The sequence below is a fragment of the Manis javanica genome, chromosome 8, assembly GCF_040802235.1.
Source record: "Manis javanica isolate MJ-LG chromosome 8, MJ_LKY, whole genome shotgun sequence".
In the NCBI taxonomy this organism is placed as follows: Eukaryota; Metazoa; Chordata; class Mammalia; order Pholidota; family Manidae; genus Manis; species Manis javanica.
The window spans coordinates 12,302,773-12,575,367 of NC_133163.1; the positions used below are offsets into that span (position 1 = coordinate 12,302,773).

Here is a 272,595-nt window from a genome sequence, read left to right on the forward strand (position 1 = left end):
GAGAAGTATTGACACAACTAAGATCCCAAATATCTTAGAGTTTACTTAAGCTTTTTTTCAGGTGAAGAGGTACTGAAAACATGATATTCTGGCTTTTTCTTTAATGCTTTAAGTGGAAATATAAAAAGAATCACATTCTTGACACACATAAGACATCGGTAATTTAAAAAAAAAGATGCTATGCAGAAACCACTTCTCTTTGTAGTTGCTTAGGTATTTCTTGACCATTACCCACTTACAACAAAGAAGGGAACAAAAATGATGCTGGGTGACCAAAGAATGTCATGGAAGGACTCACGTTGATTGCTGATAATTTGCACAGTACTAATCCCTAACAGTGTATTTATAAACTTTAAGATTAGTACAGTTAAGTAGCTACAGTCCATGTCAAAATATAATTTCACTATTCAGCTTTCATTTGGTTTTCAATAATTTTTTCAGCAGAACTCCTAGAAAAGGTATCACTGAAGTGTATCAGTTTCAGTTCTCATCAGACTTTAAAAGGAACCAGTGGGATTTTTTTTTTATTAAGGTATCATTGAAATACAATCTTATGAAGCTTTCACATGAGCAATGTTGTAGTTACTACATTCACCTATCTTATCAAGTCCCCTGCACTCCCCATTGCAGTCACTGTCCATCAGTGTAGTAAGATGCTCTAGAGTCACTACTTGTCTTCTCTGTGCTCTATGGAACCAGTGGGGTTTTGAACATATGTAACTGGTCTGAAAATAACCTTAACTGAACTTCTGTTTAAATACAGTTATATGAATTTCTCTGATACTAATGTACTGAAACTGTATGTCCCAGCAAATGTTTCCATTGTTTAATCAAATAATTGCTCACTTATGAAAACTTTTAGAAATTTGCAATAACGTTCAACTTTTTATATTGTGGTAGTAATGGGTATTTCAAAGATATACATTTCCTTCTGGTGTTAACGAGGGTATTTTAGAGAAGTACCAGAGAAAATACCTGTATCTACAATAGTTTTGAGAATGCTGTTTAGGGTTTTCCTGAGAAACAGAACCAATAAGAGATGATACATCTGTATCTATGTGTATTTCTTTTTTCAATTATATGGAATTGGCTCATGTGTTTATGGACGCTGAGAAATCCCACAATCTGCCATGCCTACTGGAGACCCGGGAAAGCTAGTATAACTCAGTTTAAATCTGAAGGCCAGAGAACCAAAGAAACCAGTGGTGTAAATCCTAGTCTGAGGGCAGAAGAAGATGAGATTATGTCCCAGCTGAGCAGTGAAGCAGGAAAAAAAGGGCAAATTCTTCCTTCCTCTGCCTTTTGTTCTATTTAGGCTCTCAGCAGATCAAAGGATGCCCACCCACATTCGGGAGAGCAATTTACTGAGTCCACTGATGAAAATGCTAATCTTGTCCAGAAACACTGTTACAGACACACCAAGAAACAACATGTAATCTAGGCACACTGGCTGATCAGGCTGACACATAAAATTAGCTACGACAGACACCTGGTGTTCTCTTGATGCATCAGCTGTAATTCTTGTTCAACAAATAAATTTCAAATGCTTGAAGTTTGGGCTGAAACACTGAGTTGAGCAAAGAATTATGGAAAGTAGGTGCATATGAAGCACCACGTCCATTTTGAGATACAGATTTAAGATTTAAAAAGACTTTAGAAGAGTTAATGTTCCTTCAGCTTCTCACCACAACCTTACTTTTTAACCCGTATCCATCTTCCATTAAGTTAGTCCTTTCTAGTGAATTCTGAATCTTGTCTCTCTACTTTGTCAGGGATCTCATTCCATTTGTTGTGCCTATTGTCTCATTCCCTGAGGCTCTCCTTTGCTACTGTATTCTTCCTATCCTTGGTGCATGCATGACTGTCTCAAACAGGATGGTGATGTGTCCAATGGGAAGAGCCCAACAGACATAATTTTGGGGTTTTCTGTATTGATGAAGAAACCTATGGAAACATGATACAAAGCACGAAAATGCAGCATGCTCCTGGTGTATGTACGTCTTCCCAGGTCCCTGGGGTTCCCCCTGAGGCGTGCTCCTATGAATGAGTCTGCTTGTGCCCGATGAAGAATCCCAGCAGCTGTTTTCATCCTCACCAGTGTTTATTCTTTCCTCCCTTTACTTCTTCCCTTGGGCTATTCATTCCTAAACATAGCCCTCATTTCTGCTTGGTCTGCAGGTGTTATTAACTGATAGGAAAGAGTCGCAACAAATTGCTGAGTAATTACTAAGAATTTAAGTGTAATTATCTCAATGAATGGGATAATTAATTTCTCAGCATAGCATCCATTAGGTCACCTATGTTTCAGACCTCTCTGCAGTCTATTTCCTTCTTTCACAAGATTTCTAGATAGACCTCTCAACCCATTCTAGATTTTGTTTTATTTGGTCTCCTCTTTATAATTTCTGAATTGTTTTCTTCTTAGCCTACTCTTTTCAGTCTTCCATCCCACCACTCATCTGGACCTCATGCTGAAGCCTTAAATGATTTTCAGCTGTTTTTTTCTTTATTATTCATCAACTTTCTTAGCAATAGATCTCTCCCATCTTCTTGAAACCACGTTTTCCTTTACCTTTCACATCATTATACTGAGCAGTGTTTGTAACATAATGCTAAATTTTGAAGATTGCTGAGATACCAGATTTTACCTTACTGTTGCATGTGTCATTACCAAGCACAAAAATTGTATTAATTTATTTAAAACATTTGTTTTTTGCAGGGAACCAGTTAAGTTTGATTCCTGTATAAAATAGGAAGGATATGTAGATTGTGTCCAGCTTCGAAAATTCCCTCTAAGATATAAATAACCTATTTGAGTTATTTACCAGCCTTAAAAGGATTCATAAGACTTCTATAGAAAGAAGACTAGTAGAAGATTGCCTAAATGACAGCTCCAATCCTGAAAGGATAGAATGAGAACTTTGGAGACCTTTCTGATAGAATTTAAGAAAGGGACTCAGAGAAGAGGCTGTAAGAGAAGCAAGCCTAACCCCATACATATCAGGACTTGTCCTCACAGATAGTAAGTCTGGAGATAAGGAAGATGGGGAGGACGGCTGAGTAATGTTCTCTTACTCATAATGAAAAAGGAACTCGGAAGAAGAGCGGATTGACAGCCAGAAAGAAGAGTGGCCAAAGGAGGAAGGAAAGCATATGGAGAATACTAACGGGTGGAGGAGTGGGAAGGTAAGGTAAGGACGTGGTTGTATAGTGAATGCTCAGTGACGTGCCTGGAGGCTTCTCAATAATGTGTACTTTTCCTTTTTACATAAGACATTCTTGTCATAGTTCATATTTCCTTCAGAGTGATGTATATAAAATTCTTACTATTTTGTTCCTCCTCATCCTTTCCTCCATCCTTCCTTTCTCCCTGCTGTTTACCAACATTCATGCTCAGTTTTTGTTTTTTTTAATAGAAAATTCTGAAAACTAATTTGGTTGATGATGATAAAATCATTGACTCTTATGTCTATAAAAGTATGTATCTTCAACATCTTCTAGTGAAAATACCCGTCTACCAGGAACATTCGGGTATTCATTCAACCAATAACTATTGGGTAGCTACCTTGCGCCAGTCTATTTGGGTGCTGGGAATACACCTGATGTGGACAAAAACTCTGCCCTCATAGAGCTTTTATTATAGTGTATCAGAACACACAAAATATTTCTAAATAACACTTGATGGATTTCATGTAATGAATGAGCAAAAAGAAGATCAGAAAATCTGTTCCTGGTCTTTCCATTGAATTGTCATGGTTTAATTTCCTTCTATCTTAGTTTATTTCAAATACTCATGCTCATAATATATTGATGAGTTATCTATAATTTTTTTAAGGTACACATAGAAATATTTTCCTTGAGCTACTCTTAGCTAAAAGCAGAGCATGCATATAGAATCAAGTGACCATTTGAAAAGAGCCACCTCAGTTTTTAACCTAGGGAAGTTTTGTGATGATTTTAAGAACAACTGACTTGCAAATCAATTTTTATCTGGGATGCTTGTATGTTTGGGTTTTTCTGGCTCTATGTTTGGGTTTTTCTGGCTCCAAAAGATAGTAGAGATGAGGATAGAATTTAAGAAAGAGACTCAGAGAAGAGGCTGTACGAGAAGCAAGCCTAACCCATATACATCAGGACTTGTCCTCACAGATAGTAAGTCTGGAGATAAGGAAGATGGGGAGGATGGCTGATTTCTAAGTATGATTTTGTTTTTCTTGACTTTAACACAAAAGACAATGGACATCTTTGTATTGTAGATTATTTTTAGAGTATCTGGGAAAGTCAAAGAGAAAATGCGTTCAATTTTCTGCATTTATTTTCTCCATATTTGTGTCTGTATTCTCAGTGTAGTCATATATGTTAATCCTTTCGTATCTTTTAAGGCTGAGAGAAAAAGAAAAAAAGGTGAAAGGTATAACACTTCCTTAAAACGTTAAAACTACATTGTTTATTAACTAAGTGCAGTTTCTTCTCTGGGGCAGTGTAGAAGTACATGAGTCTTTTATAAAAGTATTTCATTTCTTTTTTTCTTAAAGATCTTTTCAATTTTTTGAAGCATATGGGCAAGGCAGAGAGAAGGGCAGGCCAAAGATGGTGAGCTTTCAGAAGTGGTGGCACCAGAAATGGTGACATCAAGGTTCAAGAAAGTCACATTAAGTGGTAGGATTTGGCTCTGTGTGTGTGTGTGTGTATATGTGTGTGTGTGTGTGCATGCAACACATGTGTCCTGTGTAGAATTAAAAAAATGACATCTGTTTTCTTGAAAGTGAGGGAAGTAAACGAATCCAACAGGGTTGGAAGAGGGATGGAAACATTATGACAGATTTGATCACAGTCAAGTTTGTTTCTTTTCCCAGTCCAGAAAAAACTAAACTTGAGTAATAATAAAGGGGAAAAGTTTTCCCTTTCCTAGTCCAGAAGAAAGTAAGTTGCAGAAACAACAAAACAGGAAAATGTTTGGAATGATATCTTTATTTTTTTGGCTTAGAGTGTACGTTCCAATGGGCAGAAATTGTTCACTGTGTATAGCATTCCATCTTTGCTCTGTAGATAGATAATAAATAATAGATGCCCTAGGGGTTTCTATTTGTGGTTCTTTCTTGGAAACTGAGATTTAAAAACATTTTTTTCCTAATGATATAACCTGAGTCATAATGGCAGTTATTGCCAATTAATGGCAATAATTTGCACCCAGGGTGTGAATCTTAAAAAAAAAGCCCTCTAGGTGATTTTCTTATACCCCTTATAGAATTATCAAAGTAGGTGGACCATAGTAAAATTCATACACATACCTAGGCTGTGTAGTTTCATGGGAGATTTTTTTCACTTATTTTTTTATTGTTGTAAAAAAGACATAACATTTACCATCTTAACCATTTTTAAATATATGGTTCAGTAATATTAAATATATTCATAATATTCTGCAGCCATCACTACTATCCATTTCCATAACTTCCCATTTAAAAATAAATTCTATACTCATTAAAAACAAATGCCAAATTCTATACCCATTAAAGAATAACTCCCCATTCCTCCCTCCCTCCAGCCCCTGGCTACCACCTCTTTATTTTCTGTGTCTGTGACTGACTACTCTAGGTCCCTCATTATGCGGTATCATAAGATATTTGTCTTTTGTGACTGGCTTATTCACTTAGCATAGCTCCTCAAGTTCTAGGAACTAGCAAAGTTCCTCCATGTTGTATCCTGTGTCAGAATTGCCTACCATTTTAAGGCTGAATAATATCCCATTGCATGTATATACCACATTTTGCTTATCCATTCATCTGACAAGAGACGTTTGGGTTGCCTCCATATTTTAACTATCTTGAATAACGCTGCTACAACGTGAGTGTACAAATATCTCTTCAAGACCCTGCTTTTGGTCCTTTTGTTTATAAACTCAGAAGTGGGATTGCTGCATCACATAGTAATTCCATGTTGAAGTTTCTGAGAAACCGTCATGCTATTTTTCATAGCCACTGTACCATTTCCATCAACAGGGTGAGAGCAACAAGAATTCTAGTTTCTTTACATCCCTACCAATACTTGGTTACTTTCTGTTTTTTGATGACAGGCATTCTAATGGGTGTGGGACGGTATCTCAGGATAGGTTTGATTGACACTTCCCTGATGATTAATGATGTTGAACATCTTTTCATGGGTTTATTGGTCATTTGTATATCTTCTTTGGAGAATGCCTATTCAAATTCTTTGTCCTGTTTCGAATTGGGTTTTGTTGTAGCTACTCAGTTTTAGGAGTTCTGTATATGTTCTAGATATTAATCTTCTACCAGAGATTGATTTTCAAATATATTCTTCCATTCTGTGGGCTGCCTTTTTACTCTGTTCATATGGTCTTGATGTAGAAAATTTTTAATTTTCATGAAATTCTGTTTGTCTAATTTTACTCTAGTGCTTGTGCCTTTGGTGTCATTTCCAGGAAATTGCTGAATCCTAAGCAATGTGTTTTGATCTTCAGGAAGTTCACACATTAAAATGTAATTATCCTTTTGAATTTTTCAAGCACGTGTTCCTTATTCATATTATTGCATAGATATTTTTCATGTCCTAGGAGTCAGAAAAATAAACTAGGTACATCTCCTTCATTTTTAAAATTAGGTTGTTGGAAGGTGTTAATCTTTTGGTCTTCGGGCCATATTTGGGAAACATTGATTTAATCACTCAAATTATTCCTTTGTTAAGTAGAAATAACTCTTTTCAGGACCTTGTGTGATTGTTGCTGCTTGCTGTAAGACAGTAGATGAACTTGGTCATCGTTGGAGAAGGGAGGAGGGGATGAGTCGGAGAGATCAGGGCTGCTGAGGACAGCTTCACCTGAATGAAGTCTGAGTGCAGTGTCTGGGCTCGCAGTTTTACAAGGCTTGAATTTTCATTCTGTCGGACACTAATAAATTAGGGGAATTGGCTTAGCTAACAAAATTTTCCAAAGGCTGATGTACAAACTACAATACCAGTTTACTAATTTATAAAGGGAGGATAGTCCCTTCCAATGACAGAAATATTTATGTCTGCTTTCACAATCAACCTCTGTTTTGTGTCAAGGCACCTACAGAATTGAATTTTAGAAGCCAGATAATTTTTGGAGAGCATGAAATCAAAGCAAAGGGAAGTGGATTGTAGACAGAGGTATTATCCAGGCTCTGGTATTGCTGCTCCAACATCCTGCGTCAAGCAGGAGACGCTGAAGAGCCTGACTGTCCGATACCCATATTTAGTGTCTTTCTACTGGAGAGCACAGGACTCACACAGTGCATTCTGCCTGTTCACCTTTCCTTGTTGCTATTTTTTATTCTAATCATCTCCACCTGTTTACAGACTCTGTGACCAGGTAAGTTATCACTTAAGTGATGAGGTTTCAGCTTGCTAAGTTATAGCCATCTTTTAGAATGTCTCCCAGACATGCCCAGGTCATCTGAACTGCAGTTTTAGGAATTTCCACCACTCTTTGGTAATATATAAATATATGTCTGAAGTCTCTGAGTTTATAATTTTCTATCAATAGCATTTGAAGTATTTGAAACAGTTGATTATTCCCTCCTTTTAAAGATACTTTTCTTCATTTTTGGGAAGCTCTTTTCTTATTTTTTACTGCATTAGCTGGGATAGTTTTAAGCACTACACAATGTATGAAAGAAACTCTGCATTGCCATTGAAAGGGTAAGGAAATCAGGGCTTGTATTGCGCTTAGTTGAGAGGCTTCATAGCACAAGAAAAGTAAGGAGTTTATCGGTGCAAGATTCCTCTCTGGCTTGTTAAAGAACATCTCAGGTCATCCTCCTCACGTAAACCTGCGTCCCAAGAATATGTGAGCTTGGGGTTTGGATGACTGGAGTGCAGAGTTTCGGAACAGTGATCTGTTTTCCCAAGATAGAGGGAAATTGGTGTTATGAAACACCTGTCTCTCTGGGTGCCCCTCACACCCTCTAGCCAGATTTTCATTTTTATTGCAGGGTCGTTAGAAGTACACTTTTGATACTATCTGGCATCTTAGTTTACTTATCTGGAAGAGACAATGTTCTGTTATATGTCTACCTTAGGAAGTAACTGATGGAAAACAGCTTTTTCCTTCCAGGTATGGTGTACAGCTGTTTTGAAAGAAATGTAGTCTTATATTGGTGTGATATTTTAAGGATTTACTGAGATTCCTTATATAGTCACAGTATTTTCTGCAAGTTTCAGAAGTAGAGGTTTTTCACTATGAGAACATTAGTTCCTAATGTCACCTAGGTTTTAAGGAAAGAGATTCCTTTGCTCAGTTCTGTCTTTTTCCCTTTTGTGCAGTGGTGGTGCCGAAAGTTCCCTGGAAGCGGGGGATCATCTACATTATTAACTGACATGGGAGGGTGACCGTCACCACTTTGGCCTGTTACAGCCCCGTTGGCTACAGAAGTTACAAGTTCTTAGAGTTAAAGCTACTGAGGGATTTATTTAATCTGAGATTAACCTTTGTGTTTACTGTCTTCCAGTATGATCACAATTACATAAACCATCAATAATTTTTTGGAGAAGAGGAATGTTGTTACTATAATGTACCTAAAAAAACAGCTGGGAGTTTAATGGAAGAGGCTTTATCTCCTAAGATTCCAAATAATTTTATCATGAAGGTGGATGGAATAAAAATGAGAAACAAAGATGAAATTCTAGTTTCTAGGCATGGAGAAAAAATAAGATTAAAACATCACTTACCATCATAAAGTCCTCTGGTCATAAGTGTAATCATGTCCATTTGAAGAAGGTTAATGTCCATATCCAAAGAAAATTATAAGCACAAGAGAAATGGTTTATTTTATAGATAAGTAACTTAAAATCAATCCAGGCTGAATATAGCTTTGAGATCAACCGATGTATACTGAGTATCGATTATATGTGGGATTCAGGAAGCTATTTCTGTGGGCTTTTTTCTTTTTCTTTTTTGGTTTTATGATTAAATCTATGTGCCAGCCATTTAAAATTTTTCATTTTTCATTTATTCATCATATATTTATATATTCCCTCAAATGTATGTTTATAAAAAAATGGTGGGAAGAAGAGCTCAGTTGATTTTTGTAAAACAGAATGACCATTCATGGTTGGATCACTTCCAAACTGACTCTGACTCAAGTTGCATAATAATAGTTAATATTAACTAAGAGAGATGAATTACCTGCCAAAAGCCTCTTGAAAAAGTCTGTCCTGAGAAAAAGAGAAGTAATTTGATGATATGTATTTGATGATATATAAATCCATGTTCTCTGAGAATGCTTATTTCTCACTTTCTCAGGCAGGATACAGAATGAGAGGCAGATTCCGATAAAATCTCAGTACCTAGTACCGTCAGCTCAGTGCTGGGGTTCATGCGCGGGAGCCTCGTGGGCAGCCTTGCCTGCTGGGGCTTCGCTCACGTTGTTTCCCTCTGCCAGTGCTCTTTCTTCCCCACCTCACCTTCCCTACCTGAGTTTTATGTATTGTGAGTCTCACTTATAATCAGTTTCTCCAGGAAACCTTCTGTGTTAGGATTCTCTAGAGAAACAGAAACAGTAGGATATGGGTATTTATATATAAAATGAGGAATTGGCCAACATGATGACAGAGGCTGGGAAGTCCAAAATCTGCAGTGTGTGTTGACAGGCTCAAGACCCAGGAGAGCATGTTCAGTTCAAAGGCCAGAAGACAGAGACCCCGGAGAGCCAACCCCGCTGATGAAGCCTGAAATCGGTCTTCAAGAGAATTCCTTCTTGCCCAGGGAGGCTGGTCTTTCATTCTACTCAGGCCTGCAGCTGCTTAGATGAAACCCACCTACATTACAGAGGACAATCTGCTTTACCTGAAGTTCACCAACTTAAATATTTATCTCCTCCAAAAACACCTACCAAGTCAATACACAAAATTCACCTTCACACCTTCTTTCTTCTCATACTAGCCCAAGTTGGGGTTAGAGCCCGGGATGCCTGAGTCAATATTGTCAGTGCTATGCCACTTTTGCTTTGAAGAAACATTTGAAATTATTTATAAAATGAAGAAATGGTAACATTTTTGGTTTGCAGTTATACTGAATGTTCTAGATGTGATCTGATACTTGCAGCAAGATTATTATTCTTACTCTGTGGCTCAGCTGCTATACTTCTATTAATGTGGCCCAGGATTTCATTTCTTTTACCCCATTTTATCACTGTTTGAATTTGCAATTAAACCACCAGGACTTTTTCTCGACATGAACTATTGTTAGGCCAATTTCCTTCCTCCTCTTCCAATCCTCTTGTTCAGTAATTGATTCCTTTTAACATGAAGTGTAGATTTTCACATTATAATTCCTATTTTTAAATGTTAATAGTTATTTAGCCCATCTGATCTTATACCATAGAAACTTAAAGGCAAAATGAACATTTTATATCAAAAACTGGGGTCCAAAGTAAATGTTGCATAGATTTATCAGCTAATTAGTGACAAAGCTGAATCAAGGATTCATGTTTCCTGATGTCTACTGATCTTCGACTCAACAGACATCATTTACCTCTTCTATCCCTAAGTAATATGTTAAATTCTATATTTTGGCTCAAATCACTTTAGAATGTATAGTAACTTTATAGCATAAGTCACTTTCCATTTCAGTTGTAGAGGAGGAAATATTGAGATATCAAATATCATCCAGGTAATAGAACTATGTCAAAATTTATAATCATTTTCTTGTATCTTTGCCTTAGTTATTGATAAAATTCTTATGCAGCCAAGGTAGAGATGTTATTCTGTCTGCTACTAGAAGCTGTTTCTTTAATAAGTTTATTTTAGATAATGTTTGTTTAACCATTATTTACCCAATTAGAGATCTATGTAGTTCAATTGCATTCATTCCCTTCCCTTGTCTCTTCTCTTTGAGTAATGAAATGAAATTAATTTGAATATGACCAGACAGGAAACATCTCTTACTATGAGAATGTGCTTTGCCTTGGCCTTTTGTTGTTTCTAAAAGATTGACACATCAGAGTGTGAAGAAGTATAGGAAATCTTATTTTTAGGTTTATTAGTGTTGCTTAATTACACAAGCAGCAGTAAAATAGCCTTCATTTGAATCAGTAGCATCAGTTGCTATTCCCTTTCAAGAATAATAGCATTTTACTTATGTTGGAAAATTTGGAGTTGCATCCCAATAAATGTTGATTCCATTCTCTCTGATATACAGTCTCCCCATGAGATGAAAGGCATGCTAATATGGGTTAAAATATAATCACTGCTATTTAGTTTTTAAGATTTTGCATTTAGTAACTGTAAGTAGTTTGAATCACAGCTTAAAGTGTTTGCTTTGCTGCTGACTCAAATATGGGCAGTTGTATTATTATTGAGAGCAAATAATCAGCTTTGAGACCTTGGGTCTGCATTTGTAAAGTAAGTATTGGTTTGGCAATTGACAGCAGGTTGTCAGTGTCTTGTGGTGTTAGTTGTGGTAGATGGTATCTAGGCCCTTCTAATGAGAGGGTCTACCAAAGGTACCAGACAGAGGAGAACATTCCTCTCCTTGCCTGATTCCTGATGAATAAGACTTGGATGAAGTGCTGGCCACTCATCTCAGGGGCCAAGTGAAAACTTTGGGTTCCACCTCAATTGTCACCCTTCTTTTCATTTGACAGCAGCTAGTCTTTCAAAATTTTAAGCACCTTGGCAGACTTTCTGATACACATTTCAATACATCATTGTCGAAGAGGAGGGAGAATTCATTGTGTCAGACCTATTTCAAAAATTGTAAATTTGTTCTTCAATCACTTTCAAAGAATCAGAAATCCATGAATAAGTATTTTCATTTTAGCCTCCTATTGTGGTTACTGGATCAGAACACCTATCTGATAAGGAAACTGAGAAATCCTTTCTTCCTGGAATTTCCTGTTGGGAGTGTAGAGTTTTCTGAGTAATAGGTAACACTGGCTAGTTATGCAATATGTTGGATTTTACTGCCAGCTCATTGTTTATGAAGGGTGTGTGAAGTTTAGGCTCAGAGGAATGTGAAGTCAAAGTATGGTGTCATCTTACCACCTGTCACATGCATAACCCGGATTCATAAGCACATATGTTGTACATTGAAAACTTTTTATCAACTCAGATAAGCCAGCTATAAAATAGTTTCCTCTAACTCTTACCTGCATATGATTTGGGGAAACATTTTCTTTTTCACTCCAGGATAATGTTTAGAGGAGAAAACTAGGCCCCCAAAATTGTGTCCACTGGTTAATGGGCATGTGAGAGAGGTTTCTTCAGGGACTGCAGGGGAAAGTGATGTGTGCTCAAAGATATTTAAATCCCAATAATTTAATTATTGAGAGTTGAGAGTTGATTCTTCAGAATAATGTCCAACTTGTTAAGATTCAGGCCCTCACTCTCCTCTGTGTCTAGCCACTTGGGTGCTTGGTTCTGCCACGTAACGTTTCAAGATCTGGTTAGAATAAGCCCTTCCAAATTTTATGCAGGAAAGGGCCTACAGTCTGTGTTGGTTTTCAGGATGTATTTAGAGACCATGCCTCCTTCAATAACACATTGCCTCATTTAATAATTCTAACCATCAGGAATTCCTTAAGTTAATGTCTAACCTATCTCTGTAAGACAGGGTTTCCTAACCTCCGCACTCTTGACATTTTGGTCTGGATAATTCTTTGCTGGGGGTGAGGGTGGAGAAAAGACCTTAGTGATTATCCAGTTTTTGTTTTCTCCTTTTCCATACAACTATGATGTACTTAAGATCTCATGACTTTTAGTCACAGAGTTGATGGGTTTTCTGACTTTTCAGTTAGTTTCTTTTCCTGCCATACCGTATGCTTTCCTGGTCTGGGTTTAAGATGCTCTGACCCTCTACTTGTGGACTTGTCCACCTATATGGCTTCTCTTAGGGCATAGACAATCATTTAGGGATATACTCATACTGTATACATAAAGTCTGTAGTTCTTCTTAAGCATCTACTTGTATATATTGTTTGGGGTTGTTTTCCCAACAAGCAACCCTGTGATGAGGATTTGTGTAGAAGTGGCTTATTAGGAAGTGTTCTTAGGAAACACTGCAAGGACAGTTGGGAAGTGGACATAGAAGAGAGGAATTCAAACAAGGATACATAGCAGACAAGCGTCCAAGGAGGTAATTTTATCTGTCTTGCAGGAGAGACTCCAGAAACAATATAGGTCATTTCTCAGAATTATCCACATCAGATACAAGAGAACTGGAGTACTGCTCGTCGCTTTAAGGTGGAGGTTCTTCACCTGGACACTACTGATATTTGGGGGATAGTTCTTTGCCCTTTGTTGTGGGGGTCTGTTCTGCATATTGTAGGGTGGTCAGCAGCATCCCTGGCTTCTGCCTGCTAGATGCCAGTAACATCCCAATCTCCTCCTTTACCCAGTGGTGACAACCAAAAATACCTCTAGACATTTACCTCCTGGAGGCCAAAATTTCCCCAGTTAACAACCACTGGTTTAAGGGTTGCCCCTAGAGATGTGTGAATTCCCAGGAACTTCAGGCTGTCAGGCAAAGTGGTCTTTGGCAGCCTGAGAAGCCCTCAGACAGAGACCCAGGGGCTGGCTATGGGGAGTGGAAGCACAATAGCCAGTGTGCAGGAGAGGTTAATGAGTCCCAGTGGTCATGGGTACAGATGTGAACTGATTAAATTCTACTCCTCAGCGATGTGAGCAGTAGGAAGCAATCTGGTATGAAGGCCCACTTTTCCTCTAAGGGCTTGTACTGGATTGACTCAGCCAAATGTGACCCATCTCATAGTCAGCACCTCGGCAAAAGTACTCAGCCACCCACCGTTGCTACCACACACTTGAACTACTGCTCCAGTAGGGCTCACTTTAATCTCTGTGGAATTGGTTTCATCAGAAATTTGATTTGAGAGAGAGTTAATAACTTGGAACCATTCCTACAATACTAGTTTCTAGGTTTTGTTTTGCTTTATCATAGAAGATTATTGTGTTTGGCTGCATTTTTCTGATCTTGAACCTATATTCTTCCTGCCATCTCTCCTATCCATCCATTCACTTATTCAACAAGTGTTTGTTGAATGTTTAATCTATGCACAGCACTTTGCTAGATGCTAGGAAGACAAGAAATAAGTTTACTTCAAGGAGCAGGATTGTCTGAAAATGGCCATGAGTCCTTACTCTGGCTTTCCTGGATGATGATACGTGAACCCTCTTCACCCTCATAGGAGGGACTGTGTCCAATTCTATGGGACTGTTGACTGGTAGAAGTGATTGCAACTTTGCAGAGAAGCTGGCATTCCTAGACAACCCCAGTAAATAGCCTGTCTGGCTGTCAGAGTCAGACTGCCTGCCACCAAGAAGTTTGTGCATTTTTCTAATGTTAAGGTTCTAAAAAGGGAGAATAGCAAGGGTCTCATTGTCTCTCTACTAGAAGCAAAGCCCAGTAGTATGGTGGTTCCTGCAGGAAGGGGGAGGGATACCCATATCTTTTCTTGTTTCATTAGCTTTGGACTTTTACTTTAAAATTTTCTCTTTTCCCAATAAAGCCTTTAATTCATGCCATGTAATGTGGAATTTGTCTTCACATTGATGTAATAAGTGCTGTAAAGAAAAAAAGAGACTAAAGGGAGATGCTATATATTTTGGATTACTGGAGTGATCAAAAGGCCTATCTGAGAAAGTCACATTTAAGTTGAGATCTAAACATTGCTAAGGTAAATCTGTGAAGACCTAAGGGAAGAGCCTTCTCGACAAGGCAGAATATGGAAAATCCCTGGAGTGGAGAAGAGCTTGTTGTGTTTGAGGCATTGAAAGAATGCTAATTTGGGTGGCTGGAGCATAGTGATTGAGGGAGAGGAGACTGAAAGTGGCACGAAACAAAGAGAAGTACAAAATACAGTAGAAGCCAGGTTGTAAATGGCCTTGGTAGGAATTCTTATTTTACCCACAGTAAAATGGGATGTTACTGATTGAGATTTTTTAAAGGTAAGTGTTCTATGGAGAATGGTTTAGAATGGGAGCAGTGAAATCAGGAAAGTAATGTAGTATATTTTAAAGATGGTGGTAGCTTTGGGTAGGGTGACAGCATTTTAAATGGAAAGGAGTAGGGAAAGTTTAGATCAACAATCCACTGGATACGTCAGCCAACAGGATGGAGGGGTGAGAGAGAAACAGAATCAAGGATGACTCCCAGGTTTTTGACTTATGCTGCTGGGTGGATTCTGAGATAGGGGAACGCGGGGGAGGTTAAGAGTTGTTGTAGGGGGAGGAAGAATGAAGATTTCCATGTCTGTCATGTTAAATTTTAAATGTGAGCCATCCAAAGAGAAATTCAAGAGAGCAGCTGGATACATGTTAGAATTTCAGAGACAACACTGGGCTGGAAATGTCAGTTTTGGAGTCATTGGCATACATGTGGCGGATGAGGCTAAGAATCTGGATAGGTGTGCCAAGGGAGTGAGTCTAGACAGAGAGGAATTTAGGGGCAGAGCCCTGAGGTCCTCCAGAATGAAGAGGACAGAGAGATGAGAAGGAACCAGGAGAAGATATTCAGGTGATAGGTTACCTCCAGTGCATTTGGCTCATGTAAAAAATAATTAAAGTGTGGGGTTGGGAAGAGAAAGAAATATTATGACTTGTTTTTTCTATTCACGCTTGGAACCATCAGGGAAGTTAGACACAAATATCATGAATACATCCTTGGGCAATAGATTTGTATGGTTATATAGGGTCATTCAAATGATAACAGAAAGCGGTTCTATTAGTTTTTCAAGATTTTTGTAGAAATGAAAACATAACATTTGAGAATTCTAGGAAGCCTTTCCTATGCCAGTAAGTCTGATTGTATGCTTCTCCTATGTACTCTCATTGCACACATCCTTATCACCACCCTAATGCATGAGATCATATGATGGGAAGGACCATCAGTTCACATGCTGTTCCCTCTGCCGTCCACTCCACTCCCTAAGTACACAACTCCTCACATGAAAGCCTCCTCTCATCTTACGGTTTAGACGTCATCACATAGAGGCATTTCCTCAATTGTTAAGTATCCCTTATTCTCTGTCATTGCATAATACTACTCAAGATCTCTTCTTAATTTAATCATGTTGATTTTTGCCCTTGTTCCTCACTGGATTATAAATTCCATAAATGCAAGGATATGTCAGTATTTTATTCTGGTCTGCACATAGTCAATAAATATTTTTTGGATGAATTAAATAAAGTGATTATGAAAAGATTTTGAAAATATGAGCTTGACATGAGTTCTTTATTCTCTATATATGCAATTATCATTATCATATGTAATTTCTTTTCATTATTACTTTCAGGGTCTGCATATGCAACAATGCTTGTCCCCCACCTCCAGCTTTTCTTAATTTCTGTTAATTTCTAAGATTTTATCCTACATCTCCCTAGTCTTCAACAGATGGCTTATACCTGCTCTTCACCACATATATTTCTGTGCTGCCTCCTCACCTTTTAAAACAGTCTTGGCCTTTAATAACCATACTCTTCCAGCCTCCGACTTGCCTAATTTCAACTTGCTGCTTAGTTTGGAATTGTTTGCCTACCTCCAATCTGTCCACTGTATTCCATCTCAGTGGCTCCACATTGGCTTCCAATTTTCAGGTACATTTGCTCTTGTTGGGAGCCCCCAGGCACTGTATTAATGCACTAGGGAGAGCCAAGCAATGACTGGTACTGGGATGAACAGCTGTGATTCGGCTGATAGGCCCCTGCTGTCCCACAGATAACCTGCCCTGCTTTTCTTGGAGCCATAATACTTTGGCACCAAGAGTAGGATTTGCCCTGGAACTTCTCCACTCTGTGGGTGTCTGCCTGGAGTTTTCACTTTTCAGAGGTCCTTTCAACTGTGATTTTTTCCAATAGGATATTTGCTTGAATTATATCTCTGACTCTACTCACTACAATCTTAGGTACTTAAAAAGTCTTAAAACATTCTCCCTTAGTTATGGTTTTTATTTTTTATTGCAATTGTCTGATTCAATTTTTAGAGTTTCCACCTGTGGTAGACATTGTCACGTGTGCTGTGTTGCCCAGCATTCCCTGTTCCTATGTTTGGGACATCTTTACATAAGATTATGTAAGATATGAAATGGAACCCCAAATGCCACAGAGTTGGTATCTCAGCCTTTTTGCAGCTTGGGCCCAGGCATATGACCTAACTTTGAACAGTCAGGTATACCCACATGGACTTTGAATCTGAAGCTTGTGATGATAAGCAGGCACAGTGGAGAACCTAAGCAACATCCGGTTTCCAGAGGCAGGATCCAGTGCTCAGTTCCAGTTGGAGGTTCTGTGGTAAACAGTAGGTGGTCAGTGGTTTTAGTTGTAGTAGCAAAAATGTGCACTTGGACTTTTCGGTGGCATTACATTTGGCTGTGATCTTGACTTCTGTGAGCCTTACAGCAGTTCCGTAGGTCAGATAATATCCTTTCAGTTGATTCCTATTTAGAAATCAGCCAGAGTTAGTTGCATCTAAGAAAATAACTTTTTTCTTTACTTATTTCCACTTATATCATCATTCCTTCCTGTATATCTAATCATCTTTCTGGGATCCTTTTCTTTCTTGAAGTGCATACTTTAGAAGTTCCCTCGTATGGAACTCTTGATCGTAAATGTTTTCTGACTTTAAATGTCAGAAATTTAATAAATGACTTTATTTCACTCACATTATTGAAAGTTAGTTTTACTGGGTACACAATTACAAGCTGACAATATTTTTCTCAACACCTTGAAGGTATATTTCTTTGCCTCCTGGTCCTAATTATCTTTAAAGAAAAGTCAATTGTCTTTCTGATTACTTCTTTGTAGGTAATCAGTCCTTTTTTTTCCATCTGCTTTTAAGTTCTTTTTAGGAGATGAAGATCAAACTAATTAGGAAGCTCTGGAAATCACTATAGATATATTGCTCAGTAATTTTCCTATAGCCATCTTGTTTTAGTCTGTTAACCCCAGGAACCAAAGAATCCTTCCCCACCTGTAACACTTGTTCAGTTTTTCTTTAACTATGATTCTTTCTATCAGTCCTTCATCCTGATAAGTTTTTATTTGATTTTTCAAAGTTTACTGTCATATGCATTTGTGTCTATTCAGAAATCTTATACTACTGCCACCATACTACATTGCTGCTGACTCTCCATCAAAACCTCCTTCCCCTCTGAAAGTCTAGATTCAAAGTCAGTAGTCTAGAGTGTAACGAACTGAGATGAAATGAGCCTATTCAAATTGAATGATGTTAACAGACTAGTAACTATAGAATCTAACAAACGTTAAGTTGCAGAAGACAAACAGATGAATCATGCTTAATGAAGAAGCACTATAAGTACTCCTGTTGAAGTTAGCAATGAGTTAAGGATGCATTCATCATAATTATCTTAGTTCTGTAGGTACTGGCCATTGCAATTAGACTGAAGTAGAAATAAACAAACAATAAAAATTTAAAAAAGAGAGAAACCCAATATTTGCAGAGCCTAGGTATCTGAACAGCGGTAAGTGGTAGGATAATTCACTCAGCTCACTGAGACAAAAAGCACAGAAATAGAGCTTCATATATTCAAACAACCACCACTTAGAAGTAATGAAGAAAAATGTTATACTATTGTGTAGGTTTGGAAAAGACAGAAAGGAATAGCCAGTGTGAAACATGCAAATCTATGAAGAAAACACTCAACAAGACTTCAAGGAATGTAAAGAAATTTCCATATTTAGATAGGAAAATTCAACATCATAGTATCAATTCTCTTTAATCTGACTGACCCCAAGAGGAAATTTTTGGTTTTTTTGTTTGGAACTGGACAAACTGACTCTGAAAATCTGTGGACAAAGAAGTAACAATTACCAGGAAAATTTTGAAAAGGGAAATTAATGAAAGAGTATTCACTCTACTAAATATAAAAGTATATTCTGCAATAGTGAAAAGAATAATATGAAGGAATCAACGATTCAAAGGAACAGATTAGAAAAACCCAGAAATAGACCCAAATATATATAGCAATTAAATGAAAGTCTTATTCAAAACAATGGAGAAAAAAAGGATTATTCAGTAAATGGTGTTGGGACAACTGAGTAGCCATCTGAAAAAAAAGGTTGGATATTTACTTCACAGATTATATCCAGATTTGCAGATAAAGAAGTCACATTAAAAAAACCCATGAATTACCAGAAGATAAATGAGGAAATCATTTAACTACAAAAGTTGTATCACCATAGAAAAGTCAAAAGACAAAGGACAGATGGAATTTTTTGTAAGTCATGACAAAGGGCCAGTTCCTTTAACATCAAAAAATGCTTACAAATCAATAAGAAAAAGATCAGCAGTCCAGAAAAATGAGCAAAATCTAGGATAGTTTAGGACAGTTCAGATAAAAGGCATTATATAACATGAGAAATGTTGATGCAATAACAGTATGGTATTTTCTACAACATAATAGCACTTGATTGGTGAGGGTGTGGAGGAACTCACACAGGCATGCTGATAGTGAAATGTGTACATTTCTACAACAGCAGTGATGAGCAATTGAATAACAGCAAAATTTAGAGGCACTTTTCCTTTAACCCAGCAACTTCATTCCCAGAAATTTATTTTATATTTACACGTGTGAAATGACTTGTGGATGGGAATTTTCTTTATAATAGAAAAAGATCAGGAACAACTGAAATGTCTGTGAATGGCTGGTTATATAAAATATGGTACATCCACACAATGTTGTAAGAGGCAGCCACTAAAAAAGAATGGGACAAGTATAAGGAAGGAGCTCCAGGATGTATTATTGTTAGGTTCAAAAGTATGGAGCATAACAAGGTACATAGTATGCTACTTTAAGTAAGGGAAAGCAGGTGTCGATATGTATACACAAATAAGCACTCACACTCATATACCCTGTGAGCTAAGAAGTATGATTACCCATTTTTTTCAGATATGGAAACAGAATTAGAAGGGATGGGTAATTTTCAAAGTAACACAGTTAACAAGGACCCCAGGAATAAGAATCCAGAAAATCTAATGCAGAGTCCCTAGTTTTTACTAATCTAGTTAGTCTCCATTGGGGAGGAAAACATATTTTTTTACAAGCTGCCTAAATGTTCACTTTCTCTTACTTGGAAATATACAAATGTGGTAGTAGATAAAGTAGTACCGGAGGAATAATGAAAAGCAATAGTTTCAGGCTTCAATCAGATCTTGCTTTTGTCTCCCTCTTCAGAGGCATCCTCTTTTTATAGCTTCTGTGTTCTTCCAGTGCTGATTGTATAACTTTATAAAATATGCTGATTCCTCTTTTTTCTTGATTTGCCAACCTAAGGTCTGTCATAAGTTCAATTTAAATGTTGGAAACCAGTAAATAGTTTTTACATTATATGACTGTATCAGAGTTCAACCAGAGAGGCGGAACCATTAGGAGATTATATCTACCTACATCTATCTGTCTCTTTCTATATATATCTATCTACCTACCTACCTACCTATCATCTATATCATCTATCACCTATATAGCTAGCTAGCTATTTGTGTATGTCTGCGCATACCTATGTATATCAGACAGAGAGAGAGACATGGATATATGTATGTACATACATACACTAGTTTGTTGATTATAAAGATGAGAATAATGTGCCTTTAGTAACTTCAAGTTTTCCATCTTTTCAATCATACTTTATACTTCATGGGGTTTCTTTCTTACTTTTTTTTTCCAGCAGGGACCTTTTGTCACCGTGTTCCAGTGTGGACTGCTCACTCCCTAGGCTTGCTCCCCACTTGTCATCTCAGGACTCCCCTTTCACTCTTCTCCTGGATTGACTCCAATTCTTTCTGGATCCCATTTCTTCTGTTTTGCTCAAGTACATCCTCAAGAAACTTCCTAAGAATGATGCATGGGATATAAGTCTATGAGTCCTAATTGTATCAGTAGATACTGCAGTACAAAATAAACTCATAACTTACCAAAAGGGAGTTTAATGGGGTGCTTACAGACTCAAGCAATGGCTGATGAACCAGGCTTAGAAAAGATAAAGACTGGTCAGCTTCAGAGGAGATTACAGCAAAAGTGCTCATCAATCTAATTTGAAACCTACCTCAAGAAAAGACCTATTGTCAGTCTTTTTGTTGCTCTGCTCATGATTCTCAAGCCAGGAAAGGAGAACCTGATTGTCCTGGCTTGAGTCATGTATTCGCCATTTGGCTATGGAAAGGCAGAGAATCTTGATGAGGAGTCTCACCAGACTACAGGGAGAAGGTAAGTCCCCCAAAGTAGAAGACTACTATTATCAAGGAATAGTGGAATAGATACTAAGCAAAATAGAACATATATCATTATACTTCACCTGAGTAAAAATGTCTATTCTGCTCTCGTACTTTCTTGTGTGATTTATTATAGAATTATGGGTTGAAAATCATTAATTTTTCGTATAGGTCTTTGAAGGCATTGCTCAATTTCTTCTGTCATCCAATATTGCTGATAGTACTTATGCCAGTCTGACTCTTGTCTCTTTCATGGGAATTTCTCCTGGAAATTTTAAAGAATCTTTATCTTCACCCTGAAATTTCATGAGGTGTGAGCAGATATGAGCCTCTTTTCATTTTTTGTTGACTTTCTGAGGATCCTTTCAGTCTGTATATTTGCTTCTTCGTTTTGCTCTGAGGAGATGTTGGATTTTCTTTGCTCATTGTCTGTATTTGTTACTTACTCTCTAATGCTCTTAGCATTTTCATAATTTCATTTTGTTCTCTTGATACTTTTCATTCCTTTTCTTCATGATCCTTTTTTGAATATATTTGTATTCAAAACTATTTTCCTTTGGGCATCTTGACATTTATCTTTATTTCTGAGATTCTTTCTTTTTTTTTTTTCAGTTCCTGAGTTCTGTCAACTCTCATTTTGCACCTACCTGCTTTTCCTCTGTTTCTAATCCTGAGCTATTTTGAACTAATTATTCAAGGTGATTTTTGTTTTAATGTGCAAATTCTTGTTTTAACGTTTTAATTCAGGTTAGAGTGTTGTGTTACCATTTTTCATGCTTCATAGTTTTTTTTTGTCTCTTGTTTTTGGCAGGGAAAATATTTTCATCTGCTGAAATGTTTCAATTCTCATTTTCTTTTCTAATAGCTTCGTATGATGTTGTCTGACATTTGTGTTCATTTTGAAATGTCATATTTTGTTTTGGACAATCCTGCAGGTAGGAGGAAAGATTTGAGGTTTCTTAATTCAAAAGCATCCTCTTCTGTTGCATTGGTGAAGTTCAGTATTTTCAGTAGTAAAAAAGAAAATTAAAAAAAAGAAAATGAAAAAAAAATAAAGGTAACCTGAAAGAAAGAAAAATCCCAAATAAACAAACAAACAATAAATAAATACTATGTCCAGAGAACTTACAAGAGAAAAAACAGCCACCAAGCATATTTTAAGTGTTTGGTTGTGATAGTACTAAAATAAGTAAAACAGTGTAATAGTTTTTTGTCTATCAAATTATTATAGAGTTCATCTAATTCTCCATGCTGCATTTTCTGGAAAGCAATTTACCAACATGTACCAAGAGCCTTAAACATATTCGTATCCTAAGAAACTATTTTAAAATGCAGGACAAGATTTTTGTTCAGGATTATTCATTACTACATTATTCATAACAGGAAAGCACAGGAAAGGGCTGAGTGTCTTATGTTTAAATAAATAGTGTGTAGTTATTTTACATATGTAATTGTGAAAAATTTTAAAGAATACTTGAATTGTCTGAGAAAATAGTTAGAGTACAAAAACTTAAAGCTATATACAGAAGGATCCTACATGAAATGTATAAAGGTGTAGGCAACAGATTGAATAAATATGTTAAAATGTTAACAGTGTTTATATCTGATCATTGGTTTATGGGTAATGAGTTTTTCTGTTTATTTCTTATATATACTTGAATTTTTTCAAGTTTGGCATAATGAGAAATTTTAAGTCAGAAACAAATTACAAGGAAAGTCAAAGTTGTCCTTTTTCCAGTCACCCCCTTCTCTTGTCCAAGCCTCCTAACTAGATGCCCAAGGCCTGCCTTGTTTTTCAAGAGGAGGAACGTCTTTCATTCCACTGCTGCGGATGAATGGCCTATGTGGGAGTGCTCTTGGTACTCGCTCCCATGAAAGTGTCATTCATCAGGAACCATGAGGGAGGCAGATGCTCACTCTTACAGGAGAAGAAAGCACTACTCAAGCTGCAGAAGCAGCATCAATGGGGACAAATGAGGAAGGGAAGATGCAAAGGTGTTACTGGGGGAAAAGAAGGTGAATGTCACCTACTTCATAATTTTCTTTAGGGCCATCAGTGTGCACCTTCCGCGTTGCTCAGACGTTTTTATTTTGTTCAGAATGGGAAAAAAGCTTATCAGAGTGTTGCTACAGAGACTGAAAACTGCAGCTTGCTTGCACACAAAAAATTGCCAGCTCCTCTTGTGGGAAATCAGCAACAAAGAGAGGGAGGCCCAGGTTTCTGGAAATTGAGTTTATTAGGAAGAATATTTTGTTGACTTCTGCACATCATTTCAGATTGAGGAGACCTTTCTTCATTAGGTCAAGCTCACCAGAAAAGGTAAGAGAAAAATATTTCTTATACAGGCTCCTGCAGGAATAGATTAAACCCAGATACCAGCTATCTTTCATGACATGAATGTGAAACAGGTTCCACATGGCCATTAGTAGAGAGACTTCTGAAGGAAAACATGAGTGTAAAACAGGTTTTAGTATCATCATTTAAAAAACATGTGTCTATGACCAATCACGAGTGGTTGGGTGCTTAGAAAGCCTGAAAGCTCAGTCTGGGCTCACTAGTCAAAGGCAGCCTGAGGGAGTAAAAAGAACCAGACAAAGGATGTTCACACAACAATGAATCTGGAGAAAAGGTTGCACATCATTTGGTCTTACTGATTCCCAGGCACACATAGTTCATTTTCTTTGTGCTTTGTGTAATTACTTATCTGTGTACCCTGTCAATAAGGTGGTCTCTGTTTTTTTAGGAGTCCCAGTTTTCCTTCAAGACACAGGTATGAAGCTCTCTTTGACAGATTGTCTTCTCTTAAACTTCAGGTCTGTAGTTGGCATTTCCTTTTAGCATTTATGTTTTCCCCCAAGCATTCAATAATCCCAGGATGATTGAAGTGTTTTATAGGAAGTCACATATGGGTTTCTGAACCTTCCTAGATGGGTGTAGTAAAGATGATAGGTTTGGAGAAACTCTACCTCTCATAGGTTTTTAAAGAAAATGACCTTTGGTACTCTGAAAGAGGCAGTTAAGCAGAAATTCCAACTGCCGGCCCTTTAGATTTTCTAAGCATGCTTCTGGACTTCCTAGCAGGTGATTGGCTGTTGCCAAAGTTAACTGAACTACTGAACCAGTAAACTGAAAACTCAACTCCTCATTTTCAATCTTCTTTCTCAGTCTACATGGAAGAAAGCTTAGGAAAACACAAAAAAGAAAATTGCAACTAGTTGGACATCCTGTTAGGAGGGAATTGCAGTAAGAAATATTAAAATAAGGGCCCTATTATAGTATGAATTTACAACATCATCACTATTTCATAGTGGAGTAACTCCAATGAGCCAGAAGCTGGAAGAGGCAGGTTCCTTCTTTGGGGCAATTCCCAATTTGGTGTTAGAGAAGAGGAAATGCCCAGATATGTGACTTACATTACGTAAAACTCTTAAGTGGGAATGACAACTGGGGGTACTTTGCTAACAGGAGGAGTAGGGAGTGGGAGAAGGATAAAGAAGTGGCTTTAATACATAGGATATGGGTCAGAGCTAGTTTTTATCAAGTGTTTATTCTGGGCAAAGTAGCTGTTAAAGGTTTTAAGGATATTCATATAATTCTCACAACCACCCTGTGAAGTGGCTATTATCCCTATTTTACTGAATAGAGGAAGTACCTTGCCAGAGATCAAACATTTTAGTGGGCAGAATGGATCTTAGGCCAAAGTCTATGCTTTTTCTCCAACATGAGATAATTGTTGAAAGAAGGTAGTACCAAACTGAGAACAGTTGTGATATAGAAGAATGAGTAGCAGACTAACAAATGCCTGCTGCAGAATTAGGATGTGTACATTGGCAGTTTGGGTGAGAGGTGAAATCTAATCATGTCCTTGATAGAGTCATGTTTTTAAATTTTTCTTCTGGGGCATCTTTGTATGCTTACTCATCTACTGAATTAGGAGACTTTGGTTCTAAGATCATGTCTGTCACTAGCTAGTAATGGACTTTGGACGTGTTACTTAATGTCCCTTATATCAGTTCTAAAGTACATACCGTCTCTAAATTAAAAAAAAAAAAGAACAAATAGAGGCTGAATTACTAGAATTAGGGGATGGGCAGCTAATAGCAAAGCCGTAGAGAGCCCAGAGATGGCTCCTTAACTGTCTCTCCCTTAAATTATGCTCTCTCAGGTTTCTTCTCCTTAAAGAAAACATTGAAAGCGTTTTAAAGTAGGTTTTTAGTTTTTTGGTCAAATATGGATACAACCAAATAGATACAACTACTCAAATGAAATTAGAGATCTTTTTATATTTATTTGAGAGAACTGAGTTGAAACAACTTTGAGGATAACTTAATAATAGCTCATCTAAACTGGAGCCCTGGAGCACACCACATTTCAGTTTTCCAGGGAGGAGCAAAACTGAGGAGTTCTGGTAATGGTGGTAGGTCATTTAGTGTGAATGTTAAGCCAAATAATACAAGATGTTCCTGGTAAGGGCACTATTTCCAAAGTTTCACGGTGATAAGTTATCTATTTAATGGTAAGTTCATTCTTACACAGAAAGTATAATTCAGCATAGCACCATGCTGATACAGTTTTGATGTACTCTGTTTCATCTTAGCCTTGTGAAAACAAGTTATTTTCTCAGATAACCAAAAAAAAAAATGCCCTCAAAGAAAAAAAAGCAGTTGTCCCTTAATCCACATGATAAATATGATGACTTTAAAAATCCAACAAATGTTTTAGCTTTTATTGTCAATTAAATGTATTGAACCAAGCAAATCAATTTTGAGGGAGGAAAAAAACATTAGTTAAATTGAATTTACTCAGCAGTTGTCAGAAACGACACAGGGTCTGGATTTTGCTCTACCTGCAGCTGGTAAGTCAGTCAGTTACTGTTTCTTGGATGCAGGCAAAAGACACAAGACTGCTAGGTCAGAGACAAAGGACTTTATCACTCACAGCAAAAATGGTAGCCAGAGAGTCAGCAAGATGCTCTTTCTCATTCCCCTGTCCTCCTACCCGCAAATCCCATGGGGAAGATATCCATCATGCAAGCTGCATTAGTTTATTAGGGCTACTGTGACAAAATGCCACAGGCTGGGTGGCTTAAAGAACAGAAATTTATTGACTCAGTTTTGGAAGCTTGAAGTCTAAAATCAAGGTGTTGGCTGGGTTGGATCCCTCTATGAGCTGAGAGGGGAGGATTTGTTATTGGTCTCTTTTCCTGGCTTGTAGGTAGATGGCCATCTTCTCCCTGCATCTTCACATCATCTCCTCTGTGTGTGTGTCTGTGTCTAAATTTCCTCTTCTTACAAGGATACCAGTCATTTTGGATCAGGGTCCACCCTAATGATCTTATCTTAACTTAATCACTTCTGTAAAGACCGTGTCTCCAAATAATATGATCACTTTCTGAGGTATATGGGGGTTAGGACTTCATCGTGAATTTTGGTGGAACACCATTCAGCTTCTACCAGATGCGTGGTTACACATCTAGTAGGGTGCGTTACAGTGGAGGAATACTTAGCTTGGGTGATGCATCATGGAAACAAGCCTGCTCTTGTTCAGAGGGGATATTACCTCATCCTTCAAGGTTGCTTGCTGAAAACACAATTCCGAGAAAAGACCTGGGTAAAGAGTGTCAGGGCCTTGCATTCTTGGCACATAGCCAGAACATGCAGGGATGTTTGGGACCCATGTGGATTGTCTGTCTCAAAGCAATACAGTTAAAATCTCAGATGAGGGAGCAACTGTGACAGCATCAGTCTTTACCAACTCGGGTACTGTTGTACACAGCTGTAGAATCCATCACACCTCTCCAATAGTCTTCTACACTGGAGGAAAGAGCCTCAGCCACAGGTCCTTAGTTTGCAATAATTATACTTATAAATATCTTTATAATACCAGTCAGGAAGTAAGTGTGCAGCTTAGTTAATTATTATGTTGTCTGCTTTTGTCAACATAATGGGAAATATATTTAACTTAGAGGAATAGATGATTTCTTTACTGTGTAGTTGTTTATAGAAAAAAGTACTCAAAAATATGTTCAGAGTAATTGAACGGAAATAACTCTTATTTCTTTCAATAGATGGACTTGCCACTTATATATGTTATAATTTTATTTTTGAACATATTTGATTTTTCACCAGGAAAAATATATTATAAAGGTAAGTTTCAGATTCTCTTACTCTCTATTTTCTTCTTAGGAGTCCCCCTTTATATTTCTTCCTCACTAACAGATAAAATTAGTTTCTTTTAGTACTTCTTTGCCTTATCTTTCCATTTTTCCTATGTATTATCTACAGTATTCTGGTCCAGAGATTTTGATAATATCATTGTGAATCTATTGTTATTAAATTGTATACATAGACTTTTCTTTGATGATGGTGTCTCAAAATTTATAAATCATGGACTATTTCAAGTTAAGGAGCATTTTCTATTTGCCAAATTTTAATTATTTGAATAGATCTTTTTGATTTTTCCTCTGTGAATGGTATGAACTATAAACAATTAAAATTGAAGAGAATTTTCTGAAAGTAATAGATGGATTAAATTAATCAGTAGGACATTTATTGTGGAAAAATTTTGTAAAAGGAACAAGACTATCTCCCTTTGTATAGATTATTTAGATTTTATATCATCTTGGACTGGATCTACTAGAACAAAGTAGATACTCAATAAGAAAATTGTTGACTGAATAATGGAAAGGTGGATTCAGGCCATCTTCTGTTCAAAGGTGTGTTGCAAAATTGCTTGAGTTCTGGGATGATCCAGTGCCAGTTCCTATATCCTATATTCCTATATTCTACTAGAGAATATATGACACATGCATGGATAAAATCTAAGATTGAAAAGTCACAGGCAAAGTTATGAGATTTCAGAGGAGGGAGAGTTTACTTTCACCTGGAGTGGGAGGTGTCAAGGAAGGCTTTGTACAAAAGATAGTCAACTTTGCTATTAAAAAAGTGGGTGATATTTGCCTATGCATGCATGGGGAAGTGTATTCTGCAAAGACAATATCAAGATAAGTGGTGAATAAAGTCATGGAGGTAGGAAACCATATAATGTGAGGGGAGCAGTAAATAGTTCAGTTTGACTAGAATCAAGGGATAGAAGTAAAATATTTTGGAAAGATAGGAAACTGGCTCATATCAAGGAGGTACTTGACAGCTAGGCTTAAAATTTGGGCTTTACTCTATATTCATTGGGAAACCATTTAAAATGACTGGGTAGGGGAGTACCATACCATAATTATGGTTTAGGAAGATCAATATGGCAGAATTATGTAAAATGAATTGTGATAGGGAGAAATGGGAAGTAAGGAGAATCACAGTAGTTTACATCATATCTTCAGTCATGAAGTTAACTTTTTTGGTCATGTATCAGCAAAAATATGTGGAGCTTACTTCTCCAATATTTGCGTATTTATTTTAAAATTATGTACTTGTACCTCTGTACTAATATATTGTACACCTTAGAAACCTATATAAAATTAAAAGCAGGTGAGAAAAGATTAAATAATATTTTAAAATTATTATAAAGTGTACTTATTAATATCACAAAACTCCTTGCTCTAATTAAAAAAATTTTTTTACCAGTTTTAAGATCTTGACTGGGAACAATGTGATTTGAATATATGTTTTAAAATCTTGGAATGAAACTTTATAGGTTTGGATATCTGGTTCTAATTAAATTTGTTTTGATATTTGACTTTAATTGACTTAAAGTAAAAAATGAACTTCACAAATTTATGTGTATCTAAATGGAGTGAGTGCATGTTGGCTTAACCAAGTAATCCTGATACTCATCTTTCAATCCCATCTATCAACTTTGTAAAGATATCTGTTGAAAAAATTTTAATAAATTTCCATCTTTCTGTATGTCAATCAATTTTTTTCATTTTAAACAAATGATTTCCAACTTCATTGAAATTCTTCATTTGAAAGATTTAAATCAAGTAAAAAATCTGTTTTCAAGTTTTTAAAGGGTGATATGACAGTTTTTATAGGTGATGTATTTATCAGATTTCTGACAACAGATTCACATAATAATGGAAACATTTCCTACTGCCTATATCCTCTCTGGATCCACCAATTATGTAACATTGACTTTCAATCTCTGAGCACTTGTCTGGGTCCTTCAGAGCCTCCTTCCTTCCATTACATTACCAGGAATCTCTTACCTACAGTTCTAACAAGGGAAAAAGCTTCTCGTATCCCAAGCGATCATTGAGTTCTTCATCAGAAATTTGATAATTGATTCTTTCATCTTAAAAATCCATCTGTGCTTTGAAATTCTTTCTGATGAGATCCAGATGCCATTCAGAGAGACCTTTGAGGATAGGATCCTAGATGACTTGATGTTAGTTATTTCTCACAAGTAGCCCACAGGAAGCATTTGTATGTCTCTTGCCCCAGAAAATTTGGGCTGTGCAGGACTCCCAACATAGCTACCTCCTTCCCATCAAACCATCTCCCATCCTCTCCACAAAATCATTTCTTGCCTTTTTCCAAGCAGGAGTATAAGTTTACACCCCAAATTAGAGAAATACATGTTACACTGTTGAGTGGTTCTGTCAAAGCCTCTTTTCTCAGACTCAAGATAAGGAGAAGGAAGGAATAAAGGATTATGGGAAGATGGCAGCAATCTGTCTCCCACCTAGACAAGAATTGAACTGGAAGAATATGTCTGATGTAACTATATTTGAACTTTGAAATCTATTGACGGCTTACAACTTCCAGGGGAAGGGGCAGTAAACTGCATTAATTTTAGTCATTATCAACTTGTAACACAGTAGAATTTACCCATCAACTGCCCTCCCCCTGTGGTGGGCAGCTGTGCATGTGTTCTTGGAGCAGAAGCACATGGCTGTGGAAGCTAGGATGGACAAAAAGGATCCTGTCTTCCAGGCATCAGGAATCTGCACTTTGATCGCTAGTTGCTGCTTCTGATCACAGAGGTGAGCCAAAGAGGAAGGCTGCCATTGTTGTCAATTTCCCCAACAACTTCAGGTTGTTGCAAGCCCCTCTCCCTCTGCTGAAGTGATTTTTCAGGGGACTTAAAGGGCCAGTGCCCTTTCTTCCCATTCATTTTCCCCTTTTGGGAACCAGACATTAAAAACTAGGACATTCAAAAACAACTCTATATAGGGTAAACTTGAAAGTGACCACACATGCCCAGGGAAAGACACAGGCTCACAAAAGATTTTAGGAGACCCTAAGTTTATACCTTGGGCTGATCCTCAGCCTAAAAATAGCCTACAGCAATCAAAAAATAACAAAAAAAAAGTAAACCCTGGGAAATGGAAGAATCTGATTTCCTGAGTTACCACGCTATTAGATTCAAGTGTCCAGTTTTCAACAACAAAAAAACCCATAAGGCATACAAATAAACAGGAAAGTATAGCCCATACAAAGGAAACAATAAACAGAAAATGTCCCTGAAAAAGATCTGGTGGCAGTCCTGGTAGACAACCATCTTTCTTAAAAATAACTATAGGAAGGTGTGGAGAAGGTCAAGAAAATAATGTATGAATAAAATTGAAATATCAATAAAGAGAAAGAAAACCTAAAAAGAAACCGAAAAGGACTGCAGGAGCTGAAAAGTACAGTAACTGGAAAATTCATGAGAGATTCAAAGACAGATTTGAGTAGGCAAACTAAAGAATGGGTGAACTTGAAGATAGAACAATGTAAATTATCAAGTATGAGGAGTAGAAAGAAAAAGGATTGAAGAGTAAGAGACCTGTGGGACACCATCAAGTATGGGGGTAACAGAAGGAGAAGAGAGAGAGAAAGGGACAGAGATAATATTTGAAGAAATAATGGCTGAAAACTTCCCAAATTTGATGGAAGACATGAATATAAATATCTAATAAGCTCAATGAATTCCACGTAAGATGAATTTGGAGACTAACACTGAAACACATTATAATCAGGCTTTCAAAAAAAACAAAGAGAGAATCTTGAAAGCAGCAGGGGAGAAGTGAGTCATCCAAGCGTGAGGAAGAAATTAAAACATTTCCAGATAAAAGTTGAAGGAGTTTATGACCACTAGACCTGCTCTGCAAAAAATGCTCAAGGGAGTTCTGCAAGGTGAATGAAAGGACACTGACAGTAGCTTGAAGCCATATGGAGAAGTAAAGATCTCAACAAAGGTAAATACATGAGCAGTTATAAAATACTAGTAGTATTTTAATGATGGATTTAGGAAACTAACACATTAAAAAAAAACTAATGTAAAAGCTAGTATTACCTAATCTTATTTCTACATAATTTTAAAAATTTATGCATTTAAAATAACTATTAGTTTACGTTTGGGGGCACACAATGTATAAATATGTAATTTTGTAACATCAACAACTAAAAGGAATAGGGACAGAGCTGTAAAGGAGCACAGTTTTCATATGTTCTTGGAGTTAAGCAGCTGTATATTCAAATGAGAACATTTACCTTTAGGATGTTAAATGTAATGCCCACAGAAAAATTAGCTGTAGAATATACACAAAAGAAAATTAGAAAGGAATTTAAATGTTTCACGACAAAAAAAAATCAACTAAATACAAAAGAAGGTAGTAATGCAGGAAATGAGGGGGTAAAAGTTGAAGGCATATAGACAACTAACAGGAAAATGGCAGCAGTAAGTCTCTCCTTATCAGTAATTACTTTAATTGTAATTAAACTCTCCAGTCAAAAATGAAGATTGGCAGAATAAATAACAACACATGATCCAACTCTGTGCTGTCCACAAGAGATTCATTTATACCAAGATAGGAAGGGATCTTCCTCACAGTCTCCCTGTTTGAAAGAGGAGTCACCTTCGTATCAGTAGCTCTCTATTAAAACACAAATTCTCTCTCCAGTCTCCAACTCCTGTTCTTTTTATATGTCTGCCATGGTTGAGGGGTTTGAGTCAAGAACTGGCAACCTTTGAAAAATCTCATCATGGCCTAGCATGTGGCACGTTTTATTTTAGTGTTCAGTCAGACCTTCCTTTTTAGTGTCCTGATACTGTATCTTTAAAATGAAAAATGGTGGAAATTTGAATCTTCTCTGGAGTAATGTGAATGTAAAATATACAATTATAATTTTTATTCTTTAAAAATATTTTCTGGTTTTGAAAATATTTCTTTTAGTGGAAATTCTTCTGTCGGTGGCCTAAAATATATATATTTTTTGTATTATCTAGGTGGTAAGGAGAAACACTTTGGTTGTGCTAGCCAAGGATTCCCCCAAAATAATGAAATAATAAAGTTGTATCGTTCCTCAGACGACTTGGTAAGGACCACTGATAGCATATGGTGCGACCCCTCACATTACTTTTAACTCCATGTGTAAAACCAGTAGCGCTGCACTTTTCAGATACCTTCTACTATGTTCAGACTTCTATATAAATAATAACCCTTTCTCTCCTTTCTATTCCATTCCACTTGAATCAGGTAAAAATATCTCATTAGTTATTGAACAGCCTGGGTGATTTCGCTTTGTTTTTTAAAAAAACTTTCCTTTTTAAAAGTTTGGCTGCAATGATCCTCATTTTTTTTTTTTATGGGTATGATTTAGCCTTTTGAAGTTTGACAGATGTAGTCTATTAGAGAAAAAGAGTTACCTCACATGGCCTTGAGAAAGAATCTTTCCCTTTTATAACAAGTACCACATTGCAGTTGTCATTCTGGGTAAGGAATGATTTGATTCTTTTGATTCAAATAATGGCTTTAAACACACACACACAGACACACATACCCCCAAAATTAAATAAAATGTACAGTTAAGATTGCCATGCAGCAAATGCTAACAAAAACATGTTTATAAGAAATGCACAGATTGTCTAAAAATCTATGATAAATATAATAAAAACAAAGAAAAGCACCCTATGCGGACAAAAGCATTTATCCCAAAGTCTGCTTTGACTCAATTCCCAGTTGCTTCTTGATATGCCAAACATATATTTATTTTTTTATTTACAACTTGTTTAAAGTGTATTCCCTTTGAATAAAAAAATTTGGTTTTTAGAAATTGAATTTTGGAAATTTTCCATGGATAAAGAGTGGGCTTTAGAGGAAGAGAGACCTACAAAGCTGGCATCAGTGGTTGGTCCTGCCATGTACGGTCTGTGTGCCCTGGAGCAGGTTACTGAACCATTCTGATCTTCAGTTTTGTCTTCTAAAAAAGGGAATCATAACGTACTTTTGGATAGTTGTGATGTAATAGTTCCAGAAGCAGTATTAGTAGAAATAATAGCTAACATTTTTAAAGTGTTTATGTGTGCCAGGATTTTTTAGTGTTTTCTGTTGATTATGACATTTATTGTGTAAGATAAGTACTGTAGAGGAATACTGAACCTATTCTTTTAGATTCAGTGCTGGGGCCTGTAAAATAAGCTGACAAAAGACAAATTAACAAGGGGAAAAAACAGTTCATTTACACATGCAAAGTGTATACTCCTGGGAGAATTCAGTGATGAATAACTTAAAGGGGTGGTTAGTTTTTATGTGCCATACTGACAAAGGGCAGTAAATCGTAGAGAAATGACAAGACAAAGGAAAACGGGTTTGGGTTCATCTTCTTTCTAATTCTCACCAAAATGTAGGTTCCAAAAGGGCAGGAATTTTTGTCTGTTTTGTTCACTTCTGTTTCCCCCAGCACCTATAAACTGCCTGATTCATAGTAAGATCTTGGTAAATATTTTTGGAATGCATATGTTTTTATAATTAGGGAAACTGAAACTCAGGTAACTTGCCCAAACTCATTTAACTAGTAGGTGAACTAAATGAGATAAAGCTCTTAATTGGTTTTTAGTAAAATCTACCATTTGTGATTGCTACATTTTCATATACCTCCTCAAAATTGGGGATCCAATAGAATGCAATAAAATGACTTTTGCTTTATACATTTTATTTATTTTTTATTTAGACACAAAATAATGATTTTAATAAAATAGGAATTTCTACCTGTGGCACATGTGGCTTTGATGCTAGGTTTATTGAATGTAACAGCTTTATGACCATTTCTATGAGAGAAAAGATTATTATAAAGATGAATTGAAGACTATTAGGTCTGAGTTCTGAAAGAGTACTTTTCAAAATAGTTTTTTTTCCCTCGTTTAGACTGGAGTTACTAAAGATAAGTCTTTTGAAGCATCTCCTTTTTAAAGATTTCTCCTCACTTTTAAGTTAATGTATGCTTCTCTCCATCAAATTGTCATTTTTTTTCCTTCTTTCCTAAAGAAAATCCAGTGTTTTTTACATCATGAAGGTGAGCTTACTTCAAAGGAATTTCTAAGTGTGTTCACATCAAGAGGCCTCGCTCCCAGTTTGAGAATCATAAACAGTACATATACTGGTGTCTTCCAGTTTAATTTGACCTTGGTAATTACATTTTACTTTATTCTTATTTTGTAAATACATTTAAAAATTATAAAAATTACATTTGCTTTTATTCTGAAGCATACTCTTCCTTATAGGATGTGTTTTTAGAAAATAGCAGTTCCAGTACTATTGCATCTATAAATGTTTTAAACCCAACAATATAGTGTTATGCTTTTTGCTTTAAACAGTCATATTTTTTAATTAAGAAAAGATAAAATACATATTTTTTATTACCTACATATTTACTATTTCCGCTGCTCTTCATTCTTTTCTGTAGATAGAAGTTGCCATGGGATGTTATATTCCTTCAGCTTGAATAACTTCTTTTAGCATTTCTTACAGTGCAAGTCTGCTGGCAATGAATTCTCCGGGAGCTTTTTTCCCCTTGAAAATGTCTTTATTTCACCTTCATTTTTTGGGGTAAAAACTTTATTAAGATAATTTACAAAGCATATACTTCACCGGCTTAAAGTGTACAACTAAATGGTTTTTAGTCTATTCATAGTGTGTGCAGCCATCACTACTATCTAATTTTAGAACATTTTCATCACCCCAAAAAGGAAGCCTGTACCCATTAACAGTCACTTCTTAGCTCATCCTCTACTCCCCCACCTTAAGCAACCACTTATCTACTTTCTGTCTCTGTAGATTTGCTTATTCATGTAAACATTTCATGTAAATGAAATCACATACTGTATAGTCTTTTGTGACTGGCTTCTTTCAGTTAGCATAATGTGCTTGAGGTTCAGGTGTCAGTACTTCATTTCTTTTTATTGTCAAGAAATATTCCATTGTTAGCAGTACCACATTTTGTGTATTGGTTCATCAGTTTGATGTACATTTGGAGTTTCCATTTTTTGGCTATTATGAATAATGCTGTTATGAACATTCTTGTACAACTTTTTGTGTGGAAATAAGGTTTTTATTTCTCTTGGGTATATCTAGAAAATGGAATTGCTAGGTCATATGGTAACTCTATGTTGAACTTTTTGAGGAACTGTCAGACTGTTTTTCCAAAGTGGTGGTACTATTTCCACCAGTAGCATATTAGGGTTCAAATTTCTCCACATCCTCACTGACACTTGTTATTGTCTGTCTTTGTTGTTATAACCATCCCAGTGGGTGTGAAGGCCTACCTCATTATGGTTTTGATTTGCATTTTCCTAATAATGAATGATGTTGGGAATCATTTGAATATTTTCTATGTGGAGTTATCTCTTTAGATTCTTTGCCCATTTTTAATTGGGTTGTCTTTTTATTATTGAGTTATGAAAGTACTTTATATATTCTTAATAAAGTCGTTATCAGATATTTGATTCCAAATATTTTCCCCACTCTGTCATTGTCTTTTCACTTTCTTGATAGTGTCCTTTGATAAACCATAGTTTTTTAATGAAGTTTAATGTATCTATTTTTTTGTTGTTACTTGTTCTTTTGATGTCATATGTAGGAAACCATTGCCTAGTTCAAGGTCACAGATATTTACCACTGTTTTTTCTAAGAGGTTCAAAGTTTTACCTTTTACATTTAGGTCTTTGATTCATTTTTATTTCATTTTTGTGTGTGGTGTGAGGTAGGGGTCCAAATTCATCGTTTGGCATGTGGATATGGAGCTGTCCTAGTACCATTTTGTTGATGACATTATTCTTTCTCTATTGAATTGTTTTGCCAGTTTTGTGCAAATCAACTGACTATAAATGTGAGGGCACATTTCTGGATTCTCAATTCTATAGCATTGACCTACACATCTATCCTTATGCCAGTATCTTGTTGTCTTGTCACTGTTGCTTTGTGGTAAGGTTTGCCATCGAGAAGCATGAGTCCTCCAATTTTGTTATTTGATTGTTTTTCTGTTAGCCTAGCCTCCATATGAATATTGCTAGTTTCCATGTGATTGTAGGAGATGTTTGTCAGTTTTTACAAAGAATCCAGCTGGAATTCTGATAGGAATTGTACTGAGTCTGTAGATCTGTGTGGGGGGTATTGCCATTTCAATAACGTTAGCTCTTCCAATACATGAATATGAGGTGTCTTTCCATTTAGTTAGATTTTCTTTAATTTCAATAACATTTTGTAGTTTTCAGATACTATTTTATACTTCTTTTGTTAAATTTATTCCTAATATTTTATTCTTTTTAATACTATGTAAAGGGAATTGCTTTCTTAATCTCATTTCCAGATTACTCTTTGCAAGAATATAGAAATACAATTAATTTTTATATATTGATATTGTATCTCATTTATGAATTCTAATAGGTTTTTAGTAATCACTTTAATTTTTGAACAATAGTTTTGCCAAATATAGAATTTCTGGTTAACTTCGTTTCTTTTCAGAATTTTGCGTATTTCATTCTGCATTTTGAATATGTTGACACCATTGTTTCTGAATGAGAAATCAGCTGTTAATTTTATTATTGTCCCCTATATGTAATGTGTCATTTTCCTTTGATGCTTTTAATATTTTCTCTTTGTCGCCTCTGTACTTGTGTTGTTCAAGCATTTGGGAAGAGTTTATATTTACCTCTTAGATTACTATTCTTGCAGTCCCTTGCTCCTGAGATTTTCCTTTCAAATTCCCCCAATTCTCTGTCAACAGCAGCCTCTGTTCTCTGACACATCAAGCCACTAATGCTTCAGCTTTGTACTACCTGAGCTCGGTGTATGGCATCCCACTTTGTGACTATATTATATGCAACTGATGAACATTTTAGTTATTTCCAATCTTCTTCTATTACAAATAATGATGAAAAATATCCTTGAACACATTTATGTCACACGTAAGTGAGTAAAATGTAGGATAATATTCCTGAGTGAAATTACTGGGTAGAGTGTGTATGCATTGGATATTTTTGTTTAATTTTCTTTTTTAAATGATAGGATAGAATATGCCAAAATAAGTGTTGCTATTAACAATGTAAAAATGCTGTTTTCTGATGTCTTCTTTATTCAAGTTCAGAGATCAGATTTACTGGTTGATTGATATTCCCAGAGAAAACATTACAAAAAATACAGGTAAGAGTGATCTGAATTGATTCTTTTACTTATAGGCCTGGATTGCCAAATTTAGCAAATACAAAACATTTATTATGTTAAAAAATTATTTGGTATCCCATGTAAATATCTCATGTAGTATTTGGGATATACCTATTAAAATTATTTGTGGTTCATCTGAAATTCAAATTTAACAGGGGTTTCTGTATTTTATCTGGCAATTGTATTATACATAGAGTGTTCTGATATGCATGGCATTTATATTATTCTTTATTTCAAGTTATCTCTTTTCTACAATTTGAAATTTGTAGTATGAGAAATTCAGGTACCAATGAACTTTACTGAAATGGAATTGTTCATCTTAAAATGTTATAAGCTATAATATGGAATGCATTATTTTACTTATAATCTACTGTTAAATATTATGTGACAGCCTAACTTTATGCTAATACAAATACCCAAATAGAAAGAGGAGGAAAGTCAAATTCCAGCAGTTGTGAGTACTGAGCTAGTAGACTGAGCTAGTAGATCTTCAGGCATGAGATGCATTCCCATAGCTTAAAAAAGATGGGAGGCGTTTTTATTTTAATATGGTAGGTGAAGGAAACAGAAACCAACTTGACTTCACTTAAGGAAAAAGAAGTTTGTTTCTATCACTGAACCCAAACATAAAATGCAGCTAGGTAATAGGAAGGAATTAGAAGAAACAGAAAAGCATGAAGAACCCAGAGAATATTTTCATTCTGTTTCTTCATGACATTTTCTGTTAAACTTCATTTATTTTATTTTTTTGTAGACTAAGCTGCCTCACTGCAGTCATATATATATGTATATTTCCTAGGGGAGAGCCCAGTTGCAAACTCACAGGGGAGTATCTTCATTTGGCCTAGTGTTGATCCAGTATCCACTTTTGTGTCAATCAAATGTGGCAGGTGATGGGAGAATCAGACAGGCCAATCCCTCTAGGTATGGGAGTAAGTAAAGGCCGTATGAAATTGTGTGTCCTATAGAGTAAAGAGTGGACAGAAGTTGAGAATAAGGAAGAAATGATAGAAAAGACTATATAAGGGAATATCAAAGATAAAAGTCTGCAAAGGAAGCCCCAGTGTTGTAACATCTGATATAGATTATATCACTCTCTTCATCTTCTATTCATCTCAGTTTTTCAAGTTAATCTAATGGGAGATTTTGGTGATATTTTTCAAAAAATTCATTCTGAAAATTGCATTCCTTTTCAGAAATCTTACTTCTCCTCAATATAACGATGAATTTTTCTAGCTACTTGGCATAATATTGACATTAGTTTGATAGATGAAGAAGTGAAGATAACTTGTTATTTTAAGTTCTTCTATTTTTCTATTTATAAACTTTAATTTCAGAAATGCAATGATTCTAAGGTCACACAGGCAGGAATAAAGGTGATCTGAGAACTTAAGTATTTTATGGAAAGTGATCAAATGAGCTCTGGCTATCCAGACACAACTCCCTGGAGTACATAAAAAGAAATATATTTGAGCTTGTAATGTAATAGGAGAGGATGGTCTAATATTAGTAATATGCTAGAAATCAGGAAAAAATGTTGAGGGGAAATATTTGCTCATTCAGTTTCCTTCTTAATCATATCTTACTAATTTTCATGTCATGAATTTGAATATTATGTGTATGTAAAATCTTGGGAAGGGTAATTTAGGTAACATCAACAACAAAGGTAACCAAAGAGTCATCATAGTAGTAGTGAGAACCAGCAGGTAGCATTTATTGAATTTGTATTATATTTCAGTACCACTCTAAACACTTTGCCTATATTAACTATTTATTCCTCAGTATGTGGTAGGTACTAATTTTATCTCCATTTTAAAATGACTTAACTGAGGCTCATGGAGCTATGTGGAGATCTAGTGATAGCTGGAAAGTGTTGAAGGCAGTTTCAAAGTTTGAACTGCATAAAACTACTTAAAGTAAAAAAGAGTCCCTCTTCAATATATACTTTGTAATTGTTCTTTTTTCATTTTAAAATAGGTATAATTTACATTTGGTATAATATACCCTTGTTAGTGTGCACTTCTGTAAGTTTTCACAAATGTATACAATTGTGTTAATCACCATGATCAAGCTATAGAACAGCTCCATCACCCAGTGAAATTACCCCACCTATAGTCAGCCTCTCCCAGTCTCCACCAAGGATGTGATTTCTGTTCCTAGTTTTGCCCATTCTAGAGTCATATAAATGGAATCATGGAACATGTAACCTTTTGAGTCTGGCTTCTTTTACTTAGAAAGATTCATTTGAGATTCATCTATGTTGTAGTTTCTTCCATTTTCTTACTGGGTAGTATTCTATATGGATGTACCATTGTTAATTTTGTTGACAGGCATTTAGATTTTTCATTTTTGGGAAATTATGAATAAATCTGCTAAAAGCATTCTCAAATATGGTTCATGTGAACATAAATTTCAATTGCACTTGGCTAATACCAAGTAGTAGGACTACTGTGTTATATGGTTAGCGTAAGTTTATAAGAAATGGTCAAATTGTTTTCCATAGTAACTGTATCATTTTACATTCTCACTACCAGATATCTGGACCCATGCCAACACTTAGTATATATATATAAGTGTGTGTATGTATATATGTAAAATATGCTTTATTTTTAAAAGTATGTGTGTGTGTATATACATATTTATATATATATATATATATATATCACTCCTTTTTAAAAAATCTAACTTAAATCTCATCAGTATTATGATGGATTGTTCTAGCTACTTGGATTAATACTGACATTAGTGGTGTATAGTGGCATTTAATGGTTTTAATTTGCATGTTCCTTAGTAGTAGCGTTTAGTGCGCTATGGGTGGCTTTTAGAATATCAGCAGTCTGGGTGTCAAGATCTATGCCACGAGACTTGGGCAAGGCTAGAGGGTGATACTCTAGGGGAGGGTATATTTCCTTGATAATTTCTTCAATTTTCTTTTGAACTTGGGTTTCCCTTACTTTGTCTGTTGGTCCACCACCATCAGATATGTGAATCGGAGCTTGCGGTGGCCAGCAAATCGCCTTGCCAATTTGGCCATGGCAGGAGGCTTGTGCATATTTAGAATGTCCTCGGGGGAAAAGGCTGAGACGGGAACCTTTTCAGGGCCAAAGGTCCGATAAAAATCTTGAAGGGCATCACCAACTCTTTTCCACTGTTTGTGATCAATAGTGCCCTCTAGGGGAAACCAGGGACAAGTCTCATGGATAAAAGTAAAAAAATACCTAAGGTCTTTTCTTTTAACCCTAATTCCTCGTGTCCTGAGGGACTCCTTGAGTCCAGTAAGGAAGACTTCATGGGAGTTCAGAGAGTTGCCCATCACTATGGCCGCAACCCTTGCACTGTAAAAATTTGAAACTTTTCCTCCAATGTAGCCGCAACTACATCAATGTCCTGAAACACTGGAGCCACTCTCGTCAGCTCTGACGAGCCCTTGTTTACGTAGGACAGTCGGCAGGTACAATCCGCCTGCTCGGACCCTCTAGGGCAGGGACTCTGGAGTCGGAGTCCCCTGGGTATGCCTTCGAGGTGGACGACCTTTAGCCCAAAGTAAACACAAGGTTTTCAGAGAGGAACGGCCAGTGAACAAAACAAGGAATAAATCGCGGCAGCAAACTGGAGGAAAGTGATAAGATCAAATGGACTGCTGAACACCCAAGAGGTTGTCTGGAATCTTGCTTGGGGAATTCGTCTACTCACCTCTCAAGGATCTGTATTACGGACGGGTGAGCCGCAGTGATCCTTCTCCATGCAGAGTCGACATCAGGTCAATACCCGTGCGGTGACTCAAATGAATGCTAATGACATTGAGCATCTTTTTTTGTGTGCTTATTTGCCATCTGGTGAATTACCTATCAAATCCTTTGCAAGTTCATTAAATATTCTGGATACAAGTCCCTTATCAAATATATGATTTGCAAATATTTTCTCATAGTCTATGGCTTATATTTTTCATCTCTTAAGAATGTCTCTTGAAGATCAGAGTTTTTTATTCAGATATAATCTAATTTATCAGTTTTTGTTTTATGGATTATACTTTTGACATCAGAGCTAAGAAATCTTTGCCCAACCTAGATTCACAAAGATTTTGCCCTATATTTACTTCTGGCAGTTTACTGTTCTACATTTTGTATTTAGGTCTATATCTCAATTTGACATAATTTTGGTATATTATATGGACTGAGATTAATTTTTTTGGAATATGGATATCCAGTCATTCCAGATATCCACTATTGTTGTAAAAGCATTATCTCCATTTGTTGCTATTTCTGGTTTCTCTCTCTTTTCGCCAATATCACACTGTCTTGATTAGTCTAGCTTTATAAATAATAGGCTTATAATAAGTAATGTTAATCCTTCAATTTTGATATTCTTTTTCAAAATTGTTTTGGTTAATATATACTTTTTTGCCCTTCCATGTAAATTTTAGATTCAACTTGTTTAATTGTACAAGAAAATCCTCCCATGATTTTCTTATTTGGATTGCATTAAACCTATGGTTTTGAGAGAATCAACATCTTAATGATATTTCGTTTTCCAATCCATAAACACAGTACATCTCTCCATTTATTTATATCTTTTTAAATTTATTTCATAAGAATTTTATGTTTTCAGCATAAAGATATTGTGCATATTTAAAAATAGTTTATGCCCATGTATTTCATGTTTTGGTGTTATTGTAAGTGGTTATTTTAAATATTTTAATTTCCAATTGCTCATTGCTAATAAGGAGAAATATGATTGATTTTTGTAGATTGACCTTATATCCTTGCACCCCTGTTAAATTCACTTACTGCATCTAGTTTCCTTTTGTATATTCTTTGGGATTTTCTACATGAATAAATCACCCATCTAGACCTAGGGATAATTTTACTTGTTCCTTTCCAATATGTATTTATTTTATTTATTTTCCTTTCCTTATTGTACTGGTAGGACCCCCAGTACATTAATGTTGAATAGGAATGGTAAAAGAGGACATCTCAGCTTGTTTCCAATTTTAGGGGGATAAAAATCCAAACTTTCATTATTAGATATGTAATTGTAGGTATTTTATAGATGTCCTTTATCACGTTAAGGAAGTTTCCTTCTATTCCCAGTTTACTGAGTTTTTATCATGAATTGGTCTTGAATTTTGTTCAATGCTCTTTCTGCAACTATTGAGATGAATATAAGGATTTTCTTCTTTAGTGTGTTGATATGGTGAATTTCACTGTTTCATTTTTGAACTAGCCTTGGCAATCCTAGGATAAGCAATTCTCGATTATGATGTGTTATCCTTTTTATATATTGTTGGAGTCATTTGGCAAGTAGGTTCTTGAGGTGATCAATCTGGAGCTTCATTATCTTTTAATGTATCTTGTTTTGGTATCTAGTAATGCTGTCATTATAAAATGAGTTGCTTGGCTCTTGCGGATGCTGCTGATAAATGCCAGGGTGGTGCTCAAATGTAAGCTGGGAGAGCAGACAACCAGGGCTTTGAGGAGTCAGGCAGCCCAGCACAGGTGATAACACCCAGGAGATCTTACTGAGCCTTGGATACTATCAAATCTTCATCACCCTGGAGAGCATCTTCATGATGTCCTGTTGGATTGGGCTGTTTGGCTCTTGAGCTCCAGAACCAGGAACACACCTGCCCAGATGCCCAGTCTCTGTTTCTCCATTCTTAAAGACTTCAAAGAAATATTTTTAACAGGGATATTGGTGACCTTTCCAGAAAGCCCAAGCTTGTGGTGGGTGGAAAAATGTTTACCACGATGCATACAGTTTCCCAGCCATGATGTTCTTTTCTTTTCAAAGATATTTTCATGTTGGTGTCTGAATTGAAATGCTGTCTAAGGAATTTCAGGAGGATTTTTATGAGGGGTTGTGATAACATTGCATTCCTCACAGATTTTTTAAAAAAACATGTCTAGATTGTTTTATCTTGTTGGAATCCTTCTAACACCAAGCTTTCACTAGAAACCTGTTTCTGAATATTTCTTCATTTGTTTTTAAGAGCCATCCTTTTGGTTCACACTACACAGATTTTTTTTTATTGTTTTTAATCTAGGGATCTGAGGAGAAAAGTTGGCTTATAAATTTGATACCACCTCTTTATTGGGCAGTGTTATGAATAACAAACAAGTTCATTGGTGCTGAATCTGACAGCAGCGCTGGGACCAGCAAGGGGCCTTGTGTCCAAATTCCTTCCCAGTCTGGGTACGTTTTGCTGGCAGCTTGGGGCAGCTTAGGCAAAGTCATCCTCAGGACTTTGAGGGTGAATTATTATAGATTCCCACAGAACACAGGTGCAAAACAGTTGGCAGGGGCAGATGAGAGTGTGTTGAGAAATTTTGCCTTGCCTTAAATCCCTCTGTTAAATAAAGTAACTTTTGGGGCTACTAATTGTACAATTGCTAGAATGATGTAGTGATATTGTGACTGAGTTTTTAAAGCTTGGGTTTCTGGGTCCATTTTTCAAGTGCCTGATTTCAAGACTGAAAAACAATAAACCTCTTTCTAGGAAATGGGAAATTTTGCACAGAAGCTTCTTTGAAAGGGAGTCCTGATTTAATTGTCAAATGAAATGCAGGTAGTTGCTGCCCAGAATCCCACAGTGGTTTGACTTGTTGTGGTTTTTGAAATCCCAACTTGTACAAAACTGGTCGAAAGAAAAAGTAAGTATGCAGGCTTTTAGAACTAAACAGCTTTGAAAACAAAACTTATTTCTAAAAAGGGAAATGAATACAGTGAGTTGGAAATTCCTTCTGATATTATGGAAGAGTTTTTGTAGAATGGCTATCATCTTTTCATTAAATGTTTGGTGGGATTCTCCAGGACATTGAAAATATTTGGGCCTATAGTTTTCTTTGTGGGAAGGATTTTAAGGACAAATTCAATTTTCTTAATAGATATGTTAGTATTCAAATTTTCAGTTTTTTTCTTAAATGAGCTTTGGTAGTTGTATCTTTTTAGGACTTATCCATTTCATCAAAACTGTCAAATTTATGACATAACGTTGTTTGTGGTACTCTCTTATTATCCTTAGAGTATCTCTAGAAGATGCAGTGATGTCCCCTACTTTATCCTTAATGTGAATTATTTGTATCTTTTTTCCTTCTTGATTAATCTGGCAGAGGTTCATCATTTTTATTGATTCTAAGTATCTTTTGATTTCATTGATTGTGAACTTTTCTTGTTCTTCATTTCATTGGTTTCTACTCTTTATCTTCTTCTGCTTGCCTTGGGTTTCATTTGCTTTTTGTTTTGTTTTTTCTAGTTTCTTAAATTGGACACCTGTAGATTAGGGGTTGGCTAACTACAGTTTGCAGGCCAAATATGGCCTGCTGCCTGTTTCTATAAATAAAGTTTCATTGGAACAGAGCCATATGCATTTATTTATGTGTTTCCTATGCCTGTATGGGGAAAATTAAAGTTCCTATGGCCAGGATCCTCACCTAAAACTAAACTACTTGATGATGTAATTGGCCTACTGCCAGGCTACCGCTTCCACACCGGTAGGCAATAAGCTATTATTGACTGAGTCACTATATAAAGAGCTCTGCCCAGTGCTCTGGGAGGGGCAGAGACGAGAGAGGATGACAGACCTGCAGGCTGTTGGATGCACACGGAATTCTAGTGCTTGACCTATCGCCAGGAGAACAAGCTGGATAATAAACTCTTTTAGCCCAAGGACGTTCCATTGTTATTCCTTGGTCTCACTGAGTCTATAGTGCACTTGCCTGGGGCTGAAACCCATTGGCAAGACAGACGGCTTTTGTACTACCATGGCAGAGTGTTGTGATAGAGACCATAAGGCCCACAAAGTGCAAAATACTTGCTATTTGACTCCTTATAAGTAAGGCCTTTATGCTCTTTCAATCCCTGCTTCAGATAATTGATTTGAGATCTCTTTCTTTTCAAATATACTTTACTGTATGTATTTCTCTCTAATACATAAAGGGAGGAAGCACCCTGGGACTGAACTCTCAAGAAAGACTTAGCTGATGTCTTTAACATCCACATGCCTCAGGCCATAATTGGTGATTTGGGACAAACAATGGTATGTGGGCACAAAGAGCAATAGTGGGTATCGGAAGAAGGTCAGAATCCTGTGCAGATGGTAGACGCTAAAATCTCTAATAATGAAATGGAAGGTATGAAGATACAAGAGCTGTAGGGAGACCCTGTGTTCTTCTGTGTCAGGCACTAACCACACTACAGCAAGGTAGGATGAAAAATGACTCAAGTTACTAGTTTAACTGAAGAGCTGGAGTAACTACAGGAAGGACTCATGGAAAACATCCAGATTGTATAGAGAAAATAAACATTCAATCACTGGAGTAACTATGGTGCTATTTTTCAGAGAGGGACACCATCACCTTGATCACTTATCAAATGGATACATCATCTTCACACAAAATAACAAGAGTTTTAATAGCCAGATGGCCCTCTTTTCTATAACTTCATGCAGTTCTATTGCTGTTCTCACTGAGTTTTTGAATAGTAGGTGAAAATAGGTGGGAGGACACATTAAACTATCTGCATAGATTTGTTTTGGTCTTTGTCACTGAACTCTTCGACTTCCAGCTCTGGACCTACCAGTTAGCACTGTTCACACAGGCTCTTGGCTGTTTCATACACATCTTTTACTACATTGGCCACATTACAGATGGGATTAATACTTCTTAGGTGTTTAGGGTGAGCAGGATTAGTATCACTACCAAACAAAAGTGTGCGCTGATTAACAAGCATGTGGCAAGAGATGCAATTGGTATAAAACCAATCCAGAAAATGCTGGATGTTACTGTTAATGAAAGGATTAATCCCATACTTTTTTTCTTATACTCAATCACTCCATATATCATTATAGGAACTACATCATTGTTTCTATTTCTGACTCTAATCACTTGTAGAAAGTTATCCAAGACTTGTGGATCTGCAGGGATCTTACTTCATGTTTTAAAAGTTAAAGAAACTTAAGCATATATCAATTTTTAACCAAGTGGCATTGAGGGCCAGTTAAATAATCCATCAGAAAATTGAATCCTCTTATTGTGTGAGCAGGAATTACATTCCTTTTGTAGAAACATATATGATGTTTTCTCACATCATTATCCTTCCCAAAGTCCAAAAATTGCTTGATAGAAAGTAGTGACAGCAAGAAGCACAAATAATACTTGATCTACTTGGGCACCAGCTACTTCATCAGCCACTGGAAGAGCCGTATCATCCCTGGAGTGGTGCACTTAGATGCCTGGGTGGACATGAGGGTCTGTGCAGTGGAGTCATTTGGGTAGACATGTTCTTTATGAATGCACCCTGGTTTTAGCCTCAGACTCAGCCTTGGCCTATGAGTGCCATCATCACAGCAGCTCCCAGGCTGAGTTCACCACCCAGGGCTCCCAGGGCCGCACCCATCCCTTTATTTTAACTCATCTATGCCTTTGTATGTAAAGTGGGTTTCTTATAGATAACATATAGTTCAGTCTTGATTTTTACATCTATTCTGGAAATCCGTCTTTTAATTGGTGTTATTAGACCATTAACATTTAATGCAATAACTGATACAGTTGTATTCAATCTACCATCAAGTTGGTTTCTATTGTTTACATCTCTCATTGTTCCACTTTCCTTTTTCTGCCTTCAATTCATATTATTTTTTTATGATTCCATTTTATCTCCACTATTGGCTCATTAATTATACTTAAAAATTTTTTAGTATTGTCCCTAGTGTTCATACTATACACTTTAATTAATCACAGTCTACTTTCAAATAATAGTATACCACTTTGTATGAAGTGTGGCAATTTTCTTTTTACCATTCCACAATAGCTCTTGGAGAAAAATTATTATCTGGATTCATAAATATTAAAAAAATACTGTCTGGATTCATGGCTGTGGTATTAAGACCGTTTCTTTTTTTCCCCCCTTATTTTATCATCAAAATGTTTATAGGAAAAACATGGAAACCTTATATATAAATGTGACCAAAATAATTGGGAAATGAAAGGTAGTCATTGTTGGTAGTGTTCACATAGCCTTAAATTTCATTGACATGGTGTAAAAAAATAGTTGATTGTTTGCCTTTTGGTTTCAGATATTGCAGCTGTAGAAGAATGGTTAGTAAGAATCACTTTACAACAGGGATTCGATATTTATACTACTGAAGGAACACTATTGGATAGTATTCGAGGTAAATGCTAATAGATAAAATGGAATTTATAATATTCTTTCCACATACCTTATAACCTACCATATGCCAGACCCTATGCTAAGTGCTGGAGGTAAAAAATAAGAGACAATCATGACCCTTGAGGTGTTTTAAGCAGCAGTGTATTATTCTGATTTATGCTTTAAAAAAAAATGATCACTTTGGCTGCAGTGTAGAGAACTGACTCTGGGGGAAGGATGGCAGTAATGGAATAAAGGAAACTGATTGGCAGCTGTTGCCATAGTCCACTCAGGAGATGGTCTGGAGTACCTGGGCTGTGGAATTGGGTGGAGATGATAAGTAAGAGTCTTCAGAATATGTTTTGGAAGTAAAGCTGATAATGACTTCTTGGTGGGCCTGGGATGAGGGAGAGACATCAAGAATCCAGATTTCTTACTTGAACTTACCAGATTTCTTACTTGATTGGATTGTATCATTTGCTAAAATGTTGAAGATGCAGTGGCAATCAAGGCTTAGGGCTAGAGTTACAGTTACAAATGTTTATATACTACTAACTCTAAAGAAAGGTTTAAAAATAACATCCCTACTGCCTAATCTCCAATCCACACCCCAGACCACTCCACTAAAACCACTCTTACTCACAATCACCAATCGCCTTCATATTGGTCACTTTTCTGTGTCCTTCTTAGTTTCTCAGTAGCAGTCCAGACTTTTAATCACTCCCTCATTATTAAAATGTTTAAAATACAATATCTGATTAAGGAGCTTGTACATAAGAGGTGTTTTCAATTTAATGCAGTCATGTTCCAGAAGTGAGCTCAGATCTCCCTGTGCTCTAAAATCTAGGTATTAATTGCCTACACACACATGCTATACCCTGGAAAGTCAGCCGCTTGTTCCAAATCCTTTGAATTTCAGGGTGAATTGGTATGCTGATAAATTGTGTCTGTTTCCCTTCTTGACCATCCCTGTGCTATCCTATGTCAACCCAGATGGAATCTTACCCCCATTTCTTGCTTTGCACAAAGTAGAAAATATCACCTAAAGTCTTTGGTTTTGTAGCAGATTTTATTGAAAATTTGGGGAGGTGAAGGAAATTTACATTACAGAAATATAAACAGTTAAAGAATTGATCATTAGAGATCTCTGTTCTTAAAAGCCCTTTAACTATTTTTTGAAATTCAGATGGTATGATTCTGTCAAATTGTCCTGGCTTACTTTTTGTACTCTCTTCTCATTTTTTCAGAAGAAAAAAAAATCCCCCCCCTTTTTTTTTGTCATTAAAACTTGACTCCATCCAACTTCAACTCTTTGCTTATCCAAAACTAGATTGTTGAGTGGAAGGGTTGAAGTTGTCACACCTCTGACTGGTTTTTCCTGTTATTCCCAGCCCCTCTTTTTTGCATCATTCAGAAATTCCTCTAAGCATCTCTGCTGCTAATCATAACTTTCCCTGTTCTCTGCCTTTCCAGATTTACTCCTTTTTGTATCTCTATTGCTGTTTCAGTGGGACTGGGGGAAGAGAACAAAAAGTGAATTGTGGGCTCTTGAAGCATAAATTGTTCTCTAAATTGTAAATGTGCATATCCTGTGATCGAACGATTCCCTTTCTAGAGATAGATCCTGCAGCCACTTATATTTTCCAAAGATGGCCCAGGGATTATCTCCCATCCCACGCCCTCTTCCACAGTGTGACTTTGCTAGGCCCCCTGCAGAGGCAATTAGACTTTATTCCTCCTACTCTGGAAAATACTCTTGGCCTGATTTTAACAGATGCAGAATGAGGTAATACACCCACCTTTTTGACAGTGGAATAGTTCCTTCGCATAGTTCCTTTAAAGCCTTTAAAGGAAAGCAGCGATGTTTCATTTTCAAGAATGCTGCCACAGTTTAAACACCTGAACTTGATTTTCACAGAACCTATTCTTCAGTGGAAGCTTGGGACTGTGATGACAAAAAACAGTGTCAGTAGATTATATCCACATGTGGTAGATCTCAAAGTGACAAAATGCCCCTGTGCCAGTGATGTAGCATTGCTTGGCTTCAATGCAGCATATGATGGTAAGTTCATAGCCTCATTGAAAATTGAAGGTGTCATACAAGTTAATGCATGGAAATAATGGAGTAAAAATGTTTCCTTAAAATACCTAAGAATTTACTCTTTGTCACTTCACCTTGTCAACTTGCAAATGTGATATACCATTTTTTCTGTGACTTTTGGCTATGTTAATAGTGACTTCAGTGTCTCTTTTAATTTTTTTCTCTGCATCCATTAATATGTTAATTTCTACCAGAGATTATTATCTGTATAATAGATATTATTCTAAGGTATCACAACATTATTTTATTATGTATGCATTTTTCCATTACTACTATATATAATATTTTAATACACCCTTACACATTTTAACTGCTAACCATATTATTCTAGTTGTTTTTCCTAGGTCATTGATGAACTCCTAGACCCCAAATACTATGAATATAAAGAAAAAAAAGAATTAAAAGATAAGAAACAAAATTTCATTACCCATAGATAATATGTATATTTATAAAAAATCCAAAATAATTAACAAACTATCAGAATATGGGAGGGCTACAAAGTTGAGGGATATAATAACTATATATATATATATATATATATATATACCACTCCATCAAAGACCAATTAAAGATTATAACTTTAAAAATTCTATTGAGAAAGTAAGAAACACCAAAAGGAATAAACCAAAAAAATAGGTTGCAAGGCCTGTTGTGCAGAAATTATAAAAGTTTAATGGAGGTCATAAAAAAGACTAAAACAAATAATATATTTTATGTTAATGAACAGGAAGTTCTAGAATTATAAAGATGTTAATTCTCCCAAAATCTATCAATAAATTTGATACAATACCAAGAAAAATCCCAACAGCATTTTATGTGTCTGTAGAAATTGGCAAGCCAATCTCAGAATTCATAGGGGAGATTGAAACTACATGAAGAACAAATATTTTAAAGAAGAATAAAAAGAACAAAAACTTGTCCTACCATGACTTATTTTAAATAAATGGATTCAAACACTGTGCATTCATGTAAGGATAAACAAAAAGGCTTGCCCCGAATCTCTTTGAATTCCTAATGCCTTATAGTCCTTTTGTTATCTCACGGTTTGAGCACCTGCCTCTGCTGAATTTTTCTAAAAATTGTGTCTCTTTCCCCTCTGTCAGCCAGAAGAAACTGAGCTCCTTTTCTGGCTTTGTTCTGTGGATGCCAGGCTAGTAGCTCCCTCTCCTCCCCTCTCTCCAAACCTGCCTTACCTCCAGGAGCCACAGGAGAAGAGCCCCCTCAACTCCTTGTGCCCATTCTGCCACCCACTGAAAGTTACAGGAGGGCAGGCGAATCTCAAAAACTTGGGACCTCACTCCGCAGACTGCCTCATCGTCTTGACAAAAGAAATAGCTTTGGCAGCCTGTTTTTTGTAGATAAAACAATCTTTTCTCCAGCTGTCCACCACTGTACTGAAGCAACAGTTCCCACAGTATCAAGCCACATGGAGCTGAATGGTGGGAACAGGTATCTAGGAGCCCAGGTGCCCACCTTCCCCATCTGTGGTGCTCCTAACACACCCATCATGCCCCTCCTCCCAGTTTTTTAAAATTAAGGTATCATTGATACACAATCACATGAACAACATTATGGTTACTAGATTCCCCCAATTATCAAGTGCCCACCACATAGCCCATTACAGCCACTGTCCATCAGCGTAGTAAGATGCTGTACAGTCACCACTTGTCTTCTCTGTGCTATATTCCATGTGCCCCCCTACATTATGTGTGCTAATCATAATGCCCCTTAATCCCCTTATCCCTCCCTTCCCACCCACCCTCCCCAGTCTGTTGCCCTTTAGTAACTGTTAGTCTATTCTTGGGTTTTCTGATTCTGCTGCTGTTTTGTTCCTTCAGTCTTTCCTTGTTCCTATACTCCACAGATGAGTGAAATAATTTGGCACTTGTCTTTCTCTGCCTGGCTTATTTCATTGAGCATAATACCCTCTAGCTCCATCCGTATTGTTGCAAATGGTAGGATTTGTTTTCTTATTATGGCTAAATAGTATTTCATTGTGTATATGTACCAATCTTCTTTATCTATTCATTTACTGATGGACACTTAGGTTGCTTCCAATTCTTGGCTATTGTAAATAGTGCTGCAATAAACAGGGGTGCATCTGTCTTTCTCAAATTGGGCTGCTGCATTCTTAGGGTAAATTCCTAGAAGTGGGATTCCTGGGTCAAATGGTATTTCTATTTTGAGCTTTTTGAGGAACCTCTATACTGCTTTCCACAATGGTTGAACTAATTTACATTCCCACCAGCAATGTAGGGGGGTTCCCCTTACTCCACAACCTCACCAACATTTGTTGTTGTTTGTCTTTTCGATGATGGCGGTCCTTACTGGTGTGAGGTGATATCTCATTGTGGTTTTAATTTGCATTTCTCTGATGATTAGCGATGTGGAGCATCTTTTCATGTGCCTGTTGGCCATCTGAATTTCTTCTTTGGAGAACTGTTTGTTCAGATCCTCTGCCCATTTTTTAATTGGATTATTTGCTTTTTGTTTGTCGAGCTGTGTGAGGTCTTTATATATTTTGGATGTCAACCCTTTATCGGAGCTGTCATTTATGAATATATTCTCCCATATTGTAGAATGCCTTTTGTTCTATTGGTGGTGTCCTTTGCTGTACAGAAGCTTTTCAGGTTAATATAGTCCCACTTATTCAGTTTTGCTTTTGTTTTCCTTGCCCAGGGAGATATGTTCATGAAGAAGTCGCTCATGTTTATGTCCAAGAAAATTTTGACTATCTTTTTTTCTAAGAGTTTTATGATTTCATGACTTACATTCAGGTCTTTGATCCAGTTTGAATTTACTTTTGTGTATGGGTTAGACAATGATTCAGTTTCATTCTGTTGCATGTAGCTGTCCAGTTTTGCCAACACCAGTTGTTGAAGAAGCTGTCGTTTCCCCATTTTATGTCCATGGCTCCTTAATCATATATTAATTGAACATATATGTTTGGGTTAATGTCTGGACTCTCTATTCTGTTCCACTGGTCTGTGGGTCTGTTCTTGTACCAGTACCAAGTTGTCTTGTTCACTGTGGCTTTGTAGTAGAGCTTGAAGTTGGGAAGTGAGATCCCCCCTGCTTTATTCTTCCTTCTCAGGATTGCTTTGGCTATTCAGAATCTTTTGTGGTTCCACATGAGTTTTAGGACTATTTGTTCTGGTTGGTTGAAGAATGCTGTTGGTATTTTGATAGGAATTGCATTGAATCTGTAGATTACTTTAGGCAGGATGGCCATTTTGACAATATTAATTCTTCCTAGCCAAGAGCATGGGATGAGTTTCCATTTGTTAGTGTCCTCTTCAGTTTCTCTTAAGAATGTCTTGTAGTTTTCAGGGTATAGGTCTTTCACTTCCTTGGTTAGGTTTATTCCTAGGTATTTCATTCTTTTTGATGCAGTTGTGAATGGAATTGTTTTCCTTATTTCTCTTTCTGCTTGTTCATCGTTAGTGTATAGGAATGCAATAGATTTCTGTATATTAATTTTGTATCCTGCTACTTTGCTGAATTCAGATATTAGTTCTAGTCATTTTGTAGTGGATTCTTTATGGTTTTTTATGTACAATACCATGTCATCTGCAAACAGTGACAGTTTGACTTCTCCCTTACCAATCTGCATGCCTTTTATTTCTTTGTGTTGTCTGATTGCCATGGCTAAGACCTCCAGTACTATGGTGAATAAAAGTGTGGAGAGTGGAAATCCTTGTGTGTGTTCCTGTTCTTACAGGAAAGCTTTCAGCTTTTCACTGTTAGGTGTGATGTTGGCTGTGGGTTTATCATACTTGCCCTGTACTATATACCCATTTTGTTGAGAGTTTTTATCATGAATTGGTGTTGAATTTTGTCAAATGCTTTTTCAGCATCTATGGAGATGATCATGTGATTTTTGTCCTTCTTTTTATTACTATAGTGGATGATGTTTATAGATTTTTGAATGTTGTACCATCCTTGCATCCCTGGGATGAATCCCATTTGTTCATGATGTTTGATCCTCTTGGTAAATTTTTGAAATCAGTTTGCTAGTATTTTGTTGAGTACTTTTGCATCTGTGTTCTTCAGGGATATTGGTCTGTAATTTTCTTTTTTTGTGGGGTTTTTGCCTTGTTTTGGTATTAGAGTGATGCTGACTTCATAGAATGAGTTTGGAAGTATTCCCTCCTCTTCTATTTTTTGGAAAACCTTAAGGAGAATGGGTATTATGTCTTCTCTAAATGTCTGATAAAATTCAGCAGTGAAGCCATCTGGTGTGGGGATTTTATTCTTAGGCAGTTTTTTGATTACCAATTCAATTTCATTGCCCTCTCCTCCCAGTTTTATCAGTCACCAGCAGAAACCTCAGCTTCCCGGGTCACTTACAGTTCTATTCTATCCCACACATTGTCTGTACTTGCTTTAATTTGACCCAGTGATTGGAATTTGTGATCTGTCATCAGCAAACTCCCCATATAGCTAGTCTTTTCTCTTAATGGCCCCTTAGCTTTCTTGCCATGAAAAGTAACCTGGCCTTTATCAGTTAACATTCTTTCCCCTGCAGCCCTTTCACATGTCCCGTGTCTCAGGGCCAAGGGCAGAGGGCTCATCCTTGATTCTTAAGGCTACCTCTTAATTATTACTGTCTTCTCCTTCAAAACTTCCAGTTCCTTTAAACTCAGACTTTACCTCCCTCTAATTCACCTTGGTTCCTAGCATATGGTGACCTTCTCGTCACTCACATTCACTCATTGGTGAGCTTAGCCTCTGGACCCCTGCCAACTCCCCACCTATTTTTTGTCACCATTTTCAGTGACTTTGCCATACATTTGGATGACCCACATCATACTCACCTTCAAGGCCTTCTTTCCTTCAATGATCTTTCCCCCATCTTACTTCTGTTGTCATATTCTGAACCTTGTTGTCTCTAATAATGGTACTATCTCCAAAATGTGCACTGTAAGCATCTCACATTGTGTACTATCTCCTCTTTCTGTCTACTCTAGTACTCACAGTCCAAGATGTCTTTGATTTCACTGAAACCTCAGTAGTGTCCTTACCACCTTTTTTCACTACCTAACATCCTCTTTCCCCCTTTCTTCATCATAATTTGCATAGTCCATCCTTGTAAATTCTTCTGAAACGTCCTCACCCTCCTCCATTTTCCTTACGTGCACAATCCCAGCTCTGGTTACAACCACTTCCACTTCTGCACTGCAATTGCAGAATTTTGGTAGGCAAAAAATTACACTTGAAATTTCCACTGACCTGTCTTACTATAAATTCAGGACTACAAATTTTAAGTGGGCACTCAGCACCACCCAGAAACCCACTCTCTCCCCTGAAATGTTTATTTTCCTACTTGCAAAATGACCTTATCATACCATTCCCATTCCTCAAACCCACTACATCCCTTCTTTCCCTTTTTTCCTCCCCACCAAGCCTTTATCTAACACTTCACAGAAAATCGAGATTAATGCCAAGGAACTCCATCATTGCCCCTGCAGATCTGCCATCCTACTTGCAGCTGTACTTGCGTGCTTTGCCTTTTGCCTGTTGCACTGTGAGAAGTGTCTCTGCACGAGAGGCCACCCCTCACCCATTGTGTTTTGGATCCCATTCCCTCTAGCCTTCTGGAGAATCTTGTTCCTGCAACTATCCTGCAAATCTCACCTTTCTCCTGTGCATTGTCCAGCTGGCCCTCCTTACTGGATTGGATCCATTAGCATATAAACAAACCCTAATGTGTCCCATCTTAAACACAATCTTCATTCATCTCACTTTACTCCCATCCTGCAACTCTCTGTTCTCCTTCAAAGCAAAATTTATGGGAAGAATTTATTGTAGATGATGCTATATTTTCCACCTCACATTTTATCGTCTTTCCATTACAAACCAGACTTTTGTTCCCATCATTCTATTGAAATGTTTTCATCCCCCGTGATTTCCACATTGCCAATTCCAACAGTTAATTCTTTATCCTCATTCTACTTCCCTTTCCAGCAGCATTTGACAGACTTGACCACTGTCTCCTCAAAACACTTCTTCTCTTGGCTTTCTTGACATCGTCTTCGATTGCTTTCATCTTGCCTCACTGGTCACTCCTTAGTTTCCTAGGCTGGCTCCTCTTTGGTGTGACCCCTGAAATGATGAACTCAGGGCTTTGTCCTTGATTCTCCTTCCTTATGTAGCCATTTTTTCTCCCTGGGAAACTGAGTCCAGTCCTACGGTAGTAATGCTGGTGAGTCCCAAGTCTGTGTTTCTGGTGCTGACCACTCCTTTGAGACCAAATTCCTATATTCAGTTGTCTTGCATTTCCTCTTGATGCCTAATGTGCATCTCAAATATAACAAGTCTAACCCAGAAATCTTGATTCATCTCTCTCTAGAATCTGATCCTCTCCAGTATTCAACCCAATTAATATCCAATTACTCACACTGAAATCTAGGACACAGTTGTGACTGCTCGTACTCTCGTGACCTTTCTAGTGTTAGGGTCCTGGCTTCCGAGGCTTCTCCAGAGAACAAACTACACAGGCATAGAGATGTAAATACAGGCAAAGTCTTTCCGAGCTGCCGACCCCCAGGCAACTTTAGGTATTGCTTATATAGGATTTTCACAGCATTACACCGAAGCCCGCGCATTTCTACAACCAATAATTTTTAAACACATTCTATATTGTAATCTTTCAGGAAACACTCCAGCTGCTTGACCGCTTCAATTGTTATCTCTTGCTTACCCAAGCATGTCTGTGTGACTTATCACGGATCACGCCCCCAGGCTGTTGCCCACCTCTAGTTATCTAACTTAAAGCAGGCGCATTTCTAAGCTTAGCCTCGGGTTGTTTATTCAAAACTGGATGGCCCATGCTGAGAACAAAGCACACAGGCAGTTAGGTTAAATGATGTTATTAGTCCTCTTTCCTGACTCTTGATGTCCCCTGCCCTCCTTTACATCTCCCCCCTTTTCTTGATCAGACTAGGGAATCTTCCGCAGCGGTGTCTAGGGTCTGATATTTTTGGCGAAGGACCAGGAGTTGGACAGTGTCAAACTTCTCTTGCACAAACTTAAGCAGCCTATTTATTATACACGGGCCGATGGTAAGCAAAAGCAGCAGGATGACCAGTGGCCCTGCAACGGCCGAGAGGAGGGTAGCAAACCATGGCTTGTGCTTAAACCAAGATTCAAACCAGCTTTCGCTGCTGCTGCTTTCATATTCTTTACACTGCCTGTCAAGTTCTTTTTTCAGTTTGGCTAAGGAATCTCTAACTGCACCTGTCTTATCTACATAGAAACAGCATTCTTCTTTTAGGGCTGCGCATAGCCCACCTTCTTTTAAGAGCAAGAGGTCCAGGCCTCTTCGGTTCTGTAGGACCACCTCTGCCAAGGAGGTGAGGGATTGCTCCAGGTTTGATACTGACTGTCGGAGCTGTTCTAGGTCCCTGTCGACTGCCAGCCTCAGGGTTGTGAGCCCTTTTTCCCATGTCACGAGGGCTGCGACCCCAGTGCCTGCTCCTGCTGTCCCTAGGGAGACGAGGATCCCAATGGTCAGGGCAGTAACAGCCTCCCTCTTGCTCCGGTGGGGATTCGGCCTTTCTTCCCAATAAGAAAGGAGAGAGTCATGAGAACGATATATTAGGCGAGGTAGAATGGCCACCAGCACACAAAACTCATTATTAGTATTGAACACAGAGGTGGATAGGGCCGGGGTGAGGCCTGTCTTTGAACAGAGCCACCAACCCGAGGAGGGTATAATCCACTTTCCTTGCTCCCACGGGGTGCTATTATAGGAGGAGCATAACTGGCTCTGGGCCGTCGGGACTGTGCCTACACATGTACCAGCAATAGAGACTTGAGCGATTGTAAGTCTCCACGGTCTCCCATCCCAGTAGGTGGGATGGGAGTTGCTGATAGTGTAGGAGCCATTTATCCCGATTGCCTCGTAGAAGGGGGGTGAACCTGGGTAGCATAGCCAACAGGGATCGGTGAGGGAGGAAGTGGTGTGGTTAAGAGTCTCTACTACTGCCTGCACCATTTCCCACATGGGATTACCTAACCCGGAGGGAGTGTGCTGGGCCCATAACCCAGAGGTCGATGGACCCAGTCCTCTCGTGGGTTCTGGAGCAAGCGTCCTGGTCGGCATTTTCTCATCCTTTTTGCTCAGGCCCTTATCTTGGATTGAAGGTTTCTGGGGATTTATAACCAGGTTGGGACCTATGGCGGCGGTGGGAGCTAACGCGGTTAATTTAATGGTGAGGGTTGAGGCTTCTTCTTCATGTCCCCAAGATTTATAGTACTTTATCCCCCATGTTAGCCCTCTTATCCAACGTGATACCTCAGTCTTTTTGCCCATTTCAGTGAATTGAATTCGTACCCAATCCCGGTCCCCATCACAAGCCCTGTCCCTTTGCACGTGACGTGGGAGGCCCTGGTTGACATAAGAAAATTTGACAGCATCCCCTTTTGTAACTGGCCATTTCTGACTCCCATCATTCGAGGTTACACAGGTCAATTTGGCACACTAGAAGGGCCCCCACCCACATGATTCTCCTTTACCTGCTTTTGGGCAGGCATAAAATCCCTGAGCCTGGGTGCCAGCCGAAGGGGCGATTCTCCAAAGGGTCCGGTAACCTTGGTTGATCCGTCGAAGGCAGAAAAACAGGTCAGGCCACCAGGTTCCGAGTGGCGCACTGTGTTCTGTGGTACTGATGACTTCTCCAGTTGCGCCGTTGACCAGCACCCAGGTCAGGCCCCATGGTGGGGGGGGGGGCTGGTCACAGATGTGGTTCCCTTTAAGGTCCATACTAAGGCACTTATCAGCAGGATCCCCTTCATCTTCGGCTTAGGTGTAGTTTCAGGGGATTCGCAGGATGCTGCTGCACCTTCCACTCCTCCTTGCGGGCCCCTGGATCCTGATGAGGCAGGATCTTCTGAACGTGGGTGTGGTGCACCCAAGGAGCGATACCGTCAACCTTGAGAGCAGTGGGGGTGGTAAACAATACAACATAAGATCCTTTCCACCTGGGCTCGAGAGTCTTCACTTGGTGTCTCTTGACCCACACCATATCCCCTGGGACTATGCCATGTTCCGGGCTTGGAATTTTCCCGCCCTCGTAATACGCTCTGATCAGGGGCCAGATTTCCTGCTGCACTTTAGCAAGAGCTTGCAACACCTTCAGGTAGTCAGGGGATGGGTCCTCTACACCGGGAAGCTGCACTCGCCGGATTATGGGTGGAGGAGCCCCGTACATTATCTCAAATGTACATAGGGGAAGTTCGAGCACGGAAGATGGCTAAGGGAAGGAGGGTCACCCAGTCCCCGCCAGTCTCCAATACCAATTTAGAAAGGGTCACCTTCAGAGTCCGATTCATTCTTTCTACCTGCCCAGAGCTTTGTGGGTTATAAGCACAATGTAACTTCCAATCTACTCCCAAAGCTAGGGCTAGTCCTTGCAGGACTTGGCTAACGAAAGCCAGGCCGTTATCGGAACCTATTGCTTCCGGGACCCCATATCTGGGGATGATTTCCTCAATTAATCTTTTTGCTACTACCTGGCTAGTCTCATGCTTGGTTGGAAAGGCCTCCACCCACCCAGAGAAAGTATCTACCATAACCAGCAAATACCTGTATCCATACTTCCCTGGTTTTATTTCAGTGAAGTCTATTTCCCAACTCCTCTCTGGAGCCCTCCCCCTTTCCCGGGTACCTGCTGGGTGCAGCCCTCTTGGGGCTGGTCTTAGCCTTGCACAGCTACTGCATTCATTCGTGATCTGACGAGCTGCCTCATTCTGGTGGGGAAACACCAACTGCGCAGACTGGAAAAGGCTGAGCAGCTTTTTCCAGCCTAGATGGGTGGACTTGTGCAGATTAGCAAGCATGTACTGCCCCAATGCTTCAGGCAGGATCAACCTACCTTCTTGGTCCCTACTCCAGTTTCCCTCCCTAAGCACTTTCCCCGAGACTTGTTTCTTAATCCACTCAAGATCCTGGGGGGAATACTCAGGTTTGGGTGGCAAGGCGGGCAGTTCAGGTATGGGTATTTCGAGGGCTGCAAGTACAAGGGAGTCCGAGAGGGCTGCCCTTTTAGCTTCTGCATCAGCATGGCTGTTGCCGACGGCCTCAGGTGTCTTCTTTGATTGGTGGCCCGATACATGTATAACTGCTACTGCTTTGGGTTTTTCGACAGCAGCTAGTAGTCTTTGGACTTCTTGCAGATTCCTCAGTCCCTTCCCTTCCGCGGGACGGAATCCTCTTTCTTGGTAGATGGCACCGTGGACATGGACAGTGCCAAAGGCATATCTGCTATCTGTGTAAATGTTGGCCCGCTTGCCTTCTGCTCTTTCCAGGGCCTCAGCGAGAGCAATAAGTTCCGCCAGGGGGCAGAGCTGCGCTCCAGACAACTTCTCCATCGTGGGTTACTACTGCTGCCCCTGCTCTCCTGACCCCCTCCTGCACAAAGCTGCTCCCATCCGTATACCAATTTAGCTCACAGTTCAGTAACGGGGTGTCTTTCAGGTCTGCTTGCACCTGGATAATTTCGGAAAGGATATCTCTACAGTCATGGATGGGGGTCATCAGATCTGGGTCCGGCAGAAGGGTGGCAGGATTTAGGGTTACCGGGTCAGAGAAGGCGATTCGGGGAGAATCTAGTAGGAGCCCTTGATAGTGGGTGAGTCTTGCGTTCGTCATCCATTTTCCCGGAGGATGCTTGAGGATCCCCTCCACAGTATGCGGGGCTGTTATTCTCAGATTTTGGCCAAAAGTCAGCTTGTCTGCCTCTTTTACCAGTAGAGCGATGGCTGCTAGGATACGCAGACAAGGTGGCCACCCGGAGGCCACTGGGTCTAGCCGCTTGGACAAATAAGCCACAGGTCTCTTCCACGGGCCCAGCTGCTGAGCCAGAACTCCTTTAGCCACTCCCTTCTTTTCATCTACAAACAGGATAAAGGGTTTTTCTGGGTCTGGCAGAGATAGGGCGGGGGCCCGGAGGAGAGCTGCTTTTAATCTGTCAAACGTCTCTTGTTGTTCCTGCGTCCATTGCCAGCCCGGCCCTTCTTTGGTTGCTTCATATAGCGGTCGGGCTATTTCTGCGTACCCTGGAATCCAGAGCCTGCAAAACCCGGCTGAGCCAAGAAATTCTCTCACTCCCCGGGGTGAGGAAGGGACGGGGATAACCAGGACAGTTTGCTTCATGGCCTGTGTTAGCCACCTGGCCCCATTAGATATTTTGTACCCCAAGTAGACTACTGACCTCTGGCAGATGTGGACTTTCTTGGCGCTGGCCCGATATCCCAGTTCGCCTAGTTCAGCCAGCAAGTTCCTCGTGGCTTCTTCGCACTCTTCACGGGTTTCTGTGGCCAGCAACAGGTCATCTACATACTGCAACAACGTCACGTGGGGGTGGCTCCTGCGAAAGGGCTCCAAGTCCTGGCTTAGGGCTTCATTGAATAAGGTGGGAGAGTTCTTGAAGCCCTAGGCAGTCTAGTCCAGGTAAGCTGCCCTTTTCTTCCTCCCCCTGGCTCTTGCCACTCAAAGGCAAACAAAGGCTGACTAACTTCAGAGAGCGGAATACTAAAGAAGGCATCTTTCAGGTCCAGAGTAGTATACCACACATGCGTGGGTGGCAGGTGGCTGAGTAAGGTGTAAGGGTTAGGCACTGTAGGATGGATGTCTTCCACCCTCTCATTGACTTCCTGCAAGTCTTGCACTGGCCTATAATCTTTACTGCCAGGCTTCCTCACTGGAAGCAGAGGCGTATTCCATGCAGACTGGCAGGTCTTAAGGATTCCTGTCTCTAACAGTCTATGGATATGGGGTGCTATCCCTTTCCTAGCCTCTTCTGGCATTGGATATTGCCGGACCCGGATGGGTAGAGCTGCAGCTTTGAGTTGAACAACGACCGGGGATAGGTGTTTGGCGAGACCAATTCCTCCGGTCTAGGCCCATGCGGAAGGGAACTTCTGTACCCAAGAGTCCATCTCTCCCTGGCCCCCCTTTTCTTGATCCGCCTGAAACAGACGATGTTCATCGGCCAGGGACAGAGTTAGCACATGCGCCGGTTGTAGGGGCTGCCCTTCTTTGTCCATGATTTTTATCTCTTCGGGTTCAAAATGAATGCGAGCCCCGACCTTGGTTAATAAATCTCTGCCCAGCAATGGTGCGGGGCTCTCGGGTACGACCAGGAATGAGTGAGAGACCTGATGCCTTCCTAGGTCCACTTTTCTGTTAGTAGTCCAGGCACATATCCTGGACCCTGTCGCTCCCTGGACTATACTTGTGCGTCTTAGGTTTAGGGGGCCGTGGGCCTTGTTGAGAACTGAATACTGTGCCCCAGTATCTACCATAAACCCAATGGGAGTCTCCTCCATGCACAGGGTTACCCAGGACTCGGGGAGGGGTGCCGAGCCCCGTCCCCGTCAATCCTCCTCTCCTAGGTTCAGGGTCTTAACAGGGTTCCCTCTCCCTTGTTCCCTCCTTTGGGGGCACTCCCTCTTCCAATGTCCATATCTCTTACACAGGGCGCACTGATCTTGTCCTAGTCGGGATTGACGGGGTCCTGTTCCTCGAGGTGGCCTAGGGCCCTCCACCCCGGCCAGGAATATCCTGGCCATCTCCTCCCTCTTCTTCTTGTTCTCTCTTTTCTGAAATTCTCTGTCTTCCTTCCTATTTTTCTCCTGCATTACCCATTTCTCTTTCCTCAGCCTTTCTTCTCTATCTTCCGGAGTTTCCCTAGCATTGAAGACCTTCTTCGCCTGCTGCAGCAGCTCTCTAATAGAGATCTCCCCCAGGTCCTCCCGCTTGTGGAGTTTTCTCCAGATATCGGGGGCTGCCTGGTTGATGAATGAGAGGACTACAGCTGATCTATGTTCCTCTGCTTCCGGGTTTATGGGGGTATACTGCCGGTAAGCGTCAAACAGCCTTTCCAGATACGCGGCTGGGCTTTCCATTTCCCCCTGAACAATAGTTTTTACCTTAGCCAAGTTAGTGGGCTGTCTGGCGGCCGCCCGGAGACCGGTCATCAGAGTCTGGCGGTAGACCCGGAGACGCTCCCTACCTTCTGCAGTTCCGAAGTCCCAATCTGGGCGCGTAAGTGGGAACGCCTCGTCGATGATGGGCTGGAGGGTAGTGGGTCTTCCATTTTCTCCGAGGACATTTTTCCTGGCTTCATTGAGGATACGCTCTCGTTCTTCCGTTGTGAAGAGAGTGCGGAGTAATTGCTGGCAGTCGTCCCATGTGGGACGATGGGTAAACATAATGGACTCCACTAAACCTATAAGACACTTGGGGTCCTCTGAGAAGGGAGGATTCTGAGTCCTCCAATTATAAAGGTCACTAGATGAAAAGGGCCAATATTGATATTGCTGAGCAATGCCGGTACCGATGGCACTCACAGGCAGAACCGGCACTGCTCCTTCTGAGGTGGAGGAGGGAGCCTCCCCTTCTTGTTCCCTGGCCCCTCGAGACCTTAGCTGCATTCTTCCAGTTCTACCTGGCGCCCAGCATGGGGCCAGGGCGAGGGAGTGTGAGGAAGCTCTTTCCGGCCTCTCGCCTCCCTCTGCTGAAGAATCTGGGGAAGCTGCAGCCGCCTGGTTCCCTAGCCGCATTTTCTATCCCCCCGGCAGCTTCACCCCTCTCCTCTGCATAAGGGGGTGGCTGCTCAATCGGCGGGAGGGGGTAAAGAGGAGAACTGTCGGGGAGGACAGGCGGCGCACTTGGGCGCACAGGATTTCTGGCTCTGCGATCAGAGGGCTTTGATTTTTCCTGGGCAACTAGGACGGAGGTCTTTTGTGGGTCAGTATGAGGTTTCTCCACCAAAAAGGGCTCCAACCAGGAAGGGGGATTCTCGGCCAAATTTTCCCAGACAAGAATATAGGGAAGTTGGTCAGGGTGGCCCTCAGGACCTGGCCGGGAGATAATGGCTTTGATCTTGCCAATAAGGTCCAAAGAAAGAGACCCCTGGGCCGGCCAGCCTACTCCGAAGGAAGGCCACTCAACTGAGCAAAAGGTGTCGAGCTTACCCTTCTTGATGCCAAGGCTCATACTTAAGGCCTGTTCCTTGACCTTGGGGAAATGGGAGAGGATCAGACTCTTAGGAGTAGCCTGAGTCTGACCCATGGTGAGAAAGAAGAAGGAAAAAGAATATGAGGGGGACAAAGGCGAAGGATGAAGATGCCACTTCAAACAAAATGACTGTTGTATGTGCTTGTGAACGGGTGCCTGTCATTGCACAGTTTTTCTTCCACAGGGGACTCGAATTTATCTGGGATTCGCTGCTGTGACCCCCTTATCCTGTCACGGGAGTCTTCTAGCGGCGGGCGCCCTAATGGCTCTTAATTGCCCGACCCGTGCCCGCAGGGAATGATGTAGTGGCAGAAAGGAGGAACGGAGAGAGCAGGAGAACCTTAGAACAAGGAAACTTAAAATGAGAAGTGCAAAAAGAAATATAAACCAAAACCAAAACACAGTAAAACAATCAGTGATGACACCAAGCACACACACCACATCTGATCGCACTCGTTCGGACCGGTCCTTCTCCCACTCTGGTGCACACCACACTCACCACTTTCAGGGTCCTCAAAAACTCTTGTAATTCTCCCGAAGGGCGTCCACTCGGACTGCCGCAGGGTGATGAGCTCAATCTTTTCCTCCTCGGGGGCCAGTTTTCTGCCGATCGGACTTGCCTTCCTAAGGCCGAGTCACTCGGACCTTAGGGCCAGGATTGGTTACCTGGGCTTCACCCAGGGTCGCTAACCTGGGGGCCGGGACTACCAACCCGGACTTCCTCACTCGGGACCACTAACCCGAGACCATACACGGGATGGCGACTCCCGCTTTATAATGGATTTATGCAGACACGAGGGGGCAACCCTCGAATTACATTGCCCCGTCCGGACAATTAGACCTTGCCTCCAGCTGTCCTTTGTTCTCAGGGAAGCCGCTCAGATCCCGGAAGAGCCCCCAAATGTTAGGGTCCTGGCTTCTGAGGCTTCTCCAGAGAACAAACTACACAGGCATAGAGATGTAAATACAGGCAAAGTCTTTATTCAGCCAGCAAGCTGGGGTCGACAGCACCTCCCCTGACACTCAGGCCGAGTCCGAGCTGCCGACCCCCAGGCAACTTTAGGTATTGCTTATATAGGATTTTCACAGCATTACACCGAAGCCCGCGCATTTCTACAACCAATAATTTTTAAACACATTCTATATTGTAATCTTTCAGGAAACACTCCAGCTGCTTGACCGCTTCAATTGTTATCTCTTGCTTACCCAAGCATGTCTGTGTGACTTATCACGGATCACGCCCCCAGGCTGTTGCCCACCTCTAGTTATCTAACTTAAAGCAGGCGCATTTCTAAGCTTAGCCTCGGGTTGTTTATTCAAAACTGGATGGCCCATGCTGAGAACAAAGCACACAGGCAGTTAGGTTAAATGATGTTATTAGTCCTCTTTCCTGACTCTTGATGCCCCCTGCCCTCCTTTACACTAGGATGGTGCTGTGCCCAGTATCCATCCCCCACGTGACCACTTCTCTCCCCTGCCAAAGTCTTAGGTCCAGTCAACATTGTTTTTTCATAAGACTAATTCAAAGCCTCTTAGTGGTCTCCCTGTTTCTGTTCTTGCCCCAGTATAGCCCACTGTACATACTGCCACCACAGTGATCTTCTCAAGTATAAATCAAATCACATCACTTCCCTGCTTCGAATTCTGCAGTGGTGTCCTTTTGGCCATTAGAATAAAATCCAATCTCTTCACAAAGGTAGACATCAGCTTCTGTAACCCTGGGATACAAGTTTTGGCCAGTTTGTTATAGAATGGCTTGTAACTTAATTTCAGTCTAAAAATATTAACCAAAATAAAGCATGTATTTCACTGCTGGCTTTACTATTAAATATTTCTAAACTTCGTAGGGGTCTGGTCATGTGATATCATGCTGGACACCTAAATTATCCCCACTTAGAATATATTATACTGTTATCTACAAACTAGATTTAGTGCTTAGAAAAGGAAAAGCTTGTTTTTGGCTTTCCTCTTCCTGGAAAAAGTAAATGGTAATAACACATCCTTCTGTATCTTTCCCTACACAGAACAGAGCTGCGAGTTAAAATACACACTTGACAATCTGAGTAGTCCAACATTCACTTTTTGGAAACAGAGTATATACACTAGATTATCAACTGTCTTTGGGCTCCTCTCACTTCCCACTGCCCCCACTAGTTGTGCCTGTTGACTAGAGTTCAGATTAACATTCCAGATTTAAAACACAAAAGACTCTCAATGCTTCTAGCTATGGCCAAGGAAGGGTGAGGTCGGGGAACAAAGTGCTTTCAGTATTTGCAAAGTGTTCAGTCTTCTTCTTTTAATAGGTTCTCCTGAGGGATTAGCAAATATTTTTTCTATTTTTAAAATCACAAATCAACCATAGTATTCCTCTTGGATTTTACATTTTAATTTCTTTCAGAGTTTTTTTTTTAATAATTGACTAAAACTGCACTTCTGAAATAGTAACTTATTTATGCTTAGAAGATACTGTCTTGTCTGGGAGGAACAACTCTTCCTCTACCCTCTTGCATTCAGTAAATGACGCCTGTGAATTAAACTTCTGTATCTTTCCTTACATAGAACACAAATGCAGATTAGCAGGAGAAAAGGCACACAATTTCTATTAATATTAACATTCACAGGAGTTCACAGAAAAGAAATGGAACTCCAAGAAGTGGTTAAACTTGGGGGCTTATATACCATGTTAACAAAGGAAAGGAATTTGATCTTCAAGGAATAATAAATTGTTGGGAAGTGACTAGGAAATATGTGGAGGTCTAATGAAAGATAAGAGTTCTGTTAGCAAGGTCTGTTTATGCATGTGTAGCTCCAGGAGGTGGGAAGGGGGTTCCCCTCCTGGAACAAATTCCCCTATGAATACAGTGAAACCAAAGTAAGGCAAGCAGAAGGGCAGGCTGGGAGAAACCATTTTTATTGCTCACAGCTTTCTCGAGTTCACTAGCCCGGTAGGGCTCTGTCTCTCCAGCTGTGGTGCGCATGCCAGCAAGTCCTCTCTCCCTGTTGGCCTAGGTTGGTTCGGAGAGGCAGGGAAGTCAGAGTACAAGGTGATTAGAATGAAAAAGCAAATAATGAAGACACTACACTGGAAAAGTGCAGAGACAAAACGTTATAAGTTGAGCAGTTGAGGTTTATTTAAAGCAAAAAGGTGGGCACTCAGAGAAGGGGGAGTGTGGGCTACCTCAGAGAAGAGGCACCCCTAAGGTTTTAGGGTCTGGGGTTTTATAGGCGGTTGAGGATTTTCAAAGGGTAAGGGGTATGGACTTGTTAAATGGTCCCCGAATGTTCATCCTTGATGAGTCATTATGTCTTTCTTTTGGTTAGTTCTCCAGGTAATTCTGCAAAATTAACATAAGAAATTTACTGCTGATTTCTTCCCAGAATAGCAGCTTTTTGGTCTGGGGACATATCAGTTAAGACCACCTGCCCTGCCCAGGGTGGGCTGAATAATTGTTTGTTTGCTAAACAGTATGTTGAGAATCTTACTTCTTAACTTCTTGGATTTCTTAAAATGCAATTTTGGCTTTAAGGTGGGATCTTCTGTCTTTATTATGCTGTTTATAGCTGGGCCTTTTAGCAGGCTGGAGTAAATTTTACAATGGCATGATGTAATTGGTACAATGAAGACATGGGTTATGCTGAGATACTTCTCTTTATCTGGGGAATATTCAAACATTCAAAGGCAAGTTGCTCTGGACCTTTTGAGCTTTAACTGTTTAACTCATTAACTCTGAGTCTTTTCTGGCTTTCTAGTTTTAACTGGTTAACTGAGTGCTTTCTAGTGGGCTTTACTGAGCTTATTCTCTTTCCACCCTGCTCATATCTATTTTCCTGCCTAACATCCCTGGTCCCCACTAGCAAAACCCACACCCTGCTCCATTTCTCAGCAGCCACAGCCCACTCTCTACTTCCCCACCCTCCCCTTCTGAGAGGAACTCCATGGGCCAGTCCTTGGTGATTGGCAGACGCCAGACCAATTATGTACCTGGAACAGAGGGGCGGAGAGAATGGCTGTTTTCTCTCTACCTCTTGTCTTGGATTCACCTGAGGCTGCTTTAGGCTTCAGCTGTAAACACCCATTGATATATAAATGGCCTAAGGCCAGGTGGTAGATTCTGGAAATTCTGCCATTTACCCCACGGCAGCTCATCTCAGTGTGGACTCCGGGTTTCTTGTGGTAAAAGTGCTCCTCTCTTCCGGGTATAAAGTTGGGGTTAGGGAAAGCACCTTTTCCAAGGGGAACTTTATGCCCTGCTTTTAGGTTGATAAGAGGAGAGCAGATAACCGCTTCTTGAATCTCTTGATTCTCAGTTGCCTCCAGCTCAAAAAAACCCTTGTATCAAAGTGGCATATTTTGGGGTGGCATATTCTTATCCCCTTCAGTATAAGACAAAACCCCTCAAATTAAGTCAGATGGTTGGCTAAAATCCTGTGCTGTGGTGTAACCTGAAGTTACTTCAATCTCTCCAATGCTTAAGAAATTGAGAGTCCAGCTGAGGGGAGGGGAGTTGAAGTGACAGAGGGTGTTGTGGAAGGTGGAGCAGATGCAGGCTTTGGCCCCTGCAGGCCTAGCATCGTAGAAGTGAGGGACTCACTTTGTAAAGTTGTCTACTTTAATTTTCCTTTTCTCTCTTGTTAGGTATGTACATAGGCCTCAGTTTTTCTGGATTTTGGAATTATGATGATACTATATGGTATAACCTGACAGATACGATCTATTCTTTGGTTGGAGAAGGTAATTCTTCTAATGGTGCTTCTGTTAACAGCATTTCATTTATATTAACACTTGAGCAGTATTTATTAAATGTCTTTGCTTTGCTTAGGAGCTCACATTTTCCTTACTTTTAAACCCATTGTCTAATTTCTTCCCTAGGGCACTCAGGGCTCTCAGTGGTGGATATGGTTTTAACAAATCATTTTTTAGTTATCCTCTCCTCTTTGGGTCTTTTTGTAAGTGGAGATCTTCGGTATCCATCATCTCCTGTCTTAACGGTATGTGAATTGCTTTGTAATAATTAACCTTAACTATCTTATGTGATATAAAGAACAAATACTGGATACTTGGGCTAGATGTGGAAATGAATGCTTGGAACTGAAATACTTCTTCCTTTTCAAAAGCATAATACAGTAACTTTTCCTTTTCCTTTAGAGTTGAATATACTATTGGAAATGGTGTTAGTTTTACTGCCGTACAAATTTTTAGTAAGTTTTAATATGTACAGAAAGAAAATTAGCTATGTGTTTATAGTTACATCTGTTCCCAAATGCTTTAGGGTAATTTATAAAGCTAAATACAGTATTACAAAGTATTCCCCTTTGAGAGAAGGGGAATATACATTTTGGTGAGGATATGCCATGTGCACATCATGAAATTCTTAAACATGTTAATAAACATCTCTCAAAAATGACCACAATAGGTCAGAAAATAAGGTCAGAAAAACAGACTTAAGAACAGGAGAAGAAATGATAAGGGGAAGTAGAAGGGGCAGTTGTATTGGTTGAGAAGCAGGTATTTCTTACACATGGTAATTATTACCTGTCTTCAGGTTTGCAAATACTCATAGCCTTGCTCTTTCCTCACCATCTCTGAGAAAGTACCATTTGTTCAGGCAACAGATAGATCTGGCGCAGAGTTGAAGAAGCTGTAACAGTGACCTCAAGTTCAAGCACAGAGAATTAGGCATGTGCTGGACATGGTGAGGACCTCGCACCTGCAGGGCTGCCCTGGACTGGGCAGAAGAAACAATGGCCCCAGAGGAAATAACAGGTTAAGGGTGTGACTTCCTAATCTCAAACTGGTGGCAGACTTAGTATCTTTCTGCACACTTCTTAACTCTTCCATTGAAATCACTAAATGATTTTTGTAAAACCTCAAATCGTTTCTGGAATCAAGTTGAAGTATAAACAAACTAATAAAACGGTGAAACAAAGCAAAGACTGAAGGGAAATCTCCAGCATATTCTGTAAATTTTTTAGAGGCTTGTTTTGGCATGTGACACTCCTAACTGCTTGGATATGAAAAGCATAATTTCCTTTAGTATAATTTATATTACTATGTGTTGTTCTGCCTATTCCAGCAAAAATTAAAGTTTCTTTTTTTCTTCTAGTTTTCAAGGGCAGACTTTTGTGGTTTTGAAAGGGTAAGAAGCTTTAAATTTTCAATGTTGGTTAGAAGATATGTGTTTTCTTGGTCACTTAAGAGATGAGGAACAAGACAATAATTTACAATATAGATTAATCTTGTTACTATAATATTATTTACAGTTTGAACCAAAAAAATATATTTCCATCAACCCTTAAGCAATGATCTTCCCTTCTGCTTCAAAGGAAGAAGTGCCCCACCTAGTTTAAGAGGCCACCCCCAACTCCTTTATATGTTCCAGGATTGCTGTGGCTGTTCACATGAATTCTGCGCAAAGGTGCCTTTTTAACAAAAGAACAGGGGCTGAAATTTGGCTAATACTTTACTCCCCAATCTATCTACTCCCATGTAGATCTATGCCTACCTGGAGAAAGGGGCACTCTCCAATTTGCACAAAAGTGTCATATAAGCTAACCACAGCTTTGCTTCTGGTCTTTTTTGTGGGATTTGCTTCCATCTCCCTTCTCTATTACAAAGTCATATTTTGTGATTCAACTAGGTCATTCCCATGAACATATATGAATGCTTCAGTTTGGAAACTGCAACAAAACTGAGTATTCTTAGCCTTTTGCCATGTCCCTTCCCCATTCCATCTTCATAGATGCCTATGGACACACACGCATATGACACACATGTGTGCTCACACCATCTAGAAGGCAGGAACACTTATTTCTCATCAAACAAATGGAACTGACTTCTTGTCATTCTAATTGGAGAAAATGTGAAGCAGAGAACTGGCCAGATAGGTAACAGATTTCCATTAGAAAGGACTCGGGGAAATAACTATCAAAATGCGATTCCAAACCTAGTTGAACTATATCACTGAAGAATGAGGGTGAGGAAAACAAATTTGCACAAATAGACATTAGGTAGGCTTACCACCCAGAGATGCCCATGGACCAGTGGGACTCCAGGATCCATGTCTGGAGCAGTACCTGGCACAAGGTAGCCACTTGGTAGATATTTGTTCAAAAAATGCAATTGGTGTTAGGAAGAAAAAATGGTTGCAAATTTTGTACCCAACAATTGCATAGATCCAAAACTCCAGACAATACAAGGAGAATGGAGATAATTTTCAGTTCTAAATTTTTATGTTTTTTTCTATTTTATATCTTAAGTCTACATATTGCCTAAGTAATATTTTTGTTTTATGTAGGTTGACTATATCAAAGGAAAATTGTGGTATAATGAAAGATGTTTTGCTAACAGAGAACACTTTGAAGGTAAATTTTAGTTAAAGAAATATTAACAGGCTTTTTTCAACATAGCATATATAGATTAAATAAAATGACATTAAAATAGAAAAAAATGTAGATAGGTTTGTTTTTTATGTGTTAATGGCCTACAACTGAAGTAAAAAGTTCATTTAAATATGAGACAATTGGCATGATTGTTTTAAGTGCAAGAAAATTGTATTTGAATATGCTTAATTAATGATACCTTTAGTCATATAGATCCTAATTGTAATTTCTGCACCTTTATATTTTATAGTTGATTATGTTGCTGTCACCTTTGAGAGAAACAAGACCCTAAGTGAGGTATGGTATTGAATATTTTGAAAGGTAAAAGATTTTATTGTGCACAATTCATGGATTGTTTTTCATTTAAAAAATAGTAATTCTACAGACTGAAAAGCTTAGCAATCATTCTTTGCTTCCAGTGGAGCCTCTACTTGGGTTTAATAGTAATTACTTAATTATGTTAAAGCTGGAACCCACATAATGGTTCTAGTAAAAACAATCTATGTCAGAAAGGATGCATTGCATATTTTCTGGACTCACATCCCCCAAAAGAGAAGTAACGGCATCAGAGATTTATCACTATTATTTGTAGTCAATCAGGACAACACAACGGCTCATTAGTTTATTTGCTAAAGGGAACTAATTAGAACTTGAATGTCAAGAACTGCATTAACTTTTCCTTTCCCTTGTAGGCAAGCTCTTGTTTTTATGGCAAAGAACCATTTCTTGAATGGCTACCTTGCTTACCTCAGATTTCAAAAGGAATAAAAGCCATTCCTTCAATTGTGAAAACATTTCTTGTTGACCCAGAGCGTAGAACTGGAGTCTACCTCCTCTCTAACCAGGTAGGCCTTACAGCCCAAAGGTGATTGTTCTTGACACTGTGGACAGGGAAATTTACAATAGCAAAACTTATTTCCAGCATTCTTGTTATCTTTGACAATCGAAGTTGATAAAATTGACTACAGCAAATTATTTATGGTTAATAATATAGTTTAAGACTCCTTAGAGATAGATATCTTGCCTCTGATTATCATTCAGTGTGGTGGAAATGGATGATTTTTGCGTAGTAATTCTTCTTTGTTTATTCTGCAGAAGAATATAAACTGTATAAATTTATGTTCCATAAAATTGTCAGTTTATATGAACAAAAAAAATGGAACTAGACATACCCTCATTGTTTTAGTGGAGGAAAAAATATTTTCTTCTACTTAGTTTCTGAAATTGAGGCTCTTCAAGTTAAGCTGACAAAAGACAGGTTCACAGGAGACAAAGAAACAATTGATTTATGCATGTAGTGTATATACATGTGGGTGAAAATCAGTGATGAGTAACTAAAAAAGGTGTTTAAAATTTGGAAGTTATATTCCGTCTTTGTAGCTTAATGGGGGTGGTGGTAAGAAAGGTGCTTAAGGGGTATTCTTAGCCTTTTGCCTTTTGCCAATGAACAGATAATGGGTTTACAGGAGAATAAGCAGGAGATAGGAAAGTTTGTGATAATGTTTGTTTATACAGGTGTGAGTGTCTTTCATCTCCTTCAGGGCCCCCATAAAACTCTCCTGGAGGAAGGATTTGGGTAGGTTTTATTCACATTCTCCCTTCTGAGGTCAGATCTGCTGTGAAGAGGAATTAATAGCAGCCTTATTTCCCTGAAGTTGCTGCTCTTAGTCAGATAGGGAAGACTTTTTATCTGTATCTGTTGAATCTCAAATGTCTTCAGCTTAAAATAATCTTTATACTAAAGTGGAATGTTTTGTGGTGGCACATTCTGATTCCCTTCAAGGTCATGATCCAGTAGAATTGGAGTGTGGCTGAGGAACCCACACTTCTAAAAAGTTGTTTGACGTGATAGCTGTAAGAATGGGCATTGGAGTCTGTCTGCCGAGTTCAATAATGATTCCATAATAAATCTCTCTTTGTCATTTATTATACAAGCTTGGACAAATTATTCCATCTCCTAAACTTCTGTTAACATCTATAAAATGTACGTATATGGGGGGAGGCAGAGTAAAGGAGATGCTGATGGTTACTAATCCTTCCAGTGCCTTGCTGTGTTAATGAGTATGTCCCTATCTTAATCAAAATCCAAGTAATAAGAAACTCTAAAAATTATAATATATACTAGTAATACTAATGGAAAGATTCTTATGATTTGCTCACTCTTTATCTCTTTCTAGACAAATACCATTGCCTCTGTGAGAATCCTAGAAAATAACAAACCAAGATTAAAACAAAAATTTCCGCTTTTCTCATTTCCTTCATCATTCTCTTCTGCTGGAATGATATTCCATCCACGAAGCCATTTTCTGTATGCTTACGGTAATCAGGTGTGTACACATGAAATTTCACTCCCTGGTATAGTTCTAAATCATTTACTTACTCTATGCTAGTGGTTATACATCAAGCAAAGAACAGAGTCATTCTGATGATTAAAAAGGTGGGAAGTCCAGTGAAGAGAGAATAAGAGGAAAAGAATTAGTGACAATGAACTCAAACATATCTTTTGCAAATATCTGAAACATGTATCAGTGAAATGTGGCAATGTTTGAGGGAGGAAGGCAGTCAAGAGAAGAGTTTTTGTTTTTTATTTTTAAAGATAGGAGGAATTATGCTGTGTGCTAATGGGAATTATTCAGTAGCGGGGGAAGTTGAATAGCACAGGAAGGAGGAGAAATTGCTGGGGTGATATTTCTAAATAGATGAGAGGAGAGGAGATCTCTGAATTAGGGGAAAGGTTGGCCTTAGGAGCATCAACTATTATTCTATAGCAAAAGGAGGAAGGAAGAGTTTTGGGGTTCAAACGCTGATAGGTGGGTATATTGGTAATGGAAGGGTGTGGGAATTTATTTTCTTGTGTCTCAACAAAAATCAACGTTGTTATTTGAGAATGAGGAAAAAGGGGGAATGTTGTGGGTTTGAAGAAAGAGAAAGCAGAGTAAAATAATTGCACAGGAGGGTGGGATAATGAATTGACTAAAATACTTAACTATGATTCTGGAAAATCCACAAATATTTGGAAATTAATCAGCACATTTTTAAACAACCAATGAGTCAAAGAAATAATAAGAAGGGAAATTAGAAAATACCTTCAGAAAATTAAAATGAAAATAGAACATACCAAAACTTAGATGCAGCAATAGCAGTACTAAAAGGGAAGTTTATAGCTATAAACACATATGTTAAAAAAGAAGAAAAATATCAAATTAACAACATAACTTTACAATTTAAGGAACTAGAAAATGAAGAACAAACCAAACCCAAAGCTAGCAGATGGAAGCAAATAATAAAGACTAGAGCAGAAATAAGTGCAATAGAGAAAAGAAAAACAATAGAAAAAAATCAACAAAACTACAAGGTGGTTCTTTAAAGATCAACAAAATTGATAAATCCATAGCTAGAATAACTAAGAAAAAAAGGAAAGACTCAACTGAACTAAAATATGAAAAGAGGCAACATTATAACTGATGCCACAGAAATAAGAAAGATTATGAATATTATGAATAATTGTATGCTAACAACCTGGATAATCTAAAAGAAATGGATAAATTCCTAGAAACACACAACTTACCAATACTAAATCATGCATAAATAGAAAATCTGAACTGACCAATAACTAGTTAAGAGATTGAATCAGTGATCAAAACCCTTCCAACAAAGAAATCCAAGATGGCTTCATTGGTGAATTGTTCCAAATATTTAATGAAGAAATGACACCAGTCCTCCTCAAATGCTTATCAAAAAAAACTGAAGAAGGAATACTTCCAAGGTCATTTTATGAGGCCAACATTACCCTGATACAAAAGCTAGGCAAAGATACTATATGAAAAGAAAACCAGAGGCCAGTATCCCTGGAGAACATTGATTTAAAACTTACTCAACAAAATCCTAACAAACTGAATTCAATAACACATTAAAAGGTTATGTACACCAAGAGCAAGTGGGATTTGTGCCTGGAATGCAAGGATGGTTCAACACATGAAAATCAATTAATGTAATACAACACATTAACAGAATGATGAACAAAACCCGCATGATCATCTCAGTTGATGCACAAAAACCTTTTGACAAGATTCAATACCTTTTCAATATAAAAAAACACTCAGCAAACAAGGACTAGAAGGAAACTACCTCAGCATAAAGAAAGCCATATGTGAAAACCACACAGCAAACATCACATTCAGTGGTGAAAGACTGAAAGCTTTTCCCCTAAGATCAGGATCAAGGCAAGGATGGCCACTCTCACTATTTCTGTTCAGTACAGTACCGGAAGTTCCAGCCAGAGCTATTAGACAAGAAAAATAAATAAAAGGCATCCATATTAAAAAGGAAGAAGTAAAATTATCTCTGTTCACAGATGATATCATCTTGTCTTGTATGTAGAAAACTCTAAATTTCTACCAAGAAAACCCATTAGAACTAATAAATGAACTCAACACAGTAGCAAGATACAAAGCCAAGATGCAAAATTGTTTGTTTTGATATACTAAGAATGAACAATCAGAAAAAGAAATTTAAAAAAAACAATTCCACCTAAAGCATCAATAAAAATAAACAACATCAAAAAGAATAGAAAACCTAGGAATTAACCAAGGAGGTGAAAGACTTGTGCACTGAAAACTATAAAACATTGCTTTAAAAAGTTAAAGAATATATAAATAAGTGGAAACATATTGCATGTTCATGGATTAGACAACTAAACATTCTTAAGATATAAATATTACTCAAAGCAACCTACAGATTCAATACAATACCCATCAAAATTCAAATGGCATTTTTTGCATAAATTCAAAAAAAGCTATCCTAAAATTCATAAGGAGTTCAAGGGACCCTGCATAGCCAAAACAAACTTGAAAAAAAAATTTTGGTGGGAATGGGAAGTTGGAACTCTTGTGTACTATTTGTGGGATTGTAAAATAATGCAACCACTGTGGAAAACAACATGGTGGTTCTTCCAAAAATTACAGGTAGAACTACCATATGATCTAGAAATCCTACTACTGGTATAACCCAAGAGAACTGAATGCAGGATCTTAAAGAGATACTGTATACCCATGTTCAGAGCAGTACTGTCTACAACAGCCAGGGGAAGGAGGCAGCCTACGTGTTCATCAACAGATGAATTGCTAAAAAATATGTGAGATACACACATACATACAGTGGAATACTGTGAGCCTAAAATGAAAGGAAGTCCTGTCACAGCCCACAACATGGATGAACTTTGAAGACACTATGCTAAGTCAAATAAGCCAGTCACAAAAGAACATATACAGTATGATTCCACTTATATGAGGTACCTAAAGTAGTCAGATACAAAGAAAGAGAAAGTAGAATGGTGGTTGCTAGGGTTGGGAGAAGGGAGAAAATAGGAGTTGTTGTTTAATGGGCATAGAGTTTCAGTTCTGCAAGAAGAAAAAGTTCTAGAGATCTGTTCCAAAATATGCTTAATATTACTGAACTCTGAAATACTAGTCACAACTCTGAAGTCTGGTCCAATTCAGGAAAATCTTGGTTTACCCTTAACCTTTGGTTCCTTCCCCTGTGTGAGGCTAAACCTTCCTATATTCTTTATCTGCTTCTTATTTGAAAATAAAATGCATTTTTTCTAGTGTATTGAAATATAGTTGACATGTAACATTGTGTAAGATTGGACCTACCCATTTTCAATAATGTTGCTGGTTTTTTTCACATGTATATATATATATATATATATATGTATATATATATACACACACACACACACACACACACACACACACACATATACATACATATACATATATATATGTATGTATATATATATATATTTGTTTTTTATTTTTGGTATCATTAATCTACAATTACATGAGGAACATTATGTTTACTAGACTTCCCCCTTCACCAAGTACCCCCCACATTCCCCAGTAGTCACTGTCCATCAGCATAGTAAGATGCTGTAGAATCACTACTTGTCTTCTCTGTATTGCATAGCCCTCCCCATGCCCCTGCCCCCACATTATACATGCTAATCGTAAGGCCCCTTTTCTTCTTTGCCCCACTTCTCTCTCCCTTCCCACCCATCCTCCCCAGTCCCTTTCCCTTTGGTAACTGTTAGTCCATTCTTGGGTTCTGTGATTCTGCTGCTGTTTTGTTCCTTCAGTTTTTCCTTTGTTCTTATATTCCACAGATGAGTGAAATCATTTGGTACTTGTCTTTCTCTGCCTGGCTTATTTCACTGAGCATAATACCCTCCAGCTCCACCCATGTCGTTGCAAATGGTAGGATTTGTTTTCTTCTTATGGCTGAATAATATTCCATTGTGTATATGTACCACATCTTCTTTATCCATTCATCTACTGATGGACACTTAGGTTGCTTCCATTTCTTGTCTATTGTAAATAGTGCTGCAATAAACAGGGGTGCATCTGTCTTTCTCAAATTGGGCTGCTGCATTCTTAGGGTAAATTCCTAGGAGTGGAATTCCTGGGTCACATGGTATTTCTATTTTGAGCTTTGTGAGGAACCTCCATACTGCTTTCCACAATGGTTGAACTAATTTACATTCCCACCAGCAGTGCAGGAGGGTTCCCCTTTCTCCACAACCTCGACAACATTTGTTGTTGTTTGTCTTTTGGATGGTGGTGATCCTTACTGGTGTGAGGTGATATCTCATTGTGGTTTTAATTAGCATTTCTCTGATGATTAGCGATGTGATGTGGAGCATCTTTTCATGTGTCTGTTGGGCATCTGAATTTCAGCTCCTCTGCCCATTTTTTAATTGGAGTATTTGATTTTTGTTTGTTGAGGTGTGTGAGCTCTTTATATATTTTGGATGTCAACTCTTTATCGGATCTGTCATTTATGAATATATTCTCCCATACTGTAGGATGCCTTTTTGTTCTATTGATGGTATCCTTTACTGTACAGAAGCTTTTTAGCTTGATATAGTCCCATTTGTTCATTTTTGCTTTTGTTTTCCTTGCCTGGGGAGATATATTCATGAAGAAGTCACTCATGTTTATGTCCATTAGATTTTTGCCTATGTTTTTTTCTAAGAGTTTTATGGTTTCATGACTTACATTCAGGTCTTTGATCCATTTTGAATTTACTTTTGTGTATGGGGTTAGAGTGATCCAGTTTCATTCTCTTACATGTAGCTGTCCAGTTTTGCCAGCACCATCTGTTGAAGAGACTGTCATTTCCCCATTGTATGTCCATGGCTTCTTTATCGTATATTAATTGGCCATATATGTTTGGGTTAATGTTTGGAGTCTCTATTCTTTTCCACTGGTCTGTGGCTCTGTTCTTCTGCCAGTACCAAATTGTCTTGATTACTGTGGCTTTGTAGTAGAGCTTGAAGTTGAGGAGCGAGATCTGCCCCTACTTTATTCTTCCTTCTCAGGATTGCTTTAGCTATTCGGGGTCTTTGGTGGTTCCATATGAATTTTTGAACTATTTGTTCCAGTTCATGGAAGAATACTGTTGGTAATTTGATAGGGATTGCATTAAATCTGTAGATTACTTTGGGCAGGATGGCCATTTTGACAATATTAATTCTTCCTAGCCAAGAGCATGGGATGAGTTTCCATTTGTTAGTGTCTTCTTTAATTTCTCTTAAGAATGTCTTGTAGTTTTTGGGGTATAGGTCTTTCACTTTCTTGGTTAGGTTTATTCCTAGGTATTTTGTTGCTGTTTTTTTGAAAGAGTTCTCTTTACCTCAGTGTTTAGAGAAAATAAAGACTGCACATTAAAAAAAATATTTGAAAGTAGTTAAGATGATGTTTTATGATGTGTTTTTTTTAACACAATATGGAATAAAAGAGGTGAAAAATAATGGTAAGCCATCCAGTTGCTAGATTCACAAATCACTTTTGTATTATGACCTGGAACGTACCCACCATGTCTTCACAAAATTGAAAACATCTAAGTTAATTTAATAATTTTGAACAGCATCCACATACAATAACACAATCAAGACAAAGGATACTTCCAAAATAATTTGGAAATGACGTATATCTTCAGTCAAGTAATACATTCAAAACAAAAAATAAAGGAAATACAGGCTGATACTAATTCAAACTGGGGTTATGCTCCAAGAGGTCTTTTGTATGCTCAAAAAGTTTGGTTATTTAAGGCTCAGCTTACTCTTTAGTTAAGCTTCCAAATGAAATCACAGAAGTCTCTTAACTTCGCTGTTCACCTAAATAAAATTCTCTGCATTCTCCCAAAGAAGACAGAAGGGGAGAGAAGTCTGTTTATTAAAGGGATTGTAAGAAGTGAAAATACAGACTGCAAACTGGAAGATGTTATCTGCAACACATTTAACTGAGTAAGAATTAGAAGTGAGAGTATGTGAAGAATTTTTAGAAGGCAGTATAAAAAAGACAACCTAATAACTGACAAAAAACACAAAGGCATTTCACAGAAAAAAAACACATTGAGTAAACTTGTAGAGATGGTATAATTCACAAGTAATCATGGAAATCAAGAATGCACTGCAATATCATTTTCAGCTGTTTAATTGGCAAAATCTGACAATGCAAAATGTTGAAGAGAATGTGGATTGACCACATCTTTTATACATCGCTGATGGAAAGTAGATCACTACAGTTATTTTGGAAAGCAATTTGGCATTATTATTATCATAAATTTCAATGTTTGCATTTTCTGTGACCTATGACTTTCACTTTTTGGCAAGGTAAATACATATATGAGGAAACATTAAAAAATTTCATCATGATGCTATTAATGATAGCACTAAATAACAAAGCAATCCAAATGCCCATGAATAGGATAATGAATAAATAAATTACAGTTTGTTCATCTAATGGACTATTAGATGGCAACAGAAAAGCAAATGACCTGAGTTATATGCAACATGTATGAATATAAGTTAAAAATGTTAGAAAGAAGAGTACATTCTAAAAAACAGTGTGGTATGACACCCTTTTTATAAAGAACAAAAGACAATTCAAGTAATATATTACTGAAGCACACATACATATGTGCTAAAATTAAAAAAATAAGCAAGAGAGTGAAAAACACAAATTTCAGAATATTAGATATCTCCAATATAGGGGATATAAGGGAGGAGAAAGACAGGGTGATAGAATTGGGGAGAAACATAGGAAAATGTAAAGTATTAGTAATTTGCTAATTCTTGGGTTGGGCTTTCAGTTCATACATTCTCATGTTATCAAATATCATGAGAAAAATAAAAATGAGCCATGCAAGGATCAATGACTAAAAACAGAAAAAGTGTTGTGAGTTGCCGTTGTTTTCATTAAGGTAATCAGTAAAGGTTAAAAGTAAAATTTTAACAATATCAAGTATTGGTGAAGTTTGGAGAAATGGATTCTCATACACTACTGATGGGACTATTAACTGGTTCAGCAAAACTGAAGAGCATTGTGGCAGTCTATTAAAATTATAGAAATATACATAACCTCTGACTCAACAACTGGGTTTTCAGTATCTTCTCTAGAGATAGACTTCAACATTAGTACAAAAAAGTAAGTGAATGTTCATTGAAGTATTGTTTATAAGAGCGAACATTTAATATAACCTTTAACTGTTAGTAGGAAAGTAGAACGTCTCAGGTGTTGCATATCCGTAGCACTAGATACTATGAGACACTGTAGAAGAATGTGAAGGTCTGCAGAGCTAATATAAAATGATCAGAGATACATTGTTGAGTGACAAATGTAATTTATGGAACACCCAGGTACAATATGTTGCTGTTTTGAATATATTATTCAGAGTACCCTCCCCCATCCACAACCAGGCTCATTGGTAACATTTGCAGGATCCAGAGCAAGAGTAAAATTGGAGCCCCCCATATCATTCGTTTAGGTTATGGATTGTGCTATGCCAGCAATGAGCACTACATTCCTGAGTGATAGAAACACCTATATGTTATTCAATAAATATTCTCTGTGTGTTTGTAATACACAGGCCCACTAAGCATGCAGTCTAGGACACGAGTCCCTCTTGCCCAAGTCTAAAGGTAGTGCTGCACCCAGATATATGATATATGATATGCTTCTTCTCTTCTCCCCATAAACTGTACTGTACTGAATGTATTCTGTGTGTGTGTGTGTGTGTGTGTATATATATATATGTGTGTGTGTGTGTAAGTATGTAGAATTTTCAAGTTGATAACTGGTTACCTCTAGAAAGGGGTACAATAGACTCTGTATCAGATGAGGTATAAAAGGAGAATTATTGGGATGGTAGTCAAAGAGACTTCAGCCACATTTATAATGTTCTAAATTTAAGAAAAGCCTTTTTTTCTGGTATAACTTGTCATTAAAATACTTTTTAAGAAGAACTTAAAAATCCAGACATTTATATTTGAATAAAACTTAGGCTACGAAAGGAGGTACCAAGCAGGATTCACTCAATGCATGATCTGATTCATCTTCAAACAATTCTTACTGCAAGATGAGGAAATAGAGATTTTTATGTGCTGTGGGGAGTATATTTAAGAATTTACTAAGGCCCCAGGACACACTTTTGCAAATATCAAGACACTCTTCCAACACAAAACATGTTTCCATACATATTTGCTAGATGCCTAGAACATGAAGTCTCATGTCAATATGAGGTCTGCTCTCTCCTCCGTATCCAAATACACCTAGCATGTCATCCTGTCATCCTTTTGTGAATGAGGAGCTTCTGTTTGGATAGAATAATTTGGTTCTTTTATACATTTACCATCCGTATGGTGTAGACCTGAGACTGTCAGATATAGTCATAAAACCATAGGAAGGAAATAGAGGGCTGATCAAGTAGGTAAGATGTCTGTGCATTTGTGTGTGTGTGTGTGTGTGTGATGGATGTGGAAGTATGGGGAAGACCATGCTGCATGACTTGTCTTACGTAGGAAGCTCGGGTTGATCGGTAATTGCTGACTGTTACATGGCAGCTCTTTAGTGAGCTATTATCTTTTTATTCCCTTAGGTTTGGTTTTCAGTTGATGGCGGCAACACTTTTGAATTATTAGCTGACTTTCATGATGATATCATAAAGAATACTTACCACAGTTTTTATACTTCAGATATTACTTTTGTTTCCCAGAGTGGAAAGGTTTACTTGACAAAGGCAGGTGAGGAATTCATTTTTACTGGTATAAATGCTGCATTTCAGCCAAGGATTAAAAGATGTATGGAGAAAATCTGCTGTATTAATCAACTAATCTTAACTATTACGGATGATAATTTTAAAAAATTTATTGTGGTAAAATACACATAAAATTGACCATCTTAAACATTTTTAAGTGTACAATTCAGTGGTATTAAATACATTGAAAATGCTCTGCAGCCATCACCACCATCCATCCCTAAATTCTTTCATCTTGTAAAACTGAAACTCTGTCCTTTAAACAATAACTTCCCATTCCTCCCTCCCTACAGTGCTTGGCAACCACCACTCTATTTTCTACGGTCTCTGATTTTGACTACAGTAGGGATCTCAGATAGATGGGGTCATATAATTGTCCTTTTGTGACTGTATTATTTCACTTAGCATAATATTCCCCTGGTTCATCTTTTTTGTAACTAATTGCTGAAACGTTTTCATTTTTAAGGCTGAATAATATTCCACTGCATGGATATACCACATTTTTGTTTATCCAGTCACCCATCAATGGTTTTAGGTTTTAGGTTTTAGGTTACTTCCATGTTTTAGCTATTGTGAATAGTGCTGCTATGAATATGGGTGTGTAAATATCTCTTTGGTACCCTGCTTTCAAGTCTTTTGGGTATATACCCAGAAGTGGAATTGCTGGATCTTACGGTAATTATATATATATATATATATATATCTTGGTATCATTAATATACAATTACATGAGCAACATTGTGGTTACTAGATTTGCCCCATTATCAAGTTCCCACCACACATTTTATTGAAAGCTTTTATCATGAATGGATGTTGAATTTTGTCAAATGCTTTTTCAGCATCTATTGAGATGATCATGTGGTTTTTGTCTTCTTTTTGCTGATGTGGTGGATGATGTTGATGGATTTTTTAATGTTTCACCATCCTTGCATCCTTGGGATGAATCCCACTTGATCATGGTGTATGATCCTAATGATGTATTTTTTAAATTCTGTTTGCTAATATTTTGTTTAGTATTTTTATATCTATGTTCATCAGGGATATTGGTCTGTAGTTTTTTTGTGTGTGTGGTGTCTTTGCCTGGTTTTGGTATTAGAGTGATGCTGGCTTCAGGGAATGAGATTGGGAGTATTCCCTCCTCTTCTGTTTTTTGGAAATATTTAAGGAGAATGGGTATTATGTCTTCTCTAAATGTCTGATAAAATTCAGCAGTGAAGCCATCTGGTCCAGGGGTTTTGTTCTTGGGTGGTTTTTTGATTACTGATAATTTCATTGCTGGTGATTGTTCTGTTTAGATTTTCTGTTTCTTCCTGGGTCAGTCTTGGAAGGTTGTATATTTCTAAAAAGTTGTCCCTTTCTTCTAGGTTATCCAGTTTGTTAGCATATAGTTTTTCATAGTATTCTCTAATAATTCTTTGTATTTCTGTGGGGTCCATAGTGATTTTTCCTTTCTCATTTCTGATTCTGTTTATGTGTGTAGATTCTCTTTTTCTGTTACTAAGTCTAGCTAGGGGGTTATTTATTTTGTGTATTTTCTCAAAGAACCAGTTCATAGTTTCAATTTTTTTCTATTGTTTTATTCTCAATTTTATTTATTTCTTCTCTTATCTTTATTATGTCTCTCCTTCTACTGACATTGGACCTCATTTGTTCTTCTTTTTCCAGTTTCAATAATTGTAACTTTAGACTATTCATTTGGGATTGTTCTTCCTTCTTTAAATAGCCTGGATTTCTATATACTTTCCTCTTAGAACTGCCTTCACTGCATCCCACAAAAGTTGGGGCATTGTGCTGTTGTTTTCATTTGTCTCCATATATTGCTTGATCTCTGTTTTAATTTGGGCATTGATCCATTGATTATTTAGGAGCATGTTGTTAAGCCTCCATGTGTTTGTGGGCCTTTTTGTTTTCCTTGTACAATTTATTTCTAGTTTTATACCTTTGTGATCTGAGAAGTTGATTGACAGAGTATCAATCTTTTTGAATTTACTGAGGCTCTTTTTGTGGCCTAATATGTGGTCTATTCTGAAAAGTGTTCTATGTGCACTTGAGAAGAATGTGTATCCAGCTGCTTTTGGGTGAAATGTCTGTTAGGTCCATCTGTTCTAATGTGTTCTTCAGTGCCTCTGTGTCCTTACTTATTTTGTATCCGGTTAATCTGTCCTTTGGAGTGAGTGGTGTGTTTAAGTCTCCTAGAATGAATCCATTGCATTCTATTTCCCCCTTTAATTCTGTTAGTATTTGTTTTACATATGTAGGTGATTCTGTATTGGGTGCATAGATATTTGTAATGATTATATTCTCTTGTTGGACTGACCCCTTTGTCAGTATGTAATGTCCTTCTTTATCTCTTGTTACTTTCTTTATTTTGAAGGCTATTTTGTGTGATACATGTTCTGCAACACCTCATTTTTTCTCTCTATTGTTTGCATGAAATATCTTTTTCCATCCCTTCACTTTCAGTCTGTATATGTCTTTGGGTTTGAGGTGAGTCTCTTGTAGGCAGCATATAGATGGGTCTTGCTTTTTTATCCATTCTGTTACTCTGTGTCTTTTGAGTGGTGCATTCAGAACATTTACATTTAGGGTGATTATCATTAGATATATACTTATTGCCATTGCAGGCTTTGGATTTGTGGTTACCAAAGGTTTAAGGGCAGCTTCTTTACTATCTAACATTCTAACTTAACTCACTTATTATGCTGTTATAAACACAGTCTGATGATTATTTCTCTCCCTTCTTTTTCTTCCTCCTCCACTCTTTAAATGTTATGTGTTTTATTCTGTACTCTTTGTGTTTCCCTTGACTGACTTTGTAGATTGCTGATTTAATTTGGCCATTAGTTAGTATTTAGTTGGTCTACTTCCTTTGCTGTGATTTTATTTTCTCTGATGACAGCTATCTAGCCTAAGGCATACTTCCTCTAGAGCAGTCCCTTTAAAATACACTGTACAGATGTTTTGTGGGAGGCAAATTCCCTCAACTTTCACTTATCTGGGAATTTTTTACTCCCTCCTTCAAATTTAAATGATAGTGTTGTGGATAGAGTATTCTTGGTTCGAGTCCCTTCTGTCTCATTGCATCGAATATATCATGCTATTCCCTTCTGGCCTGTGTGGTTTCTGCTGAGAAGTCTGATTATAGCCTGATGGGTTTTCCTTTGTAGGTGATCTTTTGTCTCCCTCTGGCTGCTTTTAATACTCTGTTCTTGTCTTTCATCTTTGCCATTTTAATTATTGTATGTCTTGGTGTTGTCCTCCTTGGGTCCCTTGTGTTGGGAGATCTATGGACTCCCATGGCCTGAGAGACTATTTCCTTCCCTGGATTGGGGATGTTTTCAGCAATTATTTCTTCAAAATCACTTTCTATCCCTTTTTCTCTCTCTTCTTCTGTACCCCTATAGTGCAAATATTGTTCTGTTTGGATTGGTCACACAGTTCTCTTAATGTTCTTTCATTCCTAGAGATCCTTTTTTCTCTCTGCCTCAGCTTCTCTGTATTCCTGTTCTCTGATTTCTATTCCATTAACATTCTCTTCCAGTTCACCCAGTCTGGTCTTAAATCCTTCCATTGTTTGTTTCATTTCTGTTATGTCCCTCCTGAATTCATCCCTTAGCTCTTGAATGTTTCTCTGTAGCTACATCATGCATATGACTTTTATTTTGAATTCTTTTTCAGGAACATTGGTGATTTCAGTCTCACCAAGCTCTCTTTCTCGTGTTTGAGGGATTTTGGACTGAACAAGGTTCTGCCTTTTCATGGTGATGGGACTGTTCACCGGCAAGTGTCACATGTGTCAACAGGGAGAACAAAGTCCCTTCCTGCTTGCCGGTCACTTTGCCTGTCTTCGGTGTTTGTGCCAGTTAACCATACACAGGGAGCAGCCTGTAGGTTAATCCCCTATGCTGCCATTGGTGAGGCATTCCTCAGGGTGGCCTCGGGCACTGGCAGGGTCTGCAGGCCAGCAGCGTGCATTCTGCTGCAAGAAGAAATTTTGAAGAAATTAGGTCCATCTGTTCTAATGTGTTCTTCAGTGCCTCTGTGTCCTTATTCTGTGCCTTCCATATTCTGTGCCCATCTCCTCTATCTGTGCCAGTCAACTGCACACAGGGAGCAGCCTCTAGGTTAATCCCCTAAGCTGTCATGGGCAGGGCGGCCCTGGAGATGGCCTAGGGCATTGGCAGGGGTTGCAGGCAAGTGTCACATGTTCTGCCATGAGAACAAAGCCCCTTCTTGCCTCCCGGACTCTGCGCCTGTGTCCACTTTCTGTGCTGGGCAACCACGTGCAGGGAGCAGCCTCTGGGTCTGGGCCAGTTAGCCGCGTGCAGGGAAAAGCCTCTGTGTTAAGCTGCATGGTTGCTGTAGGCGGGGCTGCTCTCTGACTGGTCTGCGGCAATGGTGGGGACAGCTGGTTCGCTCGCGGGTGCTTGCAGGGAAGAAGGAACAGCACGCTGTCTATTGCCATGATGGGCCTCAGAGCTGTGTTGCCACCCAGGGGGATAGGATGACTAAAATTCCTTAAAGTTCCCAGCCTGCTGAGCTGAGTGTGCCAGGACAATTTTGTCTGCCTGTTAAACCCTTGTCCCTTTAAGACTTTTAAAGTGCCTCCTTTCCTTTTGTCCCATGGCAGCTGGCTGTGAGAACCTGTTCGCAGTCTTAGTCTCAGATTTTGCTTTGCCACTCCTGTAATATCCAGCGCACCATGCAATGTGTGTCTGTGCTCCTGGGGCAGATTACTAGGGCTGGTCATTTAGCAGTCCTGTGCTTCCACTCCCTCCCTACTCTGATTCTTTTCCTTCTGCCAGTGAGTTGGGGTGGGTGGAGTGCTTGGGTCCCGCTGGGTGAGGTCCCTTTTCTGTGAGATGTTCGGTTCTCGTAGATGTAGCCTTACTGGTGTACTGTATCTTCCGGTTGCCCTTTTAGGAATAGTTGTATTTGCTGTATTTTCAAAATATATATGGTTTTAGGAGATTTCCACCACCCTACTCATGCTGCCACCTTTGGGTGGAGTCTCATATTTTTAATAGAATAATAAATATTCTCTTAAAGGAACTGCAATTCTGTTTTTCATGGTGACTGTACCATTTTACATTTCCACCACCAGGATAGTTTCTCCACATCCTCGTCAGCACTTGTTATTATCTGGTTCTCTTTTATCCACATCCTCACCAACACTTGTTATCTCTTGTCTTTTTTTATGATAGCCTAAAGATATTAGTCTTTAAGGCCTAGCTCCCAAAAAGGGAGAACGAGAAAAATGAAGGTGGGGGAGTTCAAAGTCAAACTTTTTTTGTGTGTAAGCTTTCTGATTATCCATAAAGGCGGTACCACCTTATAATTTTTATAAGATCTGTGTGTTACAGTAATCAAGTACAGTCACCCCATTTAATCACCTCAACTCTTGCCCTCCAGAGACCCTCCATCTCATGCCACTACCAGTAATGATTTGAGCACTTGCAATGCCCATGCTCACTTTGGGTTGCCAGTATCACAGTATCTACCAGACATAAGAGGTCTTCTGTGCAGCTCCCAGAATCTCACCTTTGATATTCTGTTTTCCAAGGATGTTTCTAGTAAAAATACTATATAGTTACAGTCCTGGCAGGAAACGTAATTCTACTCAAGTTTCACTTGAAGTGCCTTTATAAGGGGCCTGTTTGAAGAGCAGTGGACAGAATTAAAGGAACCAAGAATGATAATAAAATATGCAGAGAGTAACAATGGAAGAAGGTCCCTTTGATTAAAGGAGTAATGTAAATAAATAGATAATGGATGGATGGATGGGTGGGTGGATGGGTGGATAGGTAGATAACATTAGCCAAGCCCAGTCAAAGCTGGAATGGAGGAAGGTTTATCCTGTATGAGATATCATCTAGGAGGCTTACAACCACTGCCAGAACTACATCACTAATGTAGAAAAAAAGATGGTAAAAACTACTTTAACTTCTCTCTCCTTCTTTTGTTCTTATCTCCAGCTAGTGCCTTTCTTTGGACAAACCCAATCAGAAGGTATCTGGAAACAGTATTGCAACTCATAGGGGTCAGCCTTACAGTGAACCAGACAGAGAAGAGAAGGTCTGAGAATGGGTCTGGAAGAATGGAAAGTAGAGGATATACAGTACATGTTGTGAAACAAGTCAAAACAGACTAAGCAAGATTACTTTGGGAATAGTAAAAATACCACCTAAGAAAACAAAATCCAATAGGCAACATAAACTATTATAAATTACAGATATAAATTGTAGAAACATGCCCACATGTAGAATGAATAGATAAATATATGGAAAGAATCTAAAATGACAAATATAAAGGCTAAAGGTTGAGAAACAGCAACTTGTAGGAATTTCCAGTAATGAACAGAGGTAGTGGCTCTGTTTATCTGTCTACAACTCCTGGCACATTCCCTCTGATATGAATGAATGGATGGATGAATGAATACTGAAAGTTGGAACATTAAAGGAAACAAAAATTGGTAATATGACATTAATTTTTTTAAACTAAAAGCAAAAACACTTCTTAGTTGTTTGAAATAGAAAATGTAAATCAATTTTAAAGACTCAGAAAATCAGTTTCACCCTTCAATTTTTCTGCCACAGCAATGAATAGCACAAATTTTTCTACCGAACCATTAGAGAGAAATAATATTACCTAATAATTTGGAGCCAGCTCCTCTCGTTATTCATATGTAAAGCCAACAGAAAAATCAGTAAAAACTGTATTTCATCAAATCTGAGATTCATTGATTGTAAGATGCACTTTATTCTATGAACACAAAGAAAACCTCTTCCAATCAAACTTAATACAGTACTGTAACAGAACTGTAATACAAGGATTACTCTGACATTTCTTCTGCCTACAGTTGCGTGCTTGGTGTGTGAGACAATTATTTTGAGGGTATCTCTCTAGTAAAACATAATTCAATTTCATATACTTGTGGGTTTCTTCTTTTCTTAGGTCCTATAAGATACTTGGTGGCGGTTCTACAAGAAAATGTGGATTTGTAGTAATTCTTCTAGTGACATTTGCTCTGTCTATAAATATATGTCTTGCTTGTTTTCCTCACTTGTACACACAATAACTTTGTTTCAGTGCCAAATTATAATGTAATATTTTTAAGGCATTTAAAGTAGCAATACAACTCAACATGTATTACACCAGTGATTGAGAAACTCAATTAAAATGGACAATATAATGAGCTGAGATAGGGGACATAAATGTGTTGATAATTGACTGCTATGGCGTGAGTGCCACCTGGTGGACAGTATAAAACAAACCAATCATAAAACATCTCAATTTCCAAGATGTTAAAATGTGAAAAAAACATTTCTTATGTTTACAGATGAAATATGGTATATTGAACCTTAGAAGTTGTACAGGTTAATTTTATGTGTCAACATGACTGGGCCAAGTAGGGTCCAGACTAAATAATATTTCTGAATGTGTCTGTGAGGGTGTGTCTGGATATGATTAGCATTTGAATCACTGGACTCCTAGACTGCCTTCCCCAATGTGAATGGGCCTCATCCAATCAGTTGAGGGCCTCAGTAGAACAAAAAGGTGAAGGAAGGAGGAATTCACCCCCCTTTTGCTTCCTGCCTGCTCACTTGAGCTGGCTCACTAGTCTTTTGCTCTTGGACTAGAACTTAAACCAGTGGCCCTCCAGTCCTCACACCGCTGGCCTCTGACTGGGAGTTAGACCATTAGCTCCCCTTGTTCTCAGGCCTTTGGTTCTCTAGCCTCTCAACAGCAGATCACAGGACTTCTCAGCCTCCATAACTGTGTGAGCTAATTCCCCACAATAAAATTCTTCCTATATATGCATCATATTGGCCTGTACGGGGGGGATAGTGGTGAAGGTAGTGAGAAGTGGTTAGGTTCTGCGTATTTTTTGAGACTAGAGTCAGTAGAATGTGCTGATGGATTCAATATAGGGTGTGAGAGGAAGAGACCAAGGTTTTGGACTGAGCATTAAGAGTAAAGCCGTTGCCTGCAGTTGTTGGAAGGAGGAAAGCTAAGTTGCCTGAGGGGTGGGAGCTCAATTTGGAATGAGTTTGGTTTGAAATGCCTAACTTTCAGGGCTCATCAGGCAGTTAGGTATGTGAGTCTGGAGTTCAGGGAAGAGAGTAAGATGGGAGGTTTAAATTTGGGAATCATCCCCACAAACATGGATTTTAAATCCTAAAACTAGATGAGACCCCCAGAGACAGTGAGAGAAGGGATCTAAGAGCTGAGTTCTGGAGCATTCAACATTTAGGGCCAGAGACAAAAGAATGGACCAGGAGAGGCTGGTGGAGCTGGTGGGAATTGGGGAGAGGACGTGGAAATCAGCTTTCTCATCCTGGGACCTGAGCATTCACTCTGACTTCAGCCAGGGGAGGTTGTGCTCTCTTTGTCTGGATCAGTGTGTTAATTGAACGCTACCTCTCAACATATTGCCCTAAGGCATAAGAGACACATGTGACACCAAATGGTTCCACACATTAATCCTAGGATAGCTAGTGACCCAGTGGTCTCTGCCGACAATTCCCCTTGCCTCCCTGAGGGTTAGTTTCTCACTGCCTTTCTGCCTGTCCAGTAATCTGATTTCCTGGAATTAGGAAGAGAAACCACCACCAGGGGGCGCAACCTCTTTCCCCCAGAGCTCTTAAACATCCTCTCACTCCCCTTCACCAACTTCAGCAAGTAGGTTCTGTTATAATACGGAGCCTGGAAAAGACTTTGCAAGATTAACAAAGACTAACATGTATTTGATGAACTCTGGAGCCCCGAGCCCTATTCCTACCCTTTATTATACATGAAGGAGTTTTCACAAGGTATACAGCACTGAAAGTTTTCTGGTTATAGTATACCAATATCAAGAGACTTCTTTTTCTTTCCTAATAGGATTAGGAAGATACAGTAAAATTGGATCTATTTCTGATAAAATTTTTACCTTATACTATGACCACATGGGATTTATCCATAAACTGACTCCAGATCATTTTGAAGCTGGTGGGTCACCTGAAAACCTTGGAAATTCTGAAGGTATTTTTGGAAAGGTCAGTGATATTATGCATTGAAACCGTTCGCCTTGTTTTAAGAATAGATGCCACATTCTAAACACAGAGTAATGGGAAAATGGGGAAGTATTTTCCTTGGGACAAACTCTTATCAATGTACTTTGCTCCATTTAACTAAAGGAAAGATCTCCATGTACCAGAGACAATCTCCAAAACTTTCTTCCAAGTAGCACACAGGGTTATATAGGTTTAATTTCATCCAGGAAATCTTCATACAAGTATCTTCACTGCAAAACTCCACCAGATAGTCTAAGCTATCCATTACTTCCAATTCAGGTTTATGGTAGTTTTGTTTTTCTTCCTCCCAAAGCTGATCTTGAAGCACAAGCTCTCTTTTTCCCACTGGTTCACGTTTCTTCTCTCATAGTAACCCTGCCACTCATTTCTTCCTTTCCTAATGCTAACATGGGAAGGAGTTGTTTCCTTCTCCACAGATGATGCTACATACAGATTTTTCTAATAATTTTAACGTACAGTGTGCCAAGTGTGAAGGTATAGAACTCATCCCTGGGCACACAGTCATGAAAAGGAACTCTCATCAATATATCAGCAAAGAATCAACAGGTATTTTGGCTAGGGTTTAATAACACCTGCCCTTTGGCCTAAAGGAAATAGAATAAAGGGTGATTCTGGTTTTAATAGATCAGTCCAAATTACCCGGACAAGACTGTGGTTGAGAGCTGGCGTTTTCGCTTCCCCCACCTGAGGTGTTCGCAGAGAGTGAGGTGGGGCTTTCTTGGGACAGTAAGGCGTTGCCTCACGACTCCCTGCGTGCTTGCAGTCTGTTGTGTGGGCTCCATGTCGATACGGGTCCAATGATGTCTGCAGGAGGGTAGAACTAACCAAAAAAGCAGTTACATCAATTTTCACTAACTTCACAATTTGTATGAAATGTCTTACTTCTCTTCTGTGAAAGTTTAAATTTTATTAAATCTAAAGCCCGTAGGGGTTTTCATACTCAGGATGATTTCAAGAAGCTCACACTCAATGCTATCACCTCCGTTCACAGAGTGAACTACGCATGCATCTCTTGGGTAAAAATCATTACTCCACATTCTTCGGCTCTATGTGCCAGGCACTGCTGTGACTCTTAATCTTTATATTGACTACTTATCCTCATTATACTGATGAAGAAAGTAATGCATAGCAGGCTAGATAACTTATCCCAAACCACACCCAACACTGGTCAGTTGCTGGACTCGTGTGTCTGTTGAGGCAACATGTTCCAGGCCTGTGTGCTCAGTCCCCATGGTGGCTTTTGTTGGACGCGCACATACTTTCCCTGGGCTCTCCTTGCCGCCCCCAGGCACGGCTGTCATGCAGAATCCCAAAGCCTTTTCAGCCTTTCCAGATCCTTGAGCCACCTGTTCAGTCCTGCATTTATTCTCCTGGAGCCTGTTTCCCACTCTCTTCCCTTTTCAGAGGGTTCCCAAATTCAAGAGACTAGGGGAAAAGGCGTGATAGAAATGGGCCTTGGACGCTCTGTGGATGGCTGCGCCAGGAATCTGCAGTCTGCCCCCCACGCCTCGTGTCATAGCAACAAGGCCAACCCCAATGCCCATTTTAGGGCTGGCCCCGCCTCTCGTCTCACCCCCAGAGGCTCCCCAAGCTGGGCAGGCTCAGGACCGGAGAAGGGTATGCTGAAGAGAAGACACCCAGGCCAGAAATCTGGCTCCATGGGAAAGCCTTGTGGACCAGAGGACATGGGAAAGGCACATGCCTCCAGCACTGGGGACTCAGGCAGTAGCCATGTGGCGCCACTGGTGTGACGCTGGGAACAAGCTTCCCAGTGAGGAGCGGCACTTCACAGACCCTTTTCTTAAGTAAATGCGGAGTAAGAACAGAGTTCTAAAATTGGCACCTCCAGACTCCTCACACGCACACAGTACACCACAGAAGACACTCGATTCCAACCTGCTAGAAAGGGCCCAGGAATCTTAAACTGAATCTTCCTCCTCAGCATATCTTTTCCTCTTCAACAGACTATGCATTTTCCCTTGTGCACACACAGATATTCAAATAGAGCGTGTTGAAATATTACTCCTCTTGATAAACAAAACAGTATTGTTTTGATGTAAACTGGAAACAAACCTGTTTTTTGCATTTTGTCATAACTGAAGGGTGAAATAGTATAAGTACAATGTTTTCTTTTTTTCCTATTCCAGGCTCCTGATATGGGCTTCGAGACTGCGCTTGCTCCACAGTTTATTACCCTTAATGAAATGATCTTTTATGCATATGTACCCGAGAGTGAGCCTGAGGAAAGTGTATCCACCAAGAAATTCAACAACATGCACTTCGGACAAGTGATACACTCCAGGTAATTACTGATTTGCCTCACATGTATTTAGATTGCGCACCAGTTCCTAAATTCTAAATTTTGAGCCTACTTTTTTGAGTAATTTTCGTGGTCAAATAGAGCAAGTCTTTGACACTTTGCAAGGCCAAAGAGTCGCCAGGGTGCCTTGAATGATGCCCCAAGTTTAGAAACACAGGCATGCTCTAGAAATGTGTGTTTGTCATCTTGAATACCAGAATGCTCTGGGCTGTACTGGATACTGCTTATCCACAGTGTTCACACATGGCAATTTTTTATGTCCTAAAGACAAACACATCTGACACAGAGAAGGCTGTCTTGCATGAAATAGTGCATGGCAGGGTATGCAGAATTCTCAGGAATGCTTGCTTCTAAGTTATCAGCAAGAGCCTGTGATCCTTAAAGCTACCTACAATGGCCTAAAAACTCTCCTTGAAAAACACTGTGAATTCTACAACTCCCAAAATCTAACAACCAGAAGAGGAACAATTTCAGATTACCGGAAACTCACCCTGTCTCAAGTGTGATGGCCCTATTCCACCAGGCTGAAGTCTGTTTATTATAAATGTATCAGGCTGTCAGTACTTATCTTGCCCCATAGCCAACACCTCCATGCACTGCGGGGCAGCTGACTCAGAGGTGGAGATGGAGACTGGAATCAGACAAAACATAACAAACACTGGAGGTAGTGTTTTTGTTTTTGTTTTTGTTTTTGTTTTAATATGAGGGCTGTAGATGTTTTTGTCTCTAAGAGAAGTATCTGTGACCTCTAGAGCTATTTTTTGTTTCGATGGCTTTTGTAATTGTGACATTCCAAGTCAGCCAGTTCATGTTTCTACAGGTATGTCCTTGTAGAATTTGAAAACCAGAACAGTACATTCTGTGATCAGATTCAATAACTCAGCTCTCACAGAAACTAGGGAATAGGATCTCCAAAACAGGAAATGGGAGCAAAGAGGCAGGGTGAGAGAAGTGGAGGCAAGTGGGACTTCAACCAGGCAGGTCAAAGATTTGGGAGCCTGAAGAGGTCAGCAATAGGCCAAAGGCAGATAGTGAGGTAGTCAGGGGGTAAAGCAGGGTGAGCCTTCCCTGATCTCCTCCACAAACAACTACTTAACACTTACCACATGCAAGGCATTCTGGGAGGTGTTGTGATAGAAGGCAAAGAAGACATCCGAGCCCCTGCACTCCGTGAACTTGTATCCCAGCACAGGAAATAGACTATTATGTAATTACACTTGACCTTAAGTCTGCAACAAAGGAGCATAGAGCCCTGGCAGTGTTTTCCTGGGGTCTGAGCCCTTGTTTGGAGGATCTCAGGAGGTTTCTCAGAGGTAGTGATGCAACGATGAGCTGGGAAGAAAGAGGATGAAGGGGCAGGGGTAAGATTCCCGACTGAAAGAGCCTCATGGAGAAGGCCCCCAGGCCAAAAGGAGCAGGATGTGTGTTTGAGAAACCAAAAGCAAACCAGAGTGACTCCAGTGTCCGGAACAAAGGGGACAAGTCATTCAGGAGGGCCGAGCAAGGTCAGGTAGGGCCTTTTCAGTCCCAGTAAGGAATTTGGATGTTATTCCAAGAAAGGAGGGAACACTCAAGTCTTCTAATTCGGTGTAATTTGTTTCCTGAATAAGCTGGAGAGACCAGCTTTATTTATCCTCCTACTTTCTCTTCAAATCTCCTCTATGGACTTACTTCCTTTCTAGATGAAGGTATCAGGCAAGTGAAAACAAAAATTTTCTTGGCTTAAAAACACCTAAATCACATGCCTCCATTCCTGTCCAGTGTTCTAGAAAAAGTCAAACTCTTATCCAGTTTAAATCCAGTTTCCCACCCCCTGTTTGGGCCTGACCCAGACCGGTGAGCTTGGGGAGGGGCAGTATTTCTCATTATTTTCTGGCTCATGTCCCCCTCCCTCAATCTTATGGCTTCTAGCCCTTCCAGATTTGGTCGAGAGAAGGTGTTAGAGGGCCCAGAGTCCTCTGGGGGGAGCAAGGCCACTCCTGCAACTGACAGCTGCCCCTGTCACCTCTAGTCCTCTGGAGCCCTCTGCTCAGGTGGGTCTCTTCACCCTCCCTGGAGTCCTTCTGGGCAGCTTTCTCTTCTTTCCTGCCTCTCCTTCATCCCCATCTCTGTGCCAGTCCCCAGAAGTAAGCATTGTCTTGAATTTTGTGAGAACATTAAAAAATGTTTTCTTTGTAGCTATAACACATACATATGTATCAAATATATTGTTTAGTTTTGCCAAATATATTGTTTAGCTGTGTCTACCTTCTTCTACGACTTGCCTTTTTCATACATGATGCTTTTTAAGTTGCTGGATACCTTTCTTCCTTCCTTCCTTCCTTCCTCAATATTCTCTCAATATAATAACAAATTGTCCACCCATGTGTCTCCTTTCCCCAGTGACCTGCTGTGTCACCCCTGTGATAGATCATGATTTCATATACATACTCGTCTGTGCAGGTTTATCTCATCGCTGTATTTGTCTTCCCTGTGTCACACCGACCAAGTTTCTCCGTGTAACATGTGGGAAGAGCACCCGTCCTGGTTTTCCTTAGCCTTTGCTCTTGCACTTAAATGTAATGACTCCACTTGTTAAGTTCCATTAAGGAAAAGAACCCACAGCAACCTGTTAATAGAAATTACCACTTGTGGCCACATTCTGCCTTATATCTACAGTGAGGTCTTGGGGGGAAATGTCTGGCTCTTCCCATCAGAAGATAATTGTACTTTGTTCTCTTAGAATGTTTAGGCCCAAGACAACCTCCTCACACTCCATAAGGTCATTATTTTATGTATTTTATTTGTATTTCATTTATATTTATATTTATTTGTATTATATCCACAGAGTTATTATTTTATCCGTCCCTCACCTGTCACGTGGCTTTGCCTGTGCCCTGTGAATGAGTGGGTTCGCTTCCTCTCTCCCAGTAACTTAGAGCTTTTGCTACAGAGGAGAGAAAGCTGAGAGAGGGAGCTGCACTCATGAGGCACCCCTCCCCAGCAGCCCCCCTCCTACCTCATCCCTGCCCATTACCTCTTTTGAGACCTGTGTGCAAGAGCGTTTCATGTCGACTCTCCGTGGCTTAAGGCTTTTGCTTCCTGTGAAGGAAGGTTCAGGGAAGTGGGGGATGCTTCATGTCTGTTTCCCCCCATCCTCTGGGCTGCCTGCATCACCAGCAGGGGTCTCTCTGGCCTGTTGACCTGCTCCAATCTTTCTCATGAGCCTCCTTGGAAGCCCACCGGAAGAAGCTTGCAGGTGAGTGCAGACTCCCCTTTGAAAGGTGCCTCATCAGTTCTAGACTCTGCCAGCACATACTAGGCCTTCACAGGTTTTTTGTTTGTTTGACTTTATCGAATTCTTGCTTGTGTGTGTCAACCTCTTGCATGGGGAGACTGTTCTGGGGTGACACTCCCCTTGAGATGGCTTATTCTCCTGGGTCCAGGTTGGTTGTTGATCTTATTACCTTAGTTCTCTGATGAGCTTAAAGAAAGTGATGACTTTGTGCTTTTTTAAATCTGTTTTGTTGTTTCCTCTTGTTGGGTTGCATCTTTCTGCATCTAAGGCAAAATCAGAAGTCTTGTAATTGACTTTTTATGGCAATCTTAAGTTTCTCAAATTTGCTAAATTCTTCTCAGAATTCCAGTACTGTTTCTGTATATTCTTTGGATTTTCTGAGTAGTAGTATTTTTCTAAGAAGATAATTTTGTTTCTTCCTTAACATGTTCAGCAAACCTCAGCCTGTTATACCTTTTTCTGTTACAGTGTCCAGGACTTTGTTGCACAGAGAGAAAGATAGTGAGTGTCTTAGTCCATTTGGGCTATTACGATAAAATACCATAGATTGAGTGGCTTATAAACAACAGAAATATCTTTCTCACAGTTCTGGGATGAGTAGCCCAAGACCAGGGTGCCAGCATGGTGAGCTTCTGGTGAAGGCCCACTTCTGGGCTGCAGACTGCCAACTTCTCGCTGTGTCCTCACATGGTGGGAGGGGACAAGGGGTCTCTCTGGAGTCTCTTTTATAGGGGCATTTGTGAGAGCTCCACCCTCACGACCTAAATCACCTCCTGAAAGCCTCACCTCCTGACACCATCACTTCGGGCATTAGTTTTCAAGACATGAATTTTGGGGGAACACACACATTCAGACCATAGCAGTGGGCTTCCTTCTTCTTTCTTTTTTTTTAACTAAGGAATCATTGATATATAATCTTATGCTCAGGTTTCACATGTGCAACATTGTGGTTATTACATTCCCCCTATTATCAAGTCCCCCCCCACATACCGCATTACAGTCACTGTCCATCAGTGTAGTAAGACGCTGTAGAGTCACTGCTTGTCTTTTCTGTGCTATACTGCCTTCCCTGTGCCCCCCTGCATTATGTGTGCTAATCATAATACCCCTTTTTCCCCTTATCCCATCCTTCCCAGTCCCTTTCCCTTTGGTAACTGTTAGTCCATGCTTGGGTTCTGTGATTCTGCTGCTGTTTTGCTCCTTCAGGTTTTGCTTTGTTCTTATACTCCACGGATGAGTGAAGTCATTTGGTACTTGTCTTTCTCTGCCTGGCTTATTTCACTGAGCATAACACCCTCTAGCTCCTTCCTTGTTCTTTTAAAAGAATATTGTAAACATTCAGCATCACATATTATCCTTCCCATAGCTTTTTTTAAAACCCTTTTTCATTAAAAAGAAATTCTCTCCCTTTTTAGTTTAAAAGGTTTTTAGCTTTGGGTTTTAAATTAAGTATTTCTTCTACATCTATTGAACTTATGTATAGAATTTTTCCCTTTAACTTTTAATTTAATGTTGTGAATTATATTATGGATTTAATGTTGAACCACCCATGAAGTCTTGTAATAAACCTATTTTGGTCATTGTGTATGATCTATTTCCATACATTTCTGAATTCAGTTTGCTAATATTTAGGATTTTAACATCTATTTTCTTGAATGAGATTTGCCTGTAATTTTCTCTTTTTCATATAGTCCTTGTATGATTTTATCAACAAGATTATAACAATGTCATAAGTGAAATTTTTATTTTCTGGAACAGTTTTGTTTAAGATTGGAATTTTCTGTTTTCTTGAACATTTGATTTTTTAAATTAGTTAAAAATTTTTTTATAGCCTAGGACTGGGCCATTTATTATGCTCAGTGTTTTATAAAGATGTGCTTATAGAGAACATAATCTCCTATTGCTGAGTGCCATGTAAAGATTTATTTGTTAGACTGATCTTGTTGCTAGTGATTGTCCAATAATCTGTATCTTTACTGGGTTTTTTTCTTCCTAATTACCAGTTACTGAGAGTTATGTTAAGATTTCCTGTGTGACACTGGATTTGTCAATTTTGCCTTATGTATTTTGAGATTCTTATCAGGGTCTTATTACTTAAGTTTAGAATTTCTCATCTTCCTGATTAGTTACACAGTGTTTGGTGACTTTTTAGCTTTTTTTGCATTCATTCATTTTTTTTGTTGTAGTAAACATAAAACTTACCATTTTTAAGTGTACAGTTAAGTATGTTTGCATTATTGTGCAGCCATCATCAACCTCCCATCTTCAGAACTTTCTCATCTTCTCTGTGCCCATTCACACTACCTCCCCATTCCCTAGCCCCAGCAACCTTCTGTCTCTATGAATTTGATTGCTCTAGGTGCCTCGCATAAGTGGAATATGTCTGTCCTTTTGTGAATGACTTATTTCACTTAACATAATGTCCTCAAAGTTCATCTATGTTGTAGCACATGAAAGGATTCCCTTCCTTTTTAAGGCTGAGTAATATTCTATTGCATGTGCTACACACATACTTTTACATATAGATGAATATACTGCATTTCACTTATCCATTCTTCTGTTGATGGATATTTGGTTTGCTTCCATCTTTTGGCTGTTGTGAATAATGCTGCTTTGAACACAGATATACAAATATTCCTTAGAGTTCCTGCTTTTAATTCTTTGGGTATATATCCAGAATTGCTGGGTAATATGGTAATTCCATGTTTAATATTTTGAGGAACCTCCATACCATTTTACACAGCAACTGCACCATTTTACATTCCCACCAAAAGTGCACGTGGGTTCCAGTTTCTCCACATGCTGGCCAACTCTTATTATTTTCTGTTTAATTTTTTTTATTGTAGCCATCCTAATGGAGGCAAGGTGACATCTCATTATGGTTTTGAGTTCCACTTTTCCCTAAGTGTTAGAGATGTTCAGCATCTTTTCATGTACTTATTGGCCATTTTATATCTTCTTAAGAGAAATGTCTATTCAAGTCGTTGGCCCGTTTTTCAAATCAGACCTTTGTTTGTTGTTGAGTTATAGTGTTTGGAGTTTTGGGGGCCATACAGGGAAATGTAAAGTTGGTAAGTGAGAGAGAAGCCATATTGTTTGAAAAGGTTAGCTTTTTACTTCTTTGCAGATTTATGCCCTGTGACTTCTATGCCCAGCATTTGTCTCGAGGTATCTTTACCACCTGGAGGAATTATGATACTCGGTAAATTCGATATGAGGCACGAAAGAAGAAAAGCTACAGATGTAGCATATGGAAGGAAACATGGGAGGATTGATTATTTCTTTGACATATCTTCTTGTAGAGTACCTTAAGTATGTATAGGCTTTAAACTACTAACTAATTTGCACACACATATTAACATAATAGGAATACGGTGACATAAACAAAGCAAATCTATAATTACCATCCATCTCCAGTGAAGCCAAGAAAACCATTTAGGCACCCTAGGCATTTGTGAAAATTTGTCTGTGATATGATGGATATTGTCCAACTGTACTTGAACAGTCTGAGAGAAATCAGACAAATTAAAGCAGCCCATTTCTGGGATCTGTTCACATCCCATATGTTCTTTTAACCGTAGATAGTCTATAGTCATAAGATTTTGGAGTGCTACACCTTGCACCCCTCCCAACTCCTAGTTGAGTTCCAACAGTACAAATCCAGTCAAATTCGTTGTCTCATATGCACATGCGTTGGCCCATTTTTCAAATCAGACCTTTGTTTGTTGTTGAGTTATAGTGTTTGGAGTTTTGGGGGGAGCTCTCTTATCTATATAGTTGTTCTAGCCTTCTTTGGGTAATATTTGCCTGATATATTATTTCAATCCTTTTACTTCTACCTGCCTGTGTTTCCCTCATAAATGCCACATACGGATTTTGTGTTTTAGCCAAACTAACAATTTCTGTCTTTTAATTGGAGAGTTTAGTCCTATCACATTCAATGTTTTTTATTAATATATTTGAATTCATTCAGTCTCCCATGGTACTTTCTATTTGTCCTATGTTTTCTGTGTTCCCTTTTTTATCTCTCTTCTTGCTCTGCCCTATTTTGAGGTTCTTTTTTCTCCTCATTCATTTTTTTTCTTTCTTTCACTGGTTTGGGACTTTTGTATTCTGGTTGGAGTTTTTTTGCTTGTTTTTTAGTGTTAAACAAGACTTTTACATCATACACAAGACTTTTACTTAAGGTCTAAAATAATTGATATTTTTATCCCTGTCCCACTGCATATGTAACCATGACCTCTAGGTGTCTGGTCTGCCTCCACTCTTTATATTTCTCAGGATGGGTCCCTATGTCACTCAAGATCTCTGAAGACATATTTCAACTGGTGAAGTGGCTCCCTTGAAGCCGTTCTTGGCTTACTGTGAAGAGAAGCACTTTCTTCTCCTCCATGTAGAGTGGCATGGAGATGAGAAGTGGAATGCACAGCACACCATTACTATAGCCTTCTTTAAACTCATAAACTTGTCTATCTTAAATGAGAAGGCTTTCTTTTAGAATACTACTCTGGCTGTGATGTAGACAATGAATTAGAGGCTAACAATTACAAATGCACTTCAATAAATTAGAATGCTTTTGCAGGCCAAATATTTTGGTGTTCCAGTCTAAGGTTTTAATAGTAGAAATGGAGACAAATGGATGGATTTGAGAGAGATTTGGGAAATAAACACAACAGCACAATGGAGCCAGAGCGGTTTCCATGACTTTGCCCCAGTGCCTGGCTCGTTGCCCTGTACACCCGTCTGTGCTTGTCTTCTGTTTGCTGCATCCAGCTAACATCTTATCTCTGGATTGTATCTGAGGTTCCCATATTGTGCTTAAGAAGACAAGTACCAGAGGTAGATTCTTGGTGATGGATCAGTCCATGTAGAAATGGCAAATGGTAGCTTTGGGTCTCAAAAGAGAGTTTGAGAAATAAGAATCAGAAACTAATAACAAGGATTCTGGGTCATAGTGGCCAAAAACCTTATAGAATCGCAACAACAGGTTTAGGTACCACCTGCCATAAGATGTTGGTTAGTGAATCAACATCCTTTCCACAGTGGCAATTGATTAAATATCCACAGATTAAAAAAACTATCTGCTTGATAACAGGGGAAGTATGGTCATTTCACAAATGCTCAAGTATTGAGAGGAAACTTCTCTCATTTCATTACAAGATCGATTGTTCTTAAGAATCTTCACAAAATCCTAAAAGTAATAACTTAATGTTAATATTCATACTAAATTGCCCAGAATGAAAGCACTGTCAACATTTACATAATGTTTCAAAATTTTTAGCAAAGGTATTCATTAATTCAGTGCATATTTATTGGGTGCCTATCAGATGGCAAGTATTATTCTAGGACTGGAAATATAGTTGTAAGTAAGATAGATAAGGTCCTTATCTGCATGGAGAGGACATTCTAATACAGATAGGTGATAAATAGGTAAACAGAAAACAAAATAATTTTAGATCTAATATATGCTATGAAGAAAGTAAATATGGTGACAGAGGGAGTGAGAAGGATAAACAAAGAGCTGAGAACAAAGAACAAAGAGTCAAGGGAGGAAATTCCCAGGCAAAGGAGCTTGCAAGTACAAATGCAATGAGGCGAGAAAAAATTCAGGTTTGAGGCAGGCATGGATGGTGCATAGAGTGTTATATGATGGACAGGTCAGCAAGGTGGTAGGCAAGTGCCAAATCATATAAGGTATCGTAGGCTGCATGAATCTAAATTTTATTCTTGGTTCCAGGGGAAGCCATTGGCGAGTTTTATGTAGGAGAGTAAAATAATTTATATTTTTGAAGGATCAATCTGCTGTGAAAACTATGAGAAGGAGAGTAGCAGTTACCAGGCCCGTAGAAAGATATTGAAGTAAAACAGGTGAGAGAAGAAGATGGCTGAAGCAGGTGAACTTGGGAGAGAAGACAGGATTCGATGAGGGATTGCTCCCTGGGGGTGTGAACAAGAGTGATCAAGAATGACCTGCGCTTTGGGGTTGCAGCTAGGTGGACAAGCTGTGATTTTCTGAGAAGATGAGGGACTATTAAGTATTAAGTTTGAGGAACCCAAGTGAAGATATGAAGTTGGCAGTCGGATGGATGGAAGAATTCGTAGCTTAGAAGTCAGAGTGGGAGCTCTGCGCTTGGCCGTCGTTCAGGTTTGGTGGGTATATGTAGAGAAGAAAAGACCTGGGCACTCCAGGAAGACAGATCAGGCAGACAAGGAGGCCCAGCCGAGAAGGCCGAGAGGAGGCAGCCGGTGAGACAGGGAAACGTGTAAACCAGGAGGCAGGTGTTTGGGAAATTATGGAATGGACAACTGTGCATGCTGCTGAGAGACCAAGGAAGTGACCTTTGGGCAATGTGGCGACATTCCAGGCTGTAGTGACTTTGATTAAAGCCATTTCATTGCTGTGGGGTGGGATGGGGAAGCTGTAGCATGAGTAGGGGGTTCACTGTGATGACATTAGTCTTTTTGCAGGGTTCCCCCCACTCAGGTATTCCTCTCCACCTCAGGAACTCACTGACTCCTGTTTTATGCCTGTCCTTCATTGTCTACACCTCCTTCCCTCCTCCTTTAAAAGCTTCCCTCTCCCAGAACAGTAGAGCTTGATTACCCCCAAGAGCAAACCTAAACCCTTGGGTATATGAGGCTCATTTACTTCTCCAGGGATGAAAGAAACAGGGAGACAGCTTCAGTACTTAAGATGGCTACCTGGCCGTTGGTCATTGACATTAGATGCAAACAGGTTCGTTTTTTTTTTTAATCAATAACTTTATTTTTTAGAGAAGTTTTAGATTCACAGCAAAATTGAGCCAAAAGTACAGAGTTCCTGTACACCCACTGTCTCACACACTGCCTCCCCTGCTATCCACATTCCCCTCCAGAATGGTACATTTGAACCTACATTGACACATTATTACCCAAAGTTTACATTAGGGTTCACCTCGGTAATGTACATTCTCTGGGTTTTGACACGTGTGTAAGGACATGAATCCAATAGTTTCACTGCCCTGAAAATCCTCTGTGCTCTGCCCATTCACCCCTCCCTCCCCACTAACCCCAGCAATCACTGCTTTCTTTAACCTCTCCATAGTTTTATCTTTTCCAGAATTTTGTGTAGTTGGAATCCTACAATATATAGCTTTTTCAGACTGGCTTCTTTCACTTAGTAAAATGCAGTTAAGTTTCCCTCATGTCTTTTTATGGCTTGATAGCTCCTGTCGTTTTAGTCTGAATACCATCCGTTGTCTGGATGTACTACAGTTTATTTATCCATTCACCCACTGAAGGACATCTTGGTTACTTCCAAGGTTTTGGCAATTATGAATAAAACTGCTATAAACATCCTCGTTAGATTTTTATGTGGATTTAAGGTTTTCAAATCACTTGGATAAATACCAAGAAGTGGGATGGCCAGACTGTACATTAAGAGAATGTTTATTTCGTAAGAAACTGCCAAACTGTCTTCCAAAGTGGCTGCACCATTTTGCATTCCCACCAGCAATGAATGAAAGTTCCTGTTGCTCCACATCCTCACAGGCATTGGGTGGTATTAGTGTTTTGGGCTTTTGCCATTCTAGTAAAGGTGTAATGGTATCTCATTGATGTTTTAATTTGCATTTATTTACCTGTGACCTATGTGGAGCATCTTTTCATATGTTTATTTGCCATCTCTGTATCTTCTTCTTTGTTTTAACTTCATGAACCTGCGTGTCATCCCTGCACAGCAGCCATGCTAATCTTCTCTGTATATCATTCCAGTTTTAGTATATGTGCTGCCAAAGTGAGCGCCCTGTACCTTCTTCAGTGAGGTATCTGTGCAGATCTTTTGCCCATTTTTTTTCATCAGGTTTGTTTACTTATTGAATTTTGAAAGTTCTTTGTATTGTATGGGTTCAGAATACATCACCCCCAAATAGGCTACTTTGGCTTAAGTATTATTTTCAGGTAATTGAGAAGAGGCAGATACAGGAAAAAAAAATCTCTGCTGTTCCCACTCTACCAGGAAAGGCAGGCTGATTCTTGATCACCAGAGACTCTTCTCAGCCAGACACTGAGCAGAATCTACTTAACAAACCTCACTGAACAACCCTTATCCTCCATTAGTTTCCCCCTACATTGACGCCACCACAGTTCGCCTTTCCTCGGAGCCTGAGTTCTTCTTCCTTTGCGTTGCCACTTCTCCAGAAATATACTGTCTTTGTTAAATTTTTTTATGAGCCCCAGGTTCTAACCACCCCTTTGAGTTGCTCACCACTGAGGTTTCTCCTGCATGTTAGTAAAACTCTATTTGTTTTTCTCTTTTGTCAGTTTAATTTCCAGGGCCCCAGGTGGAGAGGAGGATAGAGCAAAAAGAGGTTTCTTTTCTCCCCTACAGTTTATTTTGGTAACAGCCCTTTATCAGATACGTCTTTTGCAAATAGTCTCTTTCTCGTCCTTGGCTCATCTTCTAAATATACTGCCAGTGTCATCCACAGACCAGAAATTTTTAATTTTAATAAAATATGGTGTGGATAAAATTGCAACATTTCCAGAATCTCTTGCTTGGCTTTAGTGCATCTCCATATCGATAGGTGTTTCCAAGGGGTGGAGAGTAGTAGTCCATTTCCCTATCAGAAGGTAATTACAAGGGGGGAGCAGGCCATATCTGGGCTACAGAGGTGGGGTGGGGCCCTTTTTTTTTCTGCAGCCAGGTCGTGAGAGACAGGAGTGAGCAGAAGTGGACGACTGCTTGTAAGCAATAAACATGTTTCTCCCACTTTATTTCTTCCTTTGACTGATTTCGGTTTCAAAAGTATTTTGCCCCAGGCTGGGAGAATAGTTTCCCCCAGGAGTTATATATGGCTGACCAGTTTTTTACTTTCATGGTTTGTACCTGTGGTGCTTTATCTAAAAAGTTATCACTGTACCCTAGATCATTTGGTTTTCTCCTGTTATCTCCTAGAAGTTTTATAATTTTGATTTTAAAGTCTATAATCCATTTTGAGTCAATTTTTGTGAAGGGTGTAAGGTGTGGGTCTAAATTTGCTTCTTTGCATGTGGATATCCTAAATTAAGTTTTAAAAAGTAGATATTTTTCCTTGATTACAAAGTGCATGCTCAATGTGGAAATTTCTTAAAAAATAGATAAATAGGAGAAATTTGAAATCATGACTGTTAACGCTTTGATGAATTGTCAATTAGTCCTTTCTAATATGCATCTAACATTTTTTACCTTGCTTCTTTCATCTGGACATTATAACGTGACCACTTTCCTTGTATTATCAAAAACTCTTTGCAAATACAATTTTAATTGTCTCATTTGGTCTAAGTAGATCATGTCTTACCATTTACTTAATTTCTCTATTGCTGGCATTTCTCATTTCTAACTTCTATCACACTCCTGCGATGAACATTTTTGCTCAGAAAGCCTTTTTCTCCCCTGCGTTTCAAGTTATTTCTTTAGGATAGAGCCCCATCAGTAGGCTTATGGAGTCGCAGGGTAGGGGATTTGGATAATGCTAAGCTCTTAATACATAATGTCAGTTTGCTTTCTGGGATGCTTGTACCAATTTACAATCCCATCAGTGAGGAATAAATGTATCTCTCCACTCAAGTTTTACCATTCCTGTACAGTGAGCGTTGTTTACAAATCTTTGCTTATTTGATAGGTGAAAAATCATACACAGTTGCTGTAGTTACATTTCACCGTTTACTTGTGAGGTTGAACAAATGGCAGTCAAATGTCCATTTGGTCCATTTGTTAGCTATTGGTGGTATATTTTATTTGTAAATTTATGTTCATAAATTTGCCATATAAGCCACTGTCTTAGCCAAATTGCTAGATGTTTGTTGGTTTGTTATTTTTAGGAAAACTGGAACAGCTTACATAAGAAAGATATTGCAACATAACACTCCTGAAGGATTTTTGTCCTCGGTTATTGCAGAAATTATAAACCCTTTTGGAGTAGAAGAAGTGAATGAGAGCTCTTGTTTGTATAGTTCCCTTTCCATTCATCATGCTGGGAATTTCTCCTATAGGCTTACTCTTCAATTACAAAGTAAGTGTAATAATATAATACATCTTTGATGGCTAGAAAAAAATGAAAAATTATCTTTTAGGAAGACTGTTCATGCTTAGTTATATAAAGTAGACTTCAAAAATTTAGTCCAATGGCAATCTAAAGAAGTCTACATATGCTTGGGCTCCTGGAGGAACTTATTAGTTCTAACATAATAAAACCTAACTATAATTTAATTGATATTTCATCAATAGTAGCACATATCATTTATTCCTATGATGTTATTTTATCTTAAGCAGTATTCGGAAGTGGGAGCAAAAGGAAGTTTGTACATTTTTATATAAAAATAGAATTTTATTTTAAATAGTAAAATAATTTTGAATCACTGTTAGGTAGGATATTTTTATTTCAAAGGATTATATGATAGATACATAGCAAAAGTCAGTATTATTTATTGTAAGGATTTGGGTTTTACTCTGGATAATTGGGAAGCCATTGGAGGATTCTGAGCAGAAAGTGACTTGATTGGACTTATTTTTTAACAAGATCACTTTGGTTCCTGTGTTGAGCACAGACTGGGCAGGTGGTAATAGGGGCAAGAAGGAAAGCAGAAAAATCAGTTAGGCAATTGCGACAATCAGGTGAGAGATTGGGATGCCTGTTACTCATTCAAGTGGAGAAATTAGGTGAATATTTAGAAAGACAAATTTGGAGTTCAGGAAAAACACCTGGACTGGAGAAATCAATCTGAGCAGTCAGTATATGTATGATGGTTAATGCTATGAAACCAGATGAGGTCACCTGGCAACTGGGTGTAAATACAGAGAGGGAAAGGCCTGCCGTCCAATCCCTGGCATTTCAACGAGTGGTCAGGGAGACGGGAAAGAATCAGGAAGGAGTCTGGACGGTCTTCTCGGAGAAGAACTCAGAGAGAGTGTACCTGAGAAGCCGGTGAAGAAGGTGTTTCCACGGGGGCCTGCTCCTTACCGAGATGCTCAGATAGGTCAGGTCAGTCAGTAAAGGAACTGGCCAGTGGATCTGTGTGGAACCTTGAAAAAAGCTGCTGTTGGGTGGAGTGTAGACAAGTCTTAATTGGATTCGGTTCAACAAATTATGAAAGGAGAGGAACTGAAAAACACTGAATACAGGCAACTCTTCCAAAAGAGTTTCACTGTAAAGGTGAAGAAATTATGTGGCAGTTCACCTTACTATTAGATAAATAATTTAATAATAAATAATAATTTACTAAATAAATTCTTAGATAAATAATTCTAAAATAACAGAGGGGTCATAGGAAAGGAATCTTATTGTTTGTTTTTAAGGGAGCAATTAGAGTGCATGTACATAATAACGAGAATTAAGAGGTTCTCTTCTTACTTCTTCTATTTATTTTTTTCAGAATGAGTACCGTAATTGTTCGTTATGTTTCAGGACCTTATCAAAAACATTTGATAATGACGCCCTCCCTCTCCTTGAAACCGCCTTCTTCGGGCTTCCCTCGAACTCTTCCGTCATTTCTTCTTTGTCTCCTTTGTGGAATCTTTTTTTCCCTTCCCTTTCCTCACACGAAGGTGTTCATTATGGTCCTGCCCCCGAGTCTTTTTCTCCTAAACCTTCACACTCTCCCTAAACAATCAATTATTCATCCATTCAGCAATATTTATGTAATAGGCAGACTGTTCGCCTCTGGGGAAACAAAGTGTAATGGCTTACATTATTGTTGCCCTGTAGAATCGCAATGAAGACCCTAGGATATTAAGGCCCTTGCAGTTCTCTGGTAAAGAAATCAGCTTTCTTAAAATTACTTAGCCCTACGTGGGATTTTTTTTCCCTGCCGAGAATTTTATAGAATTCGTGTCATATAGGTTTGTGCTTGACATATTCGTGAGACGCTTTCTACAAAATCATTCAAATTATAACCTGAAATCTGGCAAATGTGTTCTCTGGTTAAGACCAGAGTATAAAAACTCACATAGTATATTTATCAGTTATGTCTACCAGTGTTCTTGGAAACATGGGCTGTTTTATTTATAGCAAATCATTCCTGTTTTAGCTCCAGGTATTATTTCTTTATTTGAAGATTCGGATATAGAGAAGACTGTGGTGATTCCTGGTTACAGCAGCTTCCTCATCACAAGCATTATAGACGCTAACAATGCTTTAGCTATTGCTACCATGCCTGGGAGAGTACCTGACAAAATGACCTTTCTGAAAGACTCCTGGTTCTTATACAACTTTGGGCAAAGGAATGGACGAACATGGAATATATACGCAAGACCGTGTAATTACTATTTTCAGCAACATGATGACTCACTCTCCCTTAATGTCCTGAAATACATTGATCTGGGGAAATCCCATGCTTTTAAAGTAAAGGTCATACATAATACAAAAGGCAAGTTTGTTTGTTTTTTATTGGGAAACATTGAAAGGAGATGTTACTGCCTTTCTTGAATTTGAAATATGGTATTTGATATTTCCTTTATCTTCGGTTTACATAATACTCTTATAATGACATACTACTAATAACAGCATTAGCTTCTAATTATTGAGCACTTATTATGTGCAAGGCTCTGTATTAAATTATTTTTATATACTTTTAATTTAGTGTTTATAACCCTTAAAGTCTAGATTACAAATCTCATTTTACAAATGGGAACAATGAGATTAAGTTACCAGCCCCAGTTTACACTGGATTTTGGGTAAGATTTTTTTCTGTCCTCCAAAAAGAAAACCTTTTAATTACCTTGGTATTGTTATAATTATTTCAAGTATTCATTTTAAACCAACAAATGGCTCTTAAATAGAATTCTATGCTTTCCTCATTTTTCCAGGTATTTATTTACTACAAAAGTAATACAACACTTATTAAAGACGATGGAGAAATGGCACACTGGAAAAAAGTTTTCTTCGTAGGTAACTGAGCTTGAAAAAGAGGAAGGAAAGATGGAAGGAAGGGAAGGAAAGAGAAGAAAATCCTGTCACCAGAAATGAAGAGGGAACTTAAAGCCAAAGAAATAAGCTAATATGTGACTCCCTGAAGGATGCGAGGCCCAGATATAGTCCCCATTCAGGCAGTGGGATGGGTTTTAGTGCTCAAGCATTTGCAGAAGATACTTTGTGGTAGGAAGTTAGAACTGAGGCCATTTAGTACAGCTGGACGGTCAAATAGTGAAGAGGAGATTAGGAAAACTCTGCCCACCAACCAAAGAAGGAGCTCGGGGGATTACCATTTCCATGGGACACAAAGTGAGGAAAAAGAATCTTCTATAAAAAATCCAAACTCTAAGACTATGTAATACCCAGAGACTATGTACCAGATGCAGGAATCCCAAGATGATAAATAATTCTAACAACTGGGCCCCAGTTTAAGTAAGCACAAAACCACCCAGATAACATGGACTTTCATGGAAAAAAATCAATCCCCATTGAACATGAATTGAGGAAAAGAATTGTTGAAGTATGTTTGGAAATGACCCAATGTAAGAGTCAATATGCATAGGGAACAGAAAAATTTCATCTCCAAGAACTTGTGATAATAAAAAAATCAGAAGGACACTATGAAATATACTTAAAACTCCTGAAGATATTAAAGAAGATATATGAATCACAATGAAAGAACAAAACACTGTTTTTTTAAAAGACTTATTTGAAAAACAGAAACAAATACAATTTATATAAAAGAAAATGATAGACTTTGAAAAGTAATTGGAGAACGTCTATTTCTATTTCCAACAATATTGGGGCTAAATATTCTGGAAAAACTTCTGAAATCCTTAGAATCCCTTCTCATTGATTATGTGACTAATTGTCCATATTTCCTTCAAGTAATTTTATGGTTTTACTTTCATGGTTTTAATTTTCCATCTAATTCTTTGATCCAGATTTTATTTTGGTGTTGATCTAGATTTTATTGTAGGTGGTTGTTAGTTGTTCCAACAACACTTATGTAAGAGTCCTTTCTTAACTAATTTCAAAATACAACTTTATCTTAGGACAGATTACCTATTATTTTAACCATTTCTGAATTTTAAAATTCTGTTCCTTTGTTATCCCTTTATATTCCAGCACAAACCCCAGCACAAATCCATGAACATGGATTTCTTTCCATTTATTTGTGTCTTCTCAATTTCCTTCACTGACATCTCATACTTTTCTCATGTAGTGATCTTTCACCTCCTTGGTTACATTTATTCCTAGGTATATTTTTTAATGCTTTTATAAATGGGATTATTTCCTTCATTTCTCTTTCAGATAGTTCTGTGATTTTTTCTTAATTTCCCTTTCTATTCACTAGAAATGTATAGAAATGCAACTGATTTTTGAATTTTGATTTTGTATCCTGTAATTTTACTGAACTTGGTTATTCTAACAATTTTGGGTGGGGTCTTTAGGTTTCCTATTTATAAGATCATGTCATCTACAAACAAGCAGTTTTACAAAAATTGCTACAAAAAAGCAATTTTACTTCCCCCTTTCTGATTTGAATGCCTCTTACTTCTTTTTCTTGCCTAATTGCTCTGGGTAGGACTTCCATACTATATTCATTGGAAGTGGCAAGAGTGGTTATCCTTGTCTTGTTCCTAATCCTAGAGAAAAAGTTTTAAGATTTGAGTGTGTTGAGTATGTTACCTATGCATTTGTCATATGTGGCCTTTACGGTGTGAAGGACATTCTTTCTATACCTAATTTGTTGAGAGTCTTTATCATGAATAGATGTTGAATTCTGTTAAGCACTTTTTTTGCATCTACTGAGATGATCAATGATTCCTACCCTTCATTCTATTAATGTGGTATATTGCATTAGAGACCTGAGTAGCTAAAGCAATCTTGAGAAAGAACAAAGTTGGAGACATTACACTTACTGATTCAAACTATATTACCAAGTTATATAGTATTAATACTGTATTAATCAAAACATTACGGTGCTGGCATAAAAACAGACACATAGAACAATGGAACAGAATAGGGAGACCAAATGAACTCATGCATATGTAGTCCACTGATCCTTGACAATAGTGCCAAAACACAATGGGGAAAGGATAGTATCTGCAATAAATGGTGTTGGGAAAGCTGGATAACCACATACAAAACGATGAAACTGAACCCCTATTTTTACCACTTACAAAAAACAACTCAAAATGGATTAAAGACTTAAATGTGAGACCTGAAACCATAAAACTAGGAGAAAACATAGGGGGAAAGCTCTTTAATATTTGCCTTAGCAATATTATTAGAATGACACCAAAATTAAAGTCAACAAAAGCAAAAGGAAATAAATGAGACTATGTCAAATTAAAAAGCTAGTACTCAGCAAAGGAAACAATCAACAAAATGAAAAGGTAACCTATGGAATGGGAGAAAATATTTGCAAACCATGTATCTGATAAGTTAGTACCTAAAATATATAAGGGAATTCATCAAACTCAATAGAAAATAATAATAATAATCCAATTTTAAAATGGGCAAAGGACCTGAATAGACATTTTTCCCAAGAAGACATACAGATGGCCAACAGGCAAATGAAAACATGTTCAACATCACTAATTATCAGGGAAATGTAAATCAAAACCGTAATGAAATATCTCCTCACACCTGTTAGAATGGCTATTATCAAAAAGGCAAGAGATAACAAGAGCTGGCAAGGATGCGGAGAAAAGGGAACCCTAGTGCACTGTTGGTAGGAATGTAAATTGATTTGGCCTCTATGGAAAACAGTATGGAAGTTTCTCAAAAAACTAAAAATGGAACTACCACATTATCCAGCAATCTCACTTCTGTGTATGTATCGGAAGGAAATAAAATCAGTATCTCAGAGAGATATCTGTAATCCTGTGTTCACTGCAGCATTACTCACAATAGCCAAGATGTGGAAACAATCTAAGTGTCCATAGGTGGATAAATGGATAAAGAAAACATGGTATATATGTGCAATGGAATATTATTCAACCATAAAAGGAGGAAATTCTGCCATTTATAGCAACATGGATGAACCTGGAAGACTTGCTGAGTGAAATAAGTCAGACAAAGAAAGGCAAATACTGCATAATCTCACTCATCTTAATAAAAAAAGTCTGACTCACAGAAATAGAGAATAGAATGCTGGTTTCCAGGGCTGGTGGGGAGGGGAAATATGCAGATATTGGTCAAGGGTACAAACTTACAGCATGGAGACTATAGTTAATAATACTATATTGTATACTTGAAATAATGTAACAGTAAATCCTAAGTGCTCTCACCACACACATAAACACACACAAAGGGTAACTGTGAGGTAGTAGAAGTGTTATTGTGGTAATCATTTCAAAATATATACATATATCAAATCATCCCATTATATACTTAAATATATATAACTTTATTTGTAAGTTATGCCTCAATAAAGTTGGAGGGGAAAATATGGAATCTCAGCACCCACCTCAGATCTGCTAAGTCAGATCTTCTGAACAGAATACCCAGTTCTTTATGAAGCACTAGCCAGATAATTGTGGTTTCAGGGTAACTACTGCAGAAGACCCTTCATGCAAATCCTTTACTGCTACTCAGTCCTGACTTACTGATTAGTGAAGATTGCTGTTTGATTATGTGACATTTCAAATCTCTTTTTCCATTAAATTTCTCAGTGTGGAGAGATTGCAAACAGATGGCCTGCAGACAGAAACTGTCCTGAGGACAGACTATGCTAACTGCCTAGGAGTTTTTTCTTGGCAACAATTGACTGACAGTTCTTTAAGTCGAGCATGTAGTTTTCAGTTGCTTTACTGAGTTATTCAACTCAGTGTAACTAGTATTTTCCAGGTGATTTTTATGTGTATTTGAGAACTTGGCTGAGGAATGAGGAGAGAAATATTCCTGTAAGAAGATAGAAGAAAAGATTTGTGAAGTGTTCGTAATAGATTCTGTAGATGTTCTAGAATCCTTGATTAGCCAGTCATTATTAAATTGTTTAATATTTTCATGAATTAATATTAACTGTTGGCCTTGTTTCCAAAGGTATTCGAACACTTGAAATTCCATTACTGAAAGTAATTGTTGGAAACCCGAATTTGTTGGAAGTTAAAGCTGAAGGGTCTTTTGATGATACTGATAGTTATCAAGTGGAAATTTCTGCAGCTAGCAAAGTTTTACGTCACGTAAGATTTTCTTTAATTACCAAAAAATCTATTACTATAGAAAATTTAGAATACAAGAAAAAGAAGGGAAAATTACACATAATCTTACTTATAAAGGATGACTGAGCAATTTTTAAATTTTGGGTATTACAGAAATTGCAGTGTGGCAGTGCCAAATAGAGGTTGAAGAGTGAGATTTGGAGAACGCTGCCTGGTTTACGTCTCATTTCTGGCAGTGCCCGTGAACTTGGGAGAGTTAACTTTACTGTGTCTAAGTTTCTTCATCAGTAAAATGGAGATGACAATGAGAATACCTATCTCATAGGGAGGCTTTGAGAATTAATTGTGATAATTCAAATAGGGCATCTCAAACAATGTCTGGCACTTAGGAAATGCTCAATCACTGTGAATTTACAGTATTTTCCTATAGCTGGAGAACATCATATATACTCTTTTGAAAATTTGCTCCTTCCACTTAACTGTATGGTTTAATCCTTTTGAGTCAATAGTTATTTTTCTACATATTCTAATTTTTTTTTTATCGTAGAGACTTTCTGATATAGACAAAAGTAGAATTTCCCATACACCTACTACTCAAATTAAACAGTAGTGTTAACACTCTGCTATTCTTGTTTTATCATACCTATCTGATATTTTTGTTTGTTTATAATCTGACATTTTAAAGTGAATAGTAAACATCATGCCATTTCATTCCATGTATGCTCCAATATCCATCCCTAAAAAAAGTATGTCTATTATCTCATACAACCACAGCACCATTATCATGCCTAAAGCCTTTTAAAGTAATTTTTGGGATCCTATAAAAACCAGCCCATAATCAAATTTCCCAAGTTTTTTATACTTGGTTTGTTTGAATTTGAATTCAAACAAGACTCACTCATTATGTGGTTGTTTTCTCTAAGTCTCTTTTAATCAGGGGCAGATACTGCTCCATTTTCTCCTCCTGAATTGTAGAAATGGGGCCAGTCATGTTAGAGAATGTCCAACATTCTGGGCTTTGCTGTTTGCTTCCTCGTCTCTTATTTAACTTGTGCCTCCCCCCACTTCTCATATTTCCTTTAATAGTAGAACCCTGCTTGGATTCTGATTCAATGTATTTTGGCAAAATTTCACTGAAAACATCATTTTACTAGTTACCAAGTATAGAGATAGGGGCAAAACAACCAGTTCCAGGGTCTACGACATCACTATAATTATCAGTGTTTCTGCTTTTTTTTTTAAGTTCCAAAAATATTTTAAAATTTCAAAAATTTATCTAATTTTGTCAAATGTTTAATATTGTTCAAGGTTCAAATACATGTGTTTTGCATGAATTTTTACTGAAAATATATCTTTGTGAAACGCAGTGATTGCTAAGTGAATAACTTCTCAGAGTGTACACTAATCGACGTTAGTTTATTCCTGTCGTCAGAATGAATATCCAGGTGGAAACCTCAGCAGTCTGAGTTGGATGGTGTTTGTTTCATAAGAACTTCTTGATCCCTGCTCATTTCCAGTGCTGCCTACAACCAATAGACTGGAATGTATTCTGTCTGGAAAAGAACATGCTTTCTGTTACGATTTATTCTCAAACAGATCTTTGTGGTCAAACTTATTACTCCACTTCTATTTTCAATCACTCTCTCTTTTTTTTCTTTCTGTACTCTTTAGTTGGTTTATGTATTAGTTTGCTAGGGCTGCTGGAACAGAATACCACAGACTGAGTGGCTTAAACAACAGAAATTTATTTTCTCATAGTTTTAGAGGCTTGAAGTCTGAGACCAAGGTGTCAGCAGGACTGGTTTCTTCCGAGGCCTCCCTCCTTGGCTTATAGATGTCCATCTTCTGCCTGTTTCTTCACTCCCACTTCCCTCTGCGTATGTCTGTTCAAATCTCCTCTGTTATAAGGACACCGATCATACTGAATTGGGTCTGCCCTCCTGACTTAAATTAAGTCATGAGGTCCACCCTTCTAACTTAATTAAGTTTTCAAAGGCCCTATCTCTAATACAGTCACATTTTGAGTTACTGGGGCTTAGGACATCCACAAATGAAGTTTGCGTGGACACAGTTCAGCCTAGAACATTTAAATAACCTTCATTTATTTGGCTATTCCTAGGGTTCAACTTCGCTGGCATTAATTGTCTGGGGAGCATCAACTGAGTGCTTTGTTACAACAATCGTGCCAACATTGAAAAGCAGCTGTAGTTATCTCAAATCTATGCACCACATTCCTAGTAAAATTATCCCACTGGAAGACTGGATTAGCGGCATTCACAAAGACAGGCAGGGTTTTAATCTGATCAAAACATTGCCGGTAAGCAATGAAGGAGATTGTTTTAAGGGTACCAGTGATGTATTACTTTTGTGTAGTTGGCTGGCCATTTAATCTTTGAATTTCTTTCCTGAGATGCTTAAACACTTCAGTTATTCTTCAATCTTTGTCATTTTGAGGATTACTTATTTCTAAATGTAAAAACTTTCTGAAGTAATGATTTTTCTTGGTAACTTATTCTCATTATTATTAATACCATTTCAAGTTATATTATGGTGGCATACTCTTGGGCTTTTGTGATATGTACCATTATTTGCCATTATGTTGGCCTGTCCTGAGCTGATATATCTTACTGGTCTCATTTTAATGAGGTAACAATTTTAACTTTTGCCTTGTCAGAATCTGTGGGTTTTTAAAAATATAAATTATTGTTCTTTGCTAACTAATTCATTACTTATAACTCGTGACAAAAAGGAAATAGCCAAACTTGAAGAGTTATTTACTAAATATGTCACTATGGCTCTTTATAAGGTGTTAAAACTTTATTGCATTTAGTTTATAGCAGCTATTTTAGGTGCTAATTTTTTTTCACTTACTAAAGTTCCAAGTTGCAGTACCAGGGGTTGAGGTTGTTAGAATTCCAAATAATAAGAGATAGTGAGTGTAAAGAGAATAAAAATTTACTTAAATACCTGGAGCTAAAAATGAAATACTTGCTTTAAACGCTTTCCTGGGAAATTAAGATATTTAAATTAAGACTTAATAAATAATATACATTTTCTTTGTTTAATTACTTACAGGTAAACTACAGGCCTCCATCCAATATGGGAATTGCTATTCCACTCACAGAAAATTTTTACCATGCAGATCCCAGCAAACCCATTCCAAGAAATTTATTTCACAAGTCAAAGGTAAGTAATTTTCTACAAATTATGTAGTATTTATTTGAATTCAAGAAATCATTCCATAAAATTACAGAGGGACCTAGCTGCAGGGATGAGATGGGAAGTGCATTCTGCACAGTATCCCAGCTGCCCTAATAGCCAGCACTTACTATTATTTTCCCTGTTTCTCCTTCTATTGTTGTACTCCCCCCGCCCCTCCTTTTACTGCTACTTCTCCAATCAGGATATGATTTTGGAACCTACATCTAAAGAAGTCTAAAGGGACCCTTTCTGTGCTGACCTCGTCCTGGCTCCCCATTGGATTTCAGAGGGAACTGGAGGGATGAGAGCATCTTTTCTCAAATGAAGGGAGGCCCCAGGCCCCTCTCTTGCCTCTAGTCCTGTGGAAGAAATGGTGTCCAAAAGGAGAGAAGAACGTTTGCTCCAAAACAGGCACATTTAAAACTGCAGAACTCTAGTTTTGCCTAGAAAATAACCCCAGCCCAGCAGCCCTCTGACCCTCTAGAGGGAACACAGGGAGACCATTAGATTCGGATGAGGAGTACATTATGGGGCGACTTCCCAAGGAAACCTCATAGACGCGTGTGAATCTCTCTCCAGGGAAACACGTCTAACTGCCTGTATTCAAACAGACATGGGCATCGATTCATGTACATGCACACATGCATGAAAACATATAGTGGTTGCTTCAGTTGTTCAGAACTCTCCATTGTCTTCTCATCTCAGAGTAAAAGCCAGATGCTTACATGGTTAATAAGGTTCTCCATGATTTGGCTTCTCTTCATCTGACCTGATCTCCTCCAGGTCAATCTGCTTTGGCCACATTGGCCTTCTTACTATTTTTTAAAAATATGCCAGACATATTTCCACTTCAGGGCTTTTGTAGCTGCAAAAAGTTCCTCTCTGTCAAATGCTCTTCTGCCAGATGTCACATGACTCACTGCATCACTATCAACTATCACTGTGAGGCCTGCCTTCACCCCTCTATTTACTACTTGAACCCCCCACCTCCATTGTTACCCATACCCTGTTACCCTTCACTGCCTTATTCTGCTTCACCACATTCATTACAATTATATGATTTTTATCCAGTTGATTTATTGTATTTCATAAAAAAGTTAAGCTACATAAGACAAGATTGTTATTGGTTGTTGTTGTTTTCTTAAATCTATTTTAATCCCTATTGTATCTCTAGTACCTAGAAGCAGTGCTTTAAAATTGTTGAACAAACAAATAATACACCTTTATATGTATGTTGTCACACACACACACACACACACACACACACACACACACACGAGGAAATTGACTTCTTGTTGAATCTTGGCTTTCAGGATAAGAAGCTCTGCTCCAGACAATAAGCAATTATAATAATTCTTCTTCAATTCCAGTTTTTCTCAGACATAGACCCTGTTGTGTCACTAGAATCTCCTCTGTTGAAATATGACTTTTCTATATTTATAAGGAAATTCTTAGTTTTTTTTTCAATTTTTCTTGGGAGTTGACAATAAACTGTATCTAACTTATACCTAAGTAAAAAAATAGCTTTTTAATGTACATTTTATGCATTCAAAAATGTTAATTTCAGCATTTTCAGCTCTACCAGGCATTGTACAGACAGACATTCTCTAAGGTACAGCAATAAATAAGATATACATGATACTTTCATGGATCTTTTCTCTCATGGGGGAGAATAAGAATTAAGCAAAATGTTTTACAAATTAAGTAGTGTCATCTAGCGCAGGGTTTCTGAACAGTAATGGCCCTGCATAACCTGAACTAGAATTATCAGGGAACAGTTTTACAATGCAGCTTCCTCAATCTTATCTAATAGCTACTGAATCAGAAACTATGGGTGCAGTCCTGAAATCTGCATTTAAAAAAAATCTCTTGGTGAGTCCTTATTTACCTTAAAGTATAAGATAGACAAGTAGTGGAGGTGGACACCAAACATGCAATATGACTGTGGATCAGGGATGCCTAACACGCTCTGAGGGGGCCAGGCTGAAAGGTGAGTCGGGGTTAACCAAGCCAAGGAAGAGGGAAGAGGAAGAAAGAGTCGGGGAAGAGGGAGACAGAGCACTCTAGGCCGAGGAAATACCACGCACCAAGGGCGAGATGGGAAAGGGCTCAGCGTCTTTGAAGAACTCAGAGACCAGTAGGCTTGGAGGACAGGGAGCAAGAGAGGACGCTCGGTGAGGCTGGAGACAGCAGGCCCTGAGGCCTCGGGCTTTTGCAGGTCAGGGAAAGGATTTAGAGTTTTGTCCTAAGAGAAATCAAGAGCCATCCAAGGGCTTTAAGCAAGGGAGTGACATGTTTGTATATTTGTGTTTTAAAACACACATACTGTATTTTGTTAAGTGCAAAATAAAAGTTTGTATTTCAAAAAATAAGATTAGACCAATATGACAAACACCTATACCTTTCTCCTGGACAAAAATCCATGGAATATTGGTAAATATATTTCCAAATTTAATACATCAGTGCAGGAAAATAGAAAAGAAAGAGTTCTATGCAGAGCCAGAAAATTTGAGAAAGTTCCAAAGACAGAAAACAAGCAGAATCAGAGATAGAAACCACAAGAGTGGTTGTGACCACAAGTGGCAGCAAAAACAAAACAAAGCAAACTGAAAAAACTAAACCAAAAAACCACACCCGGTCCCTAAAGAGAGGGTTCAAGAGAATTTCAACTCTAGACTCAAAGGATACACAGAGACAGGAAGGTTCTCAGGAGCACTGGTTAGAGAAAGTACAGCTAAGCTGGCTGGCCTTCCTTGTACAAACTAGAACCAACTTGTACCAAGATCCTGGAAGTTTCACCTGCATTCAGGGACCTGGTACACAGAGGCAGATCATGCCCCAGGGCAGCTGCTGACAACTGAGAGGAAGAGAGGAGTACAAGCCCCCCTTCCAGAAACTAAGAACTTAACACATTTCTCTTTGCAACCCATTTCCCCTAATTGCTGAAGACATTCTAGGGTCATCAGAACAAGGAGGCCAAAAGTTGGAGCAGATCACTCAAAATTTATGTAACTCTGTCTCCAAACACTTCAAAATATTCACATGCTGGGAAGAGTGCATATGAGCCAATGCTGTGACTCCTGTTACGCCAGCATCATCCCCTTACTAGATAATCACACATGACATCATTCCAAATATAGCGGTTAGGCTCTCAAGGATGAGAGATGACTCTAAAATGCCAAGCACTGAAAGAAAATTTACATAGTAAAAAAGAGGCATAGATCTCAACAATTTAAAAAACTGATGATTCAGAAAACAGAGTTACTATCATGGCTAGAAACAAACTTATTCTGAGTATAATTATTCCATAATGACTCAAGGACATATTGCAACTATGAAAACAATTGAAGATACCACACACACACACACACACACACACACACAAGCTATTAGAAATTAAAACTGTAATGTGAAACAGAGAGCTTAATAGGTTGGCTGAATACCTGAATGGACCTAACTAAAGAACAGATTAGTGAGATGAGAAATAAGATCTTTCAGAAACAGATTATCTGTTGGTAACACAGATCTATATTCCTAATATCAGAGCTTCAGAATGTAAAACCGTAACTGATAGAAATATAAGGAAAATTTGACAAATACGTAATAATAGTGAGAGGCTTTAACAGAATCCTTTCAGAAATGATCCTATCAAGCAGTCAAAAGAACAAGACTATAGAGGATTTGAATTTTATAGTCAGTACTCAGATTATATATACATATGTGTGTCTTTGTGTAAAACAGAATGCACATTCTTTTCAGTCCACAAGGAACATTCATACAAAGCGGCTGTTGATATTTTGTAATGAAGTCATAATGAATTCCAAAAGACTTAGTTCAGTCCCTTAGTCCCCCCCGGCCTAAATCTCTGCCTAGTCTGATTTATGAACATAGTTGCAAAAATCCTAAATAAAATACTAGTGAATCAAATTCATCGATATGCTAACTGTAGTGTATCAGGAGACTAGATTTTCTCTAAGAATGTGAGAAAATTTGAGCATATAATAATATATAAAATAACTTACTTTATAAATGAATTAAAGGAAATAGCCTCAATAGAGGCCATAAACATATTTGATGCAATTTAACACCCATTTCTGATTAAGCTTCTGCAAACCAGAAACAAAAAAGATACTACCCAATCTAATAACTATCTGTGAGAAATCTGTAACAAACATCATATATAAAATTAAATATTGGAAGCATTCATGCTAAAATGCTTCTATTTCATTTTGTTCTGTAGGGTCTAGGCAGGGCAATGTGACAAAAATTAGTGAAATATCAATATATTGAAAGAAAAGAACAAAGTTGGAGGATTCACATTTCCTGATTTAAAAACTTACTATAAAACTGCAAAACCAAAACAGCGTGATACTGGCATAAGGATAGACATATAGATAAATAGAATATAACTGAGACTGCAGAAATAAACCCATATGTCTATAGTCAAGTGGGTTTTGAGAAAGGTGCCAAGGTTCTTCAAGGGGGAAAGAATAGGCTTTTCAACAAACAGTTCTGAGACAACTGGGAATCTACATCAATAGGATGAATTTGGACTCCTACCTCACACCATTTAAAAAAAATTAGCTCAAAATGGATCAAGAACCTAAACATAAGAGCTAGAACTAAAAAATTCATATAAAGAGATATAAGTGTAAATCTTTGCCACTTTGGATTAGGCAGGGGTTTAAGTATGACACCAAAAGTTCAAGCAACAAAAGACAAAAAGGACTTCATCAAAATTAAAAGCTTTAGTGTATGAATGTGTAACTTGGGGGGAAATCCCAGGGCACATACCTTTGAAACCGAAATCAGTCAAAGGGAGAAATAAAGTGAGAGAAACCCGTTTATTTTTTACAAGCAGTCCACTTCTGCTCTCCTGTGTCTCTCATGACCTGGCTGCAGAAGAAGAGGCCCCACCCAACCTCTCTGGTCCAGATAAACCCTCGCTACCCCTTGTAATGACCTCTTCATATGGAGGTGGACTATTACTCTCCACCCCGTGGGAATACCTACTGATATGGAGATGCACTGAGGCCAAGCAAGAGATTCTGGAAATATTGCAATTTTACCCACGGGATGAAAGGAAGCTACTAAGAAAGTAAAAATACAACCATCCACGGAATGGGAAAAAATGTTAGCAAATCACATATCTGATAAAGATCTAGTATCCAGACTATATAAGGAACTCTTACAACTCAACAAAAGACAAACTACCAGTTAGAAATAGATGAGCCTGAATAGACACTTCTCCAAAGAAGATATACAGAAGGCCATCAAGCCCATGAAAAGATGCTCAACATTAGCTGTCAGGGAAATGCAATAAAAACCCCAATGAGATACCACTTCACACCCTTTAGCATACTTATAATAACTTTTTTTAATGGGAAACAACAGAAATTGGAACACGTATACATTGCTGATGGGAATATAAAATGGCATAGCTACTATTGGAAAATCATTTGGCAGTTCTTTAAAAGTTAATCATATAGAATTAACACATGACACAGTAATTCCACTCCTAGATAATATATCTGAAAGAACTTAAAATGATGTTCAAACAAAAGCTTCATAGAAGCATCATTCATAACAGCCAAAAAGGGGAAACAATGAGTTGTTCATTAACAGATGAATGAATGAATCAACAAAATATGCTATATCCATACAATGGAATATTATTCTGCCATTGAAAGGAATGAAGTATCGGTACATTCTACAACATGGATGAATCCCTATAGCAGTATGCTAAGTGAAAAAAGGTGGACAAAAAGGGCCCTATATTGTATATTTCCATTTATACAAAATATCCAGAATAGGAAAATTCATAGAGATACAAAATAAAGTAAGAAGCCAGGGCTGGGGAGTAACTACTAATGGGCACAGGATTTCTTTTTGCTGTGAAAAATGTTCTGAAATTAGATAATGGTGATGGAATGAACAGCATTGTGAGTATACTAACAGAATTATCGCTTGAAAATGGTTAAAATAGTGAATTATTTTCTCAATAAAAAGAAAAAAATGAAGCTGGGCAAGTGGTAATCCTAAAAAAAGGTCAAAGGAAGGGTAACATTTTAAAAAATAGAGTTGATTACCAAAATCAAAAGCCATTCTTTAAAAAATTAATAAAGTAATCCATTTTCTAGTAAGAGTGATCAAATAAAAAATGAATGACAAATTGTCAGTTTTAGTGGATGATTTAAATCACATTAATGAGTGCTATGAGGAAAGACAAGTATGGAATAGTAGGTTGGAGAGTGTTCCATAGTCTACAACTCCATGATAGTTGTAGATCTGTTTTCTTGCCCTCAGTGGGCCAAGAAGCAAGTTTGCTGTTCCCTATCTGCTGCCTTCAGGATGACAGAGGCTTTGTAGGCCCCATGCATGTTAACCGTCAACTGCCCTGAACTTAACTGTCAGGCAGGTGAGTGGTACATGGGCTCAAATTACCAAGCAAGAAGACAAAATTCAGAAACACTTTCACTTTATTATTAATGGATTTTTTTTCCCTTTTGACTTCTTAGGGATTTTTATTCATTCAAGAAACAAGTACTTATTGAATATTTACTCAGTTTGCAGAAATCCTGCCACAAAACAGGGAAGTTAACTTACATCAATTCTTTTTGCAGAAATCTGGTAAATTCAAACAGTGTGCTAATGTGTCTACTCGGAAAGAGTGTAATTGCACAAATGATCAAAAGTTTTCACATGCTGTTGCTTTCTCAGATTGCAGAGAAAAGGTAAGATAATTTTTAATTACATGAAGACAGACTTTCATATTAGTAAGATGTTGAAGACTTTTGGTGAAATAAGAAAAGTAAGAGAAATAACGTCTTATTGTGCCATAGAACTAAATATGACACAGAAATAAGAAGATCTGGGTATAAATGTCCCTAGACAAGTTAGTTAACCTCATTTGTACATAGAATAATGCCTGCACTGCCTGTTCATTTCACAGGATTCTTATTAAGATATATACATATACACAGATGCATGCACATATGTCTATATGAAAACAATTTGTAACCTGCCATACACTATATAATGATGAGTATCGATTCATTCAAAATATATCCAATGTGTCTTAGCTTCTTGGAAGACAGAAGTTGAAGACCTTGTAATCAAGGATCTCAGTCTGGTAGGGGTGACAAAACAGAATACAGTATAGTAAGTAGGTCAAGAGAGTGGGTTCTGCATCAAATATTTTCTTCTGTTAGTCTCCCAGCATTCAAAGGTGTATCTTGTGGCTGTTGGTGTCTGCATTAGCTGAGTTAAGTGTGCACTTGGTGTAACTTTCAAGTTACAAAGGCCTTGTAAGAATATATAGCATTGTATTTAGTGATCTTATCTTTATATTGGCATAGAGTTAACACTCAATAAATTATGAAGGTTGTTATTATATACCTCTACAACACCTCCTTTGCTGAATCACAATAGTACACTATATTTTCTAAACACCGCTCTGAGCATTCTCCATGATTATCTCATTTAATTTGAGGCAAAGACAAGCCAGGTAGTTTGCCAAAGATCACATCATTAATGTATCATGGAACTAGATTTGAGTTTAAAGAGTACAATCATGACTAGCAGGGAAAAAGGTGTAAGGGAGATCAGTAAGATCCTGTTCATGCAGTACCTGGTGAGAAACGAGTGAGCCAAATCAGCGTGAATACCATCATAGCAAATTCCTGTGAAAAAGGCCAATAGAAAGTTATTAATTTTGTTCCCAAAATGTTGGTATATTACTTTTGGAACACACTTTAATTCTGCTATTCACAGATTTCTCTTTATTTTAAAATTTTATTTATTTATTTTAATTACAGTATCATTGTTATACAATCTTATGAAGGTTTCACATGAGCGACATTATGATTATTACATTCACCCATTTTATCAAGTCCCCTGCCACAGCCACTGCAGTCACTGTCAATCAGAGAAGTAAGATGCTATAGAGTCACTGCTGGTCTTCTCTGTGCTATACTGTCTTCCCTGTGGCATCTCTACATTATGTGTGCTGACATAATGCTCCTTAATCCCCTTCTCCCTCCCTCCCCACATACCCTCCCCAGCCCTTTCCCTTTGGAAACCGTTAGTCCCCTCTTGGAGTCTGTGAGTCTGTTGATGTTTTGGTTCTTCAGTTTAGCTTCATTGTTATACTACACAAATGAAGGAAATCATTTAGTACTTGTCTTTCTCCACCTGGTTTATTTCACTGACCATAATACCCTCTAGCTCCATCCATGTTGTTGCAAATGATTGGATTTGTTTTCTTCTTATGGCTGAATAATATTCCATTGTGTGTATGTACCACATCTTCTTATCCATTCATCTACTGATGGACACTTAAGTTGCTTCCATATCTTGGCTATTGTAAATGGTGCTTCAATAAACATAGGGGTGCATATGCTTTTTTGAATCTGGGATCTTGTTTTCTTTGGGTAAATTCTGAGAAGTGAAATTCCTGGGTCAAATGGTATTTCTACTTTTAGTTTTTTGAGGAACCTTCATACTGCATTCCACAATGGTTGAACTAATTTACATTCCCAACAGCAGGTTGGAGGGTTCCCCATTCTCCACATCCTCGCCATTATTTGTTGTTCCTTATCTTTTCTATGTTGGCCATCCTAACTGATGTGAGGTGATATTTCATTGTGGTTTTAATCTGCCTTTCTCTGATAATTAGCCACATGGAGCATCTTTTCATGTGCCTGTTGGCCATCTGAATTTCTTCTTTGGAGAAGTGTCTGTTCAAATCCTTGCCCATTTTTTAATTGGGTTATTTGCTTTTTGGGTGTTGAGACATGTGAGTTCTTTATATATTTTGGATGTTAACCCCTTGTCAGATATGTCATTTATGAATATGTTCTCCCTTACTGTAGGATGCCTTTTGTTCTGCTGATGGCATTCTTTACTATACAGAAGCTTTTTAGTTTGATGTAGTCCTATTTGTTCATTTTTGCTTTTATTTCCCTTGCTCAAGGAGATGCATTCAGGAAAAGTTGCTTATGTTTATATTCAAGAGATTTTTCCCTATGTTTTCTTCTAAGAGTTTTATGGTTTCACAACTTACATTCAGGTCTTTGATCTATTTCGATTTTACTTTTGTGTATGGAGTTCGACAATAATCCAGTTTCATTTCCTTACATGTAGCTGTCGTTTTGCCAACACCAGTATTGAAGAGGCTGTCATTTCTGCATTGTATATCCATGGCTCCTTTATTGTATATTAATTGGCCATATATATATGGGTTTATATCTGGGCTTTCCATTCTGTTCCATTGATGTATGGGTCGTTCTTGTGCCAGTACCACCATTGTGATTACTGTGGCTTTGTAGTAGAGCTTGAAGTTGGGGAGTGTAATCCCCCAGCTTTATTCTTCCTTCTCAGGATTGCTTTGGCTATTCGCAGTCTTTTGTGGTTCCATATGAATTTTAGAACTATTTGTTCTAGTTCATTGAAGAATGCTGTTGGTATTTTGATAGGAATTGCATTGAATCTGTAGATTGCTTTAGGCAGGATGGCCATTTTGACAATATTAACTCTTCCTATCCATGAACATGAGATGTATTTCCACTTATTGATGTCTTCTTTAGTTTCTTTCATGAAGATCTTGTAGTTTGCAGGGTATAGGTCTTTCACCTCCTTGGTTAGGTTTATTCCTAGATATTTTATTCTTTTTGATGCAATTGTAAATTGAATTGTTTTCCTGATTTCTCTTTCTGCTAGTTCATCATTAGTATATAGGAATGCAGCAGATTTCTGTGAATTAATTTTGCATCCTGCAACTTTGCTGAATTGAGTTATTACTTCTAGTAGTTTTGGGGTGGATTCTTTGTATTTTTTTTATGTACAATATCATATTGTCTGCAAAAAGTGACAGTTTAACTTATTCCTTACCAATCTGAATGCTTTCTATTTCTTTGTGTTGTCTGATTGCCATGGCTAGGACCTCCTGTACTATGTTGAATAAAAGCAGGGAGAGTGGGCATCCTTAGACAGACATTTTTTTTAATGCTTGCAGAAGGTAGAAACCCTAAGAAGCACATTTCATTTAGAATAGCCAACCTCCTGGGAATATACTATATGTTCTTTACCAGGAAATGAAATTGGTATTGAATTCTCCAAATTTACATTCATTCTTGTAATTTGCATTTTAGGTTCCTCGTTTTAAGTTTCCAGTTACACAATATCCAATTTCTTTGGAAATTCACAGTGAGGATGGACATATCCCAGTGCAATATCCGTATCTGGTTACTGTGACTGAAGTAAATAGGAGGGAAAACTGGGAACTAAGTAGGGTTTGCTTTCTTCTATAATGATTTTCTCTTATAAGTACTGTTGTTATTAGCTAGATAAGTGCTTGAGAAAACCTATTTACACAAGACAAGGCCAGGAGTTCTTTGGAAAATAATTTGAATCGGTGGGTATATTGCTATTGCCTCAACTCCTATTGTCTCACACTTTATTCCAGCATTACTTCTAATGACCTGGATTCTATGGTGTAAAAGCATTTTTGAAGAATTCGAATTCTAAGGCATTTGAAAGACATTTTATAGATTAGTAGCAAAAATGATTGAATTTATGGCATATATTGGTCTGTTGTCTCCTTTCACTGCTTATGAAATGCTACAGAAGAAGTTATAAAAGATATTACCAGATAATCTATGGGATCTGTCTTCTAATCATATGAGAAAAGTTTCTTAAAGATTTTATGGTAAAATAATTGTAAAGATGCAGAAATATTTTTAAGTAAGAAAAATGAAATTCACTGTAATTCAGTTTTACCTCAAATATACAACTTTTTATTATAATTTTGTGTTTATTCATGTATTAATACTTTGCAGTGTTTGGTCAGATAGATAGTTATATGAACTTTTGATCAGTCATTAATATGTTACCAAATATTCATATACTTGGTATACAGTGAATCTTATTGTGTCCAACATATACATTTTTGAAATAAAAATCCTAGGAAAGAAAACCACTAAATATTTTGTTTTAACTAACATTTCCATTTTTGGGGGTGTAATGGAGTCTGCTATTATCAGCTTTTGAGCACTGATTGTTAAATATTCAAGTATTTTGAGCACTAGTTTCTAAACCATGAGAAGCTTGAAATTAATCATGGTAAGAGTGTTTATACCATGGATTTGGCAAATGCTATCAGAGCTTTTTTTTCCCCTTTAGACCTTACGTGCACCACTGCAATTTCTAACCCCCACACTACAGCTCTAGTTTTAGAAAAATACATAAGAAAGGCGAGAGTAACTGATCACTTCTTTTGGAAAAAAGTTAAGTGACCCTATTAAGTGATCCTATTGTGAAATGTTTCTGTCACCTTACTGAAAATCATTCACCAACCACAGAGGTGATCTTGGAATTATCTCACTGCCAAAGAGACAAAATATTTGCAGATCAGAACTGATCATGAGCATGGGGCTTGGAAAAAAGGTCAGCCTGAATAAGGTGGTCAGAGGCCTTGTCCTTCTGGACAGTGTCCCTGAGAAGAAGCAATGTCAGATACTAAACCTAATTTCTGCTAAATACATCTTCCACAAAGTCAAGCAGAACTGAAAGTGTGGGATAACTTAGCCATGTTAGAGAGTAGAATCTTTCATTGTACCTTAATGTATGTAACAAATTTTATGCAAAATGTAAAAACAGTATAAGTGTGATTAAAATATACTTCATGTACTTTTAGAACACAGTGTGCCAGAAAATATAAAAAAATTGAAAGATCACTTTGAATTGATTCTTCATGCTCCAGTGTATAATCCTTTAGGCCTCAACTTAAGTATAAAGGTGAGTGGACAGCATTTTTGTTTTTCCTGTTTTGACTTTAGAGAAAGTATCCTTGTCTAAAGTAAGATTGGTTTTAGTTTTAAAGGATAAGTATCTATGAATAAGGGAAGAAGCATCTTTAAATATATTGGGTGTGTTTACTTTTCCTCTATTTCCCTTGATGTTATTGTTTCTAAAGGTATCTGAAAGTTATTTTTTGAGCTGATAGGCAAGACTAGTAGTAATAGCAGCAGAAAGGGTGTTTCCAAAATTTAGGGGGGGAAAATGGGCTCGGTATTTTTTACTGGTATATACACAGATAGGTTTTCTGGTTCCAGCTGCCCATAGAACACATTAAATTAAGAAAATCTAGATAATTGTCATGAAAGCCATAAAAATTAGGGGACTTATCAATGGGAAGATTGTTGGTCAAAGAGTACAAACTTCCAGCTAGAAGATGAATAAGTTCTGGAGATTTTAATGCACAGCATTGTGATTATAGTAAACCAAGCTATTATTATATATTTGAAAATTGATGAGAGAGTAGATCTTAAATGTCCTTACCACAAAAAAGAAATGGTAAATATGTGACCTGTTGAAAGTGTTAGCTAAGTCTATAGTGGTAATCATATTGCAATACATAAGTGTATCGAATCAACACATTGCACAACTTAAATTTACATAGTGTTATATGTAAATTGTATCTTAATAAAGCTGAAAATGATGGGAAACAAAATTAGGTGATATATCAAAACTATGAATATGAGAATTAGTCAAAATTACTCAACAAGGCCATGTTAGGTTTTATATTTCTGTTTCTTCATTCTGAAGATAAGTATCTGCTGTCAGCGTCCTCTGTTTCAAACTCTTATCCTTCTCCCTGTTTTTTCACTTTGATATGTGAAGTATATGCTCAAAAGCCCAAGGAAGGGGATTGGAATCTGTAGAGAAGGTGACCCCAGAGTATATTTTTATTTATAGAGGATCTGAGGTTTCAGTGCTGCTAATGACCAGGTATATTTTTTCCACAGGGCTCTGAGCTTTTTCACTTCAGAGTGTCCGTCGTTCCGGGGGTCACTTTCTGTAACTTAGTTGAAGAATTCCAGGTATAGTGAATGCACAAAGTATTGACGGGATGATGCTGGGGACATACCATGACAAGTGTTAGTCCAAGAGACTCTGAAGAGAAAAAAAGCAGCACAATCTGTGTGAGGCTTGGAGACAGGGATCCTGGAGAAATGTGGTGACATTGTCAGTAATGATGAAGTCAGAGTGTGTAACAGATGGCAGGACCCATGTGTGCTGGGAAATTTTTAATAAGTGCCTGTATTTGTTTTTGTTGCCTCTCCGTCTTCCATATGTAACTCAGTTTTCTAACTTGTGATGCCATTCCGCTCACTCCCACCTTCCCACGCAGACATGTGTGTAACATTTTAATTTCCAGTATTATCCTTCCTTTGGTTCACTGTAATCGTAGAGTCTTAAAAAGCTAAGAATTGGGGCTCAAAATTGGTCTTCCCAAATTACGCCATGATGTGCAGTGTTCGTTTTTGCTTATTCATACAATGGCATTTGCTGTCTGAAAGGGGTGAGAAGGAATGAGAATTTGATTAAATTGATTAATGACTCATTCATTATCAAATACTGAGACCACATTATCAAAATCTCTCTCCCTCTCTCTCTGAACCCCCATCTCCTTCCCTCTCCTTTTTCTATCCTTACTCTGCCCCAACCAAGTCTAGCCCCAGTGGCAGATCTGCACTGCTGCAGAGGTGGATGGCCATGAAAGCAGTATAGACACCTAAGACCCTGAGAGAAAATCAATCCCGCTAGAAAGAGGAGCTAGGAAGCACTGGGAGTGTGAGAGGAAATACCCATTATTTTTCTCTCTTTTCTCCCCTCTTTGTCCCAAGGGCAGCTCCAATTTCAGGGGATAGCAGAATAGTAAGGGGCTAAAATTCTCCTCGAATCCAAGTTTTCTTTCCTGAGGACTAGGAAAAAAGGCCTCTGGGGATAGTGACTGGGGGGAAATCTCTAAGAGAAGAGTGATGTAGAAGGACATTCCTAATACTGCATATGAACCAGCACAAGTGCCAAACAGCACATAAACCTAAAGAAGCCTATGAAGGCTTCAAAATAAAACTACAATATAAACACCACTTAAGTTCCAGAATAACCCCTGAGTGGCATAAAAAACAAGAACACACAATAGCAATCAAAGGCCTTGAAAACTGACTGACATTGGAGCCATCATCCATTGAAAGTGAAGTATAACTTGTGATCTAAACTCAATCAGTATGATTGACTGCTAAAAAAAATGAAAGAAAATCAATGTTTTCCAGAGAATTTTTAACGGGACCCAGAATCTCACAACATAATATCTTAAACATCTAACAATCCAAAATTACTCATACTAAGAACTGAGAAAATATATTCCTTTCTGAAGATAAAATATCAGTGAATGACACAATCAGTGAATGACAATGAGATTATCAGACAGATATTTTAATCAGCTATTATAACTAAGCTACATGAGGTAGAGGTAAATATCTTTGAAACAAATGAAAAGGGAGAAATTTTCAGTAGATGATAGAAGCTTTAAAAAATGACTTAAGTGAAAATTTTAGAACAAAATATTTAAAATCTAAAAATCACTGGATGGATTCAGTAGCTAACTGGATATGGCAGAGAAAAAGCAATCAGTGAATTTGAAAATAAATCAGTAGAAATCTAACTGAAAAAAAGAAAGATCTTAAATAGCCTCAGGCACAGTATCAAAAGTCCTAACATTTATGTCACCAAAGTCCATGAAAGACTGCAGAAAAAAATATGTGAAGCTATAAGTCTGAAAAATGTCTCACATTTGGTGAAGACATAAATTTACATATTCAAGATGCTTAATGAATCCCACACTAAGAAAAACTCAAAGAAATCATGCCTAAACATTTCAAGAACTACCAAAAATCAAAGATAAAGAAAAAAAATCCTGAAAGCATCCAAAAAAAAGCAACACTATATTTAAGAGAACTGCAGTTTGAATGACTACTGATTTCTCATCAGAAACCTATGGAAGCTACGAGAAAATTGTACATCTTTAATGTTCTGGGATTTGGGGTAAAAGTGGGGGAAAGGACTATCAATCCAGAATTCTATATCTAGAAAACATCCTTCATAAGTGAGGTGGAGCAAAAAAGACATTCTCAGATAAAGGAAAGCTAAGAGAATCCACTGTAGGCAGAACTTCTCTTTTTTAAAATGCTTAAGGAAGTTCTTCAGGCTGAAAAAAAAGTGCAAACAAAGGGAAATGAAGCTTCAGGAATTTTTAGACACAGCATGGAATAGTTGAAGAGTCAAAGGGAAACATTTGAAGAAAAACTGTTTTAAAGGGCTTTAGAGGACTATAGGGGGTGTTATCTGAAGCAGAGCAGAGAGATGGGGAAAAAAAGAGAAAATGAAACAACCAAGAAGGTTATGATTACAATGTGTTGTTTCCTGTGGCTCTGCCTAACTTAGCATGGAAAATTCCCTTTTGCATTTGCATGTAGCACACAATTGATGTATCTGGAGAATACAGAACAGAGGTGATAGAGGTTTCTACTCTTAAAATATAATGGATGGCTTAACTGAGCAAGTGAAATTTTTATAGTGTCTTGTAAGGTGACTAAAATTTTATGTTAGGTAGAAATGAGTAAGGAAGGCATTCTGTGAGGAGAGAACAAGCAGCAGCAGAGACATGGATATGGGAAAGCATAAAGCTTATCCCTTAAATAAGGTTATATGTAAGAAAGTGGGGAACTTAGGCTAAAATTCCAGGAAGACCTTGAATGAGAACTTTAGAACCTTCCTGTAGGCAATGGAACGCTATTAAACATTTTTTAAATAAGGTGTTCAGGGACAGACACATGATCTGTAGCAGCCCAATCTGAGGAATCCACAGGACTTTTGCTCAGAATGCTGGGACATGGACTTTCTTGATGATTTTGAAGAAGGAAGCTTGTAGCCCCAAGAGCTGCTGTCAGCTATGAAGGCTGTGGACTATAGGGGGTGTTATCTGAAGCAGAGCAGAGAGATGGGGAAAAAAAGAGAAAATGAAACAACCAAGTAGGTAATGATTACAATGTGCTGTTTCCTGTGGCTCTGCCTAACTTAGCATGGAAAATTCCCTTTTGCATTTGCATGTAGCACACGATTGTCTGTCTCATTGGCCAAAACACACTAGATATTTCTTAGCTAAAGCTAATTTTTCAAACTTCTCTGATGGTCCAGCATAAAAGGAATATTTTTTGTTGTCTGGTACCATCCTGAAGACCACAAGTAGCATATCACATTCAATATCAAACATTTTTCTATCAAATTCCCAATAATTCCAGTACTGGTAGACACATAGTCTGAGCCCTAAAGTACAACAGGAGATGGTTAAACCAGCTGATCCATTACCATGAGGACAACTGCCCATCCCCGTTGGAAAGAATGGCTTCTCACTGCTTTCCATACCACTTGGCAAGGTGCACCTTTTAAATTCTGTTGCTTATGACACCCCACTTCTGGTTCCAGTTCTGTATGGCCAAGTTTTTTTTAGTTGTAAATAAAGCAACCTCACTTAAAAAAAAAGGGGGGGTTATAGACTGGGTGGTGCTTTACAAAGTTTAACCTGACAATTTTACTATGTCAGCGTGGATTGACAACATGGAAAGGAGACTATTAGAGTTGCTTATTTATACAAAGTGAGGTAATAGAGCCCGCAGCAGGGGTATTGAAAGTGGAATGGAAGGAATGAATCTGAGACGAATTGTTGAAGAATTGACACTGTTTCTAAGGGACTGTTTATGAGAAAAGAGATACCTCTTGGGTCACTGAGAGGATGGTGGTACCTTTAATCTGAGCTATAACCTAAAGCAGTTTATCAATCCTTTTCTTGTCCTTAGCATTCCACATTTCCTACTGTCCTATTTCCATTCATCTCCACTTTCTTCTAGCTTAGAAGATGATCTTGATCTTGTTTCCCACTTCACAGAGAAAACATAAACCACTGGGCTCAAGCCACCTTACTCTTCATATACCCCGACTTTTACATTGGACATAAACAGCATAAATGGCCCCCTTCCTTGCCTCAGATCTCAGAGAAGAAAAATACACTTCTGTGCCTCTCTGTCAATACTCGTACCTCTCCTCTAGGAACTTGTTTTTATTAATTATCCATTCAGGCACAGGATATGTTTCGAACATACAGAAATATCTATGTCACCACTTGTGCAGAGGATTTTCTAAAGAGATGACAGCTTGAACGAGCACATGCTTATTCCCCTCCCGGGATGTCCTTTCTTCTCTTCTGGGAGCCCAGTTATTCTTTAAGACCCAGCTCAGGACACACGTGTCCTGATTACCATAGTCAGTTAGGTGTTCCCTGCCTGTTCCCATGGCACTTTGTCCATTCCTCTGTAGATGAATACAGAGTATCTTCCCGCCGTCTGTGTTCTCTCTGCTTACTTCTGCCATTAAAGACATAGGCTAAAGGCATAGGAAAATAAACAAAACTCTTATTCCCCGTTTATCATTACTTGTCAGATTGTCAAGAGACTGTTTTCAAGCTTTATGGATGCTGAATATCTGTGTAAATTTGGGGAGAATTTTGCTAAACGATTAATCATATCTCCTGTGGAGATCATATAAAGCTCAGTGTTTTCAATGACAAGATTCAGAAAGCTTAAAGATTTGCTTTTTCTGTTACAGATTTATGTTGACGAAGTACCGTTGCCATTTCCAGGACACACACTGATCGCCGTTGCAGCAGCTGTAGTGCTAGGGGGACTAATTTTTACAGCATTTATGTTTAAAATACGTGACATCCACCCGCGGGATAGGTACCAAAAACTTATTAAAAAAAGCAACACTAAGTTATCAAACATCAGTTGCAATCAGCCACCTTACAGATGAAAATCTGAATTGCAAGCAAATTAATAATCCCAATTTTCTCTTCACTTCCTGGTTTTATTAGACAATTCCTAGAACAATATATTTACATACTAACATAAAGACCAGATAAAATACTACAGAATGACTATTGTAACTCAAATTTCTATTTGTCAATAATGTTTGACCATTCCCTTCTTTCATTTTAAATACATAGAAAACTTGTTATGTCAACACTTGTGTAAAGGATTTTCCTTGAGGTTCTTAGAAAATGTAAAATGATAATCTGTGTAGAATGAGTTTTCTATATTTTTTGGCTTTTGTGGGCTGGAGCCCATTGTGTGGGATCAGAACACCTGTGCCTTGCTCTTTTCAGGTAGGAGTGTGAGTAGAACTCAGCCATGCCCAGGAAAGACAGGTGCCAAAGTAGGCTTATCTGTAGGTGCACTTTCAGAACCTCATGGGAAATAAAGATGAACCACTTGGGTTTCTTGAGGCAACTTTGCGGAGACCAGCTCCGCAAACCAGCTGAACCTGAGAGGAGTGGGTGGGAGATTAAGGAGACCAGAGATAGCAAGAAGGACAAGAAACCAAAGTTGGGATCAGGAGGTTCACTTCCTGGTGGAAGAACAGTGGTGCAGTTTTATTCCTGAGCACAGCTTATATACACAGGTTCACAATGATGTCACTTCCGGGCTGATTTCATGTCCGGTGCTGTCACTTCCGGTTCTGGTGTTCTCACTTCTGTATCTGGTGATCTCACTTCCTGGCCCTCTCTGCAACTTCAAAACCAGAGTGCAATGTCTAAGGCAGGGAAATATGACCATCATGAGGTTGGAAGCACATGGGGTTTGGGAGTCATATTGGTTTACAAACCTACACGCAGCATGTGGAATTCCAAGAGGTATATCTCTGTGTGCTCTCTCAGAGCACCTGTTTCCAAATAGAATGTGGCCACTACAGTCAGAGGTGAGAGAGTTATACTCTCCTGGAAAAGCTCAAGAGGAGAAGAACACTGCTTTGACAGCATAAGGAGAGGCTAGACCTCTAGCCCAGAAGACCCTAAGTCTGCGAGCAACAAAATATGGGCCCCTCCAAGAATCTAGGTTGCACCTAGAATACCCAGATTTATGATACTAAGTTTTATATTCTCAAAAGTTCACTTGAAATTTGTTTGCAGTGACATAAAGCAAATTATTATTCATAATAATTCTTAGGAAACAATTATGAGCATAGCATGTAAAATAAGATGCATCATGAGTTTATTCCACAGTTTTTTATAATAAGCATTTAATTCTGTAGAAAAAATGCAAACATCACCTTTATTGTTAATATTTTCATTTGGTTCTATAAACAAAGTGCCTGCAAGGCAAGAAAGTTCTTTTGAGAGGGCAGTGAGTAAATGGATCCAAGAATCAGACCCAAGAGCCGACATTCTGAGTTTGCCACTTCCTAGATGTGTGACCTGGCCAAGGTACTTAACTTCTTTGTGCTTGAGTCTCTTCACTTGTAAAATGGGGACAATATTTATACCTGCCTAATATGGTTACCGTGAGGGTCAAATGACTTGATACACATACCTGGCTTAGAACAGTGCCTGGCTCATGAATACTTTGAAGTTTCAGCTGTTGTTGTTAGGTTACAAGTAATAGAAAGTGATTCTGTCTAGTTATAATAAAAAGAGAAGTTTATTGGAAGGGTACTGCAGAAAGTCAGATAAAGAAAAATCTGGGCAATCAGTTTTTGTCATGCGCAGGAATGAGGACCATTCTGGAGACCCAGGAAACAGAAGTTTGTCAACTCTTCAGAGCATTACTTGCGCGAGGGGTCTAGATATAAAATATGGCACAGAGCTTACAAATTTAAGCTCCAGAGCCTAACAGCCTGGTTTTTTCTTTTAATAAACCTTTTAAGTTTTAGAATAGTTTTAGATTTATAGAAAAGTTATGAAGATAGTGCAAAAGTTGTGAAGATACAGATATAACCCACTGATATTATTGCCCCTGATATGAATACCTTACAGCCTGGCTTTTATCTAGCTCCATCACTTACTAGCTATGTGACCTTGGAAAAGTTATATAACCTCCATAGATTCTATACTGTGCTCTACCACACACCACCTTTTGGCTATTTCTGCATGTAGACATGCTGTGCACTCATCTGTCTTCCTGTACATTCAAAGACAGACCTGCTAAGATAAGCCAACTACTCTACATGCAACTACACACTCCTTGTCTTCTTCCCCGAAGGGTTAGCCGAAGACATATCTAACTATGTGCTCCAGAGATAAAGTCATAGAGCCACTGTTTTTGGAGTCTAGGATCTCTTGGTTCTATCAATGTTTCTTAGTTTCTTCTTGAAAAGGGGGGAAATGGTGGTGATAATTATACTTAAGCAGAGAACAAGGAATGTGAATAGAGTTTATGACCCTTGTTTCTGTAACTACTACTAACGCTGATAGTAGATTTATGAGTCCACTACACATTCTCTGTGCTCCCTTGCCTTTGAACAGCTCCTCAGTTGATTTCCTTTGCAAAGGAAATAAATAGTCTTCATTCCCTTTGGTAAACCTGCCCTTTCGCAATTGTATATCTATCACTGTATAAGTTATTTCCCATCGATATTTATCCTTGGGTGTCCTTGGTAATAGAAGTTTGTGACCCAATATCCACCCAAATCAATCTCGGTGCCTACTGTGTTTGAGCATCCCTGTTTTTCCTCAATAGGATTGATTATCCTCTCTTTTGCCTGTTTTTCTACTACACCAGGAACAAAAATGGCTACATGGCAGGCTTTGTTTGCAATTCAGTGGACTCATTACTGCATTCATTGGTAGAAGCCTTTCTGTACTAGTTAGATAGACCAGTGATTATCAGAGCCCAAAGTTTAGAGCACAAAGAACAAAAGGTTTTCTTGGTGGTTTATTAAGTGAAATCTTAAAAAGAACCATTCACTCTCTACCCTATGTTTCCCGAATTAATGTGTTCTAGTCATAGGAAACGTCCCTGTGTTCTGGAGATTACTTACATATATTTCATCCAACCAGAGAAATGGCCAGGGTCCAAAGGACCACTGTGCATGAATTTTCAATAGGCCTTCTCCTACTGAAAGTAATAAGACCACCTGTTTCTGGGTGACAGAGTGGCAATAATACAAAAAAAACCCCCAAAACACCAACCCATTGCCTCACTTCTTTTTATAAAGTTAGTGAAGATAGGGTCAGAGGCAAATTGTGAGGGATCAAATATCTGAGGGTCCCAAAGTGCTGAAAAGATTATCATTTCTTCCCATGTGTAATTAAAATTTTTGATATAACACAAAACTTCAAGTATATATGGAGATTATAATTTTTTTCTAGATTTTCTGATTGAAAAATCCTGAGTAAATTCATCGGCAGTTTACTATTCTCACTTTTCGTTTGTTTGCTTGTTGTGGCAGAGATGGAAGAATACCATGGCAGTGTAGAAGGCATTCAGAGCGATGGGCAGGCATGATTACAGTATGATAAAGGTCATGTCTCTTTCTGGGGCAAAAGGTGGCATGCTTATCACCCATTCTAAAAGATTCGAGTTCCCAGGTTCAGGGCTCCTTTCATGTAATGCAATTCACCGTGTGTGTGCACATGTCACCACCCTCTCTTTGTTACCCCCGGGCTCAGGTGCAAAACTGCAAAAAAAAGAAGTGCCAATAGTGTGGCTACTACTACTGCTGAAAGTAATAAACAGTCCTGTGTCTTGTCCCAGGTGCCTTGTGTCTTCACCTAGCATCCCCAGAAACTACATTATTAGTTTGCAAGTAGGATAAGATCTCAGCTCCTTCACAGTTCTTGACATAAACAGGACCTAAAGGTCTGCTGAGTCATGAGAGAAGCATAACCAGATTCGTACTGCAGACTGAACTGGCCTAGGTCCCACTCAGAGCTGTCCACATTTGAACCACAGTACATTGCAACAGAATATTCTCGATGATACGTGTTACGTGCTGCCTCACATTTCCAAAAGGACCTGCCAGGAATTGTTCATCTTTCTTAGTGGTAGAGAATGCAGTGTATTCTAACTTGTCCCTTACTTTGAAACGGGAGATCCCCACAGGCTCCAGAATGCCGAATTAACCCCAAACTTTGCTGAAGTGTATTCTTGTTGAGTCTGATCTTCTACTCTATCACGTGTGTATCTTAGGAAGTTGCCTCTGCATGCGCTTCAGGTCCTTGCAATTTAATGTTCAATGGCACAGAGAGGTAGTCATCTCACTGTGCCCCAGGCTGGGGCTCAGAGCCCGAGGTGCAGAACAGGGAAGGCCTGTGCTCGAAATGGAGAATATGCCAAGGACCAGGGCCTTCTTTGGCTGTCTGTGTACCATGATGTGCCTATTCTGCTGTCATTATAATGACCACACTGGACATGGTCACCCTAGGCACCCCTCACTTCCATCAATACCAGGGACCCAATTCTAACTGCATCAGTGCCCCCCTCAGCTAGTCCTCCTATGCAGTGTGGCAGGTAAGAGCTTGGACTCCAGAGTAAGAATATCTGGGTTGGAATACTGTCTTCGCCCCTTTCTAGCTGTGTCCTTTTGAGAAAGTTATCTAACTTTTCTGTGCCTCAGTTTCTTTGTCAATGTAATGATAATCATGTTACTTGCCTCATTGGATTGCGTGGGAATTAAAGGACTTAATACATATAAAGTGCTTAGAATAGAGCCTGGAACCCAGAAAGTGCCATAGAAGTGTTAGCTATGTACAGGGAAGGTCAGGGAGCATGTGTTAAAAGTTGCAGATGCTGCCCTTACCAGTTCACACCTAATGAGGAGAAAGAGGAGAAAGACATCTGGGTGTTATCAGTCTTTGAATTCTTATCTCTCTGCTGGGTCATGTGATTCCTGGCCCTTTAGTGTCACACAGCATAGTGCAGATGTTGGACCAGATACGCAGTAGTCCGTCCAATCCTTAGAGCCCCAACTAGCAGCCTTAGCTAGCATATTGGATACAGTATCATTGTGACAATGAATTGAGAATAAATAATCACGTTATGTTTCTCAATCTCTGGTCGAATATCTTGAAACCCCTGGCCCATAAAAATTTCCCCAGGGTTTTGACAATAAAACGAACACATTTTTATACTTTGCAATTCTATGGTGTAACTCTTTTCTGTTCTGATCGCTGTGTTTAACACCCTCCTGTTTACTTTGCATCCGAATCTACCATTTGACAAGGAGGGGAGCACAGGAGGGGTTTTGAGATTTAGCCTGCAAGGGAGCACATCGGGAAGTGGCAAGGGTTACACTGAAGGAAGAATTCAGGTGCTACTTGGTGGGCTGAGCACACTGGTTTTCACAGCAGCAGCAGAAGCTTACATCTCAGCCATCGGTGGCATATAGCAATGAATGTGGATTGGCTGTGCTGGCTCTGCTCCAGGTAGGTCTGCCTCACATGTCTGTTATTCTGGAGCATAGCAGGTCCAGACACAAGACCCAGCCAAACCATCTGAGCTCTCCCAAAGCAAGGGATGTACATCATGTGTGCTAATATTCCACTAACCAAACCAGATTGTGTGGCCAAACCCAGCACCAATAGGACAGGGATGTACACTACTCTTTCTAAACATCAAGTCTTAGGATCCTACTCTTACCTGGTTGCTTCTGTTATCTGTTGCTCTCTATATGACCAACCAATTTAGTGACCTAAACAACTGTTTTATTTGCTGAAGATGGTATAGTCTGGGCTGAATTTGGGTGGTTCTGCTGGTCTTGCCAGTGGTCATTTGTGCACAGCCGTCAGCTGGCAGGTTGGCTACGGGCTGGGCTCGGCTGGGTTTACCTGATGTCTGAGTTTCCTTCTCTCTCCATGTGGTCCCAGGGCCTCTCCTTTTTAGGATATCTCTCCACGTGGTCTCTCTATGTGACTTCTTAACCCAGGTTGCAGGACCTCTTATATGGCAACCCAGGGCTCCTAAAAATGCAAAAGGGGGAAGCTGCAACACTTGGGCCTAGTACTGGCACAATATCACCCACATTCCATCATGTAAAGCAGGTCACCAGCCTAGCACAGATTCAAGGGAAGAGAACTAAGCACAATCATGAGTACTGAGAGACGATGTTCACTGAAGGCTGCCCATGCAGCAGACTACCAGACACCACCATCCTCTGCAAGGCTAGCCTCCTTCATGTGCTGGGGCTGGAACATCTGAGATGACTTCCTGACTCACACATCCAAGTCGCTGCTGGGTTGTCTGGAACAGCTGGGGGCTGGCCAAGCATCTGTCTCTCCACATGGAGCTAGCTTAGGCTTACCCCCAGGCCTATGGTATCATGGTAGTTGGACTTCTTACATGGCTTTTGGCTTCCCACAGAGGTGGGGGCTGCCAGATTTTCTTTAATACTTGGATGTTGAAGTCTCAGAATGTCATTTCTGCTTCATTCCATTGGTCAAGGTGGTTCCAGGGCCAACCCAGATTCCAAGGGAGGAGAAATAGACCCCACCTCTTTTGAGTAGCAAGGTGACATGGCAAAAGAGCCTATGGGTCTGCAGGGAATCATTGCAGTCATCTTTGGAAATATAATCTGCCATTTTAATGTTCATCAAAGACATCTAACTGGGCTGTGACCTCAACTGTCAATCTACTTCATAAATCCTCCAAGTCATTTCTGAACCGGGTTTTCATCATCTCAGCTTTTGACCACAGATAATGAGAGCTTCATTCAGATGGGTCACAAAATAGTTTTAAACAAGACCATTTTGACTATATCAATAATTTTGGGATTTGAGTCTCTCGGCACCATCAGAAGCAACCATGATGTCCTGAAGTACCAACATTCCTCTTTCACAGTCAGCTGAGCCCACCCCTCCTCCCTGCCCACCTGCTTCTCCTATCACACTCTGTGGGCCCGTGATCCTGCACTAACACAGGCAGCTCCAGGCTGTAGCACCTTCTATCGAGAAGTTCTCTCCCAGATTCTTGGTCCCCTGGACAGACCTTTCCACACACTGCTGTTGTCTGACAAAGCTTCTGGCTGGCTGGAGGAGTCTAAATGGTCATCCCTAGATCAGTCAGCCATGGCCAGGGGACAGGGTCGCACAGCTCAACCAGGCCTTCCTATTCACTGGAACCATCCCCAGGAAAGGAAAGATCATTTTTAGGTCGGCAATCTCTCCAGCTGGTGAGGAGCACAGAACCTCAGATGCAGCCTATGGAGGGCAGAGATGACTGAGCATGGGAGTCTTGTGGATGGGAACCTGGGAACACTGGTCAACCGCAGGGCTCTGCAGATGGAAGGGACAGGGAGGGAGCTGGCTTTGGTGAATCACTGGATGAGGCTGGGAGGCGGGGCAAATAGTCCTCCCCAAACAAGGCAGTACTCCAGCCAATCTGCCCCAAGCATGCATCAGGCCCCTCTGGTGGTAAATTCCAGCCAAAGTCATTAGAACCTCTGCCTGCCTTACAGTTGGAATTCCCTCCCCACTGTCCCTGGCTCACCCCACAGAGCTTCCCTGCCAGCGTCCTCCTCCCTATGATTTCTCTTCCCTCTGAGCCTCCTCCTCCCCTGTCATCCTCTTCTCCCTACCAGCCTCCTCCTTTCTCATCCAGGGTCATTTGGCCCATCATTCAAGGCCCAGTGGAAATGTCTCCTCTATTGAGAAGTTCTCTCCCAGCTTCCTTGTATAATTAGTTTTTCTTCCCTTTCATTAGCATTTCATCATGCTTATGAGCCTTATTCTGCTATTTACTTGTCTGTCCCATGCAGTAGATGCAGTGCTAAATAGTGTCACACTTTTTTTGTAATGCCTCTAGTATAGTGACCAATGTTTGATTCATAGATCGCTCTAAGAGGATGTAAATAGTTTTGCAGTAATGACTTAAAAGGAACACAAAAAAGACAAAAGGTTGGATATATAGAAATTACTGTCCATGGAAAATTCTGTTGAGCAAATTGGTGACCTATGATTGGTCTTGAATTAGGGTGGGGGTCTCTGCCCTCATCACTCAGGCACTCATTTTTACCCTAAGCAAGAGCCCAAGTAATTAACTGCAAGAAAGTATAGATTTCCTTATAAATCTAAGAGCTTGTTTTAGGGCTCTGATGTAACTTGTGTCCTCTGAGAAGCAGATGCCAAGATGGAACTAGATGTGCAATAGAGAGGAAAAAGGGGAGAGGGAGCAGGAGCCGTCAGAACCTCCAGACCACAAAGACACCCGTAAAAAGAGAGGAAGGTCCGGGAGTGGAGAGGCGGAGCTACAGGCCACCTGCTGCTGCTCTAGGAAAGTCTTGGCCTTCGTGAGCCCAGGAAAAAAGGGCTTCCGTTAGAGGAGCCTCAGGTCAAGAAGAAATGGCCAGGTCCTAAGTCCTCCCTCATGTCAGTCTTTCATTTGCTATGGAATGTGCTCTGGCTGCTGTGTTGTCAACCATTATCCTCTAGGTATCCCCTAAATAAGATTCCAAAAATGTTCTCTGCAAGGAGAATGCAGAGGAGCCGAGTAGCATAACGGATGAGTAAGATGTAATTAGGCCCTTGGGATACATGAATATGAGGAGTCAGCAGTAGGGGGTAAATTCTTAACGCATGATGAAAGTAATGCTTGCAATACAAACCTGACCAGTGGGAATAGGACCATTTGGAAAGGCAAGAGCGAAGTAGAAATGTTTGTTAGGATGCTACTGTAGCAATCCAGAGCTGAAATGATAAGGTCCTTACGTGCCATGGTGTGACTTGGGGGTGGGAAATCCCAGAGCAAAATTCCTCTAAAACTGAAATCAGTCAAAGGGAGAAATAAAGTTAAGAAACTCTTTTATTTCTTACAAGCAGTCATTCTGATCTCTCTCTTGACCTGGCTGCAGCAAAAGCGAACTCCATCCAACCTCTCTGGTCCAGATAAACCCTCTCAAGCCCTTATATTTACCTATTGATACATAGATGAACCAATTCTCTACACCCCTTGAGACACCTATTGATATGCAGATGCACTAAAGCCAGGTGAGAGATCCCGGAAATATTGCAATTTTACCCAAACATGGTGTTAGTAGATTGTAAGGAAAAGACAAATAAAAATAACATGACATTCATCAGCTTGTGAGAACTGAGTAAATGCTGGAGGGAAGAAAAATATGGTTAGAAGAAAGAAGGAAGTCTAAGGTAAGTTCAAGATTCTGAGTATGGGAAAGAAAATGTAAAAGGAGGAAGCGGGTATGGTTCTCTGGTGGAGTTACAAGTCTGATGCACTCAGTGAAAATTCTGCATTTTCTGTATGGATTAGCATTTTAAAAATATTTAATAGATTAAACCAAACATTAGATGAATTGGAACACAAGAGTGCATTACGATTCTTTGGGTTGTATACATTTTTTTAATTTGTTATTTGAAAGATATTTTAAAATATGTGATTTTATGTTATTCAAGAGAAAATAAGGTACACTTTTCCTGATATTCTGATGTTAAAAGTGAGAAGAAATAATGAAATCAGGTTGTTTGGTATATTCAGTAATGAGAATTACAGAAACAGGATAAATTTTGCATTGCAGTTCTAGAATTTGTAATTGATAGAATGTTTTCTTCAGTTGTCATCTATTATTTTTAAGATAGTGTCTAAATAAGTAAAGATTCAACTTCCTCACCTATGCTTTGTACATTTTGTAGAGATTCAACTCACACGGAACCATGAACCTTAACCTATCTTTCAGGCTAACCCTCAGCCTAAACCCAAATCCTAACTTTACTCCAGACCGTAACTTCATCCTATACGTAACCCAGTACCTAACCCTAACCCTACCCATGCCACCGTATACTCACCATGCACCTAACCCAGAACCTAACCCTAACGCTCACACTGACCTCTCACCCTGAGCCCTCACCCTCACCCTCACCTTCACCACACCTAACCATAAGCCTAAACCTAACCCTAAGGCTAACATTAAACCTGAACCCAAACTCTCAGCATAACCCTACCCACACCCTACACTGGACCCTAAACTCAACCCTGGCCCTTGACCTAACCCCTCACCTTCATGGTCACTTTAACCCACACCTAAGTGAAATCCAAAACCAAAACCTAACCCAAATCCTAACAGTGAACCCTAAACCTAACTCTGGCTGTAACCATATCCTCACCCTACACCTAACCCTAATGCTACCCCTAACCCTCTCCATTAGTGTACCCTCTAACCCTAAACCTCACCTTCACTCACATGTAACCATAACTCGTAACCTAATTCTCATGCTGACACTCAGTCAAAACCCAAATCCTGACTTTAACCCACACCATAACTTCATCCTAAAGCTAACCCAACACCTCACCCGAAGCCTAACAAGACCCATACCTTCACCCCCTCACTCTCATCATCACCCACACCTCACCATAACCCTAAACCTGAATCTCAATCTTATCCTGACATTAACCCTGAACCCTAACTCTAAATGTAACCCTATCCTCACCATAAACCTAACCCTAATCTTAATCTTAAATCTAACCCTGGCCACTTAACCTAACCCCTTACCCTCATCCTTACCTTCACCCACACTTAACCATAACCCAAACATGAAACAGAACCCTAACCCTCACACTGAAACTGAACCCTAACTCTCACCATAACCCTATGCTCACCCTACAATGAACCCTAAACCTAATCCTAACCCATGCTCATCAGCCTAACCCTTTACCCTAATTGTCACCTTCACCCACACCTCACTGTAAACCAAAACCTAAACCTAGCCCAATCCCCAACACTGAATCCTAACCTAACTCTCACCATAACTGTATCATTACCCTACATCTAACTCTAACCCTAACCCCAACCATAAGTCTAGCCCCAAACCCTCAATCTCACCCTCACTCACATGAAACAGTAGCCCTTAAACTGTCATGGTGACACTCAGTTTAAACCCAAATCCTAACTCTAACCCACACCATAACTTCATCCTAAACCCAATTCTACCCCTAACCCTAGCCCGAACCATACCTGTACCCCACCCCCTCAAACTCACCCTCATTGTCACCCACACCTCACCATAACCCTAAACCTCAATCTCATACTTAACACTAACATTAAACCCAAACCCTAACTATAACCATAACCCTATCCTCCTGGTACACCTAACCCTGAAACTAATCCTAAACCGAACTCTGGCCACACACCCTAACCCCTCACCTTCATCCTAACCTTCACCCACACCTAACCATAACCCAAACCCTAAACAGAATCCTAAACCTCACACTGAAACCGAACACTCACCAGAACACTATCCTCACCCTACACTGAACCCAACCCTAACCCTGGTCCCTTGAACTAACCCCTCACCCTTATCATCACCTTTACCCACAACTCACTGCAAACCAAAACCTAAACCTAACCCAATCTCTAACACTGAGCCCTAAACCTAACTCTCGCCATAACCATATCCTCACCCTAGACCTAATGCTAACCCTAACCATAAGTCTAGCCCCTAAACCTCAACCTCACCCCCAGTCACATGGAACCATAACCCTTAGACTAACTCTCACACTAACCCTTAACCTAAACTAAAATCCTAACTCTAACCCACACTATAACTTCATCCTAAACCTAACCCAACACTTAAACCTAACCCTACACATACCAACACCCCTGACCCTCACTCTCATTGGCACCCACACCTCACTATAACCCTAAACCTAAATCTTGCACTAACTCTAACATTAACCTGGAACTCTAAGTCTATCTGTAACTGTATACACACCCTACACCTAACCCTAACCCTAACCCTGGCCACTCACCCTGAGCCCTCACCCTCAACCTCACCTTCATCCACTCCTAACAGTAAGCCTAAAGCTAAACCTAACCTAATACTAATATTAAACTGAGCCCTAACTCTCACCATAACCCTACCTCACTCAACACTTAATCCTAACCTTAACCCTGGCCCCTTGACCTAACCCCTCACCCTCATCATCACATTCAACTACACCTAACGGTAACCCAAAACTTAAACCTAACCCAAACCCTAACACTGGACTCTAAACCTAACTCTCACCATAATCATATCCTTACCCTACACCTAACGCTAACCCTAACGATAATCCTAACCGTAAGTCTAGCCCCTAACCCTCAACCTAAACCCAAATCCTCACTCTAACCCACACCATAACTTCATTCTAAATCTAACCCAGCACCTAACCTTATCCCTTCCAATACCACACAAAAAAATCTAGATTCTAATTCCTTTAACCAGCTCTCCCACTTATTATATGACCTGGGGATAATACTACCTGCTAACACTCAAGGTGTTAGGATAGGATAAAAGATTAGAATACATATGATAATGCTTTGAGAACTACATAACATAATAGTAGTTTTGGAGTGGAGTCTTTAGGGTTTTTTATGTACAGTATCATATCATCTGCAAATAGTGACAGTTTAACTTCTTCTTTACCAATCTGGATTCCTTGTATTTCTTTGTTTTGTCTGATTGCCGTGGCTAGGACCTCCAGTACTATGTTAAATAACAGTGGGGAGAGTGGGCATCCCTGTCTGGTTCCCGATCTCAGTGGAAATGCTTTCAGCTTCTCGCTGTTCAGTATAATGCTGGCTGTGGGTTTATCATATATGGCCTTTATTATGTTGAGGTACTTGCCCTCTATTCCCATTTTGCTGAGAGTTTTTATCATGAATGGATGTTGAATTTTGTCAAATGCTTTTTCAGCATCTATGGAGATGATCATGTGGTTTTTGTCTTTCTTTTTGTTGATGTGGTGGATGATGTTGATGGATTTTCGAATGTTGTACCATCCTTGCATCCCTGGGATGAACCCCACTTGGTCATGGTGTATGATCCTTTTGATATACTGTTGAATTCTGTTTGCTAATATTTTATTGAGTATTTTTGCATCTACGTTCATCAGGGATATTGGTCTGTAATTTTCTTTTTTGGTGGGGTCTTTGCCTGGTTTTGGTATTAGGGTGATGTTGGCTTCATAGAATGAGTTTGGGAGTATTCCCTCTTCTTCTATTTTGTGGAACACTTTAAGGAGAATGGGTATTAAGTCTTCTCTGTGTGTCTGATAAAATTCCGAGGTAAATCCGTCCGGCCCCGGGGTTTTGTTCTTGGGTAGTTTTTTGATTACTGTTTCAATTTCTTTGCTTGTAATTGGTTTGTTTAACTTTTGTGTTTCTTCCTTGGTCAGTCTTGGGAGGTTGTATTTTTCTAGGAAGTTGTCCATTTCTTCTAGGTTTTCCAGCTTGTTGGCATATAGGTTTTCATAGTAGTCTTTAATAATTCTTTGTATTTCTGTGGAGTCTGTCGTGATTTTTCCATTCTCATTTCTGATTATGTTGATTTGTGTTGACTCTCTTTTTCTCTTAATAAGTTGGGCTAGAGGCTTATCTATTTTGTTTATTTTCTCAAAGAACCAGCTCTTGGTTTCGTTGATTTTTGCTATTGTTTTATTCTTCTCAATTTTGTTTATTTCTTCTCTGATCTTTATTATGTCCCTCCTTCTGCTGACTTTAGGCCTCATTTGTTCTTCTTTTTCCAGTTTTAATAATTGTGATGTTAGACTATTCATTTGGGATTGTTCTTCCTTCTTCAAGTGTGCCTGGATTGCTATATACTTTCCTCTTAAGACTGCTTTCGCTGCATCCCACAGAAGTTGGGGCTTAGTGTTGTTGTTGTCATTTGTTTCTATATATTCCTTGATCTCTATTTTGATTTGTTCATTGATCCATTGATTATTTAGTAGCATGTTGTTAAGCCTCCATGTGTTTGTGAGCCTTTTTGTTTTCTTTGTAGAATTTATTTCTACTTTCATACCTTTGTGGTCTGAAAAATTGGTTGGTAGAATTTCAATATTGTGGAATTTACTGAGGCTCTTTTTGTGAGCTAGTATGTGGTCTATTCTAGAGAATGTTCCATGTGCACTTGAGAAGAATGTATATCCTGTTGCTTTTGGATGTAAAGTTCTATAGATGTCTATTAGGTCCATCTGTTCTAGTGTGTTGTTCAGTGCCTGTGTGTCTTTACTTATTTTCTGCCCGGTGGATCTATCCTTTGGGGTGAGTGGTGTGTTGAAGTCTCCTACAATGAATGCATTGCAGTCTATTTCCCTCTTTAGTTCTGTTAGTATTTGCTTCACATATGCTGGTGCTCCTGTATTGGGTGCATATATATTTAGAATGGTTATATCCTCTTGTTGGACTGAGCCCTTTATCATTATGTAGTGTCCTTCTTTATCTCTTGTTACTTTCCTTGTTTTGAAGTCTATTTTGTCTGATATTAGTACTGCAACCCCTGCTTTCTTCTCACTGTTGTTTGCCTGAAATATGTTTTTCCATCCCTTGACTTTTAGTCTATGCTTATCTTTGGGTTTAAGGTGAGTTTCTTGTAAACAGCATATAGATGGGTCTTGCTTTTTTATCCATTCTATTACTCTATGTCTTTTGATTGGTGCATTAAGTCCATTTACATTTAGGGTGACTATTGAAAGATATGTACTTATTGCCATTGCAGGCTTTAGATTCGTGGTTACCAAAGGTTCAAGGTTAGCTTCTTTAGTATCTTACTGCCTAACTTAGCTCGCTTATTGAGCTGTTATATACACTGTCTGGAGAGTCTTTTCTTCTCTCCCTTCTTATTCCTCCTCCTCCCTTCTTCATATGTTGTGTGTTTTGTTCTGTGCTCTTTTTAGGGGTGCTCCCATCTAGAGCAGTCCCTGTAGGATGCCCTGTAGAGGTGGTTTGTGGGAAGCAAATTCCCTCAGCTTTTGCTTGTTTGGGAATTGTTTGATCCCACCATCATATTTAAATGATAGTCGTGCTGGATACAGTATCCTTGGTTCAAGGCCCTTCTGTTTCATTGCATTAAGTATATCATGCCATTCTCTTCTGGCCTGTAGGGTTTCTGTTGAGAAGTCTGATGTTAGCCTGATTGGTTTTCCTTTATAGGTGACCTTTTTCTCTCTAGCTGCCTTTAAAACTCTTTCCTTGTCCTTGATCCTTGCCATTTTAATTATTATGTGTCTTGGTGTTGTCCTCCTTGGATCCTTTCTGTTGGGGGTTCTGTATAATTCCATGGTCTGTTCGATTATTTCCTCCCCCAGTTTGGGGAAGTTTTCAGCAATTATTTCTTCAAAGACCCTTTCTATCCCTTTTCCTCTTTCTTCCTCTTCTGGTATCCCTATAATACGAATGTTTTTCCTTTTGTATTGGTCACATATTTCTCTTAGTGTTGTTTCATTCCTGGAGATCCTTTTATCTCTCTCTATGTCAGCTTCTATACGTTCCTGTTCTCTGGCTTCTATTCCTTCAATGGCCTCTTGCATCTTATCCATTCTGCTTATAAATCCTTCCAGGGATTGTTTCACTTCTGTGATCTCTTTCCTGACATCTGTGATCTCCTTCCGGACTTCATCCCACTGCTCTTGCATTTTTCTCTGCATCTCATCCCACTGCTCTTGCATTTTTCTCTGCATCTCATCCCATTGCTCTTGCATTTTTTTCTGCATCTCTGTCAGCATGTTCATGATTTTTATTTTGAATTCTTTTTCAGGAGGACTAGTTAGGTCTGTCTCCTTCTCAGGTGTTGTCTCTGTGATCTTTGTCTGCCTGTAGTTTTGCCTTTTCATGGTGATAGAGATAGTCTGCAGAGCTGGTACAAGTGACCGCTGGAAGAGCTTCCCTTCTTGTTGGTTTGTAGCCTTTTCCTGGGAGAATAGCGACCTCTAGTGGCTTGTGCTGGGCAGCTGTGCGCAGACAAGGCTTCTGCTTCCTGCCCAGTTGCTTTGGGGTTTATCTCCACTGTTGCTGTGGGCTTGGCCTGGCTGGGGCTGTTCCTCCAAAATGGTGGAGCCCCGTTAGAGGGGGAGCAGCCAGGAGACTATTTATCTCCGTAAGGGGCCTCTGTGCTCCCTGCTGCCCAGGGGGTTAGAGTGCCCAGAGATCCCCAGATTCCCTGCTTCTGGTCTAAGTGACCTGTCCTGCCCCTTTAAGATTTCCAAAAAGCACTCTCCAAACCAAAACAACAACAGCAACAATGAGAGAGGGAACAGAAAGGAAAAAAAAAAAAGAAAAAACACGCGATTTTTTTTTTTTTTTTTTCCTCAGGTGCCGGTCCCAGGCACCCGCGCACTGGTCCTGCTGCCCTGTCTCCCTAGCACCAGGGTCCCTGTCCTTTCAAGGCTTCCAAAAAGCACCCACCCACCGGTCCCGCAGGGAAGGAACGCTCAATATTCTTTGTCCTCAGGCACTGGTCCCACGCACCCGCTCACCAGTCCTGCCGCCCTGCCTCCCTAGCACCGGGGTCCCTGTCCCTTCAAGGCTTCCAAAAAGCACTTGGCAAAAAGAGAGAAAAAAAAGGGGAAAAACGCGCGATTTCTTCCGTCCTCAGGTGCTGGTCTCAGGCACCCACCCACCGGTCCCACAGGGAAAAATGCGGGATATTCTTTGTCCTCAGGTGCCGGTCCCAGGCACCCGCTCACCAGTCCCGCCGCCCTGCCTCCCTAGCACCGGGGTCCCTGTCCCTTTTAGGCTTCCAAAAAGCACTCGCAGAAAAGAGAAAAAAAAAGGGGAAAAACGCGCGATTTCCTCTGTCCTCAAGTGCCGGTCTCAGGCACCCGCCCACCGGTCCCGCAGGGAAAAACGGGGGATATTCTTTGTCCTCAGGCGCCGGTCCCAGCCACCCGCTCACCAGTCCCGCCACCGTGCCTCCCTAGCACTGGGGTCCCCGTCCCTTCAAGGCTTCCAAAAAGCGCTTGCCAAAAAGAGAAAAAAAAAAAAAGGGGAAAAACGCGCGACCTCCTCCGTCCTCAGGCACCGGTCTCAGGCACCCGCCCCCAGGTCTCGCAGGGAGAAACGCGGGATATTCTTTGTCCTCCGGCGCTGTTCCCAGGCACCTCCTCACCGGTCCCGCCACCCTGCCTCCCCAGCAACGGGGGCCCGTCCCTCTAAGGCTTCCAAAAAGCGCTCGCCAAAAAAAAAAACTGCTCCGGTTTCTCTCCACCCGCCGGGAGCCGGGGGGAGGGGTGCTCGGGTCCCTCCGGGCTGGGGCTTGTATCTTACCCCCTTCACAAGGCGCTGGGTTCTTGCAGGTGTGGATGTGGTCTGGATGTTGTCCTGTGTCCTGTGGTCTCTATTTTAGGAAGATTTTTCTTTGTTATATTTTCATAGCTCTATGTGTTTTTGGGAGGAGATTTCCACTGCTCTACTCACGCCGCCATCTTGGCTCCCCAGCTACATAACATAATATAAATGTCAATGTGATTGAACACCTCATGTTACAAACACCATGTAGGATGTTTAAAAAAAAAACCTGTAAACTTTAGTCTTCACTGGAAAAGTTAACTCATTATATTAGGGTCCTAAGCCTGTGTTCTGCAGAGCTAAAATTCAAAAAAGATTGCCTTGTTCTAAAAGATATCTTTGCACTCTATCAGTTTTAGTCATATAATCTGCAATTCTGAAACTATAATTGTAAAGATTATTTTTAATTAACTTGAATTAGATATATTAATAGTAATAATTGACCCTTGTTTATATGTTCTTTAAAAATCTTTCCCTCATTTAAGGATAAATATGATATACTCTTCTCCCTAATTATTTTAACTTTTATCCTCTCCCTCCCCCACAAAATTAATTGTTGTTTCTTAGGACAAGGTACATTTTCAAAGAACAAAGAGAAGCTGAAAGCCCTGTTTCCATCAGGAGGATTTGCTCCAGGTTTGTCGCGTGCCCTGTCCTCGCCGGCAAGAACAGCATGCAACAACAGCAGGATTCTTCTGCAGAAAGCTTTATTCTTCAGCTCTTTGTGAAACAAATGAGTTGGGCAGGACCCAGAGGGGAAGGAGAGGCTTGCTTATATAGTTCTCATGCTCTGACCTGGTTGGTGCGGCTCCATATGCCTTATTAGCATAACCATTTGGTGGGTCTCATTGGTCCTTATGCCAAGGCGCAATTAGCATGTAGTTTAGTGGTGTGGGATGATTTGTCATTAGGAAGTTCGGGGCCTTCCGGCTGCCCTGCATGGGGCGCTATTTTCTGAGCATGGCTGCCAACATCTCCCCCTTTTTTGTCTAACAGAAGCTCAAGGCGGAACTTGCCAGCAGAGGCAGAGACAGAGGCCTGACCTCCATCATACTTCCTGATGCCCCCTTTTTGGAGAGGGGTTCTGGGCATCTACCCCTATGCAGTCAGGCATGCCTCTCAGAGGGGTCCAAGACCTCTTGCAGTGCTTTGCCTCGCATCCTCTGGCTGGCGTTGGGACCGCTTGGTACAAAGGGTTTGGACCCTTTTTCTCAACCCTCTTGCACCATGAGCTTCTTAAAGAAAGCTGTGATTAAGCATTGAGGTACTCGGGCCTGGTGCAGTGCCACATGGGCTCAGGGTGCAAGAGCTACCTCAAGCTAAAGCCGAGCTTCCTTCTTAAGCATGTTGAGCCACACTTGGGGAGAGGCGCCAACGTCTATCGCCATTAGGGCTTGAGCAAGGATCACCTTGTCCTGCTTATGTTGGTTGCGGAGTCTACATAACAACCAGAGTAAGAGCATGAGACCTCCAAGCAGGAACACGCCCATCCCAGCCATGCCCGCCCACTCCTTGACGTGGGAGAGAGCTCTGAGGAACCAGGAAGAGAGTCCTTCCGCTACGGAGATATCTAGACGGGTGGAGTTGATGTGGATAATTTCTCGCCGCAGCTCTTCTAGTGTCCCATCGAAGTCTTGGGACCAGTTTCCTGAAAGATACTGGGACAGGTCTCGTGACAGATTAGCTGCCCGTGTAAAATTTTTATATTGAATGCTAGTGATGCAGAGGGCACGATATTTCCGCTCACATCCCAACTGGGCCATTTGCCAGAGCACCTCCATTTGTTCCTCCACGAGATCTATGCGTTGATTGAGGATCATTATTCCTCCTTTCAGTTTGCCATCAAGTGTGGACTGTTGGTCCAGGGCAGAAGCTACTGAGGCTGCAAGGTTATTGAGCTCTGTAGCCGATTTGATGGAGGTGTCTAAAGCTATACCAGCGGCGGTGGCTGCGACCGCGGTCGCGGAGATCAGGAGCACTATGGCGGCTGTAACACCGAAATCGCGCCTTTCTCGAAACAGAGTCATGGTGTTAGGGGCGTCTACGGGAACAGGGACCCAACGGGGGATGCGGACTACCAAAGCATTGGTAAAGTTACGCGCATCCCAACACTGAGACAGAAAGCAGGTTTCATTGGAGCAGGAGTCAAAGCTACTATTGGATAAGATAAACAGAAATGGGGGGTATACGCATACTGGAGAAGGTGGAAAAAGGGAATTAGGTGACTCTGGACCTGATTTTGCTGAACACGTGTAGTTCTCGTTGTTATGGGTCATGATCATGTTCCAGTGTGCGCGCATGTGGTTATTCTCGCACCAAAAGGTGATATTTTTTACACCGATTCCCCCACCCTGGAGGGCGGAAAAGGGGGAGAGGTCAGTACACGAGCCATTGACTCCACACAGCATCCATTTATGGAAGGGGTTCATGCTCAGCTGCTGACGAAACTCGCCTTCGAGCACCTTTACTGGCCACCAAGCCTCATTGGCTGGCCGTCCCTCCATATCTGGGGAGATGGTAAACTCCTGCCTCTCAGTTGCCCACGTTACTACAGTTGACTGACAGTCAGTCCAGGGCCACAGCTCTCCCTCATAGTCGCCCACACAATGGGAGGCATATTTGGGTTGACGAGGCCTGTCGGTGGAATTGTTCCTGGGAGAGTGTACAAATGTGCCATTGATCCAGAGAACCATCTGGTGGATAGTCATGTTCTTATAGGACGGGCTCCCTTCCTTATTAGGCCCTTCAAATTTAGCTGACATAACGGGGAGGCTACTGGCCTCTAGAATTATGTCACTGAACCATCCGTATTTCCTCCGTTTCAGGGAGATACAGCCAGCTAGATTCTGAGTGGTGAAGCATAATGACCCATTAGTTACGAAGGATCGGTTTTCTCCCAGGGGAGCTACTAGGGTGTCTTTAACTAAGTAGGGCAAGTTCATACTAGTATTGGTAGTGAAAAAGCGCGGAAAAACGGCTGCATTGAAACGGACAGGCATAGGCTTAGGAAAGGCAGACAGGATTCCCCATCTCAATACTCCCTGAGTCGGGGTCTCCAGTGTCAGGAGCAGGGTCAGGAGGTACAGCGAAGTCATCTCCTTTGTTTAGGACTTTCCTCGTTAGGCGCTCTGGGATCCAGAAGGGATTTTCTTCACCCTGGGGGAAAACACACACAGCTCCCCTGGATCTGATTATGATTGGATCCGGGCCCTTCCATTGGTTAGATAACACGTCCTTCCATTTTACTAGTTCTTGTGGGTCTTTTGGCCACTGATTATGGCGATCCGCTGCTGTATGGCTTTGAGCATCCAGATTCAAAAAATTTATAGTGAAAAGTGCTAGGGCTATGGCAGTTTTTGGTGTGGGGGGTATATCTTCAATTCCCCCTTTTTGTTTAAGTAAATAGGATTTGAGCGTGCGGTTCGCGCGTTCCACAATCCCTTGACCCTGTGGGTTGTAGGGAAGGCCAGTGATATGTTTTATCCCCATGTGATGACAAAATTGAGCAAATTTTGTAGAGGTATAGGCTGGGCCATTGTCTGTTTTCAGAATCTGTGGTAACCCCCATGCGCTCCAAGCTTCAAGGCAGTGCTGGATGACATGGGAAGCTTTCTCTCCTGACAATGGGGAGGCAAAGATGACTCCTGAACAAGTATCCACGGATACATGCACATATTTCAGTTTCCCAAAAGACGAAATATGCGTCACATCCATTTGCCAAACTTGTAAAGGCCTAATACCTCTGGGGTTGATCCCAACATGAGGTGTGGGAAGGAAGCTGCAGCAATGTTGGCAGCTAAGGACAATGTTCCTAGCTTCGGCCCTGGTTATGCTAAACCGCTTGCGCAGTGTTTCGGCAGTGACATGAAATTGTGTATGGAATTTTGAAGCTGTGGTGATAGGGTCTAGCAGGGGAAAAGCTATATTTCTGGTTGCGAGGTCTGCCAGGTGGTTGCCTTGGGTCATAGGCCCGGGAAGGCCTGAATGTGCTCTGATATGAGTTATATACAAAGGAGATTGCCTATGAAGTAGTGCTGATTGTATCTGTTTGAACAAAGTGGCTACTGGGCTGGACGCTTTGATTAGCCCGGCCACTTCTAGAGATTTGACTGCATTAACTACATAACAGGAGTCAGACACAATATTTAAAGGTTCAGGAAAGATTTGTAGGACCTCTAAGACTATGCGACATTCCACTATTTGTGGAGTGTCAGGCGTGTAGCCTTTTGTCACAACTTTGCCATCATGGACATAGGCACCTGTGCCTGTCTTAGACCCGTCCGTGTAAACTGTTTTTCCATGAGGCAGCGGGGTTAGGCTAGTGACCCGAGGAAATACTAGGAGATGATTTTTGGCGAAGTTGATGAGGGGATGTTTAGGGAAATGATTATCAAAGGTTCCTGAGAAACTGTAAGCAAGTATGGCCCAATCATCATTCATAGCACATAATACTTGTATCTGTTCTACGCTGTAAGGGGTTATAATTTTAGCTGGAGCCTCTCCGAAATGTGTCATGGAGGTTTTTACTCCTCTCAAAGCAAGTTTGGCCACGGCTGCTGGATAGTACTCTATTGTCCTAGCCTGAGAGGCTTGGGGATGAATCCAGATCAGTGGGCCGTGCTGCCATAAGACTGCTGTTGGCAGCTCTGGGGTGGGAAGGACACACAACTCAAAGGGTTCATTCGATTGCACTCTATTTAATTGTGCTGTCATCAAAGCCTGTTCTACTTTTCGAATGGCTTGTAATGCCTCAGGTGTGAGGGAGCGCGGTGACGTTAGTTGTGGGTCTCCTTCTAGGGTTTTAAATAGTGGAGTCAATTCAGTGGTGGGTATCTTTAAGTATGGGCGCAACCAATTAATATCCCCTAGGAGTTTTTGGAAGTCATTCAAATTTCGCAATTGATTATGTCTTATCTCAAGCTTTTGGGGGCAAATTACATCTGTGTAAATGGTTGCTCCTAGGAATTTGCTAACACTAGATTTTTGGACCTTCTCGCTTGCTATATTCAGTCTCCAATTTTCTAGGGACCTAGTGAGATCTATATATGCTTCTTCTATTTCCGCTGGTTGTGGGGAGCAAAGAAGGATGTCATCCATGTAATGGATGATCTTTAGCGTGGGATAGGTCTTACGAATTGGGTCTAGCGCTCGCTGAACGTACAGTTGACATATGGTGGGGCTATTTGCCATTCCTTGAGGGAGGACCTTCCACTGAAATCTGGCATCGGGTTGTTCATGGTTAATAGCTGGCAAAGTAAAAGCAAATCTTTCCCTGTCCTTGGAGCTTAGAGGTATAGAAAAGAAACAATCTTTAATATCTATTATGAGCACTTTCCATTCTTTGGGTAAGGCAGAGAGGAGTGGCAGTCCCCGTTGTACGGGTCCAAGCATTCTCATTTGAGCATTTACTGCTCTCAGATCATGAAGCAACCTCCATGATCCTGACCTTTTCCTGATTACAAATATGGGTGTGTTCCATGGGGACACAGAGGGTTCTAGGTGTCCCACTTGGAGCTGCTCTTGCACTAAGCAATGAGCTGCTTCTAATTTTTCAGAGGATAGGGGCCACTGAGGAACCCATACGGCCTCCTCTGTGAGCCAAGGTATGGGCATGGCATCTTCAATGGCCCCTATGAAAAACCCAGGCCGTGACGGTCATTCTTTACTTTGGGCAGGATGGGCTCTATGTGTCCCTGTTGGTGTTTCCCCAGCCCCTTGCCAGGGATGTATCCCATGTCCATCATCATGCCTTGGGCGGGGGTGGAGTATTCATTAATGAGTTTGAGGCCTAAGTCTCTCATGACATCCCTCCCCCATAAATTGACCGGTAGAGGGAGTACATAAGGGGTGACTGTACCCTCTTGTCCTTCAGGGGCTCGCCATTTCAATGGTTTGGCACTAATTGAAGGGCTTGACTCATATCCTAAACCTTGTAATGAATGTGAGGATTGGGTCACAGGCCACTTGGAGGGCCACCAGGTTGCAGAGATAATACTTTTATCTGCTCCAGTGTCTAGGATTCCCTCAAAGCTCTTTCCCTCTATTTGAAGAGTTAATTTTGGTCTGTCTGCTAAATCTAATACTATGAAGGCTGAATCCCAGTCAGAGGAGCCGAAGCCCCTTTCTCCCCTCTCCGTGTTGGTAGCAGGATAATTGGCGTGGAGACTAGGTAAAACTAAGAGCTGGGCTATGCGGTCTCCCGGGGATATAGGATAGATTCCTCTGGGAGCCGAACACATGATTTTTACCTGTCCTTCATAATCTTGATCTATGACTCCGGGATGAACTACCAGGCCTTTCAATGCAGCAGAAGAGCGCCCTAGGAGTAACCCAATGGTATTTGGTGGTAGGGGGCCTTTAAAGTCTGAAGGGATAGGCTGAACTCCCATCTGTGGAGTCAACACTATTCTGGTGGTGGCACGGATGTCCAATCCCGCGGAACCTGAAGTGGCTCTCCTTGGGGGGCCTGGTTGTTCCCGAATGACACTTGCGTGCTGGTTGCCCCATATATTTGCGGGCCCTGGTGACGGGGGCCCCTCTGGGCGTTTTTTGGCAACTCTAAGGGTTTCCCTTCTATATCTTTAATAGACCGGCACTCATTAGCCCAATGCCTGCCTTTCTTACACTTAGGGCACAACTCAGGGGTCTTTTGGGTTGTTTGTTCTGAAGCTGGGCTCCTACACTCTCTCTTTATATGTCCTAATTTCCCGCATTGAAAGCATTTGATACTTCTGTTAGTGATCCTGGCTTGTTTGTGGCTCTGTAATATGGCCGCGGCTAGGCCCGCATTGGTGAGTGGCCCTCCTATTTCTCTACAGGCTTTCAACCAGGCATGTATCCCTTTTTGTTTCCAGGGTGTTATCGCCTGTCTGCATTCCTTGGTACATTGTTCAAACACTAATTGCTCCACTAGGGGCATTGCTTGTTCCTGATCTCCAAATATTCTGCCTGCGGCCTCTATCATACGAGCGACAAAGTCAGAAAATGGCTCGCTCAGCCCCTGAATAATTTTTGTCAAATTGCCTGATACTTCTCCTTTGTTGGTGAGGGCTTTCCATGCCTTGGCGGCGCACGTGTTTATTTGTGCATATACCTGTAAGGGGAAGGCGGTCTGGTCGGCTACCCACTGTCCTTGGCCCGTCAGCATATCATATGACCACGCAGGCTGTCCTTCGGCCGCGTTTGCGCGTGCCTGGGTCATGCTGATATCATGCCACAATGCCTTCCATTCTATGTATTGCCCCATACTAGAAAGGCATGCCTTAGTTACATATTGCCAGTCTGCGGGTGTCATGGCTGTCTCTGTTAATCTCTCAACTTGTGCTATGGTATAGTTAGCACTGACTCCATAAGCCCGAACGGATTCTGCTAACTCCTTAACTTGTTTATGGCTCAGGGGCTGATGAGAGCGTACACCGTTATCCTCAAATACAGGAAACATTTGTCTAATTGCCTGAAGAGTATCTGGGTGGCAAAAGGAGAGTGCGCCACTCACGTAAGGTGGCGGGGCAAAGGGCGTCGGGGGACACCCTGCTTTCATTTTTTCCTTGGTCCGCTTTTCAACTTTGCTGGTTCCCTTACTTCTACACTCTGCGGTTTTATTTTCTTCCCCTTCCTCTGCGGATGCTAATTCCTCCTCAGATTCCCTGTTGGAGAGTTGGAGGTCCCTCAACTCTTTCCAGGGGTATTTACTATTTTCTCCGAGGCGATCGTCACTCGCTTCTCGGGGCTCTTTCGCTTTTGCCCTAGGTGGGCTTTCTCCCTCACTCTGAGGTTTCTTTACCTTCGTTTTTGTGGCCTTTTTTCGGCCGCGCGCGCTCTCTGTTTCCCGTTCCGTTTCTGACATGCTCTCTTGGATATCTGTCAATGCTCTCTGACCTTCTTTTATTACCTTTTCACATCTCTCATCTTGCAGACAAGCTCTAATCAGTTTCCAGAGGGGCCTGGTGCCTCCCCTCAGGCTACCCTCCTCCTCCTCTCTATCAAGATCTTTCCCCAGTTTGTCCCAGCTCGGGATTGAGAGGGACCCTGAACAAATGAACCAGGGGGCCACACGGTCTATCTCCTTCACAAAAGATCCTAAGACTTTGCTGGAGACCTTCAAGTTTCGCTCTTTGAGAGCTGTCTGCAGCGCCGTGACTAATGACGGTGCATTCCCCATGGTGCCTCCTTATTTACAGAGAACCATCAACCATTATCCTAAAAAGCAGGGGCCTCTCGGAACTTACCCCTCCGGGCTTTCTTCTGACCTGCAGTTCTGAATCCTCTCCAGATGTCTGAAGGGTCCTCCCTGTGCCGGTGATGTTCTGGTTCCCGGGTTTCGGCACCACTTGTCGCGTGCCCTGTCCTCGCCGGCAAGAACAGCATGCAACAACAGCAGGATTCTTCTGCAGAAAGCTTTATTCTTCAGCTCTTTGTGAAACAAATGAGTTGGGCAGGACCCAGAGGGGAAGGAGAGGCTTGCTTATATAGTTCTCATGCTCTGACCTGGTTGGTGCGGCTCCATATGCCTTATTAGCATAACCATTTGGTGGGTCTCATTGGTCCTTATGCCAAGGCGCAATTAGCATGTAGTTTAGTGGTGTGGGATGATTTGTCATTAGGAAGTTCGGGGCCTTCCGGCTGCCCTGCATGGGGCGCTATTTTCTGAGCATGGCTGCCAACACAGGTTTGAGAATCTTGAACAGTACTTATTCTGGTACATTCCATTTTAATTTGACTTTGGTATTTATTTTCAAAAACCTAATGCTGTGATAATTTATCCTTACCTCTGAGAATATTCTTTCAAATGTACAATAAGGATATTTTTAATGAACAGTTTGGTGAGATGTAAAGAGTGCTTAGAAAAAGGTCTACAGTGATTCATTTCAATAATAATTTATAGAGTGGCTAATATGTGTTGGGTACTAGTGAGATACTGGGGATGTAAATATAAATAAACCACTATTTTCTTCTGAAGCTCACAATCTAGTGGGAGACTCAGACTCACACAAAATAATTTCATATAAGACAGTTATGCTCAGAGTAGTAACAAAGTGAAAACCAGTGTCAGTGGGGCATAGAGGGGGAAACAGTGCAGTGACTTTAGAATCAATCTTGAATGATGATAAAGGTTTTGAGGGGCCAAAAAGAAAGCAGAATCCAGGCAGAAGAAACATCAGTAACAAAGGACTAGAAGAAAAACTTCAGAGAAATGAACTAACATTAAGTAGTCTTGTGTACTATGGAAGATTAAGTAGGATGTGTTCAAAACAATTCAGGTTGTGTATAGATTTCAATCTGTTAAAGACATTATTTACTTTCAGTTTGCACTGCTAAAAGAAGAAAACATCACAAAAGTATCTAAGGTTTTCAAACAATGAAATAATGTGATTTTTTTAAACCTTACTTTTATTTACTCTACCTACTTTGTGTGGAGAATGGTAACTGCGTCACCTTGTAGTATTGTCTTTTTATTTCTCGTTGTATTTCCTATAGTTTTTGCCTTATATATTTTGACTTGGCCTGTAAAATATATGAGCATCATAAAAGTTGATGCTTTATTTTGTATTATACTCTTGGTTACTATTATTGCATCACATTGTTTCATTTAAGATATTTTTCCTGGAATGCAGCTTGTCTAATACTGTTATTGTGATTTCTGGGTTGCTTTTTTTTAAGGTTAGAGAGGCATAATTTATACTCAAGTAAAATTTACCCTTTTTAGTGTGTAGTTCCATGAGTTTTGACAAATATGTATAAAGATTCATGTAACCACTATCACAATCAATATGTAGGACATTTCCGTCACTCCTGGTCCTTTATAGTTGATACGTCTCCCACTCGCAGCCCTTAGGAACCATTGATCTGTCTTTTTGTCCCCACAGGTTTTTCTTTGCCAGAATGCCACATAAGTGGAATCACATGTAACTTTATAAATTTGGGTCCTTTGAGCAGAATGTATTTGGGATCAGTAGTTTTTTCCTTGTTACTGCTGAATAATATTACTTTATACAGACAAACCACAGTTTGCTTATCCATTTACCAAAGAAGTGTATTTTGGTTGTTTCTGGTTTTAGGCAAATAGGGATAAATCTGATATGAACATTGTATACAGGTTTTGGTGTGATTTCTATAAAAAAGTCCTTTGGGATTTTGATTAGGATTATGTCAAATCAATAGCTCAATTAGGGGAAAAGTACTGAGTCTTCCAACTGCTGTATCACTCCATTTACTTAGGGCTTCCTTAATTTTATTCATCAGTGTTTTATAGTTTTCAGCATATAGGACTTTCACATAATTTAAAAGATTTACAGCTAAGTATTTAATAGTTTTGGTGTTATTGTAAATAATACTATTGTTTTAATTTCCATTTTTACTCCCTACCAAAGAACAGAATATATATAAACAAATCTAAATATATATATGCAGGATCTGTATGCTGACAACTACAGACCCTGATGACAGAAGTCAAAGAAGACCTAAATAAATGGAGATAGATACCATGTTGATGAATTAAAGACTAAATATCGTTAAGCTGTCAATTCTCCCCAGTTAGATCAATAGATTAAGTGCAATTCCAATCAAAATCCCACAGAATTTTTTATAGCTATAAATAAGCTGATTCTAAAATGTATATAGAACAGCAGAGGAACTAGATTAGTCAAAACAACTCTAAAAAGAGAAACAAATTGGGATGACTCACAGTGCCCCATTTTAAGACTGCTACAAGTCAATAATGAAAAACAACTCAAAAAATTGGCAAGTTTTTAAAAAACACTTTTGATAATCCACTATCAGAATGTCCAGTAAGCATGTGAAAAGTACTCAGCCTCCTAAGTCATCAGTGAAGTGCAAATTAAAACCATAATGAGGGAGCCAAGATGGCGGCGTGAGTAGAGCAGTGGAAATCTCCTCCCAAAAACACATAGAGCTATGAAAATATAACAAAGAAAAATCTTCCTAAAATAGAAACCACAGGACACAGGACAACATCCAGACCACATCCACACCTGCAAGAACCCAGCGCCTTGTGAAGGGGGTAAGATACAAGCCCCAGCCCGGCGGGACCCGAGCGCCCCTCCCCCCGGCTCCCGGCGGGTGGAGAGAAACCGGAGCAGTTTTTTTTTTTTGGCGAGCGCTTTTTGGAAGCCTTAGAGGGACGGGCCCCCGTTGCTGGGGAGGCAGGGTGGCGGGACCGGTGAGGAGGTGCCTGGGAACAGCGCCAGAGGACAAAGAATATCCCGCGTTTCTCCCTGCGAGACCTGGGGGCGGGTGCCTGAGACCGGTGCCTGAGGACGGAGGAGGTCGCGCGTTTTTCCCCTTTTTTTTTTTTTCTCTTTTTGGCAAGCACTTTTTGGAAGCCTTGAAGGGACGGGGACCCCAGTGCTAGGGAGGCACGGTGGCGGGACTGGTGAGCGGGTGGCTGGGACCGGCGCCTGAGGACAAAGAATATCCCCCGTTTTTCCCTGCGGGACCGGTGGGCGGGTGCCTGAGACCGGCACTTGAGGACAGAGGAAATCGCGCGTTTTTCCCCTTTTTTTTTTCTCTTTTCTGCGAGTGCTTTTTGGAAGCCTAAAAGGGACAGGGACCCCGGTGCTAGGGAGGCAGGGCGGCGGGACTGGTGAGCGGGTGCCTGGGACCGGCACCTGAGGACAAAGAATATCCCGCATTTTTCCCTGTGGGACCGGTGGGTGGGTGCCTGAGACCAGCACCTGAGGACGGAAGAAATCGCGCGTTTTTCCCCTTTTTTTTCTCTCTTTTTGCCAAGTGCTTTTTGGAAGCCTTGAAGGGACAGGGACCCCGGTGCTAGGGAGGCAGGGCGGCAGGACTGGTGAGCGGGTGCGTGGGACCAGTGCCTGAGGACAAAGAATATTGAGCGTTCCTTCCCTGCGGGACCGGTGGGTGGGTGCTTTTTGGAAGCCTTGAAAGGACAGGGACCCTGGTGCTAGGGAGACAGGGCAGCAGGACCAGTGCGCGGGTGCCTGGGACCGGCACCTGAGGAAAAAAAAAAAAAATCGCGTGTTTTTTCTTTTTTTTTTCCTTTCTGTTCCCTCTCTCATTGTTGCTGTTGTTGTTTTGGTTTGGAGAGTGCTTTTTGGAAATCTTAAAGGGGCAGGACAGGTCACTTAGACCAGAAGCAGGGAATCTGGGGATCTCTGGGCACTCTAACCCCCTGGGCAGCAGGGAGCACAGAGGCCCCTTACGGAGATAAATAGTCTCCTGGCTGCTCCCCCTCTAACGGGGCTCCACCATTTTGGAGGAACAGCCCCAGCCAGGCCAAGCCCACAGCAACAGTGGAGATAAACCCCAAAGCAACTGGGCAGGAAGCAGAAGCCCTGTCTGCGCACAGCTGCCCAGCACAAGCCACTAGAGGTCGCTATTCTCCCAGGAAAAGGCTACAAACCAACAAGAAGGGAAGCTCTTCCAGCGGTCACTTGTACCAGCTCTGCAGACTATCTCTATCACCATGAAAAGGCAAAACTACAGGCAGACAAAGATCACAGAGACAACACCTGAGAAGGAGACAGACCTAACTAGTCCTCCTGAAAAAGAATTCAAAATAAAAATCATGAACATGCTGACAGAGATGCAGAAAAAAATGCAAGAGCAATGGGATGAGATGCAGAGAAAAATGCAAGAGCAGTGGGATGAGATGCAGAGAAAAATGCAAGAGCAGTGGGATGAAGTCCGGAAGGAGATCACAGATGTCAGGAAAGAGATCACAGAAGTGAAACAATCCCTGGAAGGATTTATAAGCAGAATGGATAAGATGCAAGAGGCCATTGAAGGAATAGAAGCCAGAGAACAGGAACGTATAGAAGCTGACATAGAGAGAGATAAAAGGATCTCCAGGAATGAAACAACACTAAGAGAAATATGTGACCAATACAAAAGGAAAAACATTCGTATTATAGGGATACCAGAAGAGGAAGAAAGAGGAAAAGGGATAGAAAGTGTCTTTGAAGAAATAATTGCTGAAAACTTCCCCAAACTGGGGGAGGAAATAATCGAACAGACCATGGAATTATACAGAACCCCCAACAGAAAGGATCCAAGGAGGACAACACCAAGACACATAATAATTAAAATGGCAAGGATCAAGGACAAGGAAAGAGTTTTAAAGGCAGCTAGAGAGAAAAAGGTCACCTATAAAGGAAAACCAATCAGGCTAACATCAGACTTCTCAACAGAAACCCTACAGGCCAGAAGAGAATGGCATGATATACTTAATGCAATGAAACAGAAGGGCCTTGAACCAAGGATACTGTATCCAGCACGACTATCATTTAAATATGATGGTGGGATCAAACAATTCCCAGACAAGCAAAAGCTGAGGGAATTTGCTTCCCACAAACCACCTCTACAGGGCATCCTACAGGGACTGCTCTAGATGGGAGCACCCCTAAAAAGAGCACAGAACAAAACACACAACATATGAAGAAGGGAGGAGGAGGAATAAGAAGGGAGAGAAGAAAAGACTCTCCAGACAGTGTATATAACAGCTCAATAAGCAAGCTAACTTAGGCAGTAAGATACTAAAGAAGCTAACCTTGAACCTTTGGTAACCACGAATCTAAAGCCTGCAATGGCAATAAGTACATATCTTTCAATAGTCACCCTAAATGTAAATGGACTTAATGCACCAATCAAAAGACATAGAGTAATAGAATGGATAAAAAAGCAAGACCCATCTATATGCTGCTTACAAGAAACTCACCTTAAACCCAAAGATAAGCATAGACTAAAAGTCAAGGGATGGAAAAACATATTTCAGGCAAACAACAGTGAGAAGAAAGCAGGGGTTGCAGTACTAATATCAGACAAAATAGACTTCAAAACAAAGAAAGTAACAAGAGATAAAGAAGGCCACTACATAATGATAAAGGGCTTAGTCCAACAAGAGGATATAACCATTCTAAATATATATGCACCCAATACAGGAGCACCAGCATATGTGAAGCAAATACTAACAGAACTAAAGAGGGAAATAGACTGCAATGCATTCATTGTAGGAGACTTCAACACACCACTCACCCCAAAGGATAGATCCACCGGGCAGAAAATAAGTAAAGACACACAGGCACTGAACAACACACTAGAACAGATGGACCTAATAGACATCTATAGAACTTTACATCCAAAAGCAACAGGATATACATTCTTCTCAAGTGCACATGGAACATTCTCTAGAATAGACCACATACTAGCTCACAAAAAGAGCCTCAGTAAATTCCACAATATTGAAATTCTACCAACCAATTTTTCAGACCACAAAGGTATGAAAGTAGAAATAAATTCTACAAAGAAAACAAAAAGGCTCACAAACACATGGAGGCTTAACAACATGCTACTAAATAATCAATGGATCAATGAACAAATCAAAATAGAGATCAAGGAATATATAGAAACAAATGACAACAACAACACTAAGCCCCAACTTCTGTGGGATGCAGCGAAAGCAGTCTTAAGAGGAAAGTATATAGCAATCCAGGCACACTTGAAGAAGGAAGAACAATCCCAAATGAATAGTCTAACATCACAATTATTAAAACTGGAAAAAGAAGAACAAATGAGGCCTAAAGTCAGCAGAAGGAGGGACATAATAAAGATCAGAGAAGAAATAAACAAAATTGAGAAGAATAAAACAATAGCAAAAATCAACGAAACCAAGAGCTGGTTCTTTGAGAAAATAAACAAAATAGATAAGCCTCTAGCCCAACTTATTAAGAGAAAAAGAGAGTCAACACAAATCAACATAATCAGAAATGAGAATGGAAAAATCACGACAGACTCCACAGAAATACAAAGAATTATTAAAGACTACTATGAAAACCTATATGCCAACAAGCTGGAAAACCTAGAAGAAATGGACAACTTCCTAGAAAAATACAACCTCCCAAGACTGACCAAGGAAGAAACACAAAAGTTAAACAAACCAATTACAAGCAAAGAAATTGAAACAGTAATCAAAAAACTACCCAAGAACAAAACCCCGGGGCCGGACGGATTTACCTCGGAATTTTATCAGACACACAGAGAAGACATAATACCCATTCTCCTTAAAGTGTTCCACAAAATAGAAGAAGAGGGAATACTCCCAAACTCATTCTATGAAGCCAACATCACCCTAATACCAAAACCAGGCAAAGACCCCACCAAAAAAGAAAATTACAGACCAATATCCCTGATGAACGTAGATGCAAAAATACTCAATAAAATATTAGCAAACAGAATTCAACAGTATATCAAAAGGATCATACACCATGACCAAGTGGGGTTCATCCCAGGGATGCAAGGATGGTACAACATTCGAAAATCCATCAACATCATCCACCACATCAACAAAAAGAAAGACAAAAACCACATGATCATCTCCATAGATGCTGAAAAAGCATTTGACAAAATTCAACATCCATTCATGATAAAAACTCTCAGCAAAATGGGAATAGAGGGCAAGTGCCTCAACATAATAAAGGCCATATATGATAAACCCACAGCCAGCATTATACTGAACAGCGAGAAGCTGAAAGCATTTCCACTGAGATCGGGAACCAGACAGGGATGCCCACTCTCCCCACTGTTATTTAACATAGTACTGGAGGTCCTAGCCACGGCAATCAGACAAAACAAAGAAATACAAGGAATCCAGATTGGTAAAGAAGAAGTTAAACTGTCACTATTTGCAGATGATATGATACTGTACATAAAAAACCCTAAAGACTCCACTCCAAAACTACTAGAACTGATATCGGAATACAGCAAAGTTGCAGGATACAAAATCAACACACAGAAATCTGTAGCTTTCCTATACACTAACAACGAATCAATAGAAAGAGAAATCAGGAAAACAATTCCATTCACCATTGCATCAAAAAGAATAAAATACCTAGGAATAAACCTAACCAAGGAAGTGAAAGACTTATACTCTGAAAACTACAAGTCACTCTTAAGAGAAATTAAAGGGGACACTAATAAATGGAAACTCATCCCATGCTCATGGCTAGGAAGAATTAATATCGTCAAAATGGCCATCCTGCCGAAAGCAATATACAAATTTGATGCAATCCCTCTCAAATTACCAGCAACATTCTTCAATGAATTGGAACAAATAATTCAAAAATTCATATGGAAACACCAAAGACCCCGAATAGCCAAAGCAATCCTGAAAAAGAATAATAAAGTAGGGGGGATCTCACTCCCCAACTTCAAGCTCTACTACAAAGCCATAGTAATCAAGACAATTTGGTACTGGCACAAGAACAGAGCCACAGACCAGTGGAACAGATTAGAGACCCCAGAAATTAACCCAAACATATATGGTCAATTAATATTTGATAAAGGAGCCATGGACATACAATGGCAAAATGACAGTCTCTTCAACAGATGGTGCTGGCAAAACTGGACAGCTACATGTAGGAGAATGAAACTGGACCATTGTCTAACCCCATATACAAAGGTAAACTCAAAATGGATCAAAGACCTGAATGTAAGTCACGAAACCATTAAACTCTTGGAAAAAAACATAGGCAAAAACCTCTTAGACATAAACATGAGTGATCTCTTCTTGAACATATCTCCCCGGGCAAGGAAAACAACAGCAAAAATGAGCAAGTGGGACTACATTAAGCTGAAAAGCTTCTGTACAGCGAAAGACACCATCAATAGAACAAAAAGGAACCCTACAGTATGGGAGAATATATTTGAAAATGACAGATCTGATAAAGGCTTGACGTCCAGAATATATAAAGAGCTCACACACCTCAACAAACAAAAAACAAATAACCCAATTAAAAAATGGGCAGAGGAACTGAACAGACAGTTCTCCAAAAAAGAAATACAGATGGCCAAGAGACACATGAAAAGATGCTCCACATCGCTAATTATCAGAGAAATGCAAATTAAAACTACAATGAGGTATCACCTCACACCAGTAAGGATAGCTGCCATCCAAAAGACAAACAACAACAAATGTTGGCGAGGCTGTGGAGAAAGGGGAACCCTCCTACACTGCTGGTGGGAATGTAAATTAGTTCAACCATTGTGGAAAGCAGTATGGAGGTGCATCAAAATGCTCAAAACAGACCTACCATTTGACCCAGGAATTCCACTCCTAGGAATTTACCCTAAGAACGCAGCAATCAAGTTTGAGAAAGACAGATGCACTCCTATGTTTATCGCAGTACTATTTACAATAGCCAAGAATTGGAAGCAACCTAAATGTCCATCTGTAGATGAATGGATAAAGAAGATGTGGTACATATACACAATGGAATACTACTCAGCCATAAGAAGTGGAAAAATCCAACCATTTGCAGCAACATGGATGGAGCTGGAGAGTATTATGCTCAGTGAAATAAGCCAAGCGGAGAAAGAGAAATACCAAATGATTTCACTCATCTGAGGAGTATAGGAACAAAGGAAAAACTGAAGGAACAAAACAGCAGCAGAATTACAGAACCCAAAAATGGACTAACAGGTACCAAAGGGAAAGGAACTGGGGAGGATGGGTGGGCAGGGAGGGATAAGGGGGGGGAAGAAGAAGGGGGGTATTAAGATTAGCATGCATGGGGGGGAGGGAGAAAGGGGAGGGTGGGCTGCACAACACAGAGAGGACAAGTAGTGACTCTACAACATTTTGCTAAGCTGATGGACAGTAACCGTAATGTGGTTGTTAGGGGGGACCTGATATAGGGGAGAGCATAGTAAACATAGTATTCTTCAGGTAAGTGTAGATTAAAAATTTAAAAAAAAAAAAAGAAAGAAAGAAAGAAAAGGGGGATTACTCCTTAACAGGATAAAACTATTGGTAAATCAAAGATCAACGCATGCTTTAAATATCCTTAATGTTGATCACTTAAAGGGTGTCAGATGATCAGCTATGGAGGTACTCTTTTCTGATAATATTCCTTTCTCTTAATTAAAAAAAAAAAAAAAAAAGCAGTTCCTGTGTGCTGACCTCCAATGAGTTCTGCACAGTGGTATAGAGGGCATGTCAAAGTGTGGGCAAAGGGTCTGTTTGTTTCTACGCAGAAGATCAAGGCCTAGCTTGGATACCCAGAAAATGAACTAAGATACGATATGAGGAGGAGCTTCCGGCATCAGCACTCTCTGGAGGACTCGTGCCGGGGGATGATCATCAAAAAGCCTCCACAGGGATCCGGACGATGCTGCGGTTGTGGCTGCATCCAGCCCACCATCTCCTGGACTTGCCATGAGAAGGAGGAGGGAGATGTCTAGGCTGGCATGTGCATACAGTGAGACAACGAATTTGACTGGATCTGTACTGTTGGAACTCAACCAGGAGTTGGGAGGGGTGCAAGTTGTAGCACCCCAAAATCTCATGACTATAGACTATCTATGGTTAAAGAACATATGGGATGTGAACAGATCCCAGAAATGGGCTGCTTTAATTTGTCTGATGGTTCAAGTACAGTTGGAAAATATCCATCATATCATAGATAAATTTTCACAAATGCCTAGGGTGCCTAAATGGTTTTCTTGGCTTCACTGGAGATGGCTGGTAATTATAGATTTGCTTTGTTTATGTCACCGTATTCCTATTATGTCAATATGTGTGTGCAAATTAGTTAGTAGTTTAAAACCTATACATACTTAAGGTACTATACAAGAAGATATGTCAAAGAAATAATCAATCCTCCCAAGTTTCCTTCATATGCTACATCTATAGCTTTTCTTCTTCCTTCCTAATTACAAACTTTAAATAGAATTCGTGCCTCATATCGAATTTACCGAGTATCATAATTCCTCCAGGTGGTAAAGATACCTCGAGACAAGTGCTGGGCATAGAAGCCACAGGGCATAAATCTGCAAAGAAGTAAAAAGCTAACCTTTGCAAACAATATGGCTTCTCTCTCACTTACCAACTTTACATTTCCCTGTATGGCCCCGGAAGATGACTGGTTAGCCAGAGACGGGTAAGATTCCTCAAGGGAGGAACAACCTAAGACAGGCACAGTCGCAGGGGGGCCATCAGGTGAGAATTTGGGGATCAACAGAGGTGAGGCTCAGAACCTCACCCCCCCTGCTTTGAGAGAAATCTTCTGCATCCGTGGATGTCTTGCTGCCCTTGTCTAGCCTGGATTAATACTTAGTCCATAGGCACACACCTGATCATCTGATCATCTACATTTGCCTTCTTACAGCACTAAACTATGTTTTCTACCTTTATCTTGCATCTACCTACCACTTCAGCATTTTATTAAAAATAAAAATAATAATAATAATAGGAGAAATGTGGGATCAACATATAAATCAAGTACAAAAATCAAATGAATATTCATATTTGACCTGATGGTTTATAGGTCATATTGCATGATCAAAACCGAAAGTTTCTGTGATGACTGCCCTTGTACTGTTCACCATGTAAGCATTTATTCACTCTGTAAGAATTCGTTCACCATGTAAGAACTTGTTCGTTATGCTTCAGAAGATTGGAGACTGACGAGAATTAGGCTTGAGATGGATTAATGATTGTACATTGAGCATTGACCCCCCTATACTGAATTTTATTGTTGTTAACAACCATTTGATCAATAAATATGAGAGATGCCCTCTCAAAAAAAAAAAAAAAAAAAAAAAAAAAAAAAAAAACCATAATGAGGTAGCTCTGTACACCTATCACTAACCTTACACTAGACCAACTTCAAAGCACCTAAATATTTACAAACTAAGTCTTCTGGATGAATGTCCACCACTAGATACCTATTCTTGGGTGAGATAAATAGAAGACATCCTTCTAAAGAAGACCCAGATAATTTTGTGTCCATGGTAGTAAACTTTGGCCTATTCAACACATTGACAATCTTCCAGTAGTTTCTGAAGAGAATATGTGATTACTCTGGACTTCAATGTCCACTTCACCATCATCTTAATACACTCCATGGACCCTATCTCAAAAAAAAAAAAAAAGAAACAGTACCTGAACTGTCTTGGGATGACTCATCAATACCAACCATTTCTCAAATTCCCAAAGTACAAGACTGACCACCATCAAGTTTCTGGTCCACTTTCCACAGATCCTGGACACACGTTCCCACAGAAGAGGCATATGCCAGCATCAAGATCAGTGCCATCAACAATTGGGAGGCAAACCATCATAATCCAGACATAGTCAATGATTCTTGAGCTTCCTAGGATACTATGTTTAATGCCCATTTATCCACCTTCACAGTCCCACTGAGAAACCTACTGGAGAAGCGTGATCTTATCCAGTGGTCCCCCAATCCCCAAAACAGAGTGCCTGAAGTGGCACTGAACTGCCATCTCCATCCTCACCTGATGTTGCCATTCATGGGAGAGATCTGTATTAGGAATGCAGTCTTCAGGATTATCTTTGCCTAGGAAGCACTGAAGGCCACCTTGCTACTTTTCTGGTGCTATTTCTTCCAGTTAGGGAAAAAGAAATTCTTGGTGATCAAAGCTGAATTTCAGGCATGGTGTCATTACCTGGAGGGAATCCTAAATCCTTACTAGTGATCCAAATGCAGTGAAATGGGCACCTGCACCCTCAGCTTTTAGAATATAAGTCAGTGGAACCTTACAGGCAGACCATTTGGGATTCACCAAAAAAGTTAGATTCTAAAAGATAAGAGCTGGTTTCCAAATATGTTTTAATGTGAGAAGATAAGAAGGAAATAAAATACAAGAATAAAAAAAATAGGATCAGGATTTAAATTAGCACCAAAATCTATCTGAAGGTTCTTTGATAGAGGGGAAGTGGGCCACACATTTGTTTTTTAGCTTCCTGGTAGCCTTGAGAAAGTAAAAAAAAAAAATCCCCTTAAATTAAACATAGTATCCTTAAAATAAAAGTAAGTGATTCGCTCAGCATAAGCTGTCATTTGAGTCCAAATAGAAATATCCTCATTAAGAAAACCCTGTATGATGTGGGAACAATATCACTAACACCCCTCCGGTAATTAATGGAGGTAGGTGTGGTTAGGGTTTGTTCAATGTCATTCAGCGTACAAGACTGGAAACGAAGTGTAGTTTGGTGAAAGCAGGTGATCTAAAGTGGTGCTGCCATGTGCAATTCTATGGCACGACCCAAGCTTAAAGTGAGAATGTCTATAAGAACAGATCAGGTAGCCCTCTCGAGAAATGTCTCTTATTTTGATAAGAATTGGGCAGTAGGTTGATATTACCTTTGCTCACAGACTCTGGAATGGAGCTTTTTTAGACCAGTGATTTCACGGCAAGAAAATCTTTATTGGTCCAGTTATTTCTAACATGTACCTACATAGAAACCCAACCTCTGCCTCCACCCTGGCCCTGAATGGTGAACTAACTGAGGTGCTGGGGGTGGAGGGGATGGGCAAGGTGTCCCTCAGAAAACAATATTTAACCTATTAGCAAATTTTTTAATTTAAAAAATGTGTATTAAAAGGATTAATAAATAATCTTTCAAGTGCTAAAGGAAATAATGATAGTTTCAAAAGTTTATTTAGTTCTAAAGAAGCAACAGAGAACAGAAAACTTTGGGTATAAGGTGCTTAACTTGCCAAAATTTAATTCAGAATGAAAGACAACATGGCAAAGAAGAGATACGGAATTTATCATTTGAAGAAATAATCATTTTGAGTTATTAAAGTTCTGAGATATATGGGATGCTAACATTAAAACGTAATGAGAAATTGGCAAAGATTGAAACATAATGCCTACTGTTAATGAGAACAGCTGTTCGACTCTAAGTTGGTAGAATCTCACCGCAAGATACTTGGCAATGTATTTCAAAAGCTTTGAATATGTTCCTACCTTTTGTCTCAGTAGTTCCACTTCAGGGAATTTATCCTAATAACTATCCCTAACTAAACACTAACATAGGAAGAAGCAGGGCCGATATTCAAATATGTAAACTGCTGTAGCATAGAATCAACCAGTCAGCATGAACACCTATCTAATCAGAATTTGTAAACTAATCACTTTTCCCATACCAATGCATATGAACCAAAGGTCAGCCTACGTATGAGGCCATATATAAACTGCAGGGTTGCTTATAGTAGTAACCAATTAGAAACCACTTAAATGTACAACAATAGGAAATTGGTTAAATTGATTTTGATATATCCATATGGTAGAATGCAATAGAGTCAGGTTTTTAAGGAAAAAATGACATAAAAACTTATCTTAATGCAAAGTTAAAGAAATTTAAAAACTATAAAGTACTACATATTGTATGACCCAAATATAAAATATAATCCAACTTTAATGTAAAACATAAAAACTGAGAAAATAGACAACAAGATTAACCACAGTTACACACTGGATAAGAGGATAATAGCTATTTCTCAGTTTTTATGTTTTATAAATTTTACAATGAGCTTGTATTTTAATTAATGAAATTTAGTTGATCTTAGATTAGATCTGGCCAATATAATTTCTTCTGAAAGAAAAGGATTTTTCTCAATCTCTTGAATTTTCAAAATTATTTCATATAAAAGTGCTAGTATTATTTTCATAGATGAGTGACTTTTTAAAATAGCTTTACTAAAATATAATTTATATACCATAAAACTGACCTGTTTAAAGTGTACAACTCAATTATTTTTAGCATGGTTAAAGAGTTAGGCAGCCATCACCATGATCTAATTTTAAAATATACCATCACCTCAAAAAAAACCTCATACCCTTCAGTAATCACTCCCCATTCTGTATTCCCAGCCCTTGGCAACTACTAATCTACTTTCTGCCTCAGCAGAGTTGCTTTTCCTGGACATTTCGTATAAATTGAATCCTTCAGTATGTGATATTTTAACAATTGCTTCTTTCTTTCACTCAGCGTGATGTTTTTAAGTTCATCCGTGTCATAGCATGAATCAGTACTTCATTCCCTTTCATTGCTAAATAATAGTCTCATATATATGCCACATTTTGTTTATCCATTCATCAGTTGATGGATATTTGGGTCGTTTCAACCCTTTGGCGGTTGTGAATAATGCTGCCATGAATATTACATTCAAGTCTTTGTGTGGGCATGTTTCCATTCCTCTTGGGTGGATACCTAGGAGAAGAATTTCTAAGTTGTATGGGAATTGTAGTTTTAATATTTGGAGGATCTACTGGATTGCTCTTCAAGGTGGTTGCACTGTCTTACATTGTCACCATCAATGCAGAGGGTTCTTATTTCTCCACATCCTTGCCAATGCTTTATATTGTCTGTGTTTTTCATCATAGACATCCTAATGGGTGTGAAGCAGTATCTTAGTGTAGGTTTGATTTGCATTTACTAATGACTATAATGTTGAGAATCTTTTCATGTGCTTATTGGCCAACTATATATCTTCTCTGGAAAAATGTCTGTTTGTTGAAAAGACTATCCTTTCACATAGATAATTTTTTAATAGTAAAAAAATATATATATATATTTCCATTAAATATATATAAATATATAATTGTGGAAAACTTAAAAAATACAGAAAAGAAAAAAGAAGAGAAAAAAATCCATATTGCTACTACCTCAAGACAACTACTTTTAACTGTTAAAATATGCAGTGTGTGCATATCTATATTTAATTGAAGTAGTTTTATGCTATAAATCTCCTTGTTTATTCCTTTATCTCTCGACATTTTGTTTGGTGTACATCCAGTCCATTGCTTCTAACTAGTAGATAGTAATTCATATTATAACTGGCATTTACCACATTTTAGGTTTCCACTTTCCTAATGATAAAACTGAGATTGACTCCAACTTGCCCAAGCATAAATACCACAACCACAAGCTTCCCCAGATGGGCCACCTTAAGGGCAAGAGTTGGAACTTCCCTGCTATCTATACCTAGAAATAGATTTGCCAGCTCAAAGAGAATTAACTTCTTAATTTCACTAAGTATTTCCAAATAATTGTTTCTAGGATGTGCTAACCATTCATACTTTCATGCAAAGATTCCCAACACTTAGTAGCATACATCTTTTTATTTTTGTCATTCTGGTTGGTGTAACATGGTATCTATAGTTTTAAAATGTATCTGCCTAACTACCAGTAAGTTTGAGCATCTCTTCAAGTACTTGTTAGCTCTTCAGGTTTCCCTTTCCATTTATTGGGTATTGGTATGATTTGCCCAATTTTCTGTTAAGTGTCATTACTTCTTTTCTCAATGATTAGCATCAGCCCTTAAATGTTGAGTGGTTTTCACTGTTTTGATCATAATCAATAGTAAGAAGTATTTTTAACATCACAGCCAATACATATACATTATATATATTAATATATTATATATAAAGATTACACATGAATATATAATCAATTATAGTATATATTGATTGTATCAATGATATATAATCATATATTAAATGTATATGAAGTCTAAATATTTGACTATATGTTCATGTCTATTAATATGTGTGTGTATATATGTTCATCTTCATCACCAATACACACTATATGTATATATATTTTTTTAATTTAGTTTTATTTGCTAAATGTAAAGAAAGGTTGATGAGTGAATTTCCCTAATACTTGTTATGACCTCTGATATTTTCTAATCTATCCTACTCTATTTTTTAGTGCTCTTTGAATTCACTAAATTGAATTTGTCACTCAATAATGGTCTATTAATCATAGTCTTAAATCAATTCTCTGTGATGTAATCCCTGGTTAGTTATAGATTTGCAAATATCTCCCAGTCTGTCATGTCTCTGTTAATTCTGCCAATGGGCACATTGCTTATCAGAAATGTTTAATTTTGATGCACTTAAATTCATCTATTATTTGAGTCTTGGTTGGAAATTTCCCTCCACTCCTAGTTCATATAGATATTCTCCTACATTTTCTTTAATTAGATTTGTTACTTTACCTTTTGAATTTAGGACTTCAGTTTGAGAACCTTTTATTATTAAATATAAGGTAGGGATTCAACCTTCTTTTCCTAACTTTTCTCTATAGAGTGAGCTAATTTGCCGAATCCCATCAATTAAACAAAATTTTGCCATTCCATCGTGGTGCCTTATTTATCATAGATCAACTTCCCATATAACATGGATTTATTTCTGTTCCTTGGTCCATTTGTTGGGTTTTGCACTAGTACTGTATTGCTTGATCACTTTTTCATGTGATTTACATCAAACACAAAAATCAGACAAGTAAGGAGATTAGTTTTCCAGGCATTAGGGAGAGCACCCAAGGATGCAAAGATCAGAGCGCCTCAGCAGGCTTCGACTTTCAGAGAGAAAACAAGTTGCAGATGGGGTGACTTATAATCAGGGTTGTTTTTCAAGCAGGAGAAATCCCAGTCAGTTGTGTGAACAGGAAGTGTTTTTCTCAGTGGTTAGAGAGTTTCAGGGGACAAATGGTTTTAATCTTAGCACATTGATCATGAGACAAAGAATAGCAAGTTGCAGGGTCAGTGTCTGGCCTGGACAGCAGGCTCAGGCAAAAGGGGAAAGCTCTGTGTTTGGCCTTGTCGGTGCCCCCTTTTGCTCAAGACAAACACCATTCATCTCAGGGATTAGAGTAATGTCTGTGGGGTTTTTGGTCAAGGCTCAGCGAAACCGGCCACAGAGCCAGCGGTTTTGTGCTGGCACTCTCTTCAGAGCACTGTCTGAACCATCTGCTGAGCTCCACTGGTGGCCTGAAGCTGAGAAAGGGTTCTGGAGGCGAGGCATTTAATTAGGATACTTACAAGAGCGAACAGAAAATTGATAACTAGAGGCTGTATTCAGGAGCAGAGCCAAGACATGAGGCCAGTGGGAACCAGCCTAGCGGATTCCAGGGAAGTGGTGCAGAGAGGACCTGGGTGGGACGATGGGTTCAGGATCATGCGTGACACGGTGGATTTCCTGGCTACATCATAAATGCTCTTGCTCACGAGGTAGATAGAGGTAGAAGAGATGTAGAACATATGTACAACAACTGGGGATGCTGAATACTTGTAGGTAAACGAGGAAGAGAGAAAAAAACAACAGGAGGGCAGAAATGAAAAGGAAAAGGGCAGCCATTGCTCAAGGAAGTCCTGAAACTAATGGACAGTAAAAGAGTAAAAGAATGATGAGAGAAGGATATAGAGGAAGAGTATGGAGGGGACTAGATAGGAAAATCCCAGGGAATTATATTCTGGTGGCATGGATGGATGCTGACCCCCTTCTGATAACATCTGCTTGTTCCAAAGCCCAGTGTGTCTCATGGCATGACCTGCTTCTGGGAGCTGTCTAAAGAACCTCAGTTTAAGGTCTCCTGTTGGGGTGAATGTCCCCAACTTCCAAATAAGACTTGTATTTTTTCAATTGTGAAGTGGGAACCAAGTTTGTCTTCCTTATAGTTTAGCAGCAGAATGGGTGATTAGGAAGTTAGTGTAAGGTTCCTTCTAAGTGGGTCCAAGATTGGTCTTTTGGTGGCATCTTTTCCAGAAGACTAGGTCTTCAACCTGAAGGTCAGGGCTGAGGTGGGACGTCTGGGGGAAAGGCAGACTTCAACTATTGCTAATAAATATGAATGGAATGTATTGACTAAGACCTTGGCATACTTCATAATATCAGCTTGGGTCAAACTGGAATTTCCCATGGTACAGCAAGAGTAAGGAATCTTCATCGGCCTGCCAGTGATTATTTCACAAGGGGATAATCAATCAATGCCGAGAGGAGAGAGAGGACCAAAGGGTCATCAGAGCTCACGGCAAGACCTTAGGCCAAGTCAGGCTGAGTTCCTCAGAGTCTGACTAGTTGGAGTGTAAGAGCACCACCAGCCCGTTCTCTTCTCTGAGGAATAGGGTGAGAAGTTCAGGGCAGTTTTCATGAGAGTGGGAGAACTCACTGGATATCTTGAAAACCTGAGCCATGATGTGAGTTCCTCTGTCACTGGAGAGGAACAAAGGGATTCTCCATGTGGGGAGCATTCTTTCTAGCAGCAGCTTAGCTAGAGTTGTGGCAGTAGCCTGTTTTCAGGGAGAAGCTTCCAAACGTTGTATTTTGAGTGTAGACTATGCTTAGAACATATCTGTACCCATGAGACACTGTGAGTTTAATCAAGTCCATTTGCCAGTGGAGAAAGGACACAGAGGGAGCTGGCTGTTTGCTGGTGTTTGCTCCGCCTTTACATTTTTACTGGGATTGTATTTCTGGCAGGTGGGACAGTGAGGCTACCTGTTCAATATGAGGCTGAAACATCCCACCAATATTTGCAGAAGAGACCCTGAAGATTTCCTCTATTATGACATGTAATATTATAGAGGCTGTGGACTAATTTGGCGACTGCTTACTGTTAGAAATGGCATAAAACTAAATGTGATTTATTCCCAGAGGAATAAATGTTTTAAAAAAGGGTATTAACAAGAAGCCTACATGTCAGAACATGTACCAGACAGTCACTCTGGCTGGGAGGGGGAAGGAGACTAAGATAAGAAAGTGAGGGCTGTGCATCTCTTTGTAAAAAAAAAAAAAAGCAGAAAAGTTTTAAACCAGCCAATGAAACTAAGACAAATGTAAAAAAGGCCTAATATAGATGTAATTTGCCTAGACAATGTCCGGGAAAGAATGTGAACCCTGTCATACTCAGCCAATGAGGAGCTAGAGGAGGGACTCGCGGGCTAAGGAATAAATTGCCTGTTGTAACCGCCTGGAGTGAGCCTGCTCACCAGGCACCTGATCTTGCAAGACCATCATTAAAGCCTCGCTCTGCTGTTCTCTTGGACTAAGTTTGGACCAGTAAGTTTGGACAAGTTCTCACACACAAATAAGAGGGAAGGGCCTGAGCCTTCTAAAATGAGGTTAAAAGTACCAAAAAGACTGATGGCTTGTTGTGTTCTTAAGTGAGAATGTGTTAAGCATGTCCTTCCCTTTTATGTTTACCAAGGGAAAAAAGTAATGGATTTTTCCATAGGGTCCTAGAGAAATAAGGCACAGCCTCAGTGAACCACTGAGCATGACAGTCCACGCATACTGTTGATTCTTACATGTGAATGCAGGAAGACATTGTGCATTGGGGTGAATAGTATACTGAAAAAAGCAGAATATAAGTCAATGACTATAGAGTGAGGGGCCAGAATGGTGTGGGATAGGAACTAGAGAAACTGCATTTTCCAGTTTTCTTACTGACTTAAATTTATTTGTAATTCCAAAAATCGGTATGTGTGGCACATTTATGGTCATTCACGAACACAGATGCTCAGACTGGAGTAAATTTTCGAGTTGCCCTGATGTGCACTTCCCAGCTGAGGTAGAGCAAGGTGATCCTCTGCCTTCCTGTTTCTGCCTTCTTTTCTCAAACTGTAAATAAGTATCCTTTTTGGGGTCTGTTTAGTGCCATGATTTCTGCTTCCGTGTGCCTTTTCTTGGTGATTTTTGCACTCTTAAGCACAGCTATTTCTTCCATAAGGCACATCACAGCCTTGTACTTGGGAACACTAGAAAACCCTTAAACAAAAACACACATAAAACCAGGTTATGGATTGATCAGTTGATGACAATGTTGTGACCAGAGGCTCACAGGAACCTAGTCCTGTGTTTTCCTTAGAAGCAATGATTTCCTATTCACTGTTCAGTGTTTGTGGCACCTTTACAGAATGTAACTACCATACATAATGAGAATTGACTATGTTTAATACATATTTTTTAAAAGATGAGATGAGGGAGAAATTATCTTATATTTTTCAAGCTGAAATACTTGAGCATTATTAACAGCTGTATTTATCTTGTTCACAATCATCTTATGAAATCTGATTAATTCTGGTAGTTTGCTGGTTTCTTTGGATTTTTATGCTCATACAACGATGTTATATTTTAGTTTCATCATTTCCAACAGCTACTTTTTGTATTTTTTCATATATCAGTACTTTTATAACAGTAGGGAAAGTGGTGAAAATGAGACTACTTTCTGAGCTGAAAAAGAGAAACTTTGGAAAAGAAGGAGCATAGGTCACAAACTCAAATGCCTGTGGGGCCAGGCTTGCCACTTAACCCAGTTGAGTGTTTTGGAAGTGGCCCCTTGTGGAAACGGTTACAAGCATTGCAATTTTCACTGTTTGCAACTAATTCAGAATCTTTAATACACTGTGTAGGCCAGATATAAGTGGCAGGACTGCCGCTTATGGTCTCTAGTCTAGAATTTTGCCACTGAGTAAAATGTTGATTTTTTTTTAACTTTTTCTTTTTTCATTACTTACCAAGTGAATCTTAATAGTTGTTCTTGATTCTATAGTAGCTGCTGGTATGTTGCATGTAGCATTCATTCAAATGTTAGTGGGAAATCTAAATGTGGTTATATAAAAATAAAAAATTATTTGGGTGATACTGACAACTCCACAGTTGTGTAAATAATAGCTTCTAGTAAACTCTACCATCAGATAACATGCCTGCCTAGATGTTTGATTAATTTTTAGTTTCAGTTAAATTTTCTAATGTTCTTAGCAAATGAAATACAGATAGGTAGATGAATTAACTAATAAAAAATTAAGGAACTTCGAAAGTGATATAAAATCATACAACCTTAGAAGAATTATTTGCCCTTTTTAATTCTGCTGAATTTTGGGGACCTAATTTTCTTGCTGTTATAACAAAGAAAGAATTTCTTTCAACTGTTCTGCCGGCCCATTTAGCACACCTGTCTTGGCAGCATGGCGCCTACTGATTCTTCTAAGAATAGTCAGAAACTTAAGGGCTTACATGGGCCAGGCATCAATAAGGAAACAGGACAAGTGAAACCTGACAGGCATGGCATGCCCTCTCCAAAGCTAGTTTCCACTGTGTATTCCCACCCACTGTAGTCCCGGGGGAAAGTGAGCAATGTGGCCGGGGTTCCCAGTTCCTCAAGAAGAGTCAGAAATCCAGATTTGTATGGAAAGTTTCCCAGTGCAGGAAACTTAATAGGTCAGTGAACTGGATTTGATCCTCAAATTAGTAGTTTGTAACTTCTAACCAGAGGATAAAATGGTTCTCCTGGTGAAGGACTTAAGCTTGATTAAAAATTGCAGGAATCAGAAGCATCTTGATTATTTGAATCTTGCCTGATGCTGGTGGTCCAACAGTGCCTTAGACCACAGACTCTGCTCTTCAGCCCCTTCTTCATTTAGAAATGTAAAGGTATTCTCAATTTCAAGTGTCCTTTAAAAAATGCAGTTCTCTGCCAAGCATTTTCACATACAACTTATCAACAGAGCAAATACTCTGTTAGTGTTTATTCTATTATTTAATGTTTTAAGAGTCAAGAAGTGAGTGTCATTATGAATTTTCAAAAAGCTGACTCAAATTCAAAGAGGATGTTGAAACTTCCCGAGTCAGGAGCTGGCGGAGGGTATTGAAGGATGACCACTCTAATAAGAAACATCTCCACCTTCTGGCTCAGATAGGAAATGCAACAGAAAGCAGTGCAAGGTGCCACTTGGTGCCAAAGCACTCAAGGATTGAGAAATGCTTCTCAAATGAGTATAAAATTGGAATTTCAGTATGTATGCATTTTGACTAACTGCTTACACCAAAAATTTTGAGAATAAGCACTAACATTTGAGTGTCTCTGGCAATCTATATGTAGTACAGGAGAACCCTCAATGTATTATTAATGGGTATGCAGTTTTTCCCTAGCGCAATCGTTGCTAACATTTCAGAAATAACATGCCCAAATTCCATGCAGCCTTATTTGTTTTTATATGGAAGACATAATGCATATGTAATCACTCTCTCTATTTTTTTGGTAACTGGATGTGTAAGGAGATATAACAGTCAGAATTTAAGAAAAGACACTGAGAGAAGGCGGAATAAAAAAAGTATAAAGAATAACTTGGAAATTTTACAATTTGACCTAGAATAGCTTTGATCATGTCATGCAAATTATCTTAAAAATCTTTTAAGTGTGTGTTCCATTAGTTGCCGATCTCTGTTATAAAAGCAGAAGATAAAAGATACCCAAGTACTATTCTGTGCTTATAATCCTATGATTTGTTTTCAATTTTGTATTGTATTCTTCAGGAATATTTGTGAGGTTCTAGCTCTAAATTTATCTAGTACAAGTAGAACCCCAATTTTAAACACTCAGCAGATAGCAAAATTGTCATAGTGGATACATATTCTGTTTTTTAAAAAGTACTGGTGCTGAATTGAATGGTAGGGTGATAGAAATGTTTTTTTTAAAAACTTAAAGATTTGACACTCCTATTTATACATGTTAACAAGCAGTAACAAACTATGGATTTTTTAAAAATTAGCGTCAGAGAATATGCTTAACACTCCTGTATGTATTAGACCATGCTTAGGAAGAATATTCGATCTGGGGTCCAGAGCCCCGCCTTCAAGCTTCGTTTTCTCTCTTGCCAGCTGTGAGAATCTTGGGCAAATCCTAATCCTCTCTCATTCATGTTCCTCATCAGAAAAATGAGATGCTTGGCTTTCATGACTTCTGGGATTTAATCCCACTCTAACCACCTTTAATTGCACTTATTTTATTCTTAACAGTGCTTCCCAGATATTCTGAGGCTAATTAATGGAAACTTTAACAATAAAATACCAATCATTTTTTAGCAGAAGACATATAGGATATGAAATTGTGACAACCCCCTTAAATGCAGAATGGTCCTGTGAACCATCCTATTCCTGCAGAAATTACAGTTTGATAATCTTAGAAGGAAACCTGAAAGGAAAGGAGCGACACATAGCAGCAATTCACCGGAGAGTTCCGCTTTATTAGGGAAAGGTGCTGGGTTATATAGGAAGGGCATGAATTGATTGAGGTGTCACGTCTACAGGGCTGGTGGCTGGTGGCTAGGTGCTGGGATTGGGAGGGAAGCGAGAGGTGATTGGGCTTCAGGTGGCGCCGGCGGGAACCAAGGACCCCGAAGAGAAGCCGGAATTTTGCCATCTTACTGGTGATGGCCCTTCATTCCCCCCTTTCTCCTCTATGGGGTTGTGGACGTTGCTTTCTCTCTGGCTGCTTCCTGCTGAACAGGGGCAGAGAAGGGAGTGAGGGCTTGAGGATTCGGAGGAAAGGGTTGATAGGACTCCCCACAGTAAGGACGAGTAGATATGGACTTCTTCAGGTTGGAATCAATGAAGGTTCCCTGTAACCATAGGTCGAGGACTTGTTGATTCCAATGGTGCCAAAAGGATATGGGTGTCAGGAGCCAGGCATCTGCGGCCATTGTTTCCAGGAACAGTTTCCAGTGGAGAGAGGGGTCCATCTCAGCGTGTGGGGAGGAGGTCACGTGAGGGTGAGGGATCTTCTGTGGCCAGAAGCTGGTAGTTCCTGAGTAAAAGCTGGTTGAAAGCTTGATTAGAGATTTTTCTGACTTGGGATTTGATGAACTTTATTATACAGGGTAAGAAGAGACAGGTGAGAAGAATGATTATTATGGGGCCTGCAATGGGCCAGAGCCAGGTGAGGAGGGGGTTTGTTAGTATTGAAGAGAATGGGTTGGAATTGGAAGCAGAGTGGAGGCTGGAGGCAAGGTTGGTGAGTTTGGTAATGTCAGTTTCTACAATGCCGGATTCGTTGATGTAATAGCAGCACTCTTCCCGGAGGAAGACGCAGGTGCCGCCCTTCTCGGCTGTAAGCAGATCTAGGGCCCGCCGGTTTTGAAGGGTGACCTTAGCTAGCGAAGTGACCTGTCTTTGGAGAGAGGCTAGGGAGTTGGCAGTGGATGTCAGGGCTCCCTCAAGTTTGGCGTCGAGATCTCTAACTGCCCATAGAGAGTGACCCAAGGCTTCTCCCGTAAACCCTGCCCCAATGGCTGAGGTGATCAAAGAGATACCGACCATGATGGGAAGGAAAGCAGCTCTTTTTGTGTGCGAGGGCAAGGGAGGTTGGAGCTCAAGGAATTCTGCCATGCTGTAAAGTGTAAGCTGTGGGATTAGGGTGACGAGAATGCAGGGTGTATTGGAGTTGAGAGGCAGTGAGTTGAAAAGACTGCCATTACACTAAAAGAAGTGTCCCGGTTGCATAAAAGTCTTAGAGCCGGAGGTAGGGGTGTAGATAGAGAGGCAGTGAAGTGCGCTGGAGGGGGGTGGAGTTGGGCCTACACAGTGGTGGATGGTGAGATTATCTGCGTATTCTGGTTCCCATAGGGGTATGTCTGCCAGGGGGCAGAGGGGTTGTCTTTCTGCATGGAAGGAGTAGTTGGAAATATTAAGGGGCACGGCGGCCAGCAGTGGGAGCTGTAGTGATGCGCACAAGAAACAATTGGCTGTGTTAAGGGGGTGGTTGAGAAAGATGGTGGTGTGCTGAATGAGCTATAATGAAGAGTAGGAGAAATGGGAAGAGGGGCGGGGATAAGAAGATGAAGAGGCGCCGTCAAGAGTTTGGATAATGACTTTTTCAGAATGTCCGATATCTGATGCAACTTGAGAGATCTGGGAATGAGAGGGAACATACTTTTGAGAGATATGAAGGGTACCGTGGGGGGTCGAGGAACCCTCCATAGTAAACTGAGGCTGTGACTCTGGCAGCCCATCGAGAGTCCCAGGGATCTGGGATTGATAAGGAGAATGAGCCGTTGGGATATTTCATGAAACGGTTGGAGGAGTAATACTGTGGGTACCGGGAGTTACTCATGTAGTGAATGGTGCAAGACCAGTAGGGGCATCCCCCGTAGGTGTCTGGCTATCGCCTGCAATAGGCTTGTCTTTGGTCATAGAGGAAGCAGAGGTAGGGAGAATAAAGGTAGCTGCTAGTGAACACTTCGGTGGAGGGAGGAAAGTGGAGGTATAAAGGCTCAGAGCAGCCTTTCAGAGGGCAGTCTGGTGTGGCAATGAGGGCAGTAACTTTTGTTTGATGCTGTGTGTAAGTCTGTCTGACTTTGAATCGCCATACAAAGGAGGCTGGGGTGGCGGGGAAGGCAATAGGAATGAGGAAAAAAGCAAGAGAGCAGTAAAGGAGGAAAAAGTCATGATTTGGGTATGGATGGCAAAGGGGGTGAATGGGATTTTGGAGGAAAGAGGACAGTAAGGTGAGGAGTCTGGAGGGAGGGAGAGTCTATAAACTTTTGTAGGTTAAGAGATCTTTTAGGTGATGTGGGGACAGAATGGTAAGGGGCGCCCTGAATGTCAGTTTATGAGCTGCCTTCTGCAAGAGCTGTCTAGCGGCTAATGCTCGTAGGCAGGGGGCCCATCCCTGAACTGTGGGGTCTAATTGCTTGGAGAGATAAGCTACTGGGGGGCAAAGGATGGGCCATAATATTGGCCTAGGACTCTTAGAGCTTGACTGGACCTCTCATGAATGTATAATGAGAAGGGCTTCGACAAATCAGGGAGATGGAGAGCTGGCGCTTCTACAGGGCTTGACGGAGCTTAATGAAGGAGTGTCGGGGTGAGGAGGATAATGCTTTTTTAGGGGGGGGCTCTTGCTGAGGTCGTATAGGGGTCTTGCCAACAGGGAGCAGGGAGAAGTTAGAGATCTACGTTCTAAAATATCTAGCTAGGCTTAGAAAGGGCCTAGAAAGGAAAGGATTTTTGTCTTGGTTTTGGGAATGGGCAGGTCAGAGAGGAGCCATTTTCTGTCTAAGGTAATGGACTTTCTTTGTTGAGATAGAAGGAATCTGAGGTAAGTGACAGGAGGGGAAGAGATTTAAGCTTTGACGGGGGATACTCGGTAACTTCTGGAAGCTAGAAGGTTAAGTAGGGAGGCAGTGTCAAGTTGAGACTGTTCCCACGAGAGACTGCAGAGTAGAAGATTGTCCATGTATTATAATAAGGTGGACTTGGAGTGATCATGATGAAACTGTTTGAGGTCCTGAGCTAGGACCTGTCTAAAAATATGGGGACTATCTCAGAAGCTTTGTGGCAAAACTGTCCAAGTGAGTTGTTCAGAATGTCTCGTGTATGGGTCCGTCCAGGTGAAGATGAAAAAATCTTGGGAGCAGAGGTCTAGAGGGATAGAAAAATGGGTCCTTGAGATCTAGGACTGAGAAGTGGGATGCTGAGGCTGTATGGAATTGGAACTAAGGGATGGATAGGGACAATGGCTATGCTGATGAGGCAAAGGTCTTGGACAAGGTGGAAAGATCCGTTGGTTTTTTTAACAGCTAATATGGGGGTATTAAATGGGGAGTGAGTGGGTCTGAGGTAATTTTTGTTTAAGAGATCTTGAATGATGGGTTGTAGGCCTATGAGGGCTGAAGTGGTTAGGGGGTATTGGGCCTGACAGATATACTGAGAGGGGTCAATAATTTGATACAGACAGGGGGACATAGGGCCACAGAGGGGCTTGTATATGAGGGCAGAACCAGAGCTTTCATTGGGTAGAGGGGGGTCGTCAGCTATGAGGGCCATCAGAAAGGGAGTACTGGGGGCTGTGGGAGTGGATATAGTTATGGAAACATGGAGGAGGGAAAGGATGTCTCGTCCTAGTAAAGGGATGGGACACTGGGGCATAACCAGGAAGGAGTGGGAGAAAGGTATGGGATTGTCTAGGATTGTGCATAAAAAAGGGGGGGGGGTTTGAATGGGAAAATCTGTTTACCTCCTACCCTGACTATAGGAGTAATGGCTGGCGTGGTAGGGCCCCGGTATTCTCGCAAGACTGAGAAGGTGGCTCCTGTATCTAGGAGGAAGGAGATGGGGCGACCGTCTACTGTTAAAGTAACCCTGGGCTCCTGTTTGGTGATGGAAATGGTCGGGCGAGAAGCCCCCGGGCCCCGTAAATCTTCTTTTGCCAGCCCCACTACGGAGGGCTTAGGATGGGGGTTGTTCGTCCAGCCTCCCCTTCGGGTGGTTGGGCAATCAGACCCCCAGTGGCCCTTTTTGTGGCATCTGGGGCATGGGGTGGTAGGAGATCTGGGGGAGGGGCACGCCCTTGACCAATGTCCCTCTTTTCCGCACTTGAAACAAGCTCCTGGGGGGGCTTGTTTGTAGAGGGGCGCCCAGGTTGTGGTTTTATCAGCTGGGCCAACATCTGGAAATTGGCCTGATCAGCCTTTTGTTTACGGCGTTCTTTCTCCTCCTCCCGGTTATGGAAGACTTTAAAGGCCACTGTTAGGATCTCAGTCTGTGGGGTAGCAGGGCCCTGTTCTAACTTTTTGAGTTTAGCTTTAATGTCGGGGTAGCTTTGAGCTAGGAAGTATGTCATAAGGACATGTCTTCCTTCAGGTATTTCTGGGTCCAGGCTGGTATACTGTAACAGGGCTTGAGTGAGTCTGTCTAAGAACTTGGAGGGGGTTTCATCTCTCTTTTGAATTATGTCTTGGAGCTTTTGAAAATTGACTACTTTACGAGCTGCCTTTTTCAGACCTGCTATTAAGCAGGAGGCAAAAATATCTCGAGAGCGGAGACCTACGGTGGTGTTATAATCCCAGTGTGGGTCTTGTTCAGGGACAGCAGTGGGGCTAGGGGGATAGGTGGGGTCAGTCCTGTGGGTTTCGGTAGCGTGCGTTTGGGCGAAGTCCCAAACTCGTCTACGCTCTTCAGGGAGGAGAGTATTGGCCAGGAGCATGAAAATGTCATGATGCGTGAGGCTGTAAGACTGGAGGGTCCATTGAAACTCCCTGATGTATGTCGTGGGATCAGTGGAAAAGGAACTTAGGCATTTCTCTAGTTGGGCTAAATCTCTTAAATGCCTTTGGATCCTGCTACCTCCAGGAGGGGGGCGATAATTTTGGGAGGCTCTCGGGACTAAGTCTGAGGGGGACTGAAGGGTTCTGGCTCAGTCTGTGGGGGAGTGACGTGGTCTAGCTGCGCCTATTCAAGCAGGTCCTGAAGTGCGGAAGGGGGGCAAAGAAAATAAAGATAGAATCAGACCCACGTGTTGCCAGCCTGCAGCCCAGCTGCTTGCCTCTGCTGCTTTAGTTGGGCTTGAACTCATGACTCTGAGGTTAAGAGTCCCATGCTCTACTGAGCTACAGCAGGGCTCCAGTTAATTGCTTATGGAATGCGTTGTTCTCTATTCCTGCCACATCGGCAAGTGGGGGAAGGGCATAGCTAGAAGCAGGGGCGGTGTTTCTACACATCTTCAAGGTCTCCCTATTTTCAGAGTGAAGAGTCTTGGCTCATCTTCGAGGACAAGATATGTTTTTGTGGACAGATAACTTCTAAGGACTGCACCGGTTGTTCTCTAGCTTGTGCTTTCCCATGCTGTGTTCAGACATGGGGGAAGGTGCTTTCCCATTCTCCCTACAAACATGTGAGAAGACAAAGGCGGTCCCTAACAGGGGAGAAATAGGTGATGAGGGCAAAGATGGAGGAGGCCCCCGGGACCTAGTTAAAGGGGGTGCTGAAAGGCTCAGGCTTAATCTGCGGGGGACGAAGGCGGAGGAGGTGAGATGGGGGAGGAGATGGTGGGGGAGGAAGGGAGAAGGGCTGTTGTAGGAGAAGAAGGGGAAGGGAGTGAACGGGAGGCTTCTGCGGGGGTGGTGGCTTGCAGGCTAGGAGAACTTGGGAGGGGGCGGGGAGAGGAGGAGGTGGAAAGCTTCCATATAGGGAATCTCCTTCCATTTTTTCAGGCGCTGGCAGTAGTTAAAAAGATCGCGAGTGATGTTAGGATCAAGAGTTCCCCCTGCAGGCCATTGGTTGTTATTGTCTAGGGGGTATGTCGGCCAATCTTGGGAGCAATATTTACGGAGAAGTTTTGGTTTTATATCAGGCGTCAGGGAGAGGGTAGCCAGATGCTTAAGCAGGCATTCAAGAGGTGAACTTTCAGGGAGGGATGAGGAGGCTCCCATGGCTAAAGGACAGAGAAGGAGACAAACAGGGGAAGACAAACAGGGGAAGACGAACAGAGATCCTTGGACTGGAGGCAGACCGCAAGGAGACAAAGGGCGTCCCCGATGATCCTTGGTGGTCTGCGGAAACTCGTATATACGAGTCGGAATTTCTTAGGAAGTGTGGGTCGTCACCCAGACTTCCCTAAGAAGGCAGAGTGCCGGAGTCATGAGGTACCTACCGCTAGGCGTTTTCGGTGGACGGAGCAGAAGGAGGCGGGGGTGGGGGGGTGGGGGGGAGAAGGGAGCATTCTCATCCGCAAAGGAGTCACCTCGTTTATGGCTGTTGGAGGGGTGGGCCTGAGCGTCCGCCGCAGCCGTGAAGGCCTGAGGCAGGGATTTATGGCTTTCAGAGGAGGGGCCTGAGGGTCCGCCGCAGCTGTAAAGGCTTGAGGCGGGGATTTATGGCTGTCAGAGGAGGGACCTGAGGGTCCGCCGCAGCCGTGAAGGCCTGAGGCGGGGAGAGTTTCCTTCTCATCCCCGAGCGTCAGGGCCTTGCCGGACAATCACGGTCAATGGCACTGAGATAGCTCGGGGAAGAGTGGCCCATTCCGGGGGGAAAACTTACCTAAAGGCCAGAGAGGAGTGGTGAGTGTGATGAGCCAGCGCCGGAAAAAGAGGACGAGGGCAAGCTGCTGCTGGTGTCGGGGGGAAGACAGGGCCCAGTTGGGGTGTCCCATCTCCCGGGTTTCGGCACCAATGAAAGGAAAGGAGTGACACATAGCAGCAATTCACCGGAGAGTTCTGCTTTATTAGGGAAAGGTGCTGGGTTATATAGGAAGGGGCATGAATTGATTGAGGTGTCACTTCTACGGGGCTGGTGGCTGTTGGCTAGGTGCTGGGATTGGGAGGGGGGCGAGAGGTGATTGGGCTTCAGGTGGCGCCGGCGGGAACTGAGGACCCCCGAAGAGAAGCCGGAAGTTTGCCATCTTACTGCTGGTGGCCCTTCAAAACCCATGAACTTAACATAAAAGATAAAGTCATCTTCAGAAGTTACAATGTTTCCAGAGACTCTTTCCAGGGAGTATTTTTTTTCTTAAGTATCTTCAAATTAACAGCAAAATTTTAAGTTAAATATAGAAAATGTCACATATACAAACAGTTGTTGTGCATGAATTCCTACCATTCATACAGAAGCTACTAAAAGAATGACAGCATCTGAATATATTTTTTTTACTATGTGTTTTTTTGGTTTCTCATTCAGATCTATCAGTCAGTGGATTAGTACTTGATAATATGGTTATTTAATTTAGACAGCTGACAGACATGTTGCTATTGCTTAACAAGTTGTATTTATAAAATTGTGTTTATAAAAACAGTACCCTATTAACCTTATCAGTTACTGTTTAACATTCAGTTTCTAGTTAGTCAATACTCTGTTTGCTCTTACTATTTACTAATGTTCAGAACTCAAGGTCTCTCTTCCTAAAAAGGAATGGCCTCACTTTTTGCATTATAAATAGTCCAAAAGATGTCCTTACAGTCAAATTTTTTATTGTGAACTTTCTCCTCCTTAGTTGGCATTAAATGTAGCTCAATTTTGACTTTTACCCAGAGTTCGACATCACTTGCCTTGGTTACATGGTGTTATTCTTTGAATTCTGTGTATCAACAATTGCCTTGAACTTGAAAAGCCTCTGTAGTTATTTTAAACCTTGTGTTTCATTCTCATATGGTAAGAGATTTAAGTTAATTCGACTCAAGTAAACAATGTGATGTATATCCCAGGCCATTAGTGATGTAAATCCCAGGCCATTCTAATTTAGTTCTTTTTCTTTGAAATACTTAAAATCTTCTATGACTATCATAGAAGGGGTGGAGGGAGACAGAGACAAAGGGAGACTTTTTTTTTGTAAATAAAGTTTTATTGGAACACAGTCACATCCATTCATTTACACATTGGCAATAGTGCTTTCACACTGCAACAACGTAAGTAGTTGCTACAGAGATAGCAGGACCTGCAAAGATGAAAATATTTACCCTCTGGTCCGTTACATAAAAAGTTTGCCAATTCTTAATCTAGACCAAGGCTGTCAATGGAATGTTTTGAGGTAATGGAAATGTATCTGTACTGTTCAAAAAGATGTCCCCTAGCCAGATGTAGTTATAGAGCAAATATGGCTACAGTGTGATTCAGGAGCTTAATTTTTTTATATAAATTTTTTTTTTAACTGCCATCGACCTAGTCCATCTTTATTTCATTTCTCTCTCCACCTTTTTTTGTTGCAGTATTTTTTTTCTTTTTTTTTGAGAGGGCATCTCTCATATTTATTGATCAAATGGTTGTTAACAACAATAAAATTCTGTATAGGGGGGTCAATGCTCAATGCACAATCATTAATCCATCTCAAGCCTAATTCTCATCAGTCTCCAATCTTCTGAAGCATAACGAACAAGTTCTTACATGGTGAACAAATTCTTACATAGTGAATAAGTTCTTACATGGTGAACAGTACAAGGGCATTCATCACAGAAACTTTCGGTTTTGATCACGCATTATGAACTATAAACAATCAGGTCAAATATGAATATTCGTTTGATTTTTATACTTGATTTATATGTGGATCCCACATTTCTCCCTTTATTATTATTATTTTTATTTTTAATAAAATGCTGAAGTGGTAGGTAGATGCAAGATAAAGGTAGAAAGCATAGTTTAGTGTTGTAAGAGAGCAATTGTAGATGATCATGTGTGTGCCTGTAGACTATGTGCTAATCTGAGCTAGACAAGGGCAATAAAACATCCACGGATGCAGAAGCTTTCTCTCAAAATAGGGTGGGGGTGAGGTTCTAAGCTTCACCACTGTTCCCCGATTTCTCACCTGATGGCCCCCCTGCGACTGTGCCTGTCTTAGGTTGTTCCTCCAAAGGGAGACTTTTTAAGACTTTCAATTTACGAGACAGAAATAATAAAATATTCAAATCAATTTTCTAATGACTATTATTCATCTTAAGATGTTATCACAAGAATAGCTGTATTTAATTTTATTTTGCATCATATCACCTGTGGTGGGCTCGATGGTGGCCCTTCAAAGGCTATATCAATGTCTTAATCCATGGAACCTGTGTTTCCTTATTCGGAGCAGATGTGATTAAGTTAAGGCTTTTGCGATGGGCATTATCCGGGATTATATGAGTGAGCTTTAAGTGCCTTTAAAGAGAAAGGCAGTCGAGATTTGATAGACACACAGAAGAGGTATAAGCAACATGAGCCATGAGCCAGGGAGCATCTGCAGCCCCTAGAAGCCACAAAAGGCTGGAACAGGTTCTCTCCTAGAGCCTCTGAAGGGAGCAGAACCGCTGACACTTTGATTTCGGACTTCTGAACTCCAGAGCTGTAAGACATGGATTTCTGTTGTTAAGCTACCCGGTTTGTGGTACTGTTATGGCAGCCCAGAAAAAAAATACATTACCTCAGTTACGCTACTTTCTGGTGTGTTGCTAGAACATCAACTGCTTTTAAATGGTGTTCCATGGCTGGTCAGTCACTAAAATCCCATTCACTCAGAGTGAGAGTCTGCATGCAGCAAGCCAGTCTCTCTGCCTCTGGGCCCCTCTGTCTGCACAACCATCCTCTGGGCCCCTCTGCACAGCTGTCCCGCACAGCTGTCCTCCGGGCCTCTGTCCTCAGCGCTGCCACCACTCCAGCCTCTGCTCTGCTCTCCTGCAGCCTTGTAGTTGTGCCACCATGTCACCCAGAGCACAGGGTGGAGCTCTTTATAGAGTCAACAGCCATGTATTGCCCACAGGTGTGCAGTGAGCTAGTCAACCAGGGCCAGGTGAGAATCCTGGCCACAGGAACTCTCATTTTATCCACACTCATCTAAATTGTCAGATTTATATGTGTAGAGTTGAGCATTCCCTTATCATTTTGATACCTGCAGGCTCTGAAATGCTATCCCATTTCATTTCTGATATTAAAAATTTGTGTCTTTTTTTGATCAGTCTTTTTAAAGTTTTGTGAATTTTATTGATCTTTTCAAATAATCAGTGCTTTCTTTCACTGATTTCTTCTGTTTTCAGTTTCATGATTTTTTTTCTCTAATCTTTATTTTATCATCTTTCCTGAATGCCGTGGGTTTGCTTTGTTCTTTTTCTAGGTCTTCAGATGAGAGGTTAGATGACTGATTTGGGACTTCTCCTCTTTTCTAATAAATGCATTAAGTGCTATAAATTTCCTCTCAGCACGTCTTAGCTGTGTCCTACAAAATTTTAGTTTTCATTCTGTCATTTTTAATATGTCACTAAAATAATGTATTTTCATACTCATTCAGTTCAATTTTTTAAAATTTCCCTTGAGATTTCCTCTTTAACACATTGGTTATTTATAAATGTATTGTCTAGATCCTCAGAGTTGGAGACTTTCCTGCTATCTTTCTGTGAATGATTTCTAGTTTGACTCCATTGTATTTGGAGAACATAGTCTGTAAGTTTTCAATTATTTTAAATTTGCTGAGTTTTTTTTTTTTTATGGCCCAGGATAGGGTCTATCTTAGCATATGTTTTGTGGGCACTTGAAAAGAAAGTTTATTGTGCTTTGTTGGGTGGAATGTTCTATAAATGTTGATTAGATCCTGTTGGTTGATAATGTTGAATTCTTCTATAGCCTTGCTGATGTTTCTGTCTAGTTGTTCTATCGATTTTGAGAGGGCTGTTGAAGTTACCAGCTATAATTGTCGAGTTGTCTATTTCTCCTTGCAGGTTTGTTCACATACTTGAGGCTCTGTAGTTTGGGTGATACACATTTAGGATTACTATATCTTCTTGATGGATTGACCCTTTTATTAGTACATTAAGTCCCTCTTTGTCTCTGGGAAATTTCTTTGCTCTGAGTCTTCTTTGATATTTAGCCACTCCAGCTTTCTTTTGATTGTTTGCATAATAAATATTTTTTCTAACCTTTCACTTTTGACCTGCCTACACTGTTATGTTTGAAATGAGTTTCCTATAAATAGCATACAGTTGGGCTGTTTTTAATCCACTCTGCCAATAACTGTCTCTTAATTAGAGTATTTAGACCATTTATGTTTTATAATTATTGATGTATTGGGGCTTAAGTCTGCTATTTCAGTATTTGTGTTCATTTCTGTTTTTTGCTTTTATTTTCCTGCTATTCTATGGGGTTACTTGAATAGTTTTACTTTAGAGTTTCATTTTGATTTATCTATAGAGTTTGGAGTGTGTCTCTTTGTGCAGCTCTTTAGTGGCTGCTCTGTGTTGATGTGTTTGTGTATATATATATATATAAATATAAATAAAATCATGTATATATATCTGTATGTGTATATATATATGTAAAATGGTACCTATAAGACTATATATATGTCTTATATGTATATATACATACACACATGTAGATATGTGTCTATATACATATACAGATAGATAGATAGATAGATAGATAGATAGATAGATAGATAGATAGATAGATAGATAGATAGTCTTATCATAGTCTACCAGTGTCATCATTTTACCAGTTCAAGTGAGGTATTGAAATTTTTACCTCCCTCTCTTTACATCTTTTTACTTTTCTGGATTTATGTACCTTAACTACTTTTTTATACATTTAGAAACACATTAGACAGTATTATAATTTTTGCTTTAACCACCAAATATAATGTAGAAAACTCAATATGAGAAGGATGTCTATTGCACTTACCCATATTTTTGCTTTCCATGTTCTTTCTGATATCTCAAGATTCCTTCTTTCATTTGTTTCCCTTTCTCCTTAGAGAACTTTATTCAGTCATTCTTGTAGGGTAGTCTTCTGCCAACAAATATCTTGGTTTTCCTTTATCTGAGAGTTCTGTGATTTCCCCTTTATTCATGAAGAATATTTTCTCTGTGTATAGGATTCTGGGTTAGACAGTTCTTTCAACACTTTAAAAATGTTTTGCCACTTCCTTCTTGCCTATTTGGTTTCTGATGAGAAACTTGCTATCATTCAAATTATTTTTCCCCTTTAGTTAAGGTATTGTTTCTCTTTCCCTGCTTTTAAGATGGTTTTCTTTGCTTTAGTTTTCAGAAGTGTTACTATGATGTAAATGGCATTTCTTTAGGTTTATCCTGTTACAAGTACTCTCAATTTCTTATATCTGTAGGTTTATGTGTTTTGCATGTTAGGGGAGTTTTCAGTGATTATTTCTTTGAGTATTTTTCAGCTTTGCCTTCTTTCTACCATTCTTTTGAGTTTCCAATAACATAAATATTAGATTTTTTTATAGACCCACAGGTCTCTGAGGCTCTATTCAGGTTTTCTTTTTTCCAGTCTATCTTCCTGTTGTTCAGATTGGGTAATTTGTATTGTTCTATATTCAAGTTCCCTGCTTCTTTCCTTTGTCTCCTATATTGTGCTATTGAGCCCATCCATTGAGTCTTTAATCTCAGTTACTTTATATTTCATTTCTAAAAATTTCTATTTCATTCTTTTTTTTGCTGAAACTCTCTAGTTTTTCACTGTTTCAGATGTATTTGTAATTGCTAGGTGAAGCATTTTTATGCTGATTGCTTTGTAATCTGTGAGAAATGCTCTCACTGGTCCAAACTCAGTAAGTGGACACAGAGACAAAGAGAACAGCAAAGTGAAGCTTTAATGGTGGTCTTGAAAGATCGGGTGTCTGGGAAGCAGGCACACTTAGGACATTTACAAAAAGGACTTTATTCCTTAGGGCGTGAGTCCCTGCCCTGGTTCACCATTGGCTACACTGCAGGTTCACATTCTTTCTCGGATGTTGCCTAAGCAAGTTATATTCATATTAGCCTTTCTTTACATTTGTCTTAATTTTATTGGCTGGTTCTAAACTTCTTTTTGCCCTGTTCCTTCTCAGTCTCCTTTCCCCTCCCAGCCTGAGCAACTTCCTGGCATGTGCTTCACCATATGAAGTACTTCACTGTTTGTCGGTACCTCACTGTTTAAACATTAATTCCTCTGGGAATAAATCACATTTATTTTTATGCCATTTCTAACATAATCTTCGTCAGATAATCCTAACATCTCTGTCATCTCACTGTTGGCATCTACTGACTCTATCTTTTTATTCCATTTGAGCTCTCCTTCTTGGACTGACAATGATTTTTCAATTGAATCTGGGACATTTTGGGTAGTATGTTATGGTTTGTTTGGTTATGGATTTATATGGAATGCATTTGCATAATATGTTTGGGTCACATGTTATGTCTGGATTTTACTTAAACCCTCTTTTGTGTGACTTCTTCTGATACCACTCCAGCAGAGGAAGGGAGTGCTGCCTTGCTACGGCCACGTGGGGTGAGAGTCCAGGTTCCCACTTGTCTTTCTCTGATGTCCAAGCTGGAACATTCCTCCTTACTGGTGGGTATGGGAGTTCCAGCATTCCAGTAGGCCTCCATCAACACCTTCCTGTTTGCAAGGGGTAACAGTACTTGAAATCCATTCCTTCCTCTCTACACTCATTGAAACTACTTTAATTCAAGAATGTGTCGCGTCTTTCCTGGTTTGGGATAGCTCACTTATAAATGGCTTCCCACACTTTAATATCACCTCTAATTGTTTCTCCACAATGCTTCCAGAGTGATTTAAAAAAAAAACACACACAAATCCAGTCATCACATTCCCCTACTTAAAACCCTTTCATGGATCTCTGTGCCCTCCAGAATAAAAACCAAAACAAAGAGAGGACTTCAGAATTTGTATCCTACCAAATTCTTGCACCATCTCATCCCACCATAGATCCCTGAACTCCAGCCACATCAAACTACTTGAACAGGAATGCAGGCCCTGACAAAAATGAGCCCTGCAGCAAAAAAAAAGAGAACAAAAGAATAAAATACCACAGTCACTTTCTCCTCCCATCTCCTCCCCCCTCAGCCATCTCATGCCATTCCTTCTACTGCCTGAGCCCAACCAGAAGCAAGAATCCACAGGGCAAGAAGGCCTGGGTGAAACACTCCATAGGGATCAGTCCCCAGGCCACAGAGCAGGGCAGGCAGGGGCACAGAATGCAGTGGTCAGCGAGGAGCAAACAGAGAAAAACCAACACACTGAACTTCAAGCCAACGTAAGTCCTAGAGTGGCTTTGAACCAAAAGTCTTATCTTGCCAAATACCATTCTTACCCCCCAACATTACGAAATTTTCTAACAGAGTTCATCAATGTGTAAATGCCAATATCCCAGATCTCAATTCAAATAATATTAAGTGTGTTTACAAAATTCCATTTTCATTTTATGGATAGAACCATTACTTTGCTCTCCATGATTTCAAAATCCTTTGTAGCTCATAAAGGAGTTAGTTGGTTATATCCGTAATCAGAATCTGGTATGATTCAGAATCAGAATCATAAGCATAACCATAATACAGATAGTTAAACACATGCCCACCTAATTTCATGGACTAAAATATCTTTTCATCCCATGTACAATAGCCATTTCTTAGAATATAGAATTTTTAAATAATTTTTAAGAAAAAAGTTATTTTTCAGCAGAGTTGTTTAAATATACCCAATGGACTTTTAAACAAATAGATATCCTTGCCATTATAAGTAGTTACATGCTGCATAATAGCTGCTAGAATTCATAAGTAGAGCAACTCATACTATATGCTTTGGGTACTATTAATAAATGTTAAAATTTTATTTTTTAAATGTTTAATATTTTAAAAGTGAAGATAAGTACTTACACTGTCAGTGGACTTGAAAACATTTTTAAGACTAGATTCACACAGGTGCAGCTTACCAGCCTCACCATAGCCTTGCTTCTCACCTCTGTCCCCAGGCTTCTCTTATACTGTAGTGGGGGAAATGCCAGGCAACCCTGCTTTGTGCCCGTGCATGCACAACCCGCAAGTGCAGGGGAATTAACACTCTTTGGGATAAACATCTGACTGAGAGACATGAGAGCTAATAGATGAATGCTTTGCTTTTCCCCCGCCCCCAGACTAATGGTCCTGTAGTATCAACAAATCATCTCCCCGTGGCAGTGGCCATGTGTGCTAACCCCTCCCTGTATTGGCTTCTCCTCCTTCTCTGCCTGGTACCCCTCCTCCTTGCTTCTCTCCATGGGATCACACTCCCCCCAAAAATACTCAGTCTCAAATTTGACACAGGCTCTGCTTTCTGGGATACCTTCGCTAAGACATATCAACTTCAACTCTGCTGCAATGCTCTCCTTCCCACACTGATCTTGCAAGGCCAGGATCTCTGTTTAATCAGTTCTGCATAGAGACTCAAAAAGCAACACTGACCTTAACTGCCTCTCAAAGAAAATACAGAAAACTAAGTGCTCACTTAGTCATTGATAGAAAGAAGGTCCTATTCTTATTCTTTATCATCATCTCTCCTTTCATTTTTTTCTGTGATCCAACATCAGATAGAAATAATACTACAAATGAAAGTTAAGCTGAACAAAAATTTCAAGGCCACCTGTGTCAAAAAAATTTCTTTTAATATTTCTCAAATCAAAAGTCTTGGAACTAGAGTCAGACATTTCAGACCTTGACTGTGCTCAAAATCCATTTCATATAGTCCTTGTATCTACCTAAGTAAAGAGTTCTATTAGAGATAGGAAGCATACCAAAAAAAGTTTTTTTTATTATTAAGGTATCATTGATATACACTCTTTTGAAGGTTTCACATGAAAAACATTGTGGTTGCTACATTCACCCATATTATCAATTACCCCCAAACACTGTCCATCAGTATAGCAAGACCCACAGAGTCAAATGAAAAATTTTAAAAGAAAGTTGTCCAAAAGAAAGTTTTTAAAAAAATAAAAAACTATTTAAGTCCCATCTCTCCCATCCTTGGAATATGTACTACTATTTGTATATATTTAAGATTAGAATAAATTACCCAAGTAAAAATATATTCAAGTTACTACTGCTACACAACAGATTGCCTCAAAACTTAGTGGTTTAAAGCAGCTGTTTTATTTTGCTCCCAATTTTATAGGTCAGGAGTTGGGGAAGGATTTGACTGGGCAGTTCTCATGTGAGGTCTCCCATGCAGTTGCAGGCGGGTGTTGGTTGCTGTCAGCTGAAAGCTGGTTGATGTCTAGTAGGCTATGGCTATGTAAGATGAAGCATTCATGAGCCTAGCAGATGATAATGGCTGTCAGCTGAGAGCTGAGCCTAGGCTTTCTTCCAGAGCAGCTACACATGGTCTAGTAGAGGAATGGCCCTTCTTACCTGGTGGGTGGTCCCACACAAAGCATTCTGAGAGAACCAGTCAGACGTTGGAATGCCATTTCTGCTTTGTTCTGTCATTATGATCATGTCCCAAAGCCAGCCCAGATTGAATGGAAGGGGACAGAGACTCTACTTTTTTTTTTGGTATCATTAATCTACAATTACATGAAGAACATTATGTCTACTAGGCTCCCCCCTTCACCAAGTCCACCCCCACAAACCCCATTACAGTCACTGTCTATCAGCATAGTAAGATGCTGTAGAATCACTACTTGTCTTCTCTGTGTTGTACGGCCCTCCCCGTGCCCCCCCAACACACATTATACATGCTAATCATAATGCCCCCTTTCTTTTCCCCCCCTTATCCCTTCCTTCCCACACATCCTCCCCAGTCCCTTTCCCTTTGGTAACTGTTAGTCCTTTTTGAATTCTGTGGTTCTGCTGCTGTTTTGTTCCTTCAGTTTTTCTTTGTTCTTATATTCCACATATGAGTGAAATCATTTGGTACTTGTCTTTCTCTGCCTGGCTTATTTCACTGAGCATAATACCCTCTAGCTCCATGTTGTTGCAACATGTTGTTGCAAATGGTAGGATTTGTTTTCTTCTTATGGCTGAATAGTATTCCATTGTGTATATGTACCCCATCTTCTTTATCCATTCATCTACTGATAGACCCTTAGGCTGCTTCCATTTCTTGGCTATTGTAAATAGTGCTGCGATAAACATAGGGGTGCATCTGTCTTTTTCAAACTGGGCTGCTGCATTCTTAGGGTAAATTCCCAGAAGTGGAATTCCTGGGTCAAATGGTACGTCTATTTTGAGCATTTTGAGGAACCTCCATACTGCTTTTCACAATGGTTGAACTAATTTACATTCCCACCAGCAGTGCAGGAGGGTTCCCCTTTCTCCACAACCTCGCCAACGTTTGTTGTTGTTTGTCTTTTGGATGGTGGTGATCCTTACTGGTGTGAGGTGATATCTCATTGTGGTTTTAATTTGCATTTCTCTGATGACTAGCGATGTGGAGCATCTTTTCATGTGTCTGTTGGCCATCTGAATTTCTTCTTTAGAGAACTGTCTATTCAGCTCCTCTGCCCACTTTTTAATTGGATTATTTGCTTTTTGTTTGTTGAGGTGCATGAGATCTTTATATATTTTGGATGTCAACCCTTTATCGGATCTGTCATTTATGAATATTTTCTCCCATACTGTAGGATACCTTTTGGTTCTATTGATGGTGTCCTTTGCTGTAGAGAAGCTTTTCAGCTTGATATAGTCCCACTTGTTCATTTTTGCTTTTGTTTCCCTTGCCCAGGGAGATACGTTCATGAAGAAGTCGCTCATGTTTATGTCTAAGAGATTTTGCCCTATGTTTATTTTCTAAGAGTTTTATGGTTTCATGACTTACATTCAGGTCTTTGATCCATTTCAAATTTACTTTTGTGTATGAGGTTAGACAGTGATCCAGTTTCATTCTCTTACATGTAGCTGTCCAGTTTTGCCAGCACCATCTGTTGAAGAGACTGTCATTTCTCCATTTTATGTCCATGGCTCCTTTATCATATATTAATTGACCATATATGGGTTAATGTTTGGAGTCTCTATTCTGTTCCACTGGTCTGTGGTCTGTTCTTGTGCCAGCACCAAATTGTCTTGATTACTGTGGCTTTGTAGTAGAGCTTGAAGTTGGGGAATGAGATCCCCCCTACTTTATTCTTCCTTCTCAGAATTGCTTTGGCTATTCGGGCTCTTTGGTGGTTCCATATGAATTTTTGAACTATTTGTTCCAGTTCATTGAAGAATGCTGTTGGTAATTTGATAGGGATTGCATCGAATCTGTATATTGCTTTGGGCAGGATGGCCATTTTGACGATATTAATTCTTCCTAGCCAGGAGCATGGGATGAGTTTCCATTTGTTAGTGTCCTCTTTAATTTCTCTTAAGAGTGTCTTGTAGTTTTCAGGGTATAGGTCTTTCACTTCCTTGGTTAGGTTTATTCCTAGGTATTTTATTCTTTTTGATGCTATTGTGAATGGAATTGTTTTCCTGATTTCTCTTTCTATTAGTTCACTGTTAGTGTATAGGACAGCCAGATTTCTGTGTGTTAATTTTGTATCCTGCAACTTTGCTCAATTCCAGTATTAGTTCTAGTAGTTTTGGAGTGGAGTCTTTAGGGTTTTTTATGTACAATATCATGTCATCTGCAAATAGTGACAGTTTAACTTCTTCTTTATCAGTCTGGATTCCTTGTATTTCTTTGTTTTGTCTAATTGCCATGGCTAGGAGCTCCAGTAGTGTTGAATAACAGTGGGGAGAGTGAGCATCCCTGTCTTGTTCCCAGTCTCAGAGGAAAAGGTTTTAGCCTCTCGCTGTTCAGTATGATGTTGGCTGTGGGTTGATCATATATGGCCTTTATTATGTTGAGGTACTTGCCCTCTATACCCATTTTGCTGAGAGTTTTTAGCATGAATGGTTGAATTTTGTCGAATGCTTTTTCAGCATCTATGGAAATGATCATGTGGTTTTTGTCCCTCTTTGTTGATGTGGTGGATGATGTTGATGGATTTTCTAATGTACCATCCTTGCATCCCTGGGATGAATCCCACTTGGTCATGGTGTATGATCCTTTTGATGTATTTTTAATTTGGTTTGCTAATATTTTGTTGAGTATTTTTGCATCTATGTTCATCAGGGATATTGGTCTGTAGTTTTCTTTTTTGGTGGGGTCTTTGCCTGGTTTTGGTATTAAGGTGATGTTAGCTTCATAGAATGAGTTTGGGAGTATTCCCTCTTCTTCTATTTTTTGGAAAACTTTAAGGAGAATGGGTATTATGTCTTCTCTGTATGTCTGATAAAATTCCGAGGTAAATCCATCTGGCCCAGGGGTTTTGTTCTTGGGTAGTTTTTTGATTACCGCTTCAATTTCTTTGCTGGTAATTGGTCTGTTTAGATTTTCTGTTTCTTCCTTGGTCAGTCTTGGAAGGTTGTATTTTTCTAGGAAGTTGTCCATTTTTTGTAGGTTTTCCAGCTGTTAGCATATAGGTTTTCATAGTACTCTCTAATAATTCTTTGTATTTCTATGGGGTCCGTTGTGCTTTTTCTTCTCATTTCTGATTCTGTTGATGTGTGTTGATTCTCTTTTTCTCTTAATAAGTCTGGCTAGAGGCTTATGTATTTTGTTTATTTTCTCAAAGAACCAGCTCTTGGTTTCATTGATTTTTTCTATTGTTTTATTCTTGTCAATTTTATTTATTTCTTCTCTGATCTTTATTATGTCCCTCCTTCTGCTGACTTTAGGCCTCATTTGTTCTTCTTTTTCCAATTTCGATAATTGTGATGTTTGACTATTCATTTGGGATTGTTCTTCCTTCTTTAAGTGTGCCTGGATTGCTATATACTTTCCTCTTAAGACTGCTTTTGCTGCATCCCACGGAAGGTGGGGCTTTGTGTTGTTGTTTTTATTTGTTTCCATATATTGCTTGATCTCTATTTTAATTTGGTCGTTGATCCATTGATTATTTAGGAGCATGTTGTTAAGCCTCCATGTGTTTGCGAGCCTTTTGCTTTCTTTGTACAATTTATTTCTAGTTTTATATCTTTGTGGTCTGAGAAGTTGGTTAGTAGGATTTCAGTCTTTTTTAATTTACTGAGGCTCTTTTTGTGGCCTCGTATGTGGTCTATTCTGGAGAATGTTCCATGTGCACTTGAGAAGAATGTGTATCCTGTTGCTTTTGGATGTAGAGTTTTGTAGATGTCTATTAGGTCCATCTGTTCTAGTGTGTTGTTCAGTGCCTCTGTGTCCTTACTTATTTTCTGTCTGGTGGATCTGTCCTTTGGAGTGAGTGGTGTGTTAAAGTCTCCCAAAATGAATGTATTGCATTCTATGTCCTCCTTTAATTCTGTTAGTATTTGTTTCACATATGCTGGTGCTCCTGTGTTGGGTGCATATATATTTATAATGGTTATATCCTCTTGTTGGACTGACCCTGTATCATTATGTAATGTGCTTCTTTATCTCTTGTTACTTTCTCTGTTTTGAAGTCTATTTTGTCTGATACTAGTACTGCAACACCTGCTTTTTTCTCCTTGTTGTTTGCATGAAATATCTTTTTCCATCCCTTGACTTTTAGTCTGTGTATGTCTTTGGGTTTGAGGTGAGTTTCTTGTAAGCAGCATACAGATGGGTCTTGCTTTTTTATCCATTCTATTACTCTGTGTCTTTTGATTGGTGCATTCAGTCCATTTACATTTAGGGTGATTATTGAAAGATATGTACTCATTGCCATTGCAGGCTGTAGGTTCGTGGTTGCCAAAGGTTCAAGGTTAGCTTCTTTACTATCTTACTTTCTAACTTAACTCACTTATTGAGCTATTATAAACACTGTCTGCTGATGATTTCTCTCCCTTCTTATTCTTCCTCCTCCATTCTTCATATGTTAAGTGTTTTATTCTGTGCTCTTTTGTGTTTCCTTTGACTGTTTTTGTGGGTAGTTGATTTTATTTTTTGCCTTTAGTTAGTATTTGGTTGGTCTGCTTTCTTTGCTGTGATTTTATTTTCTCTGATGACATCTATTTATCCTTAGGAGTGCTCCCATCTAGAGCAGTCCCTCTGAAATACCCTGTAGAGGTGGTTTGTGAGAGGCAAATTCCCTCAACTTCTGCTTGTCTGGGAATTGTTTAATCCCTCCTTCATATTTAAATGATAATCGTGCTGGATACAGTATTCTTGGTTCAAGGCCCCTCTGTTTCATTCCATTAAATATATCATGCCATTCTCTTCTGGCCTATAAGGTTTCTATTGAGAAGTTTGATGATAGCCTGATGGGTTTTCCTTTGTAGGTGACCTTTTTTCTCTCTCTGGCTGCCTTTAATATTCTGTCCTTGTCCTTGATCTTTGCCATTTTAATTATTATGTGTCTTGGTGTTGTCCTCTTTGGGTCCCTTCTGTTGGGAGTTCTGTGTGCTTCTGTGGTTTGAGTGACAATTTCCTCCCCCAGTTTGGGGAAGTTCTCAGCAATTATTTCTTCAAAGACACTTTCTATCCTTTTTCTCTCTCTTCTTCTTCTGTTATCCCTATAATGAGAATATTGTTCCATTTGGTTGGTCACACATTCTCTTAATATTCTTTCATTCCTGGAGATCCTTTTATCTCTCTCTGTGTTAGCTTCTCTGTGTTCCTATTCTCTGATTTCTATTCTATTAATGGTCTCTTGCACCTCATCCAGTCTGCTCTTAAGTCCTTCCAGAGATTGTTTTATTTCTGTATTCTCCCTCCCAACTTTATCCATTAGCTCTTGCATATTTCTCTGCCAATCCATCAGCATGGTTATGACCTTTATTTTGAATTCTTTTTCAGGGAGACTGGTTAGATCTATCTCCGCAGGTCCTCTCTCAGGGGTTGTCTGGACTATTTTAGACTAGACTAAATTCTTCTGCATTTTCATGGTGATTGAGGTAGGAGTAGGCAGGTAGCACATGTGTCAGCTGGGAGAACAAAGTCCTTTCCTGCTCACTGGTCACCTTGCCCTTCTCTGCTGCCTGTGTCGGTTACCCGCACTCCTGGAACAGCCTCCGGGTAATCCCCTGAGCTTCTGTGGGTGGGGTCTCCATCAGAGTAGAGCAGAGCCCTGCGGGGAGTGGCAGGTGCACCAGGTGCGTGCTCACGGGAAAGCGGCACCCCTGCTGGACAGCTGTGTGCCGGCAGCGGCCTTTGGGTCTGGCCCAGGTGGCTGTGCACCAGGCTGAGATTCTGGGCAGCTGCTGGGGGCATGGCTGCTCCTCTGCTGCCACTGCCGGCTCCCGTGGGCCACTCCTGGGCCCCTCTGGCACTGCCGCTGCTAGCGTGCACGGGCCACACTCAGACCCCTCTGGCGCTGCCACAGATGTGCATGGGCCACTTCCGGGCCCCTCTGGTGCTGCCACCACTGGCGCACATGGGCCATTCCCGGGCTGCTTGGTCACCGCCGCCGCAGGCTTGCGCAGGCCACTCCCGGCCCCTCTGGCAGTGCTGCTGCGAGTGTGCACGGGCTGCTCCTGGTCCCTTCTGGTGCCGCCACCCCCGGTGTGCACTGCCTCTCTTCCACTACTGGGCCGGTGTGTCAGGGTCCGCGCCAGTTGGGGAAACAACTGGCAGGCTGCTTATCACTGTGAGGGGCTTCAAAGCTGCACTGCTGCCCGGGGGTTAGGTCGCCTAAAGTTTCCTGGGATTCCCAGCCTGCTAGGCTCAATGTGCTGGGATGACTTCGTCCAGCTGTGGGGTCCCTGTCCCTTTAAAACTTACAAAAAGCACTCACTCTTCTTTTCTCAGGGGTGCCAGTTGTGGGGACCTGCTCACAGGCTTTGCTTTTCCATTTCTCTAATACCCAGCACCCCGTGCACCATGTGTCTGTGTTCCCGGTGTGGATTTCTAGAGCTGGTTGTTTAGCAGTCCTGGGCTTTCACTTCCTCCCTGCTCTGACTCCTTTCTTCTCACTGGGCTCTGGGGTAGGGGGGCATTTGGGTCCTGCTGGGCTGTGGCTTCTATATTACCCCCTTCGTGTGATGCTGAGTTCTCACAGATGTAGATGTAGCCTGGCTGTTGTACTGTATCCACTGGTGTCTCTTTTAGGAATAGTTGTATTTGTTGTATTTTCAAAAATATATATGGTTTTGGGAGGAGATTTTCACTGAAAGACTCATGCCGCCATCTTGGCTGCCCTCCAAGACTCTACTTTTGATGGGAGAAATGTCAAGGAATTTGAAAACAAGTTTTAAAACTACTTTACATTATGTTTACTCATGGAGTTCTAATGAAAGAGAGAATATTTATGGCCAATCATACAAAGATAAATTTCAAAGGTCAAAGTAGGGTACATATAGGTGGAAGGAACAGTTCCTCTTACTTCTTAATAGACCTCAGAACCTTCACAGATGTTGTCTGGTTTGGGGGATATTGGACCACATTGGGGGTGAGAAGACAGGGAGCACATGGTATAGGCAGCCCTGGACCTCATCCTTCTAATTGTGATATTCAGGATGCAAGAACATTTCTCATCCAGTAATAGTCTGAAAACTCAGGTAATATTTTGCTTGTCCTCACTTATGTCAAGTACTTACCTAAACACTGTAGTCAGGGTATAAGATACAGAATTTTTGCATCACTTAAGTATAACTACATAGATTTCAAATACAAAGTTCGTTTTTGCCATTCCAAATATTCTTTCTAATCACAATAAAATATTTTATTTTTTAATACTTTTTAAAATTAAGGTATCATTGATATTCAAGCTTATGAAGGTTTCACATGAGCAACATTGTGGTTACTACATTCACCCATATTATTAAGTACCCCCATACCCCCATTGAAGTCACTGACCATCAGTGTAGTAAGATGCCACAAAGTCACTTCTTGTCTTCTCAGTGCTACACCAAGTTCCCGATGATGTGCACACACCATGTATGTCAATCATAATGTTCCTCAATCCCCTTCTTCCTCCCTCCCCACCCACCCTCCCCCACCACTCCCATTTGTCTTCATATATTGCTTGATCTCTGTTTTTATTTGGTCATTGATCCATTGATTATTTAGGAGCATGTTGTTAAGCCTCCATGTGTTTGTGGGCTTTTTGTTTTCTTTGCATAGTTTATTTCTAGTTTCATACCTTTTTGGCCTGAGAAGCTGATTGGTACAATTTCAATCCTTCTGAATTTACTGAGGCTCTTTTAACCTAGTATATAACCTATTCCTGAAAATGTCCCATGTGAACTTGAGAAGAATGTGTATCCTATTGCTTTTGGATGGAGTATTCTGTAGATGTCTGTCAGGTTCATCTGTTCTAATGTGTTGTTCAGTGCCTCTGTGTCCTTACTTATCTTCTGTCTGGTCGATCTGTCCTTTAGAGTGAGTGGAGTGTTGAAGTCTCCTAAAATGAAAGCATTGCATTCTATTTTCCACTTTGATTCTGTTAGTATTTGTTTCACATACTTAGGTGCTCCTGTGTTGGATGCATAGATATTTATAATGGTTATATCCTCCTGTTGGACTGACCCCTTTATCATTGTATAGTATCCTTCTTTGTCTCTTGTTCCTTTCTTTGTTTTGAAGTCTATTTTACCTGATACAAGTACTGCAACACCTGCTTTTTCTACCTATTTGTTTGCATTAAAATATCTTTTCCATCCCTTCATTTTAAGTCTGTGTATGTCTTTGGGTTTGAAGTGAGTCTCTTGTAAGCAGCTTATAGATGGGTTTTGTTTTTTTATCCATTCAGTAGCTCTATGTATTTTGATTGGTGCATTCAGTCCATTTACATTTAGGGTGATTATCAATAGATATGTACTTATTGCCATTGCAGGCTTTAGATTCATGGTTACCAAAAGTTCAAGGGTAGCTTCTTTACTATCTAACAATCTAACTTAACTCACTTAGTATGCTATTTCAAACAAAATCTCAAGATTCTTTGTATCCCTCTCTTCTTTTTCTTCCTTCTCCACTCTATATATTAGGTGTCATTTCTGTACTCATTGTGTATCCCTTGACTGACTTTATGGATTAATTTTTCATTTGCTTAGTAATTAATTGGTCTACTACCTTTACTGTGGTTTTATTTTCTCTGGTGACGGCTATTTAGCCTTAGGAACACTTCCATCTATAGCAGTCCCTCCAAAATATACTGTAGAGACAGTTTGTGGGAGGCAAATTCCCTCAACTTTTGCTTATCTGGAAATTGTTTAATCCCTGCTTCAAATTTAAATGATAATCTTGCTGGATAAAGTATTCTTGGTTTGAGGCCCTTCTGTTTCATTGCATTGAATATAACATGCCTCTCCCTTCTGGCCTATAGGGTTTCTATTGAAAAGTCTGTTGATAGTCTGATGGGTTTTCCTTTGTATGTGATCTTTTTTTGTCTCTCTGGCTGCTTTTAATACTCTGCCTTTATTCTTGATCTTTGCCATATTATTATATGTCTTGGTGTTTTCTTCCTTGGGTCCCTTGTGTTAGGAGATCTGTGGATCTCCATGGCCTGAGAGACTACCTCCTTCCCCAGATTGGAGAAATTTTCAGCAATTACTTCCGCAAAGACACCTTCTATCCTTTTTTCTCTCTCTTGTTCTTCTGGTACCCCTATAATGTGAATGTTATTCCATTTGGGTTGGTCACACAGTTCTCTTAATATTATTTCATTCCTAGAGATCCTTTTTTCTCTCTGTGCCTCAGCTTTTTTGTATTCCTGTTCTCTTATTTCTATTTCACTCTACCTCTACCTCATCTAATCTGCTTTTAAATTTCTCCATTGTATGTTTCATTTCAGATACTGTATTTTTCAAAGTTTCGTCTCTTTCTTAAAGTCCTCCCTGAGGTCTTGAACATTTTTCTGTAGCTCTGTGAGCGTGTTTATGATTTTTATTTTGAAATCCTCATCAGGAAGAATGGTGCTTTCAGTTTCACTTAGCCCTCTTTCTGGTGTTTGTGAAATTTTGGGTTGTACCACATCCTTTTGCCATTTCATATCTGTAATGATTTCTATGGAATAATAACTTTGTGTAGGTGGCATCCTGTAGTGCCCAGAAGCTCTCTGGAGCTGCCCAGCAACTGGAGTGATGGCAGGAGTCGCAGGTGAGTGGCACCAGTGCCTGCTGGGAGGAAAGAGCACTTTCCTGCTTCCTGGCTACAGTGTGTGCCTCCATTGCCAGGGCCAGTGGGCTGAAAATGCAAGAAGGAGCCCTGCATTACATCCCTGTAGCTGCCATAGGTGGGGCTGCCCTCTGGCTTGCCTGACGCAATGGCAGGGGCAGCAGGTTTGAGAACTGGTGCTGACCAGGAGGAAGGACTGGCAGGATGTGTATCATAGTGGGGCACCTTGGCATTTGTCTCTGGCCAGAGGGATGGAGCATCTGAATCTCCTGAAAGTTCCCAACCTGCTGGGATGAGTATGCCGGGACAATTTTGTTCACCTCTCCTTTCTCCTGAGCAGCAAGCTATCTGTAATCGTTGCCCCTTTAGCAGCCCTCTTGATGTTGGGAAATCTTTAAAAGTGCCTGGCTTTCTTTTGTCCCAGAGTTGCCAGTTGTGGGTACCTCTTATCCACAAGTGGCTGGAATCTCAGTCTCTCTGAGTATTCTACTTGTCTGAACTTTCCAACTGCACTAATCTCCAGAGCACTGTGTAATATTGTTTCATGCTCCTGGAAGAGATTTCCAGAGCTGGATGTTCAACAGTCCTAGGCCTATACACCCTCCCCAGTCTGTTTCTCTTCCTTCCACCAGTGAGCTGGGGTGGGGTTAGGGCTTGGGTCCTACTGGATTCTGGCTTTGCTACTTTACCATTTTCCATTAAGTCTTCTCTTCCCCAGATGTAGGCCATATGTTGCAGTTTTCTTTCCAGATGCTCTTTCAGGATTAGTTGTACTTGCTATATTTTCATATTATGTGTGATTTTGGGAAGTTTCTGTCTCACTTCTCATGCTGATATCTTCAAGCCTCTGTCAAATATTTGATTTCTGATTTAAATATAACTAACTAACTTCAGTACTTACATATTGACACCATCATCCTTGGCCAACTTTTAGTTATTAAGAAGTGGTTATTATGAAGTGGAAAGAGAAATTCAGAGTAATGAGTGTACGGACACCTTTTTACATTCTGAATATACTTATTTCTTCTTCATGAATAATCTGAAAAAATTATCTGCACAAAGCACTCCCTAAAAATAAAAAAACCCTTGTGACCTTGTTTCCAAAGATATTAAGCTAAGTATAACTCAGATTTGAGGGTCATTAGGGTACCAGACATTTTTTTTTAAATTAGTATTTGACATGGCCTAAAAGGGATCTGGTCTACTCTGATGGGGGCAGGGAGGATGCATATGAGCTTTTGGTCTTGAAGTCCTTCTCAAAACTCAGGCAGTTATAAATTTGAAAAGAGAGAATCTCTTTTTGTATTGCAAATTTTTGGCATTAGACAGAACTCAGATTTATTAATGAAAAACCTTCTGAGAAAGAACAAAGCCATATATGGGAAACATTATTCTCATTCTATAGAAGAGTTCTAGCAAACATTATCAAAATTAAATACATTAAAAACATAAATATAGAAAGATGGTGGTGTGAAAGGTGAGACAGAGACCTCCTCCTAAAACCACATATTATATGAAAATATAATTAATACAACTAATCCTGAAAGAACAATGGGAAAGAAGGCTGCACCAGACTTCATTCACCCAGATAAAAGAGCAGATCTCACAGAATAGGATAACATACCAAAATTGTAACCCGGCGGGACCCAAGCCCTTCCCCCACCCCAGCTCACTGGCAGGAGAAAGAGAAACAGAGCAGGGAGGGAGTGGAAGCCTGGGACTGCTGAACACCCAGCCCTAGAGATCTGCTGTAGGAGCACAAACCTACATTGCATGGTGCTCTGGTGATTAGTGGGGTTTCAAAGCTAAGACAGGCGGAATACCTGGAGAGATGGAGATTCCAGCTGCTTATGGAAAACATGAATTCACATCCCGCTGATCTGGGCAGGCAGTCTGAGAGACTTCATCAAAGTGAGAGGGCTGCTAAAGGGGCAAGGATTGCACAGAGCTTACTGCTCAGGAGAAAGGGCAGGCAGACAAAATTGTCTGGTTGCACTCTGCCCAGCAGGTTGGGAACTTAAACGATCTTCAGGTGCTCCATCCCCCTGGCTGGCTATGCAGCTCCAAGAACTCCCACAGTGATACGCAGCCTGCTGTGTCTTCCTCCCGGCCAGCCTGAGACTGGCTCACAACCCAGCAGCCCCTGCCCTGGTGTCAGGCCAGCCAGAGGGAAGCCCCACCTATGGCAGCTACAAACACAAAGCATAGAGGCTCACACCTGTGTGTTCATCCCATTACTTCTGGCAGCGGAGACAAGCATACTATCAGGGAAGCAGGAAACAGCTCTTTCCTCCCCATAGGTACCAGCAACACTCCCCCTGCAACCCCTGATATCACTCCAGGGGCTGAGCAGCTCCAGAGAGTAGAGCTTCAGAGCACTAGAGGGTGCCACATACAAATATGAAATGTCAAAGGAACCTGGTTAAAAGCAAAGTCTCAACACCACAGAAAGGACCGAGTGAGACAAGTAAATAGTTGAATTAATAAATCTTGAAAGAGATTTCAAAATAAAAATCATAAACATGCTCACGGAGGTACAGAAAAACATTCAAGAACTCAGGAACGAATTTAGAATGGAGATCCAATCATTAAAGAGCACAATGGAGGGTATTAAAAGCAGATTAGATATGTGGAGGAGATGATAAATTAAATAGAAACTAGGGAAGAGGAATACAAAGAAGCTGAGTCACAGAGAGAAAAAAGGATCTCTAAGAATGAAAGAATACTAAGAGATTATCATTTAAATTTGAAGGAGGGATTAAACAATTTCCAAATAAGCAAAAGCTGAGAGAATTTACCTCCCACAAACCATCTCTACAGTGTATTTTTGAGGGACTGCTATAGATGGAAGTGTCCCTAAGGTTAAATAGGTATCAACAGTGGTAATAGAAATGGATAGACAAAGAGTACAGAATATGGTACCTAATACATAAAGAATGGAGGAGGAACAAAAGGGGGGGAAGAAAAAAAGATCCTTTAGATTGTGTTTGTAACAGCATACTAAGTGAGTTAAGTTAGACTCTTAGATAATAAGGAAGTTACTTGAACCTTTGGTAACCATGAATCTAAAGCCTGCAATGGCAATAAGTACATACCTATCGATAATCACCCTAAATGTAAATGGTCTGAATGCACCAATCAAAAGACATAGAGCTACTGAATGGATAAAAAAACAAGGCCCGAATATGTGCTGCCTACAAGAGACTCACTTCAAATCCAAAGACCAAAACTGAACAGACCAAATACACAGACTAAAAGTGAAGGGATGGAAAAATATATTTCATGCAACTAATAGGGAGAAAAAAGCAGGTGTTTTAGTACTTGTATCAGACAAAATGGACTTTAAAACAAAATCACAAGAGACAAAGATGGACATTATATAATGATAAAGGCATCAATCCAACAAGAGGATATAACCATTATAAATATCTATGCACCCAGCACAGGAGCACCAACATATGTGAAACAATTACTAACAGAATTAAAAGGGGAAATAGAATGCAATGCATTCATTCTAGGAGACTTCCTCCAAAGAACAGATCAAACAGACAGAAAATAAGTAAGGAGACAGAGGTATAGAACAGCACATTAGAAAAGATGGACCTAACAGACATCTACAGAACTCTCCACCCAAAAGCAGCAGGATACACATTCTTCTCAAGTACACATGGAACATTTTCAAGAATAGATCATATACTAGGCCAGAAAAAGAGCCTCAGTAAATTCCAAAAGATTGGAATTGTACCAACCAGCTTCTCAGACCACAAGGGTATGAAACTAGAAATAAATTACACACAGAAAATGAAAAAGCCTATAAACACATGGAGGCTTCATAACATGCTCCTAAATAACCAATGGATTAATGACCAAATAAAAACAGAGATAAAGCAATATATGGAGACAAATGACAACAATAATTCAACAACGCAAAATCTGTGGGACACAGTGAAGGTGGTGTTAAGAGGGAAGTATATTGCAATACAGGCCTACCTTAGGAAAGAAGAACAATCCCATATGAACAGCCTAAGCTCACAATTAATGAAACTAGAAAAAGAACAAATGATGCCCAAAATCAGCAGAAGGAGGGACATAGTGAAGATTAGAGCAGAAATAAATAAAATTGAGAAGAACAAGACAATAGAAAGAATCAATGAAAGCAGCAGCTGGTTCTTCAAGAAAATAAATGAAATAGAAAAAGAAACACTAGCCAGACTTATCAAGAAAAAAAGAGACTACACACATAAACAAAATCAGACATGAGAAAGGAAAAATTACTATGGACACCACAGAAATACAAAGAATTATTAGAGAATACTATGAATATGCTAACAAACTGGATAACCTAGAAGAAATGGACAACTTTCTAGAAAAATACAACCTTCCAAGGCTGACCCAGAAAGAAACAGAAAATCTGAACAGACCAATTACTAGCAGCAAAATTGAACTGGTAATCAAAAACCTACCTAAGAACCAAACCTCTAGACCAGATGGCTTCACCACTGAATTTTATCAAACATTTAGTGAAGATTTAATACCCATCCTCCTTAAAGTTTTCCAAAAAGTAGAAGAGGAAGGAATACTTCCAGATCATTCTATGAGGCCATCATCATCCTAATACCAAAACCAGGCAAAGACACCACACAAAAAAATTACAGACAAATATCCCTGATGAGCATAGATGCAAAAATACTCAACAAAAGATTAACAAACTGAATTCAAAAATACATAAAAAAGATCATACAGCATGATCAAGTCGCATTTATTCCAGGGATGCAAGGATGATACAATATTAGAAAATCCATCAACAACGTCCATCACATCATCAAAAAGGACAAAAACCACATGATCACAGATGCCGAAAAAGCATTTAAAAAAATTCAACATCCATTCATCATAAAAACTCTCACCAAAATAGATATAGAGATCAAGTACCTCAATGTAATAAAGGCCATATATGACAAACCCACAGCCAACATCATACTTAACAGCAAGAAGCTGAAAGCCTTTCCTTTAAAATCAGTAACAAGACAAGGATGCCAATTCTCTCCACTTTTATTCAACATAGTTCTGGAGGTCCTACCCACGGCAATCAGACAACACAAAGAAATAAAAAGCATCCAGTTTAGTAAAGAAGTTAAACTGTCAGTGTTTGCAGATGACATGATATTGTACATAAAAACCCTAAAGAATCCACTCCAAAACTACTAGATCTAATATGTGAATACAGCAATGTTGCAGGATAGAAAATTAATACACAGAAATCTGTTGCACTCCTATATATGAGTGAAGAACTAATAGAAAGAGAAATCAGGAAAACAATTCCATTCACAATTGCATCAAAAGGAATAAAATACCTAGGAATAAACCTAACCAAGGAAGTGAAAGACCTATACATTGAAAAGTAGAAGACACTCATGAGAGAAATTAAAGAAAATACCAATAAATGAAAACACATCTTGTGCTCTTGGATAGGAAGAATTAATATTGTCAAAATGGCCATCCTGCCTAAAGCAATCTACAGATTCAGTGCAATCCCTATCAAAATACCAACAGCTTTCTTTGATAAACTAAGAAAATAATCCTAAAATTCATATGGAACCACAAAAGACAGGAACCCTGAATAGACAAAGCAATCCTGAGAAGAAAGAATAAAGTGGGGGATTATGCTCCCTGACTTCAAGCTCTACTACAAAGCCATAGTAATCAAGACAATTTGGTACTGGCACAAGAACAGACCCACAGACCGTGGAACAGAATAGAGACTCCAGACTTTAACCCAGACATATATAGTCAATTAATATATGATAAAGGAGCCATGGACATATAATAGGGAAATGACAGCTTCTTCAACAGTTGGTGTTGGCAAAACTGGACAGCTACATGTAAGAGAATGAAACTGGATTATTGTCAATCCCCATACACAAAAGTAAACTCAAAATAGATCAAAGACCTGAATGTAAGTCATGAAACTGTAAAACTCTTAGAAGATAACATAGGCAAAAATCTTCCGAATATAAACATGAGCAGCTTTTTTCTGAATACATCTCCTTGAGCAAGGTAAACAAAAGCAAAAATGAACACATGGGATTACATCAAACTTAAAAGCTTCTGTACAGCAAAGGACCCATCAACAGAACAAAAAGGCATCCCACAGTATGGGAGAATACATTTGTAAACAACATATCTGACAAGGGATTAACATCCAAGATATATGAAGAACTCATACACCTCAACACCCAAAAAGCAAATAACCCAATTAAAAAATGGGCAGAGGATATGAACAGACAATTCTCCAAAAAAGAAATTCAGGTGGCCAACAGGCACATGAAAAAATGCTCCACATCACTAATCATCAGGGAAATGCAAATTAAAACTACAATGAGATATCACCTCATACCAGTAAGGATGGCCAGCATCGAAAAGACTAAGAAAAACAAATGTTGGTGAGGATGTGGAGAAAGGAGAACCCTCCTACACTGCTGGTGGGAATATAAGCTAGTTCAACCATTGTGGAAAGCAATATGGAGGTTCCTCAAAAAACTAAAAATAGAAATACCATTTGACCCGGGGATTACACTCCTAGGAAATTACCCAAAGAATATAATTTCTCAGATTCAAAAAGACATATGCACCCCTATGTTTATTGCAGCACTATTTACAATAGTTAAGATATAGAAGCAACCTAAGTGTCCATCAGTATATGAATGGATAAAGAAGATGTGGTACATATATACAATGGAATACTATTCAGCCATAAGAAACAAACAAATCCTACCATTTGCAACAACATGGATGGAGCTGGAGGATATTATGCTCAGTGAAATAAGCCAGGCAGAGAAAGACAAGTGCCAAATGATTTCCCTCATTTGTGGAGTATAACAACGAAGCAAAACTGAAGGAACAAAACAGCAACAGATTCACAGATTCCAAGAAGGGACTAGCGGTTACCAAAGGGGAGGGGTGAGGGAGGGAGAGAGGATTCAGGGGTATTATGATTGACACATATGGTGGTGGTGGGGGGAATCAGTGGGAAAAACAGTGTAGCACAGAGAAGGCAAATAGTGACTCTGTGACATCATAGTCCAGTGATGGACCGTGACTGCAATGGGGTATGGGGGGACACGATAACAGGGATGAATGTAGTAACCACATTATTTTTTCATGTGAAACCTTCATAAGAGTGTATATCAGTAATACCTTAATTTAAAAATAAATATATAAATAGGAAAAAACCATAAATATCAATTTTCAGTACGTAATCCAGCAGGCCTTAACATGAGCATAACTGTAAGTGGATTTTAGTTTTCTCTTTTTTTGTTGTTAAATCTTGATTTGTCCGTAATACAATATTCTATGTCTTTTATATTTGAAGACTTACTGTAGCTAACATCTGAATTTAGCCTTACTCTCCTTTGATAGTCTGGGTCCTCCAAAAAGCAGATTCCCAGATAGGATTAAACATGCCAGAATTTTATTAGAGGAAACACTGTGTCAAAAGAAATACAGAAAGAGCCAGAATGACTCGGAGAGGCATCAGTCCAACCCTGAGTGAGGGAAAGAGGGAGAGAAGGTTGGGTCAAAACATCTTAGACTGTATCGTAATCTATGGAGGGTTTGGCAAAGCCAGTAAGGGAGTCCTTGAGCTAAGGTGAGCCTACAAAGGAGACTATCTCCGAGGAACATGTCTGCATTAGTATCCTGCTGCATCCGGTCATTGGTGGGGAGCAGCCTATAGGAGGTACGCTGTGCATAAGAATAGAGATGAATTTCAGGGCGTAGCAGCTGAGAGTTGTTGAATGATGTTTCTTATAAAGAGAGGTCTGCAAGTTATGATCTATGACGGCCACATTTGCCACGACCTCAGTAATATTCAGAGCTAGAGCTCTTCAAATACCTAACAAGAGACAGCAGAAAGGGCTCTCCATTGTAAGCACAAAGCCCTGAGGGAAGTGTGCAAAACTAAGAAAGCACATGTACATTGCAGGTCCCCACGGATGACTCCAATGATATCTCCTCTTTCTCTTCATTGCTGTGACTACTTCCTTTGGCCACTCCTCAGGAATCCTTGCTTTTTCTTCTGGATGCAGAGCATGTCAGGCATGAGGGTTGGGAGACTGGTAGGAAACTCTTTGTATGCAGCATGCACACTGACAGATGTCTCTGGGTTTCAATGCCCTGTAAACCTATATAGATGTTGACATTAGTGCTGCTACCTTCTGCTAGTGGCTGTGAGTGATTTTTCCACAGGGCTCTGAGAATTTCCATTTCAAAATGGCAACAGATTCTGGAGCCACCTTTTGTAACTTAGTTGGAGAATTTCAGGTACAGCAAATCCTAGGGTGATGGCCAAAGAAATAAAACAGCAGAATCAAATCCAGGGGATGTGAAAGGGAAGAAAATTAGCAAGTTTTGGTCCTCACCAAAGGTGAGGCACAAACGTGAAGAAAAAGAGTGAAAATGATTCAAAAATTTCTATCTGATGTGTTAGAAAATGGCTCTGGACTAACTCGTTTTATAGACATTTGAAATCTTCATCACCCACCTGCATATCTCAACCACATAAAGCACTCTTTGACACCAGTCTCTAAAACAGGGTGAGAGAGGAGACTTATTTATCAGATATGGTAGAAAAAAAGGATATATTGGTGTCAGTCACTCTCCCCACAATTTCCCTCTCCTAGAACCAAAGCTGTATCAGGAATTGAATCTTACTTTTCAAAATAGATGTGCATGGAGAGAGACAGGCTGCTAATGCCCTTTTCAGCCATGATTTGAGTTCATTCTAGACCTCCATTTTCAGGTGCTAGGCTTGTTCTTACCTGGGAAGTTGGCATGGTACAAAAACATCCACTGGAGCAGCACATGTAGCATGGCATCACCCACCTTCCATGTAGACCTCAGTCTTGTGTTCCACCCCATGGGTCCCCTCCTACCAACACCTGCCATCATGACAAGGTCTGATTTTCTTGTCCCCAGAAAAGGGAGAGGAGTTTCTTCTTAGAGGCTCAAGTTGTTTTTTTCCTTACTTAGAGTGGTGGTAGTGGGGTGGGGGTGGGGTGTAAATAGTAGAAATGAAAACATTTTTTCTAGATTGTACTTACTAGTGTCAAAATACCACCAGCTGTAATGCAAAGGGTGTTTTGGAAGGGAGGTAAGAATAGAGGCAGTGAGGAACAGCTACAAGGTCTTACTTTATAAATTATAAAAACATTTAAAGTAAATAATCATAGTTTGGATATATGCCAGTAGTACACTGGTTTGGTTACGTAGCTTTGTAGCAAGTTTTGAAATAAGCAAGTGTGAGCCTCTAACTTTACTCTTTCTTAGGACTGTTTTGGCTATTTGCGGGTCCCTTCAGTGTGCATTTTAGGATGAATTTTTCAACTTCTGCAGGAAAAAAACCAACAGAATTTCAACAGGGGTTGAATAGGATCTGTAGATCACTTTGGGCGGTACTGTCATCTTAACGATAGTAAGTCTCCCAATCTATTAACATGGGATGCCTTTCATTATTTATGCCCTTTAAGATGTCTTTCAGCAACATTTTGTAGTTTTCAGTGCACAGGTCTTTCTCCTCCTTGGCTAAGTTTATTTCTATTTTATTCTTTTTGATACTACTGTAAGAATATCTACTCAAAGAGTAGATTTTCATTATGTCACTTTTCTGCCCCAGAAGCCTTACATGTCTCTCCATTAATCTTCAGAATAACAGCCCAACACTTCAGAATGACAGTTCAGGCTTTCACGATCTTGCCCCTAACTCCTTTTTCTACCTAATTTCCTACTTTTTCTCAGTTTTCATTCTCTAGCCACAGTGATTTGTTTACAATTTCCTGAATTGTCATACGTGTTCATATCTCCTTGTGTTTTTTCTTAATCCTGAAGCCTCAAATGCTCTTTTCCCCATACTCCTGACATTAAACTCTTCACGTCTTAAACCAGTGTTGCCTCTCCCACAAAACTCTTCTCTGATTCCTGCAATCATCATTTTATCACAACTTCTGTGCTCATTCAGTGTATGACTTTTGCCTTAGTTTAACACTTATTCTGTTGTAGCTATTCTGTGGTCAATTACTAGGTCACCTTCCTAATTAGACAGGTTAGCATTCAGTTCATCAAATATCTATCGAAAAAATAACCAAATTCCAGGCAATGTACTTGACATTGAGTATATACAAGAGTAAAAGAAAAAGTCTGCCTTCAGAGAGCTTCACAAGCATGAAGGAGAATTAGGCATGTGAATAAACCAGTAGTATAGAGGTGATAGTACAAGTACTGAAAGGATACTTGTGTTATTAAAGGGGGAATGACTGAGGTTGTCTGGGATGGGAGCTGTCAGGGAGGGTCTAACGGAGTAGCTGATACCTATACAGTATTTAAGGAAACAAGATGGAAAGGACATTCTAGACAGAGACACAAGACTTGCAGACATAAAAGTTGATGTTTGGGGAACTAGGAGCCATCAACATCCCTGGAGTGCAAAATTTAAGGGGCAAGTAATATATCATGAAGGTCAATCCTGAAGGTTTGACATTTGGCCTTTAGGTAAAATGAAAATCTGTTGCAGAGTTTCTAGCACATGCTGCATATAGCTGTATATAGATACATTATTTCAAAAATACATAATTCTGGTAACAGGGCATTCCCTGGATTGAAGGTGAGGCATTTAAATAATTACCCAAATATTTAGTTTTTAATGTATATTAAATATACTGTTCCATTTAATATACATCATTAGTAAAAAAACGACTGTCCTGCTTATATTAATTATTCACTGGGGCACACACATTAATGGCTATTTACAAGACTGGGGTGTTGTGTTTATCATGACAGTTACATAAATAAAGCCCTTGGTTAGTTCTTAAAAACTAACTTCACAGACTTTTGATCCTTTCATTACAGACCCCTATCTATAAGTACCATTTGGGTTTCTAGCAGGAATGCTTATCTCTACTACAACAGCTGTACTTTTAGTGGGGCTTGTATTTATCAAATTTTTGATGAAAAGGAATGACAAACACATATGGGATCCATGTAAAAGGCTATTAAAGAGAAAAAGACAAACTCCTTCCTCTTTAAGATTTTATTTTTATGTTTGGATAGAAACCTGCACAATGAAAAGAACAGAGAACAAATCATAGCAATTCCAATTCCAATTTTCATTCCCTGGAAGTATCTTAAATAATTCCCAAGCATGCTAACTGAAAGATAGACTTAAGGAATTTCTTTTCAGTTCATCTTGTTCTTTGTAAATATATTTGCCACTTGTTTTGCTTATTGTTAACACATGAACAGTTGCTAGTTAGCATTTTGTAGAGGTAGTTTTTATAATTAAATGAATTTTTGGGAATAGTAAGTTCTAAGCTGGTAAAAGTTTGATGTTCTAGCTTTTATCTAAAATTACCTTCATTTTGATTTCTTCATGATAAAATTATGTTTGGAGTAGGATAAGAGAAACTGTAACATTTTTAAAGTATTATATACTAAATTAAATATTTATATAACTTATGAAAATAGTTTGGAACAAAAATGGATGATTGCTGATAGTTCTATGCTGAGTATTTTTTCTAATTATTTTCACCTATTTATATTACATGCTATGTAATAAAATGCTCATGAATAACATGAAAATACTTCTGTATAGTCACACCAGCATCTGCCTTTATGGAAAGAATGTAATGATTTTTATTAGTCTTATTGTCATTGCTGCACACTTACAGAATTTGAAAACTATAAGTGTCCTTAAAGATCATCTCATCTGGACTAGAAAACTGAGGTTCACAGGAGTTAAGTGTCTCATCTTCGACCACCAACTTAGTAGCTGAACCACAATTAGGGCTCATTTCTTCTAACATCTGCTGTCACACATGTCCCTCTACAGACACCATTATCTCCGTGGTCAAATGTGGAGGTCATCTGTGTGGATGGCGTATTCTGGAGCTGGGCAGTGCACAATCCAGCAGCCTTGTCCCTGTTCTTTACAGGGTTTTTATTTGAAAGCAGGCAACACTATTAAATGATGGCTGTAACATACAGTAGGTACAAGTATTATGTAATGAATTGGCTCTACTGCGTATTTTACAAGTTTATATTATGTAGGTAGGTAAAGGTACAAGGGTTCAAAAGCTTTATGTTTAGAGCACAGGAGGGATCAGTATCTCATTTAATATTTACACCAACCTTAGAAGTATTGTTACTTCTATTTTACAGGTGAAGAAACTGAGGCACAGATGTTAAGAAGTTTGCAAATATCACAGTGACTAAGAGGCAGAATCTAGACTGAACAATCCAACACCCACACTCCCGACCCCTGTGACAACATATCTCAACCTTTTGTGATTTACAACCTCCTTCACTGAACTCCATTAGGAATTGTCTTAAATTGCATTGCCATTTGTGCATGACATATGATTAAGTAATTATAAATCAAAGTATCACTACTGTGATGGTGAATTTTGTGTCAATTTGGCTAGGTTATGGTACACAGTTATTCAATCAAACACTAATCAAGGTGTTGGCTGTGAGGGTATTTTGTGGATGTGAATAACATCTTCAATCAGTTGACTTCAAAGATTTTTCTCAGTATTCTGGGCGGGCCTCGTCCAATTGTGGAATGGCCTTAAAACCCAAACTGTGGTTTCCCTGCCAAAGAAGTTCTGTCTGTGGACTGCAGTGTCAGCTTCTGCCAGAGTTTCCAGCCTGAGGTCAGGTGGGCTACCCTAAGGTCAGACCTGCCCAGCCAGACCGCATCATCATGACGAATCCCTCAGAATCTCTCCTGCTGCTTGGTTTCTCTGGTAGAACCCTGACACAACTCAAATGTTATTTAAGACTGTATTAAAAAGTTCATTAAAATATAATCAGTATGACCTGTAACATACATATAATAAAAATTTTTTTCCATTTAATAATTCCTGTTGTTTACCTGAAAAGAAAAGGTACAATTTTTTCCACAAATTATTTCATATTTGGTTTGGGGATCAAGTAATACATGTGAATCAATTTTGACGTCTAGTATGTCAAAAGTGGACAGAAGTACCATTGTGTCCTGTTTCTTAAAATCATTGCATTTTACTTTTTAGGAAAAAACAATGGCTTTGTTTTCTAATTCTCCAGTTTTGTTTGAAAATGATTCAAAGCATGCTTTTTGCAAGCATTTCTTTGTATTTGACAAGGTAAGGTAAGAGTGCCCCACTTCTAATTTTAAAACTCAAAGTCTTACATCCTGGGAAACCCCTCAACCCCAAGCACACAATCAGGGTCTCTTTCCTGACAGATGAGTGTAATTCAAACTACACTGCAGGTTTCCCATGAGATTTTGGGTAATGTTAAGCACCTGGCCTGCCAAAATGGCATTCACCAGCTGCATGTGGCTTCTGAGCACTTCAAATATGGCTAGTGAGACTGAGGAATTGAATTTTAAACTTAATTTTAATTAGGTTTTAAATTTTAAAAATTGATACTTGATTCATTTCTGGGAAAAACTTAAGTATGTCAGAAATACCTTGAATGTGTGCATCTTTTTCAAATTTTATTATGAAATCTAAATACAGATCAGGTATTTCCAATGAAAACTTGGCATCCAAGTAGAAATTTACACTGTAGGTAAAATACACATCACATTTTGAACTTAATAAATATATTTTACATGATTTTCCATACTAACATTTATTATTTTGAAGATATTGCATTCCATAAAGTACAGTATTAATTTCTGTGGTCTCTGTACTTTTTAAAAAAGAGTGGCTGAAAGGGTATCTCGCCGCGACCCTCCTTACCCCAGAAGGACTCAGGAGACACGGGCCCACGCAAGAGATTTTATCTGAAAGAGAAAACGGCTGCCCCCAGAGAGAGGGAGCAGCAGCTCTTGGGTGAGGAAGTGCATTTTTAAGGAGTAGGGGTAGGGTGTGTTCTGCATTGTTGATTGGATCTTAAGGGGTGGGGGTCTTAGCGCGCCAGAATTTGCCTTTATTCCCATCTTTTTCTTTTAATTGGGCCTCTGGGGAACTGGCGTAGAATCTCATTCTCTAGCTACTTTGTGCTGGAAGGGGGGGCGCAGATTCTGGGGTTAGTGAGGCTGTTGCTGTAGAGTTGGGGAAGGGCAGGCATCCTGAGATGATTCGTGATGTCATCTAGCTGGTTTCGTTATTCTTTGTGAGAAGGCCTTGATAGCCCTGGAGGAGTAACTGGTTGACAGTATGGTTAGAAATTTTCAAAATTTGATTTTGAATGAATTTTTGGAATAGGTTAATGAAGCAGGGAAAGAAAAGGAGAAGAAGAATAAAGGTAATAGGGCCTAGGAGGGGCAGTTGCCAATTGCAGGGGTAAGGGAATGGATTGTTAGGGGAGTTTTCTAGGAGTTTGGAGGCTTGTTCATGGAGGTGTTTTGCGCCATCCTGGACAAGACTGGATTTACTGGTGTAAAAGCAGCATTGTTCTTTGAGTAGAGCACATATGCCACCTTATGCAGCTGTAAGGAGGTCCTGTTTGGGTTGTAGAGTAGATTACTGGAGGATTTGTAGTCTGTAGAGTTGAAGGTGTAAGTGGTCCCATTGGGATGGCAGAGAATCATGAGGAATGCATTTTTGAGGTCAAGGATGGAGAATTAAGTAGAAGACGTGGGGATAGTGGATAATAAACTATAGGGGTTAGGGACTACTGGATGGATTGGAATAACAGCTGCACTGATAATTCTTAAATCTTGAACTAGCCTATAAGAGCCATTAGGTTTTTTGATAGCCAGTATCAGGGTGTTGTAAGGGGAATTGGCTGGTCTCAAAAGGCCCTTTCATAGAAGGGGTATTGAGATTGTGAGGGGACAGAGGTAGGGTCTTTGAGTTTGAAGGTTACAGATGGGCAGGTGGCGACAGAGGAGGTAGAGGTGTCTCAGAATATGGGCTTTACTTGGCAAGGGGATAAGGTAAAAGGGGAGGGAGGTGGGTCTGGAATGGTTTGGAGAGCAAGTAGAAAAGGGATTGAAGGCAAGTCGGGGTTGAGGCAGGGGCCAAAGGTAAAGGAGATAAGAGCCCCTAGCTTGGATAGAAGGTCTCTTCCCATAAGGGGAACTGGACAAGGGGGGAATCACTAAAAAGGAATGAGAGAGAGTAACTCCCTTAAAGAGGCAGTGAAGCACGGGAGTTTGTAAAGGTTGATAAGCTCTGCCCTCTGCCCCGACTACAGAGGACTGTGAGAGGGAGGGAGGTCCCCAAAACTCCTTCAGGACTGAGTAGGTGGCCCCCGTGTCCAAAAGGAAAGAGATGGGCCTACCCACTACCACAGTGGTTACCCTGGGCTCCTGTGCAGTGATGGTAGTGGTCGGGTGGAGGAGTCCCAGGCCCCCTCAATCATCAGTTGCCAGACCCAGAAGGTCTATGTGTGGAGTGTTAGAGCTGGATGGCCTGGCACCTCTCGGTGTGCGAGGACAGTCAGCAGCCCAGTGTCCCTCCTGATGGCACTTAGGGCATGGACCGGGGGACTCCCGGGGATTTGGGCAGGCTCTAGCCCAATGACCAATTGACCACATTTGAAGCAGGGACCAGGAGGTCCTCCTGGCTGCTTCTTAGGAAGTGAGGATACCCGAGCACCAGTGGTTGGGGTAGGTTGAAAGGCCTTATCCAGCATTTGATATTTTTGTTTACGGGCCGTTTCATCTCTTCCATTATATACTTTGAAGGCCACTGCCAGGACTTCTGCCTGAGGAGTTAGGGTCCCTTCTCTAGATGTCTAAGTTTAGTCTTAATGTCGGGGAAACTCTGGGTGAAGAAGTAGGTCATTAATAATTGTCTTCTGTCTGGGGTCTCAGGGTCTAGGTTTGTATATTGTAAAAGAGCTTTGGTGAGGCGGTCTAGGAACAAAGAGGGACTCTCATTTTTATCCTGAATAACCTCTTGGAGTTTTTCATAGTTAATGGCTTTATTGGCTGACTTCCTGAGACCCACCACGAGGCAGGTGATGAATTGATCTCCCCTGGTGACTCCCCCTGCTGTATTATAGTCCCAATTAGGGTCTCGGTCAGGAACCACCTCAGCACCAATTGGATGAGCTGGAGTAGTTTGGTGAACCTCATCAGCATGAGTTCTAGCCTGTTCCCACACTTGCCTACGCTCCTTGGGCAAAAGTGTGTTGGATGGGATCATGTGAATATCATGAAAGGTAAGATCATAGGACTGAGTTAGGTCCTGGAACTCTTTTATGTAAGTATCTGGGTTAGAGGTGAAAGCCTAATCTTTTCTCAATTTGGGATAGGTTAGAGAGAGAGAAAGGGACATGGACCCAGACGACACCCTCTGTACCAGCTACTTCTCGTAGTGGGGCTAGGACCTGGGTTCGAGAGTGAGAGACTGGAGGGCTTGGCATGGGACTGGGTGAGGGAAGGGGAACTGGTTGGGGAGAGGAGGAGGTGCTGCAGCTCCTGCAACGGCACTAGAGATGCTGAGAGGGTTGGGACTTTGGTCTTGCAGTGAAAGAGGTTGGGGGAGGAGAGGAACTGGTGGTTGAGCGGGAGCTATAGGGGTTTGAGATCAGAAGGGAGGAGGTTCATCAGCAGGGTCAAAGTCAGAGGACGTGGTGGGAATTGGTGGGCGGTAGGGTGAAGTTTTTTAGAGCGAGGAGAAGATGTTTAGGATTGCAAGGGAGACAGAGAGTGGGCTTGGTTCGGAGGTAGGAGAAAGCCTGGATATATGGGATCTCTTTCCATTTTCCCTGTGCTCACAGAAGTTGTATAGGTCACAGAGAATTTTAGGATCTAAAGAGCCATTGGGAGGTCATTTAGACTAATTGTCCAAGGAATATTATGGCCAGATCTCATTACAGTAGCGAATAAGCTTAAAAGGTTTGAGGTCTGGAGTGAGATGGAGGGGTTTTAAATTATTGAGTAAGCACCCTAGCGGTGAATCTACGGGTATGGAGGGGCCAGATCCCATGGTGAGAATGAGATTGTTCACAATTTGCTGAGGCGTCCCAGAGCGATTGGGAAGGTCATGGAGAAGACCAGACACAGGGGGTCATCATCACCTCTAACTGAGCAGTCAAGGCGAAAACACTGAGGAGGCCCCGTACCTGGTACCAGGAGTTTACGAGTAGATAAAGGGAGACTGAGCCTCAGTGAATGAGGATTCTCACCATGGGGAGGCAGAGAAGGGTCAACTAAGGGGATCAACCGTGACTCTGAAAGTCATGGTTGAGGGTGCCCCTGTCCTGGAGGAGCCCTTGGGGGTGCTGGACACTCCACAGTCACTTCCCAGGTTCCAAAGGGACATTTTAGTCAACCATGAAGGGAGACTTACCCAATTGAAGGCTGGTGTTGGGCGAGAAGACGAGCGACCGGGGAAATGGACAGTGAGCCCATGGAGGAGGATTCGGCAATGAGAGTTCCCAGAGCAGCTCAGGTTCCCAGAGGAAGAGCAAAGTCAGTGGCAGAGCCTCATCCGAGTCACGGCACCATTGAAAGGGTATCTCGCTGCGACCCTCCTTACCCCAGAATGACTCAGGAGACACAGGCCCAGGCCAAGAGATTTTATTACCTGAAAGAGAAAACGGCTGCCCCCAGAGAGAGGGAGCAGCAGCTCTTGGGTGAGGAAGTGCGTTTTTAAGGAGTAGGGGTAGGGTGTGTTCTGCGTTGTTGATTGGATCTTAAGGGGTGGGTGGCCATCTGGTCTGTGCTGATTGGATCTTAAGGGGTGGGGGTCTTAGCGCGCCGGAATTTATCTTCAGTGGCTACTATAAAATTTAAAATTAGCTACGTGCCTCGCATTTTATTTCTAGTGGACAACAATGACCTAGACGGCCTGGCAAGTAGTTAAAAGCCCCCAAAATTGTGGCCGTTATGGGTATGACAGAAATGAGACTGTTACTTCTTTGTGAAAAAGAGCAGTGCTTAACAGTCAACGTCGAGAATTATTCATCCTGATCGTACAATATCGCATTTGTTTTTATAAGCCCCTCAAGTTCTTTTTGCAACATGGAGGGCTAGAAAATAATAGTGCTGATAAAGGAATGGAGATAGCAGCTGGATTGTAAGATGAAGTTTTAGAATTGCCAGTTCGGGTTTGGTGCCAGGCCCACAAAACGAACACTGTCCCGTTTCTAGACCTGCTACATCAGTACGTGCCCCATGGCAGCTCCCAAGACCTGCGGCTGACCTCGCTGCCCAAACATGCGGCCTTTCCCGGAAGCTTTTCAGTTTCTCCCCAAAGAACGGCCTCAAGTCCGCTAGGCTCCGGCACCTCCGGATCTCGCGCACTGGGTGCCCAGTCCAGTTCCAGAGGCGGCAGGAAGAGGCCCCTGGAGGAGGTGGGAGCCCCGCAGGAGAGGCCCAGGCCGAAGCGGCCAGGAGCCTGCAGAGTGGGCGGCGAGCCACTGGGAGTGGGGCTGGCGGCCTCTCAGCCAGAGGCACCCGGCGCGGGGGTCCCAGGCTGGCTCCAGGCCGTTTTCGAATCCCCAAGCTGGTCTGATGACGAACACAGGGCGCGACAGACGCACACGTCGCCCTGCGCTCGCACGACGGTGCGTGCAGGGAGCGCGAGGGAGTCCCGGGCCGTCACCGGTGCGACCAGCGTTCCGCCTCCGCCCTGAGCTCCCGCCACCTCGGCAACTCGGCGCCAGCCTCCCGACCGACGCCTCTGCCGCAGCAAGGCTCTAACCCTAGCTCCTGTCTCTTTAAATGGTGGGGCCAACCGGCCGCCCCTGCAGCTGCTGCCTGGGTGGCCCCGCGCGCCGCTATTGAGGGGCGAACCAAGATGGCGGCGGCTTTGGCTCTGTGAGGAAGACGGAAGAGGCGGCGGCAGCGGCGAAGGGAAAGGGACTTTCAATAGCTTGGAGCGCTCGTGCGCTCGGGGACTCTCGGAGTCTCCGGCGCACGGGTGGCAGTTGCAGCGGGAGCAGGCGTCGGTCGACTTCGGAGAGTTGAAGCAGGGTCGCGGAGCGGAGCCGCTGGCTGTGGTGGCAGGGCCAGGTACAAGGAAGGAAAACATGGCGGCGGAGGCCTGAGAAGGCGTCGGAGCGGAGATCATGAAGGCGGGAGCAGGACAGTGACCGGCGCCCCTAGTTCTTACCGCCGCGGGGCGGGAGGCTGCAGAGCGCCGCGCAGCTCCGTCGGCGCGGCCAGGCTCCCCGGGCCCGGACAATAGCGCCGAGAAGCCGAGGGCGAGCGAGGCAGGGGCCCAGAGCTCGGGCACGGGAGCGGGCCATGCGGGAGGCAGCGCGGCCCCGCGGCGGCCAGCGGCGGCACTGAGGCCCGGGAGTCCTCCGCTTGCGGGCGCCCTCCTGCCTCGGCTCCCTCCTCTCCCGGACCCCTTCCTGGGCGATTCCGGCGGGGCCTCTGCCCCGGCCTCCTGCGGGCGGCAAGATGACCGACACCCGGCGGCGGGTGAAGGTGTACACGCTCAACGAGGACCGGCAGTGGGACGATCGGGGCACCGGGCATGTGTCGTCCGGCTATGTGGAGCGGCTGAAGGGCATGTCCCTGCTTGTCCGGGCCGAGAGCGACGGTGAGTGGGGCCTCTCCCGGTGGGACCCCTCCCTCCCTCCCTCCCCAGCAGCCCTGGGCCCCGTCCCTAGTTGTTTGGGGCGAGCGGGCCTCTCCCCGCGTGCACGGAGGGGGACCGGGGCTGGGGGCGGTTGCCCCCGCGGGGGAGGGCGGGCCACCGGTACCCCCAGCTCTCTCGGAGCTGCAGAGTTAGCGATCAAAATGTTTTTTTCAAGAGTTCCCGGTCGCACTTGCTGGTTCGAGTGGAGCCGAGCACGTCTGAGCGGTGGCGCCTGTTGTGGAGAGGTCGGGGATCTGGGATCGGGAGCCCGGACTGTGCTCTTCTTTTGCGCTAGAGTGACCTTGAGAAAGGCTCTGATTAATCCGATCTGCCTTTATTCACCCATCTGTACAGCAGACATTCTCGGGGAAACTTTTCTCGAAGCTAAAAAAGTTAGCTGTTTCACTCTTTGGAGAACGTTTTGCTGTGCTCTCTCATTTTTTAAAAAAAAGATATCTCTGTTACGTCTCTGATCCTGTTGCAGGTTGGTAACACTGGCTCATGGATCTGGCAACTCTACACTCGGCGTAGGAAATGCTTCTTTGCCGTGAGAAGATAGATTTTGTTATCTAGTGTTGTCTTTTTTCACCGTGTAAACGTCTTGAAAGTTTGGACTAATTTTATTCGAACTTTTTTGATTGCTTTAGGTATATTCATAATTTGGTCAACAGGTGGGGAGAAGAAGGCACATACCTTTAAAACTTTTCAAATCTGCCCTGGTGCCTATGCTTCACATATATTCAAACAGTCCTCCACGTTGAAAGACTAAGTTTGAATATAAGTGTTTCACATTTTAAAAGACTTATTCTCTAGGAATTGCTACTTATCTCAGCATGTGAATTTCACTGAATATGTTCAGGAAAGGTGAAACTATTTTCTGATTGTTTCTTCTGAAATTGAAAACCCGTCAGGTTAATTAGTTTATCATTTTACAGCAGCTATTTCAGTTTATCATGATTGTAGTTGTTCAGTATCGGAATTACTACAAACTAGTTTCAAGGAATTTTAATTGGATTGTATACCCTGAATTCCAATTCCATGAAAAACAAGACTCACTCTAATGTAACTGAAGATTCTGGAGACATTGATTTTCAATTTTAATTGAAAAATGGTGATTTGCAGTATGTTGGCCACAAGTTATCTTTATAAGACTACCCAAAATAACTTAAAACTGGAGAAAACTTTTCCTTTTGGACGCATTTAAAGGGTTTTGAACTGACTATATTGGTTATATTTTTCTAACCTTTGACTTGCCTCTAAAATACAAGTTTTGAATGTCAAGTGTTAGTGTGTTTTTGTATATGACTATCACATAGTAACCAGCTACTCTACATCTTTGGATATTTGGAAAACTATTTACATAGTGAGTTGGAAAGTATGGGCTTTGTAGATTCACTTAGCCTCTTTTGAGATGAAAGGAAGTGTAATTCTGAGATCAATTCTTGGAAATCACATGTCATAAGGCACACATCATGTGTGTTTAGCTCTATGCAAAGTCCTTTGTTTAAAGTATTGTTAAGCATTAAGTGTTAATGTCAGACTATCATAAGGGATCATAATCTTTTAACATAGTAATACAGGAATCTGTTTTCTTCCATTTTTATTTTTACCACTTTGAAAATAGCCCATAACCTCCATCCCTCCTTTTGGAAGGCTTGGGGCCCTATAATAAAGCGGGTTGAGTGGCAAAAACAAAATGGCTTTAATTTTTACCTAATAGGGAAAAGTGCCCTTGTTAAATTTTAAGTTGTAAGGAAAACCAAACCCAAAGAATGGGTTTAGGAAATTCCAAGAACTTCTATGAAGTATTATTGTAAATCTTCAGTTTGGTGATTTTCTTTTTCTAACAGGAAAACTCCAATAGGAATAATAATCAAAATTTATTGAGTGCCTACTATGTACAAGAGACTCTCCTTTTATCTTTTGGTGTAGGTACTGTTATTAGCCATATTTTACAGGTGGGGAAACAGAGACTAAATAACTTAAGATGACACAGCTAGGTTAAGAAGCAAGGTTAGTGTTTAAACTGGGGTAGGGAGAAGTGTCCGGGTTTGAGTGAGACATCTAGCCTATGGCTTGAAACTCTATTATCAGTTTTTTAATTATTATCATTAATGGTTTTGAATGTGTTTTAAACTTCCTTGTTTCTGTCTACTTGCATTTGCTGCTTTATAAAAGGTTTTATTTCAAAGAAAATGAAAACAATTTTTAGCCTAATAATACTTAAGACTATAGTTTATCTTCAAGCCAGACAAGTTTTTGTATTGACTGCTAGTTTGTGTCATCCAGTATTGTGTGCTTTTCTCAGTCTCCATTATGGGATAGTTAAGAATTTTCTTTTTATTGTAATACGTAATGTATTTCTGATTTTCCATAAAATGAGCCATTTCTCTTGTTAGAGGAGTTTATAGGCTTACCCTGCCAATCAGGAAGGCAGTTTCTGAGTGGAAGTATTCGTGGCCTCCCTCTTACAGGGCACATCTGTTCTGGGTAAATATGCCCTTCCCTTCTAAAGCTTGATGGGTTGGCACATCTGTAGCCTACCTTGCCTTGGAGGAAAGACACGTCTCACCAAGCTACTGAGCCCATTTTCTGGATTGCATCCTGTTCAGTAGGTTCTACTGGCAAAATATGTCACAGGAACATATTCCTTCTTTAGTGAAGATAGGTTACCTCATTTCTCAGGTTTTATCTTACTCATGTACCTGCAAAAGAAGATAAATGAATGGATGAATCTCCATTTTCCAGAAAAGATTACTTAGCATTGTTTTTTCTTCTTTCTGTTTCTGCCAGACCTGCTAAGTTACTTGAAGTGAGGATAGTAATGTCATTCTTTACTTGACTTCTCACTTTGTGTTCAAATCATTCTGCTTCTCTCCATTGTAGTTTTTTTCCAACTCTGCTTGCTATTTTTGGAATTGATAAAGAATTTGGCATTTCTTCACACACTGAAGAATGTCTTTGGACATAAAAATCATATCCATGCTCTTTATTCTGAATTATTTGCCACACATCAAGAATAATGTTCTTATATTTGGATTTTGCCTTAAGTTTTAGTATGTTTTATATTTCAGAATAGCTTTGTTTATTATTTGACTTGCCTATTTCAGAGTAGAAAAGGTTCAGTTCTCACTATAATGTGAAGCATGAAGAAAATGACACATGGGAAAATGTTTTGTACAAGGTACTGCTGCTAGCTAATGGTAAAAACTGGAATCCTGTGCTGCTATCTCTTGATAGAACATGGTTGTAGGCAGATCTGCTTCTACCCCTACTATAATTAGAAAAGGAGGTCAGAACACTTTGGGTGGAAAGACATTGTTTTGTTTTGGCTGCTGTGAGAAACAGAGATTGCCTCAGCATTTTTTAATGGTATTCTTTATGAATCAGTAAGTAGTATAGAATCAGTAATCATTCCAGATTTAGATACCAAGAAGGGCTCAGTGTCAGTACTAGAGAAATAATTCACTTTGAAAAGTTTATTTAAACACCCTTTTTTCTTGTGTAGACCTACTTTGTGGAAAATTAATAGGCTTAGTGTAACAAATCCTTGTTTACCATCTGTTGCATGGGATAACTTCTGTAAGTTCCAGGCCCGTCAGCTACATTGGGTATAGTGAGTGTAATAAAGACTTGAACCTTTTCATGTAATACCACTAGTTTTTTTCCTCAAAGCCTTCATTTCAGTTTTTAAATGCCATGTAATCTGTGAACCACAAAATGAGGGGCAAGGGACTTGGAACACAGACCTGCTATAGGTTTAAAGCATACACTAGTCTCCAATCAAGATGAGATTTTGGACTTTGTGATCAACTCATTTTTGATGGCATTGTCTTCCTACTAATGAAGCATAGTGCATAAGCTCCGGAGAAGTCTAGAGGTTGAACTGCTCACTGAGGTGTGACAGCTAGAGTGATTTATTCTGAATTCCTTAAGTACTTATCCATATTTAAACTTAGGCCAGGACCTAGGTGTCTTAACCTCAAAACAAGTATTTCCGTACTTCCTGAATCTGATTGGTTGCTTGGTTGATACAGAAAAAAGAACCATAAAGTTGTAGAAACACTGTAATATCTCATTTTCCTGTGAAAGGACATGATATCTTCTAAACAAGAGTGAATTTCCCAGCTAAATAGAACTGTACCAGAAGATTAAAAACCTTGACAATTTTCATGCAGTGTTTTCTAAATATTCCATACAAGAATGTTTTTCTTAAGCAGTATAATGAAACTGTGCAGATTAACCTTTTATTTGTAATGTGTTTCTGGATCATTGTTGTCAATACTAATTTTTCTACTATTCGACAGTACCCTGATACCAGGAAAATGATATTCAGATCATGCCCTAAAATAGCAAGTATTGGTTATGTACTAAGTACTGAGGAGGTAGGTGTTTTAATACACATTTTTAGTTAATAACTCAGAGCGTCCCATGGAGCTATTATTTTTTCTAACCCTGTCCTGCTGTATTTTGATTCTTTGATTGAGTAGTTCTGGTTTTGTGATCTTTTTTTCCAGACCCCAGAAATTCAGATTTTTTTTTTAATGTAAAATCTTTCTACTTAAAAATATTTGCGTGAATTCAGTGTATGTGGTTTTTAAGCTAGGAATTAAGCTCTTTGCTGGCTCCATCCAGGCTGTAGACACTAGTTTTGAGTTCTCTGATTTAAACTGTTGAACAGCCCTCACCTCACTCCCTGGAGGTGTTTGTTTTATTTTGATAGGTGTGTGTTGGAGGTTGGCAAACAGGACACAAGAAAAGCTCTCACATTTCACAGGAAGGAGGAACCAAGATGTCATGAAGCAGGGAGGGAATATTTTTTAGTGACTTAAATATTTATACTCGTACTATTTGTTTTATTGTCCCTTTTTCTTGCTATCAGTATAAGACAGCTTTGACTGCAGTAGTTTTGGTGTTGTTCAGAGTGGCATTTCCCCTCCTGTACCGTTGTTCCTCCATTTCCTGAGTGTACGGACCTCCTTTTTGTCAATATATTTGGGGCATCTGGTGTTAGGATACACAGATCTGTCTCATCTAAAAGTAACATAGTATTCCACTGTATATATTTAATTCACACAGTATACTGTTGGCACAAGTATATTTCTCAAACTTCTTTCCTCAGAATACCTTTATACTCTCAAAATTGGGGATCCCCATAGCTTTTGTTTATGTAGGTTGTAGCTATTGATATTTACCATATTAGAAATTTATAAGACTTAAAAGCTTTTCTAACAAAAGAATTTAGTGAGAAGAGTGTCATTGTTTTACATATTTACAAGTCTGTTTAACGTCTGGTTTAATTCTTCTTTAAAGGAGTCATCTGCTTCTGAATTCAGTTTGTTGAAATATTGGTGTAGACATTGTGAGAAACACAAGACTGAAAAAGGCAAATAATTATTCATTATTAATAAATATTATATATAATACTAAATAATATTATTTATTACTCTTAGTACTGTTATGAAAATAGTTTTGATTTTCCAGACCCCTTAAGGTCACCACACTTTGAGAACAGTTAGCATAGAGATTATTTTAGTTTTTTACCAGCACAGACACTGCTAGTGACATCTGTATTCATTCACCTTATAAGGATGTAGGATAATTTTCTAGAAGAATTGTTGGACCAAAGAGCAGTAAGTGTTTAAAAACTTGGTAGATAAAAATAAATGACCTTCCCCAAAAAGTTGTGCTGATTGTCAGTCTTAGTAATAGTAAATAAGAATTTAGACCCTCTTTTTATTGTTTGAAGTATATGTACAAATATATGGACTTGAAGGACTATCAGAGCTCATTTGGAGTGGATGCGCTGATGAGCATTTGTGTGCAGAAGTACTCTTTAGATCACCTGAAGATAGCTGATTTTGCTAGTAGTCTAAATGGCAGATTATGCAGTGACCAACTTAATTACATCTATTGATGCATTCACTTTAGCTTGATCACTCTCTTGGGGCGGGGGTGTGTGTGTGCATGGGTCTGTCTGTCCGTCCATTTCCTTCCCAATCATTCAGAAGCTTTGTCAAGTCTTGATATTGGGGTTTGCGGTGTAGGCTTGTCTTTCTCTGGTCTGTGTGACAGTGTCTTTGTCAGATGTGTGAGCAGGTGTCACAGGAAGGGTGAGTGAATTCCTCTTGGGGGATAAAGTCATCTGTTTCATTGGAGAGGATGAATGTGTTTCTCAGGTAAGTTGGGATGGGTGCTGTCTTGTATATGTGCTTCTTATTAAGACAGACTAGACCCTCCTGTTATAAAAAACATGTGTTACCCTTAATGAGAAACTTCTCTACCTCTTTGGTGTCGCTTAAGGCCTCCTACTATCATCTTCCTTCTGTCTCCCCTGTTGCTCTGCTACCATGATAAATGCTGCTCACCTACAGTTAAACTCTACATCCCCATCATCCCATGTATTACTAGGATGGAATTACTGTTCCCAGTACTGTAGCTATAGCAACTGATACAAATAAACTTGTTGTGAGGAAGGATGGTGTTAATGCATATTAACACTAAATTGAATCTTTTTCAGTAGATTGGAAAAGTGCTCATAACTTGATCCAGTAGCTACTAAGAGATGACGGAGGGTAGCTCAATAGATGGACTTAAAGTAGCAGTGTGTCTTTTCATTATTGTCTTACTTAGCCCCCAGACTAAAAGGCTGTTTCCCATGTTCCAGGCTCTATAGCCTACTGATCTCTTACGGAATATGGTATTTGGGGACTAGAGCTGGACTTCTTAAAGTGGTGTTTTAGACCAAAGCAATGGAATATGGCTGAAATCTGTTTTAGGAACAATGCTTTCCCTTAATATCCTAAAATTTGCCAACACCAGAAACTTCTAATGTGCTTTTTCTTGTTTTAACTAGGGCTCTGAGAGGGAACACTTCAAACTTTCAACTTGTGATTTTTTTCATTTCTAATTGCTCTGACCCTGTAAACTAGTGAGAGTTTTGAAGTAAATGCAAAAGGGACTTGAAAAACAATAGTTACACCATGGCTGGTTTTCTGTTTTGTTTTGGCAGCTGCCAAGGCAGGTGTGTTTCTTGGAAACATAACTTTAACTCCTGTGCCATGTGTTGTTTGCCCTCTCTTAAACTTTTAAAAAGAATCTTTGAAGTATATACATTAAAAAAGGTGTATGTAAGTGTTTTAGCTTGAATTTTCACAAAATAACCGGCACTCTGGAAGCCTGCTTCATGTCCCTTCGTGGTCACTTTGTCCTCTTCTCTCCCTTTCTTTCCCCACCAACTGCTAACCTAACTACTAACGACTTAGATGAATTTTGAACTTTATAATAAATAGAATTACATGTATATACTTTTGTCTGAGGTTTCTTTCATGTGTGTTTTTCATTCATGTATGCTGTGTTCACATGTACTGGGTTCATCAACATTCCTATATGGTATTTCACTGTATGAATATTTACACTTGAACTTTTTTTTTAACAGCATTTATGTGCCATATAATTGACCCATTCAAAACAGGGTTATGCAACCATTACCACAATCTAATTTTAGAACATTTTGTCCCCTCTGTAAGAAATCATGTACCCATTAGCAATCACTATCCATTCATTCCCCCTTCCTCCCAGCCCTAAACAACCACTGATCTAATAATCTTCTTTGAATTTGCATATTCTGGATGTTTCATATAAATGCAATCATACAATACATGGTTGTTTGTGACTGGCTTCTTTCTCTTATGTTTTCAAGGTTCATCCATGTTCTAGCATGTATCTGAACTTCACTTCTTTGTATAGCTGAATAGTATTTCATTTTATTTATCAGTTCATCAGTATTTGAACACTTGGATTGTTTCCAGTTTTTGCTATTATGTATAATGCTGCTGTTGAACATATGTGTGCACATACTTGTATGGGCACATGTTTTCATTTTCTTGGATATATACTGAGGAATGGAATTGGTGGTATCTAGCTTTTTGAAGAGCTGCTAAATTGTTTCCCAAAGTGAGTGCATTTTTATGTACCAAAAGCAAAATGTAAGAGGTTTCCAATTTCTCCACATGGTTGTCAATACTTGTTATTGTCTGTTTTTTATTATAGGTATCCTAGCAGGTGTGAAATGATATATTTGTGGCTTTGATTTGCATTTCCCTAATGACTAATGATGTGGAGGATCTCTTTTCATGTATTATCTATTTATATATCTTCTTTGGAGAAATATCTGTTCAGGTGTATTGCCCATTTTTAAATTGGGTTGTCTTTTTATTACTGGTTTTGTAAGAGTCCTGGATACAGGGATATCAGTTATATGATTTCCAAATATGTTTTCCCATTTTGTGGTTTGTCTTTTCACATTGTGGATGGTACTGAGTACTGTTGGTAGCACAGAAATGTTTAATTTTGATCATGTACAGTTATAGTTTATCAGTGATGTCCAATTTTTTCTTTTGGGTAGGTTGTGCTTTGGTGCAGTTTAACTTTTAATGAGGCATTACTTAGTCTGGTTCTGTTACACTGGACCTCTGGCATCTTCTAAGTATGTTACAAAGTTAATTGTTTCATTCACTCTATGTAGTTTTCTAGAAAGAAGTTATTTTTGAGGACATAATATATTTCAAAGTAGGCTTTTTGGAATGTATTTTCTCGCAGAAACCATGTTTTGAGTATATTCATATACCATGACTTTAAAAAGTTTGATCCATAATGTGCCTGACATACAAAATGCAAAATTTGTGTTATAGTAGTTAAAATAATGAAAGAATATTCACAAAGATAGTTGGAGACTTCTACTACTTCCAAGGCACTCTAGACATTGGGTTCATTGGTTTGCTTCTTTTTCTTACCACTAGATAACTGTCAGTAATATCCAGAGTAAAAATCCAGTAACCGTGTATAATAAAGAAAATCAAGGGGGCACTGGAAATTTTATTTGATTAATTTGACAAAAGTTGGAAAAAGAGAATACTCAACAATTTCCTCTAGAATGTGAAAGTACTTGTTGAACCTCAGTGAGCCAAAAATAATAGAGTGTAAAGAAATGGGGTGGTGGGGGAACAGATGGGAAAAATACACTGTCTGTTTAGTTACCTTTAGTATAAAAAAGGTAAGAAAGATTTTGGGTTAAGCAGTTAGCTGTTCTAGACATGGTGGGAAAATATGAGTGAAGGGGGAAGTTCTTGTGCACAAGGTGTTCACAAATTGAGTAGTGAATGGTCAGTAAATCACTAACATGGGACAGTACAATAACATTAATAAGATAATTTTAACATAAAAGCAAACTAAATTTGGAAATGTTAAGAGTACCCTTTTCTTAATCGCTTATCCACTATTTGGAATGGGTACAGTAACTGTTAACTGTTAAGTGTACTTTGAGGAAAAACGAAAGCTTTGGATTAGAGAAAGCTGCCGAAAAATAACTGCTGCTTTCCAAGCATTTCTGGGCCAGAACTTGTCTTCAGATAGTGTATTGGGGATAAACTGCAGCTGGTTGATGAGGTGAGAGGTGTAAATGTAGTCTTAAAATTTGCTATTTGTCACTAAGTAGTAATAATTTTCCAGATACCATTTTTACAAACTTGCCAGGGAAAAAAACAGGAATGTACAAATTAACTTACTACTATGAGAAAGAAATTGATTATTTGAAGATGGAGAAGTGTGGTAATTCCTGTATTATGAGGAACAGAAGTAGACTTTCTGAAGGTGAAGTGAATTTAGGGATGTACTGAAGGATCAAACCTTTGTATTTTCAAACTTTTGCAAATGAATTTTCATTTTATTTTTAGTCTTGAGAGATCAGATTTTATTTGCATATAATGCTTATTTGCATGTTTTAAAGTATTTCTCTGAGTTATTCTTTATATCAGAGATGTAATCCCACATTTTATGGCTTTATGCTCTGCTGTTTTACTGCTCTGTGCTGCCAGTAAGTTGTTAGATTTTTATTACCATCTAGTCCTTCCTCTTCACATAATTCTATCTTTCTTGTTAAAAGCAAGCATGTACAAAGCAATAATTTATTAGGTTGCAAGTTGGTATTGTTTTAAAAGTAATATTCCTTTGTTGTATGTGTATCAAATGTTTAGAAAAGGAAGTATGTGTGTGTGTAAGAATATAATTTTGCTGCTTGTCAATTACATAATGGAATGTCTTTAATTTTTCCGTTTCCTAGGTTCTCTACTTTTAGAGTCCAAAATAAATCCTAACACTGCATACCAGAAACAACAGGTAAAATTTTGAAGATGTTGTGATTTATCTTGCATTTTATCCTCTCAGTTTAGTGATTAAATGAAAATCTACCATCTGATTTCTTACAGTGAAAAATTCAGAAGAAATTATAACATACTTGCCAGCCTAATTCTAAAATGTAATTTCTACCAATCTGTACAGTCATTTTAAATTAAAAATAAACTTGCTTCAAATAAAGCTAAGTGTAAGTTCCAAATACTGTAGTAGCAGCCAAGCCTTAATTCTTAAAAGGCAAAACTAAAACAGTAGAGTTTTCTTGTTTCTGCCTACAGAAAACAGAAAGGACCACTGATAAAAATAATTAGCTACTAGGACAACTGCATGGCAGAAACACCTTCCTTTGCTGTTGCAGATTCTAGTGCAGAAAGAACATTCATATTCCTGTAGAGCAATTCAGTATAGATAAGAATCTGATTTCCACATAGCCTAAATAGGGCCTTATAAAGATGTTAACAGTTTTTTAAAGCAGCTTTCAATTTGAGTACTCCTTCTTGTACCCTTCTGATGTGTGAGAGATATCTGAAAATAAATCTTTCTCTCACATAGTGTCTATCAAATGGTATTTCTTCAGAACACAGACATAGATGTGTACTGAGTGCTGTACAAAGCCAGTGAAGTAAATACCAGTTCCCTCATTGCCCTGAAAGTGCAGCTATGAAATAATTTAGAATAGAGGATATTACAAATATTCATATATATATATGTATGTATGTATATTACTTTATAAATAAATTGTAAAGAGCATTGCTTCTTCATTGACCATTGAAATACTACAAGAAAAAAGCTAGTATTAGCTTTATTTTACACATTAAGTGATGTCTAAAGATTGTGACTTGGTTGAAGTCATACAGATAGTACACAGGAAAGCTGGTATTGTCTTAAATTTATTTAACTGGTGATTTGTCCAGAAAATATTGATACAATATGAAATACTTTTTGGATAGTTTAATGGTCTGTTAACACTTTGTTGTATTTAGTGTTCTTAAGAAAACGTTTAGGGTTGATTGGAATAACTGGAGACTAGAGTGTTTGGTTGTTTTTACTTAAATAAATTAATGAATGTTTTGAGGTTTCAGTCAATTGAAGAGTAAAACCAGATTCTAAAAAAGAGAAAGATTGCGTCTACTTTGAGGGTAAAGGAACTAGTCTTATATCTTAACCTATAGGTTGTTGGATGATAAGCAAGATGATTGAGTTGGTGAAAATTAAGCTCCTAAAACAGAAAAGCAATTCCTGAAAAGTTTCAAACTTTGAATTTGTCAAATGGATAATTAAGAGCATGTCTAACAGTGCCCTGACTTAAGCCTCCAAAGTGATTCTGAATATGCACTGTAGCAGAGCAGTTGCTTATAGTTGTATTAAATCTTTCTTACAACTAGTGTGATACTGTGTTTAGGCTTGTTCCAGTTGGTCTTATAACCAGTTTTCTTAACAGTGTGTATAATGCCCGTATTAAAGATGAAGAAACTGAGGCTTAGGGAGGTAGCCCAACTGACTGATTTCTGGAATGCTGATCTTAGTGTTAATTTAAGTTATTTTGAGTTTAACACTTTGCGGGTACTGTGTTTTTTTTTTTTTACAAATTGAAGGTTTGGGGCAGCCCTGCATCAAGCAGGTCTATCAGCACAATTTTTCCAACAGCATGTGCTCAATGTGTATCTGCTTCACATTTTGGTAATTCCTACAATACTTCAAAACTTTTTCATTTTTACTGTATTTGTTATAGTGATCAATGAGTATGTCTCGCTGAATGCTCAGTAAGTGTGGAACGGATTGCCTGCCTCAGATCTATGATATCTGAAAGTAGTTGAAGATAGTAAAAAGGAATCTTTGAGCTCTTTTTAAAACTTCTGAACAAGAATTGTGGATTTATCCTATTAGTAATGCTGCACAACCAAATCAAATTATCCTCGCTGGCCTCACTTTAGTTCAATGAGAAATTACTGGTCTTATGATTGACATTTACATAATTGAACAGAATTAATATGCAGTTTATCAGACAAATTTTTAAACAAGATCCATTTGTGTCTTTGGTAGTGAAACATTAGAAACTGCTTCAGTAGAAACATAGGTCCTTTATAATATCTTAAAAGGTAGCTCTAGGCATGTTTCCTCCTCAGTACAGGAACCCTTATCATCCCAATAGATGCTTATCCAGCCTTTGCTTGGCTCCTTTCAGTTATTTATTAGCCAGATTGAATTACTTTTTCTTTATATTGTACTCTCAAACCCTTCTCATTCTAACTTCTGATTTTTCTCGTTGCACCAGCCTGAAAAAATGCTACAAAATAGCTGTTAGGTTAAGCTTTTAAAAATACATGTGTCTCTGTACCATTCAGCATTTCATATGTAGGCATACCTCAGAGATACTGTGGGTTCTGTTCCAGACCACTACAGTAAAGTGAGTCAAATTCATTTTTTGGTTTCCCAGTGCATATAAAAGTTATGTTTATACCATACTGTAGTCTGTTAAGGGTGTAATAGCATTATGTCTAAAAAAAATGCATACCTTAATTAAATGCTTTATTGCTATAAAATGCTAACCATCATCTAAGCTTTCAGATAACAGATACAATAATGAGAAGCTTTGAAGTATTGTGGGAATTAGGAAAATGATGTGGGAAACAAAGTGAGCACATGCTGTTGGAAAACAGTGCTGATGGACATGCTTGACTCAGGGTTGCCACAAACCTTCAGTTTGTTAAAAAAACACAGTATCTGCAAAGTACAATAAAGCAAAGTTCAGCATGCCTGTATTAGTTGATTTGTGGACCTCTTTTAATGAGAAGACCCTTTTTTGAAATGGCTGATTACTATGAAATACTGTATATATTCATTTACAGTCAGCAAGTTTGTAAAGATACCTTGGACCCTGTAAATATTTTTATACCATGTGTACTGTAGAATACAGACTAACTGGATTACAAGGAATATAAAATGGTGTCTGTATTTTAACTATAGAGTTGTTGAGATTACATTTTAATAAAAACTTGAATCATTAAACTATCATTTAAAAAAACAGTCTGAGTAGAAGAAAGAGGTGCATCTTGCTTCTTGAACCACAGCACATTGGTGAACGTTAAAGTCCTCTGTCCACAGAAATGCTCACATATTACAATTTTAGTCAATAATTTCATGGGCACTGGATATTGACAGAAAAGAGAAGGAGCTGTGTTTATTCATTCCCTCCTAACATGTCCTGGTTATTTATGGAATGCTCAGACTTCCTTTTTGGGCATTTTGACTAGAGCATAAAATGTAACTTAATGTGCAAACATAGATAGGATTGATACAAGGTTTAGTTTGTAAATGTTTAGGACATTGAAATTGTTTGCTCATTTTGTAGTGCTTTTCATATACATGTTGGTTAAGCTTTTCCTTAAGATAAGTGGTTTTCATTTAGATTGAACAAAATGAAGTGGGAAAAGGTATTGGTTATTTCCAGCATCAGTGTTGCTGAGTACTGTTCTCAGTTCCTCGTTGCTGTGTTCATTTGTCTAATACCTTGAAATAGTTTATGATAATGTATGTTAATCATTCAGACTTCTTTTCTTCCTTTCAAGGACACTTTGATTGTGTGGTCTGAAGCAGAAAATTATGACTTGGCCCTTAGCTTTCAAGAAAAAGCTGGCTGTGATGAAATTTGGGAGAAAATATGTCAGGTAATTTTAGAAAGTAGAAAATCAATATGTTGTCTTTAAGCATTTTGTTTTTTGGTGTGCTTTTCAGCTAATGCCCAAGATTTTAAATAAATAGATGAGCATTTCATATAGATCTCTTAAATTCACTGCTGTCTGTGAAAAGCTTGATTTGTAGAAAAGTGTGATTTATTGACACCAAACTATGAAGCCCAGACTTTTATTTTATATCCAGCTGTGTTTTAGAACTCCATGAGTATTCATTAGCATCTCAAAGTTAATAGTCCAGAACCGAACCCAGGCTCACCTAGATTGGTTAATGCTCCCATCTCCCTCATCTCAGTAAATACTATCCAGTTGTAGAAACCAAAAGCTTGAGGGTCGTGTTTAACCTGCCTTCATCACTTACATATTCAGTCCCTCAATTATAAATCTTAAATCCATTCACTTAATTTTCACGCCTATCACAGTGTACTAAGCCACTGTCATTTCTTGCCTGGTTTATTACTTTATTCTTCATTGGTCCTCTCAAATCCATACCACAGCTAGAGAGATCTTTTTTAAAATGCAAGTCTGATCATATTACTTTTCAGTAACTTCTTGTGGCTCTTGACTATCCTTTCAGCCTCGTCTTGCATGTTCTTAACTGATCCTGGAATTTCCTACTGAGTAGTACCCCATCTCATGACATGATCTCCACAGTCTTCTGTGAACATGTGCTTATTTTATGCTCTAGTGGCTAAAGCCATTGGCTTATAATGGGCTCATGTAGATCATTGCATCTTAAGGACAGTTTTCTGTCTCCACATACATTTTTAACTGGAGAATAATCTTCAACAGATTGCGTAACTCATTGGTTAGTAAGAAAGTGTGGTCCTCAAACCAGCAGCATGACTTGGGAACTGACAGAAATGGAAACTGAGATGCCTCCCTGTCCCAGATCTTCTGTATCAGAAACTCGAGTACGTCCCAGTAATTATATTTGAACAAGCCCTTTAGGTCAGTTTTCTCTCTGAAGGGCAAGAATAGTAAATATTTTAGGGTTTGTGGGCCATACAATTTAATAGCTATTCAGCTCTGCTGTTGCAGTACAAAAGTAGCCACAGATAACATAGAAATAAATGGGCAATGTTCTCTTCCAGGAAAATTGTAATTACAGAAAACAGATGGTAGACTAGATTTGGAAGTAACTTGTTGTTGACCCTCCTCTAGACAATTCTGATGCACCCTGAAGTTTAGAGCCACTGCCCTAATAGAAGTTAGTGTCCTTGAGGCAGTTTTTCCTTAATTTGCAGAGTTTATTTCTGCAATATATTCTTCTTAACTATGTTTTTTCATAAATTAATCTGCCTATTAAACTGTCCCCTTCTCTTTAACATGTGAAAGCCTGATCTTTATACCTGAATGCCTTCTTTCTTCATACTTTTTCTTTGCTTTCTGTCCTATGCAGTTGCGTTTATAGCATACACCTCTAGATTTTGTCCTATGGAATTATCCCATAGAAAGACAGAAGAGAGAAGAGCTAGGGCTGTGCTGCAAGCACCCATTATTCAGACAAATCTTGTTCGCCCTCACCTTTCTGAGTTGAACAGGCCTACTCTGGGCACCATCTTCTGTTTGGCCAATATTTAACTCAGACTGGACTCAATCTGTGGTTATCAGGCCTGGTTCTTTTAATACTGTTGGATCTTTCTGCACTTTTCCTTAGTCTGTAATACTGTAGATTTTTTAGTTATCTTCACTTTGGGTCACAGGTTGTTGTACCTGTATGCTTTCTCTACAGCAGCTTTCCTAAGAATCACTGGCTAGTTTACATAATTCTTTTCTCATCTTTCTCCTAATGTTTACATAGTTCATGTCAAAGGTGTTGTTTCTCAGTCATTCTTTTATGATCCTGTATGTATGCTCAAGTTCTGGCTTCTGGTTTTAGACATTTTGTTCTCTGAGATATTATATGTTTTTTAATTTCTTTGATCCTGCTTACGATTTTTTGATCTAGAAACAGCTAAAAATCTCCCCATTCCCAATATCCTCTTTGATGGCAGTTATTATGCCTGGGTATATCTTTTTCCTTTGTAGGTATTTCATGGCCTTTACATTCTTATTTTCTTTGTATCTGTTCAGACTGATTTCTGAGATTTATCCTGTCTCTTAAGGAAGGCTCTCTTCTAGTTTAGTCTTACCTTTCTCTCTTTTCTATTTTTCCATTGCTTCCCTTCCACTTCAGTCTTCTACTGCTTCTATTTGTCAAATCATTACAATTCTACCTTGATTCCCTGAGCATATCAGATTCCAGGAGTATCCTGAGAGCAGATCAGATTCCAAGAGTTTCCTAACAGGCCTTTTTCATTACCTTCTTAGCCTTCAATATTTGCAAATAAAATCAAGAAGATAGCATTTTCATTACAGTAAGGGCTTTTGTCTCTCTTCATTTGGTTTTTTAAAGAAATGCTACCATTTTTCTACAGGTAAAGCCATATCTAAAGTATTAGGAATCCAAAGCTATAATGAGAACTTCTGTAATTAACCAATCCTGAGTCAGCTTGAGAACATGCCAGGTACAAGCTGTGGTTGTGCCTAGCCTCCTTTCGGTGATGCTGCCCACTGGGTTAAGGTCACGGCAGTATCGCCTTGCAGCATGTTTAAAGAAATGATCCAGGTCTTCTTCCCTTCTAGCAACACTCTCTGTTAACCACACAAAGCAACTTAAGTTTCTTGGCCATTTCACATATGGTCTAATTTTTCCATTCCTTTACATTCAACTTGACCTATTCAATGGCTATAGTGGCAGTGTCTAAGTTACAAGACCAAGATAACAGAACTTTTCCATTTCAGCATACATCCTTGACCTTCTGTAAAAATCCTTTCACCTTAAAATGTGTTTAATTGCAAAGACTATAAGTCATCTTTTTATAATTAGAGCCTCTACACTGACATAAAAAAAACATAAAAAGTTTTATGACAAACTTTAAGGCTTCTGGGGGATCATGGAAAGTTACAAGTTTGGGTAGAAAGGGAAACATTTCCATTGGCTGTAGCAGATTGTCTTGGGGGATAGCTCTGCTACATATAGGTTACGGTTACTTTTTATGAGGTTGCATTTTTGTCTGGGTGTACTTGTTTCCCACCCAGATTTTCTTGATAATATTTTTGTGCTACCAGCCAGCATTTATAGCAAATGGTCCAAACCAGTTTTTACATGCTCTTTGACCCTTGGTTTCTAGAACTGACATTAAATATTTTCTGTTTTGTTTAAATTTATATATACTTTCTTATGATCACATCATTATATTTGCTTCTTGAATTTTATTTAAACTTTGAAGAGTTTGGTGGTGGCCATCTTGGAACAAAGTGCTAAGAATATTTTTGAGATTTTCCCTGGTCTGTTGGAAAAGGGGGCTTTGGGTAGAAGATGTGAGTGGATGTTTTAGATCAGGCCTCTACACTGCAGCTCCGCAGGGCACTCTTTCATGAGTCTTAGTTTAGCATATCTGAGAACGTTTCTGTTTCTGGTATACCTGTACTTAACGAGGAAGCTCATTCCATCTTTGAACTTTGAACTTCTTCCTTGAAACTGAAAGTACGTTATTTGTAGAGGTGTAATTTCAAGAAGTAGGCAGTTATACCAAGTGTGAAGAATCTTAATTTGAAAATTGTTATTACAGTTTTCTTACAACATTTCTTGTAGTCATCTAAGAGTATTATTCAGATTTGCTTGATTATATTTTGTTGGCTATCATAAATCTTATTTACCAGGTTCAAGGAAAGGACCCTTCAGTGGACATCACTCAGGACCTTGTAGATGAATCTGAAGAGGAGCGCTTTGATGATATGTCATCGCCAGGTTTAGAATTGCCATCTTGTGAATTAAGTCGCCTTGAGGAAATTGCAGAACTTGTGGCGTCATCTTTACCTTCCCCCCTTCGTCGTGAAAAACTTGCACTAGCACTGGAAAATGAGGGTTACATTAAAAAGCTCTTAGAGCTTTTTCATGTGTGTGAGGATTTGGAAAATGTTGAAGGACTCCACCACTTATATGAAATTATCAAAGGCATCTTCCTCTTGAATCGAACTGCTCTTTTTGAAGTTATGTTCTCTGAAGAATGTATAATGGACGTCATTGGATGCTTAGAATATGATCCTGCTTTATCACAACCACGAAAACACAGGGAATTTCTAACAAAAACAGCCAAGTTTAAAGAAGTGATTCCCATCTCAGATCCTGAGCTGAAACAAAAAATTCATCAGACATACAGAGTTCAGTATATACAAGATATGGTTCTACCTACCCCTTCAGTCTTTGAAGAAAATATGTTATCAACACTTCACTCCTTTATCTTTTTCAATAAGGTAGAAATTGTTGGTATGTTACAGGTGAGTTAGACCATTCTTTTCTTCCTAATAAAAAAGATATCTTGATTGATAACATTTAAATTTGGCATTGTCTTAGCAGTAATAATACTCAATTCTTTTTAACTGCCTATGTTGAGTTTTTGTCTAAATGTGTGCAAGAGATGACATATCATTATGGGACCATATGGTTGTTGTGTTTGTGTTAGGGAAGGTAATTGTGATAAGTCTAGTTTGAAGAAATTATAGGGGAATGATCTTAATGAAATGATTGGATATGGAATTTTAGGGATATTAATCTATCAATTATACATAGACTAGCAGATTGGAAGAGGAAAGAAAAATAAAACCAGGACACCAAGAAAAATGTCCACATTAAATATAGAATATAAGTTGTACAGAATTTGTAGAATTCCTAGGTAATTATATATTAAAGTTTTAGGGTCAAGGGGAGTATAGCAGATGATGGCAAAATACAGCTGCATGTCTCCCAAACTGAAGGCATGCTTTTGTAATAGGTGAGCAAATGGGGAAGTTAGATGTGAATAGTGTGTTTCAGTTCTACCTGTCACTTAATAGCTAATAGCTATGTGACAGGCAACTTTCTTACCCTCTTAAAGCCTGTTTCCTCATCTGAAGGATGGTGATATTAGTACCTATCTTACAAGAACATCTGAAGATTAAATAAGGTCATGCATTTAAAACTCTTGAGCATTGTCTTTTTAAGTATCCATTAATAATTGTTTATTAAATTCCACATTTTCTCAGTCTCTCAGGTCTGCTGTTTTAGGGTATTTGTATCAGAATTGCCTAGGGTGCAGTTTCTTGGCAAAAGTCAGAATCAGAATCTCTGTGAGCTGGTCAATAACCTGCATTTGTACACCCCCAAATTCAGAGAACCTCGCAGAGAACATATCCCATAGTGTATGATTTAGTCTATTCTAACTGAAATAGAAGTTTACATAGTGAAACGTTTTTCGAGTTGCACATCTCTCGTGTTTGTTTCTGTAATGCCCATGATGATTGTAATAACATATGATATACTTCAAAGATATTATAAGGTAATTTCCTTATCTCACATCTACAAATAAAACAATTATTTGAAACCTGTTTGTGTTAAAGAAGGAAAGAAGACAAATGTCAGGTAGAGTTGTTTGGTAGTACATGTTACAAATAAAGCAGTAAGTTTAATTTTCATGTTTGTTCCTTTTTAGAAAATTGCTGTATTTTCAGTGTCCTTGCCTTTGTCACCTTTAAAAAAGTACGAATTCAAAAAGAAAAGTCAGTTTTACCAAAACTGCTTTCCTGAGTAGTAATTCCTGTTCATGTTGATTAATTTGACATGTCTTCCATTTGTTTAAGACAGACATATAAAATAATACAGGCAATACAGTCTGGTAAGTACAATAGTGATTCCTACACAGTGCACTGTGATTGATAAGGGAGAGGGGAGAAGGGTTGTGGTACCAATTTCCATTTGTTCTTTGATGAGGAAATAGTTTTTACTAGCAACCCTATAGCTCTGTTCTGGTCCAGTTTTTATTCCTGGTTTCCTTGGGTTCTCCTGATTGCTGCTGGTCCTTTCTCTTCAGTTGCACAAGTTCCTCATTTTGTTAGGCAGGGATTTGTCATTTCTGTTTTCTTGGTCTTCCTACCTGTAAAATGCCAGCTTTACTCATTAAGTATGAATAATTTCAAGTTGTTAAATCTTTGCTTCCCTACAATATGCTCTGTAGAATACTGGTTGCCAACGCTGTGGTTCTGTTTGTCTTCCTGCTGGGCACTTACATCCAAAGTGCTACTGTGAAGGAAGGAGAGTTTCACAATTTTTTGACAAGGGGTGACTAAGGTAAATTTAAAGCAGGTTCTTACCCACCTTGTGTGCACAGTCATCCCCTGCCCTTACCATTGACTGCTCTCTGTAATACTAGGAAACATTGTTCTACTTCCTGTCTCCCAAAAGGAGCAGTTCAGAAAACCTTCTTTTAATCACTTGGAATATATTATATATCTAGAATGCATCTTGAAATTGGATGCCCTTTGAGGTATGGCCTATTTGTACATTTTAGGAAAAGTTACAGTGGGAATAACCTAACTTAATTTAGTGCCACAGAAAATGTTTCCTGAGCATCTACAACAGTGAATATGGAGTTTATAATCTAATGGGAGATTTATATGTACACACACACACACACACACAACATATATATGTATCTAGACTTAGGCATGTCTGTAGGGCTGAAGTAGTGTTGAATCTACTACTAGCTGAGGTAGTATGAAACTAAACTATAACAAAACCTTAATTAAAAATAGTGATGGAAAAAATTGAATAGGAAGGCTCTACCACCTTCTGTGATGAGGCTTTCAGTAAATTCTTAATCTCAGTTATAAAATGAGGGAGGGTAAGCTAACACTTGAGGCTCTTTCCAAGTTATGTATTCTGACTTATTTACTCAGATTAATAGCCTACAAGAGTATCTTCTGACTCCTTTTCAAAATAATTTAATGCATATTAAATTGCATATATAAGTAGATCTTCAATTAATAAATGTTTCTTTAAAACCTATAAATTTAGCTTTTTAAGTAAGCTTTTTCCTTAATGTCTTGAAACATGAAGGAAGTTTTATATTTTCATTTGAGAGGCTGCAGAACCTTAACTTCAAAAGTTATGAAACCCTATTGAAAAGCAGGGATTTGCAAACTATGGCCCATACCTGATTTTATAAATAGTTTCATTTGAACACAGCCACATTCATACATTTACATACTGTCTATCACTGCTTCTTACTGTATCAACAGAATCAAGTAGCTTTGGTAGAGACCGTAAGGCCCACAAAGCCTAAAATATTTACAATGAGGCCCTTAAATATTAGGCTTAGAAAATAGGGGCTTGCCAAATAAAAAGAACAATTTCTGTATAAATCCTCAATTTATTCTTTAGTAGTTGGGTTTTTTCTTGTCTCTTAAAAAACATTATTGCCAATATAATCTTTTCTTTTTTCAGTCATTGCAATTTATATCTTCTATTATAGCATCTTGAAATTATATTTTAATACATTCTTGTTATTGGCATAAATTTATCCTTTGATTTCACAGGAAGATGAAAAATTTCTGACAGATTTGTTTGCACAATTAACAGATGAAGCAACAGATGAGGAAAAAAGACAGGAACTGGTAAGAAATTTGATATTATGAAGGACATGAAACTAAAACAACAGATTTTTATATTCACTTATCCTTTTTCCTGATTTCAGGTTAACTTTTTAAAAGAATTTTGTGCGTTTTCACAAACGCTACAACCTCAAAACAGAGATGCTTTCTTTAAGACTTTGTCAAACATGGGCATATTACCAGCCTTAGAAGTCATCCTTGTAAGTTTGTTTCTCCTCAGATTTAATTACAGTTTTATATATATGTGTGTATATTGTCACATTTTTGGTCCACAAATATATTCTTTATGTAACATGCAAATATTAGATTATAGCCAATATTAGCTGTATCTTACAGCTGTAAAACTCTAGTACTAGAGAGTCATAACAGGAATTTTCCCTATTTTTAAAGTTAAACTTTGCAACCTATTAGTTAAAATGTTAAATTAGAGAAGGAGATATAAATAAAAGAAAGTATAACTTTTCCATAGAACAAGAGTTTTACATGTAGGAGAATTTCCTTGACCCGCTTTTTTATTGCCAATTTTTAAAATAATTTGTTAGATTTTGGATTTACGTAGCCTTAAGTTCAGTACCTTTATAATTATAGGAGAAGTAAGTGCTTTTTGTCTGTAGGGCATGGATGATACACAGGTGCGAGGTGCTGCTACTGATATATTCTCATACTTGGTTGAATATAATCCATCCATGGTACGAGAGTTTGTCATGCAGGAGGCACAACAGAATGATGATGTAAGTAAGAAGTTAACAGAGCAAAAAATAAACAACAAGGTAAATATTATTTGCATTAACAGTAAGTATTTATACATGGGGAGCTATAACTATATTACTCATTTTTTTAAGATTTAAATAGTTGATGTTTGGGAAAAGTGTAGCCTTAGTATCAAGTGGTTTATTCTTCCCTTAAATTGGCTCCTGTCTCAGTTTATCAATTGTGTCTTAGAGCATTTATTTATTAATATCTCAGTTAAATTTCCTTTTTTATTTTTGAGATCAGGTTTGTAAATTCCGAAGTTAATTTGCTATGTTGTCTTGTTTAAATCATTTAATCAGTAAATTGTTCTGTATGTGGAATTAGGAGTAACTTCCTGACTTTTGCTAGGGATAGATTCTCAAAGTCTATCTCAAGAATGAAGAATTGAAGCACACAGTCCCTTGGAAGTTTCTTAGGGTGCTTTCTTTAGAAAAGCAGCCTAACCATAGGGAACAAGCTGTTGCCCTATTCATAACAAACGCATCAATTTTAAAGCAAGTGAGAGAATATATCCTGGTAATGAGACGGGCACTCCCAGAGTATATGGTCCATGGCATATCCAATGGCAGCCCTAATGTGTGTGCTCTTCTATTTTCAGATAATTAAACCAATGATTCTGATATTTTTCTCTCTTTCCCCTATAAAATCTCTGAAATAACTTTTTTATTTAAGAAGAAAATATTCTCCCAACTCCTTCTAAAGGGGGTGAGGGGAAGTATATTAGAAAAAAAATCTGTGTGGAATTCCAGCCTATTGTATTTATACAAAACGAAAAAATAGACTTTTACTTTTTTTGAAATCCTAATTAATATGTTGTGATGTCAAAATGAAGTGAAATGCCTAGTAACTTCTGTACTTGAGGTATTTTTTTAAATTGTAGTGCCACACTATGTAGAAAGTGCCAGTTTGAACTGTTGAATATTAGGTCACTTTTTTTCCTTTATAAAATGTCCTATCTGGAAAATCAGAATATCTGTATTCTTAAAAAGAAAGGTTATTCTTGCTGGTCAGAATATCTGTATTCTTAAAAATGTTATTCTTGCTGGTTTTGTAACCCGCTAGTTGGACAGGCCTTGATGTACTTCAGTCACATGTAGTAGGCATCCTCATTCCCAATCTTGATCATTATTTCCATATACTGTGTGCATTTCTCTTTGTTCATCCTAACATTGCATATATAGGTAAGAGTAGAGATTTTCTCATTGAATGCCTCTCAGTTTTTATTTACTTCTTGGGTCAGGAATTCCAGTCATAGTAGAGCCTCAAGAAAATTAGCAATTTTCTATGACATACAGAATCTATATGATTCATTTGTTCTGTGTGCTAAGTACCATAATCTTGTCTCCCCCAATTTCAAGACATTCAGGTAACCAACCAATTTTTTCTTAAGTTTTAAATGGAAGCTTTTAATATCATTTACATAAATGGAAGACAGATACAAATATCATCCATGAATAGAAATCCATAAAAATGCAGTGAAAGAGCAATTACAAATTCTAGCCAAATTTTCTTACTGTTGAAGCTGTGAGCCTCAGACCTTTCCTCAAAAGGGGATATTTCATTATCAAGAGAGAGAGAGATCTATTAGCACAAGACTGAAACTTTGTTTTTGCTTTAATCCGAGGGCTTTAAAGATAATAGAAAAAGAAACTTCTTTCTTTTCAGTATTATTTAGTGTAGTATTTAGTGTAATGTGCCTCTACCACACTTCAGAGAAACAATGCCATATGTCCTATTACAGAAGTCAGTCAATCATTTCGTTTGCAGTTAATAAGACAGCTAGAGCTAGGTATAATGCTGTAGAATTATGTCATAATATGTGCTTTTTCCATTCTCTCCCATAATAAGTGAATCCTTATTATGTGTATTTTTCTCACCAGGATATTTTGCTGATCAACCTCATTATAGAACATATGATTTGTGATACAGACCCTGAACTTGGAGGAGCAGTCCAACTTATGGGCCTGCTTCGAACTTTAGTTGACCCAGAGAACATGTTAGCTACTGCTAATGTAAGCCATGGGCATTTCTCTCTTTTTTCATATTAGTATATTGTTTATTGCTGGTAGGAACCAATGCAGTTAAAGTTCATGGAAGTGTTTTTGACTTCTTAGAAAACAGAAAAGACTGAGTTCCTGGGTTTCTTCTATAAGCACTGTATGCATGTGCTCACTGCTCCCTTACTGGCAAATACAACAGAAGACAAACCTAGCAAAGGTAAGACGACACAGGTTGGTAGTTAAGCTCTTTGTTCTTGAATTCTGAGACTCAGACTTGGTGGTGTTTAACATTGTTTAAAAGTTCAGAAACACTGATTAACATAGAGGTGTGATATATTTTCAGAAATGAGGTTCAAGGTATAATTTCTGTCAAAAGTGCTATAATAAGATAATAGAAACTTGAAGATATGATAGTGCTGTACTTTAAACAATTTTATATCAAATTTTAAAACAATTTTTACAGTTTAATTTTAATTTACATAGGAAAATAAACAAAAGAAAATAGCTGTGAAAAAAACCATTGTAAGTTATTTGTACTCCAGATGTGTAGACAGAAAAGCTTATGTTCTGTTGTTTTTGCATTGAGGATTATTCAAATGTTAGGATTATTATTTCTGCATTTGTTCCTTTAGCTTTAGCTAGTGTGTGAGAAATTCCTTTAAAACTTTGAGAGAAAATAAGTTATTTTGTCATGTGAATTATCAATACAGTATGTACATTTAACTTATAACATCACACAAAAAATAAATTAAAATTTACCTTTTTTTGTAGCTCTAGAATCAAGTCTTGGAAACCTGATTCTCATTTTTCCTACTTCCTTTATTTATATTAGGTAAAACTTGAGATTTCTTTTTCAAACTCACATATTTAATTCATCAAGTACTGAGAATCTACTTTGTGGAAGGCCCTGTGCTATACTGTTTAGGGGCTAAATGGGAAAGAGGGAAAAATTGAGTAAAATATTTTCAGAGGCTTATTGTCTTGTAAGGAAAAAAGATAAGACAATAATTATAATTCATTGTGGGCTCATGTGTAACAAAGGAGGAATAAAACACCCTGGAATCATAGGAACGAGAGTAATTCCACCAAAGACCATACGACATCTGGCAGGCCCCCCATGCTGTGTACATCTGTTGAGGGACCTGTCATGATATGGTAGAACATCTTGCGCTTTTGCATAAAGCAGATCTAATAGATTTGTATCCCATCTCTGCCTTAATCTTCAGATTTGTGGCCTGTGAAACTAACATAGTTATTTAAATTAGATAAGAAAAATGTGAGCAAAGGTCCTGGCACATGGTAGGCATCAGCAAATGTTCCCTTTTCCTAACTTTAAAATATTTGGGTTAATAGAAGGGACTTTTCTTGATTAGAATTTGGATTCTTTTATTTGGGAAGGAAAAGAATATTGGCCATTAAATGTAATTATTTTGTTTATTTTAGATGATTTTCAGACTGCCCAGTTGTTGGCACTTGTGTTGGAATTGTTAACATTTTGTGTGGAGCACCATACCTACCACATAAAGAACTACATTATTAATAAGGATATCCTCCGGAGAGTGCTAGTTCTTATGGCCTCGAAGCATGCTTTCTTGGCATTATGTAAGTGTTGCTTTTGGTAGAATTATTTATTATCTATGCATTGTCATTTTGGTATCTTTAGGTCCAATTGCCTGAGAAGATCACTGATTACTGGTCAGAAGACCTAGATTCTAATACTCAAATGCAATGAAAGCAGATGATTTTCCTGATTCTTTTTTTCTAATTAATAGACAGCAGAGGGGTTGTTAGCATGTGTATCTATAAAGCATATTAAAATATTCTACTATTAAGATACTACCTTAAATCATTTTACCTCAATTTTTTTTTCTTCGAGTACAGCATTACTAATTACAAATTAGACATTCTTGTGAGACTAAAGTCTCACACTAACTCAGAAGAACATTTTTGTAATTTGGAAAGTTTACAGCTAATAGCATGGAGTTCCCAAAACACTTTCTAAGTAAAAGAGTGCCTAGCACAAATGTCTGTGGATGGTCTGTCCATTCATTAATTACACAAATATTTTTTCCTCAGGTTTACTGGGATACATTTGAAATAGAAAATTGTATAACCTCAGATATTTTAGACCAGGGATGACAAACTATAGATGTGGCCAAATCCAACCTGTGGTCCATTTTTGAACAGCCTGCCAGCTGAAAACTGGTTGTTTTTTAAAGGGTTAAAAAAAAAATACAGAAACCACATGTGGCCCACAAAGTCTAAAATATGTACTATGTAGACCTTTATGGGAAAAGTCTGTCAGCTCTTTTACAGCAATAAAGGGTTCTTAATCATGCATGATCTTCAAAAATTGACTTTTGCTCTGTTCTCAAGACCCTAGCTTGTTGAAATAAAAACATGTTTCTGAATTAAATAGGTTAATCCAGACTTTTGATCATTTAACAGCCAGCTTTCTTTGGTTAAGCTGACAGACCAAGTTGAGGGGTAACCTCAAGCAAGGCTCAATAAAGAGATGTCTGCTGGTAACTAACTTTTGCCACTGGGTTTTTATATAGTAAGTTCGGTTTTTTTATTGTTTAAAGGCATATGACCATCTACTAATTATAGGCCTGAACATAGACATCCATTTTTGCTCTCTTTCATTAAAAATTTTTTGGCTTAAATTGATTAAAAAATGCTTAAATTATAAAAACCTTGCTTATAGCGAACCTTGCTTATAGAGCTATTTCTGATGTTGATTTGCTCTGTCAACATTTTAAAACAGTATTAAATGAGCTTCAGTCTAAAAATTCATTAAACTTTCTGTAACAGTTGTAGTTGACATAGTTTTAGACTAGTGTGTACACACTGCAGTTTGTGCTAAGAACACATAGAGTATATCTCCATTTTCCAACTTTCAGATATTTTGTATGGGTAGTTTTTGCTGATTATCCAGGACTTCCAGTATTACCTTAGTAACCTTTTTCAGTCAAACGTAATAGGTAGCATCTAAGGCATTAAGTTAGACTGCTAAGGACAGTAAAAAATATTTCGGTTCTACTCTATTAATATCCATGAGCTTATTAGCATATGTGGAAGAATGGCTCTTAAACTCATATTCATTTTCCTTAGATACCTATCACAGCAAAAGTGAGAGCCCCAAGACCCAGTGGAGAGGGAGTTCATGAACAAGCACTACTTTGAATTGTTCTTTCATGTCTGCATAGAAGGTTTTGTTTGAGTGTGTGAAAGGGAGTTTGTGAGCAGATGGGATAGAGTGAAAAAATTAAGTTAATAAATTTATTGAAATAAAACTGTTTATTTAATACCTACTACCATCTTCAACTGAATTCTAAGCTGTTCATTTTTATACATCATCTCTCAAATCAAGGTGAGTCTTACAATTAATGGCCTGTCATTATGATTGGTAGCTCCTTTTGTTTTGATTTTGTTTTCTTAGTAGAAAAGATAAACGTTTTTGCAATCAGTGGCATCTTAGATTTGATGAAGTACAGTATATACCACTACTAGGAAAACAAAGATGGTTTAAGACCTCCACTCAGCTGTCAAGGGTATCAGAGTTCAGTTAGGAGGAGATAGTCATGTAAAAATCAAAATACATCATAAGCCCACTATTTCGAGGCATTTTGGAACCGTAGTGGAAATGTATTCTACATTAAGTGAGGCAGATGAGGAAAACTTCCCAAAGAGGTAAATTGAGTTCTTTGTTATGAGAGATTTGTTTGACATTCGTGGTTGAATATAGCTGAGATATGCAAATGTGAAAGTGGCATGTTGGCGTTTTGGTATAGATAGACATGAGGTGAGTGGGAGAGTAGCAGGAAAAGCCTTTTATTCAGTTTCTCATAATTTGAAGAGACTATGAAGAGAACCACTACAAGTTAATGAAAACTTTTACTGTGGGAAATAAGGCATGCTAGCAAAATCTATGTTATGTTATTGTTAATGTTTTCCAAACTGAGTTAAGTTATCATAAACCTAACTCTTTCTCAAGTGATTCTCAACTCGGTGTGGCTCTTTCCAAGGATGGAGAACATGAGTAGCTTCTGAAGAAGATGCCACTCAGTAGGAACACAGCTCTTTAGGTCTGGCTTTGCAGTACACAGGAGTTTTTTTTATCAAGGATTTCTGAAAGAATTAAGTATGAATTTGAGAAGTTTTAAATTATTTTCAGTCTTTTGAGAAAAGAGTACATTGAATTGAACTAAAAAAATCAGGCTTAGTTTTTAGGGGAGGGTTTTATAAGAAATTTAGATGCCCACTTATAATAAAGACAAAATATGTGTCACTAAATGTAAACAGTTTGGGGGCTTAGGAACTTTTATTTTTTTCTAGCTGCTGCTGCTTATCAGTATTCTTTTGTCATATTTAAAGACAGCTAATCAAATCTAGTTGACACCAGTCCTCTCACAGCTTATTCTTGTGCGCGTGCGCGCGCGCACACGCACACACACACACACGTTTTATCAGTCTTATTTCCTTAGCCTTTTCAGGAATACTGTATCTTAGGTTATACCCTTTTTAGCTTATATTTTAATTGTCTGACTTTTTTGATAAAAATATGGAACTCTGAAAGAAATAAACATTTGTTGCTTTTATTGAGCTATCAGCAAAAAGTCCCTAACTTATTACATGAAATTAGAGTAAAGACAGATTGTTTAAGAGGTGATTGAAACTAAGAAGAGATTCTTGGCATGTTAATGAAAGTTAAAGATATGAGTGGAAGCAGAGTGCACTTTACATTGAAAATCCTGTGGTTATGGCAATTTGAGCTATCCCAAAAGCTTTCTCTGATCTCCTTTGAGCTACTTGACTTCATAGAACTCTGGTAAAATTTTGAAAGCAACTTTTTATTCAGCAAAGAATAGTGGATGTTTTTGATGCAGGTTTCTTTTTTTGGGGGTAGGGGTTTGAGTGTAAATAACACAGTTCTTGATATAAATAAATGAGGGTGAATGGAAGTAAACAAAACAAAAAGACAATTAGAACCACTTTCCATCTCCATCAGCAGTTTCTGGACAGAACTGCTCTTGAGGAACGAGTGGTGCCACCTGCGTACTCTGGTCTCTGAATTCTAGGAGGAGTTTCTTTTCACTTCCCTAGGAACTGCATGCCGATCACTGTAGACCACAGGATTCAGCTAGCGTGTGTTACAGTAGGACACAAGTCTCCACAAAGCCTGCAAAGCTGGAATTCCAATTCTTAAAATAATAGCTCTTGCCATAATTACTAAAAGCTTAAAATTTGGCCTATTAGCATGAGCTCTAAAGTACTGATTTTTACTTCAACAAATGGAACTGTCTTATTAAGTTCCTTTGTCAAGTAACATTTAAAAAAACAAACTCTAAAATCAGTGTTTTGGGAAAATAAGCCCTTGTTATTAGGCTTTGACTTACCACACAGAAAGATGCCTCTTATTGTTTAAAATGTCTTATTTTACCATGCTTATGTATATAGAATATTCAGCAGTTTAAAAAATAAAATGCAATTACTCTTCTATAAATTATTTTGAAACTCCCTGCCCAGAGTGTCTCTTTTGGAAGAAACACTCTTAAATAAGTTGGATTGTTAAGGCAGTTTATAATCAGCTGTACCTAACTGGGCGTTCACTTGTGGACCTCTCTTCTACCATCTAAAGAAAAATTGAGCTGCTTTACTCCTCTGCCTTCCCACCCAGAAACCGTGTCAGCATGGTTGCCTGGCTACCTGCTCATGAAGGACTTGATTAATAACAAATTGGCAATTTAACGAGCCACTTCCATGATCTCCAAAGAAACCAAAATACAAACACAATATTTAATCTTGCCAACCGAAGACGATGTGACTGCATGAAGTGAGTATGCTTTTTTGAACTGTTTACAATAACTGGGGCATTAACTTACTGATAAATTCCATTTAGGTAAAAAGGGATTTGTTGAACTCTAGCTGTCTGAGTATATTTGGATCTTGACGAATGGTGACTTAAGTAACTCCCCATACCTCAAGATGTAAATATACCTTTTAATCTGTAAGTTAAAGCCTAATTAATTATAAAAAGGAAAACTAGGAAAAAATTAAAAAGCATACTCGCTGCACTAAGCATAGAGGACCACATTGAATAAATAACATCCTCCAAATTTATTTCTAAAACCACGGGAAGGCAAATTTTGGGTCATGCAGATTTTTGTGGGTTTATGACATTTCTACAAACATTCACAAATAAATCAGTGTAAACCCATGAACTCTGTTGCAGAATAACGGTGTCCCAAAGAAATTAAGATCAAATTACAGTGATTGCCCTAATAAAACAATGTTTTCTACTGTTTTTAAGGTGTATATAAAAGGATTTGTTTCAAATTTCCTTATCTTATGATAGGGCTAATAAATGAATTAACCTGTTTTAGCTCTGATTTTAGATGTAAGGTACATTTTGGTCAGTAGTAACTTATTCCAGAATTTTTCTGGCTTTCCAAGACTTGTGTTCTATAACGACATACACTACTTTTAGAATACATTTTTCTGATAACCTTTTGTAATCCTTATCTTTAGGTTCATACCTGGAAGCAGTAACCTATCACTGCATGAAGAATTATTATACTTATTAAACAGGGTTTTTTTGGGGGGAGTTTTGGCAAGTCTAAAATAAGGAAGTGTGGCATGTAATTTGAACAGCAATGCCTCTGTGTTTCAGGTGCTCTTCGTTTTAAGAGAAAGATAATTGGATTGAAAGATGAGTTTTACAACCGCTACATAATGAAAAGTTTTTTGTTTGAACCAGTAGTCAAAGCATTTCTCAACAATGGATCGCGCTACAATCTGATGAACTCTGCCATAATAGAGATGTTTGAATTTATTAGAGTGGTAGGTTCTATAATTTTTTAGTTAGACTTTGGTTTTAACTGTTTGAGAAAAATGACTATTACTGGTATTTTGACCTGAGATTATTATTTGGAGAGAACTTTAAAAAAAAAATCCAATGTTACCAAAAGCTTGTGAGAGATTAAAAAAAAAAAAATCTCTCAGGTACTCTGAATCCTTCAGGATAGTTTGAAAACTGATGTAACTCCAGTTTTAAAAAGTAAAATGACATTTAACTAAGAATATATTAGATGTGTTTTTGTTTTTAATTTTGAGGTTCTGAATTTTTAACTTTCCTCTATATTTCTAAAGAACTACATTTCATACACTGTTCACAATTTCTCAGTAATACAGTGGGGCTAGTGGTCTCAAACATTGGTATGTGTCAGGATTACCTGTGCCGTGCTTTTTTAAAAATTATGGTAAAATACACATATAAAACTTGCCATTTTACCATTAGCATACAACTCAGTGGCATTAACTATATATTCACATTGTGCAACCATCATTACCATCCAAATCCAGCACTTTTCCATGGTGTGATTTTGAAATATATATGCCCAGATTATACCACTGCTGAGTAAGAATCATCTAGACTGGGACCTGACTCTTTAGGAAGACCCACAGATAATTTTGAGGTACACCAAAAACCAGGGACTGTTGAAGTAGTCAGTGTATGTGATGCTCATTTCTATTGTTTGGTTATTGCTAGCATTGGATAATTTTATGAAGTTAAATTATTTGGGGCAGGTTTATGAATTCACTACAGTTAAGCCTCATTCCTTGCTAAAATAACATTTTCCTATCAAATTTTTCATTGAAATTCTTTTCTACAGGAAGATATAAAATCACTAACTGCTCACGTAATTGAAAATTACTGGAAAGCACTGGAAGATGTAGATTATGTGCAGACATTTAAAGGATTGAAACTCAGATTTGAACAGCAAAGGGAAAGGCAAGATAATCCGAAACTTGACAGGTACATTACCACATATTTGAACCTGTTCATCCAGTGACAGCCTGTCTGGTGCTGCCTCTTTCTTGTTTGTTTGATACTGTTCGGCTTGGCAGAGGAGGGGGAAATAAGCAGGGAGTGAGAAGCTGTAGCTTTCTGTGAGTAAAGAGATGAATGTAAATGTTTTCCTGAAGGTGTAGGTGGATATTAGTGTGGTCTGTACACTCTTCCTGAGGCACCTACCAAGCTAGATAGTGAAAAAGGGGGAAAAAGCAAACACGAGGCAGTGAGGCTTCACACGTGCAAGATTAAATCAGATAATTACCTTTTTGCTTTGCTTTACTTTAAGATTACAAATGATTTTAAGAAATCGTGCATATTTTTCTAAATACTTGTATTCACATGCATGGTGTATTTTAAGACTTGTAAATTATGATTTGTTGATCCTAATGTTAAAAAGTTTAATAACTGATACCTAGTAGTACAATTTTGATATTAGGAAATTTGTTGCCTAGTTAACACCACATATGGTAGAGTGCATTCTTAAATTATGTTGGATAAAACATGGTTTTTATCCTGTTAATCCACTGAGATTATGTCTAACTCAGAGCAATGGTTGAACTTTGTCTGAAGGAGTCTTCATAAACATCTATTTACTTACCTGCTTCTCTGTCCTTATAGCATGCGTTCCATTTTGAGGAATCACAGATACCGAAGAGATGCCCGAACGCTAGAAGACGAAGAGGAGATGTGGTTTAACACAGACGAGGATGACATGGAAGATGGAGAAGCTGTAGTATCGCCATCTGACAAAACTAAAAATGATGATGATATTATGGATCCAATAAGTAAATTCATGGAAAGGAAGAAATGTATGTTGAAAAGATGGGCAAGGAAAAATGAAAGCTTTTCCATTCTAGGTTTAGTCTTTATTTCTTGACAAAATGATTAGTATCTACTTTGTATGTGTCACAACATAAGACTCTGTTGCTTGTATAGAGTGTAGAATAGCTCTGTTGTGAGGGCACAGATTAAATTTTCTTAATTTAACTTGACTAAGAAATATTTCAGGAAGGGTAGGGACACTGAATATAATATTGATGACTTCATTCTTTTTTTAGTAGTAAAATACAGTGGGAATGGTGTTTAACAGTTTGCTAAGCTCTGTTCATAAACTGAACTTGAATGTTACTCCCTAAAGGAAGAGTAAGTTAGGTAATTGTGTTTTAGTGTCACCTCATTTGGGAGGGTTAAGAAAAAAGATGAGTATGGGTGACAACTACTGACACTATTCTCATTTTTAGTAAAAGAAAGTGAGGAAAAGGAGGTGCTTCTGAAAACGAATCTTTCTGGTCGGCAGAGTCCAAGTTTCAAGCTCTCCCTCTCTAGTGGAACAAAGACCAACCTCACCAGCCAGTCCCCTGCAACAAATCTGCCCGGTTCGCCAGGATCCCCAGGATCCCCGGGCTCTCCAGGCTCTCCTGGATCTGTCCCTAAAAATACATCTCAGACGGCAGCTATTACTACCAAGGTACATGCTTGACTTCCAGGCCTTCCTGATTTAACCTCTCTCAACAACGGTGGCTGCGACTGAGACTCCCTTTGGTTACTCTCTGTTGGAACTGATTTAACATTTCTGAACCAGACAGTAATTCTCTGACCACCTGAACTTATCTAAAAAGTTTAGACACTTCTGACCTAAAGTGAATATATTCTTATTTTGGTTATTTGCATTTTAGAACCTCAGGTTCAGATTGGTATATGCCAGAATGTTTAAGAAATGAAAGTTTTTAATTTTTCCCCAAGAGATTTTAAGGTTAAAGTTTTTTATCTCCTCTGTGATTAGCTAATATTACAAAGTTTTGTTCAATTATGGAAGATTTAGGAAATATATAAAAGTAATGAGTTTTGGCTGTATGCAGTCTTACCAACCAGAAATAACCACAGTTAGCATACTGGGCATGAGGGGTCTATATTGCTCTTTATCCAAACTTAAACCATATGTCTTTGAAAATCTATTTTCTTTAAATAATCTTTATTTTTGAATAGGGAGGCCTCGTTGGTCTGGTAGATTATCCTGATGATGATGAAGATGATGATGAGGAGGAAGACAAGGAAGACACGCTACCATTGTCAAAGAAAGCAAAGTTTGAGTCCTAATACCGGCCACTGCCTGTGGTCAGTACCTGTTGAGAGAACTGGCTCTCTGCCCCTCCCCCCTACTAAGTCCCCAACAAAGCAGTGGTGTCTCGTGAATGACTGACACAGCTCAGCCTCGCTCGCTTGACTTCTGCTCATCAAGTGCCAATTCATTGGAGCAGGAGGAGGGGAAATTATACATTTAGGGGAAAGACTTACGCCTTTGAGCTCTCCAGCGTGGACCACATATTGCCCTTTTCTCAGGGAAGGAAATGGAAACAAAAAGCCAACAGCGCAGGGGTTTTGTTAAGTGGAACTCTGGATTGACTGGTCAGTTGCTACAATCAGAATATGCTTTCTCGGACCATGTTTGAGACTCAGAAGAATAGGCTTTTCTGCCATATTTCTTCACTAGATAAGAATGCCAGCAGTTTCTTTGTATAAAGAGACCTGCCTTTAAAATCATACATTCTGAACATATTAGTCAAGCCACAATAGGTTTGGAAAACCTCTGTGGGGGAGGGGCGAATATAAAGTTTCCTCTTTTTTATCTGTACCCTTTGCCCTTCAAACTGCAGATTTTTTTTTAAGTGGGGATATGTCCCTCCTTGATTAAAGATTGAGTGGAATTCTAGATGTGGTCATTTGTGTCTAATTTTTTTTGTTTGATTTTGTTTTTGATTTTTTTTTTCCTTCCCTGAGTGTATGCTTAGTTGTTGAGTATATATATTTGGGACCATTAAAACTTCTTTTGATGTAATATAACCTGACGTGCTGGTACCTGTTTTACAATGTGTAATTTTTGTTCTACATCACAGTTCATAATTTGTTTAGAGTTTTATGAAAGATGGTATACTTTTTACTGACAAAAACAAAGTAATCTTACAACTATGTGCATACAAAAGCAATACTATTTTGTGACTAAATATTTTATATTAAAATTTACATCAGCAACTGTCTTGAGAATTCAGGGAAATAGAATGGAATTTAAAATTTCAACAGTTTTGTTAAACATAGAAACATGAAATTAATATTCCAAAGAGATTCTGAAATTTCATACCTTGGGAAAATGACGGTACATTAAACCAAATTGAGGATGGATGATTTAAAAGTAACATTTGACTTTTGAATAATAAAAAGAAAAGTAAAGAGTAAGAGAATTTGTATTAGTTGTATGTTTCTTTTTCTCTCTCTTTTTTTTAAAACTACTACCTTTGGAATACCAGTTGGAATTGTAAGTGGTGGTTCCTAAATAAATACCTGGCCAGAGGACCATCAGATATCACCTTATTAAAACAGTATTTTAAAATAGATTTCTTTTTACTGTCTTAGGTGTGCTAAATTCTTTTTTAAGGAAATGAAAATATCTTAATTCTATATACCCTCAGTTTTTTTTAATAAAGATTTTAGAACTTAGTGAAGAATGTATTTGTAAATATGAATAAAAATTCATATCCAGGAAAGGATACTATTTTAAGTATCATGTACTTTCTAACTGAGTAGCTAGCAAGCAACAAGTGCTTCTGTCTTAGAATTTACTGAGAACTAAGCAAAAGAGAAGCTAACTTGGGATACCAAAAACTAGGTTATATTGAATAGCTGCATAGAAAACTAGACAGTGACAGCCTGCTACGTTCTTGAAAGGAATTTGATGAGTGGTGGTTAATTTTTTTTAACAAAAACTGGGTGCCTGATGTACTGTGTGTTTCAGTACAGTATAGAGCTGCTTCTGAGTCCCAAGTTCTGGCTGTTAACTACTGAATTTAATCACCTTAAAAATGAAGCAAACTTAGTATGATATAATTAATTATATTTGTTACCTTGAAAGTCCTATGTGAAATATTTGTGCCTTGAACATACAGTTAACACTCACCTTTTTGATCGAACACATTTTATCTTGGTATTCTGAGAGTTCTTGGGTAGAGGAAAAAAGTAGGCCTTGCTTTCATAAATTGTGGTCCATACACAAACACACGAATACATAATAGATACTAACTATTGGCTTTCAGCATTTAAGAGATGCCATTTCATTGATGGAACTGTTACATTATCTTAGTTATTAGTGATTATAGTCACTGAAGTAGAAACTTGATACAAGTTGCTATAATAGGAGAAATGGAAGTCTAAAATAGCCTGTCATTTCATGGCAGAAGACTTAGCAGTAAACTGTAAAAGTACAGCACTTGAATTGACAGTTCCATCTGATTCAAAAAGTCCATGCTCTTAAGCCTAGATGCTACCTTGATAACTGATGTGAATGTGAATTCTTACAAATTCTTATTTCCCATTTTATGATAACTATTGGTTCTGTTGCTCACTTGCAATGTTTAAAATGAAGTTTTACTTTTCAGAGCGATTACCTAAAAATTTCTGAAAAAGACCTAATTATTGCAGGAAACACCTTGATATCCTATCTTGTCCAGAAATGGCATTTTTTGGAGAGAATGAAGCCTGTCAGCTTTTCTCTACCTGATTAAACTCACACCCTATATATAATTTTCTCCAGAACTCCCTCCACCCAATTTGCAACTCAATTTTTGTGAATTTGGAAATGAAGGCATGGAGCAAGGAGATTGTTACTCCTGTTGTAAAGCAAGATTTGAACAGTAAGGAGTTTAAATTGGAAGATTTCTTTAAGTGGAAAACCTTTCGAGTTGTCAACATTTCTAGTACTTACCATAAAGAACTGTTTAAACAGCACTGTCAACATGCCTTTTAGGGGAAAACTTAGGACCTTTAGAATTATTATATAGAAGGTTATATCAACTTACTCTGCCATAACATCCATTTCTAGCAAGATTATAAAAACAAATTATGGAAAGAATTATTTTCTATTATTCTGGGACATTGAGAAAATATGAGGAAATGCGGCAGTCATCACTATGTTATGAAAGCCAGTGCTAAATCAGGTTGACTTTTCTCCCTCGGCCTTAATGCTTCATTGTGGTTCTTCAGAATGGTGAATCAAAAGGGAACAGTGGAGGGAGAAATGTGTTAACTACCAGAGTCAGATGTCTTGGTCCTTAAAATAGCTCTGGTTGGAGACAACTCTCCTTGACCTTTTTGCTCTCCTGGGTTCTTCCATAGACTCAGGGAGTAGTGATCTCTTTCTTTATCCTGCTAAATGGGTATTTGATTAACTTCTTTCTATTCCCAGCATTCCAAAGAAATGGCTCTACTGTAGGTCATGGCCTATCTGCAAATTCAGTGGGTCTTTTTTCATTCATATAATTCCTGACAGGCAGCATTTATTACCATCCACTGTCTGCTTTCTACTTGATACCTTTCTCTTGGCTTCTATAATACCACATCTTTTAACATTTCTGGCCTTTGTATCTTTTGATAGCCCCCTTTACCCCTTAAATGCTGAGGTGCACCAATGTTCCTCTGGCTGCTCATCCTCCTGAGCTCCAGCCAGGCCACATTACTTTTATGTTTTTGATCCAGTCATGCCATGACCTGAAAGACTTCCTTACCCTATCATGTGCCCCCCTACCTTGCCTGCTAATGAACTTATATTCATCTTTGAACATTCAGAAGTGTTCCCCTAACATAGCCTTTGCAAATTTATCCCTAGTATCCAGCATACCTAGCCCACACATGGATCTCCAAAATGTTTACTGGACAAAGGAAAACCTGAGTAATGTGTACACAAAATATACAGGCTGGGAAAATAAGTATTTTGGTTGATGCCCATACACAAGAGTTAATCACATTCTTGACCATACGATTCCCTGTGGCTGTAAAAGGGAGGGCTCAAGACCTCTGTCCTGTCCTTTGTACCTTTGAGCTTTAGGTTGGTGATACTCATTAATAAGGGGTTTATTGAACTGTATCTTGAGTCATTTCAACAACTGAAATTCTACTTATTCAATCTTTCCTGGTCTATTCATCCCTGGTTTCCAGGACTTCTAACTCCTTAACTATCTCTTGTTGGCCTTTTGGTCATAACCCCTCACATGTAAGTACAGACCTCTAGCCTTTTATCACTGGACCTGGCTATGAGCTCTAGATTTCACAGACCACTCATCTGTGTCTGATGTTTTTTAAACCTCTCAACTTTTACATCTTGGTACATTTCGTGGAATTTAAGTTCCTAGAAGGCAGGCCCAGATTTACATGATTTTCTGTACGGCATTCCGAAGCACAGATGGTTAAGTATACAGGTAGATCAGTAGGCAGGCTAGGTACACAGATTTTGTATGAAGATTCAGTGGATACTCAAAGGAATAATAAAAGGGATGCATTTTATTTCTTAAAGGATAACTCAGTTTAAATGAGCCTGAAAATGTGATCACTCAAAAATGAACATTCTCTTGAATACCTTTATATAGGAATGTGTTTCTGCTGTCTGCCAGAACACAGGTTAATTTTGCTTTAATGTTATTATAATTCATAAATTGCTACTTCAGGTTTTCTCATTTCAACTTTAAAGCACTCCTGTGGAGGAAAAGGAAATAATGACACTCTTTATTAACCAACCTCCAAGAAGGTTTTAACATTTGTCTCACATTGTGAGAGGTAGGAGTCCCACCAAAATTGAAAACCTGGAAACTTTTGGCTTTTAGGGTTCTTGGGCGGCTTTCAAAATGTTAGGGTAGAGAATGTCCAGAATTGTTAGTGAAAGCCTTTCAACCAGAGTTCCCCCTGCCATTCAAGCCCTTCAGGACCTACTTTTGGAAGACGAGAATGGGGGAAAGGGCACAGAATAAACAAAAGGCTGAAAGGGCTCTCAGGAAACTTCATGATACACTCAATGCATATTGACCAATCAATTGATTCTAAGTGGTGGGAAGCTGCAGACAGAGATGAAGTATAATGACAACAGCATAGTCAGAACAGCCTGGGGTTGAATTCTTACTCTGCTACTGAGACCTTGGGCTTGAGCCTTGGTTTCCCCGTAAGACAAGTGTGAGGACTTTAGATGTATGCATACTGCAACTATCCCAATGGTAGATACTCAGTAGATGGCAGCTATTTAAATTAATGTTATTCTACATCAAACTAAAAAGCTTCTGCACAGCAAAGGAAACCATTAGCAAAAGAAAAGACCACCTAAAATATGAGAGCATGTACTTGGAAATAATGTATCTGCTAAGGGGCTGATATCCAAAATGTATAAAGAACTCATACAACTCAACACCAAGAAAACCAAATAATCTGATTTAAAAATGGGAAAATGGGCAGAGAAACTGAATAGACATTTTTTCAAAGAAGATATACAGTGGGAACCAAACTGCATTGGCAGTCATACAAATAAAGTAATTCCTAACAAGAATATTAATCAATGTGCTTTTGGGTAGTAGGATCAAAGGTGATTTTTAAGTCTTTTTTTAATACTTTGCCCCATTTTCAAATATTCTTTAATATGTACTACCTTGATACTGAAGAATATGTAAAAAGCTAATGTAGACTTGGTAATGACCACCACCAAGACAAAAAGACACTCAGATGGCTGACAGACATGAGAAGATCTAACATCACTAACCAGGGAAATGCAAATCAAAACCATGAGATATTACCTCACACCTGTCAGAATGACTATGGTCAAAAGACAAATGATAACAATTGTTGGCAAGGATGTGGAGCAAAGGGAACCCTTGTGCACTGTTTGTGAGACTAAACTGGCGCAGCCACAATGGAGGTTCCTCAAAAAATTAAAGAACTATCATATGACCAGAAATTCCACTTCTGGTTATTTATCCAAAGAAAATGAAACTGCTACCTCAAAAATACATATGCACCCCCATGTTCACTGTGGCATTATTTACTTACAATAGCCAGGATATGGGAACAAGCTAAATGTCCATCGATGGACGAATGGATAAAGAAAATGGAGTATATACAATGGTGTGTTATTCACCCATAAAAAAGAAGGAAATCTTGCCATTGCGACAACATGGATGGACCTTGAGGGCATTATGCTAAGTGTAGTAAGTCAGAGAAAGAAAAACACTGTATGATATCCTTATATATGGAATCTTTAAAAAAACAAAAAAACTTGAGTCCATAGATAATAGAGAACAGACTGGTGGTTGCCAGAAGTGGGGGTGGGGGTGAAATGGGTGAAAGGGGGTCAAAAGGTATAAACTTCCAGTTATAAAATAAATCCTGGGGATGCAGTGTACAGTATGGTGACTACAGTTAATATATATATTGTTCTGCATATCTGAAACTTGCTAAGAAGATAAATCTTAAAAGTTCCCATCACAAAAAAATTGTAAAATTGTAACTATATGGTAACAGATGTTAACTAGATTTATTGTGATCACTTTACAATGTAAGTATCAAATAATTATGTCGCATACTTGAAACTAGTATAGTGTTGTATTAATTATACCTCAAGAAAAAACCCCAAAAACCAGATCAAAACATAAGCAAAAAACATAAAAGAGGAGGGAGTACTCCCAAACTCATTTTATGAGGTCAGCATAAGCCAGAAAAGCATAGTACTGGAAAAGAAAACTACAGGTTAATATCCCCAATGAATATAGATGTAAAAATTTTCAATAAAACACCAGCAAACTGAATTCAGCAGCATATTGAAAAGATCATTCACCATGATAAAACGGGATTTATCCCTGGGATGCAAGAATGGTTCAATGTATGCATAAAATGAATCAATGTGATAAATCACATTAACAGAAGGAAAAAAATCATGATGTCAATAGATGCAAAAAAAGCATTCAACATATATTCATGATAAAAACTCTTAACAAATCAGGTATAGAAGGAATGCACCTCAACATAATAAAGGCTATATAGACAAGCCCAAAGCTAGTATCACACTCAATGGTGAAAGACTGAACCTATCCTCTAAGAGCAGGAACCAGACAAGGGTGCCAATTCACACCACCCCTATTCAACACAGTATCAAAAGTCCTAGCCAGAGCAATCAGGCAAGAAAAAGAAATAAAAGGCATCAAAATTTGAAAGAAGTAAAACTGTCTCTATTTGCAGATGATATGCTTTTTTTTATAGACAGAAAAATCTTAAAAGCTCCACCAAAAAGTAGATCAAATCAATGAATTCAGTAAAGTTGCAGGATATAAAATTTACATACAAAAATCAGTAGCATATTTATACACTGACAATAAATTATCTGAACAATAAAGAAAACAATCCCACTCACAATAGTATCATATACAATAAAAAACTTAGGAATAAATTTAGCCAAGGTGAAAGATCTCTTCACTGAAAACTGCAAGATACTGACTAAAGCAATCAAAGACAAATAAATGGAAAGGTATTCCATGTTCATGAATTAGAAAAATTAATATTGTTAAAATGTCCATACTACCCAAAGCCATCTATAGACTCATTGCAATCCCTATCAGGATTCCAATAGCATTTTTTTTTACAGAAATAGGAAAAAAATCTTAAATTTTATATGAATTACAAAACACTCCAAATAGCTAAAGCAATCCTGAGGAAGAATAACAAAGATTTCCTGATTTCAAGCTATATTATAAAGTCATAGTTATCACAATAGTATAGTATTGCCATAAAAACACATAATGGAACAGAATTGAGACCACAGAAATAAACCTATGCATATACAGTCAACTAATATTTGATAAGGGAGCCAAGGAGAAAAGAGAATCTCTTCAATAAATGGTGCCAGAAAAATTGGATGTTCACATATAAATGAATGAAATTAGACCCCTATCTTATGTCACCAGCAAAATAATTAACTTCAGGTGTACCAAAGATTGAAGTTAAGGCTAGAAACCATAATAATACTAGAAGAAAACAGGAGAAAAGATCCTTGACATGGGTCTTGGTAATATTTTGTTTATGATGCCTAAAGCACAACAAAATAAAAAACAAGTGGGACTACATCCAACTAAAAAAGCTTCTTTATAGAAAAAGAAATCACCAACAAACTGAAAAAAAAAATGTTATGGGATGGGAAAATAATACTTGCAAACCACACATCTAGTAAGGGGTTAATATCCAAAATATATAAAGAACTCATACAACTCAACAGCAAAAAACCAAATAATCCAATTTAAAAATGGACAAAGGACCTGAATAGATATAAATTTTTCCTAAGAAACACAAATTTTTCCAAAGATACACAAATGACCAACAGGCACATGAAAAGATGCTCAACACCACTAGTCATCAGGGAAATGAAAATAAAAACCGCAATGATATATAGCCTCACACCTGTTAGAATGGCTCATATCAAAAAGACAAGGTGAGGATATGGAGCAAAGGGAACCCTAGTGCCCTGTTGGTGGGAATGTAAACTGGTAAAGCCACTGTGGAACATAGTATGGAGGTTCTTCAAAAAAGTTAAAAAAAGAACTGCGTGATCCAGGAATTCCACTTCTGGGAACATATCTAAAGGAAATGGAAACACTAACTCAAAAAGATATCTGCACCCCCATGTTCAGAGCAGCACTATTTACAACAGCCAAGACATGGAAATAACCTAAGCGTCCATCAATGGATGAGTGGATAAAGAAGTTCTGGAACATACATGTGATGGAATATTACTCAGCCATAAAAGGAGGAAATCCTGCCATGTGTGACAACATGGTTGGACATTCAGGACATAATGCTAAGTGAAATAAGAGAAAGACAAATACCATATGATCTTACTTATATGTGGAATCTAAAAACAAAACACACACACACACACACACACACACACACACACTCACTCACTCACTCACTCACTCACTCACTCACTCACTCACTCATGGGAAAAGATTAAACATTTGTGGTTACCAGAGGCTGGGGTTGTGAGAAGGGGCAGTTGGGTGAAGGTGGTCAAAGGTATCAACTTCCAGTTATAGGTCTTAGAGATGTAAAGTACAACATGTCAACTCTAGTTAACACTAATGTATGGTATACATAAAAGCGGGTAAATCTTAAGGGTTCTCACAAGGAAAAAATATTTTTTGTTGTTAAGAATTTATATGAGATGTTAGATGTTAATAACTTAGTAGAGCAAGCATTTCACAGTATATCTATGTAAAATTATTACACTGTACACATAATACAGATTGCTGTAGATCAATTACATCACAATACAACTGAAAAAAATGTATAAACCTACTCAAAGCTACAATAATCAAAACAGTGCAGCATAATGACAGACATACAGACCAATGGAACAGAAAAGAGCCCAGAAATAAACCCTTGCATATGTGGATCAAATGATTTTTGACAAGGGTGCCATAACCATTCAATGGGGAAAGGAAAGTCTTTTCAACAAATAGTGCTGAGAAAACTGAATCTTCACATGAAGAACAGAGTTGGACCTGTATGTAACACCGTATGCAAACATTAACTCACAGTGGGTCAAAGCCCTGAAGATAATACCTAAAACAATAAAACTCTTAGAAGAAAACAAAGGACAAAAGCTTCATGATACTGTATTTGGCAATGATTTTTTGGCTTTGACACCAAAGGTACAGGCAACAAAAGATAAAATAGACAAATTGGATGTCATAAAAATTAAAAAGTTTTGTACATCAAGAGACATTATCCACAGAGTAAAGAGGGAGTCTACCAAATGGGAGAAAATATTTGCAAATCACAGATCTGCTAAAAGATTATTAACATTCAGAATATATAGAGAACTCCTAAA

The 272,595-nt window shown here is 39.2% G+C and overlaps 3 protein-coding genes, 1 non-coding gene and 1 pseudogene across 8 annotated transcripts; 2 read left to right on the forward strand and 3 right to left on the reverse strand.

The window, feature by feature from the left end:
* The first annotated feature begins 17,656 nt into the window (after positions 1-17,656).
* CATSPERB (cation channel sperm associated auxiliary subunit beta) lies at positions 17,657-136,767 on the forward strand. 4 transcript variants are annotated; one of them, XM_073241966.1, is made up of 27 exons: positions 17,657-23,233; positions 23,317-27,364; positions 32,385-32,473; positions 34,423-34,563; positions 37,515-37,575; positions 47,669-47,764; positions 49,661-49,804; positions 68,506-68,601; positions 68,740-68,858; positions 69,974-70,006; positions 71,165-71,231; positions 71,500-71,546; positions 71,942-72,094; positions 73,427-73,576; positions 82,188-82,332; positions 91,230-91,384; positions 93,571-93,725; positions 106,861-107,051; positions 109,066-109,404; positions 114,003-114,142; positions 116,241-116,438; positions 117,197-117,307; positions 123,946-124,056; positions 127,474-127,609; positions 129,018-129,118; positions 130,129-130,203; positions 134,828-136,723. In XM_073241966.1, exons 2-27 carry the CDS (start codon positions 27,286-27,288, stop codon positions 135,029-135,031), a joined length of 3,336 nt encoding a protein of 1,111 aa, XP_073098067.1. In that variant the 5' UTR covers positions 17,657-23,233; positions 23,317-27,285; the 3' UTR covers positions 135,032-136,723. The 4 variants fall into 4 exon arrangements, 3 of the variants coding, with proteins under 3 accessions (XP_073098067.1, XP_073098066.1, XP_073098068.1); XM_073241965.1 differs by having other exon boundaries at positions 17,657-27,364; XM_073241967.1 differs by lacking the exon at positions 116,241-116,438 and having other exon boundaries at positions 17,657-27,364; positions 134,828-136,767.
* On the reverse strand, positions 45,916-47,203 carry LOC108398077 (pyruvate dehydrogenase (acetyl-transferring) kinase isozyme 3, mitochondrial pseudogene; annotated as a pseudogene).
* Positions 104,694-104,802, reverse strand: LOC118967180 (U6 spliceosomal RNA). Its single transcript, XR_005054074.1, has one exon. It is a non-coding gene; the product is annotated as a U6 spliceosomal RNA (small nuclear RNA).
* Positions 136,768-152,734: 15,967 nt separating the features above from the next.
* LOC140850713 (uncharacterized) lies at positions 152,735-160,703 on the reverse strand. Its single transcript, XM_073241969.1, has 2 exons — positions 160,273-160,703; positions 152,735-155,200 (listed from the first exon to the last, which is right to left on the reverse strand). Exon 2 carries the CDS (start codon positions 155,137-155,139, stop codon positions 153,364-153,366), a length of 1,776 nt encoding a protein of 591 aa, XP_073098070.1. The 5' UTR covers positions 155,140-155,200; positions 160,273-160,703; the 3' UTR covers positions 152,735-153,363.
* Positions 160,704-228,701: 67,998 nt separating this feature from the next.
* Positions 228,702-263,625, forward strand: PPP4R3A (protein phosphatase 4 regulatory subunit 3A). Of its 2 annotated transcripts, none has more exons than XM_036991683.2 (15): positions 228,702-228,909; positions 239,069-239,124; positions 242,709-242,807; positions 246,540-247,157; positions 250,230-250,307; positions 250,388-250,504; positions 250,919-251,074; positions 252,938-253,069; positions 253,172-253,274; positions 254,501-254,659; positions 259,731-259,900; positions 260,734-260,876; positions 261,534-261,724; positions 262,157-262,383; positions 262,902-263,625. In XM_036991683.2, the coding sequence occupies exons 1-15, from the start codon at positions 228,768-228,770 to the stop codon at positions 263,010-263,012; spliced, it is 2,502 nt and encodes an 833-aa protein (XP_036847578.2). In that variant the 5' UTR covers positions 228,702-228,767; the 3' UTR covers positions 263,013-263,625. The 2 variants fall into 2 exon arrangements, with proteins under 2 accessions (XP_036847578.2, XP_017505481.3); XM_017649992.3 differs by having other exon boundaries at positions 250,919-251,035.
* The last annotated feature ends 8,970 nt before the right edge of the window (positions 263,626-272,595 follow it).

What these genes read in the sequence shown, in the direction of transcription:
- LOC140850713 (XM_073241969.1), bottom strand. Translation starts at nt 155,139, where the DNA reads ATGACTTCGCTGTACCTCCTGACCCTGCTCCTGACACTGGAGACCCCG.
- CATSPERB (XM_073241965.1), top strand. Translation starts at nt 27,286, where the DNA reads ATGGACTTGCCACTTATATATGTTATAATTTTATTTTTGAACATATTT. An exon ending in ATCGTTCCTCAGACGACTTG is followed by an intron (nt 32,474 to 34,422) that starts GTAAGGACCACT and finishes TCTTTCCTAAAG; the next exon opens with AAAATCCAGTGTTTTTTACA. An exon ending in TCCAGTTTAATTTGACCTTG is followed by an intron (nt 34,564 to 37,514) that starts GTAATTACATTT and finishes TCTTTATTCAAG; the next exon opens with TTCAGAGATCAGATTTACTG.
- PPP4R3A (XM_036991683.2), top strand. Translation starts at nt 228,768, where the DNA reads ATGACCGACACCCGGCGGCGGGTGAAGGTGTACACGCTCAACGAGGAC. An exon ending in AAATTGTTGGTATGTTACAG is followed by an intron (nt 247,158 to 250,229) that starts GTGAGTTAGACC and finishes TTGATTTCACAG; the next exon opens with GAAGATGAAAAATTTCTGAC. An exon ending in TGTTTGAATTTATTAGAGTG is followed by an intron (nt 259,901 to 260,733) that starts GTAGGTTCTATA and finishes TCTTTTCTACAG; the next exon opens with GAAGATATAAAATCACTAAC.